This window comes from Pteronotus mesoamericanus, unplaced genomic scaffold (genome assembly GCF_021234165.1).
Source record: "Pteronotus mesoamericanus isolate MK-2021 breed Mesoamerican mustached bat unplaced genomic scaffold, CSHL_Meso_final scaffold_582, whole genome shotgun sequence".
Taxonomy (NCBI): Eukaryota; Metazoa; Chordata; class Mammalia; order Chiroptera; family Mormoopidae; genus Pteronotus; species Pteronotus mesoamericanus.
The window spans coordinates 4,049,887-4,311,586 of NW_026555323.1; the positions used below are offsets into that span (position 1 = coordinate 4,049,887).

At 50.9% G+C, this 261,700-nt stretch overlaps 2 protein-coding genes across 2 annotated transcripts; both read right to left on the reverse strand.

Annotated features, from left to right (window-relative positions):
* Positions 1-10,692: 10,692 nt before the first annotated feature.
* LRRK1 (leucine rich repeat kinase 1) lies at positions 10,693-106,395 on the reverse strand. Its single transcript, XM_054561979.1, has 34 exons — positions 106,280-106,395; positions 101,760-101,975; positions 73,207-73,370; positions 69,747-69,918; positions 67,470-67,649; positions 66,912-67,060; positions 50,756-50,982; positions 49,691-49,818; positions 49,435-49,598; positions 48,526-48,663; positions 46,824-46,936; positions 45,001-45,077; positions 40,370-40,499; positions 39,483-39,595; positions 38,846-39,060; positions 36,740-36,904; positions 36,090-36,262; positions 35,051-35,171; positions 34,705-34,864; positions 34,083-34,359; positions 31,900-32,071; positions 28,759-28,922; positions 27,764-27,903; positions 25,370-25,619; positions 23,774-23,940; positions 21,511-21,708; positions 20,083-20,360; positions 19,178-19,372; positions 18,249-18,400; positions 17,500-17,617; positions 16,106-16,222; positions 13,155-14,005; positions 12,640-12,741; positions 10,693-11,078 (listed from the first exon to the last, which is right to left on the reverse strand). Exons 2-34 carry the CDS (start codon positions 101,935-101,937, stop codon positions 10,901-10,903), a joined length of 6,126 nt encoding a protein of 2,041 aa, XP_054417954.1. The 5' UTR covers positions 101,938-101,975; positions 106,280-106,395; the 3' UTR covers positions 10,693-10,900.
* A 2,571-nt stretch (positions 106,396-108,966) lies between these two features.
* Positions 108,967-138,943, reverse strand: ALDH1A3 (aldehyde dehydrogenase 1 family member A3). The gene is given in 13 exon segments (XM_054561942.1): positions 108,967-110,659; positions 113,229-113,303; positions 114,123-114,280; positions 115,609-115,773; positions 120,223-120,407; positions 122,369-122,471; positions 124,142-124,255; positions 125,551-125,729; positions 126,754-126,819; positions 127,142-127,271; positions 131,679-131,819; positions 133,628-133,732; positions 138,780-138,943. Coding segments are annotated over 13 exon segments (1,593 nt in total). The 5' UTR covers positions 138,879-138,943; the 3' UTR covers positions 108,967-110,586.
* Positions 138,944-261,700: the final 122,757 nt, after the last annotated feature.

A 261,700-nucleotide genomic window follows, 5' to 3' on the forward strand; every position in this document is an offset into this window, starting at 1 on the left:
AAGGATGGGTGACCCAGGCTTTCTGGATTCTAAGAGAAAACAAAACCCTGTGCTTTAAAAAGTGTGGGGTATCGGCCTGTTGTCGCCTGCCTTTATGACAAAGGCTAGGTTTGTCGCCCAAACGCTGACGGGGAACCACACTGCAAGAGCGCACAGCGTCCTGGGTGGTGGAACGTTGACCATGTTGCCGCTTCCTCATTCGGCTTTGAGATTGATCGTTTGGCAGCTCCAAAATGATCTGGACATGAAGTTGCCTTTAATTTGGAACTGATTGAGTGCGGCTCCTCAGTTCCTATTAGCATGTGGGGCTTTGAAAAGAGCTTAAACAATTCCCCAGCGCTGGCAAGAAATCAATATTCTAATTAGCGTTCAAAGCAGACAGCCATTTCCAAGCAAAACCTCCTATTCTGGCATAATCGGCCTGGATTTTCTATTGCAGTCCTCTTTTATAGAGCAAAGGCAACATAGGCTTGAACTTTATCAGAGGATCTTTCAAACGTTCAAATGCAATTTGTGGGGATCCCGGTTACCCTCCCGGAGTCCAACCGCTTGGCGTTCCATTCAGGAGAATGTTCTGGGTATGATGGCTTGAAGACAATGGCTCTAGGAGGTCCCCAGGTACGGGCACAGCCTTCCTGACTCTCAGAGCCTGTTTGCTTCTGGAGGCACATAATTCAACAGTTATTAAGAGCCAAGCATTGAAATACATGCTGGCAATACAACGGTGAAGCAAACGAGAAAAAGTCCTGTCTCTGGTGGAGTTTGTGTCTCTGGGCGGGGACTGACGTGGTGACGGGCCCGCAGGAATAAACACATGAGGTCACCAGGGTGCTGGCCCTTCGCCTGTCCTCAGGTTTCCCAGGTGGGACATCCCTCCACTGTGCGCCCTGCATTGTGGGGGAACATCGTGAAGATCCCAAGGGGTCCTCCCAGGGACCTGCTTAGGAGATTCGCAATGAAAGTGGGGCGCCTCTACTCTTCTTCCCTTTGGGGGGGGTGGAGGGGGGGTTTGGGACATCAGTAGCACTTTCCAGAACTACGCTCTTCATCCTGCCAGTCGGCTTGGGGTGTCCAACCTGCAGCTCGTGGTCCGCATGCACCCCACCACAAAACCTTACATTTACTTAGAACATTATGAGAATTTTTTTTGTGATTACGTGTCACAGTGTATTTAATGGGTGGCCCAAGACGACGACTCTTCTTCCAGCGTGGCCCAGAGACGCCGAAAGGTTGGACACCCCTGCGACCCTCCATGTGGGTGAAGCGTTTCCGCGGGAACGTGCAACCTGTTCCCTTGATGCTTCAGAGGAAACTTCTACAACATTCAGAGGGACCAGGCTCTCAGCACTCGGACCACGGGCCGTCCCACCCTGAGCGGGGCCGTTCTGGGCAGTGTGGGGGCAGGAGGCGAGGTCCCCGCCTCAGTACCTTCCCGGTCCCCACTTTGTCCTCTCACCCCGCAGCCCTACCCTGCCCTGGAACGAGGGAGCTCCTGGCTCATAAATACTCATCGCACATAGCCACTGACTCTGGCCCCACTCCTGGGGACCCTAGTGTTCCTACCTGTCCCGCTTCCCTTGGCTCTGACACCTGTGGGGCCAAGGGAAGCAGGACAATCAGGGGGGAGCAGGGCCAGCTTGGGGGGTGGCACCCAGCCCAGACAGGAGCCACGGTGCCCACGCCAATGGGCTTCCGCCGGTGAGGAGAGGCTGTGGCAGCCTCGGTGGGAGTCAAGTGAGCCTTACTGTCCTCCTGAAAAGTGTGACCATGTAATCTGAGACACGGTGGCCTCCCCCACCCCCCCACGGTAGCCAAGGGGCCTTTGCGCTGGCCCGCTGCCTTCTCTGCCCAGCAGGAGAAGCCGTGCCCGGGCGCAGTCGCCGGGGAGTCTGCGGGTTCCGATACCGCCCACTTAGAAGGGTCTTTGCACAGCCGGGGACCAGCTCGGCCAGGAGAAAGAGCCTGCTTTTCTTCTGGGAAGTTCTAGCCACATCAGGGTTGTTGAAGCACTTTACTGATTCCCAAGAGAAAGCCTTCTGCCTTCAGCCCCAAGTTGGTGGTGGGGCGGGGGCAGGGGGCATGGATGCGTGTTCTCCTGTGGGTTCTCTTCCAGTGGAATTTGGAGAGAGGCCTGGGCTTGAGGCTGCCACTCAGTGTGTGATCACAGGCAAAGCACCCAACCCTTCCGAGCTTTGGTTTTCTTGTTTGTACAACCGGCAACGGGAAGTGAATGCACGGTGAGCAGTTCGCAGACACCAGCACTGCCTCAGGGGCTCTCTCACCTCAGGTGCCTGTGGTGAGCAGGGTTTGAATGGGAGCCTAACCTTTCAGAGGGCCCCGTGCATTGCACTTGGCTGCCAACAAACAGACATCTGGTAGACCGTGGCTGTCGCAAAGCGGAATCATGGTCTGGCAGCGGGAGGGATGAACTTCTGATCTGGGTCTGAAGGAGGTGCCGAGAAAGGGCCCACTGCTGCCAGAGGGGAGGAAGACCTGGGACCAGGGTCCCCCCAGGGAGTGCCTGGAGACTCCTCTGTCTGACCTGTCTCGGCCTCAAGCTCAGGCTGGCCCGCACAGCCGCGAGGCAGGGGAGGGCTGGGCCAGCGCCGGCTGCCCCTCAGCCCGTTGGCCCAGTGGATGCTGCATTGCAAAACCGCACTATTTTGTTTTGACTTCCTCTTGGGTTCCCAGAAAGTTTATTTACAGAAGTAAGATTGCCTTGTAACTTAAAAAACATTTATTTTTATTCCAGTAAAACATACGCGACACAAAATTTACCATCTATCCATTTAAATAACTGTACAATTTTGGGTCATTAATTCACGCTGTGCGAGGTTCCCTTGTTGCACAATTGTCACCACCTTGTCCTCGGAACTACCAAACGGGGACCCTGTACCTATTAAACGCTGACTCCCCTCCAAAAAAAATAAATAAATAAGCACTAACCCCCCATCTGCTCTCCCTCTAAGACCTGGTAATCTCTCGTCCATTTCTTTCTTTATGAATTTGCTTCCTTTGTGTACCTCGCATAAGTGGTCCCACACAGTGTTTATCCTTCCGTGACTTGCTCATTTCGTTTAGCACAAGATCCTCAAGTTTCCTCCAGGTTATACAGCATGTCTCAGAATTTTTCTTTTGGAAGGCTGACTAATATGCCACTGTGTGCATTTTGCGTACCTATTCATCCGCCCGTGGATGCTTGGGGTGTTTTCACCATTTAACAAATGCAGCTCTGAACGTGAGCATATATGTATCTGAGTTCCTGCTTTCAAATCTTTTGGGCACAATACCAGAAGCAGAAATACTGGGTCATGTGGTAATTTCATGTTTAATTTTTTTGAGGACCTTCCCTATTGCTTTCCACAGCGGCTACACCTTTTTACATTCCCACCAACAGTGCACAAGGGTTCCAGTTTCTCCACAGCCTTGCCAACACTTGTTATTTTTATTTAAAAAAAAATATATGTATAAATAAAATAGCCAGTCTACAGGGTGTGGTTTTGTGCCTCTTCTTAAAACCCTCATATCCATGAAAAGTTTTTAACTTACTGATTCGAGAGAAAGGAAGGGAGAAACATGAGTTTTTTGTTCCACTTACTGATGCATTCCTGGATTGATTCTTGCATGTGCTCTGACTGGGGATTGAACCTGCAACCTTGGTGTAACAGGCCAATGCTCTAACCAACCGAGCTCTCTGGCCAGGGCTCATATCCAATTTTTAAAAGTCTCTCTTTTTCTTATACACGTAGTGCTTTTAACATTTACTTCAGAGAAAAATATGCGTAAGTGGGACAGTGGGTCCCCCAGCACACGCATGGGAGGGCGGCGCAGCCGCAAGTGCCACGGAGGGAGCTCGGGAGTCACAAGAAGGCACCAACCCCGGGTCCGTTCGGCCGGCCCCCGCGTTTGCCCAGTGAGATGCTCAGCAGGGAGGGAGTGGAAGGAACCTCCAGCCGGGCCTCTGCGGACCTGCCCTCCCCTGAAACAAGGGCAGCTGGAATTCTGCAATTGTCATTTCTATCCCTCACTAAGGAGTCTGGAGACTTGTCTCCCGCAGCTGGATTAGATCTGCTTTGGGGCCTAATGGGACAATTAACTGAATGTGTGTGACAGCATGAAATCATGACAAATGTCCTCCTCCACATCGAGACGTCTAAGTTCTGGGAGAAGAGAAAATGTGGCAAAGAGCGCGACCTTTTGACTTCATTTTTCCACGGAAGGTGCTGCCTGAACGCGGCGGCCCGAGACGCCAGCCCGACGCGCTGGTTTCAGGCAGGCGCTGCGCGGGGTGTCTGGGAACCCGCGAGGGTCCCCGCTGGAATGTGTCAACTCTCTGCCTGGATCTGCCTTTTCAGGCCGCCTGCAAGGGGTGTCCTGCCCTGGGGCAGCATTTTGAAAAGCCGATTTGGTTCAGGCTTTAAAAAAACCAAAACAAAACAAACACCCACCCCCGCTGCGAGGAACAACAGCGTTTTTCCCAGGCTTGGGAGCCAGCGAGCCGTGGCGGCCACGTTGCCCCTGGTGACGACACACTTTGGGCTGGCGGCTCCCTGGGCCTTTGTTTCCCCCGTGCACAATGGTGGGGGGCGAAGGTCAAGGTCGTTTCCTGCCGCACATTCTGGGAGGCCAGACCCACACCTCGGGGGCTCCTCTCTTGCCGGTTAGCCCCCTGGCCGGCATCGCAGCAGGGAGAAAAGGGCGCCTGAGTTGCCGGGTTCACGGGGCCTCCTGCCTGGGAACAGGTCATCGGATGGCCTGTGGAGGCGGCGGCCGACCACCGGGACCGGTCTGCTGAGCACCACTCAGACCCGGGCAGCTGAGAGCGCCTGTCCTGTCTGGGTTTCCAGCCCCCTTCGCAGCCCCACCTCCGCAGCCCCAGGGACCTGCCATCCCCTTCCCCTTTTCTGGAAACCTCCGTCCATCCGTCCACCCCTGAGCAGTCAGAGTAGCCGATGGAGAGGCGGGCAGAGCCCAGGCCAGGAACCAAGGGCACAAGGAAAGCCCGCGCCTGTTCCCAGGTCACCATTCCACAGAGGCGGGGCTTCGCTCTCGGCCCCTGTGAGGACTTGCTTGCTGCTGGGACCCGTGACTCGAGTCTCCATTCACCCACCAGGGTCAGAAGCCCCGAGCAAACCCAGCCCTGGAGCTCAGCTAGTGGCGAACGCCATCCTTCAGCCGCCAGGGCCCTCCTTGGGCTCCTGCGGACCTCTGTCTGCCGCAGCCGCTTAGGGTTAGTGTTTACAGACATGCACACTCAGCCACAAGGGCTCCTTCTTCCCCAGACAGGAGCTTGGGAATACTCCGGGAAGTAAACTCACCAAGCCCACACGCTCTTCCCGGGGGGCAGAAGCCCAGGGGCCCAGGGGCCTCCATTTCCCGCGGGTCCTTGCCAGGCTGGGCCAGGCAGGCAGGCGGGCAGGGGCGCCCCCTGGCCGCGGGTGCGGGAACTGCTCCTCAGAGCCTGGTGTAATTGGGCGGCGGGGAGGGGGAAACGCATAGGGGTGGCTGCGGTAACTGTTCGGAATTGAGAGGGAGAGGACCCGCATCAACTCCCTCCTCCCCTGGACCGCAGAGAGAGAGACAAGCTCTTGTATTTTTGGAAACCGTATGTCCTTCTGGGCAAGCTCCCAGCGGCTGGCCACCAAGGTTGGCCGAGCCCTTTCTCCACTGTGGGACAGCAGGACCCGGACCCAGGGGTGCCACCAGTTCTGTCTGGGGCCGAAGAAGGCTGGGCAGACCGGCTTCCGAAAGGGGCCCCATGGAGGGGTGCCATATTTTCCGGGGATGCTGAGGAAGCCTCTGCACCCCAGCCTCCACCTTCCTCCAGCTCAGGGTCCACCCCCACGTCTCCCTTTAACCCGCAGGTCCTCCAGCCTGGCCTCTGACCTTGAAGCAGCCCCCTACTGAGGACCAGCAGGGAGGAGAGAGGGGTGTGTCCCGTCCGAGTTTGTCCACGGCCAGCCCTCCTTTGAGCAATGGGGACCCCTTGTTGCCTGGGGAACAGGGCCCCTCAACTCTGGCCCCACGGCAGGGTCAGCCATGTGCAGGAGCTGAAGAGTGTGCCCACAGCCACCCCCTGTGCCAGGCGTCCTCCCTGGATTCCCAGCAGAACTGGGAGGAGGAGAGACGGGGTCTCTCCCCAGCGCTGAGCACCCTTGGCATGGACGGTGCCAACACGGAGCAGCGTGTATGCGACTGCGCGTGAGTGTGAGGGACGTGCGTCCTCAGCCCTAACACAGGCCCAGAGAGTGGGAGCATCGCGACGACCCCAAGGCCTGTGACAGAGGCCACGGAGGGCGAAGCAGACATTTACTTCATTTCTGTGCCTGTCCTTATTCCTGTTTCATTCTGTACAGCACGTGTTCCGCAACGGGCCTCTGTGACGTTCCTGTTGTCTTCTTATAGCAATTCCACTACATCAGTTTCCGTTCATGGTTCTACGTGCTACCCCTGAACTCAACTCTTAAGGTAAAGGTGTCCTGATCGTTCAAAAAGAAACACAGGACGGGTTCATTTTTCAAGGCGGGCTGTTTCACAGAAATAGACTCGCCTGTGCTCCCCGGCATGGTTCTCAAAGGGGGCTGTGGGACCCGGGGGTGCCCTTCCCAGCAGGCGTGAGGGTGGGCACGATGGCGGGGCGGGGCGGGGGGTGGGCAGGGAGGGAGTCCTGCCCCCGGATTGGGAGCTGGGCTGGGGCTGGCACGTAGATGGCTGCTCTTGGTCCCGCCCCGATCCTGATGGGGCGAGCATTGTCATTGCCATTCCGCGGAGGAGCAACCAGGGCCACGGGAGGGGTCACTTGCTCCGGGCTGAGGGTTTGACCTTGCAGGATGTCAACGCTGACCTTTGGGTGGCTAGCATGCAACCCTAGACCCCTTCGTAACCCGGCCTAGGGAACATAATTATAGTCATGTGCCCCTGAATGACGAGGCTATGTTCTGGGAAACGCATCCTTAGGCGATTTTGCCATTGTGTGAACATCCCAGAATGTACTTACACACCCCTAGGTAGTAGAGCCCACCACACACCCAGGCTGCATGGTCTAGGCTATGGCCCCTAGGCTACGTGAGCCTATGAATACTATAGACTGAGGTACAGCCTTCCCAGGCCTCAGTGGAGAAGCCCTTCCCAGCCCGGCTTAGCTTCAGAGTCCTCTTCACAACTCCAGCGGGGCAGGGAGGAAGGAATACAGTGAGAACCAAGGGCCGCTCCCTTACGCCGGCCCTCAGCTGTCTTCCCCAGCCGCCACCGATGCCTGCCAGGCTCTCAGACATCCTTCAGGATATTTTCCCTGTGCATGCACACACAGCTAGCTATGCAACGTGTTCTACACAAATAGTAACTCTATACACGCCACACCGCAAGTTGCTTTTTAGAAAAACAATGTGTTTATTATACCTGGGAGGACATTTCAGACCAGCCCGCTAGCACGGCCCCTCCCGGGAAAGGCCGCAGAGAATGGCACCGTTCCACGTGCATCGAACGACTTCCCCCTGGACAGAGGCTTGGGTCATGTCCTGTTTGGGGTCATTGTGAGTGATGTGGCAATGACATCCTTGTTCTGTGCCTTTGGGCACTTTGTCAGATGCTTCGGGAGCAAACACAGGAGTCAAAGCATTTGAAACTTTGATGGACAGGGCCCTGATGTAGATTACTTCACTGGTGGTCCATCTTTCACTCAGAAAACGGATTTTTATTTTTTTAATTTTAAAAAATTTATTTATTTATTTTTAGAGAGGGGAAGGGAAGGAGAAAGAGAAGGAGAGAAATATTCATGTGTGGTTGCCTCTTGCGCGCCCCCTTACCAGAGACCTGGCCTGGAACCCAGGCATGTGTCCTGACTAGGAATCGAACCTGTGACCCTTTGGTTCACAGACCAGCGCTCAATCCACTGAGCCACACCAGCCAGGGCAGAAAAGTGATATTTAAAGATAATCAGATCACACGCCAACCAGCATGGCTCAGCGGGTTGGGCATCATCCTACAAAGTGCAAGGTCGCTGGTTCGATCCCTGCTCAGGGCACATGCCAGGGTTGCAGGTTCGGTCCCAGTCAGCATGGGTACAAGAGGCAAGTGATTGACATTTCTCAAAATGCTGTTTCTCTCCCTCTCTTTCTCCCTCCTTTCCCTTCTCTTGAAAAATAAATAAAATCTTTAAAAAAAAAAAGATAACCAGATCGTCTAATGCCCCTGTTGTTACGCCATGTTTACTGGCCCCTGAGCTACCCCTTCCGCAGCATGCCCGAGCCACATCAGACTTGGATTGGTCCCTCCAACACAGTAGCTCCTTCCGACCACAGGGCCTTTGCACGTGCGGGTCCTTCAGACTTCCACCTGTTGCCTCCCCTTCACCCATCCTCAGATGGTACTTCTACCTGCAGGCCTTGCCCAGCCTCAGTTCAATGGAGAAGCCCCTCAGTCATCAGCTCCCAATTTCCCAATCTTTTGGTCTTCTGGGCCCGGGCTCTCATTTGTGTGTTCACCGTCAGGGGTCCCCAACCCCCGGGGCCATGGACCGGTACCGGTCGGGGCCTGTTAGGAACCGGGCCACACAGCTGGGGGTGAGCTTGAATGTAATGCACTTGATTCATCCCGAAACCACCCCACCCCACGCTGGTCCCTAGAAAAAATTGTCTCCCACAAAACCAGTCCCTGGCGCCAGAAAGGTCGAGACCGCTGTTCACTGTCACCTCCCTGGAGGCAGAGATTCTTGTCTGTTAGATTATCAATGTCCTGGGACAGTGCCCCACACTTAGTAGGCGTTCAAGAAATAATTTCTGGCTAACCTTTGCCAAGATGAGGGTGGCAAATGGCGATTTATTGCTGCTTTCATGGCAATTCTCCTTCCTGTTGGGTGACGCCGAGCATTGATTTTGACGGGTCTTTGCGAATCCGCTTCTTGCTCATGGCTACCTGTTTTCCTTTCGGGTTTTCTTTCTGATTGATAGGTACAAACTCTTTGTGTCTTGCATTTACTGCGAACTGTTTTTTTCCCCAGGTGACTGTCCATTTTTTGACTTCGAGATCATTTTTCCCTGTACGTTTCTAATTTTTATCATCAAGCTCGTTAAACAACCATTTCCTGCGTGGTTTCTAACTTTTGCGACGAAGTTCTTCCCTAAGCTGGCTCTGGAAGGCCATTCCTTGGGGCAGCTTGGCCCTGGGCGGGTAGGACGAGAGTCGGGGTCGGGAACAATGGGGAAGCCAGGCCGGAAAGGCGGCTGGGACTGGGTCACGGGGACCCTGCCTGCATAGCAGTCGGCTGCAGGTGATGTGGAGAGCAGGTTCGGGACTGGGGAAGGACAGGACCCTATTTGCACTTGGGGACTTAACTGGGCAGCTGTGGAAAGCTGCAATGAGGACAGCGGTGCCCACGAAGGCCCTGCTGAGGGACCGGGGCAGGGACACGGCAGCAAAGTGGGCAGAAGAAGGCACAGATCCTCAGCCGCTCTGGGACTCAGCACCCAGGCCAGTGAAAGGAAGTGGGGAGACAGATTGGCTGTCTCTGCCCATGGAAACGGCTATGGGGCAGCAGGCACGGGTGCGGGGGGGTGGGGGGCCCGCCCATGCGGCCCCGGGCAGGGAGTCGATCTGGGTGGGACTGGGCGATGCTGCTATTCCAAGCGTCCTGCAGACGGAGAACATGACTTCATTCTCAAGAGCCTGTTTATTTTCAAATAAAAGCAGTCACATTGGTCTGCACACCCCAGCAAATCTTAGGTTTGATTTGTATGATTTCATTTTGGAAGAAGGTCCACAGCACGACCTGGAGGATGATTCTACATTCAAGCTCCCGTTTGGAGTTCGGCAGCCTCCGGTGGTTCCTCTCGGAAACCACGCGGGTACGTCTGCACGCGTGTGTGCGCAGGGCTTCTAACAATTCTTGCCGTTGTACCCACACGGCCCCCGTCCACAGTTTCGCTCTTTCTGTTCTGCTGTACACGTGTGTCGCCACCGTTTAGCAAATACGTAATTTTGCTCTGAGCGCCGCAGGATGTAATTCCCCGACCAGGGGCCTAACGGCTGCGAAATTCCTTAATTTGTTAAAGTGATAAGCAAGATTATTATGTGCAAACAAACAGGGCTTGTGCTCCAGCTGCATCCAAGTTTATTTTACAAAGCGATAAACACAAGGCCCTTTCTCAAGTCTGCTGATTGAGTGCCTCCTTCCTTTTGTCGGCGGGAGGAGAATGCAAGGGCTGCCCGGGCCCTGGGCGAGCGGGCTCTTGGCTTGCCGGCTGTGCCACTTCAAGGGACTCATTCATTCCCCGGATTGGGCAACGCTCCTCGCCGAGGGTCCTTCTGGGGATTTCTCACAGAGACTTTCCCGGGCCGGAGACATACGATCTCAGCTTCCCCAAGCAGGGCCCCGGGCCCCGGGGACTCAGGCGCTTGTGAAATAGGCTGAGAACTGGGGGGCCATCAGGGGAAGGGGCAGGGGTCACGGCCCTCCTCCCTCCCTGCCTTGAATGGCTCCCCAACTGAGAGCGGCTAGTGTAATTCCATCCCAGACCTGGAGAGGATAATGGGTGGGCCCTGCAAGCCGGCAAGGCCCAGACTCGTGGCCCAGCCCAGAACAGGGCCCTCCTCCCCCGTTCCTGGAAGAGGATGGACGGAGAAGGCAGGGGGAGTTCCTGCTACCCAGCCCCACCCTCTCCCCCTGGGCTGTAAAACCAGCAATGGTGGGGGCTTGGTGTGGGGGGGAGGGGGGCGTGGGAGTATCAGAGAGTCCCGAAACCACTGCCAGGGGCGGGAACTTCTCAGCACTTCTTAGCAGCAAGTGGCCCACGAGAGAGCCCAGTTTGTCTTCCGGGCCCGCCGAGGACAGCAGGATGCAGGCAGAAAGGTCAGCGCACTGGCCTGGGCCAGCCAGGTCCAAGCGGCGGCCGTTCCACAGGAATTACCTTCTCTTCCGCGTGCAAGCCTCCAGCCGACCCAGCTCCTCGTAGGACTGGTAGAAAACGTCAAACTCCCGGGTCCCCCAGCCCCTCCAGACAGCCAGGCACCATTCCATGTCTTCGTTCTGAAAGCCACACACGACCGTGTCCTTGGCCACCACAGCCGCATCCACGAGCACCCTGCAGGGAGGGGGAGCGGCCTGAGCTGACCCGTGGAGTTCCCATGAGGTCGGGGCTGGGACCCTTGCCCTGCACCTGCTCGGGAGGGCAGAGCGTGTGCATCCCGGCCTGGCCCTGCCCACGGGCTCTGAGGCCCCGCGGCTCCTCCCGGGTGGTCCTGCCTTGAGTAGAGGCTTTCTAACATCTAAAGAGAAATGAAGGGCATCAGCTCAGGTTCACAGAGGGCGGTTGTCCTTGGAAGGGATCTCCTGTGAGGTGCCCAGAAAATACCATCGACTCTAATTTCTGCTTGTCCGTGGCCTGTGATGAATTTTGACTTTAACTCAGTGCCCTTGCCTTGCGCATAATTCTTTTCCTGTTCTAAGCGTCCACAGGTTTAGGAAATACAGGGCAACACAGGAGGCAGAAAACCTTCAGTAAGAGGCTGCGAGTTGTTTCTCACAATCTGGGCTTGCGCAGTTTCCTCCCGGCCCCTCGCCAGACTGTGCAGCCCACTTCCTCCCATGATGCTCAGCGGGCCCTGGTGCTGGGAACCAGGATGCCCCGGGCCCCCCACTGGCCCTTCAGGGTTTTGCTCACTGCAGGCCCTCTCTAGCTATCTGCCGAGGGAACCAACACGTCAGCTGCATCTCAAGAGAGCTGGTGGGCTCAGCCGCTTTCTCCTTCCAGGGAGCGAGCATGCCTGGCTCTTGGTAAACCTACTTTTGGGGGATAAATGGGGAAAATGGAGGGACACTGAGAGCAGGCTCCCTGAGGTCAACAGCCCTGGCCTCCACAGACCCACCTGCTCCCGCAGAAGCCCCACCTATGATCTCGGAAGGACCTCAGTCCAAAGCCGCAGCCCACGCTCTGCAGGGCTCAGCAGCAAGCCCAGATCTTATTTTTAGAGTCACTAGCCGTGGTGATGCCCTGCGAGAACTAGACATGGGGATGGGGCCAGGGAGAGGCGCTGCCACGGACATCTCCTGGGTCATCGTGGGTGAGACAGGCCTGGTGGGATTTCTCCATGAGGGAGATCGACGGCACGGGGTTCCGGAGACCAAGTGGGGCGTGCAAACACTGCGGGGCCCCGCTGGTGCCAGCCTCCCATCTCTGCCGCTGGGCAGATAGGGTCTGGACAGTCTGTCCTGCCCAGCACAGTAGGGCCCCCCAGTAGAAGGGTACAAAGCCCTACTTGGTGCTGCCTGGGCAGGTGGGACACCTTGGTAAGGGCTCTCGTGCTTGGCGGGATGGGCAGTGAGTCGCCTGGATCCCCGTTTCCATGGCAGTGGTCCTGGCAATGTACCCCAAGCAGGGCACTTGGTCACCAGAGACAGGTGGCCGCACCCAGAGGCTGATGTCTGGTTTAGCCGGTATCTGCTGACCTCCCGGGAGCTGCCTGCGGCGCCCCACCTTGCTCCTCACCTGCCTTGAGGCCACGTTGGTGGATGTGGCTTTTATTTGCGGAGGACAGGAGGGTGGGGGCCACTGTGCAGGGACGTGGCTGTGAGCCTAGATCCCCCCTGCCGCGCCCCCCCCCCGCCCCCGCCACAGCCCTGGACCTAAGAGCTCTCAGTCTTACCCCCATGGAGTCAGCTCTCGGGCTTTCAGGACTGCAATGACTCGGCCCCGCTGGGCGCCTGCGTCCTTCTCCAGGCCAATGACGATAACATCTCCCCCGCGCCTGCGAAACCAGAACCGAGAAGGGGAAGCGCTTTGTCGAGGGCTGTGCTCTCCAGGGGAAATGGAGCTGCCGTGCAGAAAGGCAAGGCAACAAACGCGCAGTTTCTGCTAATGGATTGAGGTGCGGAGGGGGCACCGACGCCGGAGCGCAAGCCCTTTCCCAGTAGGAAACCGGATCGCACTTGACCGCAGCTCCCTGCCGTGGTGCCCTCAGCTCTCCGGCGGGCAGATGAGCTTTAGTGCCGCCCTTCTCAGATTTGCTCGAGAGATCCCTCCAGATTTCAGAATCGAGGGAGCAGCTCCCAATGGGTCGATGGGTCGTGACAGTATCTCAAAGCGTCCTTCCCTCTGCCCCTCCCCCAAGAGAAAGCAGGGGACGCCCCCAAGGTCGCGCCCCACTGCTGGGAGACCTACCTGGGGACCCAGATGACGTCCTTCACAGCGAGGACCTTCACGGCTTGCAGGTGCTGGCTGAAAGCCTCCCCATCCACAGGGGTCAGCTCGTGCTCGGACCTGTCAGAGCCGGCCGCGGGCTCTAGCAGCCTGTCCGAGTCCTCGCAGTCGGTGGAGAAGGGAACGCTGGAAGAGCTTGCCGGTGAGCAGGGCAGGCTCAAGGGGGACGGGAGGGCCCGGTGGGGTGGGGACGAGGAGTAGGAGGACATGGAGCAGTAGTCGGTCAGCGAGTCCTGGTGCGTGAGGATCTGCGTGCCCAGTTCCTTGCTGTACATGATGCTCACGTCTGCGATGGAGTCCCCCTCGGGCTCCTTGGGGCTGGCTGTGCGGCTGTCCGGTGGCTCCAAGCCCAACGGGTGCACAGGAAACATGTCCCTCAGGGGGTTGGGGTCCCCGCAGAAGTACCGGGCGCACAGCTGGTAGGTGGCCGAGTGGTACATGACCAAGGAGTTGGCCTTGTCGTCGAGGCACCAAACCACCTCCTCGCCCCTGCACTCAGAGCTGCTCACGACCGAGGTGACCACGGAAGGCGCCGTGTAGGGCTCCAGCCGCCTGCTGATGTCCAGGGTCGCACAGTCGATGACCAGCAGGCCCGGCCCGTTGCTGTACCAGACCTCGGACCCGCTGTTGACCACCTCCATGGCCCTCACAGGGTAGGGGTTCTGCCGCGCGTCTTCGTCTGGGATGCTGAACTTGGCCCGGTTGGCCGTGTGGGAGCACAGGTAGGAGCAGCTGTCGTCTGGGGCACCCCGCACCACGGGGAACACCGCCACCAGCCCATCTGCCAGGCCCGCCAGCACCAGGTAGGCATTCTGCTGGGAGAAGACAGGGAAGCGTGACACCCTTTCTCCTCAAGGCGGGGCCAGGCTTGCCTTCACGCAGAGCCCCGGCAGCTCGAGCTCCCCACCGGCACGCGTGCCCTCCCTGGCGCAGGGCAGGGCTGAGTCCCACTCAGCTCGGCGACCCCATGCGGTTTTCAGCTCCAGGTACAACACACACCTGCAGAACTAATTCTTAAAGAAAGCGCTTCCACCTCGACCCTCTCGTGGCAACACTGCCCGGGGCCCATCCCCTCCCGGCTTCCTTCGTCTGCTTGGATGTGCCTGTGGTCCAGCAAACACTGTGCCAGACTCCCCCAGTGAAGCGTGTGCCTTTCTACAGCCACTAGAGGTCACCGCAAAGAGGCCGACGTTGCAGCGACCCGACCCGGCTGATGGGCCTCCCGGAGCATCTGCGATAAGCAGGGGACAAGGCGCAGCCTCTCAGCCCTGCTGCCCTGGTGGGGCTGGGAGGGAAGAGGTCAGGAGAGCAAAGCGAGGCCAGGACACAGCAGGGATCCAGGCCTAGCGCCGGTGAGGGGGAGCGGCAGAAAGCCCCCTAGTTGGGGGCTGGAGGAACTTGGGCAGGTTGGGAGCTGGAGAAACGGAGGGGCGGTGTTGGGCTGCCTAAGGTAAAGAGCGACCCAGCCGCCAGCGCAAGAGCGAGGTCCATACGCCCGAGGAACGTTTATCGAAATCCATCTTCAGGATTTTAGGGAAGAAAGCGGCCAAGGCAAACAGGAGCCACGTCTTTATTGGAGTGCTGGTTCAGGCCCCAGGCCGGGCCGTGAGCTCCGCGGCCCGGCTGGGTGTGAACGTGCGCGTGCAAGAATGCAGGGGTCTGCCGCGTGCGGCCTCCGGGGGCAGGTACCCTGGCAGGGAGGCTCCGCACAGAGCCGGCTTTATTCCCTCTGGTCGCGCGGGCGGCGGTGCCCTGGCTCGGGGGCTCCGGCCAGCCGTGGCCTCAAATAACGCTTTGTGTTGTGTTCTCCTGCGTGCTGGTGCCGAGCGGGTCGCGAGCCGCCCGGCCTTGCTCATGGGGCTGCAGTCATAAATGATTCTAAGGTTGACTTCAGGCTTTTTTTGTTTTTTTTTTTTTAAAGCAATGAAACTGTGGGAAGGGGGAAGGAAGAGCGCATATATTTCGGGACCCTCAGGAAATAGCAATAAGGCTTGTGTTTACCGAGCACCACAGCCTGGACCTCTGGGGTACGGGATGCCCTGGCTGCAGATCTTTTTTACAATGTCTTTTCACCCCCATTTTACAGATGGGAAAACCGAGGTTGGGTGATGACAGCCAGCCTGCACGTTCTCACAAAGCGACACCTGTAATAACACCTCGCTCAGGTACTGGGATTGGGGAGCCTCGGGCAGGGGTCTCAGGGCAGAAAAGGGCGGGGAGCGTTGCCCAGATTCTGGAAGCCTGAGAATGTTGCTGAGGGGCAGGGGTGGCAGTAGGGGGAGCATCTCAGAGCTGGGGCCCTGGCTTTGACCTTGAGAATGGAAGAGGAGGTAGTCTGGGAAAGGCAGGTGCAGCCAGAATTCCTGGTGGGAAGGGCCCCCTTAGAGTGTGATGCTGGGTGGGTTGGGGTGTGGGGGGGAGTCCGGGGAGCCTCACCGGCCATGCAGAGCTGTCTGGGCTTGGGGTCCCATATGGGACAAAGAGGGTCCCCGCCCGAGGACTGACAGTGAACACTCCAGAGGAGGCGGAGATGGCGGTCCTCTGGACGGCCCACAGGGGCGGCGACAGGGCCAGCCAGGCTCTGCGGGGCTGCTCGTTTGCACCATTTACGCCAGGATAGCATTTCGCCGAAATCTGGGAGTGTGGTATTTGCGTGAGGAATGCAAACGTTCCACTGAGCGCTCGGTCTTACTGATTGTGTAGGTTCTCCCAAAGCGGATGGGCGCTAAGGATGGTGCAGGCTCCCTGGGTCTCTAGGCAGACGGAGACCTGGGCGTGGCTGTTCAAGGGGGCGTGGCTGTTCAAGGGGCGTGGCGATCCAAAGGGCGTGGCTTTGCTCCCCGCCCCCAAGAGACCTAGGAAGGGAGTATCAGTCATATGGGCGTGCACCTTCCCCAACCTCGGCACCTCACCTTTTTTAAAACAGGCACTGCCAAGAAGCAGGTGACGACGGCCGGGGTGTCCAAAGCCCGCTGAGGCAAGTTTAAGGGACACATGCCCTTGAGGCTGTAGATGTAGATCTTTTGGTCCTGCAGAGGCACAGAAGCCAGCGTAAGGCCTGGGCTGACACGCGCCCCGACTCCGTCTTGGACTCCCTTTGGGCCTTAGAAAGTCACATGTATGGATGCTTTCTGGTTGGTTGTTTCCAGATTTCTGTTCTTTGTAGAAACGGAAAACTACAGGGCTGTCTCAAGAAGAAAAATAAAGTTGCCCATAATCTGCTGCCTGGAGAAAACCAGCTTTGGGGGATGGGACATGGACTTTCAGTTTCTGGTGGAGGGTGTCCCTGTTCCTGCTGTGGTCACATTGCCTCCTCCCGGGACAACACCCACTGCAGGCAGAGGCCCCAACGACTGGCCCGCGAGGGGACAAAGTGTGCGCTCCCTTTGCTCTCCATCCCTGAATGCACCACTGTGTGGTTCATCTGTTGCCAGACCTTGGGTCTGCTTCTAAGTCTTCACTACTAGGAATTGTTCTGGGATGAGCATTCGGACAGATGTGTTTACCTCTGTGCGTCATGGTTATTTTCTTAGAACGAATTCTCAAGACTGAAATCATGGAGGCTTATGTGATGTGGAGAGATTTCAGATCCACCTGCCTTCTGGGAAGGCTGCGCCGATTTATAACCCCACGCACCTTCCCATCCACCCTAGGACGTCTGTTTTCGGGCATTCCTCTCTGGACTCCTCAGAAGACAGTGACGTGGGCCTTCTGCTGCCTTTTTTTTTTTTTTTTTTTAAATCCTCACCTGAGAACTTTTTTTTTCATCGCTTTTTAGAGACAGAGGAAAGGAGAGAAATATCGATGCAAGAGGGAAGCACTGATTGGTTGCCTCCCACACATGCCTGGACCAGGATCATACACACCCTCATTGGGAATCGAACCCACAACCCTTAGGTTACAAGAAGACACTCCAGCCAACAGAGCCTCACCGGCCCAGGGCTCTGCTGACTTCTGTGACGGGAAGGCACAAGGCCTCTGAGCCGAATGGATTTGCTGGGCAGCCCTGGCAATGTTATAAGAAGCCCGGTCACATCACCAACCCACTGAGCAACTGGGGTTCTCCTGCTGGGACTCTGCCCCTGACGCTTATCATGGCTGAGTCCCTGTCTCCAGCCTTGGACAAGCTGGAGATGCTGCTGGGTCACAGGGCCGCTGGCATTGCTCGGGGGCGGGGAGGGGTCTCACAGGTGAGGACTGGGGTCCCTGGAAATGCAACGGATCCCGGTGGCCTGCATTTTCCGTTGTTCCGTCTGGCTCCTGGCGTTGCACAATGAGAGCCCTGCACAGGGTGCGGGGTGCTTACCTCGGTGGCCGTCCACAGAGAGCTCTGGACCTTGAGTTGACAGCTCAGCTTCATGCCCGCACAGCCCATCCGCTGCACTTCCAGAAGGCCCTTCTCCGTGTTCACCACAGTGTAGTTCCTGTAATGGGCAGCGAGCGTGCGGTCAGCTCACGGGGGCTGCGGGCCACCGCCTCATCCCGGCCGGGCTGGTGGCAGCGTTGGAGGAGGAACACCAGCAGTCGGCCTTGTCCTCCCCCACGGGCCCAGGGTTGAATTCGTCCTGTTCTGGGAGAACCAGGGGTTGCTCGTGGCCTGGGCCGAGCCGGGCTCTGCCTGCCTGGTAACGCTTGAACATTCAGGCAGGCTAAGGCCACTCCCACTGGGAAGAAAGAAAGGCTCCCTCACTCATCTCTCATTATTCAGCAGTTCCACTCAGTACCTGTCTTCTCTCCCTTATCCCCAGAATCACTTACCCCCTCTACCATCAAGCTGGACATAGCTCCTGTCTTAAAACAAAGCCCTCCCTCGACCCCTGCCCTCCCCGCCCCTAGCAGATATCACCGCTTCTTTGCTTCTCTTACTCACAAACCCATACGTGCATGTCTATGGCGGGGGGGGGGGCTCAGTTTTCTCCCTTGAGCAGGCCCCGCTGGGCTCTCAGTCCACTGTGCACTCAATGGCTCCCACCGCGGTCGTCTCTGACTGGCCCCCCATTCCAAGGTCACTCCCACTCTGATGCCAGCAGGGCGTGGAAAGCCTCAGGAGGTTACCTGGACTCTTCTTTTCCGTCCCAGAACACCACTGTGTATTCCTGGCGCTGGGACGAGAAGAAGGCCGTCTGCTTTCCGCAGGGCAGCTGGTACATGAAGGTCGCAAAGGTGGGGTCCTTCATTTGGCTCACCACGGACAGGGCCAGCGGTCGCTGCAGGAGAGAGCCCACCAGAGCTGTGAGCCGGGGTCACTTACAGGTGGACAGATGCCCATTCTGCCCACAAAACCAACGGCCTTCTCCCAGGGCGGGAGGAGTGCAATTTGTTCATTCAAGACCCCGTCGAAATTAGAGACAAAACAGATGCCAGAAACAGACCCGTCTGGGCATCTGGGTCATCGTCATCCACGACAACTCAGACTCAGAGGAGGAGGTTAGTTAGCACAGTGACATTCCAGCCCCCATGCCTAGGATGTACGATCTTGTAAAGGAACTTTCTCAGACCTCATTTACAGCCAATACATTAAACTAGCTCCTTCGAAACTGATAAATGAGTTTCAACCTGAAACTGCTGGCCTTTTCCAAAAAACAACTAGCTTTAAAATGATCATGTGGCTCCCGTTTCTCATGAGCAAACCTTCTTCCTGTTATGTTACAAAGAGACAGCCAGGCTCTCCGCTCCTGCGTGGGGACAGTGTTGCCACAAAGAGGCTGGTATGCTTTGTTTGCATGATGATAGAACACGGACGTTGGGGAGGAAAAGAAAGTTCACTTGTCCCAATAGCGATATGCATGCAACAAAAATGATCTGGATGAATTAGGAGTTGTAAAGGTCTCTTTCTAGAACAGGTAAGCAGAAAAGAGCTGCCCTGTTTGTTCTAGCTCCTTCGTGAGGGGTGGGCAGGCAGCAGTCCATGTGGGCTCTGGGGACCCGCAGCCTCCCCTGCAGTGGCTGAAGGGGCGGGGCCCCGGGCCCTGGGCCCCAGGCACCTTCTCGGGCTTCGTGTCCCAGCATTCCATCATGAGCGCCTGGAGTCGGTGGAACTGTACTTCCTCCGGCTGCCCCAGAATCGGGCGGATGCCCTTGGACAGCTTCTTGGCAATCTGCAGCTGGTGGTGGCCCAACGCAGGCCGCTGTCCCGACAGCAACTCGTAGAGCACCATTCCATAGGAGAACATGTCTACCTGGGCAGAGAGGCAAGGCAAGTCAGGTCCCCTGCCTGGGCCCGGCCCCTCCAGCCAGCTGGCCCCGAGAAGGAGGGAGCGGGAGACCCCGTTAGACAAGGAGAACGTGGGCCCTGTCCAAAGGGAGGCACGCATCAATGCATCCACCAATCCGCCCATCTCTTTCCACCCGTCCCAACGTCCAGGGAACCACCTGATCACCCATCATTCTGTGCCTTTATCCATCCATCTCCCAGTCTGTCCACCTGTCCTTCCTTTCTTCCTTCTACCCTCCTAATCACCTGTTCTTCTGCACATTTATCTACCCATCCTCCTGCCTACCCATCCGTCCATCCATCCATCCCCCATCCACCCATCCATCATCCATCTCTCCATCCATCCATCACTGTGAAGATTCCTGTTATAATCTTGGTTTTGAGCTACATCATCTGTGGCACCTGCTACTAAGAAGCTCTGATTTTTCTCACTGTGATTTGCCTTTTCTCTCTTGGTTAACAGCGATAGGTGCTGAGTTAACCCTCTTGCGCTTAGGTTATTCTTGGAGCAATTATTCAAGGATCTATCTGCTTGGGGGCGGAGGTGGGAGGTGCCCAGAGCTCAGAAGCTACCAGTGCTGCTAGGACTACCTGGCTGGCCTGACACAGGCCTGGGCTCCTCCTGAGCTGTGGGGTGGGCCGGGCCAGGGGACGGTGGTGGGCTGGGGTGGGTACCTTCTCATCATACACGATGCGAGGCCTGATCTCCGGGGCCTGATAGCCAGGGGTGCCCTCCACGCCCAGGGCGCCCTCGTGGAAAGACTGCCTCGAAATCCCATAGTCCGATAGCTTGATGTTGACGTGCTCCTTGATGTCCAGGGACCAGACCAGGATGTTGTCCGACTTCAGGTCGCAGAAGATGATGTTCTTCTTATGCAGGTAGGCCAGGCCGGAGGCGATCTGGTAGGCTATTTTCTGCGTGAGCATGTGTCCCAGGGGCATAAAGGAAGAATCTTTGCAAAGAAGAACATACCATACTGTCAGGATAACAACTATGCTCTTTTCTTACCTCTGTCTCCCAAAATGCTTTATATTCCACCAACATGTTCTCATCATTTCCCTGCTGGGTGCCAGAGGAGATGGAGTCTGATCTTCTTTGGCAAAACATTATTTAGGACAAAAGCGCCTGCCATTACAGCTTCATTCATGGCATCTAAGGTCAGGAGTTGGTCTATTTGCCCAAACAGCAAGTATTCAGAATCTCAGGCCAGGGTTGCTACATGGTCAAGGGCCAAGTTGCAGGTGTAAGAGCTTGATTAAAAAGAATGTCTTCCACTGAAGCAGAAATCATTGATTCTAACTGCATTTGTTTTTCCTGAGTCAAAAGACAACTAACTCCCTGTCTCTGTCAGCTCTCTGGAGTTTAGTTATCCATGTCTCAAGCTAAGTTATTTTATTTTATATCTTTCTTTCTATTGATTTTTAGACAGAGAGAGGAAGGGGGAAAGGAGAGAGAGAGATTGATTAGTTGTTCCACTTATTCATGAACTCATTGGTTGATTCTTTATGTGCCCTGACTGGGGATTGAACCCGCAACCTTGGCGCATCGGGACGATGCTCTAACCAGCTGAGCTGCCCGGCCAGGGCTCAAGGTAAATTATTTTAAAATTTTGTTAAAAGCATAAGTTAGGATAAAACTGACCCCAGGGTCTCAGAGTGTTGACAACGGCGGACACATAGGGCCCGTCACAGTTGAGGGAGAGGTTTACGTGGCAGGGGAGCTTGTCTCGGGCCTCCCCGGCTGCCCATCTGAGGCTCAACTGCGCTCCCAGTGGGGTTGTGGCCGTTCTCCTTTTACAGGCGAGAAGGTTAAGCAACTTCCGGGATCATGGCGGAGAACCAGGCCTTGAACCTGCTTCTCTCTGACTCCAAAGCGGGAGCTCCTGCAGCCTCACCACCACCACCGCATAGGTTTAGACCTGGGGGGGGGCTTTCCATCACCCACAGGCAGGCGGCCTCGTGGGCTGAGACAGCTGTGCCTGGCCCCAGAGAGCCAAGCCAGGCCGCAAGGAGCCCCCAGGCCCAGGCTGCCGGCCATGGGCTCTCACGCCCCCCAGGACCACCCGGCCACCCCCTGCAGGAGGTTCTCGCAGCGGCGGGTACCTTTGGCGTTTTCGGACAGCACAGTGTTGAGGCTGCCCAGCGGGGCGAGCTCCAGGGCGAAGCAGAGGGGGTGGATGCTGATGCCGATCAGAGACACGATGCAGGGGTGCTGCAGGGCGTGCAGCATGCTGGCTTCCTGCCGGAACTCCGAGAAGTTCTTCATGGCGTCTGTGGCCCGCAGGTGCCTCAGCATGGTGTCTGCAGGGGACAGCATGGCCGTGAGCGCTGCCCGGGGGTGCAGGGGCGCCCGTGAGGAGGAGCAGCCTGCTTTGCTGGGCCCTGCGCTGCCTGCCCAGGGGGCCTGTCTGGGGCCACCTGGCTGAGGGTTCTGGCTGCACTGTGGTTGGCGGGGGCCAGCATTTACATTTCAAAGCACTCAGTGTATCAGGGGCCTGCGATATTGTCCCTCAGAATTTGGCCTCAAATGTGGGATTCTTGAGGCTTTCTAGGCTGACACAAGCCCCCGGCTCCTCATCCAATAAACTCATCCCCATCACACGTGGCGGTTCCTGCTTCGTCAGTGGACGGCTGGGCATGACCTCTCCCGTGTCCCCTAGACGTCGCTCCCACCCCGCCCCCCGCTGCAGGCTGCCGGAGGGGCACCGTTGGGCCTTATTCCAGTTCTGCATCCCGAGTCCCACCTGGAGCCTGGCTCAGGCGGCACGTCGTTACCAGGCCCCCGAATGCTCACCTGCAAGGGTGCTGAGGGTTTGGTTTCCGCCGCCCACTTTACTCCCCACCCAGTGTCCAGGGCCACCCAAGACAGAAAGGACCACTGGCCTCTCTCATCAGCCAGGGAAAACTGTGGGGCAGCTACAGGCCTGAGACACGTCACCTCAGGCCGGAGGAGGAAGGCGTGCGGCTGGTGTGATTTCGAACCTGTGCTATAACCTCCCAATGCCCCAGGAACGCACCCCCGACAGAAGGCACCTGCCCCGCCGAGCAGAGGAGCAGGACGCCACCCACTGGGCTGTGGCCAGCCCTGAGGCCTCGCAGCAGGACCCCCAGGCCCTGCTTGTCCTCTTGTGTCCCGATCTGTCCCTCCTCTACGGTCAGATTTTTAAATTGGAGACCTTCGGACACGGAGGGTCAACCCGCGTGGAAAACCATCTTGGCGATTAAAATCCGTACATGTGAGTGTGGCCAGATTTGTTTTTTAACTACGAAGGTTGTGTTTCCCACGTTCGGTCTTTAAACCATTAAGGATTCATTTTTGACTGCGGTGTGAGGTCTGACCCACGCCTCCACCCCAGTTTACTGACAAGTCAGGCTTTCCTCCACGCACGATGTCACCTCGTCATCTGCCAGCCTCCCTCACACGTCATGCTCTGTCTCCTCCCTAGACAGCCAGTCGGCGCCCGGGAGAAAACCGCCGCAACGTCTGTACACGTGCACGTTGGGACACTGGCGGGGCAGGCCTCTGTCTTTTGCTGCCCGCTGTGGAATTTTCTTGGCTGTTCCCGGGCTTTTGTTATTTTACATGCATTTTACAATCAGTCCACGTTCCCCCTCACACACACACTCACAGACGTTTTATGAAACCCTTCCCGACTCTGATGCTTGTCCAGGATCCCTTAGATTTTCTGCGCAGAAAGTCACGTCCTCTTCATATCACTACACTTTTGTCTCTTCCTCTCTGATCCGCTTTCTTTCTACGGCTCCACGATTCTAATTTTTCTACCGAGACTGTAAATTACTGTGAGGATCCTAATGATGACCAGGGGGAGCCAGGGGTAGGGACGAAGGTGACAGTCAGCTGGCTGCAGTGAGGACGCCTCGCAGCGCCCACACTGGGTGTCAAGCGGTGATGGGTGGAGACCATCCAGGAACCGTGCACAATGCGTGGGCCTTTGTGAGGGTGGACGGACCCCACGCTGGCTTTTCAATTTCATCTGTCTGGAGAGCCCATTGTGCTTTAGTGGCGGCATCTGAGGGGGTCCCGCAGGCTGAGGGGTCTGCCTGAGGTCTGATTATGGGCCCCCCACGTGCCAGACCTGGGCCGGACGTGGAGCGGATGGAAATAGTACGAGTAGCTCAGGTTGTTCGGTGCTCACGTTTAAGCAAGAGAGTGAGCCCCCAAAGCAAATTCCAGGCCTCACTCAGCCTGATCCCACGCCCTGCCAGGCACAAAACGGGGCCGTCTCCGGGGTCCGCGGTGGCCTCACCCACCCTCCTCCTTGTACCCACGGGCTGCGGCCTCAGGCATGCAGTTTGGACCCAGGGAGCCTGTGTCTGAAAGGAAATGACGCAGGGTCCTGTTTACCTGCTGGGACGTTAGCGAAGTTCTTGAACTTCTTGATCTGGAATCGCTTCACAGCCACGGGCTGGCCTTGGTACCGGGCTCGGTAGATGACGGTGCCGCTGCCACCCTGGCCCAGGATGCTGCTCTCGTCCTCGTTGTGCTCCAGCTTGCTGTTCTCCAGGAAGAGCCTGCCGGGAACACGGCGCAGGTCAGAGCAGACGCCGCCTGCCCCACGTCCCCGGGGAGGGCGTGCGATGCTCTGGGGCCATAGTTGGGCCACAGCTGAAGTTTCCAGAGAGCCTGTGCTGGATGGTGGATCTTGTTCAGATCGCTGGGCGATTCATCTCCTGGGTAAGGGGCCTGGTTGATGAACCTTCCCACAGCTTGAGGTTAGAGCCAAACCAACAGGGACAAGCAACATGGCCTTCCAGACTCCACGCCATACAAGTCACTGCCGAGGCTCAGTGTGGGCACAAAACCTAACAAGGTTCGGCAAATAAACAAAAGTTCTAAAACTTTGGGGCTGCCTAATCGGGGTCCTTCCCGCTCCCACCCCTCAATCTGACTCCTACATATACAACACTCTGCATGTGATCTCCACGCAATGCTAATCCTTATGTTAAAGAGCCAGGAAAAAAAGGAAAATAATTTTACAGGAGAGCGGTGTTTAACTGGTGTTTTCTCTGATGAGGTAACTGCGGATGTTGCAGAGAACACTAGGGGAAAGTATCCAACGTGGGAAGCAATGCCTTAGTTGATTAATTAATTGTCTTAATCCTCACCCAAGGATATGTTTGTTGATTTTAGAGAGAGGTAGGGAGAGAGAAAACATCGACGGGTGAGACAAACAACGACCAGTTTGCCTGATCAGATTCATTGAGAAGCAGGTTTTGGAACTCCAGTTCCACAATTATCACACAGTACTTCACATCTATTTCCTTGGGACAGGGGAGCAATTTGGAAACATGCAAGTTCAATGTTCTCTCCCCCTTTCCCCTCAAATTTAATTTTCCTTAAAGAAACTAGATGTACCAATCCTCTGAATAAGAAAATAACAGGACTTTGCAACTCCCAACAAGCTGTAAGTAACCAATGTCAAACTGTCTTCAGGGAGACCAGAGCATAGTTTCCGGTTTCTGTGGCTACAGAAGAGTCCACCTTTTACCGAGCCCTTAGATTTCCTGAAGGTTCTAGCTTAGTGGGACCACAGAATGTTTTTTTTTTTTCATTTTTCCAGCCTCTCCCCCACCGTTACTGTCTTAGATTAGACTCAACAGACTTTGGAGATCCAAGTGCTGTGGGCCGCAGTTAGGAGTTGGGTTTGCCAAGCAAGGAAAGCGGGGCTGCAGGTCTAGGGGTGCCCCTTGAAGACCAAGGAGCATCTGACTTCTATGCCTTGAGCAGGTAGCAAAGTAGGAATCAGAGGGCTCTGCGGAAAGGAGCTCCCCCGCATGGGGTCCCGGAAGGACTTCTCCCTCCAAGTGCTCTGCCCAGTGGGCCAGAGTGGCCTCGTGTGGAAAGCCGGCGGCCCGGTTTCCTACAGGCAGCCCAGGACAAGTCACCTGAGACAGGGCGGAAGCAGAGGTGGCCGCCGTGCAGCGCAGGGCTGTGGCATACCTGGCCGGGAAGTCGGTCATGAACAGCTCGGGCACCAGCTCCTGGAGCGGCACGGGGACATCGGGGTGCTGGGGGCAGGTGATGAAGTCCCGCTCGATGGCTGTCAGCACGCAGTCTTCCATGTCGAAGTATTGCACGTCCTCCGATTTCTCACTGGGGCCAGCGTGCTGGGCCCAGGAGGTCTCACAGACCGGGCAGGGCACGTACTGCTCCATGAGGGGGGTCCCGTCGCTCTCTGTGGCCGTCAGGGCTACGTGGGGACAGAGCGGGAGAAGCTCACCCAAAGGCGGCTGCAGGGGCGTCCCTGAGCAGCACCCTGCAAGCCCAGGCTGGGTGGGCCCGTCCCAGGAGGGGGTCTATCCGCTCTCGCCTGGCGCCCAGGGAGGGCCTGAAACGGCTGCTGCGCTCGGGTGCCTTTTTGGAGAGCTCTGTCCTCCATCCTGAAAGACGCGACCAGGGAGGGGTCGGAGGTGCGCTGGACGGCCGCCTGGGGGCTGAGACCCTGCGCGGGCTGGCTGAGGAGGGGCCCGGAGCCTGGGGGTCCCTCTTGCACAGCTGGCCCCGGCCGGACACTGTGAGCCCTGGATTTTGCCAGGCTCCAATGACCACACAACCAGTGGTTCGGTCAAAGAACGGCGATTCTTTGTAGAAGAGCAAGCAATGCAGGTGGAGAAATGAGGACAAATCATACGAGACAAAAGCTAGTCATTTTATGTGGGTTCTGAGGGGCAGAAGACACACAGCTCTTCTGCACGTCTCTGAAATGAGGTGCAAAAAACACCCCATGGAAGCACCCTCGGGGTGGGTGAGGGCCTGCCTTGTGCAGGGCAGGAGGTGGACTTCCAGAACTTTCTGGGCGCACTTGCCACTTGAGGCCGTGTGTAAAACATCCTGCCAATTGGTTGGCGGTGGTGTCTCCAGGCAGCGCCATCAGGCCCTCAGCCCAGTCCTTCCTGTCTAATGGGATGCCCCCCCCGCACCCCAGTTGAACCCCAGGAGCGCCTGCTGTGGGGACCGCTGCTGGGCGGGGAGACAACAAGGGCCGGGAGGGTTCATATGGGTCTAGAGGCCCCCCCCCCACGGATGGCCAAGCACCCCGCCCCTAAATGCCACAACTCACACACGAAACTGCCTTCTCTGAAGCCCCCTAAGCCTTTTTCCATGTAGGTCACTTTCCCATCAGCACCGGAGGGACCCCAGGCCCTGGGGTCTGCAGCGCGCACCACCGCACGCCCGGCCGCTTCCTTCAGCGTCTCCTCGGACGCTCTCCTGGGACGCAGGGATGGCGCGCCGGCAGGGAAGCCGGCGCGGGGAGGCTAGAGGACTGGCCAGCAAGCCGGTGGCAGTGCTCGGGCTCCAAACGCTCTCTGGGCCCGCTGGGCCGCCAGCCTTCAGAGGGGAGGGCTCACGGGGAGAGGCTGCCGGGTTTTGCCCCTGATCATGGCCTCCCCGCTGCAGAACAGCCTGCGGGTCTGTCTCCACTCGGGTAGCAAAACAAACAGAGAGGGCCTAACAGCTTCACTTCAAAGAGTGTTTTCTTTGGGTGGACCCTCAAAGGGCCTGGAAAGGACCACGGCTGAGCCCCTGTGGGATTCGGGGTGGGGAGCAGGCAGGGAAGGACCATGGGGGCCCTGGGCAGGTGCGGCTCCCTGCCCTGCTCACCCCTGCGCAAGGGATAAGCTCCACCTGCGGCTCCCGCGGGCCTCGCTGGGCAAATATGACCCTGTGAGCCTCCCATTGTCTTCTTGCACCACGTGTCCAAGGTCATTGTCCTTCCCACATGTGGTGGGCCAAGCACATGCCCTGTGGGGTCTGGGCCCACAGCTTCCCCATAGCGCCGCCCCCCCAATGCCCAGAGCTGGACCCCCCGCCCTGGGGGTCAGACTCCACCTTCGGGCCCTTAGAAGCCCATGGATTTCCTTGGGCTGAATACCACTGGGATTTCTGATCTGCACAGAAGGAGCCTGCAGATTTAGGAAGAAGTGCAGTTGACCCTTAAACAATGTGGAGGGTGAGGAGCGCTGACCTCGCGCAGCTGGAAATCTGAATATAAGTTGTGGTTGCCCCAAAGCTTAACTACAGTCGCCCCTTGGTATCCATGGGGGATGGCTTCCAGGACTCCCGCAGATACCCAGATCCACGGACGTCAAGCCCCTGATGTGGGATGCTGTAGAACAATGCGTCCAGTTCGCCCTCTGCACCCACGGATTCCCCAAGCTGTTCCAAGCCACCGTTGGCTGACGTTGTGGATGCAGAGCCCGTGGATACAGAGGCCAACTGTGTATTTATTTAAAAAGTCCGTATAGAAGCAGACCTCACAAGTTCAAACCCCTGTTGTTCAAGGGTCCATTGCATTAACACCTGCAAAGGCTGGGTTTGAGAACGTTCTCTTACCGGGAAACCACTGATCGATCAAGGAGTTGACATGGTCTGTGATAAACGCCATGGCGGAGAAGTCCCTCACTTCCGACTGGCAGATGATTTTTATTCCTCCACTTTTCTTCTTCTTCCAGTTCACGTCCGAGGATTCCACGCTGCAAGCCAGAAGCAAAAAGGGGTCCACTGTGATCCAGCCGGCCGTGCATACAGGGGTGGGGACCCAACCTCCGGGGACCCTTAGGGTCCAGTGCCCTGGTAGGACTGTCAGGGGGAGCCCCTGCGTTTGTGTGCATGGCCCTGCCTTGTCCCCAAACCGCCCCCAACACGGGGAAGTGGACATTAAAAAGGGCTTTGCCATAAGGGACACGCAGGCTGGAGTCTGACTCTCAGGCGTGACCCCGCGGGGAAGGTCTTCCTTGTCTGACCTACAGGATTCTCATCTGTCACGTTGAAATGGAAACATCTGCGGGAAGGCACCAGGCGCCAAGGGTGGCCCAAATCAGGCCCTCAGATAAAGAGACTTTCCCCTTGTCCCTTCTCTTCTCACAGAGCTGGAGAACATTTTGGAAAATTCATTGTAAATAGGAAACGATCTTGTGTGTTTATTGAACCGGATTAAAATTATTTATTAAACTTGATGTCTCCCTCTCTCCAAAAAAATAAAGAAAAGAGGAAAACGGAGCCAAGGGAGGTATCTTCTGTCTCACTCGGGACTAGTGACATCATCTAGGACAGGTCCTGGGACGGGGTAGTGTGTCACCGAAGTGACCACAAGGGTGCCAGAGCTCAGAGGCCACCTAGTTCCCTCAAGCCCTGGGCTGGTCACCACAGCGTCCCTCGCCTTGTATCCTACAAGGGAAGAGAGGAGGCGTGAGGAGGTGGGGACCCTCTGGGACATTTTTGGCGGGGTGTCTCCTATTTCCAGCAAGCTGCTGTGATGAGCCACTCTCCGGAGCAGAACTCGACACCGAGGGGACAGTCCCCTGGCGGAGGCACCCCAGGGACCCTACCTGAGGTAGCCCCCTTCAAAGGTGACCAGGAGGCCTTCCTGCCAATAGATGGTCTGATTTCTTTTCACTCGGAACGTGCTGCATCGATTCCTCTGGTTCCCCGCAAAGCTGTAAATGGTGACTTTACGGTGTCTGCTCTTGGTATTCTTCTTGGTTTCGAAAAGCTGAAAAGACAGAGAAAAGACCCTGCTTAAGGATTCTGGGCTCCTCCGCGGCCCTGGGCAGAGCTCTGAGGGCGCCGGCCGGGCCCCACAGTGACAAATGACCACAGTGTCTGCCCCACCCTCACCCTCCCCACTGCTCACCCAGCTGCAGAATTAAATGCCGTGTGATCAGAAGGGGTCTCAGGGGTACCCTGGGAACATTGTCCCCAAAAGCCTGAAAACAGGCTTTTCTTTCTCAAGACTGTCCCTACCTGATGTTACAAGCAAAAATGTATGGTAAGAAATGAGGAAGATACAGGAAAAAAGGTAAGCATAAAACACCAACACTCCCAGACAAAGAGACTGTGAAGGTTTTAGTGTATTTTTACATTCCATGGGCAAATATCAGAATTCTTTGCACACTTACACACTCTGGACAAATACGTGTTAGAAATATGGGTTCACAGTGTGTGATCCGTTAATGGGTCCACCATGATTGACCCCCCAGTGTACTAGAAAAATACCTCAGTGGAAAATGAATTATCAAGGGAAGGGGCTGGGGCAGGGGTGGATTATGGTATATTTCATTCCAGATTGTTTTTCTATCTACATGTATGTTTCCAAAACAGCCGAGACCATCTCTTCTAAATCAGTATCTCTAATTTTCTAAATTTCTAATTTTGTATGTCTAACTCTGTACACCATTCAAAGCTACGCTTTACCAACACCTTTAAAAAGTTATGTGGAATTTGCCCTGGGTGGTATGGCTCAGTGGATTGAGCACCGGACTGCAAAGCAAAGGGTTGCCAGTTCGATTCCCAATCAGGGCCCATCCCTGGGTTGTGGTCCAGGTCCCCTGTAAGGGGCGCACAAGAGGCAGCCACACATTGATGTTTCTCTCCCCCTCTTCCCCTCTCTCTAAAAATAAATAAATAAAATCTTTAAAAAAAAAACATGTAAAATTCATTTTCCTAAAGGTCAAAAGGAAGTACAGCAATTTCCTGATCCTTCTCTCCTTCGGATACTTAGATTGGTCCTAACTTTTGGCCCCTTCAAGCAAGCCAGATGAACATAAAGAAGCAGAAAGCTTTCTCTGATTTCAAAGAATTCCCTTAGTTCAGATTTTTAGCCGCAGGCTTATCGGGACAGGGTCTGAACGTTTTACACTGAGGAACCACTTTCAAAAACGATTAAACTATATACATACTGCCCCCAGTGTGTGGACGCTTCCTGATCCTGGGGCTTGGCTCTGCTAACTTCATGGGGGCGGCCGGTGGGGGGGGCGGGCGGGGGTGGGGAGGGGGTTGCGGAGTGGCACCTCAGCCTTGCTTGCATTTGCATGCCTCTGACTACTCAGGAGACTAAACTCCTTTCTTCTCCTCATCTGAATTTCAATGGGACTTCTTTCTTAATTTTGAGTGGAGGGAGGATACTGGGAAGGTTGCCCCCGCCTGTGAGCCCCGGCCTCTCGGCCTCTCGCTCCTCTTACCAAGCCCACTTGGGAATTCAGGCCTCACAGGACGCTGGCGCTCGGTGGCCTCCCACATAGAATATGGCAGAAGGAAGAGTTCAAAGGGAGGGCAGGGTGACCGAGTGACCGAATGGGGGCCGCTGGAGAGCCAGCTGCTCCGGCCCCCCTCCCACCAACCCACCCTTCCTGCTAACAGTGGGCGGAGAAAGTTACAATGTTCAGGCTCTTGCCTTATTTTTTTAACATTTCAGCAAAATGTGAAGATCCCCAAATACCTGTATTTAGCCAAGAAGTTGTAATTCCATAAGGGCCTTTTCATTAGACTGCAAACAGTACGCTCATCCTGAATTGAATGTCAATTGACTAACTGTGCAGTTTTGGGCTGGGGGTTCTCGTACTGTAGAGTGGCTCAGAATCTTCTGGAAGGCTTATGAAAAACTGAGCGCTGGGCTCCTTCCGGGAGTTTCTGATGCATGGGGTCTGGGTGGCCCAAGAATGTTGCATTTCTAACATGTTCCCAGGTGAAGCTGATTCTGCTGGCCCAGGAACCCCACTTGGAGAACCAACACTCTGGACAAATACTGTTTCCACGTTATTGTCTTGCTTGAAATTAGCATTGATGGGCAGCCGGGGAGTCCTTTCAAGGACCCCAGGTGAACCCACAGAAAATAACTCCTTGGGTTAGGTGGTCATTGCTTTGAGGCCAAGTTCAAGTTCTAGGTCAGTGGGCCTCAAACTTGACCGGGCAGTGGAATCAACGGGGAGCTTTAAGGGAATACTCAAGTCTGGGTGCCACGTCCAAAGATTCAACTTAGATGGTTTGGGGACCGGTCTGTGCCTGTTAGAAGCTCCCCAGATGCTTCTAGGGCACTGGTCCCCAACTTTTTGGGCACCAGGGACCGATTTCCTGAAAGACAGTTTTTCCACGGACGGGGGCGGGGCAGAGACAGGAGGCGGGGCAGAGACAGGAGGCGGAGCTCAGGTGGTGATGGGAGCAAAGCTTCCCTCGCTCTCCTGCCGCCCACCTTCTGCTGTGCAGCCCGTTCCTAACAGGCCGCGGATTGATACTGGTCCACAGTCGGGGGGTTGGAGACCCCTGGCTTAGGGCACAGGCTCAGGGGCAAACTCAGGCTCAGAAACCCATGGTTCTCCCAGTGCAGTCCCCTATCCAAGCATCACCTGGGACAAGGGGCAGAGATGCAAATCCTTGGATCCTGGTCCACATCCACTGAATCAGAACCTCTGCATGGGGGCCAGCCCTCCAGAGGGTTTGGATGTGGGTTAACCACGGCTCTTCAAGGAGCCGGGCACCCATTGAATGTTCTCAGTGGGTCCGCGGGCTCAGCAGAGAGAAGGCAACCACACTCAGGGCTTGCCTCCCAGCGCCTGAGTCAGCAGTTTTGCTGCAGGAAAAGGGTTTTCAGACCAGCCCCTCTGGCAAAGGGCGTCTCCCGCCCTTGAGGGCTCAACTGCGGGTGTCTCATGTGCACCCCGCCCTGCCTCACACCACGAAGAACTTGCCACTACCTGTAGGTCCATCTCCGCCAAGCTGATGAGCATCCGCGCTATAAACCTTTGCCAGAAGCCCACGGGAACGAAGCTCATCTTGAACACCCTCTGGATGGTGTTGGCCGTGGGGTACCGCATGCTGTTGGTGTCCAGGCCCGGTTTGGACGGCAGGAGGTGGGGCAGGAGGTAGCTGAAACACACCGAAGGGCACCATGACCCTCGCAGCCGAGCGCCGCAGGGGGGCCTGACCCCGGCAGATGGCCCAGGTGCCTTCTTCCCTGCGCCTTGGGGTCTTATTTTTAGAAAGAGCAGTTTATAGGCGAAGAATAAATGCTCCAAGAGAAAATGAAGATGGACCCCGTGAATGTATTTATCAAGGTCTCTAAGACAGACTAGACAAATGTCGAGAAAAAGACACGAAACCCTCCGTGGTCGTAAACACGTCCAACAGAGCAAAACCGCGGGGATTCTCTGCGATGGGGGTGTCGGTTCAAATGAACTTGGGACGGCCAAGGGAAAACAAACAAGAGTGGCAGAGCTCCGAGGACGATGTAGATATTGGGGTCAGAGTAACATTTTTGGCTTTCGAAGCTGTTTATTGTGCTTGGCTAGCGGAGACAACACAATCGCCTTTAAAGTTAGAACGGGGCTGTTTGTGCAAAAGAGGGATGTTTTACAAGAGCACTCTTGCTCCTCGTAAAAGCGCTGAGTCATCGGTCACTGAGCCGCGTTCCTGGCTGTGGATATTCGAAAACAGCTGAAACCAGGAGGTCCCTCCAAGAGCATCCCTGAGGGGCAGGCTCAGGGCCGAGGGAGCCTTGGGTGTGTCTTTTTCTGAACAAAGCCTTTGTCTTTGGCTCCCCTAATCCTCTTAAAATATGTCAGTTTAGCTCTGGCCGGGTATCTCAGTTGGTTAGAGCATTGTCCCAAGTTTGCGGGTTCGGTCTCCAGTCACGGCACATACAAGAATCAACCAATGAAGACATGAATAAGTGGAAGCACAAATCAACGTGGTTTTTTTTTTTTTTCTTTCTCCCTCTCTCTCAAATTAATAAATAAAGAATATAGCAGGTTAGGTTTAATAAGATGCCTTTAGAACTTTCTGGAAGAGACTCCAAAACATATTGTAGAAGGGAAACTCAGGGTCAGCCTGGCGTCAGCCCTGGCTCGGTGTCTCACATACATGGCTTAACCTCCACGCGATCCCGCTTGCCTGTCTGGGGAACAGAGGATGCCTGGCTTGCGGGGCTGGTGAAGGGAGACAGACCGGCCTGTGCAGGCGAGACCCAGAGGGGGCGGGTGGTGAAGTCTTAGTCCTCGGCCGTTTCAGACGTGGGGTGAAAGGACCTTCTCAGCCACCCTGGAGGGGGTGCCTTTCTCTTCATATATTAACCCCAATGCACAGAAGGGAAGAGAAAGGCTGATGGGACCCACATGCAGGCGTCCTGGCTCCATGTTCTAACACCGCTGCATTATAACCCTCCACGAGGGGCTGGCTAGAAGCCGGCGGCTGATTTTATTGTTCAAGCAGACATGCATAAATGTCTAAGGGACTCGCTTTTACTGAGTGTTAATGTCTCCTCCTTCCTGTGGATAAAATAACCAGACCATTGTCCGGTCTCAGCAATGTTATAAACTCACAGGCTGCCCGACCTTGTGTTTTTTCGTGGGCCAAAGTCAAGAACACCCTGGGCCCTGGTCTGCGGACTCGGAGTTCTGGATGCTGACCAACGTCAGCATCAGACCCAGGAAGTGGCTGACAGTGAAACCAGAGCAAGAAGGCCCTGAGTACCAAGCTGGCGTAGGTCCGAGCGTCACTGGATCAGAGCCACGCGGTCCCCCCGGCCCTTGCCCTTCCTGCCTGTTGAATGCCGGGCTGTGTAATTAGCATGCGCACCCTTGCCATTTACTCCATTTTTATGCACCAAATAACCACACAACCAACCCCTTAAAATGCAACCCCCCAAGGCTATTTTTAATGCCACTCTTGTATGTTTTCCTACACCTTTCCTGTAAGTGATTATCTTTGAACACAGAGAAAAGAGACACTCACGGCACAGGAAGAAGAGCCGGCCCAGACTGGCAGGCAGGCCCGTCCCTGGGAATCTTGTTCAAGCCTCTCCCCTCCCCGCCCCGTGGCCCCAGCCCCAACTCCTCCCTCCCTGGGGCGGCCCCACAGCCCAGTCTGCAAACGGACTCACCTGTCATTGGCGACAGGCAGGGCGATCTCAAACTTGGCCAGGAACTGGAAATACTGCTCTTCTGTCTGCTGCGTGAAGCCGGTCCCGACCAGCAGCATCCTGAGATCCTCCGCCCGGATCACCCCGTTCTTGGCCACCGACCGGGAGCCTTTGATGTTGAAGATCCTCTGCAGACATTCAGACAGCCAGATGGGGTCGAGGAAGTAGAGGTTCCTCAGGCCGTGGCTGGTGTCCGGGAAGTGGAGCAGGGTGCCCGTTTCTATGAGGAAGCTGATGGCTGCGCCAATAAGGGGGGAGAGGGGACAGCGTCAGACAGAGGGCAGAGGGGACTCTGCGGTGACCGGCTCCCGTGGGGGCCCGGTGGCGAATTCTTCCTAGGAAGCAACCGACTCCTCAGTGGGCTGATCTCACCGCCAGCGGCAAGAGCTACGATGGACTGATCTCTGTTATTCACGGATTCTGTCCCTGCAAGTTCGCTTACGCGTTAAAATTTGTGATGCCCGAAATCAATACCTGCTGTGCACGTGTGGTCCTTGGCAGACACGCGCAGAGCGGTTGAAAAATTCGAGTCCCCCTGCCGTCCCCCCGCCCCCACCCTCACCCCCACCCCCAGCCCACGCACCGGACTGCAGGTCCTCGTAGTCGTTGATGTCGTTGCCGGGGGTCTGCTCCACCAGCTGCTCCAGCTGCCTGTCTGTCAGATACTGCACGTCGTCGCTCAGGCTGCGCCGCTGGTGCTCCACCAGCACGGCCTCCTGGAGGCTCAGGTAGCTCCGGGGGATCTGGGGACAGGTGGGCAAGGCCGGGCCTGGCCTGAGTGGGCACAACGCTCCACGGCCCCCCTCTTTCCCCAGAGAAACTGCTCGCATGGGGACCAGGAAGCCCGACGACCGAGAGCGGGATGTGCAGATGCTCCGCAAACGGGAAGCAGGGCCCCGTGGTTCCACAGGGACGTGTGAGGCACTCACCAGCCTCCCCACGAGCCGCTGGCAGCCGATGGTGCTGCCCACGTCCTTCATGCCGCACGTGACATGGAAAATGAGCTGCCGCAGCCCCTCCTGGCCTTCCAGGCTCTTGCAGGAGATTTCACTGTGGGTGCAAAAAAGATCCACCCTTACCATTCGCGCCCCCACCCCCTGCGTCTCTGGTTTCCCACGTCGTCCCAAGCAAGTCGAGAGAACTTGGGAAACGTGGACACGGAGAAGTTTCTCGAGATCTCACTTGGTACTGAGGGCACCGTGACGGGGCGCTTCAGTCTGTCTTCCCAATGCGCCCATTTTACAGAGAGGGCAGGTGAGCTGACCCCGAGACACGAGCAGCAAAGGAGCAGACTCGGGGAGGACCCAGGGCTGGCGCTCCTATCATCACGGACCCCAGGGAACAGGACTCTACCCTCGGAGCCCGGCAGGCATGTCCCCAGGCTGTGTGCCCACCCAGGTCCGTGGGACTCTAACCCAGAGGCAACCCAAATGCCACCAGTGCAGCCATAGCCATGCACGCTGCGTTCCCACCAGAGCATGGCTACTGAAGTCGCTGGGCCTCAGTTTCATCATCTGCAAAGTGGGTACAACACAGAACCAGTGGTGGGAGTCCAAGGTCAGGAGGTGGGGGAAGGGACAAGCCCCGAGGGCCGGTCCCACGCGTCGGGGCACCCTCACCCATCCCAGCCCCTTCTGGACCACTCAGACCCAGCATGAGGACCAGGGGTCTGTACTTGATCAGTGGTCGACAGATATGATGGGCCAAGCTCGCACAACCCTGGCCACGGGGTGGCGGGGATTCATGAAGGAGGCCCAGACAGGCTGTCGCCAGGCCCTGCCCTGTCCCATCTCTAGCTGCTTCTCACCCCACCCCCGCGGCCACTCTTCGTGCCGGTTAGGAGCCCAGCCCCTGGTTAGGAGCCCTCTGCCGGGGGATCCCAGGCATTCTGGGAGGAGGGACAAGGCAAGGACCCGCAGCCCCAGCCCCGGGCGACGTCGGAGCAGCGGGAGGCCCTGGGACACTCACTGCAAGTGCTTGAAAGTGATGTCGGGGAAGCCGGTGGCCCTGGACCCGGAGGGCGAGCGGCAGAGCGCCAGCACGTAGGCCCGCAGCGTCGCGATCCTCTCCACGCGGAATTTGCTTTCGATTAAGTCCAGGTGGGTCCCGACCACGAGCACCACGGCGTTGGGGGCCTTGGCCTGCGACAGAGAACCCCGGGGAGCTCCCATCGTCTGTCTGCCACCCAGGGCCGCGCCCCGCGCTCCTGTCTGTAAACCTCGAGGGGCATTGACTGAGGGGTGTGTGAGGCCCCCCGGGACTCCCCCACAGAGGCTGGGTTTCTGGTCCCATCAGACACGGCAGCAGCTCCTGGCACCGCGGCTGCCTCCAGGCCCGGCGACCTCCACACTTGAGAGGGGCGCCCTGTTCCCTTTTTACCCAATAGCGAGGGGCTTTGAAATTAGGGCAGAAGGAACCAAGAGCGCCACAAACCATGGGGCCGAGGCGGGCTGCAAGCGCTTCCCTGTGACCTATGGTTCAGGGGTTTTCCTTCTAATGCCAAGCGTTTCTCCCTAGCAGTTTCTTTTTTTTGTCCCTCTCAGCGAAAGGGGGAAGCTTCAGAGAAGTGGCACGGCCCTTGCGATGCTCCGAGGCCGGATGGGCTGCCGCCGCCTCACCTCGATGTTGAGCAGCCAGAACTGGAGGCTGGCCACGGCCTCCTCCCCCAGCGCCAGGTTCCAGACCACCACGTACAGCGCCTTGTCCGTGAAGAAGCACTGGTTGACAGTCGCCATGCTGGCGGGACCGCCGATGTCCCAGACGGTGAATTCTACAGACTCAACCTACTTGAGCAACAAGGCAGCGACAAAGGGAGGCACTTTAAAAACCAAGGTTTTGCTCAGCCCCCTCGAGAGAGCTGATCGCTTCGCACGCTGTGTTTAGAGACTATACAAGGCCCGGCCAGGGAAAAGCTTTGCCTGCCTCGCCGTTTGTGTTCGGAGTCACTCGTCCGAGTGCGGGAAAGGGAGCCAGGGTGCAGAGGCGGGCCTTCCAGAAGCCTCTGTGTACGGCGAATGGAGCAAGGGGCCAGGCCCTGGAGGCCGAGTGTCCGTGGAACACGGGAGGGAATTGTCCTGCCCCTATCTGGGCTGCAGGCGGTTAAGCGACATCCGGCAGGAGGAAGCCCCGGCCGTGACGTCAGTGCTCACACGCAGGTCAAACCTCCAACGGAGCGAGGCCGAGGCCCCGGCGACGGGCCTCTGAACCCGTGCGGGTCAGCAGGCGGCGCCCACCAAGGACGCAGGGAAACTGCCTTGACGTGGGAATTAAACAAAAGCCTAGCTGTTGGATTGCCGGGAAAGGCTGTGTCAACGGCGGTTTCTCTATCGCTCTATGAGGTCAGAGTCTGGCCCCGGCCGCTGAGGCTGTGGTTTTCTGTAGCAAAGAACCGTTCCCACAACGCTGCGTTTTGGCCTCCATGTAGAAGGATGAAAACAGACAGCTGTTCTAAACAGCTGGAGGGCCAGTCACACAGCGTTCGGGGCTCCGCGTTCGAAAGAGCAGGCTGTCTTTGAGTGAAAAAAAAAAGGCGGGGGGGGGGGCGGGAAACTGTAATGATGGCAGAAAGGGGAGAAAAAATGGAAACAGCAATTCACCCGTCGGGCCTCGGACAAGCCTTTGCGAGAGTCCAGCTGGAAGAAAGTGACATTGAGCGATTGTTTTGAAAGCAGGAGGGACTCCAGAAGACTCTGGTTGCTTTACAGAACCTTCGGACACGAGGGAGCAAGATTTACTCCTGGGTCGCTCTGAGCGGGGGATGGAGCAGGGGTGGTATTGATATGGATGATGTGACTGTCCTGTCCCGCACAGGCAGACTCTGTTGTTCGAGGGCTGCTTTCTGAGTCAGCGTTAAATTATACATTCAGCGTAAGTGCCTAATGGGGCAGACTGGGTCTCACTGACTTGGACGGTGCTTTCGTGTGAAAGGCTGTGCTGGGGGCTATGGGAAAAATCATGCAGCCTCTGGCCTCAGAGCCCCTCGGTTTCCCACAAGCAGCCTCCTTGCACCTGCGTGGCTACACGTAACCGCACACGAGGCCACAGGTAGGAGAGGTGTAAGCTGCGGGTGCTCATTCCCTGTGCGGGGAGACAGCTTCTGGTTCCTGCCGTATTCCACCCACTGCGCTTTCATGGGCTTTCCCCTCAGACTCGAGCTCAAGACAACATTCGTTTTCATGTGTCTCACACTACATGGAAAACAGGGGGATTAATAGGTTTGCCAAAGGGTTCATTTGAAATAGGGCTTGAAAACTAGACTTTCAGCACCTGGGGTGTCAGCAGGCGCCAGGCAGGACAGTACACTCATACTCGGGGCGCTTTCTCGGACCTCCCCGTTAGGTACAGGTGCGGGCGTGTCTCTTCGCCCGTAGCAGAAGTTCATTCTCAGCCCCAGGACATTTGAATTACAAGCTCTGGGGTCCGGGGTAGTGAGGCCTGGGCACGACTCTCTTTGAAAGCTCATGTGAGAAATCTAATGACAGCCAGGATGAAGGGCCACTGGCCCGGGGCCTCAGCTTCGCTCTCGCAGAAAAACGGCACGGTCACGGTAAGAAGTTCACCACCCCTGGCAGGTGCTGGATGGGAAACAGTACTCAGCGGCCCCTGCATGTTCCCAGGGCTCAGACCCCACTGGGGGAATCCGGGGCTCCCCGGAGGGGTGGGAAGAGGGGCCCGGGGAAGCTCCCTTCCACCCATGGGGCCTCCGCATGCTGACCATCCTTGACCTTGGCTCTGGAGCCAGCTGGCCTCTGGAGCTCCCACTTGGTGGTCCTGATGGTGGCCTCGCCGTGCATCACCTGGGGGGCCCTCCCCGTCTGTAGGATCTCCAGGAGGGTGGACTTGCCCTGGCGCGGAGGCCCCACGACGATCATCTTCATCAGCTTGCACTTCTCCGCCTTCCGCAGCTGAGCGCGCAGGAAGGACAGCATGGCTTTGGGGCCTGCGCAAAATCACAGAGCAGGAAACAGGACGCTGCTGCGGACACGCGGCGCGGCGGGGGGCGCGCTCCCATCCCTGGGGCGGACCGGACCTGGTCTGGGAGGAACCTTTTCGATGCGTCCTACTAGGGCGAGTTCAGAAGGAGCAGGGGACGGCATACCGACCACCCCGGAAGTGAAGTCTAAAGTCAAAGACTTCAGACAACATCCTTGGTCCCCACGGGGGGGTCCTAGGTAGTTATCACATGGTCAGTCGCAACGGCATGGTCCTCCGCGACTTTCGCTTTCTGGATATTTCACAGCATCGTCGCAAACACGGGAGCTGGCAGTGGGCTCTGTGAGGCACCCAGCTATTTCCACCCCAGGCCCTGAACAGCTGGAACAGAGGCATCTTTCCAAGGGGATGATGCTAAGGGAGGCCTACCTTCTTTTCTGATCTCCGCAGGCACGTTGCTGATGTTCAGGTCTTCAATGTCCAATTGCCAGAGGTTGCCCAGCTGCCCCAGCTCAGCGGGGAGCTCTCGCAGGCCAGGGTTGCTGAGGACACAGTGGGGACACACACACACAGGCACACACGCACGCACACGCACAGCGCCGGTCAGCCTCTGAGGCCCACAGCGGCCACCGGGAGCCTGCACCCCAAACCCAACTTCTTGGGCTCCAATTTCAGCCATTCTATTTAAATACTAACTTCAAAGCCTTCCTCCCTGGACAGTCGGGGGTTCAAATGGCAGCTCTGTCTTCTGCAAATCCCTGTGGCTTAGTACTCGGTCCCCTCCCCCAACCTTCTCATCTGGTCCACTAGTTACACCACTTTAAAGATGATCACTATCGCCACAGCCAGACGGCTCAGTTGGTCGGAGCATCGTCCCACACACCAAAAGGTTGTGGGTTCGATCCCCGGTTGGGGTGCATACGAGAGGCAACTGACGAATGTCTCCCTTTCTGAAAATAAACAAACATATCCTCGGGTTGTGATTAAAAAAAAAGAGGTTATCACTTCTCAAAAAGGCAGTGTGACCTGAGTTATTTTATATTTTCATGAAGATTTTCATACTGTCCGAACACCCGTAGCTGCTCAGTAAAAGAAAGGATGAAGGATCCAAGAGTTCTTCTCACTGTGACTGAGCAGAGCAGCCGACGGCTTATTGCGTCACTACCCTCTGCCTACCCCTCCCGCGTGCCTTTGACTAAGCCCGGCTCTGAAAATCCCTCCGCTGCTTCTGGGCACACAGATGGCTCCTCTCTCCCTGGCTGTGTCCTCAGGTGGCTTATGGAAGGACGTGCCGCCTCCCCGGGCTGGGTACTCACTTTCCCAGGTAGAGTTCCGATAAGCTCTTCAGTAGGCAGACCGAGGGAGGGACCGCATCCAGATGATTGTCATTCAGGCAAAGGACTTCCAGAGACTCACTTAGGAAGGCCGGAAACTCGAGCACACAGGCTGCAAAGAAATGGCAAAGCAGACTGGACACGTGCAACGAATCATGGGCCATCACGGCGTGGAGCCCGAGCTGCTGGAAGAACAGGAGCCACCTCAGAGTAAGAGGCATACCTCATGGATCTAGGGGTTCTAATGCCGGCATATTGTCCCGCAGATGTCCCTGAACTCGGGGCAAAGGGGTGAGGACAAGGATGCTCAGTGGCACAGTGTCTGATATTGAAGACAGCCTAGCCATCCGCCCTCAGGGGACAATACACACCTATCATGATGCACGGGCATGTCTACACTCAAGAGCTGTTGGTGAACTGAAAAAACAAGGTGTGGAGCAAGGTGTCTGAAGGCTTCATTGATGAACCACAATACGTGTGCAGACATGCAAGCAAACCCACAGCCCATGCATTTATGTGTGTGTTTATACACATAGGTACACACACCACAATGCACCTATGTATTCTGTATGGCGTTATCTGCAAGCATATACACCAGAAATGCACATATGCATGTATAACAGTTACCTACTCTTATAAGCATGTGTATACACTCCACAAGGCACATAGGTGTGTATATGTTACACATATATGTCAGACACAAACACGATTGTTACCAGACACCCATGAAATTCCATAGCTGTCTCTGGGGTAGAAAAATATTAGGAGGCTGAATATTCCTTCCATGCCCTATGGTCCTGTTCGAAAATTCTATTTACCTTGCCCATGTATTACTGCTTCAATGAAAGAAAGCTAGTTAACTAAAAAATATTCCTACAGGCTTAGTTTGCATGTGTCCTAAGATGGCATTCTCTAAAACACAAGCCAACTCTCTAGCATCTGACTCACTTCATTAATTAGGCTAATGATGACATGGCCATTAAAATCATGTCAAATCTGCCGTTTTCACGGGCACCAGAGTGTGTGAGTTGAGAAAGAACATGGCCAAGGGCCCAGAAACACGCACTGATGGGAAGCAGAGCTTTGGATTCTAGCAGAGTCTCTAAAGTGCCTTATGCCCCCTCCGAAGGCAGGGAGAGGGGGCCAGGACAGCCTGCCCTGAGGGTCCCTGTCAGCTCGGAGAGTCCAAGACAAGGCGATGGCTCGAAGCCCTCTCTCCGGGTTCTCTGCCAGGCAGCGAGCGAGAAAGGGAAGCCAAATCTCTCGCTGGGCTGAAACAACACTCTACTGCCTTTGACTGTGACGCCCCACTGCCTGCTTGACTCTGGTTGTAGAGCCCATGGTCCTGAGGCACCCGGCCCCAGAGAATATTCTGGGAGAGGTGATAACGGGGTCCCGAAACAGGCGCTTGGAAATCTGCCTCGTGGGCCGCCGTGGCGAACGGGACTCAATGCCGCGACCCCTTCGGGATGAACCGTGCAGCCGGCTTCTAAAGACGGCGTGGTGCTCGACCCCATTCCCTAAGAAAATGTTCCAAAGGGCTCCTTCTTTTGTTTTTCTTTTTCCAATGAAAAAGAATGACCAGCTTTCGCCTGCCCTCATTCACACCGAACACCACCAATAATAAGAAAGGCGGCCTTTCTTCCCGGAGAACACATTGGAACATTTGGCCTTGATGCCTTCCCGTTTTCTAGTTTCGTCTTGGTGTTTACGAAGCCTCTTTAAGCAAAGGGTGGATGGAAGAAGGAATTTTTGCTCTGGACGGGGGCAACACCTGTCCTAGAGCTCCCGGCTCAGTGTGGAAACTCTGAAAACCAGGCTGAGGAGAGCACAGCGCGAGGCATTTATGAACTGTAATTATTTATTCATAAGTTATTTATGACTCCGCTGGTCTGAATGTTACCGTAAAAACGGCCGTCCAAATTATTTTTGGATGAGGCCGCTGCACAAATATGACTCCTTGAATGTGCATAAATTTGCCTGGAATTTTACTGTCCATCTGCAAACAAGTTATCTTTTATAGATAATTCCTCACCCAAGGCTCCGCAGCCCCGAGGGAATAACTGTACTGAGGAAAAGCGTTTGAAACGGGGCGCCTCCTTTTCACCCGGACGTGGGCCTCAACGTTCGAGACGAAAATGAAAAAATCAAGGGGCCTTTGTCACGGGCCAACTCCGCCGTCCAGTTCTGCCAGGGGTACTTTCAAAAGGTGTGGCCTCCTCACCCAGCCCCCCAGGCCTCCAGCCATCACTTTCGAGAACGTTGGTACGTGCTCCTACAGTGCTTTTCATCACGCGCGTTTGACCTTGTACCCTGGGGGCTCTCCCGGGGGTGGCTGGTCCCACTGAGGGCCGGGCCCACCTCCTCACACACTTCTCTGTGGGGTCTCAGCTTCTAAGCTGCAGACGCCCTTCCGCTCAACCCAAACGTTGAGAGGCTCTGTGCGTGGCAACCGCAACGGCAACGGCAACGGGACTGAGATCCATACCAGCGGCGCTTGTCACGCCCATTGCTCCATTTTGGCTTGAATGAGACGAAAGTGTTTGTTTCTCTTTCCTCCCTCTCTTTCCTGCCCCTACGTCTGGACTCAATTTCCAAAGTCCTAAGGCCTTCGTTTTAAAAAGGGGCAGTTACGAAATTCCTAATTGTACTTCCCTCTCTGTGTGGTTCAGGACATTTACATTTGTTTCCACACCATCTGACCTTCCTTTTCTGCAAACTGTTTACATCTCTCGCCCATTTTTTTGCCTATTGGGTTGTCTTTTTTTTTTTTAAATCAATTTGTAAGCAGTCTTTGTATATTAGGGGCTTTAGCCAATTTATGTTGCAACAATTTGTGTTGCAAATATTTCTTCTAAGTCTGTTTTCACAAAGCCCAGGATTTTGGCCTTTTTAGAAAAATGATTTCTGGGTTTCCCACCTAGCTTTGAAAGGTCTTCCCCACCCCCACCCATACATATATTCTTTTAAAGGTTATTATTTTCTTTTTCCTTTCATTCTTATATCTTAAACCCACATAGAAATTTTGTAATTGATGTAGGGCTGGAAATCGAGGATTGTAACTTTCTTTTTCTGTCTGGACTGCAGTTATACCAACACTATTTGTTAAACAATAAAACATTCTTTCTCCACGAAAATGAAATACCACTCTTGTCATATATTAAGTTCCTGTATTGATTTAGGCCTGTTTTTCAGAGGCTCATCTGTTTCCCTGATGATGTGTTACCTTTTCAATCATGTAAACGCATTCATACATGACTGATATACACATATCATATGTATACACACAAGCACACCAGTTCATCAAAAGCACAACAGAAGGACAGGTTATTTTTTTCACCTCCTGCAAATGTTCCTGGGCCTCCATGGGGTTTCTTATCCCCACCTCAAGCCATCTGTACTTAAAGTGCACTTGCCAACAGAGATCTATTAAGTTGAAGACGAGAGTTATATTTAAAATCAACTAAATACTGGCTCCTATTCTATGGGACAGCACCCTGAGGGATAGTTCTATGAGCTTCGCTGGCTTTAGACGTCTTAGCTCTCAAGTTAAAGAACAGGGCTACTTAGCACCCGGGATGGGTCCACGCCTCCCAACCTTACCTCACAGAAGAAAAGGAACAAGGAGAATTTGTTTTCCTAAAAATATTCTGCGCTGAACTGGCCTTGTTGTGTGACCAGTACAAACATTCTAAGAAAAGTTCTGTTTCTGATGAATTTGGGGGAAGACCCCAAGTCCCTCTGGACTCAGCCTAGCCAGGACAGCTTGCGAGACCAAGGGTGGCTGTGTTCCCTTGTGTCTTCACAAGATCCCGTAGTGGGGCTGTGAGAACGTCACAGTGCTGCCTCCCTGCCTCTGCCCCCGCCCCCCGCCCAGGACGGGGTCGAAACCTGGTCTGCCACCGAGCAGCAACGTGACCAGTCAACCCTTGAACCACGGACTGAATTGTGCCTCCCTAACGTGATGGTATGAAGAGGTGGGGGCCTTTGGGAGGCGATGAGGTTGGATGAGGCCCTGGTGGGGGGCGATGATGGGTTTAGTGCCCTTATAAAAAGAGACACGCGATAGCTTGCTCTCTTTCTCTCTTTGCGCCGTGAAGACACAGCAAGAAGGCAGCCGTCTGCAAGCCAGGAAGAGAGTCCTCACCAGGAACAAACCACGCTGGCACCCTGATCTCAGACCTCCAGCCTCCAGAGCTGTGAGGAAATGCATTTCTGTTGTTCAAGCCTCCCGGTCTCCAGTACTTCGCTGTGGAAGCCCAAGCAGACTAAAACACTCGGGGAGTCTCAGTTTCCTCATCTGTAAAATGGGGATCCACAACCCACACCTTATGTTGTGAGAATTAAAGGAAGGCTAACATATTTAACACGTCTCGGGCAGTGCTCACAGGCTGCAGGCTGTCTGTCCACACACAGCAGCTTCTAGTCTTATTGGGTTGTAAATGGGAAGGGGGTTTCAGGATACGCAGGCCACGTGTGTCCTGCAAACAACAGGCCCAGTCAAATGTGAGCATCTCTGACATTCCTACAGGGCATTGTGGGAAAAACCCTATAGAAGAATAGCAAGGAACCACCTGCCCAGCATCCTCACCTCCCAGCACCTACACACACACCTGTCTCCGTCCCTGACCGCTGGCGCCCTCTGGTGGTGAAAAAGGAAATACGCTTTGTTTTGAGTCCGTCGTCATTTCTGCTGGGAGGAAAAAACGTCAACATTTGAGGAAAGCAGGACAAAGACCTTACTATTTTGGCTGTGGCTCTATCAGGCCGAACCGTGCAGCGAGAAGGGAGAAAATTCCATCAGCGGAGCGTTGGGCCCCTTGCCGCTGACGTGTGAGTGTCGGCAGCTCATTGCACCCGTTGTGCTCAGAAGTCTTTGGGGAAGAAACGGCTAGACAAGGTGGCCTGACGCACGCATGACCGGTGGTTTCCATTCTGGCGCTTTTCCACTTCCGGCAGGTGTGAGCGTTTCCGTGCCAGGCGGGAATGCCCGTTCCAGCGGATGGGACTTTTGAGGCTGCTCCCCAGGCCAGTTCTCTTTGGGAGGTACGTTCTGCTGAGATGCCACAGAGGTGACCTTCAGCAGCCGAACCTGGAGGCTGGTCTCCAGGGCCCCCAGGGCCACCTGGGCTCATCCTCAGATTGTCACCTATTTATTCCCTCTTGGGGAGGGGGCTTCTTTTTATTCAATATATACGAGGTCTGTCCGGAAAAAGTCCAGCCATTGTTAATATAAGGAGAGTGGTTTGCATGACATCGATGTCACCTGGCAGCCAAGGCGAGTGAATTGGAATGTGCGTGTGTGAACAATGATGACTTCACTGTGTTAGCTATTGGGGGTGGTAGACGCCACTGAGTGAGCATGTGTACTGTGTGGCTGTCGCGTTCAAAATGAATCTACATCAAAGTTTGCATTAAGCTTGAACATTTCTCTGTGGAAACTATTTGCATGATTCAGAGGCCGCAACTATGGGCAGCTGGTGATTGGCAGCTTCATCACAACAAAGTGCCCACTCGTGTATCACGCACTCGTGGCAAGTTTTTTTGTAAAACATCAAATCAACCAGGTGACTCAGCCCCGCTACAGCCCAGATTTGGCACCCTGAGACTTTTGGCTTTTCCCAAATCTAAAGCCACCTTTGAAAGGGAAGAGGTTTCAGACTTTCGATGAGATTCAGGAAAATACAATGGGGCTGCTGATGGCGACTGGGAGAACCGTGTGAGGTCCCCAGGTGCCTACGGTGAAGGGGACTGAGGCGTCATTGCCCTATGTACAATGTTTCTTTTATGTTGTATCTTCTTCAATAAATGTCTCTATTTTTCATATAACATGGCTGGATATCTTCTGGGCAGATCTCGTATATACACACTGGTTAGCAATTGGGGGGTACTTTTTATTCGATCAATAAAAACTTTTGAACAGCATGGCAGGTTAGGGTAACGGGAGAAGAGTCTCCAGCAGTCTTTAACATTAGAAATGGGGGACACCGTTATGGGCTAGCCTGTGTCTCCCCTTCTCCAAATGCATAGGTTGAAGTCCTAACTTCCAACACTCAGCATGTGGCCTTATTTGGGGATGAGGTCTTAACAGATGCATTTAAGTTACCACAAGGCCATGAGAATGGACCTTTTCTCAACATAACCGGTGTCCTTACAGGAAGGGGACACTCGGACGTGGGACAGAGGGAAGACCACGTGGGGACACAGAGAAGACAGCCATGTCCAGGCCCAGGAGAGAGGCCTCAGAAGCGGTCAACCCTGCTGATGCCTTGGCCTTGGCCTTCCAGCCTCCAGAACTGTGACAAATAAGTGGCCCCCAGCCTGTGACACTCTGCGAGGGCCACTCCAACAAACTAAGAGAGACACAACCCCAGGGACTGCTCCACTACTGTGTCAAGCACATTTTCGAACCTGCCCGCGACAGAGACTTGCTTACTTGCCAAACTGGTTTCTGGAGAGATCCAGGGTTTTCAGCTGCTTGCAGGTCCACTTCTCGGGAGGTGGCACAGCCACCAGCTGGTTTCCCTGTAACCTCAAGGACGTGAGGGCCTGCGGCAGAGAGGGAGAGAGGTGGAGATGCCATTGAATGCCAACGGGGAGGACAAAAATGAAGAGAAAAATCAGTTCCCCGGCAAACTGCTGCCAAATGATTACGACCGGTTGACCTTAACCGAGATTCCATCATGGGGGCTCAAGAGTTTCTTCGAACTCAAGAAACTAGACCAAACAGATGGGAGACTTTATAGAAGACCCTTCCTCCCAGGTCCATGGGAGACAACTCTTCTAGAATGAAAGGAGCCTAAGTATTTCTCAGAGCTGAGACCTCACGCGAATCGCAGGGGTGAGGAGCTGGACCAGGTTCTTTCCCTCCTTTTCTGGCTGCGCTGGGAACCAGAACACCAAGCCAGTTGCTGGTGTGACGGAAGAAGTAATAGACTTCTATTACTATGTCCCGCCAAGGACAGAGGTCAGGTAGCAGATGTGACCTCCTGGCCAGGGGTGTCCCTTCGGGTAGTAGTGACCTGTGTCCTCACCCACGGGCTCTCCCCGTGCAACGGACACAGCCTGGGGCCCTTTGTCCATGTTTGCCCTGGCGCTCACCGCTTGATGGCCCTCGTCCTGAGAATATGCGTGGTGACAGGGCCCCTGCTGCCTTCTGGGGGTCCCTGAGCATGGCGGGGGCGGGGGGGACTGCACCAGGCCTTGGAGGAGAGCCTGTGGGGGCTGAGGCTTGTGGACTCTGCCTGGGGTTGCCCCGAGGCCTTCGGCAATCTCTAATCAGGCCACTTTCTGGGGCTGGTCTGAGGTGTCAAGGTCAAATGCTGAATAGGATCTATGCTTTGCCTTAAGGGGTTCCCATCGAGTGGGAGGGCGAAGCAAAGACCGACGGGCAACAGCCCAATGTGGGAAAGGAGCCCCGGCTGGGTGGCTCAGTTGGTTGTGGCATTGTCCTATGCACCCAAAAGTTTGCAGGTTCGATTCCCAGTCGGAGTGTGTGCAGGAGGAAACTGACCAATGTTTTTCTCACATCATGTCTGCCTGCCTGGCTCTCCCTCCCTCTTTGCCTCCCTCCCTCCCTCCCTCCCTCTCTCTCTAGGATCAGTGACCATATCCTCGGGTGAGGATTAAAAAAAAAACAACAAGAAAGGAGCCCCACATTGGTGGGGAGGGGACAGGGGACACACAGTGCTTTGGAAAAACGCACTTTCCTGAATTCATGTCCCAAGAAGCTTCCAGGACGGCCACCTCTGGAGCGGGAGGAAGGGACAAGGAGGCTCTGCCAGGCAGTGTCCCCCTGGCCTTGGCTTCCTACAGCAGCTGGCCTCTGTGCCACCAGGAAAGGGACAGAGCCGGAGAAGGTCAGACAGAGGGGCTGCTGGGCTGTGCTCACAGATTTCAACGCTAAAGAAACCCCTGGGGGTAAGATCCCATAATCCTACCCCCTCACATAGCTGTCTCCATTTTGCACATTTCCTATTGATCTTTGCTCGTAATGACACTTTTTTTTGACAGTTGAGCTTTTCTCAACATTTTTTTTGGTCTCAGGCGCTCAGGAGAAGTGCCCAGACTTCCCTGCATGGCCGACTGACTCTCTCACAAAAGCAGGACGTGAGCGCTCTGGGTGCTGTTAGACTCACATCGAGCTGGAAAAGTCCTGGAGGAACTTCCTTGAGCGCGTTTTCCGAGAAATCCACCTCCTTAAGGTGGTTTTTCCAGAAGACAGCCATCCTGTCTGGTAGGCACTCCAGGGCATTGTGGGACGCTTTACAGCATTTCTAGCAGTTTGAGGAGAAAGAGAAGGAGGTAGAAATTAGCTTTTTGAAGGCGGCGGTGCTGATGAGGAAGACTTTCCCAATTTGATTTAAAAAGAAGACCTTTACCCCACAGCTCTGTAAGAAATGGGATCCCGTTAATTAAGAGGCTGCAAAGTGTGGTTGTCCCGTTTTCCCATCCCTGCCCCAAGGGACAGATGGCAACGGGTTCTCAGGGGAGACAACAGTGGCTCCTAACCCTTTTCCTCCATCCCAGAACATTTGGCTCATTGTCCTGGGAGATAATGGAACAATTCAGGCCCAGGCTCTGGGGAGGGGCCGGGCTCCCACACGCGTCTGTTTAAACAGGAGATGTTAATACTGGTGACGAGGATTTCCTGGTGTGAGACCAACAGCAAGAAAACGCATGGCTACTCCTTACGCTGCTCCATCTGCTTTTGCGCGCAAACGTCCCGAGAAACAAAAACACCATTTCATGGGCGGTGCGATGGAGGCAGATTATTTCTTCTTTAGTCTTAGTGTAGAGCTGTCTGAAAGGACCGGAGCCCCTCCCCCTGCTCATCTTTTTGCAGAGAAGTCACCCTACGCCGGACACGCAAGTTGTAAATGCGGAAAGGTCTGTGGGTCTCAGGGTGCAAATCTCAAGCCCAGAGCCACACGGCCTGGCTTTCAGGTGAGTCACCTGCCTGAAACACTCGCTACCCAGCGTGGCCACCAAAGGGGAGCAGATGAGACAGGCACCAAGCCCTCCGGGACTTCCGGTGTGATACTAACCAAAGGACAGGCCCAGGCGTCTGGAAAGACCTTCAGTTTGTTTCTGGAGACATTCAGATAACTGAGCGACTTGAAAGAATGAAGAAACACCATAGGCAGCTCTGTCAGCTTGTTGTCAGAAATATCCAATTCCTGTAGTTTCCGCAAACCAATCCAGTTAGTGGCTAGGGAAGAAAAAAAGAGTATGAACTGGTAGATAGATCCCTATGAAGAAGAAAAGGACGAAGGAGGTCAGGTTATGGGTGGTAGAACATACCACTTTCTTCTTCGAACAATTTTTCTAAGTAATTTTTTGAGGCGGTCAGTTTTTGGAGCTTGGAGAGGTGCAGAAATCCCGGCGGGAGATGGGACAACTTGTTGTTGGAAATGTCAATTTCCAGGAGCCTGTCGTGGGGGAAGAAGGACGTCAAAGCCTCCGAAGAAAGAGGTCAAGCTCCCCTGTTACGTATTTCTGTAAACACAGGGGCGCAATTTTCCTCTGGCCCCTTGCACAGAACGGGCCTTGAAACTGTAGCGATCAAACTTTTATTCATTACATTAACTGTTACCATGTCCAGTGCAGACAAAGAAAATAAAAGCTGTCTTTGGGGTGCCCTGGTCTCTCCGGCCAATAGAAATTAAATCCTTTCTCATAGGTGGGAGAGCGGCCTGAGCTGGTTGAAAGATGCCTTCAACTTTCTGGACCCCTGAGTAGGGTGCCCCACGCAGGACTCCCGCTTGGGTGACGGGCGTTCTTTAGATTTTTGTGTGTAGCCCGCCCCCCCCACCTCCCGTTACTGATGACCCTAAGTTCCTTCCAACCTGCTTCTTTCTCTCTTACTCTTAGAGCTTTAGCTTCGCAAGGCCTCCCCCCAAAAGGAGACAGAACTGCTCACACTTGTCCCTGCTGCCAGCGTCCCGTGGGGTGAGCTTGTCCCCCAAGGCCCTCCCCCCTTTCTCTGGGAGGTGGGATAAAAAAGTCGGGGTGCTTGGGCCTTACGGCTTCCATCAGCCCCCGTCTCTGATTCCCGTGTGCTGGACCAAGATGGGGCATCGCGGACCAGCAGGTCCGCCAAGCCGCTAGTGGGCAGTGTACACGGCGGGGCACACAAGCCACCCCGCTCTGCATCCCCCTGGATGGGAGATGGGGACCTTGTCCCCAAGACAGAGCTTGCATCAGGGAAAACAGAGCTTCCTTCTCTCATTTCCGCTGAAAATTGGTTTTTAAAACCACTGACTACCGTCAGGGAGCCCGTGGGGGGCTGGCCCCGGCAGCTGGGGTGCAGAGGGTGCCCCCGCGCGCGCCGCTCACACCCCCGCACGTGTGATGGGGGACGCCCACCTGGAACAGATGATCTCGTCTGATGACTGCACGCCAGGTAGTTCGGCCAGGTGGTTGTCCGAGAGGTTCAGCTTCCGGAGGTTGATGAGCCCCCAGGGGATGACCGACGGGAGGGAGGACAGGCAGTTGGCAGAAAGGTCCAGCTCTGTGATCTGGCAGGAGATGTCTATGAGCCAGTCGATATCCACCCAGGGCAGCTTGAGGTGAGACCATTTCACACGGAGAGCCTGGGCGCGGGAGACAGGGGAAGAACAGCCGTGGGCGGTGAGCGCAGCGCAGGGATCGGCTTGGGATAAATCAGTGATTTATTTGCGTGTGAGCTGGCGGGAGTCCCAGATGTTGGGACCTCGTCTAGGGACCGGTATTGAGCGGGTAAGCACCTAGTCGCATGGAGCAGGTAATCTCTGTACAGCTCCAACTAATCTCTCCCCAGCCTCTAGAGGGAGCACGTGGGCTTAATGTCACGGTCACAGAATGGTAGGAAGCAGCAGAAATGGCCCTTGCTCTGCCCGAGGAGACCACCCAAGCTTGGAGAAGCCTTCCCAGGTTGAGAAGGCAGCTGGAGACCAAACCGGGGTCTTCTGACATCTCTTCCTTGGAATTAGAGCTGCTGTTGGCACGGTGCCGCCTGGGGCTCTGATTCCGGAGGGAGAGACTAAACACCCAAAAGGACAACGGCCAGACCATCTATAAAATGGAAATTTGCCCCCCCCTACTCCAGTATGCAGCAATCTGCCCAGGAAACTAACCCCCTTATCTATAATAAATAGCCCAGGGAGCTAGTCTGTTAGTAACCCAGAACTGCAGGAGGGCAGGCTGCTATCTACTAACAGTCCCGGAAGTTAAACAATTAACTTAAAAAATTTTAATTTATTGATTTTAGAGGGAGGGGAAGAAAGGGAGAGAAACATCAATCGGTTGCCTTCTGCACATTCCCCGACTGCGGCTGAACCTGTAACCCAGGCATGTGCCCTGACTGGGAATTGAACCTGCGACCTTTCGGTTTTGGGGCCGATGCTCAATCCACTGAGCCACATCGGCCAGGGAATAAACAGGAAATAAACAATAACTCTTATAACAATCAAAGCCCAGGGGCCGGGACTTGATTAGTAGCTGACAGCGTCCCTAGTCTTCGTCCCCGCTTCCAACTTGTATCAACCAGGGAAAGTCAAATATGCACCCCAGCGAATCACATAGGGCACCCCTCTTCTAGTTGGCCGCCTCCAGCTTCCCCATCAACAGCCTCCAGCCAGGGCACCCACAGCCTCCCCTCTGTCCACACCTTTGCAGATGGGAAAATGTCACAGCCGGGCTGACTGCGGGAAAGACACCAATAAAGTGGCATGAGTTTGCTTGCAAAATTGGCTGCAGTAGACAGACTTCCCGGTCTGGCCACTAGGTGGCGATGCGTGCCTTGCCTTCATCTCTTCCTTGGCTAAGGTATCAGAATCCGAAAGCCTGGGTCTCTTCCACACTCTCAAAGCTCTGGTCTTTGAACCAAGAATAAGGAACCCTCTGTCTCCGTCTGTCCCTGTCACCATTGGCCTGGACAAATGATAGCGTACTGGATTTGGGGTCAAGAGAATGGAGTTCGAGTCTCAGTGTTTTGTTTGGTTTGTTTTTTGACAAGTCACTGCAATAGAGTCGGTACAATATTTAATTTTGAAAAATTTCAAAATTGCGGAAAAGCCGATCTGGGACACAATGAATAAAACCCCTATGCCCTTCATTGTTAATACATCGCCACTTTTACTTTCCTCTCTCTACTCACCCAGGGGAACACACACACGCTTTTCATTATTTGCTGGATCCTTTGCAAGTGAATTGTGGGCATCCTGGCCCTTCACCCCTAAATAATCCAGCATGTTTCCCGAGTCCGCCAAGAATCACATTGTACTTAGTTGTCACATCACGTTCCCGTAACCCAGTTTATGTCTTTCTCAGCTTTAGCATTACAAGTTTTCAAGTCATTCCAGTGGCCTCGTAGAATATCCCATTATCTGAAAGCGCTCAATTTTGTTTCTTAAAATTTAGATTCTAGTTAGGCGCTTTTGGCCCAAATCAGACAATATTGAGTCTTTCCGTTGGCAACCACCAGGGGGCACCCGATGGCTGGCTATTCCACTGTTGGTGATGCCAAGCCTGATCGGGCGGTCAGGTGCCAACTGCCGGATCCCCTCTGTGTAAAAGTACATTTTACTTTCTGTGACTAGTAAGCAACCTGGGGGGTGACAATCTGAGATGAGTGAGCATCTTGTGTTCTGACGTCATTTCCTCCAGTGGTTTTAGCATCAGTATTGACCCTGGCCTGGATCCATTAGTACACTGGTTGCAAAGTGGTGCTTTTTTAAAAACTACCATTCCTTCTATGGTTGGGACTTGGCATTCCTCTGCACAGAAGCCTCCACCATCCCCCCCAACCGCTTTTAAGTATCCCTGTGGACTCACTGATTTTTTTTTATTATTATTCAAAGCATTATAATCCATTATTGCCACTTTATCTTTGTGATGCTCAGGTAGTATGCAATTAGGCCAGTGGGAGTCCCCCTGGGGGCTCCTGTCGCTCTGATATTTCCCTATCAGTCTGGGGCACTGCCTTACTTCCTGGGAAGTCAAGGGCGTCCAGTCTCCTCTGCTACTTCCCAAGCCCCAGCCCTGGAATCAGCCCTGGTTCCCTTTAGCAGAAAATGGTAGTTAGAAACCACGATCTGGGTGCTAGGTGTGCTCACTGCTACTGGGGTGTTGCTGCTTCCTGGCCCGTTGACTGAACCCAGCTCTGTACGTAACATGAGGACACGCTCATGCCGCCAGTCCAAATCCAGCCTCGTGGGCTGCTTTCTCTCATTCACCACTGCATCACCCTCCGCCTTGGTGGTGGTGGTTTCCATCTGTTAAATAAGCAGTTTGGGCCAGGTGACGATGTCTCTCCAGGTCCCGTGTGGACCCGGGGATTCTTCCTGGCTTGTGGTGTTTTCAAGGACAGTGGCCTCCCATGGGAAAGCGTGACAGCGGATCCAGGAGCAGGTTGAGAGGAAGGGCGACATGCTGGTCCTTGCAATGCCAAGTTCAGGAAGGCCCTCCTAGGGCCTGGCTGCCACCCCTTCCTGGGTTCTCAGAGACACACCCAGGTCTCAGGCCCCAGGCCAGACAGCTGCACACATGGCCCAGGTGTCCAGCTTGCAGCCTGGCGACCCTCCACCCACCGCGTGTGGCCGCTGTGGCCATTCTGTATCAAATGGCTGGGCCTGATCTGAAACAGTAGCCAAGTGCAAAACGAAAAGGAGGCCAGCTTTACTCCTGATTTTAAACAACAAATCTTAGGCATCTATGGAAAGTCTTCTTTTCTTTTTTTACTAAATCCTCACCCAAAGCATTTTCTGATTAATTTTTTTAAGGGGGGTGATGAGGAGAGACAGAGAGAACCTTGATGCGAGAGAGAAACATCAATTGGTTGCCTTCTCCTACGCACCTGACTGGGGATCGAACCCGCAACCTGGGCATGTGCCCTGACTGGGAATTGAACCCACAACCCTTCAGTCTAAAGGATGATGCTCCGACCAAATGAGCCACACTGGTCAGTGCTATGGAAATTCTTATAAATAAAGCTCTGCGGGACCACCAAAATAAATAAATAAATAAAACAACAGAAAAGAATCAGACTATTATTATGACATGAGCCAATTATGGTACCAATGACCTAAACATCCCTGAAGGGTCAGCTGAGACGCTGTTGTCCCAACAATGACACTTTCCTCTTGCACCTTCTCTGTGTCCTCCTAGCCAAGAGCTGCGAAGAGCTCTTGGCCAAGAGCTGCAGCCTGGAACCGCACAAGGAGGCGGGACTCAGCCTTAGCCCTGTGTCTCTTTAACTGAGACCAGGGGACGCTTGGGCAAGTCTCGCTGCAGCTGAGAACCTTCCCAGACTCTCTCCAGCTCACGTCTCCTTAGAGGAACCTGTTCGCTGATTTCACGCTGCACTAACTCAGCCGGAGGGTTGTCCCTTCTGTCCCAGCAACTGGAGCGGCCTTCCAGAGCCCTGACTGCATGCTCCTCCAAAGCTCAGTGGTGTGCCTTGCACACAGAAGGTGCTAAATAAACATTTGTGCATTGAGATGCAAGCCACTGAGACCTGCAATCCATCCATGCACGCCTCTCATCAGATTGAACATCCTAAAGACACCCAAGTCTGCTCTAAATCCTTCAGCCTTCCCCCTCCCTCAGCCTGCCTTCAGCTGAATATCCAGACTCCTACGGTCAGCCCCAGACCTCCACGATGTGCCCCAAGCACTCTCCAAGTTTGTGCCTCACGGTCCCCTCCACGCTCTCTGCCCGCCCTCTCCCCTCCTGCTGGCAGATGGCTTGTGGGGCTGGTCCTTTGTTGCAGGTAGACAAAATCAGGGGATGGGCGTACTCTTAGAGCAGAAGATTCAAGGCCAAGGGGAAATCACCAATGAAAGCCCCAAAAGTGCCTGTTTGTTTGCAAGTAAACTGTAGGGCTCAGAACGGGACCTGAGGCTGAAATTCACAAGACGGCGGGGATGCAGGGCAGGAGGGAGGGGCGTGGTCTCGCCCCCAGGGACTGGCTGGCCGGTGGGCCAAAGGCTGCAGGGCATTCTGGGGCTGACCACGATCCGCCTGGGGTATGGTTGTTATGGCGATGAGAGAATACTGTGGGCATGGAGATGAGAGCTTTTGCAAAGGCTGACTCGTGAGAGCTGGCCTCCTTTTGATGGTGGGTGTCATGAGGTCACCCCAGGATGCCCGATTCCGCAGGCCGGGCTGGCCTGTGTCCGCTGCACTCTGTCCTGCCACCAACCGTCCTGCCTCTGCACCTGGCTCCGTTTCCTCTGCCCGGGAACTCACAGCCCTTCTCTCCCCCCCCCCATCAAAAGCCAACTACTGCTCCTGGAAACCCTGTGCAAAGACCACCTTCCTCACTCCTAACTAGAGCCGTGTGACCACCGCGTTATATAACAGCAATGCCCTTGTGCTTAACTTGTGCTGGTACGCTCAGCAACGCTTACTTGCGTGCCGCAATGTACAAACCACTGTGTAAGGCACCAGGAGGGTTAAAGATGCAGGCGCAGCGGGCGAAACCAACAATCAGGGTGTTTACGGTTCCGGGGGAAGAGCTGTTATGTGTGTTACTGAGCGTGCATCTGGTCGCCCCACCTCATGGGTTTCTTGCCGTGAACATGGGATATTGATCACAAAGCCGAGAAGAGACACCTGCTGGGAAACCGAGTGGGCTTCCTTACGGGGCTCAGTCCTACCAGCAGAATAACATCAGCTGGAAATGAGTGGCTGTGTGTGCCCCTGAATTCCCCAGACACGTGGAAGGGGAGGAAGCAGACGATGCTCGTATCTAAAACAGTTCTTTCTAGGTCTCGCACCCACTCAAATTTCTGCAGGGTTGAAGTCTCTTCAACTCCAGGAAAAAGCAGACGACTGCAAATGTGATGACTCTCTGAATACAGTCACGCTGCTGAAAAGCTTTCTGGGCTGGATGCAGTTGAAAAAACGTGTAAGATTTCTATCTGGTCTTGGGTGAGTGGGAAAACTTTTATTTACAAATAGAGTTCTATTCCTGCCTGTCCGGTGTGGCGCAGTTGGTTGGAGCGTCACCCTGTAGACCAAAAGGCCATGGGTTCAATTCCCAGTCAGGGCACATGCCCAGGTTGTGGGTTCAATCTCTAGTTGGGGTGCATCCAAGAAGGCAGCCAATAGATGTTTCTCTTTCGCATCGATTTTTTTTTCTCTCTTTCTCTCTCTCTAAAAGCAATGAAAAAATGTCCTCGGGTGAAGATTTATAAAAAAGTTATCTTGCTTTTTGGTGCATGAAGATGACAGGGAGCCCAAGTGCTTACCAAGCGGCCAAGAGGGAGGAGGAGGGATGCACCATTAAGAAGGCGGCAGTATACACTTGACCTTGAAACCCAGCCCGGCAAGCTCCAAAGCCCTTGTTACTGACTTGTGTCTAGTCCGGGCAGGATCACAATAAACAAGGTTGTGAGGGAGGGGAGCCAGCAACTGCATAATTAAATCCATGCACACTGAACTCTGAAATCAAAGACAGCTGGATGTGGGGAGCCCACCAGTTCAAGTGCGTGGTTAAGACACACCCGCTCCGCCCTGAACAGACAGAGGACACTCATGCTTGCCCTCAAGCACAAACTTTTAACATGTGGGGCCAAATAGAAGAGGTTCTCCTCTTCCAGCCCGGTGCTATGATTTACAAAGCTTGTGTTCCGAGGCACTGGTGGTGAGCAGGACGGGTCCAAGAAGGGATGGATGTATTGAAGGGCATTTGGCTCATCGCAGACAGTGAAGTTCGGGGGCGCACCTGTGCAAGAAACAGAATCGGGGCTGCAGGGCAGAAGGGCAGTCACCTGCCTTCCCACAAGGCTTCCGGAAGCCATGGGGCATGAACTCTCGCAGTGAGTGAGCCACAGAGCCACAAGGACATCTGCTGCTTTCAGATCAGCAGAGCCTTTATTGGAAAAGAAAAAAAATCAGTGTTCCAGGAAGGATTGGAGTCCACGATGCTGTTAGCCTGGCTTTAACCTTGGCAGCTGTGGGCTGGCAACCGGCCCCCAGCAGGCGCGGAGGGGATCGATCCTCAGCTCAAATGACAGGGACGTGCCTCAGCGATTTTGGTAGCAGGTTCCAATGTCACCCGCTGCTAGGTCTCTACCGAGCCCGCACTGTGGATAACTGTGTAAGAATCCTCCCCACTGGAGACTGTGGATCCCTTTAGGGGACCGACTGGAGGAGCTTGGTGGCAGGGGACGTGACACCTCAAAGGCAGTCAACAGAATTCGCCAGTTCAGTGAAGACACACGTATTAAAACGGGGTTGAGGGCAAACGCGGAGTGTTCTAAAATGTATTCGTGAATCATCAGCTGGCCTAAAGCAGAACAGACGCAGGGAAAGGCCTGAAGAACACGCCGGAAGAAAACCCTAAAAGCAAGATGCTCAGAGCAGCGCCAGTCCAGGGGAACGCACGCGGGCTCACCTAAGTGAGTGAGGTCAACGACGGCAGAGGGGAAGGAAAACTGGCTGCGGGAGCGGGGGTCTGCGGACAGGATGGGTTCCAGGCCCGCGCCTGTTCCCTGAGAACCGGAGGCGGCCGCGGAGGACCGGACGCAGCTGGATGGAGAATCCACGCGCTGGAGACGAGGGCTGGGTCCTTGCTGTGACAAATAAGAACGGACTGCGGCCACCGCCCTTGCCCCTGGGAGAAACCCCAAGTGAGGCTTCCCACACCCACTGCCCAGGTCCCTGCACCTCGGCGGGGAGGGCGCTTAAGGAGCGAGGGGGCGTTTCAATGGAGGAGATTGGACCGTGACCAGCCACGTACCCAGGCAGATAAAGTAACCACGTGGCCGGACCCCGGCCAAGGGCAATGGAGCGACGGCTGGGAAGGTGGGGTTATGGGCTGACTTTTTTCCCCTCCCCCCTCAAAAGATACGTTTAAGCCCTACCCCCAGGACCTTAGAATGAGAGCTGGATTAGAATTAGGGTCTTTACTGAATCTTTGGTTACAAAAGGTGATTTCGTAACAAAAGCAAAGTAAAAAAGACAAAGGCAAAAGTACAGGTAGAAACGAAGGAGGAAAGCAGGATGAAAGGTTATCCAATTATTGGGATAATAAAAATGCCCTTTCAAAGAAGACCTGGGTAGGAGAGGGAAATCAAGTCACGACAATGGAATTTGTATTTTAGAACGGAAAGCGTCGCAAGTAACTGGAAAAAACGCACAGCTCTGATCACCTGGAGACAAAACAGAAAAGAGAAGCATTACGACTAGTCCCACCCCATTTAGCAAGAAAAGCTTAAAGAAAGCAGGGAAATGAAAACAATTGGACTCTGATTAGAAAAAACCCTCATGAAATCAAAACAAGGAAGCTGATAAATCAAACCAATTCAAAATCTTTGTACAAAAATCTTTGATTACAGAAGCGATCAAGTTACCATGAGGTCGTTAGGCGCGGGCTCTCGTCCTAATGACAAGGGGAAGTTTACGCGCGGAGGGAAGATGCCTGCTGATGTAATTTAAAACAAACACACACAAGCACCTATTACCAGAGAAGTAAGATCCATGTGAAATGTAAGTACAAAAATGACTTCCAAGACCACCTGTGATGGCATTTGAAATAGGCAACGCGGGACAAGCTGTTGCCTCCAAGGGACACATGCAAGGTCATGCTCTAGAAGGGAAGCTGTGATCACAGGTAACGCCTTCCTGGTGACTCTCTGCAGTTGGCACACATGGCACTTTCTTCCTCCCATTTTTGCCTGGCCCTCCCCGTGACCCCATGAAGTCAGGCACAATTTGAACAGAAAGAGCCTCAGAGAGCTGACCTGTTCAGAGGTAACAGAGCCAGGACCGCAAATCAGGTGCCTGGTGCTCGGTCTGGTCCCTTCCGTGCCCACGTGGCCACAGAAAGGCTGACCATGGCCAAGTTCAAAGGCATGAGGAGAGCTAACCAAGGTATCAAGTAGCGATAAAAAACGCTACTTGTACAGCCCCAAATACAGCCACGTTCCATCTTTAAGTTCCAACCTGGAGCAAAATGTGCAAAAGAAACACTGATGAAAATTCTGGGAAAATATTAGCAGAATATAATGGATCAAATATGCCAAAAGTGAATAGAAGAATTATAAAGTTATCCACCGCAATAGCAATGACGAGATCACCAAATGGTAGGGTGCAGGTGAATAAAGGGTTTTCACATAGATGTGAACTTGCACATATGTTGATTAAGTTCTGAGTATGAAGGAAAAGTAAATAGCAAAAAGTAAAAGGGAAAAAGGGAGGAACAAAACAGGCAAGACTCCTACTTGTCTGATTCCTAGACAAAAGCAAAACAGAGGTGGAAATGGGAGATGAAAGCAGACTTTAAAAAGTTACTCAGTTATTGGAATAATAAAAATGCCCTTTCAGAAAAGGCTTGGGTAGGAGAGGGAAATCAAATTATGACAACAGAATTTGTATTTTAGAACGGAAAGCATCCCAAGTCATGGGAAGAAACCGCACAACTCTGATCACCTAGAGACAAAACAGAAAAGTGAAACATTATGGCCAGTCCCACCCCATTTAGCAAGAAAAGTTCAAAGGAAGCAGGGAAATGAAAACAATTGGACTCATATGAAAACACCATAGTGAAGTCAAAACAAGGAAGTTGATAAACCCAACCAATTCCAGAGTCTCTGGAAAAATAATAAAGTTGATAATCAATCTGACTAGATTAAATAAATTTACTATCATAAATAAATTTAATAAATAAAATTTTATAATAAATAAAAGTACTATCTCTGTAGTTAACGAAGCTACTTAACTTACAGTTGACAGAACTCTGTTTCTGCAACTTTTAAATAAAGACAGTATTTTCTACCTCACAGGATTGTGTAGGAGATTAAAGTAAAATGTTTGGCAAAGTGAGTACTTTATTAACTATGAAGGCCTATGTAGATGGAAGGGAGGTTGCTGCATATAAAAAATTCCAACCATTCATCTACCTCACTATCCACCCATCCATCCATGTATCCATCCATCCAACCAACCATCCGTCTTTCCATCTGTCTGTCCATCTATCTATCCATCTACCCATCCATCCATCTTCCCGTCTGTCCATCCATCATCCCTCTGTCCACCTACCCACCCACCCTTTCATCTTATTTCAGCCCCTATCCTGAGTGGCAAACACAATATGGGCATATTTGTCCAAGTCCCCTGCTTCGAGAAGCTTCCAGTCAAATTGGGGAAATTTACATTAACCAAGGATGTACGGGCAACCCCAGACTTTGTTATGTGCTACAAACACAAAGGACAAGCAGCTGTGAGAGATCTTAGGGAGGATCTGACCAGGCCTCCTGGTGAAGGAAGGCCTTTCTGAGGATGTCATATGGGGCTAAGACCCGGAGGGCGTCCTGGGGTCCCAGGGCCGCGGTGTGCGGAGCACCAAAGAGGCAGACGCACCACTTCCTGGCTCTGCCATGTCCCCGGATGGAATGGACTCCCCGGCACCTGGACATGCTGGTTCCTTCCCCCTCATTTCTTCTTCTTACAAACAGCGGTGCTGTGACTACATTTGTGGCCACCGCTTTTGTTTTTGTTATTTTGAATCATGTCTTAGAGGTATCGTGAAGAAAGGAAATACCAAATTCAGAACAGTTCACTGGGAGAGAAGAGTTTTATAGCGTTTGTCACATGATGCCAATTACCTCCCGCACATATGGAACCCATTCACAGCGTCCGAGGCATGACGTCGGTGTGCCCGTTTCTCCGTGACCCTGCCAAGTGTCTTACTCAGCATTTACATTTATTTTTGCTGGTTTGATAGGTACGTGCCAGCACTTTCAAGCTGTTTTAATTTGAATTTCTCTCATGGCCACCACGGTTGTCTATGTATCCATGCTGTGATTTACTGTCTGTTTTCTTATATGAAAGTTAACTGTTCATTTCTCGGTGCTTCTTACCCAGTGCAATTGGCGGGCAATGTGAGAGCAAAGGCCAGCGTTCGGACTCGGTCGCTTTCGAGTCCCACACGGGTCGCAGGTGATCTATAAATACGTAATTCAAGCATCACCTGATGTGTCCTTGTGTCAACAATCAGTGGCTCCCATGGGCCCCAGCCAAGGTTGGGAGGCCGTTTGCTGCCTGCTCCCCTTTCTGAGCACCCTGCAAAGACGCACCTCACGCCCACCCGATCACGCCCCGGGAAAAGCGCTGACTCGGCCCCGACAAGGTGCAGCTGGGGCGCAGATGGAAACCCCAGAATGGCGGGTCGTCAGGAATTGCAAAGGCCCACAAGCCAGAGCTGATCCAAAAAAGTGACAGCAGCCGCAACAACAACAACGACAACAATAATACAATGTTCCTTTCCAGGACAGCTGCCAGGCTTGGAATCATTAGAGACTTTTCAAAGGAAAGCAATAATTTCCTCATGGAGCTGTTTCAACATTAATTTCAGCTCTTGTCTACTTCCAATGCTCAAAACAGCCCCGGGGAGCCCTCGGGTCCAGCGCTCTCACGGCTCGGTGGGGACAAACAGGGCCATTCCTGGCACTGTGCAGTGTTCCTGCCCCTTTCTGGGTGTGCCAGCAGAGAAGTCTGGCTATTGCTCATGGCAACAAGGCAAACATGGACAGGACAGTCACCATGAGCAGAGGCTGTCTCATTAAACATTCAGGCGAGAGTTTGGTGGCTTTTGAGAGGGGCACCGATGAGCCAGGCCAGGGGAAGGCTTGGGCCAGGTCCCACAAGGCTTCGCATTTGCTCTTTTCAAAGTGTGTTCAAGACCACGTGGCGTGGGCTCTCGGACATTCCTTCGCAAACACCAGCAAAACCTCTGCAGACAGTGGAAAATCACCGTGGGCTTCTCTGCAATCCTCCATGTCCGAGGCAGGTTCTAGAAGCCTCAGGATCAGCGTATGCCTGACACAGAGACACAGGAAGGCTCTGAGCATGCCCTGTCCGCAGCCTCCCCGGAGGCACCAATTACAATAAAAGAAAAACAACCAATCAGCTGGTGGGGGGAGGCAGACCACAAACACACACAAAAACAAGATGACTACTTCGGCAAGGTTACTGTCATGAACGTTAGCAAAGTCAAGGGCGTTTTCAGGTCACGTATATACAATTACACAGCAGCAAAGCACGAGTGTTATCTAGGATTCTGAACCGAAAGTGCCAGTCCAATCTCCCCGGTCACCTGGAAAACTAGGAATCCTTACCTGTGGTTTCTGAGTCATGACTGGACCACTGTGGACTCACTCCCTCTCTTCTGCCAGCAGCGCAGAAGGGAGGCGCTGTCTCAGGTTAGAGACGAGGACAGCCAGCTACGCTCTCTGCAAGGCACTTGCCTTGGACATGGACTTGAATAATAATAAAAAAAAGGTGCCCGCTGCTTTGGGGAAGCCCAAGGAGTCCTTATGACTCAGGCTGTGCTGTAATTTCATTTTCTCTTCGATTCTACCCAACAGGGCTAAGGAGAAGAAAAGCAACGTTATCTGTCTTTGCCTTCTCGTTCACAGAAGGGAATAGTCCCTTCCGCGCTCTGTGTCTGTCTTGGCAAACATAGCAGCAGTTGGCCCGTAGAAAAGATCATACACATGCACAGATGTCAACTGCTTCTACTTTTAACTGTAAGCGAAGAAGTCAAAGTCACCAGGTTCTCAAGCCTGGGAGCACAGTGGAATCTCCTGGGGAATTTTTAAAAACTACCTCTGCAGAGGCTGCCCGAGATGCGGATTAGTAGATCCGAGATGCATGGCCTGACCGCCAGGGTTTCTAAAAGCACCCAGGGACTCCGAGGAACAAAAAAGCATGAGAACCGCTGATCTACATGAAAGAGCTGGAAGGTACAGTCTGGGAATCGTGAAATGGGGAAAACCCAATGTTCAGAAGACTCAGGTTCTAGTCTGAGCACCACTGTTAGTATGTGCTGTCCTTGGACAAGTAACAAAATGTCTCGAAACCTCAATATGTTCATCTGTAAAACACATTACATCCTCTGAAGTTCTCGCTGAGATGATAAGACAATACGAGGAAAAACACTGAGCACATCTAAGTGGAAAGGTTAGAGGACCATTTCCTTTTGCAATGCGAGGCTAATATTTAACTAATATTTATTGAGCACGTACTATGCGCCAGGCCTTGTGCTAAGTGCACAGCTGCTCTCCACGAGGAATACTAGAATTATCCCTGCTGTATAACTCAGAAGAAAAAACAGAGAGGTAACAAGGTACAGAAAGTTTCCAGTACCTTGTTTATTCTGTTATCAATATTCTGTTTATTTTTTTAATCCTTACCCCCGAGCACTTTTTTTTTCATTGCTTCTACAAAGAGAGAGAGAGAGAGAGAGAGAGAGAGAGAGAGAGAGAGAAAGACATCAATGCAGGAGAGAAACATCGATTGGCTTCCATATGTGCCTGTGCACCCTGGCTGGGGATTGAACCTGCAACCTAGACATGTGCCCTGACCGGGACTTGAACCTGCGAACTTTTGTTTTATCGGATGATGCTCTAACCAACTGAGCCACACTGCCCAGACCTAAAGAAATCTTTAAAAAATAAAATCTATCAAGTTCCTTAACAGGACCACTAGAATATGTAAATCCCTGGCTGGTCTAATGAAGTTCCAAAGAGACAAAGTAAAGCTGTTCAACATTATAAATGAAAAGACAGCCATAACTACAGGTAGAAAAAAAGGAACAAATTACAAGTAAAATGTAAATGCTACATACCAAGGTGGCTAATTCAAAAATCTAAAAGAAATGGATAATTTTCTACCAAAATTTAACCTCATGAACCGTAAATAAGGGAAAACAGACAACCTGAATTGACCAATGACTTCAAAAAAGTCAGAAACTAAATACCAGTTTCATCTAAGTAATTAATCTTTAACAATAAAAATTCCTATGCAACTTCTGCAAATCATAATAAGACAGGAAGTTCCCCAAGCCATTTTGTAAAACTAACATAGCCTTATATGAAAATATCATAAAACCATAAATAGGCAAAATTATAGATCAATTCAGCTATCAGTATAGATGCAAAATTGTCAATAAAGGATCAGTAGATCAAACCCAGCAGTAAAAAAAAGCCAATTGGCGTTTATTACAGTTCTGTAATAAACACCTATCATCATCATTCATGATATTAATCAAGTAGAAAAGCTACACAAATGTGGCAATGCTACCCAAAATGGGATTTGACAAACTTCAGCCACCTTTTCTAATAAAAGTTCTAAGCAAAAAGAAATACATGGAAACTACCTAAATATAACAGCAGTCTGTTCACCAGAAAATCTACAGCAAATGCCCGTAAATTGCTGAGGCCAGGACTTTTAAAAATCAGGAACTAGGGAGATACATCTGCTATCATCATGACTATTTAACTTCTGAAATTTCTCGGTATTCACAATTAAGACATGAAATACAATAAGTTATATATGTGTTAGAAAAGAAGAGACAAACCTGTTTCAAATCTGCAGGTGAGTTGGTCATATACCTGAAAGTCTCAAGTCACTCTTCCACAACTATTAGAATTAATAAGAGAAGTTGGTAAGGGGGCTGGATAAAACATAAATAAACAAAAGAGCTTTTCTCCGGAAGAGTAATGTTAGGTTGGAAGGGGAAATAATAAAGAATTCTATGGAATTCCATTCACATAGCGTCCCAAACAATAAAGAAGACACCATAAATACGAAAGGCCTACGACCTGTGGAGAAAATGCCACAATGTCATTAAACAACATAAATGGGCACTGAATCGCCATGGAAATGCGCAAAATGGAAGAAAAAATATCTAATAGCAGTCAAGATATTTTTGGGAAAAAAAATGAGTAGAAAACTTCCATTAACGGGTTGTAATCAATACAATATGTTATTTGCCCAGAAACAGATGAATGGGCCAGGGGACCAGAACAGAGAACACCGCGTGGGACACAGGTGTATCTTGGGGAAAGTGACAACAATGAAAACAGAATTATATTCTGGAGGGCTGGTGCATTGTAGTTCAGGCTTCCCCTGCTAGGTGAGTATTCTAGGAACCCATCTGTATCAGTGGACCAACTGGTGTTGTTGTGAGAGGCTGAGTTTGGCTTCAGTGAATGTTTTCTCAAGACTCTTTCAACGCGTTTGCCCATTGCATGATGGGTGATTTACGAGAGCACCTGCCCACACTGCGCTGAGTGTACAGCAGTTTTTGACCAAAAACAGCATGACCCCCATGCTCCATCCTTGCTATTCACCCCATCTCACCTTGAGCAATGTTTTTTTTTGTATCCCTGGATGAAAAAAGTCCTCAAAAAGAAACGTTTCGCCAACGTGGAAGAGATGAAACTAACAGAAGGGCAGAAGCACTAAAAGGCATCATCAAAATCGATAAGTTCAAAAACTGCTTTGAGCAGTGGAAAAAAGCCTCAATAGGTGTATTGCATCAAATGGAGAGGAATTTGAAGGCAACTGAGGTTTAAACATGGAAGAATAAATATACATTTTTTTTTTAATAAATCAGTTTCATTCTTTTGCAGGGGGCGGGGGTGGTTGTCCCTTGTAAGCACATACCCTAGAAAAGCAGGCTATAGTGCAAGGAAGCAAAACCTGGGAATAACCCACATGCCCACCAATAGGACAGGGGCTGAGCCATCGGAGCTACACGCACTCTACTGATTCAAGGCAGGTCCTGAAAAGAGAGGCTTACGGCCGCCCTTGTGGACCTGCAGGGAGTCCGTAGGGAGCGCTGAGTTTAAAAAGCCAAGGTGAAGATTGTGTAAGTAATGCAGTACTATTTTTGCTATTAAAATGGAAAACTAAAGCTCAACCCTGTGTATGGTTTTTCCCGCTATCCTGAGTTATAATTGACATCTAGCATTGTGTGAGTTTAGGTGTGCAATGTGTTGATTTGACACATTTATATATTGCAAAATGGTCACCACCATAGTGTTAGCTAGGGCCTCTCTCATGTCACCTGTCAGTTCTTTTTGGTGGTAACATTTACGATTGACTTTCTTAGAAACTTTCAAGGACACCATATAGTGTTATTAACTAATCACAATGCTGTGCACTAGGTCTCCAGAACTTAGTCTATTATTATTATTATTATTATTATTATTAATCACCTGAGGATATTTTATCATTGCTTTTAGAGAGAGAGAGGAAGGCAGGAGGAAGGAGAGAGAAAGAGAGAGAGAAAACATCGCTCAGTTGCCTCTTATATGCGCTCTGACCTGGGGACTGAACCTGCAGCCTAGGAACCCGACCGGGAATCGAACCCATGACCTTTTGGTGTACGGGAAGCTCCAACCAACTGAGCCACACAGGCCACGGCCAGAACATATTCATCTTTTAAATAAAGTTTGTGTCCTTTGACCAACATCTCCCCAATTCCCCACCCCCAGCCTCCGACAACCACCATTCCACTCTCTGTTCCTGTGAGTTTGTCTTTTTCAGATTCTACATAAAAGCGAGATCATACGCTATTTGTCTTCCTCTGTCTGGTTTATTTCTCTTAGCATAATGCCCTCCGAGTCCATCCATGTGGTTGCATATGGCAGGGTGATACCTGTTTGCTCACGGCTTAAAAATGTTCCACGGTACAAGAGACCCCTATCCCTTCTCTCCCCGTTCAGCCACAGTAGGGACCACTCACCGTTTTCCCCGAACAACTGCTAGGCAAGGCACTAGCTTCGATGAAGTACTTCCTGAGCAGGCGTTTGCTGGGGTCAGGGCTGTCCAGCAAGATGTAGGAACAGAAGAAAGCCCCGTGACGCAGCAGGAAGATGGCGATGTCTTCGTTGCCTAGAGGACAGACAGGGAAAGCTCAGGGCGTTTCAGATGGGGGTGAATCCCATCTGTCCATTGGTGGCGGATGCTAATACGTGAAACGGTACAACAAAGGTTGAACTTGTCCCTTCCTTCTCCCGGCGCGTCGAGTTCCTGTTAGTATGGGTGTGCGTGGGTCTCTGCAAATGCGGAGCTGCCTACGACAGACACATTCACTGCAGCTGGTCCCTGTCTCTGAAATCTCCTTGCAGAGGTGAGACCGAGAGGTGGGGATAAGGGAGGATGTGGCCGTTTTGAAAAAGATACAGCAGGCGTTGCAAGCGTCTCCATGCAGGTGACTGAGAGCCAGGGCTGAGGAGGGTGACGCTGTCCCATATCGCAACACGGCGACGTTCCTCATGGGCGGATGGACTGGGGGACCCACCTGACTTGATGGCCGCGTAGAGCGGTAAGCGCACGATGACCGGGAATTCGTTCTTCCGGACGGCGTAGCTCTCGGGGTCGGCCCCGTGTGTCAGGATGAGGAGCTTCACCAGCCCGAGGTGGCCGCGCTGACAAGCCAGGGCCAGCATCCAGTTCAGCAGCCGCTGGGGGCTGCAGGGACCTGGCGGGAGAGAATGGCGCAAAGGCACAGTGACGCAGCAGGGACCTGGGCTGCCCTGTGACCCCCCGTAAATCCAGCTGCCCTGTTTCCAGCTCAGCGCCACGTCTGCCGAGTTGATGGTGTTTTCTGGAACAGTCTTTCTCTGAATTGCATGCTACGTTTCCCCACGTCGTTATAAACCCATCTGTGCATCCCCTAATACCAAGTGAGGACAAGCAGCATGCAAAACAGCATACACAGTGATTGTAACAGAACACAAAACGTGTGGGGAGAAGCCTAGAAGGAACGACCCCGGTATTCTCTCTGGGCGGTGGGGTTCTGAACGCTCCCCTCCCCCAACGCAGCCCTGAACTCATCCCTAGAGGGGAATTACACACAGTGGGATGGATTTGGGAGACAGGCCGTTTAGGGTTAAAATTCAGCTGTGTAATCTTGGAGGATGCCTTCCTTAACCTCTCTCTGACCCAGAAGCTACTAAAGGGCTAGACTATTTTTTTTTTACAAAGTGTCGGTGTCTCAGAAGTTCTGCAGAGGGTCCCAGGCTGGGCAAAGGCTCAAAACGTGCAAGCTGTGCATGTTGGTGAGTGAGGCAGCTGGTGTGGGCTCTTTGGGGCTGGAACAGAGCTACTCTAGGGGATCCCCAAAGGCAGGGAGTGAGCCATCGGCTCCCCAGGGTGCCCAGCTCCTCCCTGCTTGGACCAACCAGCATCTGTGAGCCCTAATGCTGCCCTGATTTCTCCTTCCACAACCTCGTTCTCCCTCCAGACACAAGGGGGGGCCCCCTCTCAGAACTACCATATTTCACCGTGCACACATTTTTGCCCACATTTTTGAGGGAAAAATAAGGATGCACGTATACATGGGGATAATGATTCCATACCATGGGTATAATAATCCCATGTACCATGCACACAAAACTGTGGGTGCATATTATATACAGGAGTGCATTATACACAGCAAAATTGTATAACTCTGACTGCAAATCTACTTCAAAGCACACAGTTGGGCTCCCCCTAAGAGGACCTGCTGCATAATTTGTGGGGCTGCCTGTTTAAAAATTATTAAAAATTTCAAGGGAGTGACTGCAGAATGTTAAACCAAGTGTGGGGCCCTTCTAAGAACAGGGCCCTCTGCGGCTGCATGGTTGTCATGCACGAAGCCTGCTCTGCACCCAAGCAATACCTTAATTCTCCACAACCACAGGTGAGGCAATGCCTCAGCCTATAATTGCAGCAATGCCTGGACTTGTACAGTGTTGTGGATCTGAGGCCACCGTGGGAAATTAAAGGAGGCCAGACACTCTGAGTCAACCAAGAGAAAAAATGACTTGTTACTAAAAAAAAAAAACAGCATCCCATGGCACACAGTAATATTCAGAGATAAAAAGAATTGAGCTGTGAAGACATGAAAAGACGTAGAGAAAATCAAAATGCCTATGGGCAGGCGAAAGAAGTCAGTCTGAAAAGGCTACATACTACAGGGTTCCAACTATATGCCATTCTGGAAAAGGCAAAACTATGGACACAGCAAAAGGACCAGGGTTTCCAGGGGTTAGAGGTGGAGGGGGGAGGGAGGGATAGACAGGTGGAGCACAGAGGATTTTTAGGGCATTGAGACTATTCTGTGAGATACTGCAATGATGGATACATATCATCATACATTTGTCCTCACCTGTAGAATGTACAACCCTAAAGGAGACTATGGCTTTTAGTTAGTAACACTGTATCAATATTGGCTCAACAATTGTAACACATGTACCACATTCATACAAAATGTAATAACAGGGGAAACTGTGGGGTTGGTCCATGGGAATTCTCTGGACTCCCTCCTCAATTTTTCTGTAAACCTAAAACTGCTTTAAAAACTAACGTCTATGAAAGTGTAAAGAGAGGGACATAGGTCCTGTTCTTTATCAAATACAGTGTGAAAGAATTTCTGTTGTAAGAAGAAGGGAGTAAGATGTGGGATGTGGTATTGCTGCCAGAACCCATGATTGGTAAAAGTGGGAAGAAAGAAGCATTTGGGGGCATAGCCCCCCAAATGCCTCCTAAGAGGGTCCCCTGATTGGTGTCAAAGAGCACATGATCGGGGACTTACCTGTTAAAGACTCGAGTAATTCATGCACGATGTCCGTGTGCCCGAAGTGCGCCGCTACCACGGCGGGGTTGTCATCCGTGGGCTCCGTCGGCAGCTCCACCTGTCTCTGGGTGAGAAGGTAGCGGACGGTCTCCAGGTCCCCATAGGCTGCGGAGATGCTCAGGAGCTGGCCCTGGTCAACACAGAACCAGAGCGGGACTCCAGTGAGACTTGAGCTGCTGGAAATCGCCAAGAGACTCAACGCTACATGCCTCATGAAGTCTGTGGGCGAGACTGGGGCTGAGCTGCCCAGCACGGCCCGCTGGCCGCACGTGGCTGCTGAGGACAGGAAGTGTGGCCCCTGCGACACCGGAGGTGCTGAAGGTGTACAATCACATGCGGTTTCAAAGACGCGGTACAAAAAAAGGTAAACGGTTTCGTCAATAATATTTATGTTGATTCCCTGTTGAAATAATGATCTTTAAAAAAGATCCTTGCCTGAGGATGTGTTTATGGATTTCAGAGCAAGAGGAAGGAGGAGGGGAGTGGAAAGGGGGAGGAAAGAGAGAGAGAGAGAGAGAGACATCTATGTGAGAAACATCAATCAGTTGCCTCCCGTATGTGCCCCAACCAGGGATCGAACTTGCGCCGGCAACCTAGGCATGTGCCCTGACCAGGAACCAAACCCACAACGTTTTGGTGTATGGGACAAGCTCCGATCGACTAAGCCACCCGGGGCCAGGGTGAAATGATCATCTTTAATATATTCAGGTTAAATAAAATAGATTATTAAAATTTCACCTGTCTCTCTCTCTCTCTCTCTCTTTTTTAACGTAACTGCTAGAAAATTGGATGTTATTAATGTGGCTCGCTTGTATTTCTTTGGGATAGAGCTTCAGGAGGACAGGGAGCATCGAGTATCCCCACCTGGCACCCAGCTGGAGCTCAGGAACCACCTGACACGTGCTGTGTGGACCTCAGAATGAGAAGGCAGCCAGGTCTTCTGAGGGACCACCCCCACCCCCCAACGCCAGGTATTCACACAGGGACATGCCAGATGCAGAGACTCAGACCTGAAGCCAGGGACGAAGATCCCCAGCAACATGCAGTGGGCTTTTGACCTGGTGCCCAGAGGAAAAGGGTAGGGTGGAAATTGGACCTATGGGGCAGGCAGTATACTTTTTATTTTTAAATGTTTTTATCCTTACCCGAGGACATTTTTTTTTTCATTGCTTTCAGCAAGAGAGGAAGGGAAGAGAGAAACATTGATGTGAGAGAGAAGCATTGTCTGGTCGCCTCGTGTACATGCCCTGATGAGGGAATCGCATGTGCCCGGACTGGGGATCGAACCTGCAACCCAGGCCTATGCCCTGACTGGGAATCGAACCTGCAACCTTTCAGTTCCAGGACGACACTCCAACCAACTGAGCCACACCAGCCAGGGCTGGGCAAAATACGAATACATGAACAAGGACACGCAGTTCCGGTGAGGTTTCATAACTTGTCCAAGATCACACAGCTAGTCCGTGGTAATCGTAGACGGACTGTAAAAATGGCCCTGACTTTTCATGGCCTCCCTGGGCCTGCTAAAAGGATGCTCAGGTAGATGCTGGGTGCGTGTGTGCCGGGTTTGATTGCATTACTGAAATTTTAAGTGCTCCTGGCACTCGGCTGCTTGTCAGGACTCGGGGGGTAGACGCAGAGCCCAGGCCAGAGTGAGGCAGTTGGTGTGACGTCAGCACCTCCCGAGGACATGCGGCGTGCAAGGCGCTGGGCTGAGCACTTCGGATGCAGCGGTGATTTCTGGCCTCTGTGAGTTTACAATTACGTTTGAGTCGTGAGTTTGCCTAAAATGGCCACAAGTGAGCCTAGGTTGCTCGCTGAATAGTTTAGCAAACCAGTGCGTTTGGAGACCACTTTAGGGAGAGACGGGCAAGGATGGGTCAATGGAGTCCCAAGGACAGAGACTGATACTTATCGAGCTCATACCATGTGTCAGATGCTACATGGAATGCTTTATTTATGTGTTCACACTTAATCATGATAGCAGGAATGTATCTGTATTTGTATCCTTTTAAACTTACAATATTCCTTTAAAGGTAGATTGCTTATTGATTTTTTATTGACTTTTAGAGGGGGAGAGAGAGATCTGTTGTTCCACTTATCGATGCATTCATTGGTTAATTCTTGCATGGGCCCTGACCGGGGATCGAACCCACAACCTTGGCGTATCAGGATGATGCTCTAACCACCTGAGCTACCCGGCCAGGGCTGTATTTACATCCTGCGTCTATGATTAAGGAAATGAAGAGGGAGTTTATGAGTCAGCAGAACTATCGAGGATTTGAACAGAAGTCAGTGTGGCTCCAAAGACCTATGTTCTCTCCTCTCCTTCCCTGACTTCCGGGGAAGCGCAGGACTTGGAGAGAGGCTCACACAGGGCATGCCTGGCAAGGTATAGTAAGGGACGGTATATTTGGAGGACGGTAGAGAGTCCCATATTCAATATGATCCGAAAAGAAAAACGCACAGCGGCCACTCTGCCCACGGCAGGGCCCAGCAGCCCCCACATTGCATTAGGAAGAAAAGCCACAGAAATTGATTCACTGACTCAGCGCACACACCAGCAGCTGTCTAGACTTCCGCCAGTTAGTGAGAGGCTCAACGCCCCATTCTCACGAGAGTGCTGCATCTAACGCGTGTACAATCAGACAGAAAATTGCTGATGCAACATTACGTAAGAAAAAGCAGTATGGAAGTCTATGCATACAATAGGACTGCGTCTACATTAGAAATACCTCGGATCAGCAGGCTGGAAGAACATTACTAAAACTGCTGAGTGGAGTGTTGGGATGTGTTAGGGATATTTTTACTTCCCTGCTCTTTTTTCCTCTCTGCTTTTACGTATTGCTAAATTTCCTTTTTTTTTTTTTTTTTTTTTTTGAGCACGTGCTATTTTTGTAATGAAAGAAGTGTGAAAGAGCGCTGTAGACTAAACCTTCAGGTTGGCATTTTGCTCTTTACCCGTCAGTTACTCCTGCCTTCTTTCTTGGGAAGGTGGCGGTGGTGACCTTGGGTGACAACAGGTTGAGAAGTCACCGCGAAAGGACTGGCACCCATAATGGTACACGTGAAACAAGGCATGTCCAGAACACAATAGAAAAGTCCCCATTACGGCCCTGGCTGGTGTGGCTCAGTGGATCGAGCGCCAGCCTGCAAACCAAAACATTGCTGGTTCGATTCCCAGTCAGAGCACATGCCTGGTTGCAGGCCAGGTCCCCAGCAGGGGGTGCTCAAGAGGCGACCGCACTTTGATGTTTCTCGCCCTCTCTTTCTCCCTCCCTGCCCCTTTCTAAAAATATATAAGTAAAATCTTTTTCTTTTTTTTTTTAAATGCCCATTAGGATTATGATGGCAACAAGGACATCCGAGTGGCAGCCTTCATCCTCGGTTCTGGCCGGAGGGTCGGCGTCGACCGTACCTTTTCCAGCTGGGACGTGCTCTCGTCGCAAGCCTCTCTGAGCAGGCGGCGGGCCCTGCTGAGGTCTCCCTGCTTGTAGGCGGTGTGGATGTCTTCTGTCCCGGGACACCGCGCTGTGGGGTCACCGCCTGGCATGGACAGCTTGCCGCCCATGTCCCCGGGCCCTGGGTGGATGGAAGCACACACAGCGTTACTGTCACGGTTGGCTCCTGGGAATCATTAGAAAGGCGCTGTCTGTGACATCAGTCTGGGGCGTTAGGAAGAGAAAGGGGTTGCCAGTGCCACCAAGCACAGCGGGCCCTGGGACCCGCACCCTGCTGGAGGGACTTCCTGCGTAGGGCTGGCGCTGAAGTCGGGCTGACTGCAAGGGCACCGGCAGCCGAACACAGCCAGGGAGGGTTCTGCAGCGAGGCTGTCACCTGGGGCCGCTGCCTGGCAGGGAACTGCCACATTGGTGTCACTGAGAGCAACGGAGAAGTAGGAGCTTTTGTGGGACAGCTGGTGGCCCACCCAAGTTGTCCCTCTGCTGTGTTCCTAGCAGAGCAAGAAAGAACAAATCCCGGGGGTATGGAACCCTATACTCTCTCTGCTAGAAAATGACACAAACACTGTGGGATTTAGAGTCCTCGGCCCTCATCCCATCCCTTGCTGGGTACAGAAGCTGCAGAAGGGAGGGAAGTCAGCCCCTTCCCACCCGGAGCCCCGATTCTAGAACAGGGGTTCACGAATATGAGGTCTGCCGACCCCAGAAGGCTGACCAACAGGCTTCAGAGGTTTCCTGTATATCCCAAAATGGCACATGCAACTTGCGTGCGTGCATTTTTCACGGAGAAAACTCAAGGCTTCCATCGGATTTGCAAATGTATTAGTAAAGCAGAGTTCCAAGTTTTATCTCTATGGATATTATTTAAAAAGGCTGCAGAGAATGAGGAGTAAATTCCACAGTTTTTGGCCAAACTGACACAGGCCCTGTGTGCCAGGAAGAGGTAAATGGGCCTAAGTTTTGGTCTCCCGGCTCTCAGGCGGAGGCCAGACCCGCCCCGCCTCTCTGCTGCCTCGGGGGAGGGATGAAAAAAACAGGTTTTAACTGCTTTTTGAAAAAGGTAAATTGTGACCAACGTTAGCTTCCACATATTCCTATCACAAAAACAAATCACATTATAGCGGCTAACATTTGAAAAATAGAAAAGTTAATTTATCTATAATAGCCTAAAAGTTACCTGCTGAGAAATAAATTTAACAGATGAACGAGAGCTGTACACAGAACACGACACAACACTGCTGAGAGAAAGAAAAACAAAACCTATCTGTATGGAAAGGCATCCCATGTTCATGGATGAGAAGAATAACATTGTTACAATGTCAATTCTCCCCAATTTTATCTACAGATACAATGTAATCACAACCATAAACCCAATAGGCTTTTTTGGGGGGGGTAGACATTGGCAATCTGATTCTCAAATTTGTATGGAAATTCAAAGGACTTAGAATATCTAACATAATCTTGAAAAATGAGAGAGCTGGAGGATGTACATTACTTGATTTCAAGTCTTACTATAAAGCTACACTGATCAAGACAGTGTGGTACCGGTGGAGCCAACAGCCCATGAAACAGAAAGGAGTTGAGAAATAGGCCTATACTTGTATGTTCACCTGCTTTTTAACACGGGCACTGAAGCAATACAGTGAGAAAAGCAAAGCCTTTTCAACATGCAATGTCGGAACTGGACATCCGCCTTGAATTAAAAGAAACTCAGACTCATTTCTCACTGCAAACAAAAATTAATTTGCGATGGAGCATGAGTCTAAGGTTATAATTATAGAGCTTCTAGAAAAAAAAATAGAACAACAGCTTCCTGCCTTGAGAGTAAGTAAAGTTGTCTTAGGACACAGAAAGCAATAACCATGAAAAAAATTGCTAATTAGGCTTCACCAAAATTTTAAAGGTCTGCTCATCAAAAGATTGATCTGTCATTTTAAAATGAACGGGCAAGTTACATATAAAAAGAAAGTGTTTGCAAAACATATCCAAAAAAGCAATGGCATCTAGAATATATATAAAATAAAAAACTAAGCTCAGGAATAAAGGACAAACAATCCAATTAAACATGGGTAAAGAAGGGAACAACTAGAAGATATTCAAAGAACTCAATATCATTTGTCATTGGGAAAATGCACATTAAAACCACCAAGAGACACCATGATACTCCTGTCAGAATCATGAAAATTTAAAGACTTGGTGAGGGTATGGAACAACCAGACCCTCATACTTTATTGGCTGGAGGATTAAATAGCACAACCACTTTGAAAACAACTCTGGGCGTTTCTTATAAAACTAAAAAACCCCCCGCCTACCCTATAACCCACAATGCTATTCTTAGATATTTCCCCAAGGCAAATATGTCTAAAAATTGTATCCAAGAATGTTCATAGCAGCTTCATTCATAACATTTCCAAAATGTAAATAATGTAGGTATCCATCACCAAAATGGATAAACAGCTAGGTACTGTGGTTTGGTAACTACTCAGCAATAAAAAGGAATAAACTACTGATTTACAAAGTAACAGAAATCTGAAAACACAACGCTGAATGAAAGAATGGTCACACAAAATGATTCTAATCTATGGGTGAAAAAAGGCAGAACAGTGAGTGAGCGGTTGCTGGGGGTAGGGACAGGCATGATGTTTACTGGGGAAGGGAAATAAGCAAACTGTCTGGGTGATGTTTCTAAATCTTCCTTTTTTACCCTCACCCAAGAACATTTTTTTTCATTGTTTTTAGAGAGAGAGGAAGGGAGAGGGAGAAACATCTATGTAAGAGAGAAATACCAACTGGTTACCTCCTGCACATGTCCTGACTGGGGATTGAACCCACAACCCAGTTATGTGCCTTGACTAGGAATCGAACCTGTGACCTTTCAGTGTACAGGACGACGCTCCAACCAACTAAGCCACACCAGCCAGAGCAATGTTTCTATATCTTTATGATGATTTCATTGCACTAGTATTGTTTCAAAACTTATCAAATAGTCCAGGGAAGATGTGTACCTTTTACTTCATATAAATTTTACCTAAAAAAAATTACAAACAGCATTGAACAGTGGTCAATAAAATGAATGCTAAAGTATTTGAGGGTGAAGTGTACAGGTGTTTCCAATTTTGAAATGTACTAAAAATAAAGGATTGATGGGCGGATAAAGGAAAACATAGACAGACAAGTGAGCAAGTAATTTTCAAAAATACTAGTAGGAGAATATACGTGGTGGGAATACGGACATACAGGACTCGATTCACTCTAAAGGCGTGGCCTGCCAGGGGCGTCCTGAATGAGCCCCGCCTGCAACAGTCCAGGAACACCCTGCTCTGCAGAAAGGCAGGGACAAGCTGCTCACAGTCACGGGTCTCGACACCATCCGGGATCCTCACAGCTCACTCTGAGCCACGACTTTCCTGTGGCAAAGGCCAGCGCTCTGAGAATCCACCTACGTGGACGAGCATCACGTATGTTTTTGCTGAAATGCGAATGCAAGATCACTGTGTCTGCGTGGAGATTATCGTGGGTTTATTTTGGTTTGTTTGGTGTTTTACTTCTTGGCTGTGTATTTTGGGAAGGAAGAATCCGAAAAGGGCTTACTGTGTAAGAGCCTATAGATGTGAGTAAGGCAGCTTTGCTTCCTGTCACACGTAACAGCTTCTATTAATTATTTACAGTCAGGGACCCAGGGACATCTGAGAGTGGGAGGAGGGGGAAAGGCCTCTGGCAGGGGCGAGAGCGGGGTAGAACCAAGGGCAGCGTCATCCATCAGAAGGGACACTTAATTATGTCTTTGGCGCCTTTGGGAATGGAGCAAGTATCTCCCTCATCTCCGTAAAAGACAAGCGCGCTTGCGCGTGCGCGCGCATATCCGCGCGGCTGAGCAGGATACAAAGGAATCTCTCCTGTTCACATTAGGAACAAGACTAGAAACAGTTAACCTGCAGCCCAAGCTAAGCAACATTGAGGAGGTGGAACCTAGGACATAGGGTGCATGTGAAGCGAAGAGTGATTTTACTTTAACTTGATTTTTAAAGGGTACAATGAATGTGGAGTAAAGGATGTAACAAGGACCAAGACTCTGCTCCGTTCTATTTATATTGCTTTTTTGATGTGTTGATGCTTTCAGTTTTGCATTCGATTTTCTTAAGTGGCTTGGGCAATGCTTGTTCGCAGACCAGGAGAAGTGGGGGGTCTGGTCCAAACTGTTGGCCAGACATGATGGCAAAAATATCAGTTAATGAATATGCACTTAATTTAATCTGCCAACTTCATTTAATTCCCTGGAATAGGGGAATGGTTATATATATTTTGACCGGAAAAAACATCAAAATGCTAATGATGAGAAGTACTAAGAATGGGCAGGGAGGGATTTAGAGATAAAATTAAAAATATTTTTGTTTTGTATATCCCAAGTTCCCCATGATGGAATTACATGACTGTTTTATTTAAAACTTTAAAGAAATAACCCAAGTAAGAAAAGAACACACTCTTTGAAAAAACACTAAATAATACAAAAATACATCACATAAGAGGTAAAAGCCCTTCCCACTCACCACTAGACCTCTTCTTAGAAGTAAATATTTACTTTTTTAGTAATTTTCCCCCAAAATACTAGTTTTATATTTGAGAATTGGTGACCTCTGATTTAAACTTAAAGCAGGGGACATATTTATACTATTTGTGCTTATTGAGTTATTTATTTGTGTCTATTAATCAACAATGGTCCATAATTCTATTCTCTTGTACAATAATACATCACAGTTCTAAGTATTTTTCCTCATACAGATTTAAAATTCATATTAAAAATATAATTCTCCAAATTTACTCTTTTTCAATCATTAATATGCAAAATAAGTCACTATAGCTGGCAGGAAAGTAATAGTAGAACCTTAGAATGATTCAGCTTCAAATTTGAAAAAACAATTCCTTTTTGTTCTCTATTACAATGTGTCATTATTTTGCTATTAGCAATAAAAAATTCCTTATATACACACACACATATAATCTACAAACAGGCATCTCGCTTTTAATACAACATGAATATGCTTAATGAAGTATGCACGTAACTAGGTAAAGGAGACCAACAGCAAGGTTCGATTTTGTTTTTTAAATTTTGATTGGTGTTTCTTGTTTGATTTCAGGAGTGAGTAAGTTGGAAGGGGAAACAAGTGAGCGGAAACTATAAATGGAGTGGATGAATTCAGCATGTGTGCTTTATAGTGATTCGAGAATACAAGGACCATTTCCAATAAGCTGTGAGGTGAAACATGGATACATTCCTGGTTGGGATAAATATTAATAAATACATAGCCCGCTTTTTACATGTGCTAGGCATGGACAGTAAGTTCAAATTCATCATGTGAGGAGGTATTTGGTTAAAAAAAACATTTCAGAACCTGTGGAACCAGCACATGCAGCCCTTGACAATCATTGCCAATATAACAAATCGAGTTATAAAGAAATACTTTTCAGGCACAGTGGATGTAGCACATCTTAGCTGTTTCTAGGAGAAGTATTTTAGTTGCCAATAATTCAATCCCGAAATGTCACCTCTATAATTCAGGCTTGAGGAGAACAAATGGTTCCCACAGCAGGAAAACTAACAAAAATTATTCCTCACTTTTATTCTGGGAAAGTAATAAAACAGAATCCCGTGAATACTTTTGAGTGATGTCTGTCCGTAAAAGCCATGTCGCTTCTACTCCAGTTCACAGTGGCTTCCCCGCCTTGAAGAGAGTCCTTTGTCTGCTGATCCTGAGTCTGTTCTGCCCTGATATTCTAGGAGGACATTCTCATTTTTTCTTCTAGAACAATATTTGTTCAATGATCTCTCCTGACTCAAGAATCGGGACAAAATTTTCTCTCTACTGTTTCTTTTGCCCTACAAATCTAGGACAATGGAGAGCTAATATGAAAGTGGCTTTAATTCTGTAAGTTTTAAGTGTTGGCCTAGTCCATAAATATCTATATATATATTTATATTTAATTCTCTCATCCCCACCAAAGAAAACATACATGCATGCTGTCTCTCAGTTCAAAATCTGTGGCATCATCTGAACACCCTAGAAAACACACGAACACTTTATTTGCACATCCGGGAAATTTTCAAAATTACATTCACCTCCATCTATAGAACAGCGAAAAGTAAAACTACATCCATCCACCCGTAGTTCACGGCAGAACACACACAGGTAAAAACTTGACGAAGCTACTGACCTGGTCATAATTGTTTAACGACCTTCCCCTGACATCCTCCACCGAGTCCCCACGTGGCCAAAGCGCAGGGGCCGGGGACTGGCCCTCCCCGCAGGGTCCACCCTCTGGCACGGCGGGGCTCGCTCACTGTAGCCCCGGGTTTCCCAGCCTTCAGCTCGAAGGATGCTTCTTTCTTTGCCAGCTATCGCTGAGAGGTTTAGCCTCAACAGCGGTTTTCATCTCTGGGTCGAATTACGGTGAAATTCAACCCTTTTATTTCTTCAGGGAAGATGCAGAAGTTGGGAGGTGTGGAGGGCAACGTGACCCCCAGGGTGACCCTCAGCGGTAATTCCTCACCGGCTCCAGATGGCTGCTGCTCAGCCCTATCACGCTGGACCACTTGGACCGGCCAGCGCCAGGAAACGAGGCACAGAGAGCCCTGGCCTTGACCGGGGGTCTGGCTCACGTCTCACACAGAACAGCAATCCAGCAGCAAAGCCTCCCAGCACAGAGGTATAACTCCTCTGTGGGTCTCCACAGCGAACCACTGGAAATGGACTTGCATTAATAAAAGGGGGGGTGGGTTTATACAGCGCGGGCAAAAGTAGCTTTACAGTTGTGAGTAAGTGAAACCAGTTTATTGTGTGTTATCATTTCTTTATTAATGATCGTATCGTTTATTATTATTAACCTACTTTTGCCCGCCCTTGTGTGTATAAAGAAGCCATGCAGGGTTATACCATGCAGAAGGCTGCTATTTTCTCTAGAAACAAAAAATACGATCCATCATAGGATGCTGTGTGACGTGCCCCCGACGTAGTGAGAACTTTAGTGACTTCTCACATTCATGGCTGGCCAGAGTATGACAAAATGGTACTCGTGTCATTGTGGGAAGCCTGGCAAATGGTGTAACTGCCTCAGAGAGCGAGAGTAGGGAGAGGTTCTGTGGGTTCACTCGTGGTTTTTTCTCCTAGAAATTTACCTGCAGAAATAACAAGGCATCGCCGCTGCCGCCGCCACCACCACCAAAACATCCCTGAGCTATGACGCTGTTCCTTGCAGTACTGCCCATGATGGGGGAACCAGCCAACCAGGCACATGGCCAAGGTCAGGGACTTAGGGAGTGGCCGAGACGCCCAGCACTGGCTGGTGCTCGATTTGTATCATTTAATTTAACGCTCATAGCCGTGCTATGAGTGGGCGCCATGCTGTCTTGTTACAGACTGGCGGGGGAGCCACGATGAAGCCACTGTTCACAGCGACAGAACCAGCAACTAGCAGGGGAAGAATGGAAGCAGGTCTTTATGACTCAGGAGCCCTGAAATCTCCACGATTCTGCCATCCCAGTTAGTGCCTGCTACGGACTGCATGTTTGCACTCCCCGAAGTTGTATGTTTTATCCCTAACCCCCAAGGTGATGGCGTTAGGAGGTGGAGGCTTGGGGAGGTGAGCATATCGTGAGGGTGGGGCCCCCCATAATGAGATTAGTGCCCTGTGAAGATCCAAGGAGAGAGCGGTGGTCTGCAAACTAGGAACTGGGCCCTCACCAAGAATGGATTCATCCAGAACCTTGATCTTGGACTTCCCAGCCCCCAGAAACAAGAGATGTAAATGTTTGCTGTTTAAGCCCCCCCAGTATGTGGCAACTTGTTTTAGCAACCTGAGCTGACTAAAGGGACCTCATGGTTCTTTGACAGTAGGAACTACTATGCAGGTATTAAAACCGATGACAATGAAGGCTAAGGAGACGTGTGGGAAATACTTATATAATATTAAGCTGCAAGAGTGGAATATGGAGCAGAAACTAAAATATCAGGGAAAAAATTCATCACACAGGATGCTGGTTGACATGATTTGAAAATAGGCAACGTGAAAGAATTCACTCCAGGTTGGTAGATTATGTGCAATTAAAATGCTTTGAGAAAAGGTTTTGGATGAGTATAGTTGATTGTTTTTGTTCATAAAAGTTTTGTCTGTCTGTCTGTCTCTCTGTTTAGAAAGAAGGACCCAAGGACCTGCGTAGTGACAGCAGCAGTTGCCTCCAACTGGCGAAATGACTGGAGATTTTGCCTATTTGTGTTTTTCTGTGCTTTCCAACATGTTATTTTTTTCCTCACCAAGTTTGTATTGATTTTGAAATTAAGACAAAAAACTAAAAGAGGAAGTGTACCCAGCACAAAATCGACTGCATGCAATCTGAATTAGTAAGTTAGCTCTTTGGTGGTAACCACTAAACTGAAGTGACTCCCTGCTCTTGGGTAGACCAAATCATGACTCAGTGGCTCTGGGAAAAATGACAAAAAGCCAAGGCAGTCTCCTGGGACAACAATTGGCAAAGGTGTCCCAGGCTTTGAAAGATAAAATAAAATGGTCTGTTCACTGAGTGCTGCCAGATGTGGTGAGAAGTCTACTTTCTTCCCAACACCCATGCAAGGTGGGGGGACCCTCATCACCACTTCCCACATTGTGACCTGTGCTCTGGGTGGTTCGAGAAGCTTCCTGCACCCAGCTCTGAACAGCAGAACTGGGATTTGCATGCCCAGCACCTGCTGTCAACGCCAGCTCTCCACGTCTCAAGCTGTGTCCTCCCAACCAAACATGGGACACTTATTTGTAATGTGACATTCTTGGCGAACACCTGGGAACTGAAAGGCAAGACAATCCTGTGTCATTAGATGGAAAATTCAGAGACCGTCAGCAGCAGGAGAGAGCCAGAAACAAGATGAATTCTTTCCTAGGGTTAGTTCCTCTTCCAAAATTTCATTTATTTATTGCTCATGCACTGTACATTTACTACCTATTGTGTGCTGAGCTGGACCCTGGGGACACAGCAGGATGGGATGGGCCGTGAGAGCTAGCGTGTGATGCTCCGATCTTCCCAGATTTTACTCTTAAACACCTACAACAGAAGCCATGCTCGGGAGACTGGGGACGGTCAACGGGCAAACGCTGACCTGGAATAAAAGGGAGAACCGGTCTGCTGATGAAATAAAAACCACAGAAGCAAGACAGTTCCCTTATTCAGTACTCCCTTGCATATTAAAAACTGGTGCAACTGGAAGAGACAAAAAAAAAAAAGTCATACTCGGATCTCCGGGGAGGCGACTGGGGTTATGAATAGTGAAGGGTAGGTCAGCCTTTGTCACGGCAGCCCTGCCGCGGGGGTTCTGTGACACGTTTAAAAAGCACAATGCAAAAAAAAAACCCAACCTCACAATATGCACAAAGACGCTGATTGCAATGTTGTTTAGTGTAGCAAACTGGTGGTTATTTGTGACGATTATCAAATGCGTTAAAGGGCATCTTGCTTTGAGGGCATGGGGAGCTCTTCCCGCACAGCGAAGCTAAACAAGAAAAGATCCCAACGTGGTAACACTAGTGTTTCTTATGCGAGAGACTTGGAGGTGCTCTTTGCCCCTTTCCTCAATTTTCCAGTTATTTCTCTGTCCCTGCTATAATGGAGATATTTTTTTCTTAAAATATACTTTCCAGGTGAACAAAGCCACATTTCTAAGTGAATGCAACTTGCTCTTGGCAAAACTGGGCACAAGGGAAGGAAGAAAATATCTCAAGCCAGAGGGACGTTTAGGGTGAGGCTCCCAGATTTTTCCAGTAGTGTCTTTTACCAAGAACCATAAGCTGGGCTAAAAGCACAGGGTGACCGAAATGGAGCTGTAACATCTGTGGTCCCGTGCATGGGCAGTGTCACTCAGCATGGTCAACCAGCACAGAATTCTCTTGCTAAGCGAGTCCTCTTGCCCGCCTGGATTTGGCTCTGGGCAAAGAGCTTCACGATGGCCCGGCGGCCCCTTCTCCGCACCACCTGCTCCCGAGTCCGGCGACCTCAGTGCAACGCGGTGGGGTTCATGTCAGGTCAAAGCCTAAACTGTCTCAAGATCATACTCTGGGGCTTTCCAGTTCATGAAACTACCCCGGGAGTAGAAAGCTGGACCCGGAAGACCCTAGAGCTGGAAGACAGGCTCAGCTGAGGGCAAATGAGGGGCTGAACTACGCCCCAAGTGGCCGTTCTGGTGTACTGCAGCTCCCGTGCTTGGCTTGGCTCAGACCTAAAATGAGGTGTTTGTCGAAGAGGGAGAGGCCTGCTCCCCTCCTGCCTGCTGCCGCGCCCACGGGTCGCTCTGCCAAGGATCATCCCAATGCCCTTCCATAATCTCCATGCATCCCCAGGGGCTGTGCTGGGGACAGGACCCGCAAGAAGGTGGCCCACCTCCGCCTCCCCATTCTCCCAGATGGAGTCCCAGGGCACCTTCCTGGTGCAGGGCAGACGCAGAGGCAGGCAGACAGACAGACACATGCACACAGGAAGCCAGACTGGCTTTGGGGGAAACTCCTGGGGGTCTCTAGGGAGTATGAGATTAGAGGTTGAAGTCAGAGATTGCATTGTAGCAACTGCTGGGGAAGATCTTGGGGAAGGAGTTTAGAGGCTTGGCTGCATGTTTTAAATGAGTTCCCCGTGGCTGCCCTGTCAAGAAGCGGCAGTTAAGATTTAAGCTGCGTTTTGAATTTGTTTTAGGATTCCGGGTTGGAGTTTCCTTACAGTACATCACTGTGCTGACCCAGGCTTCAGAGCGGCTCGGATTTCCCTGAATCTTACGAACAGTCCTTCCTCCCCCCACTTTTTTTTTTTTTTTTAATAATGATGGTGTTCTACAGCTTGCTTTTCCCACTTAAATGTTCTTCGGTGTTGCCTTGGCTGGTGGGCTCAGTTGGTTGGAGTGTCGTCTGGTAGACCAAAAGGTTGCAGGTCTATGTTTTCTTCAGATAGAGATATATATATATAAAAGCTCAGTGTCAGCCGGTGTGATCCAGGACATCCCTCTTCATGGTGACTCTGTGTTCTCATTGAAGGCCACGTAGGACATTTCGAGGTCTTTGTGTTCCCTTCAATGCTGCACTGAACATCCCGTGTGTGAATTTCTGCTCATCTGATTGAATTCCTAGCCATGGAAAGGGCAGAGGCTATATCAAACCTTCATTTTTATGAGGATTGCCAATTTGCTCTTCCAAATTATATCCTTATTAATTATCAATGCAACATTAGTTCAAACTAAAATAGAAAAAAATGGAACAAAAATTGTATTAATGAATGTCAACCTTTCTGGTTTTTTCCAACCTGAAAAGCAAACGGACAAATCTCATAATTGGTTTTGGTTTGTGTTTCTTTGTATATGAATGATACTTAGTGTATTTTCCTATGTTTATGCATCACTTCTATCTTTTTCAAGAAACTCAACTTCCTATTTCTATTTTTCAAGTTCATTAGAAATGTTATTTTTCTCATAGACTTGCAGGTGCCCTTTGCAGATGAAGAAAGTTAGTTCTTTCTAATCCATGTTGAAAGTAGTTTTTACCTGCTTGTTGTTTGTCATTTGACAGAGGCTTTGCTTCAGAATAGTTCCAATTGTTAGGGAATCGCTTTTATTAATCTTCCCTTTTATGATACCTAGGTGCTGTGCAGTGTTTAGGAAAAACATCTTTCCTCACTTCAAAGTTATTTTAATTTATCATTTTTCTAAATTTTTTTTTATCCTCACCCAAGAACACTTTTTCATTGCTTTTTTTTTAAGAGTGAGAAGACGGGAGAGAGAGAAACATCAATGTGAGAGAGAAACACTGATCAGTTGCCTCCCATAGACACCCAGACTGGGGACCATAGATACATGGACTGGGGATTGTATGCACCTGAACCAGGGATCAAACCCACAACCCAGGTATGCGCCCTGACCAGGAATCGAACCTGCAACATTTCTGTTACAGGATGGCACTCCAAACATCCAAGCCGCACTGGCCAGGGCACATTTCCCTAAACTGTTAATGGTGGTCACTTTTATGTTTAAATATTTGATTCGTCTGAAATTGATTTTGGTCTGGAAGTGAGAAAAGTGATAGATATTTCTATCCTATTACCAAATAAATTTTCTTTTCTGGATAAATAGTAAAACAGAATTGATGTGTATTTTGGCCTATTTTCACTCCGGTCCACTGCTTTCTCCATCCTTCTCGTCCAACATCCAACTTCCCCCGTTATCATGACTTTGTAATAAACTCTAATATCTGAAGGAACTAATCTCTCCTCTCATCCTACTTGCCTCCCATTTGAAGTTTCCTGGCTATTCTCCTCTGTTTATTTTTCTAGGTAAAAATTTACTGTACTTTTTCCATGTGCCAAAAAGAAATTCTGTCTGTATTTTAATTACTACTGCACTGTAGAATCAACTTGTGAAGAGTTAACATATTTACAATATTGAGTCTTCCCCTACAAGAGGAAGACATGTCATTGTATTTACTGGAGAATTCTTTCTGTCCAAAGTTTAACGTTTTCTTCAGCTAGGTCCTGTATGTTTATCCTTATTTCCCCTGGATAGTTTATACTTGATTTCTATTAATTTAATAACTAAGTCAAAAATGAAAAAAAAATTTCTACTTATTGCATTCAAAGTTTTCAATTTCAGTTTCCTGGCTTTGTAAGTGGATCTCAATAGGGCATCGAATTATGTGTTAACGCCCACTAGATACAATGCCAACATGAAGAGACCCCAAATATCGATAAGGAAAGATCAAAGAGCTTCTAGAGAATGCTAAGCAAAGGATACGAAAGGAAGTATAAAAAAAATAAATACAGTCAGTCTTACACATGCTAAAACGTGCCGAACTTTACGTATCACAAGAGAAATGCATCTAAAACTATACCCAAGCTCCGTTTTTTCACGTATCCAATTAGGAAAAACGAGAAGTTTGATAACTGACTCAGTTGTCCCGGCCTGCGGGGGAACAGGCAAGCACCGACGCCATGGAAGATGATGCTAAACTGGAACAACTCTGTGGGTGGCGATTTGGCAACATATGGCAGGTTTTTAAAAGCAGGCCGTGCGACCCGCCCCTTAGGGAATTTATTGTACAGGTATGCTGTGTACATGTGAAAAGACATCACAGCATTATTTGTGATAACAACATACTAGGGGCAGCCCAAATGCCTGTCAGGAGGAGACTGCTTAGTGCCCGGAGGTATCTCTGTGCAACGGAGGGCCACGCAGCTGTCAGAAAGCACGATGGCGGCGGCGGCGGTGGGGACGATGGGGATGTGGTGGTGGCGGTGAGGACAACCTTTTGTCAAAGAAATTGGCAAGGTACAGAACAGTGTGCGTTATCAGCCACATTTTGTGGAAAAGAGGGAGAAATAAGAATCTATATTGGTTTTGCATGTATTATATATATATATATACATGCTAGAAGGATATAAGAATCAAAGAATTATAGATCGAAACTTATGGTTTTTCAACCATGTGACCGTCATCAAACAACTGAAGTTTTGAAATGTTGGCCAGGAAAAAAAGTGAAGCCATGGGCTCTTGCTTTTCCTCCGCACGTCTCCAGGCCCGAGCTCCACACCCTCGAATTGAAACAACAGGGACTGACTCAGTACCGGGGCTGCCGTCTGCCCTCCCAGCCGGAAAGCAGGCACGCAGAACAGAGGCGAGAAGGCCAGCAGCAGGCGTCCTCTGCAGCTTGCGTTGCCGAGTTGTAAGTTAACGTATGTACCGTGTGGATTCGAGGGGAACCCAATGGGTGATTCCCACGCAGCCTCTGAAGGTTAAAAGCAAATGCCACATGCATAGCCATGCAAAAAAAAAAAAAAAAAAAAAAAAAATAACGCTTAAGAGACGAGAACGCCTCTCCGTCCCTTTGACCTAAGCCCAGCACCCTGAGATCTTCCGCCGGAGCCACAGAGGATATTCCTGGGCTCCTCTGCGGCGGGTTTTCAGCGTGCTCCAGAGTTGGCCGCTCGCCGCTCTGCGGCTGCCATATGCACAGCTATGTTTCCCGTAGGGAAATGCCCACTTGCGCCGTACGAAAGCGTTCATGTTGAGCACAAACCCTGGCTGGCCAACAGTATGGCTCTTTGTTTTCATAAGTGATTTTCTGATTATTAAAGCAAGATGCTCCACAATTCCTTGGGAGCCACAGACATCCCAAGAATGCCCTGGTTCCACTGCTGTGGCCTTCCACCGAAGCCTGGCTCAAAGCTCCTGCCACAATTTCTCTCTGATGTGTCCTTCCTACGCACAGCTCACGGCTGAGCTTTGTAAAGATACTCATGACTGTCAGACCTTTCAAGTTTTAGTAGTTTTCTTCCATGAGACACACAGATTTCAATAATTTGCACCTCCCCCTGCCCATGCATTCTAAAGATAAGGCAAAGGAAGGTTTTCACTTAAATGAAAATATTTTCTTAAAGGAACTTTTTTAAAAAAAGAGATTTTATTTCTTTATTTTTAGGAGAAGGAGAAAGAGAGGGAAACATCAATGTGTGGTTGTGTCTCGCGCATCCCCTACTGGGGACCTGGCCTGCAACCCAGGCATGCGCCCTGACTGGGAATTGAACCGGCAACTCTTTGGTTCACAGGCTGGTGCTCATTCCGCTGAGCCACACCACCCAGGGTGGAAATATTTTTGATTAAAACTTTAGTAAAACAATTCAGTGATTCGATTGGGGGTCCTCCCATTTCAGCTCTACACCCGTTTGAAAACGAGCCTTACTTAGCCAAGTTTTACATTCCATGTTTTCAACGGTTTACCCCCAAATAAAATCAAAGGATACCCACTTTTTTGGAAAGTCCCATTTTGGTCATTGTAACATTATTATCATTTTCACTAACAGATATGGACTCCAGGGGAGGCTATGTATCTAACTTGCCCAACAGAGACAAAGAAAAAAATGGAGATTTTTGCAGGGGCTACCTAGTTTGCATGCCTGGCATGGTGCTAAGCATCCTGCAAACAGGCTCAGGCAGTGCTATGAGGCTGCCAGGGGGTGTATATGGGAAGTGGGAGCCCTCCCCAGGCCACCAGCAGGGCGCTATGGGGAGGGGTACCCGCAGTGAGCTCCTTTGGAGCCTGTGCCAGGCAGTGAAGGGGCGCGGATCCCGCCCCTTGTACGCTAAAGAGGAAGAGTGAAACCTCCGGTGGTGGGTGAGACCCAGGAGACTTGCGGAACCCCCCGCCCAGTAGAAATCCTCCACGTGTACGGCCGGGACAGCCACTGCAGTCTCCCAGCCCCGCTCTCTGCAGTCTGCGGTGACCAGCCACGGGGAAGCCCAACATAAAGATCAACACCCAACCACATACCCACTCACTTCTGAGGAAGATGAATGCCATAAAGGAGAAACACCCAACCTCACCCACCGAGCCAGCGAACAGGGTGGCGGGCAGTGGCTCAGCAAGAAGAGATGCCCTCCGCCCCTCCCCCTCCCCACCCCACAGAACGTACATAAAACTAAATCAAATCTCCTGCTTAGGTAGCCAAGGACCCGGGACCACTGAAAGCATGTTGCCCACCCAGGGCAGGAGAAGATGTGGCCTCAGAGTCCTCAAGGGGAAGTGAGCAGTTAATGCCCTCAAAGCCCATGCAAGGCAGAGTCTTAGCAGATCTGAGAGCCTGCATTTCTTGCTGCACCCTGATATTACAGCTCAGGAAGAGGGAGGAGCCTACCTGGATAACCGGTCACTGAAATAAGGGAGATGAGGCAAACTGCGTTCTCCGGTTGCGTGACTAAGTTTGATTTCAGCAACCACTACCTTCACCCGGGAGGAAAAGACAGTCAGTCTCTAAGCTTCCTAAGCAGGATCTTGGGCTCTGACCTTCCAGCTTCTGAGGGGCCCGTCTCCACCCAGAACGGTGTTAGTAAAGCAAGAACAAGAGCTCAGAATAAATATCTCTTGGAGAGGTACAGGAGGACACAGCATCCGTAAGCAAGAATCGACGACGAAAAAGCCTGGGAATTAAAACCAGAAGAACTGCACCGTAAAACGCAGCCTACGGATGGCATGGCAGAAGAGACAGGGCTGGAGGAGAAACTGATAACCTGGAAGGCCAAGTGGAGGGAGCTGCACAAAGGCACAAGGAAGTTGAAAGTACAGATAAAAAATTAAGAGACAGCCCTGGCCCGTGTGGCTTGGTTGGTTGGGCATCATCCTATAAACTGAAAGATGGCCAGTTTGATTGCCCATCAGGGCACATGCGTGGGTTGCATGTTTGGTCCCCAGCTGGGGCACGTACAAGAGGCAACCAATTGATGTTTCTCTCTCACATTGAAGTTTCTCTCCATCTCTCCCTCCCTTCCCTTCTCTCTAAAAATCAATAAGCATGTCCTTGGGTGAGGATTAAAAGAAATATTTAAAACATTAAGACATGGAAGATGATGCTTAAAGCTCTTCCAAATATGTCTAGTAAGAATTCCAGAGCTATATACTCAAATCAATAAGAAAAATTTTCAAGTTGACAAAAGATGAGTTTCCAGAAGTGAGAAGACACCCTTCAAGAAGTTGCAACCAATCCACGTTTCTCTCTCACATCAATGTCTCTCCCTGCCTCACCCCCAGACTCTCCACCTTCCCCCTTCTCTAAAATCAGCAGGCATGTCCTCGGGGGAGGATTTCAAAATAATAATAATGATAATAATAAATTAAAAATCTGTTTTTAAAAAAGTAGAAATTGCCAGTTATAAAAATAGTCACAGGGATGTGAAGTACAGCAGAGGGAATATAGTCAATAATACTGAAATAACTATGTACCAGACTTATTGGAGTGATCGCTTCATAAGTTAGATAAATCTCTAATCACTATGCTGTACACCTGAAACTAATATAATATTGAATGTCAACTGTAATTGAAAAAATATTTGTAAAGAAAAACAACTGAAAATAAAATTTCTGGATCAAAACTTTAAAGAAAAGATTTGCGTAAAAAAAAAAAAAAAGCCATTTTGAATCTAGACCTGAGAAACTGAGGTTGAGAGATAAAGAGAAAGGGAACTATTTTTTTCTGATTCTTTAGAAGAGGGGAACAAGAAGACTGAGGAGCAGTGTGGCAAGGGACACTTTTCGTTGTATTTTCTTCTGTACTTTTGAGTTTTATAGGAAGTATATGATTTATCTATGAATAATGAATAAACTAATCTAAAAACTTATTTAAAATCCTAAAGCCACTATGCAAATACACTTGGAAATCTAGATTAAATGGGTGACTCAAGAAGAAATGGAAAACTTAAATAAACCTAAAACCTTTAAAAATATAATCAATAGTAAAAAAAAAAAAATCTATCCACTAAAAAAAGCTCCAGGCCTAGATGGTTTTATAGGCAAAAGGTTTTATTCAGCTTCTCAGAATATACAATTGACCCTTGAACAGCACAGATATGAACTGTTGGGCTCTGCTTACACGTGGATTTTTTCATAAATGGTTTATTTCCTCTTCCTTCTGATTTCCTTATTACCATTTTCTTTCCTCCAGCTTACTGTATTGTGAGAATACAGTACATGATATATTTAACATATAAAATATGTATTAATTGACTCTATGTAATCAGTAAGACTCCCAGTCAACAGTATGCCATTTTTAGTTAAATTTGGGAGGAGCCTAAAGTTAAACATGGATATTAAACCACAGCAGGGTTTGGTACTCCTTACCCCTGGATCAGTCAAGGGTCAACTGTATACCTCTTATACTGAACAAACTTAATATTGCCTGAAAAATTAAGTTACAGAGAAAACTGGCCCAGTATGAAAATATTTATTTAAAAATATTAAATGTAGAAACTGCCCCGAAAGGCACAGAATTGCCAAAACATGACACTGGTTGTCACTCCTCAAACTTAGACAACGAGCCATCTGATGGGTCTCCCCCACCCCCAGCTGAAGGGTTGGCGCCCAAGCTCAGTTTCCATGGTCTTGTGGTTGGGGGACAATAACATCCCATAGCACTAAGTTGTCCCACACATGCAGCTGGCACCCACACGTGGCCATTGACAGGCTGGCCCTCTGGGAATAGAGACCCATCCTGGACCCTTCGTTGGACTGGAATGTACTCCTGTGCATCAGATACCCTGGCATTCCCTCCCTGTTTGATGGTAGACTGGAGACCACATGCCGTCCATCTGGTAGACCCAGGGTTTGTGCTATCCTTTCCTCCAGTGAAGCCTTTTCCTTGACCATGGTAGGTGATGCTGTGGAATTTAGGCCGACCCCTTATATACCAGGTGGCAGCCCAGAAGGGACCAGCCTCGCAGAACAGAAACAATGCAATGCACTTTTGAGCACACACATATTTCACAGTGGTACAAAACATGGCAAAGGGTTCACACCACCTTGAAAATAATCGCTACCTTTGGGGGCTGATGGACAGCAGTACTCAGGAGGAGGGCTCAGACTACCCTTGTCATTTTTACTCATTAAACTATTTTTTGAAGTAAAAATGGCTGAATATTAACATTGGTTAAATCTCAGAGGTAGGCGCATTCTTGAGTCCTCTTTCACTTACTCCTCATGGCTCATCCTTGTGGCATATTAAAGATGGCCACCAACTTTTTGCTCTTCCTCCTTGTGGGAGGTGGAATGTATTCCGGTCCTGCCTTTTGACCTGTTTTGACCAATAGCAGTACCAGGAGTAATGAGAAACAGTTCCAGACCTAAGCCTTCCTAAGGCCTAGGAGTTTCTGCTCCTGAACTCTGGCAAATTGACTGCTATGCTGCAAAGAGGCTTGGGCTAGATATCTGTAGGATGAGGAAGCATGTGGACGGAGAGAAGTCATGTGGAAGAAGGGACACTGAGACATCCGACATGTGAGCGATACCAGAAGAACCACCAAGTTGAGCCCTGCTGATGCCTGACCCACAGAATCCTGGGAAATTATAAACTTTATTGTTTGGGTTTTTTTTTTTTCCAATCCTCACTTGATTTTTAGAGAGATAGGAAGGGAAGGAGAAAGAGAAATAGAGAGAAAGAGAGAAACATTGATTGGTTGCCTTCTGTACGTGCCCCTACCGGGAATTGAACCCTCAACTTTTTGGTATACAGGACAATGCTCCAACCAACTGAGCCACACTGGCCAGGGCAAACTTTATTGGTGTTTTAGACCAGTGAGTTAAGGGATGGTCTGTTGCATAATAACAAATACCTCAATGAGTCCTGATAGCTTTCCCTTCAAAATAGATTCCTAGGCCACTATGGTCTTCCTTTCTGGCCCCACCATCTGGGTTATACCCGAGTCTCCTCTTCTGCTCCCGCGATCAGGCCATGCTGTGTCTTAGGTCTCGCATCCTTCTAGGAATAAAACTCGAACCCTGCCCTGGCCTTGCATGAAGGCTGCCTCTCTGGCTCCGCACGGTGCTTCCAGCGCTGCACTCCCCAGACGCCCCAAGCTCATATCCCCATTGCAGAGCTTTTGCACTCGCCCGTGCCCTTGCCAGGCATGCCGTGTTCCAGCTCTGCACGGGGTTGGCCTCCTCACTCCATTCATCCGATTCTGCTCACGTGCTGCCTGTCCCTGGACGTGCTCCCTGACTTGTGGTCGACATAGTGTCCCTTGCACATCGCTCTCCAGCTCTGATTTTCTTGGTGACCCCTTTCACTCCCCGACAGTAGAGCATGTGTGTATTGGCTATGTTTCCCTGGTACATAAGCATCCATAAGGACATTTTTCTGGCTGCCCAGCGACCAGTCGTCATAGGCTCTGACACATCATGGGGTGAACAGGAAAGAGGGCTGAGCCGCTGTTGTTTTCAGTGCATTTGAAAACTTCCCAGCCTCCCGTGGCTCCTTCCTTCTGGTCAACCAAACTGACCTGAGAGTCAATGTTACTTCCTCAAAGAGGTCTTATGCAATAGTATAATTAAAAAGAACCCTGTGGTATCTCTTGAGCACATCACCTTTCTGTAGAGCTAACTTCCCCAAGCATCAGTTTCTGGTTTTCCTCTGTTTTTCACTGCCTATTTCTCCTGCTGGAATCACAAGGCCCATGAGAGCAGAGGCCGTGGTCCAACTATGTCCTCTGAATCTGGGCCCCGAAAGAGATGCTTGATCATTATTGAAATAATATTACTGAGTTAATAAAGACAGGTAAAAAGTCAGGCCTTAGAAGAAATGTAAATAGGTTTCTTCTAAGTAGCTCAGTTGTTTACAACATCGTCCTGGCTGAGTAGCTCAATTGGTTAGAGCATCATCCTGATATGCCAAGGTTGCAGGTTTGTTCTCTGGATAGGGCACCTTACAAGAATCAACCAATGAGTGCATCAATAAGTAGAACAACAAATTGATGCCTCTCTCTGTCTGTCTGTCTGTCTGTCTTTCTGTCTCATATCAATACAATTTTTTAAAAAATGTAGGTAATGCAGGGCATTAAAAAGAACTTCAAAAATAAATGCCAATGAAAAAATAGTTTTCTGCCAGCATTTTGCTGACTTCTCTTAGCATCTCAGGAAGTTGCTTTGCATGAACCTTAAGAATATGCTCTGTTTACAAAGCCAACTAATTGAAAATTTCCTGAGTAATGCTTTGAATCGTGCAATTATTAGTTTATCTGGAATTCATAGTAAAAATGTTGATATTAATCAATGACCTTGATATTAAGAAAAAAATTTTAAAATCAACAGAGAAGATTGTAAGAATAACATACAAATTTCAAAGTGCCACTTAGGATCCTCAGAAGAATCAAGAAGATAGCGAATGTGTACAACACAGGGACAGAATGCTATGGAAAGAAACAAGAACAGGAAAGAGCTTTTAAAAATTAAAAATGAATGACAAACTACAACATTCCATGGGCGGTAAAGATCAGGACATCTTCCCAACTTTAAGAGAAAAAAGAAGAGTTGAAAAACATGACAGAAAAGGCAAGTAACAGGTGTGTTAACGAACAGGAGTTTCAGAAAACCAAACCAAACCGAACCAAAACAATACAATAGAAAAAAGAGAAAAAGCAGAGGAGAGAAATACTATCAAAACAAACACCAGGGCTCTTTTAAGGCCTGAAAGGGGTACGCGCTGGCCTCCCCCAGAGTCCAGCAGCATGAATGAAGAACAACCCTTACCCAGTCTTCTGTTACGAAATTGCAGAAAACTGGCGAGGCATGCAAGGGAAGGTTCTAAGAGCATCCAGAGAGGAGAACACAGGTCACCCGCCAAGCAGTGAGACTCCAACCACATCAAAGGGACGCCGTTCTGAAGGTGGATGGTTTCCAGTGGGGACCGCAGGGGAGGCGAGGCGAACATGCTTTCAGCAGCGCCCCGTCTCTTCCGTGTCCCCGTAAACTTTCTTAGCTGTTGTCTTCAGAAAGTGCTGAAGATAAACCAGGGCTCAAAGCCTGAGTTCTGAGCAAGTGATACAAAAGGTAAGAAGAGAGGAGCTGTTCACCTCCTGGGCCCCAAGAAACAGTGGGTGCCCAGGCCAAGTCATAGCAACGGGAACCTATCATTCAATTGCCAAAATTGCCACGCGGAGAGGCGGGAACGCTCATAGAACTAAACATGAAGGGAGGAACAGGGAGATATAAAAAGTGGAGGACATCGTCCTTTATCACGACAGGCAGGCAGGCAACAGACACTGTCTCCTCCGATAGAGTGAGACAGAGAAATTCCGGCGTGTTCTTTACGTAGAGAAAGGGCAATGACTTGAATAGTTAGAACCAGAAACAGGAAAGAGAGACCCCTTTGGGACTGGCGGCTTTGCCTTGGAGTTTTGTACCACTTGCTTTTTTAAACGGGGGGTTATTACTTTGATAACTTTTAAAAATCCTCCCCTGAGGATATGTTTATTGATTTGAGAGAAAGAGGAAGGCAGAGAGAGAGGGCGTGAGAGAGAAAGGTCTATGTGAGAGAGAAACACCGATTGGTTTCCTCCCACATGCGCCCCCAACCAGGAACCAAACCCTCAACCTAGGTACGTGCCCTGACCGGGAATTGAACCCACAACCTTTTTGTGTATGCGACGATGCTCCGACCCACAGAGCAACTGGGCCAGAGCTGTTAGCTTGGTTTTTGCTTTTGAACCCGGAAGTGCTGATGATGTTTGCAGAGAAACAAGCAACTGCCCACTGGGACCTCTTGACTTTGACAGAGGGTGGGGGGTGGGGAGCAGCCTGAGGAGCCTGCCGACTCCTTCAATGGCCCCCCATCATCAGGCCCTCAAGGGTCCAAAATTAGCTCCTGAAAGGAACTGTACGAGTCTCGTCCTTTTCCTTTTGTAGTCAAAAATCTAACCTCAAATTTGCATCATCACCTGGGTCTGTATTCAAAATAATGGACTACAACTTTTCAATGGCTGGAAATCTCTTTTAAGTCCCCGATAAGTTTGAAGGGCCAAAACTGAGCTCTTCTGTTCCCGGTTCTGTGGCAATGACCAAGCAGATTTTAAAACAACACGTAGCGTGTGCTGGACGCTGGAGGCTGAACGATGGGGAACGGATAAAAGCTTCGAGGCGCAACTCTGGCAAGAACTGGCAAGGTGGAGTGTAATCCCAAACAGTTCTTTGCAGTGGAAAATCTAATGTCTCACTAGTGTGTGATTCCTTTGATAACCTCAGAGTTATGGGCTTGGAAGGATTCTATGGCTTCATGCGCATGCTTCTGTTTTTGTTCTCTCTCTCTCTTGGCAAATGTCACTCAATAATTAAGAAGTCAGTTAAGTGGAATCTGGACAAACTGGACACAGGGGTGGCCGGGATGGTGAAAAGACTCCTAGCTGGGCCTTCTGAGGAATTTTGGGAAGCCCCTGTTTTCATTCATTGGGCTTCCGGGAAATGGGCGTGAGATTCATGCTCCGCAGTTTGGATGTTATGTTGCTGGGAGGGAGGAACCCATTCCCGGGGAACTAAAGGATGTCACAAGAATCCCTGTTTATGGCTCCCGCGAGCTCTTACTCCCGGGGAACAAACGGGACACCAGCAGGTGGGAGACAATCCTTGACCCGCTGTGACCCGGGACATCCATGCAGCCCCCTCCCTGCTCGCCGACCGCTGGCCTCTCCATGGGACCAAGGCGCGTGGCTGGAAGAAAATCTCTCTTGGCCACTGAACGCCTGTCAGGTGGGCCTGGGCTCCTGCCAGCGGGGACAGAGCCAAGGGTGGGGCTGTCCTGCCCACCCGTCACAAAGGGAGCCTGGGGCAAACCTGGGGCAGGGGGAAGGTGGGCAACCAGTGAGGGCAGAGCGCGTAGGCGAACCTCAGTCTCTGGCCACTTAGAATGGGCGGGCGGATGGGGGTGCTCCTGAGAGCCTGCTCACCTCACGGTGGAGGGGGCAGGCGGGAGGCAGCCATTCCCCTGGGCCTGGGTGGCCACGGCCTAATGGTTAGTCCGCAGACTAAGGAACCAAAGCTCGGCGGTACCCGAGTAAAAGACAGGAAGTTGCGGGCTGTCTGCTCTTGCAGATGATGGGATGGTTTATCAGCCTAAACAGGAATCCACAGGGAGGGCAAGGCACCTTCTTTCAGTTATGCCAAGGAGGGCGTAAAGGGATGCTAATCAGCCCAGGAGCTAGATTTAAGGAGAACATGACCGCTTTCTGCAGCCTGAACCTCCTAACGGATTTGAGAGGGAGTCAGCCCCCCATGGCTGGAGGTAATCAAGCATATTCTGGACAAATAATCAGAAGCAGATCTAAGCCTCAGGTTAAAGTTAACGTTAAAAGTCCCATCAAGCCCTGACCAGTGTGGCTCAGTTGGCTGGGCATCATCCTGCAAAGCGAAAGGTCTCCAGTTCGACTCCCGGTCAGGGCACAGGCCTGGGTGGCGGGTTCAGTCCCCAGCCTGGGCACATACGAGAAGCAACCCAAAAATGTTTCTCTCTCACATCAATGTTTCTCTCCCTGTTTCTCCCTCTCTCTGAAAGTAAGTAAATACAATCTTTTCTTAAAAGTCCTATCAAGCCGCGCACTTCCGTAGCTGGCCACATCTCTGCGGGCACGAAACACGGCTGTCTTAACCACAGCGCCCACGGATGGGTGTCCACTGCCATTTCTCCCGCCCCTCAGTCCCTCCTCAGCTTCCCCCCTGCCCCCGCCGACTCAATCAGGATTCCTCATCCTGCGGCCAGGCTGGCGGAGGGCACTCTGCGGACAGGTGTGAACACGGCCTGGCCGGAGCGAGCAGGAGCGAGCAGGACCTCGGCCTCAGGAACCCAAGAGGCACTCGCCGACGTGGATGGGTCCCTTGCCAGAGTTCTTACAGCACTTCCTATTCTGCCTCTTCCCTACTTGTATTTCTAGAAGGCAAGCAGAGGTCCCACGTGAGCCAAACCACTTGGCTCTTAGAGTCAGAAGTGATTCTGATCGCTGATTTGAAAACGCCAAGGGAGAACAGAAAAGGGCATTGAAAGTAGCCATGTAAAAACCTGGGATTTGCAGACCTTCTGGGATGTTCCTTCTGCTCCTCTGGTCCATGCTGAGTCCGGTGGAGGATGGTGCTCTGGGAGGCGGGCAGCTGGAGTTAGGACCCCTCACAGCCACAGGCGGGTGGGAGTCACCCTGGGGGTGTGTGTCCAGGGACCCTTCATCCTCCGTGTCCAGAAGGGACTCCTCACCAAGGGTTCTCAGCCTGAGGTATCTAGAAGTTTCCTCACTTCTCTACTTTCCAGGGAGCCTCACCTCAGCTGGCAGGACAGGTTTTTCCACTCTGACCAGTGTCAGAGGCCAGGAGACGGTGCTAATGAGCTTGCGACATTCCTTCCTGGGAAACAATTGTGCGCCACAAGCACAGGACAGGCGCACACAGACCGCCTGGCACTACAGGCGGGCCAGGCACTCACCTGTCCGGGCCTTTGAAAAGAGGAACATTCTGAATAAATGAAAGGGGAGTTATGCCGGTCAAAACAGGTAGCAGCGTGAAAAAAATACGCACCTTGTGCACATCCAAACACACACACACACACACACACACACACACACACACACACCATGACCAAAAGCCCAAAAGCAGAAATGGGTTTCACTAAAGTTTAGATCTTTTTCCAAACTCTACCTGGAAATATTATAAGAACGTTATCATTTCCAAAGCATGTTAGCGCCCAAGGATTTTTAAAATGCAAGAGCTGTCCCTACATAGAGCATCATTGGTTTTTTTCTCTGGTAGTCAGCTTTCCTTGGGCAGAGCAGGGGGTCAGGCCTGGACTAGTCTTCTGCGGGTTGAGACCAGTGACCAGGTTGGGGGAAGAGGAAGCAGGGTCCCCCCCTGCCCCGCCCTGCCATGACCCCAGCTCTACAGCTGGCATCAAAACCCGGAGGGTAGAGGTCCCGCCTGAGGTGTGGCAGCACCGGGCTCCTTGAGTCAAATACTCCCAATTCGTTCCAGAAAGAAATTAAGGGCAAGAGGCCCGCTGGACCAAATTTGACTTTGGATGTGAGCACCGAGGTATGCCGGTTAGATCCTGACCACTAAAGATCAGCGCTTACAGAGGCAACAATTTTTCAAGTAAGTCGCAATAGTATACACGGCAGGTGGCAAAAGTAAGGCAAACCACACCAGAACAAAAATCCCCAAACAACAACAAAGTGCTCATTGCCGAAAACATAAACCCCACAGATGAGCAAAGAGCAAGCAGTGGCCGTAATCCCCACAGAGGAGACTGTGCTACCCTTTGACTGTCCCCTGTCCCCAGGCTGTGGCCTATATATTTACATCTTGTGAAATTGATACCCAACATAGGTTATTTTAAAGTGGGGCCTGCAGAGCTCTGGGGTCAAGCGTAAGATCAGTGGGTGGGGCTTACCACCCGCACTCCCTGTTGCCCATCAAAGCCCCCTCCCCGCACAAAAAAAGATACATTTTGTTTTAAGGAACTGAAGCCCACCAGTTGCTACTGGGATGGACAGGGCGACAGGTACTGGGATTCTTCCGGGCTGCCCGCCTGAATCCTCAGAGGAGCCCTGGGCTCCCTGTGGAAGGAGCGCTCTCGGTGAATTGCTTTGGCCCAGGCACAGGGGTGGAGCAGATAGCGCCTTACTCCGGGCCTAGGCTTTCAGAGACGTGCACGTTTCCTCTTTCCCTGCTTATATCTCTGTCCCTGGCGAGGACAGCCTGCGCATCTCTGGACGGAGTGACGCGCAGCCGAGCAGCAGGAGCCAGCGCACTATGCGCCCGTGCGCCCCAGCCGGCCGCCGACCTGGGAGCCCGAAACGGATGCTGATGGTTTGGGATGTTGTGTGTGTCTGAACCACGGTTCAGAGAGGGCGAGCCCCTTGGCCCCGGTCACCCAGGATTAAGAAGTGAAGGCAGGTCTGACAAACGCCACAGGGAACAGCCCTGAACCTGCTGTGCGCTCTGAGCAGGCAGCGGAAGACGCGCCCATTGCTTTAGCCAACAGGCAGTTCACAGTAGCTATTTTTACCCATAGCCCCTAGAAATGGCCACCGCTTTCCCGGTGCTGGCGGAGGTCCCGGTGGTGACACTGTCCTCCCCTAGACGGGTAGGCGACCAGGGGTGGGTGTCCCTGGGTCCTCATGTTTTTCATCACTCTCAGCGGGGTCCCACGGTCGCTGCAGGAGGCCGGAAGGCCACCAAGTAAGCAGCCTGCTGCCCTCAGGAGGGGGTGTTGCAGGGTTTCATCCCTGGGCAGGCGACGGGGGGGGGGGGTCGGGTCCAGGACAGGGGTCCCATGCTCAGCCCCTCTGCTGTCCCCTATGGGACACTTCAACTCTCCAAGTACGAGCATCAATTTGTACCTGTGTAGAAGTCGGTAAGAAGGTTCAATTATCATTGTAATCCCTAAATAGAGACTATAATTCCCGTCAGGCGAAGCCATAGGACAGAATTTTCCCATGTATTTCAGCCTGCTTCTCTCTCATCTTCTTCAACTCTGTGGTCCACGTGTTAGGCCCCTACATCAGCCCCGCCTCGAAGCAGGGTTCGTAGGACATCACCTCTGCTGCTGGCACCTACTTCCAAGCACCCAGAACAGTATCCGGCAGTGGGGCTGCTGCATGTTTTCCATCAGCTCCCTTACCCACGTGTGTGTCCTGGAGGTTCATTCAAAACAGGGGCGCGGGAGCCCTGAGATTTAAGTGGGAAAAAGGCCCTGGGGCAGGAAAGACTTTTGGAGCCTGTTGCTTCCAATCTGGTGCTTTCAGGGACAAGGACCCAACGAGTTAGAAGAGCAGAGTACAAGTCAGACACAGGTCTCCAAGGGAAAAGACGAGAAGCTAGCCAGTGTCTGCGCATCAAGACCCGGGGCAGGGCTGGTTCTGGGTCTGTCCAGGGTGTTCTCAAGTCAAAGATGCAAATCAAATACTTGGAGGACATTTAGTGCCGGGTGATGTCAGGAAGCAAATTCTTTCCCATCTCATAGTTTGATTTATGCACAAAGAAATCTTCCAGAATCATCGCCCTAGGGAGCCTTTGGGCTTTGTCAATGGAGAAAAAACACTTGAGCAAGGGAGCTAAATGTTTGCTGAGCCAGGTACCATGTCTAATGTCTAGTACTACGAACGCAGGGGTCCCCTCAAACTCAACACAGGTCCTCTCTCACACCCTACAGGATGGCCTAGACTTGAAGGACGAGAGGGTTCCGGGGCTGAGACAGAGTTTATGTTGCAACTCTGTCATTTACAAGTTGTTGACCTTGACCGAGTGTCTAGACCTCAGCTATAAAGTGGGACTAGAAGTACCATTTCCACAGGTTGTTGTGAGGGTTAAATGAAGTTGCTTCAGTAGGCGCTGAACGCAGTGCCTGGTATGTACTGAGGATTTAACCAATATTCATTGTTCACAACAAGTTCAGTGATACCCTACTGATGTTAAAAGTGGGGCAACTCAAGTAGGAAATCTGGCAAGACGTGTAAAGGGGCTTAAACATGTTCAAATTCCAAATCCCACTTCCGTAAACCTATTTGCTGGAAATAATCTCAAACAGATGGAAATACTTGCTGTTCTGCTCACAGGGAGCAACTAGAAGCAACCCAAGCGTCACAAAACATCCGACAGGACGGTACAGATTAGGTTAATCATTTTCAAGAGGGCTCTGCTCTCAAATGGTGTTTCAGTTGATCCACATGAGTGAGGTGACTAACACAACATGAGGAGAAAAAAGCAGGGTTTCAGTAAATCAAAGGAAAACAACTCTGAAGCTCAGAGAAATGGGCGAGAAGAGACAGAGGCTCAATTGTACTTGTGTTGGAGACAAAGAGACAGCCGGGTGACTTTGGTTTTTTCTACTTACTTTCCCTCGCCAATTATTCTTTAACAAACGTGAGTTATTTTTATAACAACAAGCCAAAATCCAGTTCTCCCCTTACACAACATCTCTTTCCCCAACACAAAGGGATGCCCTGACTCTAAAGATCTTTGAGTGCACATTACATTCTGTCCCACAGCCCCTCAATTTTTAGAATTTACGGGAGGATCCCAAGGTATATTTTATAATAAAAAAATTCACCCAGTAGTTGGCATGGCATTTTAGATCCTTCGGTTGAAAGCTCCTTGTTCTCACGCGGTCCCCGGCCCCCCCATGGGGGTTAGCCCTGGCTAGCGCTGTCCTTACCATTATGCGTGTCCATGGCGAGCTCTGGACGCGCGGCTGACCCCTCCGGCCCCACACACCAGTACATGCTGGGCAGTCGCCCCGACATGCCAGCCATCAACCCGAGGGGTGGCTGCTCTCCCAAGTCAGTGCTGTCTGTGGTCACCGCCACTGCTGCCCGAGCGGAGGTCTGAGGCATGGATCCGCAGTCATGGCTGAGCAGAAAGCTATCTTGTTCTGGTGGGGAAAAAAAAAAAATCATAAAATCAGAAAGCTTTTCTTCATTGGCAGGTCCCTTCCTGCACCGTGGCCTCTATTTCTATTGGTTCCTTGGGATTCTCCCTTCCCTGGGCAGTATTCCTCGTCGCGGTCTATCTAGACAGCCGTACCTGGTTGGATGGGACAGTAAAAGGGCAGAGTTACCCCGGCCCCGCCTGCTCACAGCGAGGCTCCGATCACGTCCGCCTGTGAAGAATCGGACCGGAACCCCAAACAATGGCAGGACATCTACCGGGAGGGAGTCCGATCGTTGTTCCACCGACAAACGTCACTGTCACTTGCACAGTGACTCCAAGACAACTAAGTGGGGCTCCTGCTCCAGCTGGGGTGCAGCGGACAACAGTTACAGTGAGTCACGCAGCAAAGCCTTCCCTTTGCCCGGGACAGACGCCTCCGGAAGCCCAGAGGTGGGCGGAGTTGGCGTTAGTTATGGAGCCAAGTCATTCTGAGCCCCCGGGGTAAGCGAAGGGGGGCCCGTAGATTGTGCCTGCCCCCTGGTCCCCCAGGGCACATTTGGCATCCTCGGAAGGCCCTTCTGGTTGTCACAACCGGGGCGGGATGCTGCTGGCATCTAGCAGGTAGGGGTTAGGGACAGCGCGCTACACCGTACCATGCAGCCGCCCACCACAGAGAATGATCCAGCCCCAAAATAGTTTGAATCGTCAAGGGACACTGAGTGAGAAGAAGACTCATAACTCCTGAGGCTAACGAGGCTGCTCTCTCCGCTGAGGTGAGGGGGTCCCCCGACCTAACGGCCCACCCTGCTGTGGTGATTCAACGGCCAGGAGAGCCCCTTGCGGGCAGAACCCAGGTCCGGTTCAGGCCTGGCACTGGGCAGATTGCACGACACGAAGGGTAGATTGCCGTGTGAAACGCACGTGCTTCTGTTCACGTTTGTATATTTTCTGCACTGCGTGTGAAGGACGGGATAATTAGCAACCGTTCTCTGAGATGGAGAGAGATCGTGCAGGTTAAAAATAAATAAATAAATAAATAAATAAATAAATAAATAAATGTCATGTAAATGATGTCCAAGACAATGCGGAAAGAAAAAAAAGCACAGTATGAAGGCCAAAGGCTTGAATTATCTCAGTCACGTGCCCCAGCGTAACCACAAGGTGAAACTTGCATGTGCATCATCTATTAAAAATAGATATGCATCTCCTTCCACCCAGGCAACCTCCCTGGGCTGCTGTGAGATTTTAAGATTTCAATGACTGGGTCAGGGTGGTGGTTTTTACTGACAGTAAGAGTGGGGGCTGGGGGGCTGGGAGTCCAGGAGGTCACCACCCACCTGCCCTGTAATTAATAAGCTCTGAATATCAGTGCTGGAGAGCAGGGTGCTGTCTCCCCAGGGAGCAGGTTGTGGAACTGGCTCTGAGCCTGAGACAGGGACAGGGAGCAGCAGCAAAACAGACCCTCTGCTCTAAAATTAAAGTTCCAGTAACATTCAGAAACCCAGAAGAATGGCGGCTATCTGCTTCTGAACACGTCTCAAAATCAGCTCCCCGCCATATCCAACAGGCTCCAAAAATCCAAATGCCGGGCGACATTCCTTCTGAAAACAGAAGTCTCACCCTATCACGTGTTTATTTTAAAAAATAAAAAGCCTTTAAAAGAGTTTAGGCCAACCCTCACCCAGTACATTTTGTTCCCCTTTTTATTTTCAGTTTCCTTTTGAAAATCGCTTTACCAGTGGAGGATTTTGCCTCTGGAGCAGTTTTCAATTATAATCTGTATTTTGGCTTAGGCACTAAGGTAGAAGTTTTCAGATGAAGTAACTCGAGTTTTTGCTCAATGCAATCAGGCGGATCTTTGCTTCTCTTCCTGCTTCTTTTGGGTTCAGACCAGTGCAACAAATGATGGTTGTAAATTACATGTTTTCTTCCTCTGACGGTAAGTACATCCGAAAGAGAGCTCCCAGAGGTCTTCTGCAGTGATCGTTATTTTAACAAGTTTTTAAACTTCACCAATTTTCTTTTGCCAGCTCTCTCTAACTGTCCTAATGAATCAACTCAAAAGCTTAATGAAAAAGGAAAAAAGGAACCTACACGCATTCTGCAAGTGTTTTTATTGGGCTCTTTCATGAAGAGTGATCTTCATGAGATCATGACACCTATAAGGCAGCCGGAGAAGGCCCAGTGAAGGAAGAAACACAGGTCGATTCTGGACCTGTTCACCTGGTTTTTCAGGAGGCTTAGCAAGGAAATGGGAGACGCTTGCAAATTAAGAGCATGTTAGAAATGCTCACATCAAAAGCCTAGTGGGGATGGGGGCCCATGGTCCTAGACGTCCCTTGGTACCATTAGGGTCCCTTGATCGATCCTGGCTTGCCTGCAAACTGTGTTTGATGGATTTCCAGACCTCACAGTATCATGGACCTGCCAGGCCCGAGACGTGGGTACTTCTCAATCCCACAGGACCACCCAAGGGTTTGGGAACAGAAGCCCTTCAGGGTTATGAAACCACAGTGAGGTTAAGGCTGTCCGTTCGCCATCGGCCACCGCGCCAGTAGCTCCTGTACACCTGCTGGAGAGTGCTGGGAGTCCAGCTGGCAGACCCATAGGAACAGTCTCAGACCCCTGGAGCTCCCCTGGGGACCTCCAGGGAGTTAAAGAAATCCAGCAGATAAAGGGGGAACACAGTGGTGACCCCAAGAAAGACACAGAGAGAGGGATATGAGCCAGAGAGAGGTTGGGTTTGGAGAGCGTGCTGGCCATGGGGAGTCTGTGGGCAGCAGAGGCCACGCGCGGGAGAGCGGGGTGCGCCAGGGTGGCAGGGGGCCACGGCCAGACGGCCTGCGGTGGCAGAGGCCAGATCAGCCGGGCGCGCGCAGGGAAGGGCTCCCGGGCTTCACGCCGCTCACGGGGAAAGCTACGGAAGGGTTCCCAGCAGAGGAATGCACTATCTGCTTCACTTATTTAAGAAAAAGAAAAAGAAAAACCATTCTGGCTGCCAAAGAGAAGGAGTGGGGCAGGGGGAGGCGTGTAATAGCACGGGGAGCTGCGAGAAAGAAGCACCGGACCTGTGGGCACACTGAGAGGTCAACCCAACAGGACTCGCTAATAGACACATTCAAGGGATGAGGGAGTGGGGTGGGAGCTAACTCCCTCCAGCCGAGCCAGAGAACTGATGCTGGGGGTGTGGAACCCTGGGAGATGGGAAATTGGGCAGACCCCAATGTCTGCTTTAGGTTTGTAGGTTCTGTTGTTTCCTTTTTTTAAATTTTATTTTTCAATTGCATCCAACATTTTGTATTAGCTTCAGAGGCGTGTTTTTCATTTAATTTCTTTATTCTTCCAGGACAGACGCAAAGATAATTACGTCAATCACAACAGGCCTTAGGCGCTCACGTTGCTCCAAACAGTTGTCCCTCTCTAACGCTCAGGGGGAACTGGCAGACAACGGGAGAGGCGCCTGTTTCCCTGCCCCTCTGGCACCTGCCTGCGGAGGTATTGTAGTGAGAGAGAAAGTTTGCGGCCTCCAACTGGGCAGGGGCCGGTTGAGCTGGCCACAGAAGTCCCCAAATTCTCAGTCACCATCTCCCTGATCCCCAGAGGCCCCATATCCTCCATCACTGTCTCCCTCTTCCTTGGCTCCCCTGGCTCCTCTTGACGCCCCCTCCCCCGCCCCGACCCCCGGGCCCTCGCTCTGCGCCCCTGTCAGGAAAGTCGCCCACCCACACACACACACCAAGGGATGGTTTTTATCGGCCAGAGGAGACTGGACGCTCGGCACGCAGCATGCCTTAGACTTTGAGGAGGGTGACAGCGCGCCGGGTCCTCCCGGGCCTCCCGCGACACCAGCCGCCCCGGGGGCAGAAAGAGGCTCCCGGCAGTCCTTCCCCAGCACACGCGCGCTTGCACTCACACGCGCACACGCGCGCTCCCACGGCCGGCCGCGCTCCAAGTTCAAGGAAGGGGCTTTCCTCCAAGGACGAGAAGGCATCTAGACACCCTGGTTGTTTTTCTGCTTTGGGTTCTTGCCTCTGCTCCGCCCCCACCCCCGCCCCGGCACCGTCCCGCGCGGGTTTTGGGGTTCCGATCCGGAGTCCCGCACAACCCCACCTCACGGGCTGCCTGGGGTCTGAGCGGGGCCGGGAGGCTAGGGTCGCCCCACGCCCTCGGCGGCCCCCTGGGGCGCCGGCCTTAGCGGCGGGGCCCAGGGCTCTACGCGGGCGGCCGCAGGCGGCAGCTAGGATCCCGGGCAGGGCGCGGGGCGCGGAGAGCGGGGCGCCGGGCGCTGGCCCGGACAGCGCTTACCTGAGGCGGTGGTGACGGCGACGGGGCTGGGCGCGCGGGGCGGGGGGGACGCCAGCGGGCCAGGGCCTGGCGGTGCCACTGCCCTCCGCCCCCTGCGCTCCGGCCGCGCGCGCGGGGGCCGGGCCGGGCCCAGACGCACTTCCTCAATCCTGCGGCCGCCGGCGGGCGGGGAGGGCGGGAGGCGGGCGCGCGGGCGGCGCGAAGAGTGAGCAGGGCGAGGACCGGCCGCGGCTGCTCCTCCCGGAACCCGCACGAGGAGCCCCCTCGTGCGGCCTGCCTCGGTTTCCCTAGCCGGCAACCGGAGGCGATCAGATTCAGCGCTCCTGCCCGGGAGATGACAGGGCCCACGGGCCCTTCTGGCGCGACGTCCTTTCCCGGTCTGGGTGCCGCGGAGCCGGCGCGGCGATTAGATGGGCCGGTTCTGGGCTCGACCCCGCTTTCACTGGCCCCCTGCTCTGCTCCGCAGCAAAACCGCGGGATCACCTCTGCCTTGTGCACATTGGCCGTATGCTCTGGCAGGAATATTAAAAAGGCAGGGAACATTCATTTGTGCAATAGAGAAATGTATCTTTTTAAAGCTGTAATATTTGCAAACGGCGCCCCTTCCATTACATGAATTTACTAATTTAATTATGGATGTATGCCAATCCATATGCCATCATTTGGCGAATTATTTTGAGTTTGGAGTTCTTTGGGGGACGTGTAGCTAAAACATGGGGCGGGGCGGGGGGGAAGCTGGCAGTTTATTATGTTTCAACCTGATGGCAGTGTGTCTCTCACACCGTGGAGGCCATTCCCCAGGCGCAGGGCAGGAAGAGGCACGTTCGCGCCCCAGGCAGGCCTCAGATTCCGCTCCGGGTGTCCATCGGAGAAAGAGGAGCCGGCTTGGACCGCACTCCAGGCCCCTCGCATGCAATGTTACGCCGGGGACATTCCTAGGCTTTAGCGCAAGGCACAGAGACAAATCGCCACTACCCTCACGGTCATTTCCCAGAGGCGGGCAGCCACAGGGCCTCCACGCAACCGCGCGGACGCGCCCCACTTGAACCGCTCCCGGGCGGGCAAGGAGACCCCCGGGTAGCTTTGCTTTGCTCCCCAGAAGCTGCTCCTCCAGCTCTATGGCCACGGGGCGTCCTTCCAGAAGAACGGGTGCAGTGCTGCAAACTTGTCCTTACCAAAGCGGCCCTAATGCCATTATGCAAAAGAAAAAACAGCGGTTGCTGCGGAAGAGTCCCTAATAATTTGCAGGGCGTGGTGGCCGCCGCTCGGAGTGAGCCCCCCGCCACCGCTGTGCTGCGCCTTCAGGGCGTGCGGCCGCGCCATCTAGCGGCGCTTCGAGGAAGCGCACGCCCAGCGCCGGGACAGACCCGGGCAGACAGGAGACGTGGACGCTGCGGATTCGGGCAGCTCAACTTCCCTTTGAAATGAGCTTGGGGACAGGCTAGGAACGTCTGCAGTGCAGAAAAGACACCCGATGCACAGGTGGACTCTTTCGAGTTGGTTCTACCCGTCAGAATGAGTTACAGATTTGCCTGAGGAAGGTTGTTACCGGTCGGTTTCTTCATCTTGACCCCTGCTGACCCAGGTTCTCTAACTCTGGCTCCACATCCCACCTGGATTCTCCGTGTCTCATGTTGGAATGACCCCTCCTCAGTGGGGTGCGCTGGACCCTTCCCCCCACCCCCCCTCGCCCCCCGCCCCCCGCCCCCGACCCAACATTTCTGCCTTCTGAAAGTAACGCAGGGGACTTGTCCCTCATGGTATCTTCTAGTCCTCTGCTTTTTTGTTTTTGCTTTTTTGTTTTTTTTCAGGTAGGTACTCAGTTTCCTCAGACTTTCCTCCTCGGACACTGTTTTCAACGTCCCTCATTATCCACCTTTGAGCTCGGCTCAGCCACACGCTGGGAGCAGGGGCATGAGGCTTCATTCAGCATCAGGAGAAGCGAGGACATTCCAAAGGGTGGGCCTGTGCCCCACCCCCCACAGGCACACGAGCGCATGCGTGCACACACACACACGCAACTGACCGGTGTCCCCAGAATCGCTCCCTAAGAGGGCCACGCTTTGGGGAAGGAAAAGTTCATTTCCCTCGAATCTCCTGTTCCCATGCAGGCTGAGCAGTTGGAGCTTTCTCCATTCATGGATGTATCCAGAAGGGCTTCCATGACAAGGGATCTGACCCAAGCGCCCTTATCAATTAATGATAAACAGAGACTTGGGCAGTTTAGGCGACAGCTTGCATCTTGCCGACTAAGACGCAGAGCCTCTGAGGCTGAAGCTCTCTGCCTGGTCAGTCTTCAAAACCTGGAAGTGGATTTCACTCTCAGGCTGAAGTCTAGGCCTGATCAATTGAGCCAATGTAATTGTGTTCTTAAGTTATTGATTCTGCTTGAGCATAAGCCATTTTGTACAGAAAGTCTGAGAAAGAAAAAGCTCAGCCATAGGATTAAAATGGGTTGGGTCCTTAAATGAAGAAAAAAATACGTTTCTCAAATATCCAGCTTTATTTTATGGGTGTTGCATTGTTAACACACTCTGCAGCTAGGATCAGAATCCCCAGGCCAATAGATTTTTAAACCATACCACAGGAGTAAACCTTCAAAGAAGTGAAATCTAATCCTAAATAGATTTCCTTTTCTAAATACAGTATATTACAGAAGGTTAAATATACCACCTCTGTTTACTTACAACTATAAAAAGATACATTAACTATACCCATTATAAATAATGTACCATTGCATATTAAAGACGTTATTGTACAGTGAAAGAATAAGAACCCTCTAATGTATTGCTATCAAGGTTAGTGTCTATAATTGCTTGAGATAAAATCCTGAAAATTCAGTGTATGAGTTAAATCCTGATTTAACTGACAGTGTAAGTGATAAGTGCTAACAGATGTGGAAGGGACAGAGAATGGTGTGTTGCATATTTCTGGCAAAGAAGGCTAACCCCATGCCATATACGACTTTCTTTATACGTACACTGGTTTGGACATAGCTCTTCATTTTATTATTGTCCCTCCCCCGATTGAATTCACAAACAGAATGGAATTCTCAAACATCAGCACCATTAGAAGAGTACTAGTTGATAACAGTCAGAGCGTAGTTTCGATTCTCAGGAGAAGCCAATTTAAGTCTGGTTTTGTTTTTTGAAAGCCATAAGGGACTACCTTCCGTTTTCCAAGTTAAAGCTGTAATTGCACGAAGAGGGAACGAAAAACTCCCAACCTGTTAGTGCAGAAATCAGGCCGCTTTAATAGGAAATCCAGTTCCCCCCTGGGGTCTGGGTGTTATTTGCTGATTAATCACGAATTAATACCAAGATAGGACTTGAAAAAGCTGGGGCCGCGTTAGAACAGCAGCCTCCCTGGCTGTGTATGTTTTACTGATCTAAAATGGGCAACCCAGCTGGACAAAAGGAAAACAACACAGGCGCGAATCCAAGTGGTAGAAAAGCATAATTTATAAAAGCGAGTTACGGCTCTGGTCTGTAAAATGCAGGACTTAATTATCTTAGGATTTACTCTGCTGTTGGAAGTGTCAGAGCATTGGGTGCTTAGCCGTGACAGTGAGGGACACTTAGCGATGCTTTCTGCCTGAGAATGGGCCTTGGTTAAAGTAGACCCCGCATCGTTTCAGATAAGCTCTTTGGGCTGGTGATCCAGTCACGTTCCAAAGGCAGCATTGGTTTTAAACTGAGGCCCAAGGTCAAGGCCAAGATGTAGTCATGGTAGACCCAAGCCGCTTCACACCCAAGATTTTCAGTAACCTTCCGCGGTACTTACTTCCCCAGAGCACCCCGCATTGGATCCTTGCAATCCTGGTTTATTTTTGTTGTTGTTGTTGGTTTTGTTTTTTAACTTAGTGCTATTCCTTTTCAACTAAACGGTAGGAGGGGCTTGTTCTGTGGGCAGGTAACCCTGAGGGACCCGCAGGTGCGGGGCCCTATTTCTAGAGCATACGGGGAGGTCTCTCCAAATTCTTCCCAAAGCAGAGTCAGCAAAGCATTTTTAAGGGACTGCTGGATACTTCAAACACCATTTTCTGTTGGCAGCGCCCCGGGCGCCTCCCTGTCCCCGGGACCTGGTTGAAAAGGGAAGTGGGAAATACCCAATAGCGCCACCTGCAGGCAGAACTGCAATTTCACCCCCAACAGAAGTGCGAGAGGAAAATAAAGATGGTTCCCATCCAGTGGAAAGGTTTCCAGAAGAGAGTGGGCCAGGAAGGTCAGAAACAGCACTTTTTCTTCGGCAGGTTTGATGGGCCACATTCAGCTGTCAGATGTCGGAGGGAAGAGCCTGTCCGTCTCTCAGGGGTTCTTGTGGTCCAGTTTGATGGTGACGGTTTTCACCTCGGTGTATTCGGCCAACGCATATTCACCTCTGTGACCACAGGAAAGAGGAACATACAAACAAACTGGGCACGCCGCTCAGACCTTCCCCGGGAACTGTGTCTTAGTGCTGGACACGTGAGGATCCACTGGGCAGCTTGGAATTTATGCAAAATGCCAAAACGTGTCATAGAGTAATAGCCGGGACTGCGCCCCCTTGTGTAGGATTAAGTAACTGGATGTGTACCTTAAGTTTAAATATCAAGATTTTTGTGTCATGCTTTTGAAAGATCCAGAAGGACTAGCATTTGCCTTTTAAAAAATGAAGAGGAAAAAAAAAAAAAAGTGTCCCTGGCCAGGTGGCTCAGTTGGCTCGAGTGTCGTCCCAAGCACCAAAAGGTTGCAGGTTTGATTCCCGCTCAGGACACATACCTGGGGTGCAGGTTCAGTCCCTGGTCAAGGTGTGTACAGGAGAGAGCGGATCAATGTTTCTTTCTTTCTCTCTCCCCCCTTCCTTCCTCTCTAAAAATCCAGTAAACATATCCTCAGGTGAGGATTAAAAAAAAACACGAGGTGAATGACTCTGGATGAATGACTTTCAGCTGAAGACACAGAAGGCACGGAAGAAGCAGAGGCCCAAAGCCCCAGCCTGGGCTGTGGCCAGAGGATCCATGAGGGCCAGGAACACAGAGGACCTGGAGCGGCCTCAGAGCACACAGCTGGGGACCAGCCGTAAGAAGAGCGAGGCCCGGGGAGCGGCGAGAGGCTCAGCACAGATGGGACACAAGGGTGACCACAGCCGCTGAGCGAGCGTCTGTGATAAATGTCACTGCTTTCAGAGTGACAAAGCCAGGTGACCCTTTCCAGACATCACAGCCTCCCACAGGTGGGTAAAGATTCACGCACAGGGAAGCACATCAGCATGATTAGCAAGAGCAAAACCACCTGGAAATAACACAAAAGTCCATCCTAGGAGACCACCAATGAAAAGAAGAACACCACATCCCCAGCGCGTCACAAGAGCAAGAGGTAGTTCACTCCTGTTTCATTTGGAAACAGAAAAGAATGCATGTATCTGCATCCATTATGTGCCTAGAAAATGCACAATAACTTTGAAAAGAGAATTTTTATCCTCACCCGAGGACATTTTTTTCCCCCTATTGCTTTTTAGAGAGAGAGGAAGGGAAAGAGAAAGAAACGTCAATGTGAGAGAGAAACGTTGACTGGCTGCCTTCTTGTACATGCCCAGACTGGGGCTTGAACCTGCAACCTGGGCATGTGCCCTGACCAGGAATCAAACCCGTGAGCTGTTGGTCTACAGGATGATGCTCCAACCAACTGAGCCACACCAGCCAGGGCCCATGTGGATTTTCCTGTGACTGTATTACTTTTATTGCAAAGCAAAGCAGAAACTAAGAGAAACACCCTGAAGAAAGAGAAACTGCAGGTTTCCTCTCGAGACCTGAGCAGGATCAGGTCCCGGAGGGCCCGTGGGTGGGCGGCAGGTCGCCAGCCCGGCCTGGGCGGCCGTGGACGGGGAAAACCATGGAATCCACCGTCCAGAGTTCCAGCAGAAAAAAGGGGAACTTATTGCAACATGAAGACATTAATTAGAGACAACTGAAAATGGAAATCGGTTTTCAAGTCCCTTTCCAGGCTCCCTGTGAATTATGTTAAAGTACTTTATCAAAAGCCTTGGGAAAATACATGCCAAGGGTCAAAAAAACAGACGTTCAAACAAGTCCCGACTGTGGCTCAGCAGCAGGAACATGGACTGTGTTCGGTGAATACTTGCCCGGCCCTGCTCTGCGCCAGGCAGAAGGGTGTTAAGAATTTGAAAGCGCCATCGTGGGGGTGGGAAGGGACACAGAGGTGACGCGGGTGAGAACAGGAAGCAGTAGTTGGTGGGAGTCAGTACACACTGGGAGTCAGGTGGGTTCCGCACACCCGCAGCTTCCACAGTCAAAAACATCTGCTGTGGGGACTGCGCTTCTTGCTGTGGGAGGGCTGTGCCGGGGGCTCTCCGACTGTGAGGGTGCTGATTGGTTGGAGGCAGCCAATCAGAGAGGACCCATGACCACGTGTGCCCAATGGGGGACACCAAAGGGAACCGGGAAAGATGATGCGCGCTGTGGGTCTGATGGAACCAGGAGGCTGGGCAGGAAATGTCACATAGGCCTCTCAACGAAGTACCAAGAAGAAGCCAAGACGCCCACAGTCTGTCCCTGGGACCTCTGCTAATGACAGACAGGGCCAGAGCCCCGCCTGGGAGAGAGCCTGTCCTCCTTGCTGAGGGCCAGGGGTTTGAGGGAGTAATTACACTCTATGGCTGGCAAAAAAAAGGGCCCTTTTCCAGTTTCGCCCTTGCCCTCATGCAGCATCTACTGAAGGTGCCCAAAGCGCGTCAGAGACACACAAGCTGAGGCTGGAGGCTGGTCCTGGAGCCTGAAGGAGCAGAGAATGAGCCAGAGGGCCGGGCAGGAGAGAGGAGGGCGTGCGGGTCCAGACCAGCCCCAGAGGGAGGGGCCCCGAGCCATAGTGACACCCAGAGGGACACACAGAGACAGACTGGGGCATCTTATTCACCCTGCCAGCTGGTGTGGAGGGACAGGAACACTTACAATTCTCTGCCATTGCCCGACATTTTAAAGCCACCAAATGGAGCCTGTGCGTAGATGGCGTTGTAGCAGTTGATCCTAGAAAGAGAATGAGGAGATGCTCGTGGTTACTTGGAGGGGACCCACCTCAATCTGGGGCGTTCTGGCTCCGAGGCGCTCAGTGCAGAGTGTTGCCGAAAGATCGGCTTTGTGTTACAGTTTTAATAACGCAAACGGTGTGCTTTCAGCTTCTGCCTTCTTGTTCTTCCCATCAGGAGAGATGATCTGAATGAATATCCTCAAGTATAAAGCTCTGACTTTATAGGAAGGGGGTGGGGAGGGGGCAAGGAAGCAGAGGAAAATTATGGTGTAGAGGAGTAAGGATTAGCTTTGAAATGGGATGGAGCTGATCTCAAAATTCTCCTGCTTCTTGCCTGTTGGATTTGGTCCATATTCCTCAGCCTCTCCGAGCCCAGTTCACCTTTATCAACTAATATTCTCTTTAAGTGAGGACACAGTAATCTGTAGAATGACTGGCGAAGCAGGCATTTTTCATGCATACTTTGCACAGAAGCGTGAATTGCTTTTACAATCAGAATAAAAATATAAAGCCAGAGAGAGCGAAGTCGGAGGGGCACCAGAGCTGGGTGGCCGGCTCTGAGCTCCATTCTGCCATGTGCTAGCTGTGTGATGCTGTGTGACCCGAGGCGGGTCACGCCACCTCTCTGTGCCTATGTTTGCTCATGTATAAAATAAAGACAATAATGGTACCTATCTCAGACGGCGGTTGGGAGGGTTCAGCAAAGCAAAGACAATGCCGGGCCGGCAGCAGGTGACTAGAAGCTCTCTGTTAACAGAAGGGCCATGATGCTGCTAAGCCAGCCGCTCAAGAGAGCCGAAGCGCATGCCTCTACTCACCACACAGTGCCGGACTCTAACGCGGAGGCCAGCTTCAGGGCCTTGTCCAGGTTTTTGGTGAACACGGCTGCTGTGAGCCCGTATTCCAGGCTGTTTGCTCTTTGGATCACTTCTTCGATAGTTTTGAACTTCAGTATTGGCTGCACCGGTCCAAAAATCTGGGATCGATTGCAAACATGGTAATGAAAGGCACATTCCAGGAAAACACACATGCCCTGAACAGGCATTTCTTGGTTGCATGCCTTTCCTTATACCCTAAGTGCTCATGTGCACAAAAAAAACATGACCGGACAAGAAAGTTTGTCCAAGGACATTTTTAGCTATCTGTTGGTTGCAATCTGAAGGGAAGGGTTAAAATGAAACAGAAATAAGAAACCACAGCCCGAAGTATATATTGGGTTTCAGATCTCTCATTGACATCGGGGCACTGGGCGTTGGAGTAGCCGGTGTGCTCAGATGCGCAAAAAACAAACCCTTGGACACTTTTCTTGGGAAGTTGTCCCAAAGGGGGTTCACCGACACAGCTGTAGGACCATGCGTCCTGACCTCTCGTAGAATTGCATTTTCCACCAATGAAGATGACCCGACATGATTCCGTCACACTCCCCAGGGAGGAAGTCAACAACACAGCGAAGAAAAGGAAAAGCAAGAGCTAAAGCCTGAACATGTACAGGTAGTTTTGGAGGGAGCTTGGAATCGATTTGATATTCAGCATGATCAGAATCCTGCGGCCCGGTGCCGGCCTGCCGAATACCTTCCCACCTTCCCAAGGAGCTTTTGTTGTGGGGCGGGGGGGTTCGAGAGCTGGGTCTTACGCCATCATGGTAGTGGTAGTGACCCATAAAAACCTCAAGGAGAAAATCTATAAAATTCACTCTTCCATCCCAGGGTCTGACCACTTGGGACTGTGGCGGGAGGAATTGGTTTCCACCCAGCCTCAGGGCGGGGTTGAAAGACAAAGTTAGTCGTCGGGGGGGACACCTTAGTTTCCACTATTTATTTCCAAGGACACCCATGATGGAAAATCTCAGCGGGGATCTCCTTCGTGATGTGTTCTTTGAATGAACACTGGTTTAACGTCAGTCTGAGCAACTGAAGGCAGCTTTGCGCCTTCAAGCCACCGTTCCTGGTGAAATACTCAAGTGGCAGTCGCCTTCCGTTCCGAGATGTGTTAGAAGACGGAGAAGGATTGTTGTCGTGTAGAGATGATGAGGCGTGAGTGGAAAGGGGGAGTTGAGACATACACACTCTGCACCCTGTACACAGGACGAGGGATTTCCAGAAGCAGGGGGTGGAGGAGGGCAAGATGGCTTCCGTAAGAACCCCAAGGGGAAGGAAAAAGGACACTCCGGACAGAAAAAAACGCTCCCCTCACAAAGCCACCTGGAATCACTGAGCCACAGGGCAGACCCTCGTACGCAAAGCCCAGCGCCCCTCCCCCCACAAGCTCAGCAGGCCCCATGGGCTGCTGCTTTTCCTGCAGTACCTCCTCTTTGGCAATCCGCATGGTGTCGGTGACTTCCGAGAAGACGGTGGGCTTGATGTAGAGCCCCCTGTCTTCCATGGCCGAGCCCCCACATTCCAGCTTGGCTCCCTCCTTCTTGCCGCTCTCAATCAGATCGAGGATTTTATCAAACTGGGTTTGGTCAATCTGCAAAACAAGAAGGAGTGCCTGACGTCCTTCTGGGTGGTGGCTGCCCCCTAACGCACCCCACCCGGTGGCTTTCAATAGGGTCAGCTTTCTTGCCCCTAAACGTTCTCGCCAAGTCATAAATTCGTGAAACGAATGTGCCTTGGATGCAACTGGTCCCCATGTACCACTCAGGGCTCTTTGGAGCAGGACGGAGCTGGGAGACAGGCTATGCTCACCCTCGCCAGGCGTGGGGTTGGTCCGTATGTCTGACCCCTCCATGTCACCAAGCAAATCCGTGGGTAATATGAGACCCGAGGGGTCTTATTCTTTTCTCTCCTAACTCTGTGCATCCTGCGAGGGTTGCCAGGTTTAGCAAATAAAACTCCAGGGCACCCAGTGAAATCTAAATTTCTGAAAAACAAGGAATGATTTTCCTAGTAGAAGCATCTCCCAAACCATTTTTGGGAGATAGTTATGCTAAAAAACGTATTCACCATTTATTTGAACTTCAAATCTAATTGGGTGCTGCATGTTTCATCTGGCAACGCTGTGCCCTGCTCACAGGGCGCTCTGGGTCAGGGGAACGGTTGTTGGAATTCTCTGTCTGCGGTGCAGGGGAGAAGGGGGACGGGAGGCTGCCTGCCTGGCCCAGCATCCCCAGAGACAGAGTGGATGAGGCTCAAGGTGGGCTGGAGGGGCTGCTCCTTCATTGGTGGGGAGTCAGCTCACCAGGAAGTCTCCAACATCTAGCATCTTGTCTAGGGGACTCCCCAGCCAGAGCCTGGCCGGTGCAACCAGCTTAACACTCAGCTTGTGGGCGTGGCGTCCAACCAACTGTCTCAAGGTGCGGAGAGCTCTCCCCACCCCCGCTGGTCCTTTTCCCCAAGTGCGTGGGAGGCCTGTTCTTGACCATGACTTTGCTGCTAGCCCCTCCTCTTTGGGAGAGAGAGAGCTTTGATAGGTGTGCTAGAGTTGAGCTTTTTAGATAGAAAACCTGATTTCGTTGGAACAAATTTAAGGAAAAAAATAAAACAAAACAAACCCAGTGGTGCATTTGGTTGACTGTGACTGAGCACCAGGCTGGCTTTATGAGAAGGGATGGGCAGAAACCATACATGTCACCGGACCAGTCCATTCATGAAGTGTGGTCACGTGTCAAAATACCAAGGTGGGTCCGTATCTCACACCTTATACCAGGATAAGTTCCAAACAGATCAAAGACTTAGCCACGGACAAAGAAAGCATAAAAGTTTTTAAATTCTCTCACATGCCAAAATAAGCCTGTAAACTTGAAGAGCTGATGGCATTTCTATGACTCAAAATCCAGAAGCCAAAAAAACAAAACAAAAACCCTGATAAATTTGATTATGTTAAAAAAAACAAAAAAAGACAACATCATAAGCAAAGTCAAAGGGCAAAATAAACTGGGAAAACTTCACCGGTCACATCATAGAAACAGAGTCAATCTCTAGTACGTAGAGAGTTCCTAGAAGTGATAAAAATGATGAGCAATACCGCAGCAAAACATGCACACCATGTGCACAGCCAAAAGAAGAGTAAATACAGATGGCTTTTGATCCTGTGACAAGATGTTCTACCTTACTCATTGTAAGAGATACATGCATTTTAAAGCCAAGGGAGATGCCATTTTTAACTATCAGATGGGCAAATACCCACATTGTGGTAGTGGGTCTGGAGAAACAGACAAGCTCCTACAAGGTTGGTAGGAGCATGAGCTGATTCATCCTCCTGGATGTTAGCTTGGCAATGCTTGTAGAACAACGCTTCACAGGTGTGTTCTCACCCAGCAATCCTACGCAGGGAGTCTGTCTTGTGGATTTCCTTGCACGTGTGCAAAATGACATACTTGGTGGCATTGCACGTGACCGCACACGCCCGCAAGGTCATCAGAACATGCCACTTGAATACTGGTGGAGTCATATGGCAGGAGTCTATGTGTCTGTGACAAAGGACGAGGCAGGTTCCCATGGACTAGTACCGACTACTCTTCCAGTTTCTTATTAGGGGACAAAAACTGAGGTGCAAAACAGTATAGATATCACAGTTAACTTTTGGGTAAAAACCTAGGGAATCAGGATATATATCCATATGCACTTGCATACACATAAAGAAATTACAGAGTGATGCACAAGACACTAAGAATGTGGGATACCTATCGTGGTGGGGGGCGGGGGGGGGAAGGAGGGAACCAGGCCCAGGCGAGGAAAACTTTATGCGTGTTTTGGGTTTCCACGCATGTGTATGCACTCACATTTCAAAACGTAATTCAAGCAACTGCCACCGTAATATCTCAGGGTTTTCTCAACTTCTCTCTGGGTCAACTGAGTCTTGGGTTCAAACTTGCAGGTGTGATTCTCACCTCCTCCTGGGAGGCCAAGAGGGCTTTCCGGCTTCATCAAACTACAGTGGCTGCTGGCCACATAAGACCAGGCCCCGCGCCTGGCTGTCTTGCAGCACTGGGTCCCCGTGGAGACCCTGCATCCAGACTCGGCTTCCCCGGCGGGTCCACGTGACAGAAATACGGTCCCTGCAGGACCGGCCCAGGGCTGCACTGGGCCCCCTGGGGCGGAGGCTGGATCAGCCCCGCCAGGTGGCCTGCGTGATGTTTACACGCCTCGCAGCTCAGTTGCCAAACAAACCTGAGTGATTTGGGAGCATTGCAGCCAGCAGTTTGCCTGCAGCAAACAGGGATCTGGGTCATGGAGCTGTTTTACGGGCATGAGACAGACCTAACTATTTAGACAGCTGTAAGTCCTCCCAGAGTGAAATCTTATTACTGTAGATGAAAAAGCACTTTGGGAGAAAAAAAAAAAACACAACCCAACAGCATCCTAAAATAATACGCTGAGGTCGGACGGCTTAAGTGAGCTTTCAAAAAGAACTTTCAGTGGAGGCATCAAAAGCTCTGATGAAATCAACACCCATTCTGCTTGGATCTGCCCCCTTGGAAAGAGGTTCCTCTATCTGGCTTCCAAAGTCAAGCCCGGAGCCTTGGAAAGAGACTTACGAATAATGAGGGGGTAAAAGAGTTTCCTTTAGAACGGGATCAGCCCACATATTTTCCCATGGATTCTGGATCGGCTGTAAAATCATGGTGGATTTGACAATGACTTGTGGCTGGGTTCATGTTCAGATATGAAACCCAGCCAAGGCCGCCAGACAACCTCTGTGTCGCTGGCACGGTGGGGAGTGTTGACCACAGGCAGAGATACTGCTCTCCCCCAGGGTCACGTGGCATCAGAGCTCCAGAGCCTGCGGGCACCGTGGCCAGAATGCACCTCGTCCACGTGGTCCTCCTCCGTCCCCAGCCAGAGCGACCCCACAGGTCAAGCAAGAACCGACTGAAATGGCCAGAGTCACGCACAGCCACTCATTGCTGCTGAGATCTGAGAGCCGGTCATTTAATGCTCCCTGCTTTACAAAAAAAAAGGCTTACCCGGTGCCTTGAAATTTTTAAAACAGCTGTCAATTACTCCCATTTTCCAGTCGAGGAAACTGAGGTTTGGAAGGTGCTTGTGACTTTTCATACGGTCACAGAGCCAGATCTGTGCCCCGCTCTGCAGCTTCACCGTGTAAACACGCGGTGCAGTGGGTGAGCGGCGAGTGGCTGAGTCCCGACACGTGATTTGAAACTTCGTGGCCGGGGTGGGACTTTGGCTACAAGCAAAGTGGGCTGCAGCCAGACTCCATTTCCATAATGCATGGGATGGTCAGGCTGCCCTCTTTTAAATATTTACCCATGGGCTGGACTGCATAATTAGTAAGAAAGTGATACAGGATGTGCCCTTTTAAAGGGGCTATAAAACCCTGTGGTTATGATCATTTTCATCCTGTCAGTGGCTTCTCAAACCAGGTCCCCCCGCCCCCGCCCCCGCCCCCGACCTCTCTGCACCGGGATGTTGTGGTTGCTGACAGTCACCTTGTCCTGTAACGCACACAGGCTTGACGGCATCTAGGCTGAGACCACCAGCTCCAGGCACAGCCCCCGCCTGTCTTGGCAGCCCTTTGGACAGGGTTACAAACCCTCTTCTGCAGGGAGACCAGCCTGGTAAGGCAGCTTGGGCCCGGGGATCTCTCCTGGGCACCCTGGTGGCTCTGAGAAGGGGCGGTCTTGTGGCCGGAGGGGGCAGGCACATGGCCTTACAGACTGGGAACGGCCCCCACTGCTGGCAAGGCCCCGAGTTTGGCATCATTTGCTGCAAAAAGCAAAGCCTCTTAGTGTCCAGCCCTGTTTCAAAACCCCACTGAGACCCGACGGGGATGCAACCGGACCATTGGTTGGCGCCTAAACAGAAGCCTTAAGTGGGAAGGCCAGTCAGCCCCCCGTAGGCGTTGGGAGGGACCCTGGAGTCACGCTGTACCGCAGTGGCCCAGGCCAGGGCCCGAGGAGCTTCCTGGTTCAGCTCCCAGACACGCACCGCGGGTTCCCCCGCATCAGTAGGTTACCTGGGGCCCCTGCTCCGTTCTGGCATCGAAGGGGTCTCCGACGGACCGTTTCTTGGCGTACTCCACGCTCCTCCTGACGAACTCCGCATAGAGCTGCTCTTCCACAAACACTCTGGAGGCGGCTGTACAGCACTGGCCTTGGTTGAAGAACACTCCCTGATGGGCACACTCCACTGCCAAGTCCACTGCAGGGAGGGGGGCGGCGGGGCCGGAGGAAGCATTAAGTCGTTAGAGCAGGACGGGCCACAGCTGCAAGTCTAATTGCCCACACAAGAAAACAGGCTCCGGGACTCCAGAAATTCATTTCATTCTCAGCGCTTCCCAAACACAGGGGATGGGAACCAGGACCTCCGGGTCCACCGCATCTGGGGTTGAAGAAGTCCCCACTGTGCTAATAAGCTCAGGGAGTTGCCTCTGTCCCCACTTCACTTGCTCATGGGCCCCGTCCTTTTTTGGAGGACTAACGTCCTCCAGAATAACCTTTGCTAAGTATTTGCTGTAGGCCCGTTGGCGAGAACTTTTAAAGGAGCCCGTGCTTCCTACCTTGCGCGGCAGAAAGGGTCTGATTAAGTTCATGTAACACTGCGCATGACTTATAAGAGTTAAAAGAGAGAGGAAGCGCTGATTCTGCCCGACAAAGTCTGAATCTCAACTGCAGAGTTGGCCTTGAATTAAAACCAGGGACTGAAACCGAGCTAGAGGGTGCTTAGTAAGTAAGATCTCTGGGGACCTGCTTAGTGCGTACGGGTGATACGTGAGATGTCTTTTACATTCGGGGGGGCGTGCGGTTTTTTAATGTTAATCCCTACCACCACCGCCACACACACACTGGTGAGGAAATGCAGCTTTTCTTTGCACGGAGCAAAAGCCAGGACCCCCTTGCGCAGGTGCATGAGCACCAACACCTGGCATTGCTCTTGGCGTAACTCCAAGCAACGCTGCCCTTGGCTTTGGGAGGCAGGCGGTCGCTGACTGGCTTCTGTGTAAGTCTGTGTGGTAGCAGGACAGCATCCTAAGGTTCTTGTCCCTCTCTGCACCCCCTACTCTTCGTGCCAACTTAAAAACGCCCTTCCTCCAAACTCACTCATTCATTTCCTGACCGAAGTGGGGGTAGTGGCTGCCGTGTGGGAGCTGGTGGTGTGTTGTCGCTGATACCGTACCTGGCGGGCCAGGGACGGCAGGATTTAATGTTGCGGACCAGCACCGCCCCCACAGGCAGAAGGAGTCTTGGGTTTGAGTTGCAGTTTTTCCACTGGGAAGAAAAGGGCGTGAGCTGAGGCGCAGATGGGGTACCCAGATAGGGCGGCACTCAGCAAAGCCAGAGCCCTGGCTCTTTCTACGCTTGGAGCTTGGAACTCTGAATGTGGGTCCCAGTGGCCAACGCCCACGTGGCTCCAGAAACCATTAGCGACATTCACGATGCTTCCGCAAGGGAGCGCCAACGCAGGCAAAATGATAATAATGATACTAGGCAGTCTGCTTACATAGTCCTCTCTCCCACGGAGAGCCAGCCCCAAGGAGAACAAATGCCACCGGCCACTGGGTCATTTTTCTCAGAGATATTTGCAATTCCAACCTTATCTGAGCATGGAATGGAAGGCTTTGTTCTTCCGGAAAGGAATTTCTGGCACGAATGGGCAGGTAGGGGAGGCTGTTCTTTGCAACAGGTAAATAGGGCACTGGGCTGCCTGAGAGGGTTGCTTTTCTGGGGAAGAGGTGGCGGAAGCCATTTCAAGTCTTTGGAGACCCTGAAAGTGCTAGACGGATACCGGCTCCAAGGGTAGAATGACTAAGGAGGGGGACCCACCTGCCCTGTTCCTGCTTCTCTGGCCCTGTGCTCCGCCCCTGCCCGCTCAGGGGTCTCTGAGGAGAAACTGGCTTTGTCCACGGGGATGGGAATGTAAACTTAACCTTGAAGGGCAGAATCAGGCAGCCCCCCAATGACCACCTAAGACACGTCCCCCTCCAGGGGAGCTCTCTATCTGCAATAAGGCTGGTGTTTTATCACCATCTGCCTATATGTGGCAGGGCGCCCCAGGTGGGGAACATCCCCATCTTGCACATGCGTGTGTCGGTCCTGAATTCAGCAAAGGGAGCGACTCCCAAATTCCCTAAAGCCCAGCAGAGCCCAGCAGGGGGAGCTCACAGTCGGCGTCGGCGCACACGATGCAGGGGTTCTTCCCGCCGAGCTCCAGGGTGACCCTCTTCAGGTTGCTCCGAGAAGCGGCTTCTTTGACCAGCTTCCCAACCTTCAGGATAACAAAGGGACCAGATTAAACCTTGGATGTGGTCAGACGTGGCCCAAATGTTCGTTACCCTCCCTGGCTGCTCCCAGTGCCTTGTGACCTTAAAATAGCCAGAACCCTTGGTCTGAGCTGCCCCCCACACGGGGGTGGCGTGGGAGGCTTAGGAAGGCCCAGCGATGCGCTCATGGCTACACAGCTGGCCAGTGGAGGACCTGTCCCTTCCCTGTCCCTTCCCTGTCCCTGGGGGCCACCCCTGCTGGCATCAGGCCAGTCCAGCTAGTCTGAGGAAGGGGCAGCTCCTCTACCTCTCGCTAGGAAGGGAGCTCGTTCTGTTGGTCTCTTTGGTATCATCTGAGGGAGCCTCTGAGCGGGAGTTAGGGGGGCAGACCTTCAGGATGAGGAGTCAGTTCTATGGAAATACACGCTAAGACCGGGACCTCCTCCAGGGGGCGGGGAGAACCAGTGGGCTGTGAAGTACAGAGGACCCCCCACCAAACCATGATGCTCAACCTCCCGCACGCCCCGGAAGGGTCCCTCCTATCATCTCATGCGCTGCCAGGGTGGAGGCTTGGCCTAGGACACCTGGGTGACTTTTCTTGGGTCTACAGGACAATGCTCCAACCAACTGAGCCACACCAGCCAGGGCCATTCATTTCTTTTTTTAAATACAGAGAAAGTACTGTCTCATTAAAAGTAATCCCATATACAGACACATGTAAACCAAAGGGGGAAAGTTTTCATCTCCCTTCACCCTAGGACCCGCCCCAGAGGTGGCCCTGGTAAAGAGGTCCCCGGAAATCCTTAGTCAATTTCTACCTCTCTCCATACACTTTAGCTAATGGGATCACATTATATATACGTGCCTACAAGTCACTTTTTTTTGTATTTTGTATATATACGTTCCTGCAAGCGACCAGGACAGCTTTCCTTACTCTAAAGACGGTCAACATTGCACAGAATGAATATAATGTACGAGAAAATACAAATGCTTGTGAAATTACTGCTCTAAGTAGTTGCTGCAAAATCTAAATCAAAAGTTTTACACATTCCCAGATGTGTGGTGGGTCTTGCCAGAAGGGCCTCCACCTTAGGAACTGTAGGTGCCTACTGTCCCCTCGCCTCATTTAGACCAGACTTCAATTTTTTCCGGTCTCACGGGTGAAAAAGGAAGAGTCCAATATGCATATGATTTTGCATTTCCCCGGTTACTGGGGAACTAAGTCAAGCTTTTTGGGCATTCAGAATTTCTCTTCTCTGAGCTGCCTGCTTTGCCACCAATCAATTTGCCTTTTTTTTTTATTGATTTTTAGGAGCACTTTACATATGATGGCTCTGTGCCTTTGGGGAGCTGCATAAATTTCGACTGCCTTTCTCCCCGCTTGTTATTTGCCCTTTGACCTTAATTACGATGTTGTTTGTCATAGGGCTGTTTCCCATTTTTATTTTCTCTTACCAGCAGTTGTTCCTCCTAAGGATTCTGGGTCCTAATAAATATAGATTTAGATTGGAAATGGGACCAGTGAGGTTTCAAAACTGATTGCTACGTATGAAAACCTAGTCAGATTCAAAAGGAAAATCGAGTCACAGCCTCTCAAAGGAAAAGTTCCCAGCTGTCCAATCAGGCAGCGGACGTCACTGTGGCCAACAGCCAGTCGGGGGCAGGGGCGCGTTACCTCTGTGGATCCGGTGAAGGCTATCTTGTTGATCTGAGGATGAGAAGAAATTGCTGCTCCCACCGTGGGCCCGAATCCTGGCACGATGTTCACCACACCTGGAGGGAACCCGACCTGAGGGGACACCAAGACGGCATTCGAGTAAGAGAAGGGACCAGTGTCCAGCATGGACCCACACTTGGGCTGAGAGAGCCATGGCTAAGTGATGTCCCCAAGCAGAGTGGCGTCCCCACTGGGAAGTCTGGGCGCGGTCACCTGTTGGCCGGGGGCGGGGGTGGGCGCCAGGGTGCCCGCAGGGTTCCATTTTCATTTCTCCAATCTGCCCCATTCCTGTCTCACATGGCCACACAACGTCACCCCTTCAAGGATCTCGCTTGCTGCACCGGAGTCACACCCGACCTGCTGCTCTTGCAGGTAGGTGCTGCCCCTCCTTTCACACGCACGCCTTGTGCTTTGCACACGCGAGGCCTCCGGATTAACCGAGACCGGCATAGGGGAGCAAGGCAGGGGGCGCTCTGCCCCGCGTGCCCAGGGTCTTATCTGAAACTCATTGTGTTACAAAGGCAACATTTCAGGACACGGTGCTTGAGATTTTCGTTTTCCTAGACACTGTTTTTTAACAGTTGGGATTTTAGAATCTTTAAGTCTCCTTAATAGGACTTATTCGTGCCCCACGTCACTGGTCAGAGGAAAATGGGAAACGGGTCAATTACTGGCTGCGCCAACCAACCTTCCACCGAAGCAATAAATTTTCTGAGTTGTGCTCCTACCAGCTCGGTGGAAAAGTGATGCACATGAATCTTCTCACCCACCCCTCTTTCCTGCCTGTTTCTTCTTTTAAATCTTTGCAGCATTGAAGCTGGGGACAGAGTGACTGAACCGTGTCGCCCCGTGTGTCTGGAGGGAGGTGTCCCTTTGGGCTGTTTCCCTGAGGAGAGATCGGCCGCCCGAGAGCAGGGCGCAGTTGAGTCTGGCTGGGCGACAGTCACTTCCGCAGGGCTGCCAAGACCACTCTTCCCAGGCGTACACGGATCCTTTCGGGCACCACAAATGCAAGACCCCCCAAACCTCCAAATATTCAGTTCCCTCCCAAGCGACCGTCCTGCAAATTCTCTGGGGAAAACGTTGGGTCCTAACGTAGACGTGAGCCCATAGTGAGCGCTGAGTCTTCTCATGCAGATCAGCGGGAAGAATAGAGCTCTTTTTAGATCAGTGACCAGGAGCAGGAGGAAGAACGGGCAGTTGCCAAGTGAAATAGGCGTCATCCCCTTCCCACTCGGCCGTGAGCAGGCTGTGCTGTCACGCACAGCACCGCGCGGCGGGGCAGCTTTACCTCGGCACAGTGGCCGGCTGCCCGGGGGCGGGGCTGTTATCACGAACCCATAATATTTTCCTTTTGGACGCCTTACCTCTTTGATCAGAGAGCCGAGATAGAGGGCGGTGAGGGGCGTCTGTTCTGCAGGCTTTATGACAATAGTGTTCCCACAGCACAGAGCGGGCGCCAGCTTCCACACCAGCATGAGCAGAGGGAAGTTCCACTGCAACGAGGCACAGAGGGCATGGGGGGACCCGGATTCAGCCCGCTACCCTGTTTCGGGTGCCCAGCAGAGCCTCTGTGGAGGGCACTTGCTTGGCACGGTCTAGATCTGGGGTATCAGGGGCACCAGAGGCGTTTGCACCAATCCGAATTGCTCTCCTGCCTGGTGCTTCCTAAGCGCATTGGGGGTGGAGGGCGGGGGGATGCTGATTGTTATTCTTTGCAAAGAGGATCCCAGTGTCTGGGCCCCCTTGGAGCGCCTTTAGTGTGTTAAAGGCTCTGAAGTTTCCTGCAAAACTGAGGCCCGCCTCTCCTGAACCCAGGTGCCACCCGACGCACACCAGTCCCCCAGGGAACGGGCGCTTGGCGAAATTCATCTTGGGAACCGCTTTTCTTGTCATCTTTCGACTACAGAGGCAAGGATGCCGAAGCCATGGTGACAATAAGCTTAACAAAAGCCAGTGCCTGGCGTTCGCCGTGTGCCAGGTGCCGTTCTAAGCACTTCACGACACGTGAACTCGTTTGATCCTCACAAAGCAGCCTGAGGTCGCCGCATTATCGCTGCTATTTACAGAGGGGGCTTCCCGGCCCCTGCCAGGCTGCTCACTGCCAGGAGAATAAAGTCCCCGATGCTCAGCCGCCGAGGCCACTGGAAGCTGGGCCCCCGCCCCCTGACACAGGTGTTCCTCCTCTTCCGCACTCCCTCCCCCATCTAAGCTCTGGTGCCTCCAGCTGTCCCGCCACTGAAGCCCCCCAGGCACTTCCAGGCCTTTGCTCGTGCCATTCCTTCACTAACAAACCCCTTTTTTGCCTGTTGCACATTCTTGCTTATCCTTCAGGGCCCAGTTAGGAGACCATCTGGGCCCCTCTGTCTGGAATCCAGGCCGCCTTCTGCTACGTGCCCAGAGTTGTCCCCTGAGCGCGGGAAGGCGGGCGGATCCACCCTGGTGACCCTCAAGCACCGAGCTCCATGCTACAGAGCAAATGCTCAGTTAATGCCGGCGACAGCCAATCAGAACACACCGCACATTGGTTCTACGGGCCCCAAGGGAGTGGGTTGCAGGGATCCAGCTACTTACAGGAGTGATGGCCCCACACACACCTATGGGCTCGTGCCTGGTGAAACACACCACGCTGTCATCTGCAAGAAGGGTTACAGGGAGGGGAGGAAGGCACGTTAATCTAGAGGGGCGAATTTTAAGTAGGAACAAGACAGGAAATGAACCCAGAAGCCCACACAGGGGTCAGTTCTAAGTCTTGTGTCTATTACACAAAGAAGCGGTTTCAAGTCAATTCCGAAAGCAAAATTCCTTAGGAGGATCAGCACAACGCCGTTCCTTTTTGGGGACCGGGAAGGGACTGGAGAAATGGCCAGAGGCGCTCTGCCGAGGCCACCTGGTGGAAGGGAAAGACAGGGTCCCCAAAAGACCCCTCCCGAGACTGAGGGTCCCGTGCTGGCTCACCTGTGGGGATGGTTCTGCCCTGCACTTTGTCTGCCCACCCTGCAAAGTATCTCAGGGTTTTGATACAGCCCTCCAGGTCGATGAAAAAGGCATGGAGGAACGGCTTCCCTGTGTCCATCGTCTCCAGGGTCTACAACGACAAGGCATTGGTCTCAGACTCAGTTTTCTTTTCACCTGTCAGGTTGTGAAGAGCGCGGCGGGGGGTGTGGGGAGCGTGCACAGCCCCAGAACATTGATCTCCATGCCTCCCAGTCCCACACGTCTCTTGGAAAGTAAGATGCTGCATTTAAAATAGGGCTGTCAGGATGCTGAGGGGTCAGCCAGAGCACAGGTGTGCGTCCCCCTAAAGGACAGTGGACGCCAGGCTGATCTGAAGTGTCACTGGGATGCCACTTTAGTATTTTGTTGCCATGGCTGTGTGACTGTGCCACGTGCACCTGTGTGATCCTGGGAAGTTCTTGGAAGGGTGGCTGAAGGGCGCGCTGGCGTCCCCTGACCAAGGAGAGAAGGAGGACACAGGTCCTTCCTTCTTGGCCCAGCGAACCCGTGCATTATGGGAAGAGTGACCGGCGAGCCCAGAAGGGTCGTGCCATGGGCACAAAGACGTGACGCTCCCTGGCCGGGCTGCAAGGCCGGATGCACGGAGCGGCGCGCCCTCCGTGGTGGGCGGTGAGGGAGGTGATTACCCAGGGCAAGCGTGCAGCTCCTCAATGGCGAGGATTCTTTGCTATTTCCAGCCCGGGTTTCAGAGGGCCCCTTTGTCCCGCAGACAAGCGGCCCCAGTTGAGCCCAGCGCTGAAACTGCCGGTCACCCGTCTCCGCAGGAAGTGGCCACCCGGACACATAGCCCAGGGCTGGATTCTTGTGTTAGAGCCGCGGCAGTAAGACGGTGACTTACAGAAGAAGAGAGGCCCCTCCGTGTGTGCCTGCCTTTTCCTTTTCTCTGAGCTTGGCTGCTCTCTTCTCACGCACGGCAAGGTGCTGGCACAAGGCTGACAGAGCCGGGACTTGTCCCAGGTCGTCCAGCCGGCCAGCAGCAGCGCGGCTGGCGCTGAACTTGGGGCGCCTAACGTCCCGCCAGCCCAGTGCCTGCTCTGCACTAGGAAGGACTGCAGGACAGTCACATGAGATGCTGGGTCACTCTGACTTCAGCGTCCTCTAATCTAGGCAACCATTTTTCTAGCGTGGGCGAGTCCCGGAGTCTCTCCCTGCCTCAGCTTCCTCATCTGCAAACTGAGAATAACAATAGTAATAGAACCTACTCCAGGGGGCCAGTGGGAGGGTTGGGGAAGTTCGTATCTATAAAGTACTAACAACTGTGTCTGTGGCAAGCGCCCTGTTCACTGTTCACATGGGCACAGTGACAACCACGGTGTTTATAGTCATTGTCCTTTTTTAGACCAGAGACGTGCACTCGGTAATCGTCACCTGGGGACATCGAGGACACAGGACTGTGAGCTGCTGAAGATGACAGGACTGATTTGAGTGAGGGGCGTGTGTCCCACCCCCTTCAGGCGCTGCTCAGGGACCAAGACAGGCCAAGGCGACACCCAGCACACTGTACTTTTGGCTCATATTCGTCACATTCCCGGTTGGAACTCGTCTTTTCCCAGGGGAATCCCAGGACTGAACATCATGCCAAAAGTCCTCCAGGGCTATGCTGCTGCAGACAGCACCTGCCGATCTGTCGGCGGAAGCAGGAGTGTATTCTTGGCCGCCTTCCTGGGATGAGAAGGGGAGAAAAGGCCAGGGACTGCAGCCTAGAATCGTGGGGAAGGGCGCCTCTGGCTGGGCAGCCTGGGCAAGGTGGCTGAACCTCTCTGGGCCGCAGGCTCCGCACCCTGGAAATGGGGCGAGAAGGGAGGCAGGGGAAGGGCCCACAGCCAGCCTCGTCTGCGGCGAGCACAGAACGAGCCTTGGCTATTTCTCACCTGGGCAAGGCTGCGGACCGCAGTGACAACATGAATTTGCTGGTCACAATAGGATTAGACAGGACATTCTTTTAAAAGTAAAAGAGGGTGCGCCGTGGGGCAGACAGAGCTGAACCTGAGAAATCGAGTCTTAGCTACTGACTGGGGCTTTTTAAACAGTGGTTGTGGCTGGGCCGGGAGTAAATCACAGCCATTGCTGTTTGCATCCTCTGACATTTTTAGAGGCAAGCACATCTGCTGAGAAATTAGCATCATAAGGCTCAGACGTTAAAGAACAGAGGAAAGATACTGGGGGAAGCAACCCCTGGACTCCTAAGGGTGCCGACGCTTATAGACAGTCAACAGGAAGGACCCCTATGTGGGGGCTCCCAAAATGAGCATGAAAAAGCCAGATTCTGGGTCCTACCGCCTCAGAAGGGGAGAGAAAGCAGGGGCCGCTAGATTCCCCCACATCTGTTTCCAAACGTTGAACACAGAAGTAAATGCCCAGCTGTGTCCGAACCACTGAGCTAGCAAAAAAAAAAAATGATTGACGGAGGCACTTGGCTGCCTGAAAGTGCAGGAAAAACATATCAAGGTGGAGAGTGAGGGGTGCTTTCCTAGGACGTGGTCCGAGCTTTAAAAACCACATTCGCTACCCTGGCCGGGCGGCTCCGGTGGTTGGAGCGTTGTCCTGTGCACCTAAAGCCTGCAGGTTTGATCCCTGGTCAGGGCAAATGCTACAGGCCACCAAATTGATGTTTCTCTCTCTTTCTCCCCCTTCCTCTTTCTCTAAAATAAATAAATAAATAAATAAATAAATAATCATATCCTCAGGTGGGGATTTAAAATTAAAAAAAAAAAAATTCCAGTAATTGTCTCATCCCTTTCATGATGTGGCAAAGAGCCGGGTCTCAGTTCCCGTGGGCAATGAGGTCCCGATGGCAGGGGTGACTGGCTCCGTCTGCTGTCACGACACAGCCTGGCCAGACAGCGGGGTGGGCGGAGGGCGAAGGTGGCCTTGTGGCCTGGGCTCCTGGAGGTGACACTGACTCTGGAGGACAGGCTGGGGTGGGGAGCCCGGGGCACATCCTCTTTCCCTGCCTGAGTCCGCGCGCACATTGCACACCGATGAGCTCATGCTGGGTGAAAACAGAAATGTTTTTGAAAAAGCCCGTTTGGCAGCCTGAGCATTGAGGCTGCCTTTCGTCGCAGGAAGAAATCAGAAGCCCCTCGGAGAGAACCGCTGACGCTGTGAGGGAGCTACCCTTCTCTCGGATTTGGGGCGAACATGCCGGGCGGTCTGGCAGAGCTCTGGTCTCCAGGCAGTAGCGCCCCCAGAACAACGCACCCAAGCAGAACCCAAGGTGGGAGTCCTTCCCTGCTCTGTCCCCAAGACACACAGTCGGCGATGAGAGCGCTTCAGTGTCCTGGCTGACACCGTCCCCCACCAGTGTGTGTACTTTGCTGCTCGTTCCTGACATCAGCTCAAGAAAGGAGGGAGCCGTTTTTCCAAATCGGAGGCCAAAAGGGAGATTTCCTGCCTTCCCAACATGTCTCAAGGTTTGGAGCAAGTTTTAAAGGGAAGTCTGAGCTGTACAAGGTGGCAAAGGACCCCATGGCACAAGGTGGCCCTGAGATTTCCTCTGGGCCCTCCCCACAAGGCCGAAGGAGGGTCCAAGGGTCCTGTTAAATAAGGCACTTACAGCTTATGAATGTTTTCATAGCCTGACAACATCTAGATGTTTTCACAGCATGGGAGCAGCCCAGCCACAGGGAGTGGGCTGAGTTAATGTCCCCTTTTTTGCAGCAGAGAAACTAAGGTGCCTAGAAATTAAGGGCCGGGAGGGTACGTAGCTGGGGTTAGAACCCGGGTCTTCAGATAGCGTGACTGTGGAGGCAGCTATTACTAATAATGGCTATCATCTATTCAGCGCTTGCTGCATGCCAGGGCTCTGCTTAGGATTTTAAACAGGCCATTCTTGCAACACTTAGATATCATTATTAGTGATCTTTCCCATGAAGAAATGTATGCTCAGAGAGGTCAAGCGACTTGTCCAAAATTACAGAGCAGGTAAGTGGCAGAGCTGGGATTTGAACCCAGGTCTTTCGCATTCTGAGGTCTGTTATAACCAACTTTCCCTGTGCTCACTGTCACGCCACACAGGCTTGCCACTGTACAGTTCACGAGTGATGCAGAGGGGATTTTCAGGTCACATAGGAACCATTTTTATGTTAAGTGGTGGCCTTGATTTTAATAAATATTGAAAAAACACAACGAGCACATTAAACCTGTGAGTCTATGGATATTATCACTCAGGGTGAGGCTAAATTTAACAGGGAGGCCATGTTAAAAAAAAAAAAAAAAAGCAACGTTCATAAATGTACAAGGCAGGACCAGTCCCTTAGCTGCCCATGAATATCTCCCGCCTGGGAACCATGAAATCAGCTGAACGGCAGGGAGCACAAGTCCAACTTCAAAGTGATAAAGGTCAAGGCCAGGGGCACAGACACCTGCCTACTCCAAAGCACTGGACCGCAAAGACTGAACAGACCCGCAGCCACCCAAAGCCAGCGCCGCTGAGGCTGGCTTGCCCCGCGCCTGCCCCTCACGTGCGTGTACTCACGGCCAGGACGATGCGGTCCCGCTCCATAAGGTCGGCCAGCTGGTGCAGCAGCCGGCCCCGGCTCAGGGCGTCCAGCTGGCGCCACGGGGAACCCCTCTGGAAGGCGGCATGTGCAGCCTCCACGGCCTTGTCCACGTCGGGCTGAGCAGCCAAAACAAGAGAGAGCGTGTCACCTTGCGGCGCAACTGCAGTGTGGGACATCTACAGAGACTAGCAGAGACCTGCCTCCCTGGGGACAGATGGAGGGGGTGGCCGGCAGTGGCCAGGGACTTTCTTATTTTTTTCTTCCTTACATCTTCAGTCTTTTTCAAGACTTTTTTTTTTTTTTTTACCATGGCCAAGTATTAACTTTCCTTCGGATCGTAAAGTGTTTTAAAATAGTTTATAAAACCACCGATCTTAATGAGGTATTTTTCTTGGTAACCCAAGCAGGAAAAGATTTTCCACTTGCTAGCTCCGTTTGGACGCACACTCTCCCACTGGTCGCCGGCGAGGTGGGAAATGACTGTTTTGGCGTTTTGTCCCAGCTGAGGCCTCTGGTCCAACAGTGAGGACCGGCATGGGGGGGCTCTGGGTCTCGGAACCGGCCACATCGGCGAAGTCCCCAGATGGGGAGAATCGGGGACTCTTTTCACCATTTTATACACAAGGACCTTCTGAGCACTGATAAGAGAATGACAGTAGCACCTTCTCTTTAAAAGGAAAGAAATGAAAGGTATTTGGAGTAATGTCCCTCGTTCTTCTTTTCAGGGAAATGGGGGTCGAGGATCTGTTTGCTGGTGGGCATGGCTCATCCCCAAGCCCCTCTGCGCCTCTTAGGAGGTGCATCAGCAGCGGGCACCTGATTCAATCAAGAGGGGCACCCCACCAACATTCTGCGTCTCCAAACTGTGCCTGGAAGTGAGTGGGAGCTTGGGCAAGGCGGGTAGAGATTAGGGCTTCGAGCTCAGGCAGGGGTCTCCTTCTCCTCCCTGAGGCCTGTGGGGGATCCCGCTCAGGATCCTGCCCCCCGCCCTTCCCCCACCCTCACATCTCCGTATATGCTCCCGGGCCTTAGCATCTTTGCAAACAGTGCTTTGCACAGGGCGCTGCACGTTGGAGGGTCTATACCGGTGGAACTGCTGTGCACTGCACACCGGTCACAAAGCTATGGTGGGTGGTCTCAAATTCCAGGCCACTTGACATTGACACGTGGGTCGTTCCCCCCTGCCATGTGCGACATCACCCATATGCTTGTTAGGAGTGTCAGGTGAGTGGCTGAGAAGCGGTTTACATTTCCCTTCCTTCCTAGGAAAAACTTTACCTTCAACCTTTGCCCCTGTGGCATTTATATTCAAAAGATACAAGATACTTTATGGCTTTGAAATGCACCAAGGGCTCATTCAGAAGTCCCTTAGCTTTATATGTTCTACAGTGTTATATATAACATTTATAATGTGGTTTTTCAAACATACCCATGTGTTATATTACATCGTGATATTATATACATATATAGCTTATATTATAATAAGCTTATAATATATCACATGATCATTTAAGTTTCTGATAGATAAGAAATGTGGCCATTATATGACATCATTACTCCTGTGTGGCTTGGATAGCAAGTCTTTTTCCTTTAAGCTGCATTTGGTGAAACATACTAGCCAAAAACACTTTCTGGGAAGGTTTTTTAAAGCCTCCATGTTCAAATAACTGATAAAAACCTTTCTTTGAGCCACGTGATGAGAAGAGCTGAAGTCACCCTCACTGATGGGGAGGCAGCCATCCAAAGAAAGTGACTCTCTGCAGCGGATCGTCCCTCATTGATCCCATTCTGGTCTGTGTGGCTGAGAAGGAGCGAGCTAGGTCTTCCCTTCAGTGTGGTTCTGTCTTACAGTGGAGCCGACTTACTACCTCACCCTTTACTTCCCTGACACTGAATGACTTGGAATTGGGAGGGGGATACCTACCTTATCCCCTTCCTCCACTTCGCATATTTGTTCTAGAGTTGAAGGGTTATACGTGGCAAATTTTTTCCCACTCTTGGACTCATGCCATTCGTTGTTGATGAATATCTAAGCAAGAAAGGAAGTTGTAACGCATTAGGCTTAGAGCAAAATCCTGTAACTCCAGGATGTTGGGGACCTTAGGGGACATCTGTCCTTCCCCACTGCCTGCCCAGCTACCTGCCACTTTACAGTTGGGACTTGGAGGGGAGACAGAGTCACATGCACAACCAGAAGCACACTCAGGCCTAGAATCCAAGTCTTCGACTTTCCATCCATGTTCAGAGAATCACTTTTTGTCATAATAAAGCAAAAAATATTCAGAATTTTTTCGAAAATAAATTTTTTTTTTTTTGAGCAATAGCACGGATTCACAGAGGAATAGCTGCGTTGTATAGTTAAATATGGGTTAAATAAGGGTGCAAGTTAAATCCTATACTCTCCTCGAGTTAGAGGAAAGATTAAATAGGTTTATATGCATTAAGTGCCCAGCAATCCACCTCGCCCCTGGAGGATAGGTGCTCATTGAGCATGTCCTTCTTCCTGTTGCAAACCACGCCCCTCCCTCCCCCCTCAGACTACTAAGGAGCTGGTTTACACAACAATCTCACTAGAACCCTTTAGTCTCTATGAATGCCCACCAGCACCCCTCCCCCATCCTCTTCAAAACCGCTTATTTTCATGTTGGGCTTAATAAAAGCCAGCGTTGGAACACAAAGATAAATATCGAGGTTAGCAAGTGTTCTGGTTATATTAACAGATGTAGCAAATAAATGTTTGTATGCAAAACAGAAGAATTAACCCACAAAAATCGCTTCGTTTGGAGCCCGAGTTATCGAGAACAAAGCCAAGAATAAGACTGTTAAAAACAAAAAGACGTCATGAGCAAACTGAAGAGAATTCACAAAGTCCACACACTGAAATGTGTGTACTATTTCCCCATTGTTTACTCTCAAGTTCTAACGGCTTTAAGAAACGTCACGTTAGCCCTGGCCAGTGTGGCTCAGTCGGTTGGGGCATCGTCTCATAAACCGGAAGTTCGCCGGTTTGATTTCCGGTCAGGGCCCACGCCTGGTTTGCGGGTTCAGTCCCCGCTTGGAATCCAGAGCTGAGAGCATCCCTCACCCGTGTGAGAAGCAACTAATCAATGTTTCTCTCTCACATCGATGGTTCTCTCCCTCTCTCTTTCCACCCCTTCCCCTCTCTCTAAAATCAACCGGCATGTCCTCAGATGAGGGTAAAAAATAAATTAAAAAAGAAGCACTACATTAAAAAAGAGGGCTTTTAAAAGAGAGACAGGAATAGAGGTGACAGATAACACACGAGACACCAGAGTGTGAACCCGACGACCCAGTGAGAGACAATCTCTGGCTGGGGCGGCTTGGGACAGCCTCGTCACCACAGGCCACCACGGCATCAGGAGGACCCCAATCACAGACATGGCAAAGACCCTCAAGGAGCATTTCCATCAAATAAAACACTGTCAAGAATTTCTAAGTGCAGAACTAGCTATCAGGTTCCATTCTCTACCTCTGTGCATATCTTTGCTTCTGAGTTGTTTAAAGGAAGACTCAGGCCACTCCAAGGGCGAATTTCAATTATTGTGAATTTTATCCAATTGGATTACTTGACTCCCTAGTGAGGTCGGCTCTGGCTGGGCAGGTGGGCAGAGCCCTCCCCACCAACGCGCCACTGTGTGGAACCCAGAGCTGAGAGCGTCCCTCGCCCGTGGGACGTGCCCAGCTGGCTTCTGGAAGCTCAGTGCCTTCCACGTGAGGCCGGGCCCCCAGGGAAGCCCGCGGACAAGGCCAGGCTACAATTACAGGTTTATTCTTCCAGCTGAAACCGAATCCAAGAGCCCACTTTTGCCATCCAGGGAGCGATCGCTCGGTAACAGTGAGAAATTAATAAGTGGGGAAGAGTTAAGTTAGTGTGGGGAGGGAAGCACAGCCAGGGAGAGAGGCCCATTTGTCGGAAGATGAAATTTCGTGGGTTAGATAATAGAGACTGTCAGTGAAAACTGCTGATTCCATGTCCTTCCTAGTATCAATTCCAGGGCGGGGGGAGGGGGGGGCAGAAAATGAGAAGGTGGTAGGAGAGAATATAAATAAAGGGGAGGGAAACAATTGCAACGGTCAGATGTCTGTTACACTTCATCTGCAAGCGCGTGCCTCCCCCCAAAATTACTTGGTTCTCCATGACATTGATCCGTAGTCCTTTCTAACCAGCAACTTAACAAAAATGCAGACTGCTCAACTCTAACCATATTTTTCCCATCACAATGTTTCTAATTTAGTAACCTTTTTTCCCCCCCTTTCTACTACACTAGTAAGTAATGTTGTCAGTGGTTTCCACCGTTGGTTTTCTCGCCACTAAAAGAAAACAAAAACACAAATAAAGAAGGGGTCGGTGAGCATGGCCTACCCGTTGTGTTGGTTGTTAGTGTTTTGAACCCCAAATCAAAATAATGAGCCTGGAAAAGAATCATGAACCGGGTATGAAACAACGCTGGTAGAAGTGTAAAATCAAGTTTCACTGAGCTGTAGCTGGAATTCCGATTTCACTGTAGGAATGGAATGATGTTATCGGGACTGAGCTGGCAAAGCCACCACTGTGCCAAGGAGCCGGGTCCCCTGGACGGAAGTGAAATTGGTAGTCCTCCGCGTAGGTTCTGCGGGTGCTGTTTCCACGAACACTCATTGGATCCCTGCTCAACCCAGAAGGAGCGCGTTTTCAGAAAAGGAGGTTAGAGGGAACTTTAATTTTTCATCAGAGCAATCCTAGAAACCTGTGTTTTAACAAACGAGTGAATCTTCACGAGACGCTCCGCTCCTGGAAGAAATTTTATAAGGAAAGGAAGGGGCCCCCTATTGTGCATGGTGTTGCTATCTGCTGAGATCCATGTGGGGGAAGGGTGGTTCTAGAGGGACCCTCCGCCCACCAGAATCACAGAGCAAGAAAATGCAAGAACCAATGAAGGTCGTCCTTCCTGAAAGTGGACTTAGCCCGGGCCGTGGACGCTCAGGTCCTGGGCTCAGACGCACCATCTCTGGCGTGTCTTTGGTGAGCAAGAAGCACGGTGGATCGGGTTTGAAAAATGACAGACTGCTACCGGTTCCCACGCTCCATCCCTCCCGACTGCCTGCCGGGGGGCCTCCCCCCATCCCAGAGATCTGCTTCTTCGGCCTCTGCTGGCGCCTTGCTCACCCAGCTACCCACCCTCGGCCACGTTGCATAGGCTGCCTGGGCCGCCAAAGGAGACAGGGGAAGGCCTTCGCGGGGGTGGGCCCTGAGCAAGGAGAGAGGACAGGGACCTCGCCCTCCACAGGGAAGAGGGTTCTGTGGCCTATTGTCAGGCTGGTGCCTCCCTTGTGGCCTGCAATCCCCGAAGGATCTTGGCTCTGCCTTCTCCTCCATCCTGTGGCCTTTCCCTGGCTTTAATCACATACCCACTGCCGATCCACTGGGTCGAGGTGACCCAACAAGACGGAGGACGCTGGTCCTCTGTGAACCCGCCCAGGCCCTCCTTCCCACGGGTCATCGAGACTTGAAGAGAAAGAGAGAAACTTTCCACATGAGGGGCACCACTCTGGTTGGACCCAAAAAGGTAAAGTGTAAAAGAACCATCCTAAACGTAATTTCTGGTTTCTATATTGCGTTGTTTTTTGTTGTTTTTTTTTTTAACCCTATAAAACAAAAATAAAACACCATCAACCCCGCGACCGGCAGGCGAGCACCAGCAACATTTGTGTTGGAATTTTCGCTCTGAGGCTGAAACTGCAAAGGAAACTACATTGAAAATAATCTCCAGCGTTTATGGTGAAGGGCCTCTGCTGATTACAGAGCCCTCTGAAAACAGTTAATTTCGATGTCATGTGATCACAGGCCCAGCCGACATTAAGTGCCAAGAGACCAAAATCTGAAGGCCACACTTGGTGGCCTGCAACGTTCTCCGCCTGATTAAAACTATTTGAGAGACATAATTGCTACTTTTGAAAGCAAAATTGATGGGGGAATTTTCTAAGTGCTGTGTCAGCTGGAGTTGGGGGCTACTGGATAAAATGCAAAAATAAAAGGAGACACAATTGGGGAACGCGAAGCCAACCGCACTCTCCGTCTGCGCCCCCGAAGGGCCCCCGGCCCCTGCCCGCGGCCTCCAAACAGCCTCAGGGACGCGCTCCAGGCAGGCGGCCCGCCGGCGGCTCTCAGCCCAGCCCCAGGCCTCGCCATCTCGCTTTCTGCCCCAGGCAGGTGATTTCGCCGCTTTGCCGACGCTCCAGCCTGCGGGCCCGCAGCGCAAAAAGGCAGAGAGTTTCGCGTCTCTGTGGCGCAATGGGGCCCTGCCACCCGCAGCGTCCAGGCCTAGATCTGAGCCCATCAGGGACCGCTTCTTCTTCCGGCAGCACCAGCGCCTCAGGCCTGCCGCGCAGTTTGACCAGTAATCGCCTTCCCTCTTCCCCTCGCTCTCCTGGTCAGCCAGGTACCAGCTAAGCCCTGAAGCTGCCGCACGTTTCCCCCTTTGCTACCGGTGGCGTGTTTCAGGGTGAGCCAGAGCCCCCAGACCTTCTCTTCGCGTTCCCTGGGACCCTCTGACCCTCCCGAAGGCCGACCCTTTCAGGCCTGGAAACCCACAGCAGGGTCTGCGGGGAGCCCCAGCGCCCGAGGCCCCGCACCTCTGCTTTTCTGCAAAGCGGGCCCTGCCCCGAGGGCACGTCGGGGTCGCGCTGGGCTGCAGCTGGCACGGCGCGGGAGCTTCGCAACCTCTCTTGCCCGGCTTTGAGGTTAAAAGCGCAGAGCGTCACCGCCTGAGCGCCCGTCCGGGGGTGGGGATCGCGGAGTCCCCCTCGGGCTGCGCGGTGGACGCGCGCGGGACGCAGGCTTCCCGCCTAGGAGGCCCTGCGCGGAGCGCGGCTTCAGGAGGGCCCGGTCTAGGTGGGGAGGCGTAGGTCCCGAGTGCCGGGAGAAGTCAGCTGCGAGCGCGCCGCCCACAGCGCCCGACACCCTCGGAGCGCAGCACCCGGGGCTCCCGGCCTGCTGGCCCCTCGTCCGGTCACCCTGGGCTGGGCAGCCCCGCATGGAGCCGGGCTGCCGTCGGGTACGATGGGCGCCACCTCACCTTAGTGAACTTGACCTCCAGGTTTCTGATGGGACACGGCAGGCCAGGCGGCTTCTTGTCGGGCTCCCCGTTCTCCACGGTCCCGTTGGTGGTAGCCATGGCTCCTCCGCGCTCTCCGGCCAGTGCGCCCGAGTCCTCCGGCTGAGTCTTGAGTGGTGCGCAGCCTGCTCGAAGGGTGACAGCTCCTCGCGGCTTTATGCAGAGCCCCACGCCTCCCGCCCAAGGGGGCCGTCTAATTGGCTGCAGGATGGGGAGAAGGGAGGGCCTGCGGGCGGGGAGGGGGCTGGCCCGCCTCACCCCACCCCGCCCGCCGCCCCTGCCGCAGCAGCCGGGCCACCGCGCGGCTCTCGCTCCCGCTGCTGGGTCCGCAAGACCCAGGGTGCGGGCTGCGGGCTGCGGGCTGCGGGCTGCGGGCCGCGGGCCGGGGCCAGGCGCGGGCGCGCCGGGACCGCCGCCTCCAGCTGTCTCCCCGAAGTCGGGAAAGTTCGCCCTCGGCACCTGCCGCCCCCTGTCCGCCGCAGCTCTGCGTACCCGCCCAACTCGGGTCTGCGCGCCTCGCTCAGGCTACACGCGCCCGCCTGCCCGGCGGCCTGCGCCGTGTTCCGGGTCCATGCGCGCCGTGGGGCGGTCGTGTCGTTGCCCACATGCCTCGGCCTAGAGTCCGGCTGCCCTGGCGGGTCCCCGTTAGCAGGACAGGCGCCCGCCACGCCCCATTCGGCCCGAGCTGGGGCCGGAATTTCCCTTCAGCCCTGGAGTTTCACGCGCAAAGGGGCAAAAGACGCAGGAAAACTTTGGCACTTTTCTGCGCAGCGCTCTGGAGTCCCGGCAGCTGGGCCTCCGGCCTTTGGAGTATCACACCGCCCTCCAGCCCGGGGGCCCCGGGATGCAACGATTTTGATTTTTAAAACGCACGAATTACTCATACATCGCAATTTTTAAAAATGACAAAAGAGAAAGCACATGAGATCTTTCCAGTTTTTATGTGTGGAAGCCCGTAACTCCCCCGAGAAGCAGGGCAAGTCTCGCCCCTCTTGTTTTGCCCTTTCAGAAAAGTTCCGCCAACTACCAGGACTTGCCCCAGGTCCCATCTGAGACAGGGAAGCGGCTTCTCATGGGTGTCATCTCATGCGTGTCATTCCCGGGGACAAAAGCAGTAGTTTAATCCCCAGATGGATCAGTCCCTCAGACTAGTCCCTTCTCTGAGTAATCTCAAATCACGGCGTACTCCTTACTGCCTGAGGATTCTCCTGCTTGTTTTGAGGGTTTCTGTGTCCATTTATGCCCCCTCTCCTTCCCCACTGTGCCTAAAAGCTTTTGCAATCCGCCTCATCGGGACCACCTGCCCTCCAGGGCTGAAGGGCTCTATTCTGTTATGGGTTAGAACGCACAGGTGAGACGCGGAAAGGGGCAACGGGTCCCCTGAATGGATCAGGGTTGACCACCATCAGTGAGTCTGTCCTGGGTGCTGGGCTCTCCCGCAGGGTTAAGCCATAGAGCAATGCTGTCTCTTTCCCGAGCTGTTCCCTCCAGTCCCAGGGCTTGCTGTCCTGCCTGGCTGGCCCCATGACCCCTGCTCAGGTGTCCCAGAAACATGTGGGTGGAAGCGGACCCTGCGTGCCTGGCGTGCGCCAAACATGACCGGACCTCAACTGAACTGCCATTGCAAGAGTTTCTTTGGGATCCCAGATGGGTGAACTTAGGTCCCTTGAGCCAGAGCTTTAAAAAAAAAATCTGAAAACGTGCAGAGGACACTGGGTTGCTGAAGTAACTTTTGGATGGATGGGAGGAGGCACGGCCAGGGCTCTGATCTCTGCTCCCTCGGGGTCAGAGCAGAGCCTGTTTGTTCCAGGGTGGACAGCAGCTTGCTGCTTGCTCACCCTGAGGTCAGGAATGCAGGTTGCTTCACTTTGCACCCAGCTACCAGCATGACCCGCAGCGCCGGGCCTCTCGAGGCTGCTGCAATGATGCAGGCTGCATCCCCTGAAGCTTCGCCTGAGGGACCCGCACCCACAGAACGCGGCGGCTGGAGCCAGGCACTCAGCTGTAGCCGGCGGCTGCTAGAGAGCAGGTCAGGAGGATGGGCCTGGCTCCAGACTTGTCCAGACCAGCAGGCTACCTCTGCTCCCCTGCCTTGCTGCTCAGTGGGAGGGACGCAGGAGGCTCTTCTCCCCCATTTTCCAGGTGAGTAAGCAGAGGCATGTGGCTACCTGCCTCAGCCATCACCAGCAGACGGTGTGGGGGTGGCTGATACAGGGCGCGGGGAAGGGGCATCGCTCACCCTGCTCTGCACCTGCGGCCTGCAGCCCCCTGCCACCCGGGCAGCACAGGCCACAGCGAAGGTACAGGCACGAAATGGTGGCAGTATCCCTCCAGGCTGCGCCTGTCCCAGGAATCAAATCCTGAGAGCCTGGGCTCAGAGGCGGTGACCACCTCCGAGGGGTTAGGGGCAAAGGAAGCACCGTTTTCTCCTGCCAGGTGTCTGAATGGCATCCTGAACGTCCCAAGGTGCCAGAGACCACATCCCTGTCCTGGTTCCAGCGGCGCCCTCTTTGCCTGGACACTTCATCACTCCGAGCCTCAGTTCCCTCTTCTGTATAAGAACCTCCTCCCGACTTTACAGGAGTGGGGGAAGCTCAAGCATGGAAATGGTGCCAAGTGCTTTATAAACTGTAAAGTGCTGAATGCATGCCAGTTCCTTATTTTCTAATTCATCCCGCAGACGCAGACTGATTCCTCTCAGCGGGCTTTCTTCCGGGAAGTGAGCAAGTTCCCCTGGACTCTCTCTGGCTCGTGGGAGCTTCCCTGGTCCACAGGCGCTCCGCTGTGGCCTGCGGCTTGGCGTCCACGCATGCCAGATTATCTGAACCCAAGACATTTCCTGGGGAGGGCTTGTTGGTTTGATGGACACTCAATAAAAAAAATAAACCTGAGTAAAAGACTAAAATAAAATTCAAGTTAGATACACCCATTCCCCTACCGAAAGCTCAACCAGATTCCATTTTTAAACATGCAGGGGGAGCCCTGGCTGGTGTGGCTCAGTGGATTGCGTGCAGGCCTGTGAACCAAAAGGTCACGGGTTTGATTCCCAGTCAGGGCACATGCCTGGGATGTGGGCCAAGTCCCCAGCTGGGGCTGTGCGAGAAGTAGCCGTTGATGTATCTCTCATACACGCATCGATGTTTCTCTTCTCCCTCCCTTCCCTTCTCTCAAAAAATAAATAAATAAAAGAAAAATAAAAATAAACAAACATGGCGGGGGACGTTGAGGCCTGTCGCAAACATTATTAAATAATGACGAGAATTACAATGGAGTCCTCATTTTGTTTTGTTTCAAGGCTGGCACCTAAGCCTCATCGGGGGTGCCCAGAGGCCTTTGAGGGCCCCCCGCGGCCTGGACCTGGGGGGCAGCTGCAGAGCTGTCAACCAAAGGCCACTCACCTCACCTCACACCCGGGAGTCAAGGGCAGGCTCAGGGACCTGGGTGTGCGGGGCCCTTCCATGGAGAGCCAGGCTCCTTGGGTGAAGGTGGTTCTGTGGAGTAGGGGAGCAGTAAGTATAGCTGTTCTGGGTGGGTGAGCTAACCTCAGTTTTCCTGGCTGTAAAATGGGCAGACAGGTGCCCCTGAGGTGAGAGAACACCGACTTCGCCAGGAGCACCTCCCTGCTGGTACTGATGAACTTGATTCTGTGGTGCATGTGAACTGTTCGGTGCTGCCCAAACTGATGTGATGTGGGAGCTACTTGCCTCTTCATGCTCAGGAGGAGCGAAGATCCAGCAAGCTCTCCCTACGCTACTGCCTCAGTCCGTCCTCAGGGAACATGCAAGCACATTGTTTTCCTGAAGGTTTTCATGAGGGATAACACCAGAGGCAGGGCACCCAGATCTGACAGTGAGCCAACTGACGTCTGACCTAGTCCCGTGGTCTACTGATGCCAGTAACTTGGTGACACACAGCTCTGACAAGGCTAGGAGAGAGCACAGCAGGTTAGGTAGAGATAGCTGGTCGACCACCCAACTCTTCCCTTCTTTCTTGCCAGCGGAACCCTGTCTTATTGAGGACGACAGTGTGTTCTGATAAACATATTCCCCAGCCTGTCTTGCACACAGGGTTGGTTCATGGGCCATAAGCCACGTCTTTGGTCTGGGGTTTCAGAGAAGCTCTTCACATGGGGCTGAGTCAGCCGAGAGGTGTTTTCTTCCTTCCTGCTGCCTGGAGCATAGACGTGAGAGCAGGCATTCCAGCAGCCATCTTGTGACCACAAAGCAATTCTGAGAATGGAAGTTACATGATATGGAAGTTGGAGAAGGCACATAGGAAGAGCCTAGGTCCCTGGAGAGCCTGGCACCAGGCTCTTGGGTGAAGGTTTCCTTCCTTGGGTTTCTTTTATGCGAGCAAAGGTTAAGTCCCTCTCTCATTTAAGCCTGTTTATTGAGGCTTTTTCTTATATGTGCCTGAACCTCATCTTAAGTAATGCAGCTGGTTATTCAAACTCTGTCCATCACCATGGGTACAAAAACAAAGTTATAAACTCAGGTGGGATAATTATGTCATTTTGTGTAGAAAAAAATACTGCATTAAAAAAAATCTTATCACCATTTTATCTCTACTTTTTTTTTTAACTTTAAGCAGATATTCTGAGCATTCTGTACTAGTTTTATAGGAAATTAAAAAAACAAAGACAAAGCTAACCTTGGGATGGTACAAATGAAGCTAGATCATTGAGTCATCCACAGCCTAAGTTGGATGGTGAAGTCCTACCCAGGGAAGAAAATCCTTTGGGTCAAAGTCCTTCATTGGGATAGGCAGGTAGCCCATCATCCTAAGGTACTTATGGTTTTAGTTGTTGGGGCTTCATCTCCCAGCTCCCCACGGAAGGTGCCAATGCTCAGAAAGCTCACGTGACCACACAGATCCCTGGGCATGACCTGTGGCAGCCACAGGCCAGGCCAGCACCTAATTAGGCAGCAAGAAGTCAGACTTTCACAGGAGTACACAGAATTTAACATGCCACCCTTCTCTATGCTATCACTTTCTTAGTGACATGGACAGTTGTCTGCAAACTTTCCGACCCTCTTTAAAATTCAGGGAGTCTGCGCTTTCAAGGAAAATCTGAATTATTTGGGGATTTAGGTTCAATTTAGTCTGGACAAAATGCACTTCCTGGTTGGAAGGAACGTCATTTTAGGGGCTTATAAAAGGGTTCTGGAAGATTCTTGGACGCAACGTGGCTCTCACTAAACACCCCTGCTGAGTGAAGCCTTAGCGATTCAGCAACATACATGTTAAATTTCTCTTGTAATCCACATGAGTATGAAAAATGTTGGGAAAGGGGGCTTAGCAAGATGCCAATTGCCAAGCCCATTATGTCTGAAAACAGATTTGAGCGTGTGAGTTTGGCGAGTCCCTCCTGGGCTCATCTAGCCCCGCAGTGACGAGATTCCCCTCCTACCCTTCAGCAAGGGCTCTCTCTAAAGGAACGTCAGCCACCAAAGAATCTTCCTTTGCATTTCTGCCATGACTTCAAGCCTGGGGAGGATGTAGGGTTGAGAGTGGAGTTGTTAAAATCTGTGTTCTCCTGAGATAGCCTGGGGATCCTTGTATGTAGTTGTGTCTTTGTGGTGTCAAAGTTACTCAGGCAGCACTCGTGAGGGTCCTCTGTAATCAGAAAGTCTCTGCAAAGCACAACATGTCTTATCCTACGTTAAGGCATAGCAGATGGGAAGCCTATTTATGCATGTTTTTATCTAGTTTTCTTAATCTCGTATTATGGTGATCCTAAAACAACCACTCCACCTACAAGGGAATAGATTAATTAGTGACCTATAGCATTTTTGAATTTATAGTGCTTTTCATTTTGAGCACACTTGCAAGCATTGAGTTTGTATTATATATTACTATTATTATATTATATTATATTATATTATATTATATTATATTATATTATATTATATTATATTATATTATATTATATTATAATCAGAGTTTATGAGTTAAAAGACAATAGATGGCACAAGGTGTATTTTTCACCAGTAAGAATAAAGAAGCGTAAATATTAGGAACAAAACACAGAATTATAGACTTCACGCGGCTTAAATGTGCACCTTACAAATTCCGCGGACACTTCAGTGACTACGGATTTCAGCCCACCTTTTATCCGGAGATGTACCAGCGTTTGCACCTGCTTGTCCTGTCCAGAGATTCCGTTGCACTTCTCCGGTTGACCGCTAGGTGTCATGAGACCAAGTTGAGTAGGAAATTGCCGCTGAAGCTTGTTCTAGGGTGAGAAGCAGGAATTCCCCAATTAAAATAAGTGGTGTTGCACAAGCTTATTTACATTAGAATCCACCAAACTTCATTTTGTCATAGACACAGTGCTAGAACAGGTTATGAGTTCCCAGGCTGACCCACAAAAGCCCCCTAGCTTCTTATGGGCCTAAAACAGGTTCCTACCTTGGAAACCAAACACGGAAGAGGGGTGACTCCCCACCCAGGAATCACCTGGGCCTGGTACCTGAGCTTCTTGCGCCTCTACCTCCTCTTCGGGAAACTGGAGCAATGATTCCTGCCCTGCAAGGGGGTCATGGGCAGAAACAGGAGAGCAGATGGGGCGGGCCAAGCACCCAAACACTAAAACGGACTGGAAGACATGCGGCAGCCCTCTCCGGTTTCACTAGCCACGTGTTAGGGCTGGTTCTTCTCACCCTTTGCAGTCCAGGCAGGCTACGAGGTTTCCTCCCCAGGCTGACTCGCAGGCATTACTAGGGCACCGGCCGCACTGGGCGGAGCAGGCTCTCGCCCATCATCAGTGCTGCGATTGATTAGCCATGTCTGCTGTGGGCAGGCAGGCAGAGCAGTAGGAATCACCTGGGATCTCGTGAACCTGCAGATTCGATTCACAGGTCTGAGGCGGGGCTCTGGATTCTGCACTTCTAACGGGCTGCTGTCACATCTCTAAGTGTCCTCCCCAGTTTGGCAACATCTAAGAAGCTCCTGGGAGCTCTTAGAAAGGTAGGCTCTCAGGCCCAGCCCCAGACCTATGGAGGCAGAACCTGCCTATTAACTAGGAGTTCCATGGGGATGTCAAGAAATGAGAACGCTGCCAGTCTCTGCTCTCTGGTTGGCTAATGCCTGGCCTCTCATGAATGCCCCCCCCACCCGGCCCCCCAACCTTGTCAGGGTGGCTGAATGAGTCCTTCTTCTCTGTACTTCTCTGTTGTCGAAGGGGAGATGACTTCATCTTTCACCGTGAGCCTGAGGACAGGCCAGTGCCTGTCCCAGCCAAGAGCCACTTGCATATACTTTTCAGCTTACAGCTTACAACTACCCCCAAGGGTACGGCTTTGCAGAATTTCAATCAATACAGGTTTACAAGATCAAAGCCCAGTTACACCAGGACACTACGGTGAAGAGGTGTGTTTTCATTACACGGGATTAAAATATAATTGCGCATCTACTTGTGTAGTTATTTGCCATCGCGACTACCCTGAGCTCTATGCAGGCAGGAATACTTGGTTTTTCCACCATTGCACAGCCAAGTAGCCTACATAGTGGACGTGCCAAAAAAATAATCACTAAGTGCTGAGTCAATGCATTGCTTCCAGCGTCCCTGGCAGCATCCTGTACTACTGTCTGTACAGCTCATACCTTTTCTAAGAGCTGTTGGACTGTTGCCTGGACTCCTTCTAGGACGGGAGTACCTACCAGACCCCTACACCGACCACCAGGTGGCGTCACTGACCCAGGACAGCTTGGTACCAGCTCTTCCAAGGGGCCCCAAAATAGTCAGAATGCAAATGGCCATTGATCGGTTTGGACCCTCCATGAACTGTGAGTTGCATCGTTTATTGGTGGTGTGCAAGGAATGGAGCAGGACGAATTCTTTTTCTAGAGCAAATTACAGCGAGGCCTTGGGTCAGAGCAATAAAGGAAGGTCTGCTTGTTTTCTCACCCATTCCCGGGGCGTTTATAGATGAAATTACATTATTGCTGCTGTTACGGCACTTAGAGACTATAGCGACCTCCAAACCTATTTCTCTATTTTTAACAAGCAAGTAAACTTCCTGGAGAGAAAGAGACAGAGTAAAGAGATGGCATTTCTGGATATAGAGATGTTTTTTAAGAAGAGAGAAAGATTCAAGACCATACCCTTGGGCCTTTTTGTTATTGCATCACTTTGACAGACTAGTAATCGTAGCGTTGCTTCTACCACTCTGAAGGTGCCTGGGGGTCTGACTGTCAACGCTGGGCGAGGCCATGAGGATCACTCTGGGGCCATGGGGCTGGGGAACCTGGGCCAAGTGCCTCCCCTGGGCTCCCAGTCCATCCTTGGTTTCTACCTGGGCCCCAGCATCTCTGTGTAAGGCATTCCTCGGGTGTGCTTTAAAGAGAAACCTTCCTCAGGGGTCCCCTCGTGGCTGCAAACTCTGAAAGCACCAGATATAGCCCTGACTTGGGCTGTTCCTAGGTAGTGTGTTGGACATAAAATAAAAGCCACCAACGTAGTGCAAAGCTCCCTTCCAAAGGACAGGGGGACAGAGCTGCCCCTACCCCTGATGTGTCCCTCTCCATCCTGAACTGGCGCTCGGGAAGCTGAGCTGACGGGCTGCTTGGCACTCCCATGCTGGGCATGCTGTATTTGGGGTATTGGTTCCCAAGAGGCAGAACACTTTAGTTATTGCTTTTTTAAAAAAGCACAGCCTGCAGTTATGAGCTATCACATAGAGCTTTCTCAGCTCCACCCTGTACATAGGGGCTAATAGAGAAACTTACTTTTTCTCCTTCCATTGTGCAGGGTATATTGTCTATTATATGCATTTATTTTTTAAATCTTCACCCGAGGGCATGCTTATTGATTTTAGAGAGAGAGGAATGGAGAAGAGAAAGAGAGAGAGAGAGAGAGAGAGAGAGAGAAACATTAATCAGTTGGCTCCCGTATGCACCCCGACCAGGATCAAACCTGTAACCTAGGTATGTGCCCTGGCTGGGGATCGAACCACAATCTTTTGGAGTATGGACAATGCTCCAACTGACTAAGCCTCCCAGCCAGGGCTATCTGCATTAAATGCATAAAAAGCAGGGGGTGTGGCTCAGTGGATTGAGCGCCAGCCTGCGAACCAAAGGGTTGCCAGTTCGATTCCCAGTTGGGGCACATGCCTAGGTTGTGGACCAGGTCACTAGTAGGGGGCGCGCGAGAGGCAACCACACATTGATGTTTCTCTCCCTCTCTTTCTCCCTCCCTTCCCCTTGGTCTAGAAATACGTAAAATCTTTTAAAAATAAAAATAAAAAGCTTGTGTGTAAGTGCTCGGTCTGGCATTCCATCATAGTCGGTTACAGCTCTAGCCTACCTATAGTTCTCTCTTATCTTGCAAATGATCTAGCAACTTCCTTTGTCCTAATCTTTGTGATGGAAGGAACTTCTTTTGGGTTGCCTTTCCACCCCACAAGACCAATCCCATTTTAAGGTGGAAAAGGACAGTGAAACAGCGGCACCCCTGTTTTTTCTTTCTTGGTGACAGGAAAATGTTTAAGTGTGACCCTAACACCAGCCGCCATTGAAAGGGACTGCCTCGCACAAAATAATGAACGAAATCCCAAGCTCTCTGTTTATGGTCATCACGGTTCACTTCATTAAGCCACAGCTTGATTGCATTCCTTCCTCTGCCCAACCCTGAGGGCTGATCTGTGAGGCCAGGGGGCCCGGCCCTTTCTTTCTTGTGAATTGTGGGTCCAAAAACACATTTGGGCAAAATAAAGTGTGTGTGGCGGGGGGGAGTGGGCCGAAGGAGCCAGCGGTTGTGGGTGAGGGGTGTGGATGTTCCTTACTGTCTATCAAAACATCTGTGTCTTAGCATCATTTTTTCCAGGGTCCCCTCGCTGCTGGAAGGGACACATCTTAACCACGTAGGTGACATGGCAGAACTGCCTTCAACCCCACACACGCAGCCTTTGACCTTGAATGGGCCTTTAGGGGGTGAGGAAGGCGGGGTGAGGGAGAGGGCAGAGGCTGTGAGGTGGGTGGCCCTGCGCTGCACCCCGACTCCCAAATGGGCTGTGGGAAAAAGCCTTTCACCTCTCCCAGCTGAGGCCTTGCCCCTGCTGGAGCAATAGAATGTGTTGAGCGATGCTAGACTGGTTCCAGGCCTGACCCTTCAGAAGTTCGGGCAGCTCAGCCTCTGCAGTTTGGGGGGCTTGAGCCACCACGTAAGAAGTCCAGGTAGCATCCTTCAGAGGGACCCTGTGCAGAAGCCCTGAGACCCCAGAAAGAAAAACCCAGCCATCCCAATGTCCCCACCGAGCCTGGCCTCCCAGCGACCCAGGCCAAGCTCCGGGCAGGGGACCGAAGCCATCTGGAACATCCAGCCCCTCCCACCACCTGACCGTAGATTGAGAGAGAGAGAAACCAAACACAACCAGAAGGCAGACCTTCTAGCTAAGCCCCAGATAACACTTAGAATCCTGAGAAATAAGAAAGTGCCTATTGCTTTAAGTGCTTGTGTTTTAGAGTCATTGGTTTGTAATATGGCACTAGATCACAAGACTTGGTACATGCCCTAGAGCAGGAAAGGCCAGCTGCCTGCACTGTGAGGCTTGGCAAAGTTTTCTGTTAAGTCCCAGTATAGGGCCTGGCACGCACAAGGTGCTCAAAAATAACCATTTTATTGTTATAACGTGATTGGGTGGGTTCTCCGCTTGTGAGCCCTACTTTGCCTGAACACTTATCTCGCATGGGCCGTGGCTCCTGATATCCTGGGGTTCTGTTTAATTCTGGAAAAGGGCTCTCAGTGCGCCCACCCACAGGCAGAGCCTTATTTCAGGGTTGCTACTCCATGGCAGCTTCCAAGTCGGGCAGTAAGGCTACAGAGGCGCAAAGAACAGGTGCGTCACCGGTCTCACGGCCCTTACAGACTGGGGAGAAGACAGACAGGGAATGAGACTTAGCAGGTGAGAACAGCTGTGTGGAGAACTGCAGAGAAAAGAGGGCTTAAGGAGGTTTCGTGCAGCTTCTGGTGAGGGAGGCTAGAAACCACAGTGAGTTAAAGAAGACAGAGGGTTTTTTTCACAGAGAAGAAATACAGAGATGGGAAATCCAACGTCACACTCAGTCATCGGAGAGTCTGACATCTTGTGTCTTTTTTCCTGCTCATAGCTTGTAGCTTCCAACCTCAGGTTGGTCCCACGATGGCTGCTGCAGCTCCTGCCATCACACCTACATTCCAAGGGGAAAGGCAAAGAAAAAAGCCTGCCTCCAGGTTTACTCATCCTCCTTTTGAAAATCTTTTTTGAAGTCCCCCTAGCATCTTCTGCTTACATCTCCTTGGCTACTGATGTCTGGAAACCTGGGAAGTGTAGCTTTTTTGCTGGGCCCATTGTTGTCCTCAATAAATACGGCTCTGTGAGTCAAGAAGAAAGAGGAATTGGTATTGGTAGGCGATGCAGCCTCTGTGGCAGGGCCCACTCCTAATCACGGAAGACCATCTGGGAAAAGTGAAATTTTCAAGCAGAAAAGAAAGATTGAACCAATGGCGGGGGTGGGGGAGGGGGGTGGCCCAGCAGTCGGGGGGGAAGCATTGTAAGTGGGGAGAACCTACCTTTGCATAAAGACATCTCGGGGAGCCTTCAAGGAACTCATTGGAGCCCAGGATGAATCTTTTGCCTCTACATCTGATTCCCTCATCTGCTTAGCGGGAGCTTCCTTTAGCTTAAGTCCCACAAAAACATGCGTCTTCCCATCCATCATGAGAAAAAGCAAGGCTTGCCGTTCACATTTGAGTATGAGCGAGTTTGAATGGGGAAAGAGGGGAATTCTAAAGCAGCAGTTGGAGAGGCTAGAGCTGTGAGACTTCCAGTAACTTCCAAGAGGACCTGGCACAACGCTACCTGTTTGCCGATTTCATATCACAACGAAAGAAACAATACTGTAAAATTACAGCCTCCTTAGCTCTGAGCCCTAGAGCCATGAGAACTCTAAGCTCCCTTTGTTCTGACCCCACGCATCAGTTTAGCATGTTAGGGGTCTGAGCTAGGAACTCAGATATGCAGGCCAGACAAATGTAAAACATGGTTTGGTTTTTTTGTTGTTGTTGTTTTTGTTTGCCTTTCCAAACCTGGGCCTGCCAAGCCCCCTTAAAGAAAAGGAGCTGCATTTTAAAGGAGCCCCATTTTCTTATACTGGTGGCACGTCTTCCTTTTACCAGGTGTCCGTCTGCAGTTCCTTGGCGAGGCCTCCCAGCTCCTCTGTGTATCACCTTTCTGGCTGCATCCCGGCTCCTCCTGGCTCGACAGCCCGTCTGCCAGGGACTGAGGGCCCACTGATTTTCTGCGAACGCCTCTGCGCACAGAGACTGCACACAGCCGCACAGAGTGGGATGCAACGCAGCCAACACGCGCACTCGAGGCCTGGCCCCCGCCAACCCTGGCCAGGGAGCCAGCGGACGCTCGCGTGAGGAAGCGGTTGACTGTAGAACCCAGTGATCATTCAGCCCCCACGACGCCCCCCTCCCTGGAGCTTCCCGTCCCTCCCGTAGGGGCTGCTTGGAAAGTGTGTCTCTGGACGGGACAGGACGTAGAATGCGGTAGCATTATAATCCGGAAATGTAAGCGTATTGATGTACTTCCATTAGAGAGCTAGGCTGCTGTCCGTCTTGGGCAAAATGTTTATTGTCTCTCCTTTGAAAAATGAGCTCGAACCCTTTAAACGTGCCCAAGTCATCGCTCTCACGTTCTGATTCTCATCCCTGAGAAGGCATTACATTGCTTTAATATGCAACAGTCTAACATAACATTAAATCATTTTTTAAAGTTTCATCTAGTTGAGCCTGAGCCAAGGTATTCTTGGGCTGGGTTTGCACATCCACCCTTTTCTTATATAGTTAAAAAGAAACACACGACAAAATACCTCTCGGGTGATTTCACTCTTGCCAGCGTCCAAGAACGAGCTGCGTAACGGGGCCCTGTTGGTTTCCCGGGCCCCGCGGTATGGCTTCATTGTCGAAATATTCTCTGAGTGCCCACCATCCATGCTCAGCGGGCTGCAAAATGGGGGGTCAAGGAGGCGGCGGGCCAGCTGCAGAGGCACCAGAGACTTGGAGAACCAGGCTAGCACCACGCGCGAGGTGATAGGTGCCTCCGCCCTTGTAAGAAGCGATGCATTAGTCAAGTCTTCCCCTCACCTCTGCTCCATTCCTCTTGCAAAGTCCTTTTCATCCACTGAGGCCCTGAGTAAGACAGGGTCTTTGTCATGATGCCCCCAGAATCCCGGTGCGTTTCCAGTGTCCTTTGGTGGCCCAGTGAACACAGCAGAGCCCCCCAAAATAAACAGCTGGGAAGACAGGAGCCACAACTTGCTCCCATTGTGCCATCCAGCCTCCTACCTGGAACTCAGGACAGGCCCGCACCCACGCCCCACCCAGCCTCCCCTCCCCTCCCTTCGTCCTGACTCTCCGCCGGGCCGGGCCCTCCTCCGCCGACCTCAGGGCTTCCCCGGCCCACCTTCCCGCCCCCCCCCACCGACTTCGATTCTTCAGAATGTGAAGGAGGATGACAGAGATAAGGGGGGACATCTGGTGGGTGTGAAAGGAATTTCCTTCCAGTCTCAGTCATTTCTGGGAAAGGGCCCAGCGCCTTTGGGACTGGGCGAAGACTAGGAAGAAGGGGTTGGATAAGCACAGCCCCAGGGAGCTGCCCAGAGTCCTGGCTGGAAGCTCGTGTTCAGGGCCCAGCTCCATTCGGAGGACTTGCTGGACACCCCGCGTTGCGTCCTCATCCGCGGACCCAGCCCCCGGAGACTCTCCCCAGGTCTCTCCCCAGCCTGGCTCCCGCCCAGACACAGGCATGTCTAGCTCCCCGTGAGATGCCACCAGCTGCCAGGGTCCTGTGTCGCAAGCCCAGCCTCTTCCTAAAACCAGGAAGGCCGTCTCACTGAGCCTGGTTTCTCCTCCCCAGCCGGCTCGGCCAGTCTGGAAACAATGACTGCAGAGAGAAACCGCTTCTCTTGGGGGTTTTGGAAACCGCAGCTGGGCATCAGCAAACAGCTTTTGCACAGAGCTGTGGCTCCTAGTCGATGCTTCCGTGCTGGGAGGGTGGAGAGGAAGGGACAGAGACAATGGACAGCTTTGTGTTTCTCCCAGGAAGCTCTGCTCTGCATCGCTTTCAGGGAAATTGACTCTTGGGCAGCAGCTCGGCCCGTTCCAAAGCAACAGCTTTATGTGATTATGTTAGGCCCAGGCTAGGACGACCCGCCCTTCCTACCTCATTAACAACAATGCCAGCAGGGACCGGCCGGCTGTGCCACGGGGGCTCTGTGCCCTAGTTCGTCAGGCCTGGGCTGAGCCTCGGAAGGGGGAACAGCAGCGCGACCTGGAGCAGACGCTGTCTGCGGAGGGGGTGCGCCTTGACGTGGATCCCTGTCCCCATTGGGGCCGACGGCTGGGACCGCGGGGGCAGCCTGTAAAACCCGAAGGCAGCCTGTAAGCCAGGATCACATTTGAGATGTGAGCTTTTGCACCTGGGTCCGTGGAGCGTGATTGGGTTTAACACATGCAAACAGTGGCTTTTGTTCTGCGGGACAAAGGCCTCCAGGGCCTGGGCCCAGGTTTCCTCCCTGTCGCCTCTTGTCACTCTCCTTGTTGAGGTTTAATTAGGACAACGAGGTTTCACAGGCTCATTTCGCACTTCAGCAACTTTCTGACACTTCCTAATGAGGGGGCTGCAGCGGGGCTGGGAGCGGGGCTGGGAAGGAGAGGAGGACGGTTGAGGGGCTGGGAGGGGCTGCCAGGGGGTGTGTGGGTGAGAGCAGAACAGGGAGAGGAAGCTCCAGACCGCACCGGACCCTTGGGGAACTGGGGATTGATCTGGGAAGGAAAGAAAACAAAACACATCTTACTGGCCTTTGTTTTCTGGGTGGCCAGACAGTAATTTCCCCCCAATTCTCTGAGGTTCTGGAAAAGAAAGCAAAGGATCCATCAGTGTTGACTCGGACTTTCGGAACTAGATCACACCGGCAGTTAACACTGTCCGCTCCTCTGACTCACGCCCAAGCTTTTTCCCCCGCCCCCTGGCGTGGGGGGCTGCGGGAACCCCCGGGGAGGGTGCCCAGCCTCCCACCTCAATCCCGGGCCAGCCTCCGTCACCAGGAAGTGCTCTTCCCTGTGTAGATGAACGACCCACGCAAAGAGTGCAGTCCCGCTGATCGTGGAGGACATGCGAGAGTGGGAGGAGGTGGGGGCCTGTGTATGCATGCTTGCCCATATTAGTCTGTATAGTTCTGGTTCTGCTGCAGTAACAAGCACCCCGAATGTAGTGCTTCAAACCCACAATGGTTTATTTCTTCTCCTGCTCCGTGGCCATGGCGGGTCAGCTGGGAGTCCGGGGCCCTAAATGGATGAAGCTTTGCCTTGTCATTGGTAACTCTGAGGACTGGTTTGGTAGAGGGAGAAAGAGAGGGTGACAGTATGCTGGCTCTTGAAGTGTCCTCACAGAGGTGACCTACATCGGTCTGGCTCACATTTTACGAGCTAAAGATATATACACAGGGTCTGGCAGAAGTAACACCTGCGTGAGTGTGGCTCGTAGGGTAATAACAGGGGTGTCATAATTTAGAGTTTTAATTTGCACATTGTACCTAACATGTCACACGGTATGCTTGAGGGTGATATTGTTATGTTACAGAATGACATGCTTATGATTTTGTAATAAAAAAGGGGTGTTATTTGTGCCGGACCCTGTATATAGCCAACCTCCAAGGAAGGGAGAGACGTCTTCCTGCCATGTTTCTAGAAGGTAGAACCAGAAATACTTGGTTTGTAGCACTAATAACTTCTATTGCTTTGTAACAAATTACCCTAAAACTTAGTGACTTAAAACTATATATATATATAATAATTATTATTATTTTTAGATAGAGGGGGAGAGGGGAAAAAGAGAGGAAGAGGAACATCAATGTCAGAGAGAAATATCCATTGGTTGCCATGTACGCGCCCCGACCAGGGACCGAACCCGCAACCCAGGCATGTGTCCTGACCCAGAATGCAACCGGTGACCTTTCGCTTTGCGGGATGCCGCCCAACCCACTGAGCCACACCAGTCAGGGCAATGTTTATTTTCTTACTCAGGAATCCGGGAGCAGCTTAGCTGAGTGATTCTGGCTGGCTCGGGGTCTCCCTTGAGATGACAGAGAAGGTGTCCTCTGGGGTCGCAGTCACGGGAAGCCTTGAGGGGGCTGAAGGGTCTCTTGGAAAGCGGGCACACTTACATGACTGTGGGCAGGACGCCTCGATTCCTTACCCTGTGGGGCTCTCCGCCGTGCTGCCTGAGCATACTCAGGACTCGGCCGCTGGTTTTCCCCCAAAGACTGTGACGAGAGAGAGAGAGAGAGAGCGAGAGAGAGAGAGAGAGAACGAGAAGGATGCTGTAGTGCCTTTTATGACTTGGTCTTGGCATAAGTCTGAGACCTAAGCAGAGGGCAGTCAGGCTCTAGGTCTTGAAGGGAGGAGCGTCCAAGAACCTGGGGTCATGTCAGCGCTGTTCCAGTGGACGTCAGGGCCCGGGACCCGTGTGCAGGCTGGGCGTCCACCTGGCCCCAGTGCGCACAGTCTCTCCGGTAGCGGCCAGAGCCTACCCAACGTCCTCCTGGGATTCTGGCTTCCTCAGGGCCCGAGCCTGAAGTCTACCTGCTGGGCGCCTCTGAGGGTCTGAGCGTAAGAGGAGAGGAGAAGGGGTTGTCCCAGAGGGGCCCGCAGGACACCCAGAGGGTAGCAGGGCCACCGTGGGCTGGAGGGTTGCTCCTCCTACTATTTCCTTTTTGGTCAATAATTTCAAAAAAAAACTCCTGGAAAAAAAACAGAATGTATGGAATTTGGCCCACAGGAGAAGGGCTTGGGTGACTTACTGGGTGAAGGAGAAAAGTCACATAAATGTTGCTCTTTGGGGCTCTGAACTGGGCTAGTGGGTGCTAGAAGCAGCCTGACCTGAGAAAGCCTGGCTTGTCCTGGGAGATCCTTGGGCATGAATGTGGCCAAAAGCCCTGAGGGCGTGAACTACCCAGCCTCCCACTGCCCCTCCCTCCCTGACCAGGGTTGGGGGGCCCAGAGGGGCCCTAGCACCCTGGCCAGAGCCCATTCAGCAAGGGGGGTTCCTTCCCTGGGGAGTTGTTTTACATTTTTTTTCATTCTTACCCCAGGACATTGTTTTTTCATGAGAGAGAGAGAGAGAGAGAAACATCGATCAATTGTCTCCCACATGCACCCTGACCGGGGATCGAACCCGCAACCCAGGCCTGTGCCCTGGGTTGGGGTGTTGACAGGAAGAGGTTGAGAGCCTTCAGGGGCCGGAAATGTTCTAATTTTTTATCTTGGCGGTGGTTCCACAGGTATAGACACGGGTGAAAAATTCATCAGGACGCGCATTTCAGACGTGTGCCCTTTACTGCGTGCCTAGAAAGAACACCAGGGCGGGAAACAGGTTGTCTGTGCACCCTGGCTCCTTCGGTAGCTTTTAGAGATGTTTCTTGTACAATGGAGAATGGATCATTCCGTGGAAAAAAACAAACGGGACCAATGTCACTTTACCTCCCAGACACAAGAGTCTTAGCAAGAAGACGCAGTTTGGGGGAAGTAACATTCTAGTCGTACAACTTTCTCCCAGTGTGGAGAAAATCCCTTCCCCTTCCCTCTGTATCAAGGTTAGAGCGGCGAAGAGTTTCAACTTTCAGATGTCATCTTCCAAGCAAAGAGTTCTCATTATGGCCTAATTACCTGGCTGTTGGAAACAGGAAATGAGTAGCTGAGCTATTGAACTTGGGGGCGGCGGGGGGGGGGGCGGGGGGGAGGGGGGAGCGGGGGGGAGGCGGGGGGGGGCGGGGGGGAGAAAAGACAAGAACTACTTCCTACCAATATTTTTAAAGTTTCAAAAAGATCACTGCTTCTTCCCCTTGGGGCTATTAGGCACATTAAAAAATCTGCCAAATTATACATTTTAACAGGAAACCAAAGAAAGGACCAAGAGAGTGCAGTTTCAATCTTTTTTGGATAAATAAAAATACATGTGTGGGTGTAAGCTATAAATAAATACGCCTTATATTTTAAAATGCCTAGTCACCTATTTGCTTAAGGAATTTCTGCACATCGTGGTAAAAAATAACATACGTCATATATTTTCCTCGGACAGATATAAATGTAAAATTAAATATAAAACACTTTTAAAAAAATGTGTAGTGAGGTCTGGTCAATAGCGTTCCTTTTTTGTGTGTGCGTTTTTACGGTCGGTGTGACGAGACCGGGCAAAGGAACTTCATGGAAGCTCTAGTGCTGGAAAATCCCAAGAAGTGAAGGGTGCTCGTCTTTCTGCTGCTGGGTTTTATTTACATCTCCGCCATCTATGCACCGCAGAGAACATTTCTTCTGCAGGGACGGGAAAAGTGGATTTCTAACTGATTTCTCATTGTGCTTGTAAAATATATGTTCCGCCCTCCAGCCCAGAAATGGGCCCCCAGCAGAAATATGTCGATGTCATTTGGCCACCAACCCCTGTGATATCGGATACGACATGAAAACTAAGAAAGCAAGGAAGACCGACGTGGAAACGCTGGGAAACAGAATCTGTATATTTTATTTCAAAGGGAAAGTCTTCGTGAATGTCTCTCCCTGGCCCTTTTGGAGACATGTTGAATATAGGCGTACTTTTAATCAGGGAAATGAAATGTGCTTTAAAAGCAGAGTGAAGCAGGCGGATTGCATCTCGCTGGTGAGCTCGGCGCAGATGAGGAAAAACACATCAAGTCCCTTACAAAGCACACTGGACAGCAAATAATTAATTGTACTCCTTACCGTTTTAAGGAAGTATTTTGCAAATGGACAGGGCCCTTTATCAACAGCTAAGAAGGAAAGAAATGCACTTTTCAAGGATCAACCAGATATACAGTAGTGTATCAATAACTTTTTTGCAAAAGATTAAATCTTAAGAGGAGCTTTAACTGGTTTTCTGTCCTGAAAATACATCGGTGCATTTTGCAAAAGTCAGTGGTTTTATGTTTGTTTGTTTGTTTAACTTATTGTTCTTATTTTTAGTCCTTACCCAAGGATATGTTTATTGATATTTTACAGAGAGAGGAAGGGAGAGAGAGGGAGGGAGAGAGAAACATCAATCAGTTGCCTCCTGTATGCATCCTCACTGGGGATTGGAACACATGACCTAGGTGAGTGCCCTGACCGGGAATTGAACCCGCAACGGGACCACCCTCCACCCAAATGAGCCACACGGCCAGGGCAAAAGTTAGTGGTCTTATGAGATTGATTTAAAATAATTAAAAATAGCAATAGCTCAATCATAGTGCATGGAGTTTGCATTTTTCTGTAAAAAAGTATATATATTTCTCAGCTTTGTTTTCCCAAAGTCTCATCAAAAGTGCTGAGTGTTAGATGGCTGATGAGTTGCTTAGATTTATTCTTGAGTCACTTGTAAGTGACTGAACTAATGACCCAAGAATGAGCACTCGCTTTTCTGTTGTTGTTTGGCGGAGGGGAAAAGCTATGTTCCTACAACTATCTTAGCTCCTCAGAGTCAAAGAAGGGAATTCCATAGTCCTGTGGGCAAAGACTTGTTAGCTGGACGTCGTTTTTTAACTCAGCATGGGCCGAACCTGCAGCCCCTGGGTCTCCTGGGCGCTTGTTAGGAAAAAAGTTCTACAACTGTCCTGGCCTCCTTACTACTTGGAACCTGCTTCTTCCAGATCCCAGGGCTCTGCTGCGCACCTGAGGGTTTGACGAGGCTAGGTCTAGTAGCGTGGGGGCACTGTCCCACCAAAGCCCAGCATCGTAAATGAGGGGCCTAAAGATGAGGGAGAACTGGTCCCTCCTAGCCAGGACCTTTCATTTTATTAAGACCAAAAGATGTGAACGAAGACGGGTTATTATCTTGACCAAGCTGGTGTGCGGTGGGCACGTGCCTTCGGATCGCCCTGGTCCTCTCTCCTCATCCTGGACCCGCCACGCACCAGCCTGAACTCCATCTCCAGACTGTCCCCGCCGAGATTCCTTGCTGTGACTTGCGGATCAGCCACGACGTAAAGACAAAAGAGACAATGCAAGGTTTTCCTCTGGAAAGTAAACGTTCTGAAGCAAAGGTAGAAACGCAGGTTTCATTGGTTTCCAAGAGGAGCCATGAACAGAGGCACCTGCTGATCCCATGTCAAAAGTCCGCCTGCTCTCACGGAGGCACAGCCCGCGTTCTGATTGGGTGATTGTTCCAGGCTGGCCGGAGCGGTCTGGGGGCAGGAGGGTGGGTGCCAACCCGCCCTCTGATCCTTATCCCTTTCCCCTCTGACAGGTGGACAGTGGCTTGGAGTCCTACGGTCCTCACAATTGTCCGCCTTCTGTTTAAATGTACCGCTCTTTCCGCCATTGGGCTTTCAGTCAACTGCAAGGTCTGATGAAATTGGGCCACACAGAGCCAGGAGGAGGCCCTGCGTGGCTGGCCGTCCGCAGGCAGGGTGTGATTGGGTTCTGGGAGCTCCTTCTCCACCGCGGGCCCCGGGAGCCCCCCTGCCCCGGGTAACGTGTTCCAGGTGCCCAGCCTCAAACAAAGAGGCTTTTTTTCTGCGGCCTGAGAATGAAGAATCCTCGCTAGCTGCGTAACGTTTTTCCGAGATGGTAATATTTGGTTACAGTAAGATCTGTTATTTCACAGGAAACCCAGCAGAGGTGCCCGTAATTTGATTCACGGAGTAACTGGGAAAACTCAAAGCAGGGAGCCGGGGTAGGGGGGAGGTGAGACCCCAGCTCATTCATGCAGCGTTCAGAGGGGGTCAGTGTTCAGTCTTCTGAGCAAGACCCGGGACAATAGGCTGCCAGGTCCACAGCCACCTCGGCGGTCGGGGTCACCCTGGACGTTTTACTGGCGTTGCCCTAAGTGTGACACCCCGAACCATTTCCGTGACCCATATTATTCCACCTGATTTAATCTCTCTAATGATTGTTAATGTGTAACCCTAAGGCCAGAACACATAGCCTTTGGTAGCAGAACTAAATCCAACACTAAAGGGTTCAGAATATTCAGAAGCCAATTGTTACGAATCTCCTGGGAGTCCAATAGTATTTGGCACTTGAAGAACATAATTTTATAAAGTGCCCAAGGGGGGTTGAAAGAATACCGACAGGCATCCCTAAACATATTATATTCATTCATATCTGTCCAGCAATTTTTTTAATTATAGCACCACTATAGTAAATGAATCTGTAAGTTACGATACATTAATAAAGATTTGTATCCACGAATAAGAATGAAATTGCTGTAATTGGATACTCACACAATGATGGGTACAAATGGCTCTTAATCTAATTTATTGGAATATATTTTATATGAGAGCAGGAGCATTAAGAAACGTATACACGGAATGCGGTGGGAGGGATTAGGTAAAGATTTTCATCAGCCCCCATAGGTGATGATGTATTGATTTAAACACTTGTACAGTTGCTTCTGGCTGCCCGGCAGGGGCGTAAGGACTGAGAATCCTTGGGGAGCAGCTCTGCAAACCTCCAGTTCACTTTGGCTCCTGATCGCGGGAGGGGCCCGTGGCCAGGTTCTTAGATGTAGAACAGGGACAACATCGGAGAACTTCAACACGTCGGAGTAACAGGGATTGTGGAAAACGAACAGGTCCAATGATTTGCCTTTGTTTCTTATCCTTCCGAGTCCATTAGCCGGGGAGCGAGGGCTGACGAGGGGTGGCCCTTCCCGGTGGCCCCTGGTGGCCGATTTGGAAGGTGGGGGAGGACAGCCAGAGCTGGGGGTGCCACACACAAGGGCTCGGAAGGAGGATGGAAACCACAAATGGGGAGACTTAGAATTCTTGACAGCTTCCAGACCCGCGCCCCCGGCATCCTCTCTCTGGGCTATCGTCCTCCAGGTAGACACACTCCATGCTGGACGTGGATGCAGAGTGCGCTGGTCCAGCCAGAGCACGTTTGTCAAGGGACAAAGTCGTCACTTGGAGACACCCAGCAACTGACTGCTGAGATGTTTGTTCATGCAGAGCATGGCTTCTGAGCGTTATCCACTACAGCAGGTGCTGCCCAGTTGGTACAAACAAAGAAGAAGTCCTCAATGAAATTGTCACATGCCACTTCTCTCCGCCCCTTTCCTAGGTTTCAATACGTTCTGCTTTTTTTCCACTAGAGTCGTGTGGCATGAAAGCCAGGCCTGCGGTTCCACTGTGCTTTTCCAGTAAAGTTCCGAATCCTTGACTTTCAACTATAACATGGGTCAAATACCCTGATTACTTATATTTATAATGTGTGACTCCCTATGAAAATTTTTTTAACTTAGGAAAATTGTTAAACATTAAAAAAATAATCAGTAAAATATCTAGATGCGTTACATTTTCATTTTTTTCCAATTTCATGCAAACTGTGAAAACCGTTAAAAGGATAAAGACTTACCAGAGATATTTATGACACTGTATTTTAAATAGTTTTAAACTATTATAAATAGTCTAAATTATCAATTATAAGTGACTCTTTTTATTTCATCTTTAAAATGCGAGGAGTTGAACAAAAGGCAATCCCTAGTTCCTTCCGTCCCTAAAATTTTATGTCCTAGTATTTTGGTTGTGAGTCTCTTTCTAGTCAGCACACTCCAAAAGAAAAAGAGCCAGGTCCACATTTTCGTTCCAATTGAAATTATGAAAAAAATTTTAACATACAGGAAAGGGGAAAGAGTGGTACAATGAACAACTATGAGCCCATCACCTAGAACCCACCTCGGCTACCATTCACCGTACCTGCTTCAGCTTGGTGTGGACGCATGTCCTTGCAAACCATCCAGAATTCAGCTGCAAACATCATGATCCTCAGCATGTGTTCCCTAGAAAGAAGGACATTCTTCTTCACGACACAACACATAATCACCCCTAAGCAAATCAACAACACTGAGGTATCAGGTAACCCTAGTCCCCGGGACACTGTAATAGCATCTAAGACACTCGGTGTCTCCTTATCTTTTTTTATCTAAAACAGCCACCCTCCTTCAGTGGGCACTTTCCCCATGACATTGATTTTTTTTTTTTTTTAAGAGATTAGGCTTAATAGTTAGTAGAGGGTCCTGTTGCTTGCTGCATTCCGCCATGCGCTCTTCTCAAGTTCAGTCCAAGCCTGGCTTAGTTTCAGGTTGCATGCGCCAGCAGGGGTCTGTCCTCCTCAGTGAGCCCGTGCTTTGGGCAGCTTTCTGGGGACACTTCCAGCAGCCTGAGAGGCTAAGCCAGAATACTGCCTGCCCCAAGAGGTGGCGCAGGTCCGGCGGAGAGTGTGGCCTCCAAAGCCCCCTTGCCTGGCTTCAAACCATGGCTTCTGCGCTGACTTGCAGACGTCACCTGCGTCTCTGGACCTCAGTCCCATACCTGGGGGGGATCTTCCTGTAGCTTTGATGAGAAGGTGCGTGGCCTTAACACCAGGAAAGTGCTTTAGGATAGTGTCTGGCACGCAGTAAGCGTGGGCTAACGCGGGGTTTGGAAAAACACATGTTTAGCCAGAGAGCATCCATCATTGGCTGCAGGTGCTTCCATAGAGACCGCAGTGCGTACATGCTGGGGTGCCTTGGAGGCTCAGCTTTGAATGGATACCATGTGCTGGTTCTGTGCATCCAGCAAAGGGACAGAAGAGGAAGCCTGGGGACACGGAGGTCACCTTGAGGGACATACTGCTCCCTCCACCACATAAAAACTCCACACTCACATATACATGGTGCTCAGGCAGCACAATGAATGGCAAATTGGGAATAGTCACCATTCCCGAGTTATATCACCAAGGAACACGTGGGTGAATATGATCCCAGGAACCTGCTGAATACGCTTAATTATGTTTCATTACCCCATCCGCCTGCTGCTAAGGTTTACTGTACTTTTTCTCGAATAGCAAATAAGAAAGCTTTTTATTTTAAATGACAGCCGGGGGAAGAATCGGGTTGCTAATTTCCCCGAGACGCAGGAGGGTGTAATGACAGATAGGGACTGAGACCAAGAGTAATTTTCCTTAAAAGATACGACTTGAAAGTCATTCTTGAAATGACTTGGCTCTGACCTAGGTCCTAATTAAAAACAGAAGCAGGAGGAAGCAGAAGCGGGGAGATCCCAGCGCAGCATAGGCCAAGTCCTGTTTCCCGCTGGAACTCAGAGACCCCCGAGATATGCTTGAACGCTGTGATTCAGGTTGCCAGGCGCCACGGGGAAATGTCTGGGTGTCCCCCTCAGCGGAAGTGGAAGTCTCACTCTGGGGTCTTTGCCTGAGGAGTATCCGGTCCACTCTGGACTTCTCAACAAGGGCCTCATGCAGCAGGTGTCGGCCGATTTGTCCATCTTCTTCCGTCCCTGACCTGCCTTGTGTTTCAGGCGAACGAGTCTCAGCTCTTTTCAGGTACCACACAAAGGATGACAGCAAGGTGCCTCCAGGTTTCTCCTCCTGCTTAGGTCTTTTTGAGTTGCAGCCCTCTACACCTACAATCGTGTCTACGTTCTGCCTTCTAGTGCTCTTGGTGTTTTAGTGTTCTCCGCCGTAATCATTTCAGAAAATAAGGCACGGGGAGAGCTAACGATGGTGCAAACCAGTGTGTTCTGTCTGGACAGTTTGTACCCGCAGGTCGGTGAGGGTGTAATAAAGCGGTATGGCCGGTGGCCGCTGGGGACACTGCGAATCGGTGCTGTCATTTTGAGAACGGAACTTCGTGGCATGTATCGGGAACCATAAAATAAGCCATGTTGTTTGACTAAGGTCCCCGTTGGGAATCTATCCGAAGAAAATCGAAGCAAAAACACTACACGTGGGAAGATGTTCATTACAGTGTGTATTGTATTAATGGAAAAGCTGGGGATAATATATGTGTGAATAGCTCAAGTTTGTAGTATGACAGATAACCCAGCAATTAAAAATTATGTAAATGTTCGAAATGGGGAAGATGTCCATGATGTAACACTTTTTGAAAGAGGCAACAGCCCAAGCTTATATACATTGTGATTATAATTGTGTAAGTGTACGGAAGGAAGTACGCAAACGCAGGAAGGAGTTAGGGTGAGAGAGTGAAATATTGGGTGTAGTCCTTTTTTATTCATGTATTTTGTACCCTTTCTTGTTTTAAAAATCTTTTTTATTTTAATTACTAAGTTTGTCCTGGGCTGGTTCACAATTCTGTTCGGTTTAAGGCATGTGTTAGGAGAGTTATTTACTTTTTAAAATACCCGTCAACAGCGAGCAGAAAGCCAAAGACACGAAATCAGGGCCACTGTCACTGGCTGTCAACTCTTTCCCAATTCAGGGTCCGCTCAATGTGACCCTTGGCTCAGACTGAGCCACACCTCGGTCCCAGCGTGGCCCTTCCTCGGTCGAGTGGCCTGTTTGGCCCGAGCCTCAGTTTCCACATCTGTACAATGGGTAGGTAGCCCCAAGCTGGGCAGGACAGGAGTTGGCAATCATGCGTTTGGTGCGTGTGAACTATTCATAAATAACAGATTTTTCTTCCATTTTTTTCTTATTTTTTTTCTTTTAGATCGGGTTTTGGTGTGTCTGAGCTTCTGCTCCTTGGGAAGGTATGGCCCACAAGGCCATGGTCGGCTGGCTCCTGGCTCTCCACCCCTCTGTCCCTCTGTCCTGTTTCCCTTGGTGGTGAGGCCAGCGGGCCTCCCTGAGCTGCCAGAACCATGCACCTGCGACCTTGGCTCCTTCAGTAGATGGAACCCTCTTAAGTGGCTCCATACGGCCTTGGGACAGTGGCCCTAAATGATCTTGGGACAATAGCTAAGTGTGGCTTGGGTGAGGCAAGGCATGTGCCAAGGCGTCGTGTCGAGATTGGGAGGATTCCGGGGGAGCGAGCGGCTAGGGTGTGTTCCACATTCCTCCCGGGTGTCAGCAGAGGCCTTGAGGAGGACAGCGAGGAGGGAACACCCTGCCTTCTCCACACGAGCAGCTGCAGGTGTCCTGGAAAACGGGCACTTCTGGGGACCGACACTTCCTGCCAGGGGTCTGGCTCCCTATGAAAACTCTCCGGTCAGCTTGGAGCTGGTGGTACTTGACTTTACGTTTCCCGAGACGACAAATCTTCGTTCTTTGAGGGTGGATTTCATGTTTGAAAACAGTTCTAATATCCTTCTGATCTAGTGAAAAAAAACCATAGCTAATAAATACCATATTTTATTTTTAAAACTCTTGTCATCTTCCGAAAAGTTAACGAGACCCCTTTTGGGGGGTGAGATTTGTTAACTACACTTCCAAGAGTATTCATTCCAAAGCTTCACCTGGGCGTGGGTGTCCAGCCGCCCCGAGACAGGGCCCAGTGGACGCGCAAGTTGGCACTAGGGCCCTGGAGCATCAGCCCATTGTTCGCTGCGCTGTGCTTTCCCGATGAGGCTGCGTCCTGCAAGAGACGGCCTCAGCTCGACACCCCTGCACCTCCCCAACATTCCCCCAAGTTCAGGGCTCTGAACAATCAGTTCTATAAATTACTAACTTCCCTCAGCCCCAGATCCTATTTGATCTGTACTTCTAAAAATTATTTTCTGCTTTCCTTGAAAATTCTATCCGAAGCCTGCTGAGGGTCGGTGACATTTACAAATTACACTCACGTGAAGATTACTTTGAATTTCAACCAAAAAAGATTTTGGAAACTTCTGACTTTATACCAGAATCTTCCGTATTCTCTTTCTTATTAGTCCCATAATCTACATGGTAGAAACATTCTGATTCAGTAACTCAAGCTTATTTTTACAAACAGGACTCTTGATGCTAAAATAGTCAGAAGCAACAGTCCAGCGGAGAAATAAAAAAAGGTGCACTCTTTTGTTGTACTATGGTAAAATATTGTCTTTCTAGAAAGAGAGCTAGAGCTCAGTGGTCAAGCAAAGCCAGTTCTCCATGAGTTGTCAAACCGCATCATTTTCTTCTATGAGGATTTTAACTTCTAACTCATTTGCTGATTTCAGATTGAGTGTGTATGTATTTGGGGGGATACGTTCAACCTCCCATCTTGGCTGTATTTGTGTATGATATTTATTTATGTTTTTAATTTAAAAAATATCTTTATTGACTTGAGAGAGAGAGGAAGGGTTATGGATTGGCTGCTTTCCATACACGCCCCGACCTGGGTCCAAACCTGCAGCCTAGATATGTGCTCTGCCCGGGACTTGAACCCCCAACCTCTTGGCGTGTGGGACAGTGCTTCAACCCACGGAGCTTCCTTGCCGGGTCGGTGTACGAGATTTTTGTTGACCAAATAAAATGGCGTTTGCCAGAGCCTGTCTTCAAGGCCACCGTTGTTTCTAAAAGCACCATGACAATGGTCCTCAGGGAAAGATGTCCCTATAGTCAGTAAAGTTAGAGACAAAGACTTCAGCCAAAATATAGAAAACACAGGTACACAACGTGAAAGGACCCAGCCCAGAATTCAACCAACGGGGCAGAGAAAAGGATTTGCAGCTCCCAGAGGGTTGAAAGGCTTCCTTTTCTGATCGTTATCTGCTGCTGATTACCTGGTTGTGAAGGGAAAAGCCAAATGTGCTCACACCTCCCAGGATAACATTAATCTCCCAGAAAACCTCGCACCAGATCCAGCCGGGGCGCTGGGGCTGGAGAATTTCACTTTTTGCTTTATCTCCGCCGTCCATCTGGCCTGTCAAGCCGTCGCATACCTGCAGCCTACAGCCTGGAGATCGGGGGCTTTGATGTTCTGAGGGACGCTTTATCTCGGGTAATTTTCGCCAATTCTTACGCTATTGTGTAGGATGCTCAGAGATTCAGAGAATGAGCGATTGCTTTGTCTACAAAGATCAGAGCAATTTGCAAGCTTTACTGAGGGACAAGGTCTAATAAAGGGACTTTTGAGTTGGAGTCTGTCAACACCACTGAAACTGGCATGACATCAAACTCTACGATTATTGATAGCTTAAGCATCAGTGGGCAGAGAGAAAGGCTGTGGGCATGTAGAATTCCTCAGGGCCGGAGCAGCCAAGCTGTCGGCGTACGACTGGCTTAATACTAGATTTATTTGTTTTTTTTTAATTAAAAGAGAATGCGTGCACATAGAAGCAAAAAGCCAAACTGGGCAACGAAAGGAGCCTCCCTCTGTCCTGAATTCTCGGTTGGGTTCTCCTCTTCAGAGGAGCCTCTATTGCCTCATTTGTGTGGGTGTAAATATTCCAGGAGTTCTCAAAGCGTGTTCTCGGCGTCCGCCACCTTCTACACCAAAGGGGCGGGGGCGCTCACCTGCTCTTTTCTTTCTTTAAAAAAAAAAAAAAGTCTTCGCCCAAGGATATGTTTTCTGATTTTTTGGAGAGAGGAAGGGAGAGAGACAGAGAAAACATCGATGGGAGAGAGAAACATCGATTGGTTGCACCCTGTATGCACCTTGTGTGTACCGCCACTGGGGATCAAACCTGCAACATAGGCATGTGCCAGGACCAGGGATTGAACCCGCAACCTTCAGGCTCATGGGACGTCGCTCCAACCAAATGAGCTACCTGGTGAAGGCATCTGCTTTTTTCACTTATCTGTGTGCTTTGTAGATTGCTGTAACCATCGCTGTAACGATGGTCTGCTCTTATGTATTTTAATGATCACATATTTTTAATCCTCTCATCAATCTGATAAGGTGAGTACAGTTATAACACCCATTTTACAGATGTGGTAACAAAGGCATGAAGAGGGACATGACTTGCCAAAGGCCACGAGTCTGAAGGGGCCAGCCCAGGATTCTGACCCCAGAACCAAAGTGTGGCTGCTATTAGCAGTGTTACCTAGAGCCACCTCATTCTGTAAAAACAGGCATGATTACGTTATACGTATAGCTACAGTAGATTCTATAAGGAATGTGAAGTATTAAGCACCATAATGAAACTAGACGCTTGAAATCACCAACTCAGCTCACAACCAGGTACTATCCAAATCTGCAGGGATTCCTGCCTACTGTCTGGCTTTGTAAAAGTCACTGTGTTCCACGCGTAATAATCTCAAAACCAGTTCTCACTCAGGTTTGCTTTTTGGGTCTCTCTCATATTAATGTTTCTCTCTCTCTCTCTCTCTCGGGATACAAAATAAAAAATAATTACAAGTTAATTATTTAATAATTTATTTTATCCCTTTCTCTTGAGACTGAGGGGAAATAGCTCTTGGACTTGTTTGGAGTTTCTACCATTTTTTCTTATATTTTTGCTAGTTTTCTCCCTGCAGAATCCTCAGATATATTTTAGTGCTCTCTACCTAATTTCTTGGAGAGTATATACTGTTAATTTAAATACTCAAGGCTATGAAATTTCTTTAGAGTATTGCTTTACCTATACTGAAAGGGTGTCCAAACTTCAGGCGTCTCTGGGCCACGCTGGAAGAAGAAGAGTTGTCTTGGGCCACACATTAAACACATTGTGACATGTAATGACAAAGAAACCTCATACTGTGTAATCTAACGTTACTTTCACAATTTACCAGGGGTCAGGTTGAATTTTTCAGTGAAATGAAAGGAAACGCCCAACTGATCCTGCCGTTTGGAGAGTCTGTACAGTTTCAGAAGTTTAGATTCCACAAGGATTTAGGGGGGAAGTACAAGGATAGAGACATACAGGACCTAAAGAGGAGAAGGGAACGATGAAATATGCTTCTCAATCTGTGGATTTCATATCACAGGAAGCTGACTGCAGACCCCACTGCTAAGCTCGGCTGTCCTTGGAGTCAATGACAGAAATAATGCAGGCCCCTCAGTGCAATGCAGCTTGACGTTACTTATATATCTAAGCAGGTGGCCAGCACATTCAGCCCTATTTGCCGGGGAGGGAAATTGAGCATCCAGCCAACCACCCCACAACAGATCAGCAATGCTCTCTACTCCACCCTTGACCTTTGGAGGGGTCACACCCCACTCCTTATGTTTTCTATGTGTCCCCAGAGAGGTCAAGAGCCAGCCTGAGACGCCTCCTTCCTCTGCCTCATGTCTCCAAGGGAAGGCATTGCAGCAAATCACGAAGAAGCATGGCGGATAAAACCCAACGTGAATTTTCTGAAAATTCACCCACAACCTATAAACTGGTGACTCTGGCCCTGAAGCTTCCTTGAGTGACAGAGTTTGACTTCTTCCCCCAAATCTTCCCACGGTGACTCCGTCTGACAAAAATGATGGAATTCTGGGGGGATTCCTTCGGTTCCACGGCCCACAGCCCTTGCCATTTCCACCCTGTCCCAATGTGCGGGGTCTTTTCCAGTGGTTTCATTTGGCTGATCGCTGTCTGCCTCGCCCACACCAGCGCTTGGGTGTGCGTTCCTTCTGGAGACGCATCACCAAACCCGAGTACTGTCGTGAGCTCTCCCTTTCTCCTGGGTATTTATTTATTTCAGTATAAGGAAAGATGACAAATGTGTTTTGTCTAACTCCACCTGGCCACAGATCCATGGGGCTGAGGGGTATCTTCTGTTAAGGCCTCTAAGTTACCCTACGAGCCAGGTCGGGGGAGTGGCCTGGGTTTCCCCGCCCCGCCCCCCAGTCATCTTTAAGTCAGAGATGGACTACGTTACCTGCTAGGTCTCCCTTTGAGCTTTGCCTTTGGTGTCTTTTTCTTTCTCTCTTTTTCACAGCTTCCTTTTCTTAAAGCCAACACAGCTATATATAAATTTCAGAGCAGGTTGCTCAGGTGCATTATAAATTCCACCAGACTTGATTTTCGTGCCATAGAGTGATTGTTATGTTTATTTTAGTTTTTAGATTTTATTTATTTGTTTTTAGAGAGAGGGGAAAGGAGGGAGAAAGAAAGGGAAAGAAGCATCGGTGTGAGAGAGAAACATCCATTGGTTGCCTCTTGTACGTGCTCTGATTGGGGACCAAACCCACAACCCAGGCATGTGCCCTGACTGGGAATTGAACTGGAGACCTTTTCCTTTGCAGGATGATGCCCAGTCAACTGAGCTACACAGGTCAGGGGAAGTAATCATTATTATTAGTTCATAGTAATTACTATTGTTTTATAATTATGAGCCAAAAAGAAATTAGGCATTCTAATGCTTAAATAGCTTATAATTAAATTCAATTCTACAGGCTGCGTGTGTGTGCATTTATGGGTGTGTGTTGGGGAGAGTAGGAGAGAGAATTAGGCTGATGCTGATTAGATCTGACATCAGCTCAGGAAATAATACAGCATTTCCCAGTTTGAGCATCTTCAAAGTACCATCCATGAAATAACATCCACAATGCTGATACTAGCTACAGTTTGTTGAACCTTCCCTCTGTCAAATCTCTCTGTGCTATGGGCTTTCCATAGATTACATCAGTTAGTCCTCATAGCAATTCTATAAGATAAGAACATATATTCCCATTTTACACATGAGGAAATGAGGACTCTCAGCAACTAATCCACCACAAGGGGAGGAATGAGATAAAAGCCCAGATCCTATAACCAGCGATGGTCTGAATGCCATAGGAAGACATAGTCATAGGTCCCATAGCTTTTCTTGAGCTTTCTCTGTCTCCCCCGCCCACCCTGAAAGTGGCAATATACCCCTTTCTAGAGTCTGGGAAAGAGTGTGAGGATTCAGAATGGAATGAAGCAAAGTTGGTAGCAGAATATAGAGTTTCCTAATTACCCACCTACAATTCCTCTTTTAAGAGACTCCTCCTTCCCACCTGACCCATTTTTAGCAAATCAAATGGATGTAAGTATGGGATTTTAGGCTATTTTTTCTCATTATGAATGCTAATTTTTGTAATCATTCTCCACTTCGTCTCATCAAAACATACATGACTTTATTTCCTGGATTTAGCAAGTGGCACCTAAGCTTTAGAGTGTGACACTATTTTGAAAAGCGGAATTTCATTTCACAGGCAGTATATGTTTTCAACTGTTTACTCGAAGGTCATTCTTTATTTACTGAATAAATAGATCAACGCTAAGAGTGCTTCTTTGCGAGACTTTCAACCAGAAGTCACTGGGTGGAACCCTCGAAACGGGAATACTGGGTATCAGCGTTTATCTTTTACCTTAACATTAAGCTTACAATCAATGCCAGGGATATAAAAATCTCTTAAATCTTCTGGCAGAATTTTTGCTAGGTATTAAACCTGCCTCAAGGGCAGCGCTCTGAGCCTGGCAGGGTCTGGAGACTCATGTTTCTGAAATCCTTGCCCTAACAACTTTCATCCTAAAGCTTCATCATGGAACCTTTCTTCCTTTCTTTCTCCCCCTCACCAAGGATATTTCTCCATTGTTTTTAGAGAGGGAGGAAGGGAGAGAGAAAGGAAGAGAAGCATTGATCAGCTGTCTCCTGCTTGTGCCCAGACCGGGGATTATATGCACCTGGACAGAAGAGTGAACCTGCAACCCAGGCATGTACCCTGCCTGGGAATCGAACTGGCGACTTTTCAGTCAAGGGAGGATGCTCCAACCAACTGAGCCACATCAGCCAGGACGATGATCTTTCTTAACAGAGACATTCCAGAGCATGCCAAGGAGACGCAATTTTTTTTTTTTTAACTTGAACACACAATCAAGAACCACACAACCTGCTTCTTTAACAATAGCAAGAAGACCCTTTGGGTCTTTCCCCTGCACAGTTTTGTGTTCAGAATGATATTTCCCGTGGCCAAAAATCTTAGCAGACAGTGATCTGGAGTTAGGAGAAGTTGCAAATAATTACTTTAATGAGAGGCAGGGCTCAGGGCTCAGAGCTCACACGAGGGATGAAAGCTTCCTCCCGCCGCTGTTCGGCCAGCCCGGGAGGGCCGCTGCGTGACAACCGCGCTGCCGCTCCGCGGAGAGGCCAAGTCTGCAATCCCGCGGTGTAATTGCCTGCGCTGCCCTATAATTTCGGACGCTGAGTGTGATGCAGGAGGGCCATTAAATCAGGACGTTAACCATGTCAGAAAGTAAATGGGCTCCTTTGTTGGATGGGCTCTGCGGGCTTAAAGCCACCGGGGTAAATCGCTCGCAGGAACACAGCTCTTGCGAGGGTCTGCAGAGACAGAGGGGGCTTTGCACACTCCCACACAAGCGACAGTTCACAGCATAGGAGGACAGAGTTGAACTTCCGCTGAGGTCAATGCCTTTGAACGGCGAGCCCATCTGGCCACTCCCTGAAGCAGACAAGGGACTGACTTCGTTTCACTAGAAAGGCAGGGACATTTTCCTCCAGGAGGGTCTCCAGAGGGGCCGCCTCAGAGCCGGTGACCGCTGCTCTTTAGTGGCTCTGAGTTAGTGCTGCAAACTTGACCTTGTGGTTCCAGAACTTAATTTCAAGGAACATCTTCATTGTTGGCTTTGTTTTGCATTTGCAATTTTCTTTTCTATGGGTTTGTGTGTGGGTGCGTCCTTTAAACTATTATTTATTTATTTGTTTGTTTGTTTGTTTGTTTTTCCATGAACTATATAGCAGCCACTTTCGCATGTATCGTCTCATTTTAGGTAAAAAAAAAATTCATCTTCAATTGAAGGAAAGAAAAATTAGTATAAAATGGGGGCGGGCAATTCACGTTAATATTGGCCAACAGTTAGAACAACTGGACATCCATAAGCAGAAAGAAAAACACCTAAAAAAAACCCTTAAAAATCCTTGATCTAAACCTCATAGCTTATAAAAAAATTAACTAAAACATATTATAAAAAACTATAAAACTCTTAAGGGAAAACAGGAGAACATCATAATGACTTTGGGTCCAGTGAAAAGTTCTCATATGCGACATCAACAGCTACGTAGACCTAATAAAAGTAAAACTTCATAAATCGGATTTCGTCAAAATTAGAATCTTTTGCTCAGAAAAAGATACTGTTAAGGAAATGGAAAGACAAGCTACAGACGGGGAGAAAATATTTGCAAATCATTTACTAGATGTACGACTCCTATCCCGAATATATAAAGAATTCTCAAAAGTCAGCTATAAGAAAATAAACAACTTAATTTTAAAAATGGGCAAAATATTTGAACAGACACTTAACCAAAGAAGATACAAGGACAGCAAATAGGTGCCTATAAAGATGCTCAACGCCACTAGAGAAATGCAAATTAAGACCACCAAAAGAGACCACGCCACACCTGTGAGAATGGTTTAAATAAAAAATACTAACAATACCAAGTGGTAGCAGGCAACAGGAGGCTCACACACCGCTCATGAGAATTTTGTCAGTATCTTACAAATGTGACCACATTCTCACTCTGTTACCCAATAATCTCACTCCTGAGTACTTGTTCTAGAGAAATAAAAACACGTTCACACAAACACCTTTATGAACGCTTCTAGACACCATATGCATCATCGCCACAAAGTGAAATAACCCCAGTGCCTTTGGGTGAACGAGTGGGTAAACCAACTGTAGAAATGTATACCAAGGACTGCCACTCAGCGCTAAGAAGCAACGAACTGTGGATACACATAACAACATGGGTGTGTTTCAAAGGCATTATACTGAGTGCAAGAAAACAGTGTCCAAAGGTTACCTACTGCATGAATTGGTTTATATAACATCCTGGAAGGGGCAAAAGATTGAGGCGGAAACAGGTCAGTGGGTCCCGGGGCTGGGCTGGCGTGGAGGGGAGTTTGGCTGTACCGGGGCAGCCTGGGGGATTTGTCCGGGGTGATAGAACGCTCTGTAAAACTAACTGTGCTGGTGGTTACACAAAACACCACGTGTGCGCAAGCGTATAGCCCTGTACATCAAATAAAAATCAATTTTGCAGTGTGAAAATGTAAATAATAATAAAAGCAAATAAAAAAATATTAGCTGACATCTGTTGAGCACTAGCTACGCGCAGAGCGCTCTCCTAAGTGTGGCCGGTGAAGGTCGCGGGAGTCGCCCGCTCCCATCTTGGTCTGCGAGGTTGTGGTAATACCATCCATCCTGGGACTTCCTCCAGTGTCAGCTCCCTGCCCTTACAGCCTCACCGACGGAATCCCCAAATTCCAGAACAACTTCGCGTTGTCACTGGTGGTTGCTCTTAAAATGACCTTCGCACTTTTAATTTTTTTTTTTAGTTTCCCAAGTTGGTGCATGGGATTTGGTTTTCCCCTCTAAGACCTGCTTACGCTGTTGGGATGGGAGCGATGCGCCAGGTGGGATCTGAGCACCGAGGTGGACTAAAGTGTGTGCCAGGAAGCTGAGCAGACGGTGGCCCTCCTTAGTAGTCAATCCCCTGGGCGCAGAGAAAGTATGAAAATTCAGTACATGATACATATGTTGTATAGAATAGGCTACCCTGCTTCTGATCAGGCCTGGCCCTGGTCATCATCTGGGCTAGGGCTCAGCAAGACAAGCGTGGTCCTGACCCAGCCAGAAATGGAAAAGCTTTCCGTATAACATCTATAATTCTTCCGGCAACCAGGGCAGGAGGGGGGCTTATGTCTGGCTAGAGCTCGCCGTCAATCCCAGAACCTGAATGTGGTTCAGGGAAGGTTCTGGAGTTGATTTGTGGCTGCAGGTGACTCTGCCCTGACTTGCCGGGATGCGGCCAGACAAGATGTCCCGAGGGTGGCCAGATGTCTGTAAGCTTGTCCCTCTGCATGTCCCCCTGCCTTGAGTTCCCTGACCTTGCTGGCTGTGAACTCCAGCTCTCCTGGGTGTCTTGTAAGTCTTCCCGATCTGCCACAAAGTTTGCGGGGTCCCCGTAAGGTGTGTGGGAAAGGCCCACGTTGTGAGACTGGCTGGAAGCTTTTCTGGGCAGAACCACCACTGTGTGTAGATGAATAAGGGAGCGATAGGAAACATACAAAACACGTTTTGTAAACTGAGTGGAATTGCAAAGGCCTGAATTCCAGAAATAACCGCTAAAAAGCAGATACATGCTTGAAGGGTCTTCAGACATGGGGACTGCTTCGCAAACAAAGACCTGAAGGCAGGACAATTAAGTGGGTTGGGGACCGTGAGGGCACTACTTTAATTTATTTTCTCAGGGAAAGCACGGGGCGGATAGGGTTACCACGATCACGCAGAGCACAAGATGATGTCATTAGGAGAATAGAGCCTTCGGGGCGGGCAGGGGGCCCCCCTGTGCTCCTGGCCTCCTCCAGAGCTTCCAGTCGCCACTCCCACCGCAGAGAGGACCACTGCTCTGCAGGGCGCAAGAGCAGGGCTGCCTGGTGACTTTGTGGGGGCCCAGGAACCCTTGGGAGTCTCAGTTTTCCCATCTGTAATGGACGGGTTGGATAATGAGAATAGTGCCTTCCTGTTGTGAAAAATCTATAAACATGGACACAGTTCATGTGCACAGTAACGGCCTAGTCAATGGGTACGCCAGCAACATGTGTGTGCATGCTAACCGTCTATCTATGTGCACGCTAACAGTCTGTGTGCACCCTAACACATGTAACGCTAAAGCAAAGGAAGCAGGTGTGCAGACCTGTTACTATCTCAGTCCCTTCTCATGGGTGGCTCTGCAAGGTAGCTTGTTTGTCCAACGAGCAACTGAGCTGACATCAAAAACACATAGCACACAGTGTACGATTAGCAACAAAATGTGCCATGCTATTTATTGTAACTCCCACAGAGCCATTCTGGTCTCATAGACTGTTCTTACTGTTTTTTATGTCCATAATGAATGAGTGTCAGTTCTTACATGATTGTTAGTTGATAGCTTCATTTATGTTAAGAAGTCAAAAGCGAAACAACAAAGAATTTTTTGGAGCATGATTTGTTCAGAAATGATGTGAGTAGCTTCTTTGCTGCATCAAATATTAGTTTTTGAATGCGGAAAGAATAAATACTTCCTTGTTTGTTTTCTGCTTACTCACAGCGTGATGGCTTCAAATGAACCATTTCTTCATTATTTTCCAAAGTACAGATAATCAAAATAATAAACCAAGGCCCGATTTGTAACTTACGCCAATGTCTGTGGTGTAAATATTCCACCTTGGCCAATTTCAAGCTCTGAATGTGACATCAGTGAACATAGGGTTGGGAAGAAATATATAAATAGCACATATTCTATACTTCTAGCATCCAAATACAAAAACACATTAATAACCTCAAGAATATAAATATTAGGGAAATGTGGTAAGATCATTAGAAAGAGATGAATTTTTGATAGTACCTTTTAATATAATTTAGTTATTAGTTTACATAACTTAATTTTTATATTTTTATTATTTTTTTTAAAAAAATCTGAGGACATGCTTAGAGAGGAGGAGGGAAGGGGGAGAGAAGAAGAGAAACATCAACGTGGGAGGGAAACACTGATCAGTTGCTTCTCGTACGTGCCCTGACTGGGAGCCAAACCCACAGAGTAGGCATGTGCCCCGACGGGGAATCAAACCTGCGACCTTTTGGTTTACTGGATGCTACTCCCACCAACTGAGCCACAGCGGTTTCTATAACTTAATTTTTAGTAATGCCTGTGTTTAACAACTGACTTGCAAAATTCCTGAATATTAAACAACTGGCTCCCACGTGCAGGTGCCGGCCAGCTTCCTTGTCCCGCTGCATAACTGGGCCCTTCCGTGTACAATCCTCTGTTCCGCACCCATTTCTACACGTGGCGCTCAAGGCCTGGTGCGCAGCCATTGACCTCGGGTTTCCCGTTGTTATTATCCTACAAATCCCCTTTACTGTTTCCTTCATTAGATCTCATTGCCTGGAAGCCACACCTTCCGGTTTCTTGGCCCACCCTCTCATTCTTCTGGAACACATCCTCCCCGAGAAAAGGGAAATGACATTTTTTCTTGTCGGATCACCTGGGCACCTGTTGAATAAACTCTCACGTGACTCAGGTGTTCACCATTTGGCTGAGATATGTTTCATTATTATAATGACTCAGAAACCGTCACTCAATCTTGCATTTCTGCTCATTTGTTCAACAAACATTGAGCCTCGGCTACGTTGCATTATTTCTCCCCTCGTTATTATAGTAGTGAACATTCTTTTGCTACTTAAAGTCTTTTATCTGGAATAGTATGCTCTTTTGAGGCTTTGGCTTTGATAGTTTAACCTTGCAAATGCCATCATTAAATAACAGTCATTCGAGACTTGTTCAAATTCATGTTCTTTCCTGTCCCCGTCTCAAAGGCTACCCACCACGCTTCGCTCATCGTAATGTGTTGGCAGCGTGATAGCATCTTTAAAGACAAAGGTAAAGACTTGGCATGTGGCCGATGTGCTGGTTTCTGAAATGTGGTTTGCTGAGACACAGCATTATTTACCTGCTCCGTAGTCATGATTTGTGACCCCATTGTTTTCTTTAAAATGAAGGCATGTGGCTTAGGGACGGTTTAGTTTAGAAACGTCTCTGCTGTAAAGTTCTACAATTCTCTTTTATTTCTGTTTGCTGGGTCATCTTTGGATGACTTTATCCAGGGCAATGAAGGTTGTAAAAAACGAGAGAGATGGAAAGAGAGAGAGAAAGAGGGAGGGAGAGGCAAAGGGGGAAGAGAGAGGAAAAAGAAGGAGAGAGCTGATGAGCAAGGAAATATCATCAGCAACGAATTGCTTGATACGGCTCTCTGAAATACGAAGAGCCACTCACACCAGGATATTCCGCAGCAAGCTAAAGGGGCTCTTACAAATTTCCAAAAACTGTAGCATTCCTATCCATGTCAGAAAAGCCAGCCTGCCTCGATGATCTGTCCATTTACTGAGTTGTACCCTGAGAATCGGGAAGCCACGAGAAGCATTTCAAACGTCGCTATCGCTGTCCTTGGAGATCATCCTTAGGGGATGTGGCAGAAGGGTCACAACTGCCTGGGGGCTTTGCGCCAGCGTCCTGCGGGTGGGGCCCCCTGGGAAAGGAGCCGGTGGGGGTGGACGAATTTTTTAAGGCCATTGGCCTCTGTGCCTGGGCGGCCGGTGCGCTGGCCTGCAGCGACCTGAAAAGTATCCTCTCGTTCGTTCCTTACTTGCCACCGTCCCTTTCCCGTTGAGCCAACCACCTGGCGTCCCCCGTGGGTGCGCAGGGCAGCCGGCTGCCAGCCTGACTCCCCTGCGGACGCCCTTTCCTGTGGGCGCTCAGGGTCCCTCCCTCTGCCCCAGGATGGCAGCCCCTCAATTGCATTTTTCCCGCCCCCGGAGCCCTCCCGGCTGGGCGCCCATCCTCCCTGCTCCGCGTTCTGCCCTGAACCTCCCTGGGCCTCCGACAAGAGCCCCGTGAACGGAGCTGTGCCCGAATCAGTCTGGGGTTCGAGGGCTGCAAGCTCTTGTCCAGGGCAGTTTTGTTGTTCGAGGAGGGAAAGGTCGCACCTTCCCTTCCCCGCCCCGCCCCTTTCCTGGGCTCCTTGGTGGGGTTCCTAGAACGGGCCCAGCCATGGGTCATGCCCAGTTCCTACTGCCGCTCTGGAAGCCAATCACGGGACCCAGAGGCTGTGGGCTGCCCAGGTGGACCCACGCCAGAAGGAGATGGCCAGGAGGGGCCAGGGCAAGAAGGGGAGGACAGGTGAGCACAGGCAGGTAAGGGGGAGGCGGCACAGGTGCCACACATGTGCTGAGACAGCTGGGGTGGCCACAGCTTCTTCCAAGTGCCTGGGGAAGCAGCTGACCTACACAGTCTGGGGCCGGGGTGCGCAGATGGGCCCGTGCCCTCAGGTGCGCCCGTGGGAGGAGTTTGCTGGGATTCAGGCCCCTCCCCCCGGCCAGGGGGCACGGCATTGTTTGCACTTGCCAAAGGCTGAACTGTGCTTCCCCAACAAGGAGTCACCAAGGAGGGGGCCCAGGAAATGCTGGGACCTGTTTCTTCTGCGCTGTGCGCATGCCCCTTCCACAGGCGGGGGAAGCCGGCTCTGCTCTTCAGCGTTCACGTGACAATTTTCATCGTTCTGAGGGGTCTAGAGGGGCTTTGGGCCATGACTCGACTCGGACCTCTGATTTTTACCCAACTGTTCACATATGGCTGTCAAAGCACCTTACTTCCTCCCTCCCTCCCTCCCTCCTGCTGCTGTGTCTCAAGCTGCCATGGTTCTGTGAGGGGCCTCTTATCAAACGGCCGCCCCTCCAGCTCAGCCGGAAGTCCCACCGCTCTGGTGTCCATGCACAAATGTCCATGGGTCCCTCCAGCGTGTGCCGCCCGCCTGGCGGTGTCCTGTCAGCCACTTCTGCTGTGGTCCCGGCCAGGATGCAAGAAGGGGGTCCCTCTGTGACCTGGGTCACAGGTGGTCAGAAGACTCCTGGTCTTGCCTCAGTGGTCCCAGGGGATCCCCAAAAGACCAGAGGCAGAAATCAGGGCATTTCCCAGGGTCTGGCTGCCCGGGTTTCCCTATAGCCATCTGATTACATGTTCTCTGTCATTGTCAAGCTAAATTATCCATATTACTGGCCTGGTGCTGGAATTCGCTTTTCTGCTGATGCAAACCCTGCACTTTCACATTAATTATAAAGGAAACCTAAGGTTGCTAATGAGACATTCTGCCCACAAAGTTTGGGGACCACTTATGCCCCGCAAAGGAAAGGGGGTGGTAGGTTCTCAGACATCGGTAATTGGACTTGATTAGCCCTGCACCCACTTGGTCCCCTGTTTTGAATTTCATCTTTATCTAAAGAGCAGTGAGTAAATGGACCAAGTTAGTGAGTAGAATCAAGAAGTGACGGGGACATTGTCACCAAAATGAGGGGCTCTTCCACTGAAAGCCTCAACCCCTTTACCCTCAGAGGCAGGAGGAAAATTCCAGGGCTGAAGGAGAGACTGAGGGGGTGGGCTTTTTTTTTTTTAAATCCTCACCCAAGGATATGTTCATTGACTTCAGAGAGAGAGAGGAAGGGGCAGGGAGAGGGAGAGAGAGAAATACATCAATGTGAGAGAGGAACATCGATCGGTTGCCTTGAACCCAGACGGGAGGTCAAACCCACAAACTTCCGGTTATGGAACGATGTTCCAACCAACTGAGCCACACCGGCCAGGGCGGGATTTCAATCCTGACTTTATTCTGCAGCAAAGGGCACATTTTCTACTGCTGTCTGTCTACCTGCAAAGACCGAACTTTTTCTAAAAAGAGAGTGTAGAGGGTGTGAGATCCTGTGCAGTCCCATATCATTTAAACAAGCAGGGGCCCCCCAGTACCCACAGTGCCCTCGGCAGTCCTGGGATCTGCCTCCTGCTCTGACAGGGTTTGGGGGGAACGGACCTAGGGACGCCCCTTCTTCCACCCTCCAACCTCTTTTCCAGTTACCACCTTTGGACCACGTCAGCCATCCTCTGCCTCCGCGGTCACCGACACCGGGTTTTGACCTCAACTCCTCATGGCGGAACCATCACAAGCTCCCACGTTTGTCAGGTTCATTCCAGCTGGCGGAGACCGCCGGCCGCCGCCTGGCCAGCCTGCATCTGCGGGCCTCCCCCGCCTACCTTTCTCCGGGGTTCTACGTCAACCGTGACGGTGTGGCTCTGCAGGGCGTGGGCCACCTCTTCCCACAAGAAGCGGGCGGACGCCAAGCATCTCTCAAAGCTGCAAAACCAGCGCTGCGGTCACATTCTCTGAGGCCATCCCAAGATGAGGGGGTCACGCTCAGGACACATGGAAGCCACCACGGCCTTGGAGAAGCACCTGACCCAGGCCCTTGTGGACCTCCAGGCCCCGGGTTCTGCCTGCACAGACCCCAGCCCCGTGACTTCCTGGAGAACCACTTCCTGGGTGAGCAGAGGAAACACATCAGGAAGATGGGCGACGCCTGGTTCACCTCCGCAGGCCCGCCGGCCGGCCCCCCCGGGCTGGGCTGGGCGGAGTCTCCCTGAAAGGCTCCCTTTCAAGCCCAGTGAGGAGCCCTTGGGATCCTGAGGCCCTTGAGGGGCCCCTCTGCCCCGCCCTGGTGTCTGGCTTCTGCCCGAGCCTCTCCCTGAGACCCCTAGACACCCTTTTAACCACCCCGGAGCTCTCTCCCATGCATGGGACCGCATGAGAATAATAAAGCTTTTTGCAGCAGGAAAAAAAGGGAGATAGATAGCTAGATAAGTAAATAAATAAATAAATCACCCTGATATTTGGATAAGGGATGTCGATCGGCTGCCACACATCTTTCTCACACCGTCTCTCCACCAGACACGCTGTCCCATTTGCTTTTCATTAACGGAAAAACATAAGCCCCCCCGCCCCCCATTTATTAATTGGTTTCTGTTTCTAATATTTCAATCTGGCACGGTGCGGTCTGTGCTGATGTGCTGGTTGCCAGGAGGGGGGACCCGGGCTGGTTTTCTTAACTCACACCATGCAGGCAACTCAAGGGAAGTCACGGCATCAGGCACCTGACAGGTGCTTAGGGAGAGAAGGGTCATCTTTTGTCATTTTTAAAAATATTTTATTTATTTAGTTTTAGAGAGAGGGGAAGAGAGGGAGAAAGCGGGAGAGGAACATCGATCGGTTGCCTCTCACATAAACCCCTACCAGGGATCGAACCTGCAGCCCAGGCATGTGCCCTAACTGGGAATCAAACCAGTGACCTTTCAGTTTGCAGGATGACGCCCAACCCACCGAGCCACACGGATCAGGGCAGAGGGGTCATCTTTGTAAAGGCGGTAATGAACATGGGGAGTGTGGGGTGTCCCCTCTCCTGTCCCTTGCTGCTCCTCTATCTGTGGTCCCCGGTCCACTGATGTCACCTCCTCACCAGGACCAGCCCTGAGTCCTAGATCCCAAAGGCTTTCTTCTCTGATGTCCACGCTCCTTGGTCCCGTCTCTCCAGAGCTCGCCTCTGTGATGAACTAGCCAACCCCAGTGAGCTGGTGACTCAGTAGATTACTCCAGCCCAGTTAACATTTGCATTTGAATAACTTGGCCCAATGGGTAAATAGTGTTGGCATTTGGGCCATCTTCGGAGGCCAAAGGAGGGAATATTCTGGCGAGTAGGAAGATTCTAGAGGCCTTCCTATCAGTCCACGTGGGCCGCTGCGAGAAGCTGGCGCTTGTTCAAGTTCCAAATCTCCCCATCAGTTGTGACGAAGCAAAACATTGGCAAGTCACCTCCAACTCATGGGCAAAGGCTTTCTGAAGATAAGATTCATATCCACTCCTAAGAAACATGGGGGCTTCTTTAAAAAACTGGAGTCCCAAGCTGAACACCACCTCCGGACACAATTGGATTTGCCTCTGAAGTGCTGGCAGGCATGGGGGCCTTCTACTTCAGGGCTCCACGTTTTGGGAGGTTTTACTGGAGAATCATTGGACAGCAGGTGTGCTGTTGGGAAGAGTACAGGACATAAGTATTACTCCCAAGTATGCACTGTGATTTTTTTTAAATTTTTTATTTTAGAGAGAGGGGAAGGGAAGAAGACGGAGAGAAACATCAATGTGAGAGAGAAACATCGATCAATTGCTCGCCATGTGCGCCCTGACTGGGGACCAAACCTGCAACTCAACATGTGCCCTGACCGGGAATCGAACCTGGGAGCTTTTAGCTTGTGGGACAACCCACCGAGCCACACCGGCTGGGGCCGCACTGTGATTTTTGACTCAGCTCCCACATGCTATATCCTAGTGAACGGATTTGAATAGGTAAAAATGCAGGTCATATATCTCCTTCAAGGCAGCCGGGGACTCCGGGAGGACCCCTCCCTCCCTTTGTCTGCAGTCTTGGCCTCCTGACGTCAGGGAAGGTTTTCCTGGCCTGGCGGCCTTGGCATTTGGCCTAGAAAGCATCCCTGTGAACAGCTCAGACTTGAGGCTGATGGCCTGGATAATTGGACAATCTGGGCCCAGATGCCAGTTTCCAAAACCAGAGAGATTTCTGTGCAGTTTGACCTATCATTTAAGCCAGACAGAAGAGGGTTGACATTTCTCCCCCACTCCCTCTTTCTAAACAATGTAAAATGCTACTCCCTGTCTAATTATACCCAAGAAGTGGGCCAACTGTAATTTTAGGAATCTAGTGCCCGCAAAAAAGTTTTGTAGAACTTACAGACTTCATTCATCAATAAATTATGTATAATTAAGCATTCTAAAATGATTTTTTTCATTCTTTAAAAAAGTTTCATATTACATAATGACTTTTGGAGGTTTGCAGCTTTTATCTATCATCCATCTACCTACCTATCATCTATCTCTTAGATATATATGTGTGTTATATAACTTGAAATGCATATATATCTTAATGCTTCAATTTGTATACCATGAATTAACGTTTCTTTGTGGCCAGTCCTGTTTTCCCATAAGCATAGATTCTTACAAGTACCATCACAATGTACAGAAGAATTTCAACAGCCCAAGGAAGTCCCTGGTGTTGCCCCTTCATAGTCAAATTCTCCTTCTGCCCTTAACCATGGCAACGGCTTGTCCATCACTTCAGCTTTGTTTTTCCCAGAAGGCCACATAAATGAAATCACTCCATACGGACGTTTGGAGAATGACTTCTACTAACCTACTAACGCCCTCGAGATTCATTCAAGTCGCCATGGGTATCGACAATTTATTGTAAGAAACAGCCAGACTTTTTCCAGAGCGCCTGTACCATTCCACGTTCCCACCAACCATGTACATATGAGTTCCAGTTGCTTTTCATCCTTGCCAACACTGGTGTTACTCACATTTTTTCCTGTGGTTTATTTATTTATTTTTTTGCTCTTCTAATAGGTGGGTAGTGCTTTGGCATTGTGGCTTTAATTAGCATTTCCCTAATAGTTAATGATATCAAGCATCTGCCCCTGTATTTACTCGTTATCTCCTTTAGTAAAATCTGTTCAAATGTTCTGCTCATTTAATTATTATTATTTTTCTTACTGTTGAGAGTGCTTACATGTTTTGGATACAAGTCCCTCGATACGTGATTTACAAATATTTTCTCCCACTCTATGGCTTGTCTTTTTATTGTTTTACCAGTATCCCTGTAAAGCAGAAGACTTTCATTTTGATGAGGTCTAATGTATTGATTTTTTTTCACATGGGCTGAGGCTGGGAGCAGAGACCACTGCTGTCTGAAGGGCTCTGTTTTCCTTTGGAGAAATAGCTTTTGATCTTTTACTGGGCCTTCGTGGCAACTAAACATGTAACCGTGGGTGACCTAGTTACCACACAACCTGAGCTCCCATCGTGAACTGGGTGTTGTTGGAGGTTCCAGGCCATGAAGCTGGGTGTGCATAGCAACTCTCCATCAGCAAACGGGCAATGGTACATACGCGATCCGGCCAGAGAAGGTACGGACGGCACCAGCACATTATGTGACGAAGCAGCCCAGGCCCGAAGACTTAGAAGAACTTGAATATCATAACTTGTAGTCCGACATTTGGACGTTTTACAGTTTAAACTCTAAAGCTGCTTACAAGACACAGTTGTGCTCTTTTGAGCTCCGAAGCGGCCTCCCTGGGGGAACAGCCCCCTGCCTGGGCTCACCGCTTGATAAATCGGACTCCCTGTGTGGTCGATAAGCGACGCCATGTGCGTTGGAACTGCTTTTGTTCTGGGAGCCTGAAGCCAAACTAAGACGCTGATAAATACCTGATCATATGTTGCCCGTCGTTCTTACCATCGAAAGTTCAATTGACCGTGCCAATCAGAAAACGAATGACCTAAGTTGATAACCTTGTTTCCCTAGCAACCCATCTCTGTCATGATCAGCTCCTTGCAACTTACGCCTTTCAAACCCTGTTATCTTCACGCCCCCGCCTTGGAATGGGTCTTCGGTTCATACCAAGGGCTACATCCTCTGATTTGCAAATCTTATATGAATAAAACTCTTTCATTTCTTCTGGAATTGTTCTCACGCCCAGGTTCCTCCCTACCTTCTCTCTCTCAGCCTGCCCCGATGGCTTTATGAGGAATCCCTACAATCTGCTGAGAGAGGAAGAGAAAACTCGGGCCCGGTTTGCCAATGGTTCTGCATGGCAGGCAGGCACCGCTCAGGAGAGGGGCAGCCGCCTTCTGGGACACCCGGAAGGCCTGCAGCGAGGGGGGCGGCGTCCTCCCAGCGGGCAGAACTTCAAACAGCGCACCTGCTGTCTCGTTTTGCTTGGAATTAGAGATGGCCAGACGTGTGATCAGGAACCGATTCCTGGGCTGTGGCCAATGGTTTGGCTGGATGGCCAGGGACTTGGAAGGAACACAGTGAGAAAACGGGCGATAAGGACATCCGGGTAACAGTTACATGGGGGTAGATGTCTATGAATAGGTAAAAAAAAAAAAAAAAAAAGTGAAGATATTTGTGTTTCACGCTGATGCCTACCATAGGGCGGCCTCAGCAGAGGACGGGTTTAATAACCAAGTGGGTTGGGTGAGCTGGGCCGTGGATACCAGCCCGCCTCTTTCCCCAGCTGCCGCTGTCCTTGCTCAGTGGGCTCCCGAACAAAGTGGCCATTGTGATAGGACAAAATTCAATCAAATAAAATGGAAGATCCAATTGGCTTTATTACGTGGTTCATGGGTCAGAGAGAATCACATCAGCACCTAGACGGGCGCTCCCCTGCATTGTACAAAATGGCAGGTTTTTATAGGCAGAAAGAGGGCAGGACTGAGAAGGTCAGAGAGTGGACTATTTTGGCCTGGACCCCTTCCCTTAGGCAGGGGTCTTATCTCAGGTAAACTCACTAATGTTGATTAGAAAATTCCAGGCTGATGGGTTGAAAATCCCACTCCTAGGAGAGGCTGAAACTCCAGTTAGGTTAGGTATGAAGTTTTGGTTTGGTGACGTCACTTAGCAGAAGTGACTCCATTTTGTTTCATTTTTTTTAACACCGTGGTGGCGAGGATGGAAGGTGTGCATGGGCTCGGCCACATGGGCTTCCGTTCATTAAGGCCGAGAGCCCAGCCTGCCGGCCCCGGAGACCGACACAGAGTCCCCAGTTTGGTGCCATTTCCCGGGGTAATCAGTCAGCTACCTGGTGACAGGTTGATGACACTGGACTCGTTCCACCTGGAAAAGGGTAGCGTTTTGTCCTTCCCGACATAGAGGCTTTAGATGACTGTTTTCTTTTCTTGCACACAATGCTTCTGCCCAAACTGCTATCCATGGACTTACAGGGTGTTGATTCATCATTGTGGTTTTTCCACGCAGCTCTGCTTCTAAGGGACCCATGTCACAGCAAGGGAAATGTGACAAAGGGCTCACCCTCATGGGGTTCACTGGTCGTACCGCGCTCCGCTCGTCCTGAGTCAGCTGGCTTGGCAGGATGGGAGACGGGCCCAGGGTGGGTCCAGCAATCAAGGGGAAGAAATCCAAGCGGTACTGCTCCCCAGTGACTTTTTCAAAGATCCCTCCTTGCGTTCATGGATTTGATCGATTGCTTTTCTGTTCTGTACTGCACTGACTCCGGATCTTATCATGATTATTTCTGCCCTCCTGCAGCTCCTACGGAAACACCAAACACTACCAATTTCCAAACTAAAATGGAGACTCTCTGTGTTCCCTGCACCCTCACTCCCGTTTGTTGTTGCTTTTTATCCTCCCCCCGAAGACATGCTTATGGATTTTAGAGAGAGGGAAAGGGAGGGAGAAAGCAAAGGAGAGAAGCATTGGTCGGTGTTTCTCACACAAGCCCCATCCGAGCCAACCCGCAACCCAGGCATGTGCCCTGACCGGGAATTGAACCAGCGACCTTGCGCTTTGCGGGCTTTGCGGGACAATGCCCAACCCACTGAGCCACATTGGTTGGTTGTTTCCAGTTTGCGCGTCTTCATATTATGCCAAAAGGATGTGAAATGGGGAAGGTGCTGCTCCAGGGAGCAGAGTTGAGGCCCAGCAGGTTGGCGTAGGATTGACCCTCTCACTCCCTCCGGAGCCTTCCTATGTTGTCAACCTCATTGGCCACAGACCCCAAAGCTGTCACCCATCCCTCCCTCCCATGCGACAGCTGATTCAAGGACCCTCTAACTAAAAGGGCAGGAAACTCCTCATGGCTGGGGACCCGGCGCCCCGAGGACCGGGATGTGCACATCTAACCCCTGGCTTGGGGAGGAGTGCGCTCACCTTCATCCACAGTCTTCAATTCTCTGTTTACCAGCTTGTCATGTTTATTCACGGCGTTCTGGTTGGTTGGACTGGAGTTTAAATCAGTGACAGGAAATTCATGCCTTCCGGTCTGATATCCACGTTCATCCAGAGCCTGCGGGTGGAGGCTCGGACTATACTTTCCCGCTTGGTTTACCGTCCCTATAAATAAATATAATGTCTCTATTCATAAGGCACCCACTGCCTGCAAAAAAGCCGGAGACTGAATTGAGGTCCTTCACAAACGCCCCATGCGGCAGAAGCAGACCTGTTAGTGACCTGTGGGTGCCTTCAGCCACTGGTGACCGGGGTGGACAAACAAGTCCCCTGGCCCCGCCATGAGGGCCACAGGAAGCTTCACGCTCACAGATCCCTGGGCACGTGGCATTAGGCAGGTGAAAGCCGCAGCGTATATTCTTAAACTCCGCTTAAGAAAGAGCTTAACAGAAATGGTCCTAAAGAGCTTAACTCGATGCAAGGATGGAAACTGCCTAGTGAGATTAATAGGTCTTTTGTGTGCAAGGGAACCCGAGGAGTCGGGACCGTAGAGGCTCACAATGCTAAGACCACTGTAATGGCCCCTGAGCCTCAACTGCCTCCACACGGGGACCCTCATATTCCAAACCCGAAGCCAAAAGGTCCTTCCACTCTCCTGCCCTTAGTCCTGTCATCGGTTTCCAGAAACAAGCAAAGATCTGAGAGCCTGCTGGGCCACCCAGATGCATCTGGTATATTGCTGCCATCCTCAGACAAAGTGGTCCCTAGCCCTCACCGTGCTGAAATGACAGTGCCACAGTGGGAGAGGGGACACGCCCTGATGCGCCGCCCCGCTGCCCTCTTGCTTCCGCAGGCCACCAGGGAGCGGCCTTGTGTCCCCGGCGCCTCTCTCCATATGCGCTATTGGATATTTTTTTCTTTACTCAGTTTGTTTCTCATTCAGTTGTCCTAAACTACACTCTGTGGCTTGCTCTGCCTTTTTCAGCATCGTGGGGACACCTGAGGACACCTGAGACTGTTTAACTTGTGCCTGTGACCAGGCGGAAGTGGGTCCCAACCTGCCTGCCTTTGAGGTGCGGTGGCACGGAGCCCCGGGCGGTGGGGCCAGTCACTCAAGGCCGCCCTCCCTCACTGGGCGCAGGAGAGGGCGATGCAGGGGAGGGCTCCTGGGGACTCCCACTCGGGCTGGCATCAGCCTGGGCAGGCGGCCGAGCGGCCCAGCAGGCGGGGACAGTGGTCGATTGTCTGGCTGAAAACAAGCCTGCCGGATTGTGTGTCCTGGGGAAGAAGATTGGCGTCTAATCTCTGTCCACAGCGACCGGGGCACCTTGGAGCCCTGTCAGAATCGCTGCTCCCAGGTTTCCAGCTGAATGGCGCGACAATACTTACATCCCCTGGGCCCCAGGGGGTGGGTGCAGGAGAGGCTCAGGCCCCTGGAAGCGAAGAGGGCTCATGCTCTGTTTCTAGACCCCAGGCTGCGGGGCCCTGTGGGTCCCAGGCAGGCTGCAGACAGGTACGCACCGATAGACACCCGACACCGCATAAGGGGTGTGGCAACACACGTTCATCAGGTTGTGCTCTTCAGAGGTACAGGGCCGCTTGCCTGGAGGAAACTCCACATCTGCCAGTGGCGATCATTACAAAGATAACAACAAAAACCATCCACAGGCAGCTGGCTTTCATGTCAAAGAAAATCAAGGTCATCCCAGGCTCCTAGAGGTCTGAAGCAACCCGGCTCTCAAAGCCAGGGATCTTTTTGTAGGTTGAGTCTATTCCAGCAGCCATTAGAGCTCAGATACAAAGGCTGAAACATATAAACACTCAGCCGCGTGGGTAGCAATTACATCCTCCTCCGTGGGCCCCGGAGTCTGGGTTCGGGGACTTCATGGGAGGGTTCCAGCAACACTCACACCCCACCCCTACTTCCGCCTCCCGGGGGCCTCCGCTGAGGTTGCCAACTTGACTCTGAGTCCTCACAGATGCTTTTGGATTTTATAGCTGTTGTTCCTGGACCCCAGACAGCCACTGGCTCTTTTCTATGTTGCTCCAGAAGCCCCAGATTTTGTCCACAGAATGATTCACATCTCTGGTGCTCAGTTTCCTTGGCCTCGCGTGCCCACCCAGGCCTGCCCAGCTGGCCGGATGGACGGAAGGGAGCCCTGGGCCCACGCCCCCGCGGGCCCTGAAGACCGGGACCCCTCCTTGCTTCCCGCCTGTTCCTGTCCCGCTTGCCTGCCTCGCCACTCGCCGCTCGCCCTTCAGCTCTGATCGCTGAAATGACCAGGTTGACTTTTGACCCCGGGGGCTTACTGCAGGGCTTGGTTTTACTTCCACTCACTCTCATTCTCCTTCGCCGCACTGGGCCACGTATCTGCCCGCTGTCCCCCTCATCCCCCACCTGGCCCCTGTCTGTCCAGTCCAGTCCCCGGACCGCGCCCCCCCGCCCCGCCCTAATGTGGTCAGTTCTTCCATTAGGCACAAGGGCCAGGTATCTTCTCGGTCCCGTTCATTCTGTTTACCTGTTTGGTTTCAGCGTGCGAAATCAAGGACTGGTAAAGAGTCAAGCAGGCCTAGCTTAAGACCTTACCCCTTCTGCAGAGCCATGTTCATGGAGCACGCTCAGACCTGCTAAATTAAATGCACCTCGCCCCTAGCGGAACGCATTTCCCTTCTAGGCACAGCGACATATTAGTTGGGTGGACTAATAGGGACCCACAGCGATTCCTGATTCGGGGCATCCTTCCCTCCATTGGGAACCTGTGATCCCCCCTGGTCCTTGTCCCTGAGTGGCAGCTGCTTTGACCTTTGCAGACAGGAAGGCTCCTCTGGCATCTCTGGTTTCACCCATGTTGAAGTGTAGGGAGGCACAGCCCAACAGGGAAATTCACAGGAAACAGTGGTGAGTAACCAGACAGAAGCTGCCTCCGCTTCCTGGGCCAGACAGGCAGACTCACCCGCACCTCCCTTCCCCTCCCAAGTTCTCTGGAAACTCACCCCAAGTTCTCCAGAAGCTTTCCATCCAGGGAGCTCGCATGCTGCCTCTCACCTGGGACCTTCTCACGAGGATTTTTAGGCTCAGGTTTCTCTCCTTTAAACACACCCGCACTGAAACAAAGCTGCCGGCAACAGCCTGGAGTTTGTCATTCTGTGTTGGAGTGCGCGTCCCCTAGACCGCGGCCTCCATCAAACCCTGCGATCTGATACATGCCCACGAGCTCCACGGTCCTCCTCCGCGCCACCTGCCCCGGTCTGCACAAGTAGCGCACTATTTTCATTCCTTCGGTTTTGTCAAACGGCTTGATGTTTGGTAGGGCAAGGTTTTTATTGATGACAGTGTTCAAAATTAACTCCTGTTGCGTCATCGTTTCATAAAAATTTTAGAATCAGTTTCCCCAGATGAATCAAAGAACCGAAAACAAACAAAAAATGACATTGGAATCATGTTCATGTTTTTTTGGAGGGAAATTGATGAGGTCTCCACAATAGTAAGTCTTTCTGTGTATGAACAGTGAAAATCTAATTCTTTGTTTTTCTCTTTTAGGTCTTTCAAGGATTTGTAATTATCTCTGTAACGTTTTTACCTTTTGTTAGGTTGATTTCTGGGTGTTACATGCCTATGCTTTACAATTGTGAAATTTTAAATAATACATTTCTAGTTCCTTAACACACATTTGAAGCAGCATTATTGATTTTTATAACTGTTTTGTATCTATATACCTTTCTTCACTGTCTTTCTCTTCCTGTTATTTTATCCTAATTTTTCTTTCTTTTTTTTTTTAATGTAGATGATCATATCACCAATCATTTTGTCTGCTTTTCTGATTCTTACTCTCAGCCTAGGAGAGTTTAGGAACTCCAGCACTATACTAAATAGTAGCGATGATAATAGGCTTCCCCCCCCAACATGTTAAAGATATTGTAAATAAAAATTTATATTCCTGATTTACATAAATATTAGATATGCCAACTACAGTAGGTTTTTTTTAATAACTACTAATTGTTATTTTCAATACAGTTTCTTCTATGTGTTGGTGCTATAAGTATTCTTTTGAATGGGTTTTAAACTTTCTTAAATGCTTTTTCTGCATCTTTTGGAAGGTCCTTACAATTTTTCTCCTTTAACATACTAATAAAATGAATTAAATCTACATTTATTCTAAGAGCAGGACCATCTCTTCATTTGCTCTTAAGAGCTTGACTTGGTGATGGCAAATTATTATTTTAGTACTGAATTAGAATTACTAATATTTCCTGGGGAGTTCCTACAATTATCTCTCTAAGTGAGATTGGCCTATAATTTTCTTTTCTTATGAAGTCTATTGTTTTTACTTGAATCCAGATTATATTTGCCTCAAAAATAAGTTAACAACTTTACTTAGTTCTTGTTTTATGGAATAACTTGTAAAAATAGAGATTATCTGTTTTATGACAATGTGATAAAAATGTACCAAAGATAGAATCAGTGAGAGTTTGTGGACTGTTGCTTGATTTTCTTCATTGCCATTGATTTATTCAAATCTTCCATTGTGTGTGTGTGAATTTTGGCAATTTATATTCTATCCTTTCTCTATTTTTTCAAAAGTTTTAACATGTTCATAATATCTTTCTTGATTAAAAGAATTCTTCTGTATCTGTAGTTATTTCCCTTTTTAATTGCCAGATTTATTAAGCCTTCTTTTCACATTGGTTAGACCAGTTAAAGAATTTTTTTAAAAGATCTTATTAGCTTTTTTCAATGAACCTTTGGTTTCATGAGTCAACTCTATCATCTATGTTTCCATTGTCCTGATTTCCATTTCTATCATTAATTTTTACCCATTTATTTATGCTAAGTTCATTTTTTTTTTAGTCTTTCCTTTTTCCTATTAAATACCTTCAAACGGTTAAGTTTTCCTCAAAGTCTTAACTTGGCTGTATTTCATATTTTTTGAGAGGCAGTAGTGTTCATTTTGTTGAAAAATTATAATTCCATTATGATTCCTTTTTAATACACGAATTATTTAAAAGTATGATTTTTAGTTTGCAAACAAGGAAGGGGGTGCAGGGCTGGCTGGGGGGGTAGCGCCTGCCTGTAGGATGAGTGTCTGGGGACACGTGGCCTGTGAGTAAGGGCAGGAGTGGGGCAATAGCCTCTGGACCCAGAACCCCTATGCATCTGGGCCAGGTTCTACCACACCCTGGTCACCTTCTCCCAAGATGCCAAGGATTGCACCCATTTCCTGAACTCTCATGCTCTGACTAGGATACAGACCCTTTGGAGCCCTGAGCTGTCCTGGCCTGACCCCTGATCCTGTCGCCTTCGGCATAATCCCTGTGAGGACAATTGGCGTCACCAGAAAAAAGCCCAGGGCATCCGGCTCCTTTGAACACAGGTACAGGAGTGACGTCCCCTCCCCTAAAGGCATAACCCTCATGGAATCAGCTCCTGATGGCCTGTGGCCACTCGCAAGGGAGGTCCCAGCATGCCTTGCAGCGGAGCCCAGCCCTGGCTCCTTTGCAGAAATGCCCCCGCTGCAGAAAGGGCAAACCTGCCTCCAGGGCATTGTCCCCGCCTCCCCTGGAGCTGCTGCTCCTCCTCCTCCTCCAAGAGCCCACTGCTCCCGTAGCTACATTTTGTGCAAACAAATGCTTTCTCAGAGAGTCAGAGTTCATTAGGGAGATGGAGAGCAGGGATCCCGGGGCTGCCCGCAGTCCCAGGAACAGAGAGGCCCGCCTGGCAGGCCGACCACCCAGGCTGGCCTGTCGCCCACCCTGCCAGGCTGCAGAGGGCCAGGTGGGCCAGAGGCGGGGAGAAAGGGTGCGCAGTGGAGCTAAACTTTTGATGTTGGAATAAGGCGACTCCTTTTTATAAGGCGACTCCTTTTTCTTATTTTCCTTTCTTTGGAGCAGTCATTCGGTAGATACTGGTTATTCTTGATTTGTACGTTGCAGCCTTCGGCCAAGACAAAAACAGCCCTGAACGCCCCCGGGAACTGCTGCGCCTTCATTCAAGAAAGGACCTCCGAGACTCAGGCTCTATGGGGGGGCTCCTTCTCAGTTGAGAGCTAGTAACACCTGCCAGGGACTGGAAGAGAGAATGCTCCTTCTTTGGGGACAGGGAGAAGGAAGCCCCGGATGGGGACATGGGGGGAAATAGGCGAGAGACAGGCAAGGTTTCCTGAGGGCACCAGGACCCGCCCTGGCCCCTGGGCCTCTGAACCCCGCCCGGGGCCTCCCAGGACTGACCTGCTCCCCAAATGCCCAACACACTGTCCAGACAGGAGCCACCGGGCTGAGTGAGGTTATGGGTCCGTGCCAAAGCAAGGCACCTTTTAATTCAATTCAAATGGTGCTTTTCGCAAAAACAAACCAACGAACAAAAACACCAATCACAACAACAAAACCCAGCTACATTGAGGTCTCATTGGCGTACAACCAGCTGTGCGTATTTCAAGTGCACAATTTGATGCCTTAGCCTCCGGTAGAGCAAGAGAGTCAGCATGGTGAAACCCCCTCCCCCCAACACGTTTCCTGGGGGCCCCCCACTTTCCTCCATCCCCGCTCCCCTCCGTCATCTGCTCCAGCCCCAGCCTGTGCTTTCTTGCTCGTATGGATGTTTTTGAACTGAAATAAATTACAGTTCCTCAAGTGGACTTGTATGAATAGAAATCAGCAGAAGGATGAGCTTCTCTGCTCTGTGGAGGGGAAGGTGGGGTGGGGAGATGGGGGGACAGTCCTGACTTCCATGTGCACCTGTGAGCGCTTGGCAGGCGGCTCCATCCGGTTTCCTGGAAAGCAGGGGAAACCGGAAACGCTGTGCAGAGCTCCTGCGGGGCCGGGTCTGGGGAGGGAGCCTAAGATTCAGGCGCCAGGCGCTGTGGGATTACTCAGAATTACCCTCTGAGGTCACTTTTCCTCGTGGGAGGCTAAGGGACAGCCCTGTGGTGCAATTTAAAATCCTGCTCAGGCCCCGAGTAAAATTAGGGGAAGGTTCTTTTCCTTCCTGCCCTTTCCCGAGGCAAAAGGCTTCTTCTTAGCATGTCCCAACGGTAGGGAGTGGCACAGGCGGTGCCCACAAGGCCGAGGTCGGAAGCCACCAAGGGAAAAGGCTGTGGGACTGGGCCTGGCTGAGGGGGCCGTTCCCGCTCAGCTCCGGCCTACCTTTTGGGGATTATCGGATTTTTTTTTTTTTTAATAGACACCGGACATCTGGATTTTTAAGGACACTCTCTTTATGCCTCAAAGAAACTCACCTCCGACAGAAAGATATACACAGACTAAAAGTAAAGGGATGGAAAAAGATATTTCAGGCAAATGGAAAGGAAAGGAAAGCTGAGGCAGCAGTAAGTATAAACTTTTAAACCAAGGCTATAGTAAGAGACAAAGAAGGACACTACGTGGTGATAAAGGGAATAATCCAACAAGAGGATATACGCCTAGTGAACATTTATACACCCAATACAAGAACAACTAAATGTATGAGGCAAATCTTTATGGACATAATGGGAGGGAGCAACAGAAATACAGTCATAGTAGGGACTTTCAACACCCCATTGACTTCAATAGATTGATCTTCCCAACAGAAAATCAACAGGGAGACAGTGGCCTTAAACAACACTTAAGGTCAAATGGATTTAATTGATATCTTCTGAGTATTTCACCCCAAAGCAGCAGAATATACATACTTTCCAAATGCACATGGAATGTTTTCTGGAATAGACCACATGTTAGGACACAAAACAAGTCTCAATAAATTTCAGAAGACTGAAATCATAAAAACCATCTTCTCTGACCACAGTGCTATGCAGCTAGAAATCAATCACAAGAAGAACACTGAAAAACACACAAAGACATGGAAGCCAAATAACATGTTATTAAACAATGAGTAGGTCAACAACAAGATCAAGGGAGAAATAAAAAGATACCTTGAAACACATGAAAATGAGCACACCACAATCCAGAATCTGTGGGACACAGGGAAAGCAAGCTTTCATAGCATTACAGGCCTATCTCAAAAAAAAAAAAAAAAAGAGAGGAAAAAGAAAAAGCTCAAATAAACAATCTAACTTTACACCTAAAGGAACTTGAACAACAAACAAAGCCCAAAGTGAGTAGGAGGAAGGAAATAATAATAATCAGAGCAGAAGGAAATGAAATAATCTAAAAAAAGAGAAAGATACAAAAAAATCAAGGAATCTGAGAGCTGGTTCTTTGAAATGATAGGCAAGACTGACAAACCTTTAACCAGATTCATCAAGGAAAAAGAAAGAGAGGATCCTAATAAATAAAATCAGAAATGAAAGAGGAAAAATAACAACTGACACCAAAGAAATAGAAAAGATTGTAAGAAAATATTATGAACAACTCTATGCCAACAAACTGGACAGTCTGGATGAAATGGATAAATTCCTATAAACATACAATCTTCCAAAACTAAATCAGGAAGAATCAGAGAATCTGAACAGACAGATCACACCTAGTGAAATTGAAGCAGTAATCAAACCATTTCAGACAAATAAAAGCCTTGGACCATATGGCTCCACAGGTGAATGTTACCAAACATTCTGGGAAGAACTAACACCTGTCCTTCTCAAACTTTATTTCAAAAAATTTAAGAGCAGGGAAGTCTCCCAAACTCATTTTACGAGGCCAGCATTATGCTAATTCCAAAACCAGGTAAAGACACTACAAAGAAAGAAAATCATAGGCCAATATCCCTCATGAACATAAACGCTAAAATCCTCAACAAAATATTAGCGAACTGAATACAACGATGCATCAAAACGGTCATACACAATGGTCAGGTGAGATTTAGTCTAGTGATGCAAGGCTGGTTGATTAGCAAATCAACAAACATAATATACCACATAAACAAAATGAAGGATAAAAATCACATGATCATATCAACAGAGACAGAAAGCGGTATTTTTTAAAACACCCCCGGAGATGCAGGACTCAGGGTCCCCAAACCGCAGGCGCACAGCTTGTGGTCTCAGCGCCATCCGATGACCTCTGTCCTTCTTCCTGACTCTGGTTCCATCCCTTTGCCCTCCCACAGATTCTCACTTTACTTCCTGTCAAGAAACTTTCCCTGGGCTACCGTGTTGCCATCCTGTTCCTGGCTCTGGGCCGGGTCGGGGGTAGCTATAGAGGTGGGTGGTCCCTGTCCCTGTCTCTGGGTACCTGCTTGGTGACAGATGCCGCCTATTGGAAGTGTTCACAGAAGGCAACAGGGAGCGGGCGATACTGGAGCTAAGACAGGAAGGAGGATGAAAAGTTATAGGCAGATCTGGAAAGGAAGGAAGGCAGCAGAGTGCACGGTATATTCTGGGAAGGGCAGGTGGTCCATCCGGTGGGTCAGATGGGGCCCGGGGGGTGGGAATGCTGGACAGTTAGGAGAAGTAAAGAGGCAGAGCAGGGTTTTCTCTGGGAAACATCTCATGCTCATCCGCTCTCTGTTTTTGCCTCTTCTGAGGCTTCCTAAGGAAGAGCCTCTTTCTGGCTTCTGAAGGGGGAGGGGGTCTGCTGATCTTGCCTCAGGGTCCCAGAGGCCTCGAATGGAGAGTGACCTCAAAGGTTGTCTAGCTGAACCCCCATCCAGTGCAAGACCCTCTCTTCCACAGTGCCCTTCATCCACATCCTCTCCCCACTCTTCCAGCAAATAGGCCCGCCCCCTGGTCTCCCCCCTTCTTAAACGGACTGGGGGAACTCTCGAGCTTTTCCCAGCATCAGAATGGAAGCCCCGGCTGCCAAAAGGCTGCTGGATTCAGAACTCAAAGCGCATTGGCGCCTGGAGAGAAGGAGTGAATACGGATGAGCTTTCTCTGGACAGCTGTGCCTACACTCTATAAAAAAGTGTCAGATTCAATCACCCAGGTTTGGGGGCTGTCGATGCCAAACACCTGGGTTTTTGGACAGGCCCCGAAGCCGTCAGGATGTTGCACTTCCCACCTGGAAGTCTGCCTTCATCTAACCCCACACTGACTGGGAAGACACAGCCCCTGGCCAGGCCCCGCCCACTTCCTCGCAGCAGGAGGGGGAGGCCGAGCCTGTGCACCGGCCCTGAAGCCCTGGTCCACTGCTCTCCTGAGTGGCTTGGCCTTTTCCGGGGACCATTAGTAACGGTGCAGCTGGTAGACTGGCCTTGACTCTGAGGAGAGCAGGCATAGCTCCTTCGTCTTCACTCACGAAGGAAAAAATCCACTTATTTCCATCCTCACTCTCTGCCCTCTGAGAATAAACCAAGTGGCTAATTTGGAGGGTCTGATTACCCGAGGGTGAGCGTGTGTGTGTGTGTGTGTGTGTTTAAATTCTGCTTCAAGCAGCAGCAAAACAATGCCAAACCCCCGCCTCCTAAATTATTTTGGTAATACAGGGTCACTCATTAGAAACCCTTGCCTCCAACAGTTTTGCTAAGAAAGATGTTTCTGTGTCAAGGTGGCCAGGAAAGGCCAACCAACTTTTGGGAAAACCAGTGCCCCTCTCTTTTCCCTGGACTGGTGTCAAACTCACCCTTCAGATGTGAAAACAGTTGTTAGAAGGAAATGGCGCGAGAGTCAGAAAGCTGAATTCTAGTCCCACATGACCCAGCAATTCCACCCCTGAGATGTACCCAGGGGAACAGAGGTAGAAGCCGAACTCATCGCTGGGGAAACCAAACCGTCAGAGGCTATGGCAGGTGAAGGCAGAGCCTGTTCGGGGGGGAATGGCTCACACGTACCAAGCGGAGGACCTCCAAGTTCTTCCTCACTTTGCAAGGAGAAGAATGAGAAGAATGGACAACAGGCCAAGGGCCGTGCTGGCTGAGCTGGTCACTTGTCTGTCCTCCGGATCGGGACCCCACAGCCGCCGCGCTGCAGGAGAGTCAGGAAGCAAATATAACTTTGCCTTGTAAAGAGATACCCCAATCAAAATTACAATGGAACAAAGGAAAACCAGAATAGCTCTAAGCAAGAAGGAACATGAATAATTGGCTTGGTAACCAGCAGGACCTGTCCCGGACAGTACAAAAAGGCCAGCTGCCTGTCCCCGCTGGCGAATGTGGGAACTCCAGAGTTGTATAAAGACTTCAGCGCCACGAAAATGCCGTGCTTGGAAAAAAGTGCGCCTCTGGGTTGTCCCATTAACTAAATCACCATTACAAAAAAAAACCAACAAAAAACTGAAGTCCCTCAGGGGCTCATTAAGGAACAAGCCAAGAGCTGGGATGACTCACATCAAGCAGAGTGGGCCTCGCCTGGAAATACCAAGTGACCCACACCGGGGGCACTCAGAAGAGAGGAAAGACACCACCCTGTTCCCCGTCCACAAAGCAAGAAAGCAAACAACATCCCCCACCGTGACTGTAAACAAAATGCTGTGTCTGTTCGTTGTAGAGCATTTGGAAAATTCTGAGAACTATAAATAAGAAAATGAAACCCCCTATATCTCTCCCACTCCGAGGCGAGCACGGCGGACGTGTGGGCGGTCTTCCTTCTCAAGTGCCCCTCCAACTCCTCGTGGCCTTGTAGGCTGGGGACCCCCCTTTTGAAATTACGGCTCACCTTCCCCGCTGTGTGGAGATCAACCTTTTCTATGTAGAAAATGTTTTGAGCCTCAAGACACCAGCTCAGGGATTTACATGGAGAGAAAAATCCCCGCTCCGTTCTCCGGCTTTACTGTCAGGTGTGCACAGAGGGCGACTTCCAAATCTGGGTGTGTCTGTGGCCTGGTAAATTACACCGCTGCAGAGCCACATGGGAAACCAGCGATTCCCCAAATGGGGTCTTTATATGCCTTGTGTGGCCGAGTGAGCTTCAGCCCTGCTGGAGAGGAAGTGCACAGAGTTTGCTTCTGGGAGAGAGCAGGCATTTCTGAGTTTTCTTCCTTTCTTTTTCTTTTTCTCTCTCTTTTTTTTTTGTTTCTTTTAATTCAATTATCTTGGGAGAGAGGCGGGTCACCAGCTGCATGGTTTGTGAGTCACTTGAATTTTGAGCTCTAAACTGACTATTTTGGGCAATGGATTTTTGACACGTTAGAGTTGCATTATTACTATTAAGTTTCAGATCTGGCCCTGGAACGGATGGGTCCTTTCCCCTCAAGATTTCAGCATTAATTCTTTGTCTTTAAAGGTTTATTTTTCATTCGTATTCAAGAGAGAGGGGGGAGAGAGGGACACGTTGGTGTGAGAGAGAAACATCGATCGGTTGCCTCCTGCACGTGCCCTGACCAGGGATCGAGCCTGCAACCTTTCGGGGTGCGGGACGATGCTCCAACCCACTGAGCCCCGCCCACCAGGGCTCAGCATTAGAGCTTGAAGTGTGTAACGAAGAAGGCCATTTGAGGTACCTCTGACCTAAATTGGGGGGGGGGTTCTGAGTGAAATTAACGTGTGAAGAAAAGGGGGACTCGTGCGGTAGGATGGACAGAATGACACTCGTCCTCGGCCTGTCTCACGGTGGCCTCGACGGGTCCGACGCTGGCTCTGAAACCTCCCGGGCCTCCTCATCTGGCCACAGGGGAGAATATTTAAATTTGAACTTTTCTGGAAAGTTGGAGGAGCACAATAGCTGTAAGTATGGACTGTGCTTTTCCTGGTATATGAGATGCCCAGTGATCGAGCTGAGCTGTGCCCAGAGCACCTTCCATGTTGAGGCAGTAAGACCACTTGGACAAGAATCTAGAGTCTTGAACTTGATACGTGATTCATGACCAGCTCTGCCAGGGGCGAGGAGGGGCGCGGCCCTGATTTGCGGTAATTGGCCGATGTCTGTGGTATAAACACTCCCGCCAACTAGACATCATTAAACTGGGAGTTGGGAGGAGATGGGCAAAAGCAAGTATTACGTGGTGTTTCCACCCCATAAGCACCATATAGGTTATAAATAGACGTAAATCAATTCAATCGTAAAATAGTGTAAATTAATTAGGAAGTGATGAGTGTGATGCGTGTTAACTCTCACCTTGGTTTTGGATACAGTTTAATGCCAAGGTAAGTTTACAATTTAATTTTGAATAAAAGCTCTGTTTAACGACCCGCTCAGAAAATGTCTGAAGATGTCACAGCATCTTATGATCCGCAACGAGCCAGTGCCAGGACGCTGCTGTCTACGGGGACAGGTAAGGACAGGTCAGCCTGCCTCCGCCACTGGCCTCAGCCCCAGGCTGCCCAGACAGAGCAGCCTCCCTCCCCCTGCTAGCAAGGGGACCGAGGGTGGCGCAGGGTCACCACCTGGTTGCCAGGTCTGCTGGACTTGGAGCCCATCTTTGAGCCTCCGATCTGCGTGGCTCCTCCCAGTCCCGAGATCGCCTGTCTTTGGGTGGCGGTGGCATCCTCCGTGGAGAAGCCTGGCTTGTAGGGACAGAGCTTCGCGTGGTTTTGCTGTGTTTATCCTTCTCTCCTGCGGGACACTAGGGGCGCTTTTCAGCTCCCGTCGGTGGACCGTGTCCAGGGCGATAAAGGTGGCTTCTCTCATCTGGGCTCTTGTTGGTCCCAGCACTTTGCCAGGGGCTTCGCGAGCCCGAGCAAGCCCCAGAAACCCAGCCTGGGCCTATCCTTACCCGCTGTCGGTGTCCGCCGCTGAAGGCCAGAGCGGTCACGAGACCCGCCTCACAGGGCTCCCGTGGGAATTGACGCAACCCTCGGAGCGGGTTTCTAGCACCAAGTAAGAGTGACACGTAAGCAACTGCGCTTGTCATCTGTTCTCAGGAGCTGGGACCCATGCCCAGGCCGCCCGGCTCCCCACTGGGGGGATTGCCAACCATCGCTCCGTCCCAGGGGTTAGCCAGCTCATGGAAGGACTGGGTCCTTGGGGTCTAGACTGGGCAGGGCCTTCTGGCAGCCGCTGGGAAGGCAGGGCTTGTGGAGGCGGCCATGGGGCCGGGCAGCTGCTGCCATCCCAGGAGGGCAGTGCTGTAATGGACTTGGCCGGGCGGCCCAGGCTGAAATGCTGATCTAATGCCTGCCTGCTGGCCGTGTCCGGGCCAAAGCAACCAAGGCCAACAATACAGCAGGACAGATTAGAAGGGGGTTGAAACCCCTTATAGACTCACATTCCAGGCTTCGGAGTCCCCTCTGTCCTTGGGGCTGGTGGGCAAGGAGGAAGTGTGGGCGCCTAGAGCTCACGCCCTGCCTCGGGGCGTCCAGGGCTTGTGGGCCTGAGTGCGCTCACTGTGCTCTGCCTCAGTTTCCTCATCTGTAAAATGGGGCAGCAGACCTCCCCTCGGGGACGTCGTGCGGACAGGAGCAGGCCTCTCATTCAGCCCCTCCCTCTACAATCTCTCGCTCCCCGTCTGCAGGGGGCGCTGTGAGGAGGCTGGATGGTACGGCCCTGCCCGGTGCCCAGCCCCATGTCAAACGTGGGGCTGGGAACCAGACCGGGGCCTGTGACCTCCCTGGCCGGGCACAGGGAGCAACAGGCTACCAGCTGACTTCAAGATCAAGGACACCCCAACTTTGCTGGAGCCTCTGGAATTCCATATCCTACATATGTTTGCTCATGTCACAGGCCCCCGTAAATCAGCTGGGCTCTCTGTTGATTCCTCCAGGGCTGTCTCACCCCGTGTGTCTCTCGCCGTCTCTGTTTCCCTCCGTCACTCTGTGTCACCGTCCCTGTCTCTCTCCTCCTTCTGTGTCTGTCTGTCTGCCTCCTTGCCTCCCTCCCTCTCTCTCCCCTTCTCTCCTTCTCTCTCTCTCTCTCTGCCTCTCTCTCAGCCCTCCCAACCTTCCTGCCCCACACTCTCGTCCCCTCCCCCACCCGGTCGTCTCCCGGGGACAGCTGTGAAGAATTAGGAGCCCGACAGCGTGTGTCCCCAGTGGCACGGAATGATTTATGTCTCCGTGGGAGATCAGGCAGGTTTTCTTAATTATTTCACCCAATAGCACATGTTCTGGGACTCATGGGGGCTTTCTCTCCTTTCAAAGTCTTGACTCTCACCTGACTTGGACGGTTTGTTTTTATTTTTAGACCAGGAGGGGGCCCCCACCCCCCCAACTTCCCGAGAGCATCTGCGGGGTGCAGCCGGCAGCCCTGGGGACCGGCCTCGGCCCCGGGACCCACGCTGTCCCAGGCCCCCCGGGTGAAGGGTCCGGTTGGGCGGCTCGGAGACGGCGCCCCTGAAATGGAGAAGGGCCCCGCTGACCACGCCAGAACACCAGGAACCGTTGTTCCCTGCCCAGCCTTCAAACTGGTCCTGGGCGTTGCTGCCACACAGGCCTGAGCCGCCCGTCACCTGGGGCAGCTGCCCGCCCTCTGTGAGCCTCAGCATCAGTGGGGGTCACACAGGCACCTGCATCGCGGCAGCGTCACGGATGCCGAGCGAGGCACCGGGCGCCGAGTCCTGTGTTAAGCCCTGCACGTCGCGTACCTCCTTCTCCATCTCAGGAGGAAGGATTTGTGAGTCCCTTGTACGGGTACAGAGACTGAGGCTTGGGGGTGTCCAATTATTTTCCAAGGGCCTCAGAGTCTTTGAAGAAAGTGGTGCAGGGAATCACCCCTCGCAGGGCTGTAGTTAGTTTCCTTATTCCACGCGCAGGAAGCTCCCGATGTCTTCGGCTGCTGCTGCCCCCGTGAGATTCCCAGTCCCTGTGGACGCATGCCCATGCGGGCTCCCAGCACACACAAGAAGAGGAAGCCGGGATGTCCTGGCAGCTCTGCTCGTGGTTAAAGGAGGGGGAGCTCACATTTCAGTCCTTTCTGGCTTGGAAAAGGCCATTGGAAAAAATCAGCCCCCTCTCGCCCCCAGCAGTGTGTGTTCACAGCTTGTCAGTCCTGGCAGGCAAGGCGGCTGCCGGGGGTCCGTTCTGTCTTGGGTCAGGCCCCTTGCACTGCAGGGTCCAGAGGACCTGGGGTCTGAGGCTGAGTGAACACAGGGTCCTGAGGATTGGCCATGTGTTGTACGCACAGTACGGGGCTCATCAGAGTTGGTGGACGGGCGGAACAATGAGACCAGGGGCTGTGCAAAGAAGAATAAGACTCTCTCAACCTACAGCCCTCTGGCTGAAGGTCAGAGGCATGTAGGAAGGGCAGCATGCTGTGGAACAGACTCAGGAACGCTTCGTCTTTTATACTGGCCAAGCAGAGGATGAGGAAAAAGAGGCCTGCCCGGGGTTGCTGAATTAGCCAGGACTGGTAAGGTTTAAGTAATAGAAACACAAAGTCAAGCAGTGGTAAGTAAAAAAGGAAGCACTTTAATAAATGTAATTGAAAAGTTCATGGACAGCTTCAGGCATAGCAGGATCCAGGGGCTCTAATGATGCCATTAAGGAGCTGCCACTCTCTTGCTTGGCTTTACTCTCAGGCGGATTCTTCCAGGGAATAAGCTTCCAGCAGCTCCAGGCTGCAAACAAGCCCTCAGGCTGCTTCTTATTGGCTGGAATTGGCCTACGTGTTCGTCCCTGAACCAGTCACGATGGCCAGGGGGTGTACCACCATCAGCTCTGCGGCTCTCTGCCTCTCCGAACTTTCTGAGGCTCCCCAAAGAATGGCCGGGGTCTGTGGTGGTTCCTTCCTCAAACGAGGTCAACACCAGGTCTATTGCCTTGTGTCTCACCAAAGTGCTGACTCCCTCGATCCAGGACCCCCAGGCCTCGGGGCAAAGCGAAAGGTGATGAAAAGGTGGACCAGGCACCCGCTTTCTTGTGCTGCTGCCCTGGGACTTTTTAAAATTTTTTATTTTTTTCATTGCTTTCAGATAGAAAAGGGGGAGGGAGGGAGAGAGAGGGAAACATCAATCAGTTGCCATCTCGTATCGGCATCCTACAACCTGGGTGTGTGCCCTGACCGGGAACTGAACCTGCAAACTTTCTGTCCAAAGGATGATGCTTCAACCTACTGAGCCGCACTGGCCAGGGCTGCCCTAGAACTTTTTAAAAATGTGGCTACTAGAACATTGGAAATGCAATCTGCGGCTTGCATTTGTGGCTCATGCTACATTTGTATTGGATAGCATCTCTCTGGACCGTATGGTCAACAGGACACGGCTTGCCTTAGGCACATGGGCCTGGGAGCCGGAACTCTCCTTTGTCCTTGGTCCTCGACATCCCAGCCCCCTCCACCCTGGCGCACATACAGCCAAAGCTGGAATTATGAGAAGGCTTCTGTGTTCCGCGCACCTTTGGGTTCCCACTACCCAGACCCGTTCAGCCAGTGCCTCAGGCGTAGTTAGCATTTTTGTGTCACTCAGAAAAATGCATCCCTTTTTCAAGATTCTTGACTGGTGTCCTCCCGAGATCTGGCACAAGAAACACGCAAATCCGTGATATTTACCACAGGAATGGTGCCCCTTGGATACAGCTCCCTTGTGCGGTATGCGATCTTCTCAGCTGTACCTCTGTCTGCTCCATATATATTAGTTGCAGGAATTAGTGAAGAAGAGAGAGAGCAGACCCTTGTCCCCTTACTTTGATGTTCCCAGGCTGAGAATGGTGTCTCTTCTCCAACGATTAACACTGGTCGCCTCCCAGACCCATGGCCTCCACCTCATCTCTCGCCATGTGAAAAGCCTATCAATGCAACCCCTGAGGTTTACAGAGCCAACTCCTACCAATGCGTCAAAGCCCAGCCCAGCATCTCCTCCATGAAGGGCCTCCCCTTTTCCTGAGCTGCTGATGTCACAGAGGTCCCCAGGGAAGGGACACTTGGTGAGTGGAACCGGGAGTTATTACCGCCTCGGGTGGGGGACTGTTGCTTTGTTGACGGATGGGCTCTGGTACAGACCGGTGTAGGGTTCCGGGGTGCTTTTATCCATGACTGTTGGCACACATCTGCTCAAAATCATTTAAGTCTATCATCTCGACTGACTCACAGAACAGCATACACAGAAACGGGGGTGGCAGGGGTAACGCCAGCAGAGACGGTGTTACAGTGTCTTCCTCTTCACACCCAAATGCCCTGTTCGCTCTCGGTGAGCTTCAGCAATCAGTTATAAGCATGTAGGTGTTTACGTACCTGTGTGAGGGTTAGTTCTAATCCTGACTGTGTACACATCCCACAATTGTTAAGTATAGGTTTTATTTATGTTTTCTTAATGTCTAACATGTATGAACTCCCCGCTCTTTTACACTTTCCTGTTACATGCAAATTAATCTGCAGTCCTGAGGAAAATGCGAGCATTTTGTGTGCTCATTCCTTTTTTCTTTGACTTTAAAAATACTTGATTCCCCCGCCCCCCGCGCCCCCATATGAGTTTGATGGCTTCCGGGGAGCCGCAGGAAGTGAATTCGAGGCCAAGCCAAGAGACTACAAACAATTCGCAGCCCATTTTTTTCCAGAACGGCTTGTGGTTCCTTTAACTACATGGATGTTTTGTGGACAGTCACTTTATTTTTTTGTACCGTAAACATTTTTTTCCCTTTTCTTTTTAGCCACTTAATGTGGTCTCATGAAAGAAAGATCAACTTCTTAATGAAAAAAAGCTGAGAGGGGCGGAGGGGGGGCGCACACTGGGAGCACGTCCAGCTTACATAAGTCACATTCCTGCCGCGTAAACATCTTGGCAAATCCAGACGCTAAGTCCCCAGCCCACACTGCTGGCCCGAACCAAACACTGGATAATATATTTTTTAAAAAATCCTGTTGATGGTAACATTTTTCTGTCCAGAAACAAGTCATTAGTTTGGACAAAGGGATCCAAATACATCTGCTCAGCTCCCCAAAGCTGTAGTGGAAAATATTATCGAGAAGAAAACGTACGGCATAAGAGCGGTGAACTGTGATTGCTTAAGCATCAAACAGAGAAAATTGGCGTTTAAAGATCTCAGTGCAAAGCTGCAAGCCCCAAAGCAAATGAGAGCACCCTAATTTGGCAAATGCCAACCAGAGAGTCCCCCCCAAATCGTTTTTAATGAATGAGTAATTCTATCAACGGTTTTAAACACAATTAAATCTTTCCACTTTTTAAAAATTTAACTCCTGAATTGACCTGACATTGAAATATGCATTTAGTGGCTTTGGAACCCCAGCTGTTCTGTGATACTGCACACTAATGTAGTCATACAAACTTTTGTTCCCAAGGAAAGAAAGGTCTTAGGCACCCTAGCCTATCTCCCCACATATTATCAATGACATTCTAATTCCAAGAAGACGTAATGCAAGTTGTGAGAAAGAATTGCTGCGTTCTAAGTGTCTGTAACATGAAAACCAAGTCATAGACCAATAAAACCAGTATCCATAGTTTCGGAGCTACAAACAATATTTGCATGTCTTCAATTCCTACAGGTCATAACCCACTAGAAGCGGCCCCTTTTCTTCAAAAAGTCTGTACAGACCGATTATTAAGAAGTCAGAGAGAAAGTAGTTAGAAGCACTTCCAAAAGAGCATTAAGGTCAAATGCTTTCCCAGGGAGAATTCTAGGAGATCTTTAAGAAAAATCAGATAATCGCAGTGAACCTTCCAAGCAAAGACGATGTTGCAGGCAGCCGGTACCCCACTCACCTGGTGAAGGATGGAAGTTGCCTTGTATGTTTTCACGTGACGATCAACCAGTACTCCACCTTAATCCCCAGGCTGAGGAACGTCGAATATTCTGCCGCGATGACATTCCAAAAGTGCTGGGAAATGCTTGACGCTGAAAATCCAAGGAGCCAAGTCTCAAAAACAGCCTAGAAGGGAGGGGGCAGTTTTGTTTTGTTTTTTTTAATTAACCGGTTTTGTAAATCGGTGTAACGATCAATTTCTGTGCGCCTGATGTGACGCGTGAGTCTCGAGGTTATTGAGCACGGGCAGCAGGCTGTCCCGGCTGGTTGCGTGCCTGGTGGGGGAGGGGAGGCAGCCTCACACTGGCATCTTTGAGCGTTTTCTTCTTTGGAGGTAAGTGTCGCTCCACAGAAAATAAAACTCGAAGACCCCAAAATACCTAGAGAGGTTCAGATTGTCTTGTTCTGTCATAGAAGTTGGTAAGGGAATAGCTCAGGCAGGAGAACCAGCCTGCTCGGCTTCACCGGCCTCTTCTGAGGTCAGATGTGTTGTTGGAAGGTACGCCCTGCTCCTCCATCCTACGCCTGGGGAGAGTGACAATTTGATCTGGACCTGCGTCCAGATCATCTCATGTCCTTTGAGCCTGAAAGCTGAGCTGCCTGTGTCTTATTGGGGCCATTATAACCATCCAGGCCTCCAAGCCTCCTGGCCTCTCGCTAGGCCCAGCCCAGGATTCCCCTCGTCGGAACCTTCCATCATCCGAGAAGTCTGTGATAATCCTCTTAGGGTGCGTGGCCTCGCGGGTCCCTCGCACAGCAGGCGGACCAGCCAGTCTTCATTGTTTTGGAAGCAGCAGGGACAAAGCTTCCAACAGGCTCCCAGTTCCTGGGAGACACAGGGCAATAGTCAGCAGTCAACAGGCACAGATGTCACCAGAAATTAAGGGGTCCCTGACCCAGCCTGAGTGCAAACACACAGCTACCAACGTGGAGGGCTCGGAGTCCATTTCAACCTGTAGGTAGAGTTCAGTTAGTATCTCAACAGTCATGCTTTAAAAAAAAACAAAAACAAAAAGCATTTACTTACAAATTTTGAAAGTCGGGATGTTTTATATTAAAAGCTGCCCTTCTGGCTTTTTCTGAAAAAAGGACTGGGAGATCTGGCAGCCTTAGGCTGTACTTCCCAAGGCAACTGCAGGCTGGCATTGAGGAACCAACGCCCCCTTCAGGTAGGGCACGACCCTCCAAGTGGGGTCCCCAACCAGCAGCATCAGCGTCACCTGGGCCACTTGGGATATATGCACTGTGGGCGGGAATGCAGGCTGGTGCAGCCACGGCGGTAAAGGGTGTGGGGGTTTCTCAAAAAACTAAAAATGGAACTGCTATGGCCCAGTGATTCCGCTTCCATGTGCATATGTGGGAAAGAACCCAAAACTAATTTGGAAGAATATATGCACCCCTGTATTCATTGCAGCGATATTTACAATAGCGAAGATTTGGAAGCAGCCCAAGTGCTCGGCAATAGATGAGTGGGAAACAAAGCCCTGCTATGCATATACAACAGAATATTACCAGGCCCTAAAAAATAAGAAAATCTTACCTTTTGCACCAGCTTGGATGGACCTAGAGGGTATTATACAAAGTGAAATACGCCAGTCAGAGAAAGACACATACCCTATGATTTCACTTATATGAGGAATCTAAAGAACAATATAAATGAACAAATCAAACAGAAACAGAGTCATCGATGCAGAGAACAGACTTGTGGCTGTCAGAGGGGAGGGGTTTGGGGGGTGAGAGAAAAAGGGGAAGGGATCGAGAGGTACAGACCGGTAGTTGCGGAATACTCACAGCATAGGGAAAAATAGCCAAAATATTCTTTATAACTACTTAGGGGGCCAGGCGGGTCCTGGGACCACTTTATAGGGTATATGATTGTCCAACCCTATGCCGTCCACCTGAAACTAATACAAAGTAATGGTACATGTAAACTGTATTTGAAAAACAATTTTTAATGTCAAGAGAAAAAGAATTTCAAAAGGAGTGCACATTTTGGAACCCAAACCCGCTGCCTTGGAAAGACAGGGGTGCGGACCTGCCTGAGCTTGAGGACCACTGAGCGGGGGGCCCGGGCCGCCGTTCTCCGCAGTTCCCAGGGGGCCCCAATGCCGGTCCCCAGGGGGCCTCGCCCATGCACAGTAAGGGCAGATTCTAGGGCTCTGTGATCAGGAGCGCTGCTCTCACGCGGGGGTTGGGGGAGTCTCCCCCACAGATCGGAGCCCCTCGGCTGGAGCAGCCGGCTGTGAGGCCAGGCCAGGCGTCCTGCTCTCTGTGCGCCTGGGGGTGGGAGGGAAGGAAGTGAGGGCCTGCAGGCCAGGCCAGATAGAGCCAAGATTCACACAGCAGCACCGCAGCCTCCCAGCACAAGAGGGGCGTGTGAGGATGTGGGAGGAGAGGACCCCCGATCACCGCCGCCTGGATCTAGTCACTTTAATTGCCCCAGCCTCCTTCTCGCCCCGGGGAATGAGGCTCGGCGCAGCTGCGAGTGGTCATGTGTGTTTATCTGTTTCTGACATTTGTCCCGGTTCGTGCATTTTCCTGTGTGCTTGCCCCGTCTGCGTCTGCTTCAGAAGACCCTAGCCTACCGCCCAGCACAGGGACAGGCCAGCTCAGCTCTTCCACGCCCAGGGCAGCCTGGCACACACTCAGGGTTTCCTCAAAGCAGCTCAGGGGAAAGGTGGGCCAAGACGAGGGGGGGTGGCCCATGCTGTCACGTCCGCCCCAGCCACCCAGACTCATGGCCACCTCAGGGCAAAGTATCTTCCCAGGGGCTTGGAGGAGGGAGCAGGCCAGGCCCAGAACTCTGCGTGCTTGGACGAGAGCTGCCTCCAGGTCAAGGGTGTGTGGGATTGTCTGACCACCCAGCCTGGCCCTGGGCATGGTTCAGAGCAGACGTGCCTTACTGTTTGCCGGGAAAAAAGAAATGAAAACGTGCAGAACCGAAATGCTGCGGAGCGTAGCTCCTCTCTTTCTTGCTCACTCATTCCTTTGCTGTATATGGCACACAGGTGCCAGGCCCTGCTTGGGGCTCAGGTTGGGGCGCGCCTGCAGCCAGTGCTCAGTTCAATGTGGGAGGCAAGCACGTCCGTCCACACCTGTGGGACATGGTGGGTGGGCGGTAGGATCCGCTGTCCGGTACCAGGGCCCTCAGCCACGTCACTCCCGAACCCACCACGGGCTTCTCCTTTCTCAGGTGACCTGGGTTCCTTCCTATCTCGGCAAACCCCCAAAGTATGCTCTGGGCTGCCCCCACTTTAGGAAAGAAAGAGGAAGACAGCCGGAATCCCTCATCTGTGCCGGAGCCTTAGACCCTCCCACCCCGAGAGCAGGGCATCTGCACAGGAAAGAGGATCAAGATGAACAATGAGCACAGATGCCTAGAATGGATATTTTGATCACTGCAGCAACAGCAGCAGTAGCAATAGTGGCTTCTATTGCCCAAGTTCCCACCCAGTATGACCCCGGCCCTTAGCTCAGCCCTATTTCCTGCATGATGCCATTACCTCATCCCTACAATGCAAGGAGTAGATATTTTGGCTGGCGAGGAACTCGATATTGTGGGGTTTAGGCATCAGGCATCTCTTTTAACCCTATGAGGCTCTGTTAATTATTAGCAGCAGGGCTACATGGTGCCATGCAAACCGCAGGGCGTGCCACTTGCTTAGACTAGAGTGTGAATGTTGTCCCTGGTTGTGCAATATGGTGGCCCTGGTTAGCTCTGTGATTGCCCACCCTCCTCTCACGGTTCCCTGAGGCTCTGAGCAGGTGTTTGCTTGAAGTTTTTGTGAGCAGAGCAGGGGAAGTGCTACCCAGATACCGGCGGCTCTACAGATTGCGTGCCTGCCTTCCCACAGGATGTGCTCCTTGATGGAGACTCTTCCATGCATCACCGGGATTAGCTAAGGCCTGGCTGGCAGAAACAAGCTCTCAGCACAGCAGTTTCCTGTCTCCTGTGGAAACCACAGGCCTGGGGACAAGCACGAACCAGGGCCAGGGACTTGTGTCTCTTGACGTGCTGACTCTTGGTTGGTAAACGCTTTCCCCAAGACCTCGCTCCAACAGAGAAGCCACCAACAGATGGTTCTGCTTTGCCACACGATGGGAACTGAGGCCCACCAGCCACCCGTGGGACCAAAGGATCCCCAGGGGAAGGAGTGAGAGCCACGAGCACCGCTGACGGTGAGCTGCGAGCTGGCTCCTGTCTGAGCCCATCAGAAAACTCTCACGAGATTTCATGGCACTGGGCCTGGGGGAATTCTTCCAAAGAGATGAAAAATAAATTTCATGGAAAGAAAGCTCTGGCCTCAGATACAAACGTTGGTCTATCTGGAGATGCCAAACAGCCGAAGGTCCTGGGGGCCCAGCTGACCCAGAATTCCTCCCAAGCCATGAGACCCTTAGGCCCGCATCATCTTCCTGCTATTCAGAGCATCCTTATCTTTTAACCTGAGGCCTGGGGCACAGCTCGCTGTTTCCTGGAAAAGCCGTAGAGATGCTCTACCTGCTCCCCCATCCCGGACACTTCCAAGAAAAACTTGGAGGATGCAAGGTCCTAACTAAGTCTGACGTGACTTAGGGGTGGGCGTCTGGGTAGACAACTTTAGGAGTGTCCTGCTGCCACTAGTCCCGCTGTCCTGGGGACAACCCATTGGGAGTGGCGGGCTGAGACACATCAGAGCAGGGCTGAGCCGGGACCCCCTCCTCGCAGCTGATTGGTCCGGAGGTGAAGACCCCCACGCTGGATCTGGGGACTTGGAGATGGCTGACAACCCTTCTTGCTCAATTGGACTGAAGAAGACAAGTTCAGAAGGAAGTTCAAGGTCAGCTGCCTTCTCCCGCGAGAAGGGAGCCCAGGGAGAAATAGGAGGAGGGTCATCCTGAGCTCAGACATTCCTTTGGGTGCCCTGCGTCCTTATAATAAATGTGCCTCATTTGCACGCCTACGTTTTGCTCACTTGAGATTTCAGCTGGAGGCCACCGAGAGCCGAGATGGACAGAGCTGCCCATTGGCCCCTACACTCTACGCCCAACGAGGCAGGAAAGGACGCAGAAGCTGTGATTTCAAACATAACTCCCCAACCTCAGGATCTGAACATGAGCCACATCACTGCCTAACGGTCAAACGTGCACAGTGCTCATCTCAACGAGTCCTTACATTGTCCCTTTGGGCAGATACTGTGCCTGGCTTAGAAGTGAAAACACTAAGGTTCAGAGAGGTTAAGCTACTTGCCTACAGTGGCACAGCTCCTGCTGCTGCGGGGGGTTTATTCCCGCCTCGCTCCATGCACGCCCCCCCCCCTCCCGCCCCAGGGCCAGAGACGCCTGGTCAGAGGGCTCGGGCAGCATTAATGAACCTCAGCCAGAGCAAGACGCTGAGGGCTTCGCTCGTCTCATTTAGGCCCAGATACATGTGTTACATTTTGCTTCCTCAAGCCCTGGGAGGACTCGTTAAAGCAGCTGCGCAGACGGCCGCTGTGGATGCTCAGCAACGGTCCGCATCAGAGGGGCCCTCGGTGCTGCAGCAGCCTTGGGAGCCCCCCAGCTCTTGCCCTAAATACAGTTCCCTGGGTCGCCTCTGACGTAAAGTGACTTGGAGCCTCCCGCTGTCAGTCCTGGGATTAGCAAATGCAGAGTCTGGCGCACACTTGAGCTGCGCTTGGGCACTGCTTTGCAGACTCACACAGAGAAGGACCCCGCGTCCTCCGAGTGAGCCAAGAGGCGCCCTCGCGGGAGCTCGCTAAGTGTTCGGCTTACATTCCTTCCCTTCATTAGTGCTTCCGGTTTCCGGCGGAGCCCCGTCTGACTCGGCTGGGAGTGCTTGGGAAAGCAGATGTGGACACTGCCGTCCTACCGTCTCCCAGGAAGGCGGGAGGCGTCCTGCATGGCTGTGGGAAGCTGGCCGGGCTGCCGATGGAGAGAGGGAAGGCCCCCAGGAGCAACAGGGAGATCTCCAGGGGCCTGCAGAGGCCCCGGGCTGGCCTGATAGCGGCAGTCCCAGCTGGCGGCTGCAGAGATGCCCTGAGCAGGGTGGGGTGTTAATTTACCATCTCTATAAAGGTTGCGCTGGGTGGCCGTGCAGTTGGCCAGAGGAGGTGGAGAGGGTCTCGCATGTCATACAGGACTGAGAAAACCTGAGTCGTCATCTCAAATGTGGGACACAAGTGTGCAGATGGAGATGAAGTAGCCAGGGGTTCCGTGACACGGGCCTGGTGGCTGGAGGCTGGGCCACGCCACCGAACGTCACGGGAGTGCAGCCTGGGGCGAAAAGAACATCTGATGTTTCCACAGTAACCAGAAATGCAGATTTCACGTGAAATCTCCCAATTTTTACTAAAGTGTTGGCCACTAATGTAATTTACAAACAATATTCTTCACTGTCCAAGTAAATATATCTGCTGACCGGCTGTGACCCACTGGCTGTTTGTTTGTGGTCCCTGCTGTCACTTTGGGGGGCAGTGGCTCTGTGAGGGGCGAGCACAGGTGGTGGAGAAGAAAACAGATTCAGTCCCTGCCCTTGGGGACCGTGCTTTCCAGTGGGGGAGGCAGGCAGAAGCCAACAAGCCAATATGTACATCAATGTTGTCATGCTGTGCAAGTGAAGAATAGTCTAATGGGGTTTGGCCTCCTCGAACCTCAAGGGTGCTGCGGGGGGCGGGAGGGGCACCCTGCCCCAACGGGCCCGCCCCGGCCTCCCTCCCGCCCAGGCAGAGCCAGAGTGTCCCTGAGCCGCATGCCTGCGGTTCTGAGCTCACACCTGGTGCAAGCGTCCGCTGGGGCCGCCGAGACTTGGTGAATGCGAACGTCATCTGGTGGGGTCCAGAGCGTAATTGGAACAGGATCTTTCCAGATGGAGGACACAGTTGGCCTGGTGGCCACCAAGGAAGGACAGGCCCCTGAAGGCTCACCTGACAGTCTCGGCAGATGGACAAGAACAGGCTTGTTTTTTTAGAAGAAGGGAAGGGAGGGAGAAAGAGAGGGAGAGAAACATCCACGTGAGAGAGAAACTTTGATCGGTTGCCTCTCGTCTATACCCCGACTAGGGACCGAACCCACAACCCAGGCATGTGCCCTGACCGGGAATTGAACCAGTGACCTTTCGCTTTGGGGGAACGACACGCAACCCACTGAGCCACCCGGCCAGGGCCAAGAACAGACTTCTTGGGGCGTGCTTCCTCCCTACATTCTAAGCCCCACTGGGGAGGATTTCCTGGCCCACGGGTTGTGCGTGTCAGGGAGTGCAAACCTGCTGGTCACCGAGTGGCTACCAGGAAGGCACGGTGTCCGTGACTTCTGTTAAGGGAGGACTCCTCCTGGGAGGGCCCGGCAGCCACCATGAGAACCCCTCAAAAGTCACTTCCAGCTTTTGGTATCAACCTGGTATGGCCATTGAACCAGTGAGCCCGGCCTCAGGGGTGTGTCTCGGAAACGCCTGTGGCGAAGGCACCAGAGTGGGGCGCCCCGAGCACCTCAAGGCTGCATGGTGCCATCCGACACGTAAGTGCTTTCCCTCATCGCGCCTGACCTCCCCTGCCAGGTGCACACGCCAGTATTCTTCAGTTTCAGACTTTATTTTCCCTTAATGCGTGAACGGGGACAGGGAGGCCCAGGAAGAGACATAACCCACCCAGGTTCCTTCAGATCCCAGCCGGCCAGCGTGCCGTGCCCGCTGACTTCTGAACTTAAAAGCAATTTATAAATAACCCCCTTTCCTCCTCCCCGCTCTCCCTCCCCTTTCACCTGCTACAGGTGCCCCTCAGGACTCTGGGAAAGCTCTGCAGGGACTTCTAGCCCCTGATCAGCAGGAACTGAGACCCCTCCCCTGGCCCCCACCCCGCGGCATAGGCGGTGGCATCAAGCACTTGGCAATGGGGTCACCAGGTCCATTTCTCCGCCCCTTTCAGAGGAGAGAGCTGCCAGCGCAAGTCCACGGAAGCCGTAGAAAAGGTTGGAACACTGTGGCAAGTGGCCGGAAAGAGGGTCCTGGCCCCATGCCCCAGGGCACCACTGGGTGGCTGGGACTATTTAGGGCCTTGTCCAAGAGCCCCTGTGGGGACTCAGTGTCCCCATTTTGAAAACAAGAATAATGCCACCTGTCTTGCAGGGTTTTTATGAAAATTGGGTGTAATTTTACCATAGCCTCTAACACAAGTAGGCCCGAAGTAAATAGGAGAATATTATTGCTATTAAAAAAGTCACTTCAGTTCTCCAGACTGGGTTTCCTCCAGTGAGGCATGCTCAGACCCCTTGGTTTTCTCATCTTTCAAATGGGAACAGTCACAGCACGTTCCCAGTTGGTTCTTGTGTGCATTGCACAGGGCAGAGTCAGAACAGAGCCCAGCCCGGGCTGAGTGCCACGTGCCTGTGTCTGGCGTGGGTGCCTCTCTGCACGCTGGGACATGCGAACATTCCTGGCCTTCCCAAGGAAAGGCAACGGGATGTGGATTAAAGTCAGGGCAAAGGGAATGGTTCACAGGAAACCCAGCCCAGCCCCGCTCAGCACTCTGAGTGCCAAGCCCAGGGTCCCAAGCGCCCTGCAGATTGGCACACTCCCACCAAAGACCTTTGAAAATTCCTGCTGGCGAGATGGCCAAAGAGGATTCAAGAAGATGGGAGGCCGTGGCTAGATCACCTGAATCCCAGCGCATCAGCGGATCGGGATCAGAAGGACCAAAGGAAACTGTTTTTGGAAGGTGGTTAAATGTCAACGTCAGAGACTCAGATGGAAATTCCATCCGGCAACATCCACATGCTCTTTGGAAAGTACCAAGAAGAAAGAGGAGCAGACAAGGGGCAGGATGCATTGCAGCCGGCTCCCACCGTCCATGGCAGTTATATATTTAAGAACTTTGCAAGCTGGTTTTTACACTGCTCGTAACTGAAGCTCAGCCATGGTGGAAGTATTTACACCACAGAAATTGGCAGAAGGCACAGATCAAGGCTTTGCAATTTGTGTTTTCAGAATGCGAATTCATCAAAACACTGCTGAGTATAGGAAGCAGAGGGATGGTAGCGAATCTCTTTAGAAGGAAGGCAATGTCCCAGCAGGGCAAGAGAAGCAGCAAAAACTTCATAAGGCAGGTATTTTTCCCTTAGGGAAATGTTTCAGCTCTGGTTCAGACAGGCTATGCAAGTTGCCCAAAGTCACAGCTAAGTGCCAGGGTTAGAATTTGAAACCAGGTGTTTCTGGTTGTGAGAGTTGGGGTTCCCCCTGACGTCACTCTGCCAATAATAAATGATTGAAATGCAATTAGCTGTTTGAAGGGGCCCCTCTAGGGTAAGTCCTAGAGGCTCCCTAAAAAATTCAGAGTCCGTGAATTAAAATTGCACCTCGCTTTGGGCGTGCTATCCAATGGCTTTGCTTTCATAAATGAAACACACCCTCAATGGACCCAAATCCGCTGTCATTTAAGGTCCTGCACATACAATGCAGGAAGTCAGTTCCAAAGATGGGTTATGAGAATGTTTTGGCTTTGTCTCTAAAGTCATGTCTAACCTCACAAGGAGGCCCGCTTTCAAAAGCAATTCTCATTTAGATGCAAAAATGTAAGGTTGGCATGGCCACCACATCGAGCGACAGGGCGGTGACATTGCAGGGGATGTCTGCCAGGGGGAGTCTAAGTCCTGCTGGCTGTCTTGTCACACCCCTTAGGGAACCCTTAGTAGGTGTCTCAAGTGGGCACAGGGAGGCAGGGAGGTTGGAAACTCACTAGGCTTCTGGTTGTTTTTTTTTTTTTTTTTTTTGCCAGGGAATAAGCCACTTGTGTGGACAAGTATTATTAGGATGATTTACCTAGTCCGGATAAATAAAAAGGTCTTCTTGGCTTTCCTAAGTACTTTTGAATTTTATAGTACGGACTCAGCACTTCATCTGCAATCAAGACTCAAAACACCAGAATCCAGGCGCTGGAAGTGATGATTCATTCAAACAGCCCTTGCGCTGGTTTTGATGCAGAGCCTGGCCCACTCTGTTCACATAAAACTCGTTTTATCTTCCTTTCCGTATTCAGAGTCATCAGGCAGCGCAGGCCTGAATGTCAGCGCCTTCTGGTCTGTGCTCACGGTTTTGTCTGTGTCACTGTGAGGAGTGGGAGGTCCCTCGACCTCCGCACGGCCAGCTCATTCCTGAGGCTTCCGCGGGCTCGACTCTCGACAGCAAAGGGTTCTCTCCACATAGGCAGGGCCTTTCTTCTGCAAGGTTTATTAGGGCCAATTAGCTCCTCAGAGAGGTATTGCAAAAATCCTCACTAAGCAAATTCGGGAGACACCTCCCATCAAATGGACAACGTTCTACCAACAAGCTGTAACGCATCTAGAGCCAGTAACGCAGCAACGCCTCCTTCTTTTCCTTAGCTGCCTCTGGAAGCATCCTCGTCTGGTGGCCATGGAACAGACAACGGATGGGCTGGAAAGTAGTGGGGTACAGTGCCTCATGTGAAGGGGATAACTGGTCTGGAATTACCCACCGACTGTGTCTAACCTACATAGCTGTGAAGCTTCCCACAGTGCTATTTACATGTTGAAACTGTCTCAATAATGTAGAGATACTCATCTCTTCTGGAACGTTCATGAGTAAGTTGTCTTGGTATCTCTATGTAACTGAAACAGAAGGCTTGGCTCTACCCATGAAAAGATTAGTCACTTATATAAATAAGGATACGAACGGCTTCAGGAAATAGATTCTGTGGGTCTCGAAACAAGATCATGAGAACTGAAACGCACGCGGCTGCAGCACATCACGCCACACGGCACACACCGTCTGAGCGGCATTCCGCCCGCCCACCTCCCCACCCCCAGCCACAACAGCAACAATGAACAATGGCGGAGAATGCGCAACGGTGTGGCCCCATCCACGTGTGCTCTTTCCACCTAACCGGCATGGCGTCACTCTCAGCTTCAGTCATTTGAGACTCGGTTATTCATTCCCTAATCTGGCCTGACTCCCCACTTCCTCCCCACCCCAAACCCTTCCCCCGTCTCTAAAGCTTCCCTCAGCCAGCCCCTGGCTGTCCCTGCCCAGATGACGCCACTTGCCCTGTGGCCCTCTAATTGCTGCTGTCCACCAGTTATTCATGGAGGACTTGAGCCTGCTCGCTGCCTCATCGCCTGTCACCCATGTGGATGACCGGCTACCCAAAGGCCCATCGGGTCCCGACTTCCCTACGATCTGTGCCCGCTCCCTCCCCTCCCCCTACCCCTCCCCCACCACTCCCACGGCCCCACCTGTATCGCCTACAGCTGCTCCATGTTTGCATCGCCATCCCTCGCGTCCCCTCCATGGCCACCACGCCCTGTCTTCCAGCTCCTTAGTCATTGTCCTCCCAGCCGCAATGCACTGTCTTCCCGAGTCCTCCCATGACCTAGCCTCAGCACCTTCTCACTCCCTTCTCTTCGCACGCTTCCTTCATCGTTAGAACCCTTAACTCCCTGCCCACCCGGCACCGTGGGCACTGCTGGCTGAACTGCAGGCTTGAGTGGACCCAATGGTTGGCCTTCTCCATATTTTTGTCATTGCCAGAGGACACCTCTTAACCAAGCTTCCTGGTCTCACCTCACCCTGTCAGGACCAGACTCAGGGATGCTCAATGCTGCTCACTGAGCCCACTAACCAAGGAGGCCAATGATAGTTCCCTTCAAGACCACCTTTATTCCCCTTTCTTTGCACTCCCCATTGGACGCATCTTGACGGTCCGTCTCCCGGTCGTGGTCCCTTGCAGGAGCTACCCATGTGACTCTGGCTCATGCACCAGGTTCGGGGCCACATCGTCCTGCTGGAGCCCAGTCTCTCTGGTCTCAGTGCATTTGTGTCTTGTTTCTCAAAGGGCAACAGAAAGGCAGGGCCTGGGTCTCATGCTCCTTTTGGGTCCTCAAGTGTAGGGGACAGAACTGGACATGCTCATGAATGACAAGGACGGACGCTTGTACAGTGTGTAGGGTTTTCCAGGCCCAGCTCTATGTTCATTCTGTTAACTCTCGTAGTAACTGGCAGTTAAGAAATGGGAGCATTGAGGAACTCACCCATTGCTGCACGGATTGTAGCGATGAGGCTGGAGTAGGACCTGGAACTGCCGTAGACACACTCGCATTTCATGGGCAGATTGACACCTCCCCTGCGAGGCAGTGACAGAAGACACTCCTAAGGCAAATGCATTTTTGAGGCCATCCCCTCCCACCCAGTGTCTTCCCTGACATCTTTGATGAAGGACCAGCTGGAACCGACCTATGTCCTAGGGGTTGAAGAACAGAGTCCAGGGATCACTTGTTTGGACCTTGAGGCAATGTCAAAGTGCCCTCAACATTTCTAAACTCTTTCTCTCAATACCTGTCCTTGTAGCCTTGCAGACCAGTAATCAGCAGCAGACCAGGCTTTGAGCAGTGAGTCTAGCCAGCTAGGGAACATGGTGCCTTTCTCTCCAACCTGTGTTTCTCAAGCCCATCCTGTATTAGTAGCCACATCTGATCCTAGAGTCCACATGACTGGAGAAATGAGCTGGGAAGAAGGGAGCCAGCCAGATGAGACACCAGGCAGACCTAGAAGCCTGGCAGGGGTGCTGTTGAGACAGAGGATAGGAAAGCAACACCCAGGCTGCTTGGCCTCCTGCTTCTAGAGCTACTGGCCCCAGGCCAGGCCAGCTCTATCACTGACCATTGAGAAACCACAGATTCAGCATCAAAGGCCATTGGGTCTCCTCCTAAGGACTGATCAAACCACTTGAAGACAGAAGTCAGATTGATGGACCTTGAACCAGGGGTTAATGGTCTCTGTCCAGTAAATGCTCCAAGTTTCATTCATTTTTTCAACAAATGTTTATTGATGGTCAGGAGGCTCTGGGCCAGGATGAGAGATAAAGTCAGGCTGTGTCTCCTGCTCATCAGGAGGCAGACGCCTTAATCAAGAGCTCCCATGGACAGCAGAGGGTGGCTGGAGAGGGAAGAAGAGGGGGGACCAGAGCCTGGTGGCCTGTCTCCCGTGCTGTGTGGTGGCAGGCGGCAGGGGTTGCCTTTGCCCCTGCCTCGCCCAACTCATATCCTGACATAGTGAAGCAGATCCTTCCCGGTGTCTCTGAGTCAACAATCAAAGGAACACGTGGTAGGTCAGCAGTGTCCAGCACCTAAGGAACTGGGCCAGGGGGCAGCCTGAGCACAGGAGCCTGTCTCTCTGCTAGACCCGTCTCCTCCTCTTGCCTCCTTGCTGCCCACCATTTTTTCTGTAGCAGGAAAATCAAGCTCTGAGCTGGAATCTGTCACACCCCCAGCAGATGTTTGGAAGTCATCATTAGGATGCTGCTGCTTCTTGATCTGGATAGAGAAGGTGGGCTATGACCTCAGAAAGATCGGGGTTCAAATCCCAGCCTGGCTACTCATTAAGGATGACATGAAGCGGTGAGAGCTTAGATCCTGAGCCTGAAGTCCAGCACTGCCAAGTACTAGACATGTCACCACCTTGTGTCACTTGTCATTTCTGCGCCTCAATTTCTTCCCCCATAAAGCGGGAATCACTGACATACCTGCCACGGTGTTGCCAAGTGGACTGAGAGAGTAGAATTCACATAAAATGCTTAAAACAGAGCTAAGTAACTTGTTATTGCTATTGTTAGCTATGTTAGTGATCGTGTGTTAGTTTTTGTTAGCTATGTTAGTGACTGTGTGTTATTGTTAGCTATGTTAGTCATCATGTGTTAGTTATCGTTAGCTATGTTAGTGACTGTGTGTTAGTTATTGTTAGCTATGTTAGTCATCATGTGTTAGTTATCGTTAGCTATGTTAGTGACTGTGTGTTAGTTATTGTTAGCTATGTTAGTGACTGTGTGTTAGTTATTGTTAGCTATGTTAGTGACTGTGTGTTAGTTATTGTTAGCTATGTTAGTGACTGTGTGTTAGTTATTGTTAGCTATGTTAGTGATCATGTGTTAGTTATTGTTAGCTATGTTAGTGACTGTGTGTTAGTTATTGTTAGCTATGTTAGTGACTGTGTGTTAGTTATTGTTAGCTATGTTAGTGATCATGTGTTAGTTATCGTTAGCTATGGCCATTATACGGACACACAGGGACACAGAAAGAATTAAACAAGCTAATCACTGAAAAATGCTGAGTAGGTGCCTGGCAAATATTAGTGTTTTCTCTTCCACATTTTTCTGATAAGATAAAAATTGCGTGGAAGGCAAAAATCTGCCATCCTCATCAGCCAAAAGGGCACAGACGTGCTTTGAGGGCCGGTCCCAGGGGCAGCCTTGCTGCTTCTCAGGTGGACACTCCCAAGTCCTCCAAAGGAACTGTGAAATTCCTGAGGAAATATCCACGTAAGCTCACCTTCATGTTGACACGTCATCTTTAAAAGGTAGCTTAAAAAAAGAGGAGAAGAAGCAGGTAGGCGGAGATGTGGAAGAAGCTGACATCAGGGTGCGCAGCCTAAAGTGCTTTTTCCATCCAGAATGTGAGCTTCATTGGTTGCCTTTTCCCGGACATGTTTGTGGAGAAAGAGGGAAAATGGTCAAGGGCCGCTGAGCTACAGCCTTCGGCTGGGGGTGACTGCGGGAAAATGAGGATGGGAGGGGAAGAAGCCCAGATGCAGGCTCTTACCCTCTACAGACTGCTGCCCAGCTGCCTGACGGAAGGGCTCGGTGCTCAGGGCTGGCTCCGCATGGGGTGTCCCCAGAGCCCCCCTCTCTGCAGCTGCTGCCTACCAGTGGGAGGGAAGCCCCGCTCAGGGCCTTTCCCCGTGTGGTTTCCTTAGACCCTGAAGTCATCCCATGTGTGCTCGCGGGAGCTGGGATGTACCTGGCCTTGAACTTTCTTCCTGAACCCAGTCTGGGGCCCAATGGTGCGGACGAGACCATCCAGTTGGGTCGGTGTGCAGAAAACTCCTCAGAAGTTACTTGTTCATGCTGGCCTCCCCCAAGCTGCCCTGCCATGGCCTGAGCGGATGTGTCCACCTAAACGGTAACTTCTGACCTGGGCCTCACAGCTGGAGTCGGTTTCCCCTCACCTGCCTCTGACCCCTGGCGTCTGTCCGCCTCTCTAACTGTTAGGGTCCTATCACGCCAGGGCTGAAGGCACCGGCAGGCACTGCTGGCCGCCTGGGTCGGCTAAGGTGAGCCCAGGCCAGACAACAGCAGGTGAGGCAGGTAGCCTGCGATGCGGTCTCCTTGGGAGAGCGCTGTGGCAGATGAGTCACCTCTGAGGAATCTTCTGGGTTATAAATAGGCCTGGCAGGGAGTGATGGGAAGGAGAACAATAAAGGCCCATTGTCCTTCCTGATAGGTTGTTACTAAATCGTGAATAATCCCTTTGAGGGAATTTGAGTCTGCAGACAGATCCTGAGCCCCTTCCGGGTCAATAGCTAGGTGCCCAGGAGTGTGCCTGAGCTGCACCTATAGGGTGGCATTCAATGAATCAGACACCAACCTGTGAGATAAGTATGTGTACTTATTCCTGATTTAGAGATGGATCCACGGGCCAGAGACAGGCTCATGGCTGTCCAGGCTGAGTCAGGGCTGGAAGCCAGGCCGTTCGCGACGATGCCTCTGCTCCATAGCAGCTGTGGGCCCAGGGGCCCCAGAATGACCAAGCCATCGGCTCTGACCCCCAGGGCTAACTAACTAGTCCCACCGACCAAAGAATCCAGTGAAACCGGAGTCCAAGGTTGCCTGTGGGAAATACCACCCACAGAGACAAGGGGTTGGAAACCCATTTAAGCAGGAAAGGATCTATTAAACTTTTTTCATCTTTATTTCTCTTAAAAACATTAAATAAAGGCCAGAGCCAGGAACGTCTTCCAAGAGGAACTAAGCGAACGCCTGTTCTCAGCGAGAAGGTCGTTCTGCTTCCGTGTGCCAATGAGCATCATGACTCGGTCCCCGCAAGGGATCTGGAGATCATTCCAGCAACTCCCGGGCCCACACCACCACCCCACGCACTCCGGGATGGAGCAAGACTGGCCCTGGCTGGGTGGGCATCGGAGGCCTTGGGGGACCAAGACGAGGTTTGGCTGGGACCTCGCCCAGCTCCTCGGGCCTCAGGCCCAACATACAAGACTGTGCACATTCCTGAGCTGCCTAGGAAGGGGACGTGTGGGGCGAGCATCGTCACAGCCTCCTCCCAGCTGACTGTGGACTCCTAGGGCCGGCAGGGACGGAGCCTGGGAAAATGCCTCCCGCTCACTGCACGGCAGGCAGAGAGCTGGTGCAGACCACACCTTGTCTACACCAGCGAGGTGAGAGGGGCCCTTATAGCTCCGATAATGCAAACCAGGGGGGAGGTTGGTTAGCTTGGGTTTTGCGTAAATACCAAGCGGCCATCTCTCCTTCCCTCCCCCAAAGCAGCTCTTGTGAAAACTTTCAGTAGGAGACATGCTGCAAGGAGAGGGGGAGTTCTGAGTTGGCCCTGCGTCTGCTGGCCTGGAAAAGGGGCTTCTGAGCGGGTTGTTGCGGAAGATTGTTTCTACAGTGCAGATTGGAGGTAGAACTGGCCACAGACTGGACGCATTGGCTTCCTTCGGAGACACCGCCCGAAGCCCTCGCCTTCTCCTCATCACGGCCACCTCCACCGCCACCAAAACCACCGCCATGACAACCACCATCATCGACACCTTCAACAGCTCCACCTACACACACACACACACACACACACACACACACACACTTCTAATGAATGTAGCAATTCCCTTTTCCACACTTCCCTGCACGCTGCTGCTTCCCTCATCCACACAAACAGCCCCTGAGCTTAGGACTAGGCCACGTCAATCTTGCCACAGCCAGCTTTCCATTCTTTAGTAAAAGGCGGAAGATTTCTACGCTCTGAAGAGTATCAGCTCTCCATTCTTCATCTCCTCCTTCCATCTGTTTGTCCACAGCTGTCCGAGGAACTTTCTAGAGTGTTCAAAGACCTTCAATGGCTCCCTAACACCTGCTCCCGGACTTTTCAAAACAAGCCCTAAAAAAAAAAAAAAAAAAAAAAAAAAAGAGAGAGACAGACATGATGAAATTTGGGAAATGCGGGGCTCAACACCAAAGTGCATTTCTTTATTGTAAGATTTGTCAGAGCCTTTACCGTGAATGAGCTTCAAGGCACTTCCGTGGGAAGAATCCAGATACAATGTGTAGCGCTTCCTGGGTTTCTTTGATCTCCTTTACTGGCCCAGGCTTCTCACCCTTCTAGCTAGCGCTGGCTTCCCTGAGGCCCGCCTCATTCCCCTTCCCACTCTAGCCTCTTTCGTGCCTGCTGCTGTGGCTTCGGGACCCCCCACTGATTCCCTCACCGATGTGCCCTCTCCTGAGCTTCCAGTCTGAATTCTCCCCCTTCCCCCTTGGCTGATACCCTGTGACAGGTGTCAAGCTCAGTGTGGCCAAAATATTACCTCTTGATCATCCCTGTCTAACCCAGCTGCCTCCAGTATCTTCCCAGCTCCATAGACGGCACAGCCATCAGCCCGGTTTCCTTGCCCCCAAAGCTTTGCCAACCCTTACCCGCCCCTGAATGTGTCTTTTTAATTTTTTAGATTTTTTTTGCAATACGTATTTCATTGTGAGGAGAATGTTTGCCATGCGAGTGCCCCTCTTAATAAATTAAGTATGCAATGGAGTGTTATTAATTAGGGGCACAAGGCTGTACGACACATCTCCGGAACTTCCTGTGTTATTGGGACTTCACGCCCCTTGGCCCCATCCCCCTCCGTTGCGCTCTCTGCTGCTCTGAGTTTGACAATTGCCGATGCCTTGCGCAATGGAACCACGTAGCATTTGGCCTCCTGTGACTGGCTGATTTCACTCAGCATCGTGTCTGCAAGGCGCCTCCATATTGTTGCATATTAAAGATTTCCTTCTTTTTTAAGGCTGGGTAATAGTCCACTGTGCATATTTTACTCACCCATTCATCAGGCATTTAGTTTCCTTTCATGTCTTGGTTATTGTCATTAAGGCTACCATGAACTTTGCAGTGCTACTAGCTCTTCGAGATCTGGATTTCAGTTTTGGGGGATATATACCCAGAGGTGGGATGGCTGGATCCTGTGGAAATGCTATTTAAAAAATTTTGAGGCTCCTCTATACTGTTTTCCAGAGCGGCCGTGCCATTTTACATTCTCACCAACAGTGCGCGAGGGTTCCACTTACTCCACCTCCTTGCCAGCAGGCGTTTTCTTTTTTCCCTTTTTCTTTTTTTCTCTTCCTTTCCTTTTCTTTCTTTTTTTCCTTTCTTTTCTTTTCTCCTCCCTCCTTCCCTCCCTCCCTTCCTCCTTCCCTCCCTCCCTCCCTTCCTTCCTTCCTAGTAGCCACCTGACAGGTGCGAGGTGGCATCTCATTATGGTTTTCATTTCCGTTTCCTGATTAGCGACGGTCAGCCTGCTTTTGGTCCCGACTGCCTCCACCCAATCCACACCCCGTCCTCTTCTCTCTTGCTCAGATTCTCACAGGAGCCTCCAAACAGGCCTCCCTTCCCCACACTCGCCCGCTGCACCCCTACCCACTCCACGCAAGCACAGAAACCTTTCCAAACACAAACTGCTCTCTCGCCGAAACCCTCCGTTTCCCTCGTCGCTCGGGTTAAAAGTGAACATCCCAAGGGTGGTCCCCAGCTCACCAGCGGGGTTCCCAGCAGCAGGTGAGCCACACAAGCTTTTGGGAATCACTCCCCAGCCCCTTCCCCTCCTCTCTCATCACCTCCCCAAACTCTTTTATCCAACTCCTTACCTCCGTTGGAGCTCCGTTCCAATATCACATCATGTCAGAACCTTCCTCTGTCCCTTCCACATGTTCATTCTGTGACGCTGGATGCTTCTTCTTCCTAAACTCATCATGACTGTGATTCCATCGGAAACTAGTCAGCATCGGTCTCCACTGCCAGAATGCAAACTGCCAAAGGGCAGGGGGCACTGGCATCTTGCCCTCGCTGGAGCCCCTGGACCTGGGGAGCGCCAGGCGCACAGGTGCGCTCAGCCAACCCTTTTGATTGATGCACAATGAGCTTTGCTTGTTCAGAGGCAGCTTCTTGAACTGTGTGGAAAGCAAAGGTTTGGAGTCAGGCACACCTCCCCTCCCCCACCTCTCACTAGCTTGGGGACCTTGTGACTCAGTTTCCTTATTGGTAAAAGAGAAACAACTGTGCACGGGGGAGGCTGGGCACAGAGTATGAACTCAGAGAATGTCCGCAGCATTTCCTATCGCGCAAGGCAGCAGCCTTACCCGTCTCGGCAAAGCAAGAAAAATCTTGGTTCTTGTCTGCGGAAGACTCAGCGCTCTGAGACTGCGCAGGAGAGCAGAAACAACAGGAGGAAGCAGAGGAGCCGTGAACCCAAGATTGGGACCCCGCCACCCCCAGGCAGAGACTCAGTCCTTCTCCTTTCTTTCCCAGGTGGCCTCCCCAAGCCTAGCCCAAGGCCTGGCATGACGCTTCCTTGGAAATCACCCCGGTGAGGAACTAGAGGTGATGATTAAGCCAAGGGATCGAGGGAGAGAGGCCGTGTTTACACACACAAGCAGAGAGTCAGAGAACAAAGGGTGTGGATGAGAAATCCAGGAAATAGACCAGGGACCAGGGGTTCACCACGCTTTCTCACACCCTCTCAGCAGCTGCAAGGCCGGTCTCCTGTGGCTGAAACTTCTCAGCGAAGGCAACAGACCATACACGTCAGTCTGTTGACCATGGATGACTGTGCTGGTGTCGTGGAAAGAGGTGACACTCAACCCACCTAGGAACCATGAACTCTTCTCCCTTTCCCAGCCACCCTTGCTATAGGTCAGGTCACATGACGAACTCTGGCCAGTGGACTGGGAGCACCAATGCTGTGCTTCCGTTCTAGATCAAGCAAGAAGAGGCGGTGTGTGCTCCGTCCCTCTCTTCCTCTGCTAAAGTGACCCGGGACAAAGTGGAGGGGACCTGGATCCCTGAGTCACTAGGTGGATCTTCAGAAGGCAAAGAACTGCTCCCAGCTCTAACTGGACTTCACGTGAGCAAGAAATAAACTTTTGTTTATTACAGGTTAATTTATTGCCATAACAAGGCATCTAGCCTCCTCCAATAAAAATAAGTAATATTCACATACTATTTTAGAGCTCAAAAGAGTTTTGCCTACTCTCATTGGATATTCACCTATTCCATGAATGGGGCAGTTTTTGTTTTTTTTTTTCTTTGAACATTTTCAAATGGATACCTAAGACCTGCTGGAGAAATTCACAGCTTTTCTTTATAGAAAACAAAATAGAAAATAAGATTTCTTTACCACATTACCCAACATAAACATATACATAAGAACAAACTTACCAGTGACAAAAGCAGGATTTGATAAGAGAGTTATGAACTCTGTTGAGGGAAATAAGATAAAATTTTAACAAATAGAGAAAGGTCCTGAAGCTCTTGATTGAGATTTATTTAAAAATAAACTACTTTATACAAAGTAGATTACTAATGAACCACTTTGTACAAAAATAGAATCCAAATGGATTAAAGAATCAAATGCAGAAAAATAAAATTATTAAATATTAGAAAAATGTATTTTTTTCAAGTATCTTCATATTCAATATGCAAAAAGCCTTTCTAAGCAGGGTACCAAGTTCATTAGCCATAAAAGGAAAAACTAACAGGTTTAACTCTCTACAATTTTTTAAACTTCTATACATTAATGACATCATTTGCAAAGTTTAATGATGAAGGAGACTTGGGGAGAAAATATTTATAATGTCTCTAAAAGGCAACCTTCAACTTACAAATTAGAGTAAATCCCTAAAAACTGATAAAAGAAAAATGAACAACCTGATAGAAGAAGCAGGCAAAAATATTACACAAACAATTCACGGAGGAAACATAAATTGTCAATAAACCATGAAGTGTTGCCCAGGGAGATGCAGATTCAAACAATCAGATGACATTTAAAAATCTATCAGAGGGGCAACAATTTAAAAAGATGGATAATGTCTCTTGTGAGTCAGAGTGTGGGACAAAGGGGCCCGTCACACGTGGACGGTGGGAGTGTGGAATGGGGACCGTTTCATGAAGGACGTGAGTGGTGACCATCCATGGGCCCCCCTCTGGCCCAGTAATTTCAGAGTCCAGAATAATGTAACCGACCCACTTTTGGCATCATGCACGAGGCTACACAATCAAGAGCATTCCTAGCAGCAATGCTGGAATGGGCGGAAATTGGAGAAATTTTAATGTGGGTCAGGATGGACCTGGAAAAATAATGGTGTATTCCTAGTATGAAACACCACGCAGCTCTTTGCATGAGAGAGGTGGCCCCATATACACAGACGTGGAAAGACACCAAAGATCTCGTCTTAAATCTAACACATAGAGCCTCAAAACAATGCATCCGCGATGACTCATTTGTGCAAGAGCCCCCAACGTGTATTATAAGCCGAAGAACTAGAGCCATTGTTTTTCTAAGGAGATATTAAAAACACATATACATAAAACTATTTCATTAGGTTGTTATTGAATTATCTTTATTAGATTTTTTAAAATTATGAAGTAATACATGTCTCTACTAAGTGAAACAAGCCAAAAGCGATAAAGAGAATGTTAATATTTCTGGACTTTATTTTGTTTCATTTGTTTCTGATTTATGTGATTATTTTTATGCCAACTGTTAAAGCAGTTTTAAAGTGAGTTGTAATAAGCTGGCGAGGCCAACCACTCTCCCCTCACCATTCTTTTATAAAATGTTTTGGGGTGTTCTCAGATTTTATTCTCTTGTATTACCTGTAAAATAGAGTTGCTCAGTTCCAAGGTACACCACTGGAATTCCACTTAGAACTGCAATCTATTTTGTTTTTACACAATTTTGTGTTCATATCAAGGAACGAATGTCTTTCCAATGTTGTTTAATTTCTTTAATGGAGCTGTATATTTTCTTCAATACGTGCTGTATCTTTTTTGTTAGATTTAGACCTGTGTTGTTGAATCCTAACACAAATAGGACCTTTCCATTCTCATTTCTAAGTACATTTTGTTCATACAGAGAAAGTCTATTACTGGTTTTTATGTATTTACCTTGTATCCAGAAAGCTCACTAAATCTTCTTCTCAAAACTCATTTTTTTAATTAGTCTCGTGGGTTTTCAAGGTATCCAATCACAAGTGCTTATAAGTATAATTTTATCCTTATTTCTAATATTTATATATTGTTATTTTTTATTTTAGTAATAAAAGCACATAGTTTAAAAATGTCAAATAATCCTAGAACACATAATTAAAAACAGCAGGTTCTGCCACATTCTTTTGATGCTGAATCCTTAGATGCAGCTATTTACTTTTATCTCTTTTAGCTTTTTTCTGACATTTTCACAAGGCGATATTCCTGTATCACAGGCTCATGCTAGTGCCTTTATTTATTTATTTATTTATTTATTTATTTTTAGAGAGAGGGGAAGGGAGGGAGAAAAAGAGGGAGCGAAATGTAGATGTGAGGGAGAACCATTGGTTAGTTGTCTTCCTAATGGGCCTCATCTGGGGACCAAACCTGCAACCCAGGGATGTGCCCTGACCAGGAATTGAACCAGCGACCCTTTGGTTTGCAGGATGATACTCAACCAACTGAGCCACACCAGCCAGGGCTATACTATACTACCATCTTTTTTTTTTTTTTTTTTTTTTTTTTTTTAGATACCATCTCTACTTCCTATACTGGAAAATAAGCTCTTAGCTCTCTCGCATTATCCCTCGTCCACATGCCCATTCCTCCTTCTCCTGATACAATTTTGTCACAATAATCCGATTTTCGTATTAACAGTCATGGCTATGTAAGTATTAACTGTAACTGAGTTATATCCATGATGACTAGAATCACCTTTCCTTTACCTACAGCTTTTTTTCCCCCTGGAGTTAACAATGGCTTCGGTTTTTGTGTGTGTTTCTTCGTTTTGCTCGCCTGTGCGTGTGTGGTATTGTTATTATTTTGTTTTGCTTAGTTATCCATTAGCCTGCTTCTCTCTGATCCTGCGTCCTCCCAATACATTTAAACACGTCCAGTGTTCTGTCAGTTTTGTTTCTTTTGGGGAGATCTCTTTCCTGCGGTCCTCTGCCTTGCTGCTTACCAATGGGGCAGGCTGTTCTGAGGGCCAACCACGTGGCTATCATCCTGGGACTCCATTCACGGGAGCCCTCTGCCTCTCAACTGTGTTTCCTGTTTTTATTTCCGGTTTTTCAGCATCCCGCTCTCTCTCCGGCCTTACTCCCTACGGTAGATAGAAAAGTAGATGGTGAGAGAGAAAAGATCAGTCCCGTTTGCTGGGAAGGGTTTCCAGTGATGAGAGAAACATGAACTGTGAACCAAAAAAGGCAGAAGAGAAGGAGTTAGCTGAAAGAGAAACTGTGGTCACCCAAGATACAGAGATGATATGTGGGGGAAAGGTCCTGAAGATCACACAGGGATGAGCTGGCGTTAGAGAGGGTCTTCCCACAGCCATCAGCAGGGAGAGAGAAAAGACAGACTCCATTTCTGGGAATTTGGCAGGCTCGCTTGCTTGGGCTAACCCTCCTGCTGAAAACAATTAGCAATGCTGGACAAACTAGGAGAAACTTTTTAAAACATCCAAAGCCTGGCTAAGGATTAGATTTATTAGATTCTGACCATCAAAAATGGTCAGCTAATAATAATTTCATCTGTTTCAACCTAACGGGAAAGAATGAACAGGACAAAAATCTAAGGGAAAGAGGAACACCTAGAGAGGTACGAGGAGTACTGTTGCTCCGAGGGCATTGGTTGACTCAGGTAGGGTTGAACATTGATTGGTCCCCTGATGGTGAGGGGGCAAAGGTCAAAAGTAAGGGGTGTGAGAATCTCCTCACACTGAGCCATGAGCCTGAAAAGCTGTATCCTTAGAATCAGGGTGAGTCAGAAAACTAAATGAGAGGTTGCTGAAGCACTGAGCAGAGCGGGAGGGGGAATTCCACTGGGAATCTGGAATCACAAGGAAGCCTTCACAGAGATTTGCATCCGAGTTCACATTTCTAGGATGGCCCCAAAGATATCTCCAACGTGAGTTTAGTTTAAAGTGGCCTTGGGCTGGTAGTGACCACAGGCAACTTGCAGAAACAAATGTGAATCCTGAAGGAAATCACATTATCCCCAAATACGTGTTCAAGGACAATGAGCAGCATACAATAAAAAATAACCAAGCACATAAAGAAAAAGGCACCATGAGTACCATCCAGAAGAACCAATGGGTAGCAGAAACAGAGTTGCAAAAAAGTCAGGCATTAGAATCATAAAACACAGATTACAATATACCTAGGCTTATGATGTTAAGAGATATTTAAAGCTTTAAAAATATCTGCAGAGAACAGGAATCTATAAAAAGGGGCAGGGACACCTGAAACAGAATCAAATAGAACTCCTAGGAATAATTTTTTAAAGAATAGTAAAAAATTTAAAACTCCACTTTTTACTTGTTTTTTAAAAAAATTTAGTCCAGCTTAACCTCAATATAAAAAACTGTGATCCTTTAGAGTCTGTCCTCATTTTTTACAGCTGTCGATGTAAGAAAAATTACATCTTTATACGTTTGTGTCCCCAAACATGAACTAATATTTTTTAAATACTTAAGTCTTTTAAATTACACAGAAAACAAGATTTGGAATTATAAACGAAAGTTAAAGGAGCAGCAGTTTCTTTTCAGGTTTTCCATCTCTTGAGCATTTCTCTCACTTTATTGGTATTTCTATTTTGTTCACATATTGATTTCTTGACTTTCTTCACAACTTCCTTCAGCTCTTTGAGTATCTTTAAGACAGCGGTTTTGGTCTTTGTTTAACATATCTGTATAAGTCTTCGTCAGGGAGAGAGTCTGTTAAATTCTTTTCCCTTTGGAAAATTTTCCCCAAATTTTCCCCATAGAGTGGACTATACATTCTTGTTTCTTTGCATTCCTTGTAATTTGTTGTTGAAACATGGAGATGTGAATCTAATAATATGGTAACACCAGAGAGCAGATTCCCCTCTTCCCCAGGGTTTGCTGGTGTTGGTTTTATTACTGTTTTTGTTTATTGTTGTTATTGTTTTTAACCTGTTGAAGGCTGTCTCTGTGTGCAGGATCAGCCCAAGTTGTAAACTTAAGGTCTTCTCAGGTCTTTCTGAACCTCTTCCTGGGCATGAGTGGTCACTTTCTAATTTTTCCCATTTACGCAGTTGGGTTTGAATGGCCTAGTCTTTAGTGTCTGCCCCGTGAAAGGGGAAAAAGTGAAAAATAAAGGTGGGGGGAAGAAGGGAGGCCACCCTTCAGATCCCTGGAGGTCACTTTCGCCTGGGGGGAGGGGCTTCCAGCAACAATGGGGGTGGCGGGTTGGGAGTGACCGTGGAGCAATGGCAATGGCTTCCCACCTCCTTGGCTGCAGCTCAGTGATCAGAAGCAGCAACTGGCAATCACAGCTGGCGCATGGATCTCTGATGCATGGAGGACAGAAGGACAGAGTCCTTTTTTGCCCAGCGTGGCTCCTACAAGCTGGGTGCACACCGTGTTCCAGGCACAGCTGCCTGCCATGTGGCAGGGGATGTGGCATGGGGACCTTCAATGGACCAAAACTAACTGCAAGCCTCCCCCTGGAAGTTGTAAGCCTTCAGCAGGCTCCAGAGTCCCAAACAGCTCCATCAGACAGAGTCCGCTGGTGCTGGTGTCCTGGGAGGAAGACAGACTCCTGGTGCCTCCTGTCCCTTCATCTTCCCAGAATCCTCCTCTAACCTCCCATCTTTTAACAGGCGGTTAGAAAAAGCTACAGAAAGAATCTGGGAACCGGAAGTTCGGTTCGTAGAGATTATCCAGAATGCAACACAGAGATCTAAAAAAATGGAAAATACGAAAGAGAGATTAAGCAAGATGGAAGACGGAGTTAGCATTTAATTAGAGTCCAAGAAAAGGAGAGAAAGAATGGGGCAAAGTCTGTCTTTGCCCAGATTTTTCAGCACTGATGAAAGTTTGGAAGGCGTTCCTGGGTGGTGTCCCTCAATAAATGCATAACAAAATAGGCTCTGCTCTCACATTGTTGTGGGTGTTGGCGGGATTGGGAGATTTAACATTTTATTAAACCCTGATCGCATCATCCCGTCCCCTGAGCTGAAATCCAGTATCAGGGTGATAACACACTGCAAAATCAGCCCTGAAAGGGAAATGATTTATAGCCCCGCCGACATGGAGCGGAGAAGGCTCCTTAGAACACCCATCTCAAGTGAGATTTCCTTTGAATTCTCCCCAAAGAGCCATGAAGTTTCCTTTAAAAAAAAATCAGCTAATAATGGTGAAAAAGCGTAACTTCCTCAGAGGATGAAAAATGAAAATCCCATAAGATTCTGCATCAACAACCTAGGCCGAGGCGCCAGAAAAATTTCACATGCTCTGTCTTGTCATGAGTTACAATCATTGTTCTGGGAATTTTCTCAGGGGTTTGGCATTTTTCCTTATAAACAAAACTGCACATCATTCTCGAAGCTGTCTGATAACTGGAACGCAAGTTGCAGCATCTTTTCCAGATGAAAAACGAGCGGTGCCCCGTGGTCCCAAAGCACAACCAGGCGTTTGGGTTTCACGGTTCCCTCCCCAGTGGAGCTGCCCCCAGTCGACTGGGACACAAACGGAGACAACAGTCCTCTCAAGCCACTCCAGTCTGTCGCCGGGCATCCCGCGCCTGGACCTGTGATGCTTCCTGAGCTACCTTTCAGAGCCTGTGAGTGTCTCTGCATGGGAAGATAAGGGCTAAGGTTTCCGGGGACCTATTAATGTGGCCATGAGCCCCTCAAGATCCCTGGATCAAGTACCCATGGTGGGTACGGCATGTTCCGTGGTTGTAAATTCATTCCGGGATGAAGTTTACAAGCTAAAGATTGATGACCTCTTGGGCAAAGGGATGTCGGCTCACAGATAGTTTAAATAAACTGAGCTAAAGCAGGAAAGAGGTAATCATTAGCAAGCCTCCCAGTCACTTGATTCTAGTTTCACACATTCCCTTTCTTCTTTGCTCTCTGTTAATAACAGCAGGGTAGTGTATCTATGATATAGTGGTGGTGTTTTTTAAAAGATTTTATTTATTTTTAGAGAGCGGGGAAGGGAGGGAGAACGAGAAGGAGAGGAACATCGATCAGCTGCCTCCCGCATGCACTCCGACTGGGGAACGAACCTGCAACCCAAGTGTGTGCCCTTGACTGGGAATTGAACCAGTGACCTCTCGCTTTAAGGGATGACTCCTAACCAACTGAGCCGTGCCCATCAGGGCATCTGTTATATAGTCAGTGACTTTGACCGTCTTCTCTCCTTTGAGTCTGGGATCTCCCCTTCCTCAGTTTCTCCTCCATTCCAGTCCCCCTCCCTCACTGCCCCCCCCCCCACACTTCTTTGCTCGTAAACCTTCACTAATTTCCAATCACGTTCAAGATCAAGGCCAAACGTGCGCCTCTGGCTTTCAAAGCCTTCCTCAGCCCGACCCCCAATCCCACTCTGATTTCCAAATCCTGTCTGCTCCCAACCAGAGCTGTCACAGAAGGTGTCGGGAAATATGTGGAAGCATTTTGATTGTCACAAGCATAGGGGCGGTGACTGGCATTCGGTGAGCAGAGCTCAAGCATCCAACTTGCCCTCCGGTGGCCCGGACAGTCCCCCAGACCCAACAACCGTCCCGTCCTGATGCCAGCGTTGCCCCTATTGAGAAATGCTGCTTGATTCTGGCCAGACTCGTTCACTCTCCATCCATCAAACCAGTTATGTGTGTTTCTCCCTGCTAGTCCATCCCACCTGGAATTTCCCTCCTTTCCTCTCTACGTACCCGAGTTCTTCCCATTTTTAAGCCCTGGCTTGCTTAGATCCCTTCTGGTGCTGCCTGTCCTCTGAACTGTCAAAGCCACCATCACCTGTCACTGGGAGCCTGACTAGGTCATGAAAAGGATGGGGTACCCTGGAGTCCCACAGGCCCAAGTTGGAGCCTCATTCTGCCATTTTACCCATGTGGCCTGGGGAGAGCCACTTCCCTGGGCCGCATCTCATTTCCTCATGTCTGAAGAAGGGATAACAGCACCTCCTCGGAAGGTTCTGTGAGGATTAGATGCTACACAATGGGGTAAAGTGTCCAGCAGCGCCTGACACGGGGTAGGAACTCTATGAATACTGTATGATGTTTTTATTCCTTTCCACACACGGTACATAATCAATAGACATGTGGTGGAGTCGACAGTCACCCCAACGCGTTCTGCAGAGTTAAAGCACCAGATCGCATCATCCTTGACAGACGTGGCATAGGCAGGGATGTATTTTTATCTCGCCACGTAAAGTGACCGAGAATGTGAGCCGCTGAGAAGTGGGCCCCTGGAAGGCAGCACCCCCTGAATCCCGAGTTCTCACTGATGCTAAGTACAGGGCTTACAGAAGCCAACTGCCTGGGTACGTGCACAGGCCGGAAGAAAGCCCAAGGCTCATAAATCTCAGTGCGGGCGGTGCCTACCCAGAAAGTACAATCACCAAAAGATGGAGACGCAGTCCCTCGGCGATGGGAGCCACAGCCACGCCGGCCCTGCCGCTCCTCGCGGCTGCTCTCTCCTCTCCCTGGTTCTGCGCTGCGAACATCCTCCGTTACCTTGGAGGCTTCCCAGCTTGGCTCTGCTCTGGGGCCTGAGGAATGTCTTTGTCTCCTAGTCAGGGAATGGCAGATGTGGAGTCAGAACACAGCTTTGCTGTGTTTAGCCGCTGATGTGTCACAGATATCCAGGGACGAGTGTGAGGGCGGAGGCCAGGCTGGCCCAGGGCTCTCCGGCCTGAGTCCGAAGCCCGAGTCCCCACAAACCTCTCACTCAGGGGCTGCCGGGGAAAGCTGAGGATATGACTCACTCAATAACTCTTAGAAGTGAAAGTTGATGGAATTTCTGGTAAGGGATGACCAAGAGTGATATTGTAAGTCCGAAAGTCCTATCCAATCCTTCTTTTATCACTTCCTATTTTTAAATTTAGCAACACCCCAAAAGTCTAAGAAGTCCCATCAAGAGTATGCCAAACCCTCTAGAAATAGGTCAGGCACAAAGCACTGAATAGGCTGGGCTTTGAAGATGAGAAAGTGGTCCCCACCGGACGTGGGTCAATGGACTGAGGGAGTAGACGTCTGCATCCTGTGCCGGGAAAGGGTGAGGAGGGCTGGACCTGACCTGTGTGGCTCACTTGGCTGGCGCAAAGTGAAAGGTCACCGGTTTGATTCTTATTCAGGGCACATACTTGGTTCATGGGTTCGGTCTCCAGCTGGGGTGCGTACAAGAGGCAACCCATCGATGTTTCTCTCTGATATCAATATATTTCTCTCCCTCTCTTTTTCCCTCCCTTCTGCTCTCTCTAAAATAAGTAAGTAAAATCTTTTAAAAAATAATAAAAGAATGAAGAGGGCTGGACCTGAGGCCTGGCTCTGCCACCGAGTGACCACGGGGTTCGGGGGACCTCACACAGCTCCTCTAGATTATCTGTCTCCTCGTCTACTCCATGAGAACGCTGGTCTAAAAGGCTACTCTTATCATAGTGTCGATCCAGTTAAACACTCAATAGTCTTTTACCCCAGGGACTGACAAGCATTTTGGTTGTTTATTTGGTTGCGGGCCCTTTGCATGGAAGAGTCCCCATGCCCGGTCCGTTTCCGCACTCTGAGGACGCCCTGCTCTGTCCGGTCACCTGCCAGGCCTCCGTCTGACTAGGTTACATGTCCCTGGCCCTGCGTGCTGACTCAGGCTCTGCCCCTGACTCCTGCGTCTGTCATTTAAGTCCCTGGACCCTCCCTTCTTTGTGTCTCTACTTGATTCCACCCCAAGGCCCCCAGGGAAGAGCCAGTCCCTCGCTGCTCTGGGTGGGATGGGTCATAGGGCACCTCTGTGTGACCAAAAGGCCAGAATCCAGATGCTGGAATGACTTCGGCTGATGTTCAGGTGAGAAGTGACCAGGTGCCAACTTGGGTTCCTGTTCCCAGGGGGAAGGCACTGTGGCTACCCACAGTGAAGTGAGGAATGCAGATACAACGGTGAGGCACATGCTTGTGGATACCTTTCCTCTCACGGGGTCCCAGCGGGAACTGCGGCCCAAGAACCACTATCACTCGACTCTTGGGAAAGATGTTCAAAGAGAAAGGGGGAGGAGCTTCCCTGGCCAAGGCTGAACACAGCCGCCCTCCCTAGGAGCTGGAGAAGCCCAGCTTCCACATGGAGAAAGCTGAGTCCTTCTGGAACCTGCCTCCAGCAGTTTGGGCATGGTATTCCTCTCAGAAGCCTGGTTGCTTCTGCAAGTCCTCATCCGTCTGGCTTTTTCAACTCAGAAGTCTTTAACTTCTTCCTCACCTGCAGACATGCTTAGAGAGGGGGAGAGAGGGAGAAAAACATTGATGTAAGAGAGAAACATCGATCAGGTGCCTCTCACATGCACCCTGACCAGGGACCAAACCTGCAACGCAGGCATGTGCCCTGAGCAGGAATCGAACCCACGACCTTTCAGTCTATGGTATGATGCTCCAACCAGCTGAGCCACTTGGCTAGGGCTCAACTCAGAGATTTTACTACAGGAAACAACAGTTTAATAAACTGGAGCAGAATCAAAACTTGACATTCAATAGGTTGCTGTTGGAAGACTCTCTTGAAACAGAAGAAAAATCACAATAAAACACACACCAAGGATATCCTTAGTGCACAGCAACAGCCGCCATCACAAACCAAAATGGCCCTAGCTCTTGTCACCAGCAGAGAAGCAATCTTAAAATGGTGGCCCTGAGGCCATACAATCCCAAAGGAACCACCCTAATCATCCAAAGAGAGAGTCCTTTCTGGAGACTCTTGCTTGTTTCCACTGTGGAGAGTGAACGTGCATTTCAGACCATCAACAAAGAAGCAAATGGAAACATTCCTCTGGTTAGCCCACAGGGAACCAGACAATTTTATCAACTGATCCTTGAGTATCTCAAGCACCGCCCTCCCTGCCCCCCCCCCGCCCCAAATATTCTGCTGAAATGATGTTTGCAAGATGCACAAAGTATTCACACTCTACATCCTGAACAAGTCAGATCCTTCCAATCCTTCTTGGAAATGCAACAGAGGACAAAGTATAAAAATCCACAAAAACAATGTGGAAAGGAAGAGGGGACATTGTGATAAACTACTCTGTCATGGCCCTTTGGAGGCCTGGGAAGGTCGTGTTCCCAGAGCTGTGGCATTGGCCACCTTCCAGAATTCAAGAGGCACCTCAAGGCATTTGGAAGAAAGCACCACTTGGCTAGGCGAAGTGGTACCAAGGGAGGCTTTGGGTCCAGGAATTACAAGGAAAGGAACACTAATGTTAATCACGTGACCAGAATTGGCTTTGTGTGGGCTATCTATGCAAGAATTGGCAAACAGTATCTTTCTGTTTATTTAAACAGTGGACCAAAAATCCTTCTTCCCTAGAATGCATTAACCTCTTGATCTACTTGTTCTTTAAGTCCAGGAGGCCACCGATTCCTTTGAGATGCGATGACCAGCAATTCCTGGTGGCACACAATTTACAATGAATTTGAAGGGTCCCCCAAAGCCAATCTGTAGGCCTGGGTTTGGAACCTCTGTGCTAAGAGCAGGTTCTGCTGGTGACCTGTGACCTAGGAAATTGGGTGCAGGTCCATTTCCGGAGAGTTTCGGTGTCAGTGGCCAATCTTGTGTGGGAGCTGATGGGCATGGTCTGATCCCAAGAGAACTTCGGCAACTCTCTAGTTTGCCCTGGTGAATTCACCATACCCACTGGTTATTGTGGGAGCTTTGAACTTGACCCACCCAGGGCCGTTTCTCCCAGGAGCTTTCAAGCCTTCATGATACTGACATGACCAGCCAGGCAGGTAGAAGCCAGGTTGACTTCGTGGTACTCAAATTAGGGGCCTGTCCCCATTGGGTGGCATCTGTAACCTGTGTGCCTAGATGTGTATGTTGCATGCACACCTGACCACCTCAAGCCATGTCAGTGGCCGGCTGAGTGACTCTGGGCTCAGGTCTACGCCTGAATCCATTCTTCATTTTGGAGCATTTCCCCAGATGAATTATGGGAAAGGCTATTTGGCCCAGAAGTGATTTGTACCAGCTCCCTCACGGCCCTTCTGCTGCGAGGAGTCGCGTAGCCCTCCCTGCCCAAGGCGGCTGGAAAAAGAGAACCTACACGTGGTCCAGGCCCAGACAAGCTTGGGAGCTCCTCTCCCCACAACCAGGTAAACTGACGGGCTCCAGGCTGCCTGTGCAGACAGGGCTCTGCCTGGCGCCATCGTACGGAGTGACGAGGCCCCAAATCACAGTCAGAACAAAGCTGGGGGCTGAAAAGAGCAGCGGTGAACACAGCATGTCCTTGCTCTGCATGATGATGAGTCTGTGGGGCCTCAGGAGCGGTCCGCATGCGGGGGGACCACCTCCGCTGGGGGGTTCTGGGGTACGCAGGCCTCCCTGTTACCCAGGTCTTCAAATACTGACCCGAAGCCGGGTGGGACTTCATTGGTCACCTTCATTGGAGACCACGTGCCCCAGTGGCCACCCGGGGGTGTTGAGGTTCATGACGCAATGTTGGCTCGGTCCGCTGGGGCTGCTGTGACAAACTATCACGGACTGGGTGGCTCGAACAACAGACATTTATTTCCGACGGCTCTGGAGGCTAGAAACCCAAGACCAAGATGCTGGCAGATTCGGTCCCACTTCTGGCCTGTTCCTGTGTCCCCGTGTGGCAAAGAGAGAGCAAGGTCTGTGGTGGCTCTTCCTTGTCTTCTGAGGGCACCAGTACTATCTTGAGGGCCTCACCCTCAGGAATGGATGTCAACGTTGTCACCTCCCCAAGGTCCCCCCTCCTAATAGCTCCACTTTGAGGGGATGGGGCTTCCACAAATGAATGGGGAGGCGGGGCACAAACATTCGGTCCACAACCAGCTTTATGACATTGGTGTCACTGGGACCTGAAGAGCATGTCTTCCTGCTGCCCCAAAACTTCTCTGGCTGCAGGCCCGCCTCTTCCATGGGGTCCAGGGAGGCAAATGGTGCATGTGCTCCCTTTCCTGTGGTTTCCTGACAGGAGCCATAAGGGAAGATGGGCAATGTAGGGTGGGGCGGGGGGCTTAGTTTTGAGGTTCAGAGGTTTTGGACATGGACCACGAGCATCCATCCCAGCACCTTGCCCATAGATGGGTGGTGCGGGGGATGGGGAATTGGAGGCCCGCTGGGGCGCAGGCCTGAGCAGCCCAGTCTCCATGCTCTGGGCCAAAGAGTAGAGCAGAAGCTGTTCATGGGGCAGCATCTCTGCAGCATGAGGGGCCGAGGGCCAGTGACTGAGCCTGGGCCCTGGGCTTTTGGGAGGGACCACCAGGCAGCGAAGAAGGGTTTGGAGTCCAGCCTCTGCCACAGGGTCTTGGGGCTGGCGCCTCCCCCTGCCCCCCGAGTGAGGGTTTTGTTTGATTTGTGGTGTCAGAGGCCCCGAGCCCCTCACTCTCCTGGGGCTCCCCCTTCTTTCCCTGATATTCTCTCCCGCGTGCTCCTGCCCGAACTGCGTCTGTGACGTCTGCCCCCCGGGAACCCGCTTGGCAGAGGATAGCATTCCGGCCAGCTGGGTTGGCTTCAAGACAAACACTGGGAGTTTTCGTCGGTAACAGGGCTACCTTGTTCGCTTGCATCAGCACTGAGAGCCTGTAAGACCCACTTTTCCAGTAATTTGCTCTTCCCGCTCCTAGGATCCGGGGCTGAGTGATGGAACGCATGCCTTGCGTCCGCCGCTTCCTGTGAGGATGTCTTTGGCAGGCCACGTCGAAGTCTGAGGTCCAGCGGACGTTTCCATTCTGTTCCTTCCATTTCTCCATTTCCATCAGCATTTTCTTTTTTCTTCTTTCCGTCAGCCTTTTCTTTTCAAAGGTTTTATTTATTTTTAGAGAGAAGACAAGGGAGGGAGAATGAGAGGGAGAGAAACATCGATGTGACAGAGAAACATCGACTGGTTGCCTATTGTATTTGCCCCGACCATGGACCAAACCTGCAACCCAGGCATGTGCCCTGACAGAGAATCGAACCGGCAAATCCTTGTCTTTCACTTCGATAGCTCCAGTTGGAAGCTCACTGCATTTTCTTACAATCCAAGAAGCTTCATGTTGGGTATCTCTGAGAAACTCTTACTCAGTTGATTACAACATTGCTGGATTTTTGGCAGAACGTATGTTTATCCATTTAATTATCATTATTAAGTTTCTCTCCCACTCAAATTTTTGGCTTTACATATTATATCATCTTTGGCTGAGTGTGCATGATGGAGGGGGAGGGGTTATGTATAGAAGGGTAAAAAGATACAATTTACTCCTGTTGATTATCATGCTGTGTATATAAACATTAATTTTTCTCCCAAAGACAAATATCTTAGAGTTATCCATGGCCCTAAGCAAATACTCCTTTCTTTAACCCAATTTTCTTTTGGTTCCAAAAAAAGTCCCTTTCATTGTTTCTGCCTTCATCAAGTGTTACTCATGCCTCAAGCACTTCCTACTTGGGTTATAGATGGTTTTTGTTTCACGACTGGTCTCAAATGATGTCTTTCGAATATCCAAGAAGCCAGACAGACAGACAGACAGAATAAAGATTAATTCTAGGCTCTGGAAAATAAAATATTAGTCATCTGCTTTAGTCACTCGTGAAAAATTTGGAGTTAAAATCCAAATTGCTTGTCCAGATTTCCAAAGTTTTCATCATCCCATTTCTTCCCATAATTCAAACCCAGAATCAATGCCACCTGTTATATATGCCGCCCTTTCCTTGGTGCATTTGTGGGTGGCCATTCCCAAGCCACCGGCCAGGGAGAACAGAAAGCTGTTGGAGGACCCCCCTGTGAGAGCGCTAGGCCCACCCGTTCTCCCACCCAGACCTAGGGCTCACTTGTCTGTGGGCCCAGCCCTCTCCAGGAAGGGTCTGTGGTGCCCCCTAGTATCCTGGCCTGAAGAGACCCCCCCATTTGGTTCTGCTGTAGTCATGATTCCCTAATACACCCTCTTTCTCTTTTGTTCACGCCCATTCCCCTACCAGGGTTCCATGCTCTAAGTCTGCTCCCTAGGGTGTCAGCAATAGCCCAGAAGGATCCAGAAGGCAGGAGCCAGGAGCCAGTCCATGATGGCCTGCGAGCCCTGGTCCCACCAAGATTGGGTCCACACAGCTGACTGTCTCCCATGACTGGGAGCCTAATGGTTTCTCTCTTCTCTTTCTCCTCCAGTATGTGGCCCTCAGACAGCAGCCATCCTACCATTGCCTGCTTCCCTGCAAGCCTTGCCCCTGCCATGGCAGTGATGACTACATGCACACCAAAAAACATGTGCTCCCCAGCCCCAGCATGGGGTGGGCACCAAGAGAGAGCCCCACTAGGACTACACTTCCCAGCTCCCTTGCATCCAGGACAGTCCATGGGACTAGTTCTGGCCAATGGATTGTAAGCAGATGTGGGGGGGCAAGTTGGGGTTCTGAAGAAGCGGGTATGATTTGCCCATTTTCTTCTGTTCACTTGTTGGTTGGAGAAAGACCCGGTCACGGGCCTGGAGGACACAAAGATCCAAGATGGCAGGGTCCTGGTGACAGACATAACATAGGGAAGAAAGTCACCTGCTGACCAAGGATGCCTGCCTCGGACTGCCACCTGAGTAAGACATGAAGGTCTACAGTGCTAAAGAAACCACTGAGAGGTTGGGGGGTCACAAAGGCGATCTTTGTTCCCCTCCCTTCTGGGGCTGCTGCCCACTCTCCCAAGGGGCTATTTTCCCCACAACAGTTGAGACTAGCACCCTGAAGTGAAGCAAAATGATGTTTCCTGTCCCTTCGGGGTTAGCCCCAGTCAATTTTTCTCTCCCTGGTATCCTCCCCAAAGAGAGGGAGCAGCCCGGGTGTGGTGAGGACTAGGTTCACCGCCTGATAGAGGTGAGGCGAGGAGAGGCGACGCTGAGGTCAGTTCCCTGGGTACCCAATTGTACGCTGACTGTCCAGCTGCCCAGCCCACCTCTGCCTCAAGTCTCGCACCTGCAAAACAGGATAATGATGTCTACACATGGGGTCTCTGTGAGGCTCTGGGGCATAGCGAGGTCTCAGGAAATGTTAGTTCTCTTGTTTCTTCCTCCCAAGGAGGAAATTCAGACACAAAATGTTAGGTGCTTGACTATCACCTGGAGAAGCAAAGAGGGAAACCCCCCTAAAACCCAACACTTCCTAAGGCGCCCTTCCTGGTTGGCGGTAAGCAAGGCTCACAGCATCCCAGTGAGGTGAGTGGTGGGCCACTGGTCCACGTCGCCTGCCCCTGGTCAGGGCGGCTCACCACACTCTCACATGTGCCAGGATCCCCAGAAAGGGCCTGTGGGACCCCGTCACACCACACTTAGGCCCGAGAGCCCCTCCAGGGGGGTAAGTCTGCTTCCCCTCTTGGATGCAGAATCAACACTGATCTTCAATTTATGCTGATGCAGTTCAGGGCTTTGCTCTAGAAATGCTGCCAGCTGGCTGACAAGGAGGGGGCATGCTGGGTATTTTCCTGGATGGGCCCCAGCTCTCTGTCCCCTGGGCCTGGCCCCCGGAGTCTCCGGGAGCACCCGGCAGCCCAGCTTGGAATATCCTAGAAAGTGTGTCCCTTGTGACTTAAACTCCAGAGCATCTGCCGGAATCCAGGTGCCTGCTTGTCACCAGCCATCTTGTCAAGGTCCTGGCCTTTCTCGACATCTTCCACCTGCACACGATGCTGGATGCTGCTTTCCTTGAGTCTGCTGACTTCTCCAGAGGGTCAGCTATCAGCGAAGCAGAGCCAAGGAACCAAAGTCCCCTGCACATTTCCGGTGACAAAAGAATGACTCAGAATCCCTCATTTCTGGCGACATCGGGTAATGTAGGGTCGCTTTGGGCCTTTATCCGTCCCTGAGCCCTAACGGCTTCCGAATGCCAGCCAAGAGCAGCTCAGTTGGGAGGAAGCTGATTCACGAGTTTACTGCCATGAGCTCGTAGGCAGAATCGCCATTTCTTTACGCATAGGGGCACTTGGGGACGTGGGATGGGCATCAGCCCTCCTTTCTTCTCAGGAGGGTTAGGGTCCAGGAATAAAGGGAGAAATGAAGATGTCTCCTCCATCCTTGCCCAAAGGAGGTCATCCAGCAAGGCAGCTCTTCCAAAAAGATGGGTCTGGGCCCACACCATGGCCACGACCTGAGAGTCTCTGGCTTCCAGAATAAAAAGGGGGAAGCCGGCCTCTGGGGGCAGGGGCTGACCGTCTCCTTTCTGGGGCAGCAAAGAGCCCAGGTTCTCTTCCAGATCTTGGGGAAAATCATGTGGCTGTTGAGCATGGGTTAAGGGAACACTTCCTGTCCCTTCGTCTCTGCACATGCGGCAAGGGACCCTAGCCCCCCCAGTGCCTTCCAAAGGCCCACACTACAGCCAGTCTTCCAAAATTAAAGCAGTGGCTCATGTTTCAGCAGGGAAAAGGGCGAGGAAAGCCACAGCACGTATGGTGCATCTGATAATCATTTACAGTCTAGAGCCTTGGGTTCTAGAATATTCGGTAATCCACGTCTTTAACAGATCATGCTGTAGTCTGTGTGACTTCCAAAAATTAGTAATAATAATAAGGCACTTAGGTCTTTTTTTAAACTTCTGTCTCCAACTGGTCTCATTTTTTTTCAGATGTGTGTGCGCATGTGCACACACACAAAACCACTAATAAACAAATTCCAACCTCTATGGGTAATTCCTCTTTAAAAAAAAATGAGTATCTGATGGTTACAGGAATTAGAGTCAGAAATATTTTAGGGAGTGCCTTTTGCACCCATACTTAATACAGCTTTCGCAAAAGGAAAAAAAGACCACAGCAAAGCAAGGCCGGGCATTTGGCTGCTGGCTGGCTGTCATCTCATGGTGTCTGTTGACATGCAACATCTTAGTCATCTTCACAGGAGCCCTGGGATCACTGTCTGGGCGTGGAAACTGAGTGCTGGGGACCAAGGTGGCTATCTGATGTCACACAGCACGGAGGTGTACGGTCAGGACTTGAGTGCGGTGCGTCTTATTCTGCAGGTCCACAGAGATTCCCAGGGGACACAACACGCTGGATGCTTTAACCATGATGCAAACCAGCTCTCCTTCGGCTGCTCCCAGGACAGAATGGCACGCATGGTCACCTGCCCGCTGCACAGCACTGCTGTGTCGAAAAGGGGTCCCTGAGTGGGGTCAGCTCCTGAGACTTCTTTCTTTCCACCGCTGCCCCACCTACGTGCTGCGAATGGCCCCCTTGACAGCTGGTTGCTTTGTGGTCGCTCCCAGATATTAAATCAGAGAGGTCCAGGCTGAAACGTCAGCTTCCTGCCCGGTTCGCCTGGGCCCCGCCAGCCGGGAGCTTTCTCTCCTTCCCTGGCTCCTCCTGTCCGTCTCTATCAGGGCAGCGCCGGGCTGCACTCTGGTTTGCTCTGCTTCCGCCTGATGCAAGGACCAGGACTGGCCTCCACCGTCGTCCAGGATCCCATCAGTCCTCGCACGAACCTCAGATGGGAACAGATGCCACTAGTTCACGTGTTTCCCAAACTCCCTGTCATGCCTGGTGGCAAGTGGCCAGCTGGGCAGACAGGTGTTGGCGTCCCTCCCGCACAGGATACCAAGGCAACCTTGACCCTTCCCTCCAGCGCCCAGTTCTCTCTTCCTAGAGACTGAGGGGCAGGGCAGGTGGGGGCGCAACCCCAGGGTGCCAATGGTGGCGGCTATGGCTGAAGCCTCCTGCTGAAGAGGAGGAGGTTAGGCAGCCAGGGAGCAAAGCCCCTCCCATCTTTTTTAAAAAAGATCTTATTTACTTATTTTTAGAGAGAGGGGAAGGGAGAGGGAAAGAGAGGGAGAGGAACAGCGATTGGTTGCCTCTCATATGCGCTCTGACCAGGGATCGAACCCGCAACCCAGGCATGTGCTCTGATCAGGAATCCAATTGTTGATGCTTTGCTCTGCAGGACGACGCCCAACCCACTGAGCCACACCAGTCAGGGTTCCTCCCATCTTCTCATCTTTCTAAAGCCACAGGTACGCGCCTTTTAATGCCAGTTTGGGATCCCTACATTCACAACGTCCTGTCACTTGGATGAGCAAACTTTGAAAGGCGGGCCCTCTCCTGTCTTGCCTGTCTAAATCCTGTGTCCACAGACACTGTGGAGCTTGGCTGCACCAAGGAGGGCACAGACAGGTGAGGTTTAATAGGGTGACTATGATGGGTTGAAATGGGTCCCCCTCCCCAAATCCTACGTGGAAGTCCTAGGGGTCTTTGCAGATTTAACTAAATTAAGATGATGTCAGCAGGGTGGGCCCTAGAATCGATTATGACTTGTGTCCTTATAAGAAGGGGCAATTTGGATGCAGGCACACACAGTGCAAATGTCCCGTGAAGATGAAGGTGGAGATCTACCAAGGTGGCCAGGAACCCACCAAAGGCCAGGAGAGGGGCCAGGAGCACGCGGTCCCTGCTGACCCCCTGCGCTTGGACTGCCAGGCTCAGGACCTGAGAGACAACGCATTCCTGGTGCTGAAGCTCCTGCCCTGCGGTGCTTTGTTATGGCTGCCCCAGCAACCTAATACAGTGACCCACATCTTGGAGTCTCCAGAAGAGTGACAATTCCCAATGCTCTAAACCTCTGTCCTCATAAGCTGTGAAAATATTGCAGAGATTCAAATTGCAGTTAGAAAATATTCTTCCCCAAGCTGCCTCCCGGACTCCCGAATCATTGCGCGACCACCGTCTCGCTGAGGGTTCAGAAATGATGAACACCCCATGTGTGGCTCTATCCCCGAAAGCCTTATCAGGCCTCAACTCACCAACGCACTTCCTCCTGTTCTCCAAACACACGTGACAGGGCCGGGGCTGGGCCCACCCCACGGAAGGGGCAGCAAGCCCCCTCGGTGCCCACAGACCAGCTGACTCTCCCTGTCACAGAAGGCAGGGACCCTGCAAGAGCGAGCCAGCAGCCACAGGTAACGCTCCTGGCTCGGGGGTGCCAATCCTTGTCCTCCAACGCCGTCCTCCCCTTCAGCGCAGATGCCCAGGTGACCTTCTTCAGGACGGGCACCTTATTGTGTCACCGCCTGTCTGAGCTTGACGAGTCTCGGCCCTGCTGGCTGCATGTGATCAATCCATCCCAGTGACGCAATTAGGATGGTTCTAATAAAACCAACAACTTGTTTTCTTGGGGGCAGGGGGCCATGTCTGAAAACCTGAAATGCTGCTTTTATGCATCATGAAGTTTCTTAAGCAGTAAGGCCATGGGTTCGTGGTTGGGCGGGGCTGCCTGGTTTAGGTGCGGACGCTGGGCTCTGCCACTGCGGCCCCGCTGTCACCCACTGGGGGCTGACAAGAAACCAAACACCCCTTCAACATGAGCAATGCCAGAGGGTCGACCAGAAGTCTCGGCTGCTGTGTTCTGAGTGGAGAAGACAATTCACAGTGAAATGTGGCTTCCAACAAAACCAAACCCATGCTGGCTTCTGCTTTGAGGCACGTCACCTAGGCTCTGGCTGAATGGCCCAGAAACACCACGGTTACATCGGTGAAGAGCTTAGCTTGACCAAACGCAGGGCAGTCTGGCTCACAGAGGAGAGTCTGAGGGTCACAGATGTGGGCCACCACCTCCTCTCCGCCACTACCTCACCGTGAGACTCTGGGCAAGTCACTGAGCCCCTCCGTGCCTCAGTTTCCTCATCTTTACCCTGTGGTAATAGAGTGCCTACCTCATAGAGTCATCAGGAGGGCGAAATGAAATAGCAGTCATACAGCAAGCGCCCATGTCCACACGCGTGCATCCAGGCATTCAGTCCTCACAGCCTCAAGGCCACCAGGGCCCCTCCGATTCAAAAGCTCAGGACAAAGCAGCTGCCAGCACTCAGCGCCCTCCCCCCGCCCAGGGAGATGGGCCTCACACGGAGCCCGTCCCCACCCCCCTCCTGCTTTCTCTTCATTAGACCCCAACAACTCACACTGTCAGGAAAGACAGTTTTCTTGAACACCCAAGCCTGTTACTACAGGAAGGATGCACTTTTAAAACAGCCTTCAGAAATGGCCGCTTGGGTGAGGAGGGAGCAGAGACCTAAGGATCCTCAGCCCCCACTTTCCCACCCACATTTCTGTGAGGATTTTTTTGATGGGGGTGAGGGGTGTGTGTGTTTAAACATAAACAAGTCTGAGTCATGGAATTCAAGGAGGACCAAGGAAGGGAATTTTCAAGGGAGTCTCCTCAGCTCCAACTCTGTGGGACCAACCGGCCAGAGCCATCTATTTCCTTTGTTATTCAGTTGTTGGCCTGAAAGACGAATGAATATGGGATTGGGGGCGGGGCAGGAGGAAAAAACCACTGTGGTGTAAAGAAATGAGGAACAAAACCCTCCATTCAAACTAAAGCCTGGCCAGGCACCCCTTCCACCTGGTTGGCCTGTTGCCTCCTCTCATGTCGTCCGCTGAACTAAGCGCACAGGTGAGGAAAACGCCCAGTCCGATCAAGAGCTGGACGTCACCAAACGCGGGCTAGTTCCTGGAAGGGGCATTTCCCAGCCTCTGCTAAGTGGCCAGATGTTTTCCTCATTAAGACTTTCCGAGGGTAGAAGTGACTCTTGCCTGTTTAATGATCGGGGAGATGAGTAGTCTTTCTGCGAGGCGTGGGAACTGTCTCCTTTCAATTGCTCTCCGAGATGACACGCTGAGAATGCATTCGCGTGCATGGCACCCTTGGAACCCTCGATGCGACACACTGACCAGAAGGTTTACCCGACACACTGACCAGAAGGTTTACCCGAAGCCCAGCCACGCCTCCGGCCGGATGCCCAGATTCTGGGAAGCACTGAAGGCAGATGACCGCGCTGAGCGACACCAGGAATAAACAGTCATGCGAATCCAGAATACAGGCCCTTCTCCACGGCAGCTCTTCTGGACACTTCAGCTGATCCCAGGAGAATAAAAATAAATTTACAAAGAAATAGGTACGGTAGGATTACTAGTCTAGACCAAAGGGACACAACCAAACACAACGGGTAAAACTAGATTAGATCCTGATGAAACATGGTATCTAAACAGTCAGACATTCTTGGGGCAATGGAGAAAATTTGAAAATGCACTGGATGTTACCTTAGATAATGGATTTACTATTATTTTCTCAGGAACGGTCTTGGCATGATGTTTATATCGCAAAATGTCTTTATTCTTGGATACAAGGGCAAGTATTCAGGGGTCGAATGTCATGATGCCTACGATTTTGAAATGGCACAAAAAAGATATGTATGCACGCGTGTGCACACAGAGGTACAGCAACAACATTTAGGGCTTCACAGTCGCCAGGTCCGCACAGAGGGACTCCGTGTAGACAGACGATAAATACACATCGAGCAATTTGTGGCCCGAGAAAGTGAAAGCTCTTGAAGCTCCAGTGGTTGGGAAGCGGGTTGGAGACTTGAGATTCAAGAAAACAATCAGTGAGAAACAGACAATACCAAAAAAATCACTTCCTGCTAGGTCTTCAGTCCCCAGAGAAGCCCGTGGCACAGAGATGGTGTTGGAGGCACGCTGGTCGAAAGAAATAATGACCGTGGGATAGTAGTTAGCCCCTGAGAATTAGGCCCCCCTACACATGGTAATGTGAAACGGTCTCCCTGAGTAGGTTTAAATGAGCTGGAGAAAGATTATTTTGTAGAACTAAGTGCACATGGAGGCCCAGAGAAAGACTTGGCAGGATCCACACCACACAGTTAACAATGGGAGGGGGAGAGAAGGGGCTTCCATTTTTTACATAATGTATTTGCATGCGGGCTAGAGCTGAAGGGTATATATTCATTTGGAAACAACAAGGACTCTTCAAAATAGGCACACAGTGATTATCTATGAACTGGGAGGGGTGCCGGGGATGGAGCGGGAATAGCGGTGAATATCCAGTCCGATCAGGAAACCCGCGCCAAGCACGCTCACTTTGCAGGCGACGAGTCTCCCAGCGTTCAGGCAAAGCGTGTTCACTCACACTCAATGCCATCAGCCGGGCTCCCGGGCGCTCTCACACGTCTGAGGGAACACGCGTGTAAAACACACAACCATTGCGGATGCGTGTGTCATCTCAGAAACAAGGAGCGCAAAGTGTAGAAACGGAAGCTCAAGAAAAGTACTGTAGTCCTGAGGAAATAAAATGGCCAGTGCTCCCAGAGCTTCACCCGGGAGGAGGGGGAGAGAGGGACGGGACAAACTCGCTCTTGATCCAGGGGAATTCTGTCACAAGGTCACAACAAAGGGAACCAGCAAGGAGAGGGCTGTCCTTCCTGTCTCTGTCTCTCTCTGTGTCTCTCTCTGTGTCTCTCTCTCTCTCTCTCTCTCGACAGACCACCTGCCTGGTGGGAACAGAAGAACCTGAAAACACAGGCGCGCTGTACAGATTTCTGTGGAAGGAGCCAATCACGAACAAGCATGCCCTACCTCAATTCCAGGCAGCGCTGGCCCAAAAGCCCCACCATGGACACTACACACACACACAAATGGGTGGGCGGGCCGGAGGGATGGGGCAGGAGAGTGTCAGGGGGGCGAGGGCGCCCTGACCCCCGAGGCTGCCCAGGCCGATCATGTGGCCTGCGCTCCTAAAAGACCCTGTAATTTGCAGTTGATTAATGGGGGGCCCACCAACCTGTGAATCACCTTTCAAGTATTTAACTTAATTAGACAAGGAAAATGGGGCTTCTTTAAAATTCTTCCTCGGTATTAACTTCTGTCACAGAACAGCCCAGCGTAATTGGGAAGAGTGAGAAAGAAAGCGGTTGCCAAGGCTTAAGCGTATTTCTCACAGTGGCCGCACTTTTACAAAGTGAGCTTTAAGGGGCCAAACCCTGAGCCAAACTCTGGGCCAGAGCAGCGCAGACCTCGGAGCATGGATTCTGGGCTTCCTCTAATAAGCGTCGGTGAGAGGGGTCGTTGGCGAGGGGCAGGGAGTGTATTCACGAACAGCCCCACCGGTTCTGCTCACAGCTCGCCCTGTTGTCCCCAGGGCCTGCGCTTGGCCCTTCTGTCCTCTGTGCAGCGTTAGAGTCACACAGCATCGCAGCCCAGGGAGCCCGCAGCTCACTGCTGATCCTTGGCAAATGACTTGGCCAGTTAGCAGCAAAGCCAGATCAATCCAGGCCAGTCGCATGGTCCTTTCCGGTCTTCAGCAAGCTAAGCAGAACAGGGAACGGGTCTCGGCAGCCAAAACGAGGGGCGTTCACCTGGAGTCCTTACCTGCTGCCCTGTTTCTCCATTGCATTTGCATTGGTCGTTTTCGTTTATCATCTTGTCTCCTCTCCAAAGGTCTAAACTCTTGAAAGGCAGGCTCCCTGTCTCTGTCCTCGTCGATCACCAGAGGGCTGAGCTCAGCACGCGGTAGGCACTGGACACAACAGTGAGCAAAGAATGAAACCTCTCCACGGTAATAACCGGTAGAACGGATGGACTCCAGCAGCCAGTTTCCTCAACTCGGACTCGCTAAAACTTCCACGTAGTAAGCAGATGACTACAACGTGCCAGCCTTTTGTGCTGGAATCCAAACGCTGAGGAAAAAGTACACGGTGCCCACAAAATCCTGCAGCCAAGCAGGCGAGAACAGAGTTTTTCTTTTCGTGGCTGGCAGAAATAGGAAGGCTCAGAGCATCACCGCACAAACACCCGCACCAGACGACGACATTTCTTTCGTCAGTCATGTGGTCTCTCTCAACCCCCAAAACAGAAGACACGAATATTCCAGCAGGCCAGGAAGTGTGTGTGATCCTGTACCACTGGGCCTGACATCTCCCTTTAGAAAAATATTCAGTTAGGCAAGTTAGGAGGTCGGGGGATCGGGGAAGACGCCGTTGCAATGCTTCTGAAGACTCAAGAGACGCTAAATAGTTTATGAAGCGCCTGTGCCCGTGGAAGGACCGTGGTCAGCAGGTGGCTACAGGCTGTCTGCAGCCACCATCCCTGAACCTGCCAGGCCGGGCTCTGGAGCGAAGGGTCACCTGGACCTCCCTAGAAGTCCCCTCAGAAGCTTTGGGAGCAGCACCACTGCCCTCGCCATGGGGGCCCCAGCCCACTCCCCCGCCCCCAAGGCCATCTGCCCCTTGGGACTGGAACTTTGAGGGCATCACTCATTACCGGTCCCCGCTCCCTGGTCCCGGGGTGTGTGCAGTCGCTATCACATGAAGCGGAGACACTTTAGACAGTCCCTTTCCTTCAAGTGGTCAGCGTGTCCACTTTCAAAGGGGCACAATCAAACCCATCTAATTATGTACGTTTCATAGGTGTAGGTTTTTGTGGAACGGTTATACCTCAATAAAACTGTCTTAAAAAATTTTTTTATTGTTCAAATACATTTGTCTCCACCTTCCCGCCACCACTTCCCCCTGCTCCCCTCCCCAACCTCCCTCCCTCAATCCTCTCCCACTTCAGCTTTGTCCATGGGGCCTCCACACATGTTCCTTGACTTGACCCTTTCCTTTCCCTGACCCCCTTTCCTCCCTTCCCTCCTCCCCTCTTGATTCTGTTGGTTTCTTTTTTCTTTCAGTGTTGCTGGTTGTAATTTTCCTTGCTTGTTTGTGCTGTTGGTTAGGTTCCACTTATAGGTGAGATCATACGTTATTTGTCTTTCGCCCCCTCAATAAAACTTTTTAACAAGAGGGAAGTGATTCTTCCTTTTAGCCAACACGTTCCATCCAGAGAGGGCTCTACGTTAGAGACCCCAGAGTGGTTCCTAGACCAGCCCCAGTGGCACGCGATGCAAAGTTGACACCCATCTCCGAGCTGTTGTGTTGTGTTTCTTAAAGCAAGTTAACAGCCCCTGGGTCCCCAAGAAGCCCGGGCTGCATCCAGGGGCTAGGAGATGATTTGCAAGTGCAGCGGCTCCCCGGGCAGCGTGGGACCCCCCAGCCTGACCTGGCAAGGCACCCCCCCCACCCCCGTCTGTGCGCGAGGCAGCGTCGCTAGAGCCTCCTTCCCTCTGCAGGACATGACACGGACAGCCGGCCTCTGGGCAGTACCGAGGCCCACGCTGGCCGGGGCGGCGACCGTTGTTATCTGCCTCACCCTGAGCAGGCCAGGGCGGTCCCTGTGAACGTCTGGCAGACTTATTTTTTACGAGCTGTTAAAGGAGGTTGAAGAACAACAACAACAGCAGGATAGCAGCACTACAGGCTACTGGTTTTGTCTGTGTCCAGTTTAAATGAAATAGTTGCAAAAGATAATTGGAGACATAAAAGCCCAGATGTTGGAATGGGGCCCGAAGGTTTGTATTCTTCGTGGGCATGTCACATGCAGAACTCTCCCAGGCTGGTCTGAAAAATGAGGGGACCGTTTCGCACACGGCTTCTGGGAATCGGTGTAACTACTTTCTTCATCCACAACTTGCGGGCGGGTAGGCAGGTGGTGCCTGTGGCATCTCATAGTCACTGTTGGCTTTTTTTCCTTCTCTTTCTTTTGCCGTGGAAGAGCCCGAATACACCCGGACGCAATGGTTTAAAGCGTGGTCTCCAGTCCAGGAGCATCTGCATCAGTCAGGCTCTTGTTAGAAATGCAGATTCCTAGGCCTTGCTGCATCAGAAACTCTGGGAGTAGCTCAGTGATATTTTGAAAGGTCCTTTGAGGGATGATCAGTCAAGTTTGAGGCCCACTTGTACTAATGTATACAGTGGCGCACCATAATTCCGCCCTCCAGGAATTCTGCGCATTTTGAATTCAGAACATGGAAGTCCTTGGCCAAGAGCCCGATTTCCAGCCGGCTTGGCCTCTGCACACCAGCCCTGCTTCCTTTCTGTTCCAGTTACCTCCTTCCTATCCATCGCCTGGGCTCCCAAGAGCTGCCACTATTCCGGGCTCTCAGCATTTAAAGATACGGACTCATGTGGATCGTTTCCAAACTTTTCCAGGATTTTGTGAACATGCTCAGTGAAGAACATAAAGGTAGAGTCTGTAACTGTTACATAAGGCACCTTCCATGAAGAACTGAACTGGGGGTCCGCATACTACAAAGACTGGGGGACCCCCCTCAGGAGCTTTATTACATAGTTTCCAGGAGCACAGTTGGACTAGAGGATGCCTCAACTTACATACCACGCCAAGAGGAGCTCTACTGAGCAGGCATTTTATGACTGTCCATTAAAACAGAAGGCGATTAAAGCACTTTTTAATTTAAAAAATTATTCACTGGAGCAGGAATGCTATCAGTTGCTCTCAGGACGTGTGTGTGTGTGTGTGTGTGTGTGTGTGTGTGTGTGTTGCTTTCAGGACGTGTGTGTGTGTGTGTTGCTCGCAGGATGTGTGTGTGTGTGTGTGTGTTTTGCTCTCAGGATGTGTGTGTGTGTGTGTGTGTGTGTGTGTGTGTGTTTCCAAACCCTGTAATAACTTCCTAAACATCAAGCATTTCCATGAAACTAGCCAGTTCCTTAATTACAGGCTTTAGAAGTGGTTCTACAGATTTCTCAAAGGAATGGCCAGGATCCTAGCTTAATACAGGGTTTAGATGTTCCACGGAGCCTCTATACGAGGCCTTTTATCTTGCGCACAAAGCTGTCCAGCAGAGGCGGCGATGAGGGGTTACGCACCTCGGGAGCCAGCCTGGCACAAGCAGGAGGCAACCTGCTGCAGGCTGCGTGGGGCGGTGTGGGCGCGCCTGCCCCCCGCCGCAGGCCGCTGCCAGGACCGCTCTGGTTACACGGTGACCCTCGCGGGGGGGTCTTCCCAGGCAGGTGAGCATCCTAGTGGGCTGGGACATTATGACTAACCATCCAGGGCCCTCCCAGCGCCGAGGCTGGACACAAAAAAGAAAAAGAAAAAGCAGGAGTCGCGTCCCCACCGCCATCAGCATCACCACCTGCTGTAAGACCACTTACAAGCCTGCCTACCTCTTCCCGTCTGCTGTCCTCTCTGTTCCCTAACCTGTGGCACAGGATTCCCCAGGTCCCTTCTGGCATCAAAACTCTCCCTGCTCCCTGAGACCTTCTCATCGAAGACAGACGTTCAGAACGCAGCCATGTGCCAACAGTGGAGTGAGGAAATTGAAAGCCGGTGGGAGGCCGTAGGGGACCAGGGGGGCTGACTGAGCCCCAGGCCGGTTAGAGCCAGATGGGGAGCCTGAGCCCAGGAGGCAGGAGGACGCGTGCGGTGACATTCTTGCCACCTGCCTCAGCCTGGCATGCTGGGGCTGTAGGGGAAGCACGGCGGCAGGGCCCCGGAGGTGGGTCGGAGAGCTGCCCTCAGCATTGGGCTGGTGTGGAGACAGGTGCTTGGGAATGACCACCGGGCTCCGTCCACGTGCTGCTTTCTGACATTGGCGGGTTATAGGCCCCGGGCAGTGCCCGCCCCGGGCAGTGCCCCGGCCACTCCTCCCTGGGAAAGTCACATGTGCACGCCTGGGATGTTTCGCACACCCTTAGGGACACAGGTACCCAGCACAAAGAACAAGACAGCGGTGGCACACAGAGGTGAGAAAGGTGTCTGCGGAGCCCCGGGCAGGGCGAGGAAGGCCAGCCCGGGGGCTGGAAGCGGTCCTAGGGAGGAGGCATCAAAAGGGGGGGCGACCGGGAGCGGGCAGGAGGGCTCGGCTGCAGCCCCTTCATCTGCGCAAACGCAATGCGCCTACCTCATCACAGGGTGGTGCGGAGAACGAAACGAGATGAAGGCAAAGTAGCTGCACGAGAACACACGTGAACGGCTCGGACGTTGGTTCCCTTCCGGTGTTCTTACCTGGGGCCAGGCTTCGAAGGGGCTGCCACAGCCGCTCACCACTCGCCAACCACCTGCCCGGCCACTGGCTACACGAAGGCGCTGTTCCGGTTGTCCGGCCACAGAACCGAAGGCCAGATCCCTGCCTTCTGGAGGCTTCGGCCGGGGAAGGTGCAGAGAGGCATGCAGGCCAGTTTCCCTCTCAGAGGGACTACACGCTGATCCCCCCAAATAGATGCAGGCGTGTCCAGCTTTTTGGCATCTCTGGGCCACACTGGAAGAGGTGGTGTGTTGGGCCACACAATAAATATACTGAGACAAGTAATCACACACACAAAAAACCCCCTCATGTTTTAAGTAAATTTAGGACTTTGTGTTGAGCCGCATTCACAGCCATCTTGAGCTGTATACGGCCCGCGGGCCGCAGGCTGGATGCCCCTGCTAGGCTTCCCAAAAGGCTGGAGGGGAAGGGAATGCTCACTACCGAACAGCCTGGGAGAGGCCATCCCAGAGGAGGCAGCCCCGCCTACCGTCCTGGGTTATGAACGAGAGGGGTTATAAAATACCAGCAAAGGAGGGTGGCCTATCAGTCAGTTTGTTGCCTGTACTGAAAACCAAAAGGGAAAAAAAGCAAAGTATGAACACCATTGGCATCTGCTGCATTCAGTTATTTAAATATAAACACACAGTGTGAAACAAAAGTAGGGGTGTAATAAAAGTCCCAGCTCCTGGCTCACAAGACTAGCAACATAGTTGCTAAGGGGACTCCTCTCTACTCCCCCCAATAGAATCTAAGCTGTTTCTTCTCGAGGAGGAGGAGATCACTCTCACAAAATGTTTTGTAGGAAATCAGAGGCAGTTTTATGGGTGTGTGGACTTTACATCCAGGAAGTAAGTATAAAATTCTGAGCCTTGACCTGGCCAGGTGGCTCAGTTTTCCTATACGCCCAAAGGTTGGGGGTTCGATTCCCAGGTGGGACGTGTGTTGGAGTCAACTGATCGGTGTTTGTCCTTCACATCAATGTTTCTCTTTCTCTCTAAAATCAATAAACATATCCTCAGGTGAGAATTCAAAAAAAGAAAATCCTTAGACTTGCCAGGTCTGGCCAAAATATATCACATCCCATTACAGCTATGTTAACAGTGGGTCAATTTCTTTTCAGTAGAAAACCACTGATAAACCCAGGGCCGCGGAAGAACGCAGCCGGTGAGGTGGCCTGGCTTCTATGCCCCGCACAGTTGTAGCTACTTCATCACTGAATTCCCAGCCCCTTGGCTGTCCCACCTGTACAAGGAAGCACTTGGACTAGATTCATTCACTCGAAAAGTTCTGATTGAGGACCCACTGTGCAAGGCACCGTGCCAAACAGGCACTCTAGAGAGAGGAAATGGTGAGGGCAGGCGGGACTGGCTACGCCAGGGCGGGCTGTGTAAAAAGAATAACGCAGGTGCTGTACTTGAGGCAGAGTGGGCGGGGAGGGTGGGGGAGCCAGGCAGGCAGTGATGGGGCAGGGGGTCCGCCTCAGTCCCCACCTGGCTGCCCCGAGGACCGAGCAGGGCGCCGTCCGAGCCCGGCTGTCCCCCACGCGGACACACCAGTGTGCTGAGGCTCCCCGGCAGCAGCTCTGCGCTGGGCTGAGTGTCCCATCTTCGGGGGGCCCTGCAATCCTCCCTGCGCTGTGGGAGCTCAGGAGGGAGACTCCCGGGAGACCAAATTCCCTGCACCCAGGGTCCCCTCAACTCTTTGGAGGTTGCCCTCACGGTGCCACGCACAGTTGATCATGGGGGGCTGCCAACCGTCCAGTGACGCTGATGGAGGGGACAGACAGAAGGAGGGAGGAACGGCAAAAGGCAACAGTGGCAGGAACCAATGGAGCCACTTACCTGAGGTCAGGAGCTGGGCCACGCTGAGGCTGCCATCATCCACGTGGCCCTGGTTTCCTTGGAGGCTGTAAGGAACAAAGGGACTGGCCGAGGACCCAATGCCACATGCACCTGAAGCTCTGGAAAATGGATTCTTTCAGCAAATACTGTTGGAGATTTAGGCAAGACCCGGGGTCTGTGGGCACGGAACTCGCTGTGCTCATGACAAATAATTTCTTAGGGACACTGGTAATAAACCAGGAGGAAGTGCAATTTGTTCCTTCCTGGTGCTACACATGATGGGGAAAATGGATGTAGCCCAGACTGATTTATTAAGTGACATGAAGCTCGCTTTCTTTCCAGGTAAGGCAGGGAAAACAAACAGTCCAGGACCCCAAAGTCCACACATGAAGAGCAACTTCACGAGGCCCAGGCCACACCTTGTGCGTGCGTGCCAACCTCCCTAAAGGGTTACATGGCCAGAAGTGAGAGGAAAAACATCCAGAAAACCTCTAGAAAAATATTAAATGGTCATGTACGGTAAGTCTTGTTCTTTTCTTTTTTTTTTCCTTTTGGTAAAGAAAAAGAAAACTAAGCAGTGACCTGACCCAAAACTCTTAGAGGAAGAAAAGCAACATTAGCTCAAGACTGAGCAGCAAGAAAAACACGATTTCATTTGCCAGATAAAATAGGAAATATCTACAGCTGGGCTGCCCGCGTGTCTGTCAGTTACAGAAGCGAGTTTCTCAGCTCAACTGAACCCCATTGTCTGAAGGAAGGCACCTCTTTTCTGGTTCAAAAAGATGATTTCACAGAAATGACTCCCTTCGTTACAACTTAATGTAACACACAGTAAGTTATATTTATATTCATTTAAAACCATTTCCCAAATAAAAGGAAACATTAAGGAGGTTCTTCGTGTGATGTTTAAGGTGCTGTGACAAACCAGCACTTAAAATAGGTTTATAGGAACTACAAAACGTTACATGATTTTTTTAAAGGTTGTATCTATAACAGAAGAGAAATAATTTGCTTTAATCTGATCCTTTACTCCAAGAGGTTTAAGGGTCTTCAGAACTGACCATCCACTTAACTTGGAAACGGAAGATGGGAACCCAGCAAGGGGTACCCCGGGCATCACTGAATGAACGAACTGGCAGAACCGATCTCAGCACTTGGGGTAAAATACACCTTTCGGACACGAGACCAGGCAGGGTTTTTTATTCGCACCCTGATGATCTCTTAAGAGAACCTTCCAGAAATGGATTTGCTCTTTCTAAACAGGATTCAGAATAGTAACCGTCACTCAGGAATCAGAGTTCTTTTGGAAGACAAAGAGATATCTATAAAATGCACCATGATCTTGGAGAAGTACATTACAAAGTTTTGAATACCAGAACAGATACAAGAGCCTGTAGGGCCATGTGACAGCGGATCCTCTGTTCTGATGACCGAAGACTTAAGGGGCCTTATAGCGACAATAACGTTAAAAGACAAATTATCTTTCTATCTTAGGAGTCTACATCAACTATCTAGCAGTAGCTATTTAGAATCTTTATTGGCACTTCGGCTACTATACACTAACATCAAAATTTGTAAGACGTGTGTTGAGAGACCATAGGGTTCCATTATGTTGCATAAACACAAGCAGAAGATTCAAATCCATTTCCTTTCATCTTTGAAACCCAACCCCATGAGACGTGGAAATACATATATATATATTTTTTTTTATCAAGTAGATAATCTGTTTTATCAATAGCTATTTAAGCCATTTCGTACATCGTCTCTCAGCTGAAAAAACAATACACCACTTACATCACACTGGAAGAGGAATGACCTCAAGATTTCCAAGCAACACAGCTATTTTTCACAGCTGAACTCCCTTGCTGATCGTTAGGAATCGTTTCAAAGGTCCCATTCCTGGCCTGCATCCGTGCCAAGCCCTTGGACAAGCCTGCAGCGCGATTCGCGTTGCAAAACATCCGAATTTCTCTGCGAAGTGCTAAATCCTGTCCTCCCTTTTCCCTCTGCACATCATCGCTCATGTCAGTCCGAGGTCTCTTCTGAATCAAGCTATGCTTGGCGTTACAGAACACAAGTGTGAAGTACAAGCTCTCCTGCAGCCTAAGACGCTACCTCGAACTCATTGTTCTGGCTGCGTCGCTGGCAGCTGTGGTCCAAACTCGGGCTTTGGCAGGCATTAGGCAGGGGTAAGCCCAGCCCCAAAAGGCTCAGTACTGAAGCAACACGTTTAAGAATGTGCTAATCGCCAGTTGGTTGGTATTTGCAGAACACATTAAAAACAGGGTGGTGGTAGTTAAGAACCGCCTCATCTGCTCTAATATGGTTCTATTTTCTCTATTGTACTCTTCTTACACAATCCCCCAGCATCTAAAATGTCGATGAAGGAAGGACAGATTTTTTGCTTCCCTTCCCCAAAGAGCTGGGGAATAGTACACTGCTAAAGGCAGGCGAGAAATAAAACGCAACTCCAGTAAGTTTTAAACCAGATTTAAGTTTTTTTTTTTTAATTCAAACTGACCCAAAGCAAAACTTACATTACAAAGGAAGAACAAAATACAGTATGATAGAACACACTCGGAGTTACAGGAAAGCTAAATTTGTGGGCAAAAAGGCCTCATCCCAATCACGTTCTGGCCTATGGAGCAATTCGGCAGGAAAGTTAGAATCTCAATTTTCGTATGGTCCACTCTGATCATTAAACTACACATGCTTGTCGTGTAGAGTGTGCACCTGACAAGTCACGCTAGCGCCCTTGTGGTCCGTATGTGCACTCTGGCTTGTACTAGAACACAGAATTCTCTAGCGGAAATGCTGGTCCAAGCATGACTGATAATGAATTCAAGAACAAAATGGCCAAGTCTTCCAAACCAACAAGCGCGGATTATTCTGTAGCAAATAGTTTAGAAATATGGGAATTAAATAATCTAAAAAAAAAAAAACAACAAAAAAAAACACAACAAACCCTTGCTCTGCTGTACATATATGAACACAAATATTTACATGGGGGAAAAAAAAAATCTTGGTTTCCAAAGATGAGGTTTGCAGTTCACGAATGACCGAAATCTTTTACGAGCTGGTTTCTTTGGTGTACTTGCCAAATATATTTTTATAAGGGGTTAGTCAGAGGCTTAAAAAAATAAATTTCAAAAGAAACATGAAGGATCAGTGACAAATTTGATACTATTCTGAACATCTCTGTCCAGATTCTGGAAAAACCAATCAGCTGATTTTGTGGAAACAGTTGTTTTCTCTACTTGTTACGTGACCACAAAATACCTCTCTGACAATTGCATCTGAACGCAGAATTGCACGCTTATCCCTGCCGTGCACGGATTACCAACTCAGACATTTTCATTACCGTTCAATGTGCTATGTGATTGGGATTTTATTAATAGCAAAAATAAAACATTCTTTTTATGCTTCCAGATAAATCAAACCTCAAAGAATAAATAATGGAATTATACACTTCTTCATTAAATAGAAATTGCAATTCCAGGAAGAGCGCTCATAATTTTTTCTTTTCTTTTCTGAAGTCGCAGCAGCAACAGAGGACGAAGAATTTACCTTAATCTGATCTTTTTCCTTGGAATTTCCTGACTCAAACTCGGTGGCTTAGTTTGGAAACCTTTGAATTGCTGGGTGGGGGAGGCTGGAGGAGAAAATCATTTTAAACTAACTGATTAAATTAATACACACAAGAGGAAAGAAGGCCCGTGCAAATATAACATCGATATTCCTGCTCAGAGCGTGGGGCCCCGGGTGTCAGGGAGAAGTCACGCTCAATTCATCTCTGGCTGTGCTCAGTCCTGGGCGCTGCTAACGAGTCTTAGCTCTGACCTGGGTATTGGTTTCAAGAATCAGAACCCAGCTCAGCTCCCAATTTCACGGGGACTCTCTCTCCTGGAAGTTAACTTTTTGGAGATAGCCTTACGGGGAAAAGAATGGACCGCCTATTTCTAGCCACCAGGCCGCTGTTGCAATTGTGGGAGGGTCACAAAGCTGGCCGCATGCTCACTGACTCCCCGCAGGAGAGTCTACGAACCCCATCAGCGATCCCCAACCCATCCTCTTGCTGAAGTTGCCCGTTCTTCAGAAACGTGCGCTCTCCTAGGACAACCAGACCAAGTATCCTGGCGCTTGCAGCTACTCTGCACCAAGGCAACAAACGTGGTGCTTCGGAAAACGCAACTGCTGGCTCTGGGGAAAAGCTAAACCGCAGTTGACTCCCAGTCCTGCTGTTTTCCTCTGCCGGCGCAACAGTTTCATACTCGAGGACGGAAAACCAGAAATTCAGACAAGAGAAGCCCTTCATCGTGTACACCTCTGATAAGAAATTTATTACGCGTGTGCAGCTGTTTTGAAATTGCCCAAAGCACTGAGAACAATGCTGGGGTATTTGAAAACGTTTTTTGGAAACCGACAGGATGACAAGTCAAGTACAGAGCCCCCTGCCCAGGGCAGCGCCAGAGATTCCTAACTGCTTCTGGAAGCTCTTCTGCTGTGGCTGACATGTCAGCACAGCCGTCTCTCTACACTGCAAGCGGCTGCCCCGTCAAGCCGGAGCGCAGCTGTCCTGCACAGCGTCCCTGCATACGGCCGTAAAGCAGACGGGAAATATTTCATTAGCACGTTAGGAATTAACCGGACTTACAAATGTGCACCCGTTAGAAATTCGACTCTCTTTAGAAATCTTGCGTAACTGGAAAGAAGGAAAAAAAAAAAAAACAAAACAAAACACCACCATGAAACTGCCCCAAATGATTTAACCATTAAAGCCACATGGTTTAACAATATTTGGGGCTATTTTTTTTTTTTTTTTTTTTTTTTTTAGGGAATACTCTACCACCAGGATATGAGATTTGCTGCTTCAAGTGGAATAAAGGACAAAGCTTGAAATGGAAATCGCAACTGATATGCTCTGGTTCTGCAATGAAAGTTAAAGTGGCCGTTCCTGTTCTCACGGGCATGTCAAAGCCGGCTGTGGAATGAGGAACATCAAGTGAAATAATGGATAAAATACACCAGGAAAAGTATTGCACTGGAGGCGTCATAAAAACAGAATACGGTGGCTTTAGAAAGTTATTTTCTTTCGTGTTAAATTTTTTTTTTTAAAAGCACTCTTCATCGAGAGACAGAAGCGGAGGCCAAATGTCTCTGGG

Coding starts and splice junctions, on each gene's coding strand:
- LRRK1 (XM_054561979.1), bottom strand. CDS start 101,937: ATGCCTCAGACCTCCGCTCGGGCAGCAGTGGCGGTGACCACAGACAGC. Junction 45,078..46,823: donor TCCAGAAACCAGTTTGGCAA/GTAAGCAAGTCT, acceptor TCCTCCCAGCAG/AAATGACGACGGACTCAAAA. Junction 36,263..36,739: donor TCTGGCTGCTCAACATCGAG/GTGAGGCGGCGG, acceptor TCTCTGTCGCAG/GCCAAGGCCCCCAACGCCGT.